This window comes from Homo sapiens, chromosome 8, assembly GCF_000001405.40.
Source record: "Homo sapiens chromosome 8, GRCh38.p14 Primary Assembly".
NCBI classification, from domain to species: domain Eukaryota; kingdom Metazoa; phylum Chordata; class Mammalia; order Primates; family Hominidae; genus Homo; species Homo sapiens.
In genome coordinates, this window is record NC_000008.11 from 7,228,511 (window position 1) to 7,510,279 (window position 281,769).

Consider the following 281,769-nt stretch of genomic DNA (forward strand, 5'->3'; position numbering starts at 1 on the left):
GTGGTGGGAAACCCGAGGCTGCTCAAAACTCGTGGAGAATTCCTCCTGCAGGATGACATGAATGCACCTTCCCATTGCCTACCAACAGATCTTTTTTGAGCATCACTGTGGACCAGTCGTGGTGATGGGGGAGGGGATATTGTGGAGAACATGACAGGCATTGCCTTCACCCAGTGAGGCTCAGCTCTGGGTGGGAAGGCATTGAGAATGGACATTGTCAACTGGGCCAAAGGAGGCCAAGGAGAAGTGCTGGGGGCATGGGAACTGAAAAAGAGAGGAGGCTCAGCACGTCTTTGAGCTGGGAGAGGGACAGAAGCAGCGGCTTTTCCAAAGGAAGCAACAGCTGAGAGAGGTCTCAGAGAGTTGTTCTCAGCCCAGTGGAGGGTGTTCAGGCAGAGGGAACAGCGTGTGCAAAAGCCCAGAGGCTGGGAAAGAAGCAGAAAGAGGACTGTGGGGCTGGAGCGTGGTGGGCAACAGGAGAGAGGTGTGGTGGGCAGACAGATTGTCTGAGACCCAGCCGTGCAGGGGCAGAGGAGATAGAGGATCCTTGCAGGCCCCCAGCTGGGGCTGAGGCACAGAGACAATGCAGGTGGGCAAAGGGAGGAGACATGGAGAAATATTTTGGAGGCATGTCCTGATGAATGAGCCCAGGATGCACCCTTAGTGTCAGTGTGGAGCTCCTTTCTTGGCTGTGTGATAAGCTGAACCCGGGGGTATTTTCTGGACATCGAAGTGCTACACCCAGAGTCCAGGACAGACTAAGTGAGCACCAGCAGCTCCTGGCCCACCTCAAAAGCAGGAAAGACAGGGGAGACTGGGGAGGCCGGGGCGGAAGGGGAAGCCAGGAAGGCAGGAGAGGCCAGGGAACAGAGGAGGTCAGGGAGGCAGGGGAGGCAGGGGAGGCTGGGGCGGCTGTGTCCTTTCCATGATTCTGCCCTGGATCCTAGGCCCCCGTACTCCCTGACCTTCCCCACCCCAAGCACTGTAACCATGTTGCACAACGGTTTCCCCACTAAGCTCCTAATGGCAGCTCCTATCCTGCTGTGCTCCCTATTTCAACCCTAACAGCTCTCACAGTGGGCAGCACATAGTAGGTGCTCAGGAAACACTGGTGGGAGAGCACGTGGGTCTGCTCAGCACCTTCCTCTCTCCTCCAGCTCTCCCCATCATGAAATAATTCTGATAACGACACATGGGCTTTGAGACCCTCTTCTATTACTTTCCATATGCTAATCCATCTATACCTCACAGCAGCCCTGGGGGTGGGTGCAATGAGGATGCCCATTTTATAGAGGAGGAGACTGAGGTATAAAGAGGGTAAGTGACATACGCACACTACAGGGGCTGGGGTCAAGTGATCAGAGCACTCAATCCCCAAAGGCAAGGTGGATGCAGTTACCATAAAAGACAGCAGAGTCAAAGCTGCAACCAGAATAGCCTGACTCGCAGAGACCTATGGTGCCTGCTGATCGTGGCTTTCCTAGAACTGAAATAGATAAGAAGCCTGCCACATTTTTACTGGATCTGTGTTTGCAGAAGAATTCTAGGTCAGGTGAGCAGAAGTCTAATCTGAATCATAAAAACAGAGTCACAGTCCCCCGTCAATTCCCAGACATAAGCCAGTTCACAGACCTGGAGTCCCTTGTCTGAATGGGAAGCCAGGTCCCCTCCAGAAAGGACTCTGCTCCACTGCCAAAAATTTATACTGTCAATCTTTCTCCCAGCCTGGCCCCAAGGGAATACACAGCCTTTACCGGGATGACTGAATAGGAGAAAAGGAACTAATGGGACCTGTGCAAGACCACTGGACACAGGCTCTGAACTGGCACTAGGGCGAGACTAGGGTCTACCAGTCAGAATAGGCATTTTGGAGGTCAGGTGAATGTTGGTCCAAGTTCATGTCATGGTAGATCCATTGGGTCCCCAAATCCATCCTCTGCTTATATACAAAATGGCCATGTTGAGACTTAAATTCAGGGTATCCAACTTAGAGGCTGTGCTCTTACTCATGAAACATTCTGACACTAGTAACCAATTTCAAAATGTAAACACCTCCTGGGGCTAGTGAGAGTCCTCCAAACAGTCATGTAAATTGGTTCTGTCAAGGATTTCCTCCTACCCACCACCCCCACCACTGAAAACCAGTTGCAAGGAGAGACTAGGGAAGGGCATTGGGTAACTTTGTTGCTAAAAGTTCTTCTGGATAAACAAGAGCCTTATCCAGGAAAAAGAAGCAAAATAGAGTTTCAGCAGAAGTTGCGAAAAGAAGCACATAGAGTTCAGCAGAAGAGGTAAGAAAGTAAGTTTATGTTTGACCAGGCACGGTGGCTCACGCCTGTAATCCTAGCACTTTGGGAAGCCAAGGCGGGCAGATCACGAGGTCAAGAGATCGCACCATCCTGGCCAACAAGGTGAAGCCCCGTCTGTACTAAAAATTCAAAAATTAGCTGGCCATGATGGCACACGCCTATAGTCCCAGCTACTCGGGAGCCTGAGGCAGGAGAATCACTTGAACGCAGGAGGCAGAGGTTGCAGTGGGCCAAGATCATGCCACTGCATTCCAACCTGGTGACAGAATTAGACTCCATCTCATAAAACAAAACAAAACAAACAAAAAAAAGTAAGCTTATTTTTAAGCCTGAACAAGTGTAGTGGTTTAGGGGTTCTGCAAACACGGCCCCAATCAGGCTACAAGATGTTCTGGCAGCAATATTTACAGCCAGTCACTCCTGGCCGGCTGAGCCACTTTTCAAAACACCCTTGCACGGCTGTGCAGAGAGGCTGGCTCCACTGGCAGCCGGCAGAGCCATAACTCACAGTGTCACCGCTGCCCTCAAACCACTTCGGTAAGCACTTTGTATTTTTGAGACGGAGTCTTGCTCTGTCATCCAGGCTGGAGTGCAGTGGCACAATCTCGGCTCACTGCAAGCCCCGCCTCCTGGGTTCATGCCATTCTCCTGCCTCAGCCTCCCAAGTAGCTGGGACTACAGGTGCCCGCCACCATGCCTGGCTAATTTTTTGTATTTTTAGTAGAGACGGGGTTTCACCGTGTTAGCCAGGATGGTCTCAATCTCCTGACCTTGTGATCTGCCTGCCTCGGCCTCCCAAAGTGCTGGGATTACAGGCGTGAGCCACCGCGCCCGGCCTGGTAAGCACTTTTAATCAATGCAACAGGAATAAACATTTGCTGCAGAGCGGCAATTTGCAGGGAAGAACATGCTTCCACTTAGGATCAGAAAGCAAAACCTCCTGGCTGTTTGCATCTATGCAAGAGCTCACAGGAAAAGCCCTCTGTGTGGCTGCCAGCCTCACACACTCCCCACAAGGGGTGAGTTTCTCTTTCCATGTTAATCTATGCTCTGACGTGCCATCTGTCAACCACCACACCATTCTCAGTTGACATTTCAAAGCATCTTTGCCCTGAGAATGGTCACCAGCTCTGCCCTGCAAGCCCCCAGGTGACAATGAACTTAAATGAGAGAGAAAACAGGTTTCGAGGTGGATTTCAGTTCAGCATCTTGGAGTCTCTGTGTGGACATGAAATCTGTCTCCCCAGCTGTGGACTGCATCCTTGTTTGTCATCTGGTTTGGTTCTTGGGGACTTGGAAACTCGTGGGCACCTTTGCAATTTGTCAAGAAGCTGCACGGCCCTTCCAACAAAAGCAAGGAATAGGAACAGAAGCCCAAGGCTTCAGATCAAGGTGCAATTTAAAGCAGCCTCAGTATAAAAGCAAACAAGAGCCAGAGGGATGCCTAAGGGAGAGTCTAGACCTCAGGGCAGCTATAAGGCAAAGAGAAAGAGAGAGAGAGAGACAGAGACAGAAAGACAGAGAGAGATGGGAGGAGACATGAGGCACCCAGGCATCTGGATCAAAATCCCTACAAGAGGGGCCTCCTAAAAATTCAGGAGGCTGAGGTGGGTGCACACAGAAGTTCAAGACTAGCCTGGGCAACATAGCAAGACCGTGTCTTTACAAAAAATACAAAAATTAGCCGGGTGTGGTGGTGTATGTCTGTGGTCCCAGTTACCCAGGAGGCTGAGGTGGGAGGATTGCTTGAGCCCAGGAGGTAGAGCTGCAGCGAGCTGAGATAGCACCACTGCACTCCAGCCTGGGCAACAGAGTGAGACTTCATCACAAAAAAATTTAAAAAAATTTTTAAAAAGGATCACCCCGGCTACTCGAATGGTTAATAAGAAGGTAAGAGCAGAAGCAAGGAGACCAGCAGGGACATTCTGCAGGTGGGAGTCCACAGAGGCTCAGACCAGGCTGGGGCTGAAGACTGCCTGAATTCTGTGTATATTTTGATGATGAAGAAACTCACCGACTCTTGAAGAGTGGGCTCCAGGAGATGGTATTTTTAACAAGCTCTCAGAGTATTCTAATGCAGGCTGAAGTTGAAGAACTGGTTTAGGTGAAGCTTCTGTTTCATCCTTGGGGAAGTACCTACTGACTTTTCTCTAAGCCACCACAAAAGAGGTGCTAGACAAGATGTGCTCCAATGTCTGAACATGTGTGCACAGCTGTAGAGCCAACCTAAGGACACTGAGTCAAAGGTTAGGAGTACAACAGTGAACAACCACTGTCCTCTTTTCAATAAGCTTTGCATTTAATGAGAGAAAAAAAAGCAAAAAAAAAAAAATCATTTTCAACTCAGAATGGTAAGAGTTATGGTGACACTATGCCTGGGGCAATGGGAGCACATAGAAGGGGCACCCAATCGGCCAGGTGCAGTTGTTCATGCCTGTATTCCCAGCACTTCGGGAGGCCAAGGTGGGTGGATCACTTGAGGCCAGGAGTTCAAAAACAGCCTGGCCAACATGGTGAAATCCTGTCTTTACTAAAAATACAAAAAAATTAGCCAGATGTGGTGGCGGGCACCTGTAATTCCAGATACTCAGAAGGCTGAGGTGGGAGAATTGCTTGAACCCGGGTGGTGGAGATTGCAGTGAGCCAAGATCGCACCACTGCATTCCAGCCTGCATGGTCAGAGCGAGACTCTTTCAAAAAAAAAAAAAGAAAGAAAAAAGAAAAAGCTCGGAGGTGGGTGGGCATGCAATCTATATCAGGTGGTGAGAAATCCTTCTCCACCACAGGACTCCTCAGTTGAAGACTAGAAAATGGAAGGAACTAGCCAGGTTGATAGGAGAGGTGTGGAAGATCATTCCCAGCAGAGGGAAGAGCATGTGTAAAAATCGAGACGTGGAGGGTGAGGAGTTGAGAGATGTTCATATAATTGTAAAAAGTGACTAATATAGAGGTAAGTTGGAGGCAAATCTTAAAGGCTCTTTGTCGTGTCTATCCTGTAGACAAAGGGAGACAGTAGATGTTTTTATGCAGGGGAGTAATGATCCACTTTGTGCTAGAAGAAGAGTAGTCTGGCTGGAGGAGAGTGGGTGGTGAGTAGACCAGGTAGGAGGCTGCAATACGCCAAGTGAGACAAGATGGTTGGCTGGACCAAGGCTGTGGCAGTGAGGATGGAGAGGAGACAGTAGACTAACTTGACTGAGAAAGAGGGAGGAATGAAGGAGGAGGCCCAGGTGATTTGGAAGCTGGGTGGATGGTGGTGTGAATCTGACGTGGTGAGCCCTGGCAGAAGAGGAAATCAGGAGAGGAAAGGTAAGATGAGGTCAATGCAAGACAGACAGCCAAGTGGAGATAACAACTGGGCAGCTGGATTCATCAGCCTGGAGTTATACAGAGAGCTCTGGAATGGAAATAAAGAGGAAAGGACTTTGGGAATAGGTGAATCCTCCCAGAATAATGTGTAAGAAAGGAGAATAGAACACAGGGGACAGAAAAAGGGAAGAGATTTGTTATTAAAACCAACCATCCATCAGACATCTTCCAATAAAACACTTGTTAGAGGTTTCCTCAGTGTGAGTTATTCAGGACCAGAGCTAAAGACCATATTCCCAATAAAATAACTGCTGGGAAGGTCTTCATGAAAATATTTAATGCTGCTTTTAAAACAACAACAATAAAAAGGCTTTAGCTACTGCACAGACCCTGGAGCAATTTTTCAGCAAGTGTCTATCAAACACGAATCTGATCTGACTCAAGGAGGTGTCATATCAAGTGTAAAAATCCAATTCCAATGTCCATAAGAGCCTTTCTGCCAGGTACAAGACCCTAATCCAGTTGAAGTGATTTTCTATTGATTAATAGGCTGGGAATACACAGGTTGTTGGTTTTTGAGATTTCCCTCCCTGTGCCTTCATGCCAGCTGTGAAAGAGTCAAAAGGCTCCTAACTGTCAAAATAAAAATGACACTTCGTCACAGAGGAAGCAGATTATAGGTCAATCACATTGATGACTTTTTAACTATGAGAAGCCATTAATGTTACTGAATAAGCAAATCTGTTTGCATAAGCAGATTTTTATAGGCTACTGGGAATAAAGGTTTTCCTAAGTGGGTGATTTGTACAACGATAGCCTTTGGGTCTCTGATGGAACAGCTCTGACGAGGAAATGTTCCTTTAATTATGTGGAAGGCCAATTACCACGTTATAGCCACATTGTTTTGCAGATTGCATATAATTTCACCATTTCCATAGCTTCAGCACGATAATTCTGGAGAAAATTCAGGCACCAAGGAGACACTTGAGGCACACTATGCTGGAGACAGATGTTTTAGCGAATTCAGTTTAAGCTTCAACATTAAAGTTATTTTGTTGAATAAAACATAATGCAATAATGAGCTTGTGTATGTCAACTCTATAGTGCAGGTAATAATAGCTAGAGAGAGCATGTCCCGTCTCCTCTTTTTAATGCTCATTTGAGTAATACATAATGCTATAGAGAGAACTTTTCTCTAATATGTGCTTCACCTCAGGCTAAGCGTGTTTTGGGCAACTGTGCTTCATGAAAAAAAAGGTAAAGGATCTAATTTGGGAGCCACTCACAAAAGTGTTACCACTTGATGTTTTTTTATACTCTGAGATTTCTTATTCCCAGTGCCTACCAGGAATGGACTTTCTGGAGAAGCTCAGATTAATCACTCCTTATGAGAGGTAACAGCGTGCTGGCAGCCCTCACAGCCCTCGTTCACTCTCGGCACCTCCTCTGCCTGGGCTCCCACTTTGGCAGCACTTGAGGAGCCCTTCAGCCCACGGCTGCATGGTGGGAGCCCCTTTCTGGGCTGGCCAAGGTCAGAGCTGGCTCCCTCAGCTTGCAGGGAGGCATGGAGGGAGAGGCATGAGCTGGAACTGGGGCTACGTGTGCTGCTTGCCTGCCGGCTGGAGTTCTGGATGGGCGTGGGCTTGGCGGCCTTGCACTAGGAGCTGCCGGCTGGCCTTGCCGGCCCGGGCCGTGAGGGGCTTAGCACCTGGGCCAGCAGCTGCTGTGCTCGACTTCTCACTGGGCCTTAGCTGCCTCCCTGCGGGGCAGGGCTCGGGACCTGCAGCCCGCCATTCCTTAGCCTCGCCCCTCTGTGGGCTCCTGTACGGCCCAAGCCTCCCCGATGAGCACCGCCCCCTGCTCCATGGCACCCAGTCCCATCGACCACCCAAGGGCTGAGGAGTGTGGGTGCATGGAGAGGGACTGGCAGGCAGCTCCACCTGCAGCTCCTGTGCTGGGTCCACTGGGTGAAGCCAGCTGGGCTCCTGAGTCTGGTGGGGACTTGTAGAACTTTATGTCTAGGTAAGGGATTGGAAATACACCAATTGGCACTCTGTATCTAGCTCAAGGTTTGTAAACACACTAATCAGCACCCTGTGTCTAGCTCAGGGTTTATGAATGCACCAATTGACACTCTGTATCTAGCTACTAGGGTGGGGACTTGGAGAACCTTTGTTTGGACACTCTGTATCTAGCTAATCTAGTGGGGACGTGGGGAGCATTTGTGTCTAGCTCAGGGATTGTAAACGCACCAATCAGTGCCCTGTCAAAACAGACCACTCAGGCTCTCTGTAAAATGGACCAATCAGCAGGATGTGGGTGGGGCCAGGTAAGAGAATAAAAGCAGGCTGCCCGAGCCAGCAGTGGCAACCCACTGGGGTCCCCTTCCACACTGTGGAAGCTTTGTTCTTTTGCTCTTTGCAATAAATCTTGTTGCTGCTCACTCTTTGGGTCCACACTGACTTTATGAGCTGTAACACTCACCGAGAAGGTCTGCAGCTTCTCTCCTGAAGCCAGCAAGACCATGAACCCACTGGGAGAAATGAACAACTCCAGACCTGCAGCCGTAAGAGCTGTAACACTCACCGTGAAGATCTGCAGCTTCACTCCTGAGCCAGCGAGACCACGAGCCCCACCTGAAGGAAGAAACTTCAAACACATCTGAACATCAGAAGGAACAATCTCTAGACACACCACCTTTAAGAACTGTAACACTCACCAGGAGGGTCCACAGCTTCATTCTTGAAGTCAGTGAGACCAAGAACCCACCAATTCTGGACACACTTATACACTTGGCACTGGGAGGTCTGTATGGAGCAAGTGAAGAAATCAGCAGAGTGAAGATAGAAGGAGAACAACATGATGGGGGAAAGGCAAAGTTAGTGCCACATTGGTTTCAATTCTGCCACTCATGAGTGAGACCCGTGACCTCCTCTCTCTAAGACTCTGTTGTTCTTATCTGTAGAGTGGAGGAATAGAAGGACCTTTTAAAGTATTAACATTTCCTGACCTATCTGTAAAACACTTTCATTCAAACTGATGGGAATCTTGACTGCTTTGCCAAGAGGGCATAATAATCATCAAGCTGAATGCACCAAACAGCATTGCCTGAAACTATCTAAGCAAAATCTGAGAAAGTTACACAGGACAGACAAACCTCCTATGAGAGTAAGAACTCTTCAGCACATGCTTAGTGTGTCAAAGACAATACTGTGTTCACACCATTCCTCTTCCTGGACATGCAGAAAGACTACATTTCCCAGCCTCACTTGCAGTTAGTTTGGAACCATGTGACTGCATTTCCACCAATAGGAATGTAAGAAATCACTTCTGGGCCAAGGTTATCAAAGTGTGAGCTATGTTCCCTCTCTTCCTATTCATATGGCTACAAGTGAAAAACTCTGAGATGGCAGAATTAAAAGATGGAAACCTGCAGAATCTCTGAATCACTGTTGGACAAGGGCCCCCAAAGAGAACCCCTACCCTGCACCAGACTATGCTATGGGTGTCAACCCACTGAGAGTTCAGGGTTTATTCGTCTCAGCAGCAGTCTATTGTTACACTGACTAACATCCTGAGGTTTGAGAGGTCTAGCATATTGTTAACTGAAGTTAGATTTCAATTACACTGAGAACCTTATCTATTTAAAAATAAAAACTCTCCTAAAAAAAAAATCCACATTCCTTTTAACCACATGTGGCAAATTTGCAAAAAAAAAAAAAAAAAAAAAAAAAAAAACTGGCCACATATTAGGCCATAAATAAGTCTCAACAAAATCCACTATACGATTGACAGTGTCCAGAGCACATTTTCCTGACCATAATGCCACAAAATTAGAAGTCAACAGCAAGAAGATAGCTAAACGCAAGCATATATTTGGAAAATTAAAAATATCCTTTCATGAGTTAAATGAAAAATCATAATAGAAATTACTAAACATTTACAACTGAATGAAAACACAACTTTATATATATATGTATATATATAATGTGTGTATATATATATATATATATATATATATATATATTTTTTTTTTTTTTTTTGTGAGTCTTCCAAATTTGTTCTTCTTTTACAAGGTTATTTGGGAAATTCTGGGTCTCCTGCAATTCCTCTTACAGTTTTATGCTGTGTGTCAATTTCTGTGGCTGGGTCTATGAGAACTTATTGTAGTTCTCATAGACCAGGGTTTGCATGTTGCTGTCTAGAGCCCTGATCTGCTGCACCATGTCCGTCTCACTATCCATCAGCTGGGCCAGAGGGCACTCTCTAGGAAGCTTGTCTAGGTAAACTTCCGGGTCGAAGTGCACCCCGTTCAGATCAGTGGGGTCCAGGGGTTCGGTCCCCGCGGGGAGTCCCACCGCCTCCACTTCCGAGAGGCCGTTGTAAAACTTCAGCATCCTGTCCGCCTTCCACCGACGCTCCTTGAGCCTCCCCCTCGGGCCCTTCTGGGGAGTCCCCAGGTCCACACCCCGGGCTAGGCCCAGTGACAGCTGCCGCCGCCATAGCTCCAACTGCAGCCCACGGGCGTAACTTTTATATTTTTAAGTTGGATACATGGAGCTACTTGGCTTTTGCTTTCATCACCTCGTTGAGGAAAGAGCTGGTTGCTTATGGTACCCCTGTTTTTACTGCAACGTGTAATGGATGAGAACCTCCCTGTTGCAGAGAGCAAAACACTGAACTAAATTGTGCTGTAACACAGCTCTGTATTGGGGGAGTGGGAGTGATCATGCAAACGCTTGCAAATTTGCACAGTGACAGAGACAATCGTTTGGGCAGCTGTTCACTATATGAAAAGGCAATTGACCAAAAGTCAGTTACTGAGCTATCTCAATACTTTCATTTTATTTTAACTTTTGGCAGCAGGGTGCAATTAAAGGAGAGAAAGAAAACAAAGTGATAAGTGTAAAATAATGTACACACATGTGTAAAAGAAAATGACAAGACAGGATGACTATTTGTCTCTTGGTTAGCTCCTTGGGCTCTATGTCTCCTTCCTCGGAGAACCTCGTTTTCCTTTGCCCAGATTTGTTAGGGTGGATAATCCAGGCGCCTGCTCCCCCATGATGGAAGCCAAAGACGTCCCTGGAGCAGCGTCCCGCTGCATCCTTTCCTGCACTGCCCACATGGACACAACTCAGCCGATTAGTCTTCCTCTCAGAACTTTAGTCTTGAGCAAAGGGATTAAAGGGTGAAGTGACTGAAGGTATGCCCTTCCAAAGTGGTACGTGAGCTAATGGCTAAAGTTTGCCAAGCCCATCCAAGCACTTTTTTTCGTAATTTTTATTTATTTATTTTTTTGAGACGGAGTCTTGCTCTGTTGCCCAGGCAGGAGTGCAGTGGCGTGATCTCGATTCACTGCAACCTCTGTCTCCCGGCTTCAAAGGAGTCTCCTGTCTCAGCCTCCCCAGTAGCTGGGATGACAGGCGTATGCCACCATGCCTGGCTAATTTTTTTGAGTTTTTTTGGTATTTTTAGTAGAAACAGGGTTTCACCATGTTGGCCAGGCTGGTCTCGAAATCCTGACCTTGTGATTCGCCTGCCTCAGCATCCCAAAGGGCTGGGATTACACACGTGAGCCAACGCGCCCAGCTTCAAAGAGTTTTAAGCAGAGCTCAGAGGTCTTAACCACAGGCACATCGGAGGAGCATTTTTGAAACACTTTCCATCTTCCTCAATAGGAATGGAAGCCAAACTCCGAATTGATGACTCCTTTGAGGAAGTTGAGAGCTGTAAGGAAAGCCAGGAACAGGGGCAAGGGAGAGATGCGTCCCGAATGATCCTGTGCAAATTCTTTCTGGAATCCTTGATGTGATCTCAGCTGCCCTTTCTATACATGACACAGTGATTGTGGCACCCACTGGTCTAGCTGTGGTCTACAAGGAACCCCCAAAGGGAAGGGCACAGTGAGCAGGGGCATCCGCCTGAGTGACGAGGATTTGAGAGGGCAGGTTGGTTGCAGGGAGAGGACTTGCCAAATGACATGTGTCTGGACTTAGACTGCCTGGTTCAAATTGGACTTCACCCTTTTTGACTTCGTGATCTGGTACAAGCTACGTGAAAATCCGTTGAGCTTTTTCTAGTCTGTAAAATCATCATGAAATGTGCACTAATAACTGGGAGACTATGCAGATGAAATGAAACAAGCTGCATAGAGCACAGAGCTCAGAGCCTGGCCTTTAGGAAGCCCTCAGTAAGGGTTCATGATGCCATGGTGTCTGTCGTCATCCTCTTTATCCTCATCATCACCTTCATAATCTCTTTGTTGTTCTTAGGGAATAGCTAGAGGGGCTGATTCCCTGCTATCATGGGTGAGATGTTTATGAGAAGGACAACCAGTGGGGGAGGAAAGCAAAATTTTGAATAAGATTTCTGAGACCCCCAGCACAACCAAGAACATAAACTGCACAGTCTGCTGAGCAGAGAGTTGCATATTGGTCTCCTCACATCTGCCCACCGCACTCTCCTGTTTGTCCTGAGGATGAGGAAACAAACAAGTCTCCCGAACGTCCCTCAGCACTCACTTGAAGGGGTGGCCTCCTCCTCCACAGCTGTGGGTATTTCCAGTCGGGTAGGACGAGAGACTGAGAAAAGAAATAAGATACAGAGACAAAGTATGGAGAAACAACAGTGGGCCTAGGGGACCGGCGCTCAGCATACAAAGGACCTGCACCGGCACAGGCCTCTGAGTTCCCTTAGTTTTTATTGACTATTATTTTTATTATTTTAGCAAAAAGGAATGTAGTAGGAGCACAGGGTGATAATAAGGAGAAGGTCAGCAACGAACATGTGAGAAATAGAATCTACTTCATAAGGAAGTTCAAGGAAAGGTACTATGACTGGATGTGTACGTAAGCCAGATTTATGTTTCTCTCCACCCAAACATCTCAGTGGAGTAAAGAATAACAAGGCAGCATTGCTGTAAACATGTCTCGCCTCTCACCATAGGGTGGTTTTTCTCTCATCTCAGAATTGAACAAATGTACAATCGTGTTTTATACCGAGACATTCAGTTCCCAGGGGCAGGCAGGAAACAGCGGCCTTCCTCTCTCTCAACTGCAAGAGGCTTTCCTCTTTGAGTAATCCACCTCAGCACAGACCCTTTACGGGGGGCGGGCTGGGGGATGGTCAGGTCTTTCTCATCCCACGAGGCCATATTTCAGACTATCACATGGGGAGAAACCTTGGACAATACCCTGCTTTCAAGGGCAGGTCTCCCTGCGGCTTTCCACAGTGTATTGTGCCCCTGGTTTATTGATACTAGAGAATGGCGATGACTTTTACAAAGTATACTGCTTGGAAACATCTTGTTAACAAGGCACGTCCTGCATAACCCTAGATCCCTTAAACCTTGATTTCATACAACACATGTTTTTGTGAGCTTCAGGTTGGGGCAAAGTGGCTGGGGCAAAGCTACAGATTAACAACATCTCAGCAAAGCAATTGTTGAAAGTACAGGTCTTTCTCAAAATGGAGTCTCTTATGTCTTTCCTTTGTACATAGACACAGTAAGAGTCTGATCTCTCTTTCTTTTCCCTACACTCACTGAACTGCCTCTCCCCTCTGCTGGGACATGACCACGGAGAACAGGTCCACTGTCCTCCCTGCGTGGTGCACCATGGAGGCTCAGACTCCGTCCTCAAGGCTGGCAAGAAGACAGGGTGAGACATGAGCCTCCTGATACAGGTGACGGCTGTGGAGACCACAGGACTGCAACCTCACACTGCAGGGCTGGAGGCACAGACTGAGTATTTACTATCCTGTGGCCTGGGGGGCTCAGGCACAGAGCTCCTCATTAGCCAAAGCTGCCCAAGTTCCCCAACCTGTAAGGATGTCCTCACAATAATGCAAGAAGAAGAAGAGAAAAGTGAGTGTCCATAGAAACTTTGGGGCTCCTCCTCTAATCAGAAGAAAGCTGGTGTGTATTCTTCGCTTCTTTCTTTTCTTTTTAAACATCCAACTGCTTTAATTTTCATCTTTTATAATGGGAAAATATACCACGTATAAATATTAAAAATTATAAATATATATTAGTTCATATAGAATGACCAGTATAAACATTTACAATTTCCACTCTTTTTCAGTTTACAGATTATTGACATTAAGTACGTTCACATTATTTAGCAAGCATCACCGCCATCATCTCAGGAACAGTTTTATCTTTCAAAATGGAAATTCCACCCATTCACCAAGCTCTCCATTCCTTTCTCTCACCCACCCCTGGGGGCCACCTTTCTAGTTTGCAACTCTATGAGTTTAACTACTCTAGACACTTGATAGATAAGTGGAATCATACCGTGTTTAATTTTTTTGTTTTGGAGACAGAGTCTTTCTCTCTCACCCAGTCTGGAGTGCAGTGGCGTGATCTCGGCTCACTGCAACCTCCACATCGTGGGTTCAAGCGATTCTTGTGTCTCAGTCTCCCGAGTAGCTGGGATTACAGGCTTGCACCACTACGCCCAGCTAATTTTTGTATTTTTAATAGAGACGAGCTTTCACCATATTGGCCAGGCTGGTCTCGAACTCCTGACCTGAAGTGATCCGCCTGGCTCAGCCTCCCAAAGTGCTGGTGTTACAGGTGCGAGCCACTGAGCCTGGGCCTGTTTATCCTTTTGGGATTTATTTATTTCACTGACGATAATGTCTTCAAGGTTCATCCATGTTGCGGCCTGCCTCAGAAGTGCCTGTCTGTTTTTTTTGTTGTTGTTGTTTTTTGTTTGTTCGTTTGACTTTGTTTTGTTTTGTGTTTCCATGGAGTCTCACTCTGTCGCACAGGCTGGAGTACAGTGGCACAATCTGGGCTCACCTCCGCTTCCCGGGTTCCAGTGATTCTTGTGCCACATCCTCCCGAGTAGCTGGGACTATAGGCACACGCCTCCATGCTCATCTCATTTTTTGCATTTTCAGTAGGGACAGGGTTTCCCCAAGATGGCCAGGCTGGTCTTGAATTCCTGACCTCAGGTGATCCGCCCACCTCGGTCTTCCAAGACGCTGCGATTACAGGCGTGAGCCACCGCACCGGCCAGAAGTGCCTGCCTTTTGAAAGCTGAATAGTCTTCCATTGTATGAAGGAACTGCAGTGTGCTTTTTCATTCATCTGTCCACGAACCCTTGGGTTGCTTCCACATTTTGGCTCTTGTGAATAATGCTGCTATGAATATGGGTGTACACAAATCTGTCTTCCACTCCTGGCTTCTTTTTTGTAGGTACCCACAAATGCAACTGCGGCAACATCTGATCATCCTGTTTCTAATTTTTCCAGTAGACACCATACTATTTTCCCCGTTCCTTCACGGTTTTACATTCCCTCTGATCAGATTCGAGCATTCCTACTTCCCTCTAGTCTCACCAATCCTGTTTGTTTATCATATCCATCCTAATGTGTGGTGTCACATTCTTGGTTTGATTTGCGCTTCCCTATGATGAGTGATTTTGAACATCATTTTAGATGCTTATTGGCCACTGCTATATCTTCTTTAGGAACACGTCTACTTGAGTCTTCTGACCATTGTTGATGGGATGCTTTGGGTTTCTTGTTGTTTAGTTCTGCCTGTTCTTTATGTATGATGGATATCAGCCTCTTTTCAGATATACGCTTTGAAAATATTTTTCCTAATCCATGGGTTATCTTTTCACTCAGTTTGCCGTGATTTTGCTGCACAAAAGTGTCTGTCATTTCGATGTAATCCAAGGAATCTAATTTTCTTTTGTTGCCTATGCTTTTGGTGTCACATCCCAGAGAACATTGCCCAATCTGATGTCATGAAAGCATGGCCAATGTTTTCCTTTAGGCGAATGATTCTTTTAGCGCTTGGGGTGAGGTCTTTGATCCAGTTTGTGTTAATTTTTGCCCCTGGTGTGACATAGGGTCCACCTTCAATCTTCTGCATGTGGAAATCAAGTTTCTCCAACACCATTTCTTGAAAAGGCTGTTTTTCCACCAATGAGCTTTCTTACCACTCATGTTAAAAATCATTTGAACATACAGGTGACAAGTTATTTCTGGGCTCCAAAATAAACAAACAACAGCAGACAACAGATAATGTTACAGCATGGGCTGGGCGCGTCGCTCAAGCCTGTAATCCCAGCACTTTGGGAGGCCGAGGTGGGCGGATCACCTGATGTCAGGAGTTGAAGACCAGCCTGACCGACAGGGAGAAACCTCCGTCTCTACTACAGGCGCATGCCTGTAATCCCAGCTACTCGGGAGGTGGAGGCAGGAGAATTGCTTGAACCCAGGAGGCAGAGGTTGCGGTGAGCCAACATTGCACCATGACACTCCAGCCTGGGCAACAAGAGCGAAACTCCATCTCAAAACAAAAAACAAAAAACAAAAAACCAGCATGATTTCAAGAGCAGAAAGAGAAGAGCTGAAAAACCAGCATAATGAGAAAATTAGGAAGTTTCTTACCAAAGCATCTGGAAATATTCAAGAAATTCTTGTGAACTAAAATTTTCATACTGTACAATCAAACACTAGAACTCACTTATTCCATCTTTCTGTATTTTGGGACCCAATTATCCACTTGTCTTCATTCCCCATCCCAACCCTTTTCTTCCTAGCGTCTGCTAACCACCTTTATACTTTCCACCTTCCTGAGATTCCTTTTGTGTGTAGGTGTGTGATGGAGTCTCTTTATGTTGCCCAGGTTGGAGTACACAGGCACAATCCGGGCTCACTGTAAGCTCCGTCTCCCGAGTTCAAGCGCTTCTTGGGCCTCAGCCCTCCAAGTAGCTGAGACTAGAGGCACGCGTCACCACGCCCGGCTAATTGTTTGTTTTTTCCGTAGAGACGGGGTTTCACCATGTTGGCCAAGCGGGTCTCGAACCCCTGGACTCAATTGATCCGTGCGACTCGGCCTCCCAGAGTGCTGGGATTACAGGTCTGAGCCACCACGCCTGGTCAAGGTTTCCTTTTTTCTTCCTACGTAGAAGTGAGGACATGAAATATTTGACATTCTGTGCCTGGCTTATTTCATTTAATATACAGACCTGCAATCACATCCATTTTGTCTGCAGCAGAGAGGATTTTCTTCCTCTTTAGGCTGAATAATACTTCATTGGGTGTGTATACCACAGTTTCTTTATTGAAACAAATTTCTAAAGAGCAAATATTTTTAAAGTCTCAGAATGTGAAACTTCAGGGATACCGTGCCCATTTTATTCTTTTCTATTTCCCATCTTATGTATATGCAAGTGTATAACAAAGCAGCAATTGATGTGTGTATAAATCTATAACTTCAACAATTGCAAAATGTAAATGCTAAGTGGTGGCTGGGCGCGGTCCCTCATGCGTGTAATCCCAGTACTTTGGGAGGCGGAAGCGGCCGGATCACCTGAGGTCAGGAGTTCAAGACCAGCCTGACCAAAATGGAGAAACATTGTCTCTACTAACAATACAACAACAACAACAACAAAAAGATAGCCAGGCATGGTAGCGCATGCCTGTAATCCCAGCTACTTGGAAGGCTGAGACAGGAGAATTGCTTGAATACGGGAGGCAGAGGTTTCAGTGAGCCGAGACCGTGCCATTGAACTCCAGCCTGGGCAACAAGAGTGAAACTCTGACTCAAAAAAAAAAAAAAAAAAAAAAAAAAAGGACAGGAAGGAAATAGAAAATGCGAAATGGTAAGAAAAAACAGCATAATAAACATTTGTATGGCGTTGATGGACAATGCATTTGAAGATAATATTTGAAGAAATCATATTACAATTAATTTCTGTTCTTACTCATTGCAGCTTGATGCCTCTAAAAACTTCGTCATTGGAACCATCTCTGGTGCTTTAAAAGAAAAAAAAAAAATCCACACACTCACACAGGTGCAAGGAAATCAGAATCTCAGGTATTGAGAACCAGTCCTCATCATGTGTAAGCTGCCCAGGTGATTTGACTCAAAGCCAAGATTGAGGAACGGCGACATGGATATCTACACAGAACCTGCCTAAATAGATTCTCTAGAAGAAGTTTATAAAGAAATTCCACATGAACTGTGGAAGAGGATATGAATTTGATGTACAGTATGTCCTCACTTAACATCTTTGAAAGTCTCTTGGAAACTTCACCTTGAAGCAAAATTATGTACAGTGAAACCACTTATTTTTCATCAACAGTATAACTACACGACTTTGAACAACCAATGCTGTTGGAGGACCTTCTGTACATTGTTTCCATAAAGTCAGTTTTCAGGGAATTCCAAAACGAAGTGAGGACTTCGTGTATATAAAATGATGGTTGTGATTCCACCTGGATGACATGGTTATTGCTCAGAGACTAAAAGAGGCCACCTAGGTATAGAAGATTCTGTCATGAGGTTTCTGCTAAACCAAGGATCCCAGAATCGTCACTCATTCCAGATAAAGGCATAACGAAGAAAGCAATATTCACAAAGGAAATGCGGAAAGGAATAAAAACCATCAAGCCACAAAAAGAATGTGACTAAGGGGCAGGATTTGCAGATAAAGAGATTTAATGTGATTGCCCTTTCTCACCCACACAAGAAAAAGGATGGAACAGATCATGAGATTCGAATGCTCTGCTGCCCAGCCTCCGCAGGGCACTTTGTATGTCCCTGTTTCTCAGGCTGCAGATGAAAAGGTTCAGCATGGGGTGACCACAGCGTACATCACTGATGCCACCACACCATTCCTGGGGGGTGGTGACACAGCTGAAGTCAGGTACATGCCAATGCCTGTTCCATAAAACCAGCAAACAACTGCTAGATGACAGCCACAGGTGGAGAAGGCTTTATACTTCCCATCTGACGATGAAATCCTTAGAATGGAGGGGACAATTTTATAGTAAGACAAAAAGATCCCTGAAATGGGAAGAAAACCAAACATAGTACTATCGAAATATATGAATATGTTATTGATGACACTGTCAGAACAGGCAAGTTTGAGAAGTTGAGAGGGGTCACAGACCAAATTAGAGATTTCCACATTCTTGATGATGGTTAATTGTAACACAATCCAACTGTGCAGCTGGGAATCCAACAGGCTAAGGAAAAAGGACACCAAAACGAAGAAGACACAGAGGTGAGGATTCACGATGACTGGGTAGTGCAGAGGGCGACAGATGGCTACAAAGCAGTCATAGGCCATCACAGTCAGGAGCATGCCTTCTATACATGCAACAAGGAGCAGGAAAGACATCTGTGTCAGGCAGCCCGCATGAGAGATGACTCTGCTATGCGACTGCGTGTCCACAATCATCTTGGGAACCATGGCCGAGGTGAAACCGATGTCAGGCCAGCACAGGTTGGAGAGGAAGAAGTACATGGGGGTGTGGAGGGGGCAGTCAGAGCTGACAGCCAGGATGCTGAACAGGTTCCTCAGCACCGTGACCAGATACATGGACAGGGACAGGGACAGCAAAGCGAGGGCCGGCTGCAGTTCTGGATCCTCTGAGAGTCCCAGGAGGAGGAATTCTCAGACACCTGTGAGATATTAGTCCCAACATCCCAGAGGGTGTACACTACCCCTGTGATATTGTCCCTAACTTCCAGAGGGGAGAGGATGACATCACTCCCAATATCTCAGAAGTTGTACATCCCCCGTGATATTGTTCGTCATATCCAGGGAGGCGCAGGATGACATTCCATTGAATTTCGCGACAGGCCTACACGCACAGTGTGATACTGTTCCTACTATCCAAGAAGGGAGAGGATGATATTACTCACAATAAAGCAGTGGGTGTACATCACCTCTGTGTTGTTGTCTCTAATATCCGGGGCCGGGGGAGGAGGGGAGAGGATAACATTGCCTCCAATTTAGCAGGTGGTTTGACGCCCCTTGTGCTGTTGTTTTAAATATCCAGCGGGGAAGACAGTAGTACTATTTTTGATAGTCCGATTCATCCTCTCCACCTTTCCGGAACTCTGAGGCCGGGAGGCGGCATGTAGTTTCCGTGCGATCCCCAATACCTTTGCCGTTTTCTGTACCAAGGCAGCCAAAAACGCAGGCCCGTTGTCTGAGCCGATCCATAAGGGCGGTCGAAATCTAGGAATCACATCTCGAAGAAGCACAGGGATTACTTCACCAGCTTTCTCAGTTCGTGTTGGATAGGCCTCCACCCACCCAGAGTAGGTACGCCCAAGAACCAGTACATGCTTGTTACCTCCACACTTTGGCATCTCCGTGAAGGTGAAGTCCACCTGGAGACCTTCAAAGGGGGCTGCTCCACAAGCTCGTATGCCGGGCGGAACGGCTGGACCTTGACTCCCATCTTGCTGTCAGCAGGTAACACACCGCTGCCTCACCGTTTTGGCAAGGGTTGACAAAGGCGAGATGTAGAAATACCGGCCTAACAACTTTTCCAGTGACTCCTGACCTCGATGGGTGTTTTCTTGCACAGCCAGTACAACTGCAGCTCCTAGCAGCTGTGGCACAGCTACTCTCCTATCTGGTAACTGAATCCATCCTTCCTCCATCACTTGTCCTTCCCTCTACCTGGAGAAAGTCCTTTCTTCTTTAGAAGAAGCAGGTCCAAGATCAGGTGCTTGAGGGAGCACTGATGCCCAGAAGGGGGCAGTTGCTGCTTTTCGAGCCTCTGACTCAGCGCGGGAATTCCCCAAACACAGCAAGGTGGAAGCTCGCTGGTGTCCTCTGCAATGCCTAACTGCCACCTTGTGGGGTTTCCATACTGCTTCTAATCATTGCAAGATTTCTTGTGGATATTTTCTGTCTTTCCCCCCAGAATTCAATAGGCCCTTTTCTTTCTATCACACTCCATGCACTTGAAGGGTTAAAAAGACATACTGAGAATCAGTGTAAGTGTTGACAGTCTCACCCTCACTGAGTTCTAAGGCCCAAATGAAAGCATTAAGTTCAGCTTTCTGGGCTGAAGTGGCCTGGGGCAACGACCTGGTTTCAACAACAGTGTCCAGAGTTATCACTGCATACCCTGCACCTCTCTCTCCTTGGGGGTTGAAGAAGCTGCTCCCATCCACGTGTGGCTCCCAGTCTACTGATGCCCAAGTCTGGTCCCGGAGCTCAGGTCTGCTAGAGTCAATTGAGTCCAACACTTCTACACAATCAGGCTCGACAGGGCTCCCTGATACCGGCAGCAAGGTGGCGGGGTGTAGGGTGTTACAAACTTCAATGGTTATACGGGGATTTTCACAGACCAAAGTTTGGTACTTGGTGAGCCTGGCATTCGTTAGCCAATGACGTCCTTTAGTATTCATCACCACAGCACGGGAGGCCTTTATGTTCAGGTTTCGCCCAAGAGTCAGCTTATTTGCTTCTTGTACTAGCAGGGCAGTTGCTGCCAAGGCCCTCCAACAGGGGGGCCATCCTTTAGAAACTCCGTCTAGTGGTTTACAGAGGTAGGCCACCAGCCTCAGCCAGGGCCCCACAGTTTGGGTTCAAAGTCCAGCTGCCATCCTTTCTCTCTCTGATGCATACAATGGAAAAGGCTTTGTCAGATCGGGTAGCCTCAGGGCTGGTGCTGCCAGAAGTTTTTCCTTTAACTCATGAAATACTTGCTGTTGTTGGGATCCTCATTCCAAAGATTCCCCGTCCCCGTCCCCCTTGTGACCTCATACAAAAACTTGGCTAATACTGCAAAGTTTGGGATCCACAGTCTACAAAACCCCACAGCTCCTAAGAATTCTCCTACCTGCCTTCTGCTCTTAGGCTCCGCTAGATGGCAAATGACCTGCTTTCTTTCTGATCTCGGGCTGCGTTCCGACCCCTGTCGGATAGTAAATCCCAAGTAACGTACCTGCTGTCGGCAGATCTGAGCTTTCTTCTTGGACACCTTCTACCCACAGTCCTCCAGGTGCGGTGTAGGGCATCTGTTCCCTTGGCACACCCGACTGCCGTGGGGTGTCCCAGCAGAAGGTCATCAACCTACTGGAGCAACAAGCAGCCTAGGTCTCTGCTAGGAAACTTCTGGAGGTCTCGATCCCATGCCTCCCCGAAGATGGTGGGGGAGTTCTTGAACCTTTGGGGAAGCCCGGTCCAAGTGTACTAAGTAGTGACACCTGACTCCGGATCTTCCCACTGAAAGGCAAACAGCTTCTGCCTCTCAGGGGCTAATCTGATAGGAAGGAAAGCGTCTTTTAGGTCCAAGCAGGTGAACCAGCTGTCCTCAGCTGGCGGCAACCCCAACAATGTGGACGGGTTAGGTACTGTTGGATGTAAAGTCAGTGTGGCTTGATGAAGCAAGCGCAAATCCTGTACCGGCCGGTAGTCCTTGGTCCGTGGCTTGGGAACAGGCAGGAGGGGAGTGTTCCATGGAGACTGACAAGGAACAATCATTCCAAACGTTCTTAGGTGCTTGAGATGGACCTGGATACCTTGAAGGGCTTCTCTGGGGACCGAGTCCTGTTTTTGCCTCACCGGCTGGGCCCCAGTCTTAACTGGCCAATCCTGGAGGGTTCTCTTCTGCCCGAACTCTTGGCCAGCGCTTAGCCAGAGCTGGTCTTTTCTCTTTGCCCGGGTCAGTTCAGAAAAGTCTCCATTCCTCCTCTCGGGGGACCATAAGCGTCATAATGACTCCCATTCCGGGTAACTTTAGCAGCAAAGAGCCGTGCTCTGTGAAAGAGGCAGTGGCTCTCAGCTTGCTGAGCAAGTCCCTTCCTGAAAAGTTCAAGAGACTGTCAGGCATGTAACAAAACTGATGAATGACTTTATGTCCTCCTACAGGACAAGTCCAAGGCAAGCAGAAAGCTTGCTTTGCTGAAACCCCCGTGGCTCCGATGACGTCAGTAGTCTTTTTCGGTAAGGGGACAACCGGGGCGGTTACTAGCGAATGTTCAGCACCGCTATCTACAAGAAAGTTAATGTCTCCACCCCTGACTGTCATTCTGAACAGATGTCAGAATGGGGATGCTTGAGCCCGGTCTCCCTCAGTCCAAGAACCCTTCCGCCAGGTTGAGCAGGGCCCCTTCCTCCTTGTCCGGGGCCTCCGGCTCTGAGTCACCTTCTTTTCTTTTGAGCTGAGGGCATTTGTTCTTCCACTGTCCTATTTCTTTACAATCAGCACACTGGTTACGCTGCAAACTCTGACAGCCAAGCTGAGTTTCTTTCCCAGGGCCCCCTTTCCCTTGCCTCTTTGCGGGGGCCCCTCTGATTGCTGCAGCTGACAAACAGGTCGGCGTGTGGCCGGGCCTGACCTCCATTCTCTTTGCCGTTTTCCTTACGGCTTACTGCATACCTGTTTACAAACACCTGGCTAGCTATTTCTAGTAATTGGGATGGATTCTTCCCTGCAAGCCCAGTCTGTTTCTGCAGTTTTCTTCTCATGTCTTCTGCACTTTGATGGACTAAAGCCATGTGAATCATGCGCTGATTTTCAGGGCTATCGGGATCAAAGGGAGTATACATATGATAGGCCTCATACAGTCTCTCGTAGAATTGTGCTGGACTTTCTTCTTTTCCCTGAATGACCTCAGAGAGCTTGTTAACGTTTGTGGCCTTCTGAGCTCCCCTCATTAATCCTTCCAAGAGAGCTTCCCTGTCTCGGTTTAGCCTTTGCATCTCCTCTCTTTCATGTGGGTCCAACTGGGGGTCGGTTCCTGGCAACTGGGTCCTTCCATACTGTTCGGGGTTTTGATAATCAGCTGGTGCATGTTCCTCTAGCCACTTAGTTGCTGCTTGGAGGACTCTCTGCCTTTCTTCACTGTTAAAGAGGAAAATGAGCAACTGGTGCCAATCGGTCCAGGTGTGGTTGTGGGTCTGGATAACAGTTTGGAGCAAATCAATTAGGGCTTGTGGCTTTTCGGTATAGGGCGATGTATTGTTTTTCCAGTTGAGAAGGTCGACGCAGGTGAAGGGCTGGTACCCAAAAACACGTCTCTCCACTACATGAGCATTTTCATCTATCCCAGTATACCGCTGCTCTCTCAGGGGCATTTGTGTCCCCGTTTTGGGTCGTAAACGAGCTGCCGAGGAAGGGGTGGAATGGCGCAATGCGACTTACCGCAATTAATAATCTCAATTATTAACTGACACTAATAATTATCAATATTAATAACCCATAATATAATTTTAAAAATCAATACGGATACTAATGATAATTAATATTAAATAGTTATACTAACAATAACAATACATGATTAATATTGATGATTATGACGCCTGATATTAATAACTGATACTGATCTTATTCTTTAGAAAATAGTAATATTAGCTCCTAATAATTAATATTAATATTAATAATCTGAGAACTTTTTATTAGCAATTACTTCTTAATATTAATATTAATATCGGCCATTCATATTCATGTTAATAAAAAACAAGGAATAATTCATACTAATAGTATGCCCTAATACCTCAGTGGGTGTACACCCACCTGTGATATTGTTCCTAATGTTCAGGGAGGGAGAGAGCATGATATTACGTTCAATATCGCAGCAGGTGCACACCCAGCCGGTGATATTGATCCGAATATAATCTCCAGGGGGTGGAGTATGACATTACTCCCAATATAGCACTGGGTGTGCATCCACCCGGTGATTTTGTTCCTAATATTCATGGAAGAAGAGAATGCTATTACTCCCAACATCGTAGGAAGTGTACACCCCCGTGTGACGTGGTTCTTAATAATATTCCAAGGCGGAGGGGGTGATATGACTACACATATGGCAGAAAGTGGACACCCCCAAGGATATTGTTCCCACGATCCTGGAGGGAAGAGGATGATATTGCTTTCAGTATCACAGAAGTTGGACACGCCCCCACTGATATTGTTTGTAATTGCAACGTGGGAGAGGAGGATATGACACGCGATATCCGAGGGAGTAGAAACACCCCTGTGATACTGTTCTTAATATTCAGAGAGGGAGAGGATGATATGACTCCCAATACAGACGGTTGTACAACCTCTGTACGCCGGGGTGAACACTGGTGGGTGAAACAGTTCACAATCTCCAGAGCGGGAGACGATATTACTCACAATATGATAAACAGGCTGTGAGTCCACCGCGGATCCTAAAAACCAGGGGGGCAAGAGGGGTTAGCTCTTACTCTGCGCATGGCGGGGCGTGCCTCACCCCCTGCGATGGGGGTCCTAAGAGCCAGGAGGTAAGATGGGAAGGCTCTTAATACCCGCATCAAGGGGCGTGCCTCACACCACTGCGATGGGGGTCCTGAGAGCCAGGGGGGCAAGAGGGGCTGGCTCTTACCCCAAGCATAGCAGGACGTGACTCACCCCGCTGCGATGGGGGAAACTAAGAGCCAGGGGGGCAAGAGGGTTTGGCTCTTACAACCCGAAACGGGGGGAGTGCCTCACAACCTGCGATGCGGGTCCTAAGAGCCAGGGAGGCAAGGGGGGATGCGGGAGACAGTGGCTGTCCTCCATCTAAATTGCAAGAGGCTTTCCTCTTTGACTACTCCACCTCGGCACAGACCCTTTACGGGTCTCAGGCTGGGGGACAGTCAGGTATTCCCCATCCCACAGGGCCATATTTCAGACTGTTACATGGGGAGAAACCTTGGACAATAACCTGCTTTCAAGGGTAGAGGTCGCTGCGGCTTTCCACGGTGCATAGTGCCCCTGGTTTATTGAAACTAGAGAATGGCAATGACTTTTACCAAGTATACTGCTTGTAAACATTTGGTTAACAAAGCACATCCTGCACAGCCCTAGATCCCCTAAACCTCGATTTTATACAACACAGGTTTTCTGAGCTCCAAGTTGGGTCAAAGGGGCTGGGGCAAAGTGGATGAGGCAAGGCAACAAATGAACAACATCTCAGCAAAGCAATTGTTTAAACTACAGGTCTTTTTCAAAATGGAGTCTCTTATGTCTTCCCCTTCTACATAGACACAGTGACAGTCTGATCTCTCTTTCTTTACCCTACATCCAAGGGCTTGAACATTTCTTGACTTGTTGGCAATCCAAATCGTTACGTCTCCGAAACAGAGTTGACTGAGGGGACCGCAGGGCTGGGCAGGACCTTTGACTTGCTATACATCCACAGGAGCAAGAAAACCTCAGCCCCACTCTACCAACACGCACCTAGTAAAATCCCGCCAACCGCATCTCACGCACGCTAACACGTGGGGAGCGTTGCTTGCACCACGAGTCCCCATTTGGCTCAACCGCCGATGCCAAGTGTGTGGTTCCAGTTGCGACGGCCCCCCGTGAAGTGGCTTCCGGATGTGCGAAGGAACCAGGCAGAGTTTCACTGGCCAAATAGACCCCAGCAAAGCTGAAGTTAACTCCCACATTTGGGATGTACTTCAGAGGTAAAACATTCATCCCGTCTTCTTTCCGGATGTCTGACACCATGGTTCTCCCCCTGATCCTAAGAGTAGCTGAGGTAGAGACTCACTGAAAGATCTAGGCGGGGATGTCCCATCATGCACAGGCTCTCTCCATTCTCTGACCTGGGAACAACTCTCAGCAGGATTCCACATCTAGGAGGCCTCGGAACTCAGTGGGATTTTCTGAGACACACCAACTGGCTGCTCCCTCTCCGCCGCTGTTGAGGGTCGTTATCTTGATTATCCAGATCACCTAGAAAGTATCCGTATCCAGAATGAATAAGATCAACTCTCTGCTCCTCTGACAGCAGAGGGAGCAGGACCATAAGGAACCAAAGAGCGTGGAAGGAAACGATGTGACAGGAAAGCTCAGAGAACGGCCACAGGGGGTCGTCAGCAGGCCTTCCAACCTGAATCATGAATAATTAATGAAGCGCAAATCAAAGGGGACTGGAGTTTCAGCAGGAGCAATTCATCCAACGGGAGATCGCCGGAGGGCCAACAAGATTGAGAGACTGGGAGCCGGGTGCAGTGTCAAAGGGGACGCGACTGGTTCCAAAGCTCGAGAAGACCATGGGGTCACTTGGGCTACATGAGAAAACGCCCCAGTGTGCTGGTTCATCATTCCGACTCCTGCCTGTCTCTTCCCGTCCAAGGAACATGGACCCTAAGTCGTGCAGGTGCGGATGACCATGGGCAGAATTAGGGGCCGTGGCACAAAAGTTCACCGACACGGGAGTTCCACAGAAGGTGCGGTGGATCTTCGCAAATCCAGAGACATGGCAATGGGACCCAGGGAATTAGAGCCTCACAGGCGTCCGGGAGTCGCAAGACGAGCTGAAAAAGGAGCCAGGCACTGAAGGACAAAGCGTTGTTGACTTTCCTCATCTGTGTTTCCCAGTGCGGTCCAATTCACGGTGGTTTCCAAGCGCCTCCTGGGGGAGAAAACACATGAGGGTGCGGTCAGGGTTCTCTGCTGACAGACTTACCTTGGGGAAGAAAGAGAAGCTCTGAAGATGGATCATGGCCGTGACTGCATGTCAAGGAGAGTCTCCTTGATGACACTGAGGCCTACGTCGAGAGAGACAAAATGTGGTCCAATTAAAAGGTGTCTATTTTACCACATTTTTTAAAACGAAACAAAACAAAACAACAAAAAAGATGGAAAAGAAGACAGGGGTACAGGCACCAGTGTTACATGTCTGACGGGGAACATCTATTGTTCAAAGCTTGCAGCTGTACAAGTAGGTTTTAGAATGTCTGTCAGCAGTGGACAGGATCTTAGAGTGGGCTGTGCAGATAGACCTTTCCAGGTCATGTAATTGGATTAAGTTAATTGCAATTAAGGTACAGGTAACTGATTAGGTTAGGGTACGTTCCATGTCAGGTGACCAGAGGCAGTATAAAAGGCAGCCTGGAAAGCAGAGGTCCCTCTCCGCCCCTTCCTCCGTCGTTCTGGATGCTGCATCGCTTCCAGCGGGGCTGCTGCAGCACCTGCCCATCTCAGCGCCAGCCTGGGAAAGAAAGTAGACGTGTAACTTCAGGTTAGTTTCGCTGAACAATTGTTTCTTTCACGCAATCCCTGAGGGGTGTTTTGCGGGGGGTGTGGGGGAGGAAGAGACAAAGGAGGCCGAAAGAAACCGATCACACTGGGGCTTGCTGGTGGGGTAGGATGTGTTCTCGTTACTAGTAATTCTTGGAACAGAAAACGAGAAAACATATCCGTCTCCACGTGTGGGAGAAGACCAAGATGGGAATGCGAAAAGAAATGTACTGCAGCATGCTGAATTGGTGGGTAAACGGCAAAAGGACTTTGGAAAAAAGGGTGGTTGGCCCTTGAGCCGTGTAAGACGTCGATACGATATGGCACTTCTTCCCCGTTTGTTCAGATGAATTCGTGTGGTATGCGTAAAATACCAGGAAAATAAATAAAGAGGGGCTGGAGCTAAAGCCAAAAGATAGAACAGGAAAGACCATCACCTGCTAGTGCGGTAGAGAGGAAGGTAACTTCTCTGTATGAATTTGTGTTTGGAAGTTGCCTAATGAAATGGCAAGAGTAGCGATTCAAGTTGTCACAGGAAGCATCCCTTATCCCTGACTTCAAGCAGACCTGCCAAAGGGTGGCACACGCCATGCCCTGTGTCTTCGATCATTCTGTCCGTCAAGGGAGATAGAATCACCGTGTCTTCTACCGGAGTGAATCGTGAGAGACCTAAGTCCAGTCTCCAGAATCAGTTGTTTGTTTGGGGTTGAAAGCTCAACCCCCCATACCTAGGCCACGGGCCCTGTGGCAGGTGGGGTTTACTCTTGGACTAGGTAGTCATGGCAGAGGAACACACAATATCCGAGGATGCGCACAGCACATTGTGTGCTACAGATTTGACCGACTGGTGGTGAGGTCTCCTCATGACCACACAGGCAGGGAGTTAGCAGGTGGCTTCCTGTGGGTGTGTGAATATCCAACGTGCTTAACCATCGACATGTGTGTGTTTGTGTGTGTTTCAGGTGGCCCAACAGTCCACCCCTGAAAAAGGCGGTCATAAAACCCCCAGGAGACGAAGATGATGGCACGTCGGGACCCCACATCTTGGGCCAAGAGACTGGTGAGAGCCCAGACCCTCCAGAAGCAGCGGAGGGCCCCAGTTGGGCCAAGGGCTCCCCCGCCCGATGAAGAAGATCCCAGGGTAAGTCTAGCCCTGGATCTCTTGGGTATCGGGGTGGGGGTGGGGACGGGGGGAGGGGGTGTCCCACGGTCCTCAGAGACTGGGTTGGATTCCAAAGAGTTCTGTCACCACCAGCCAGGTTGCTTTTCCCATCCAAGGTGGGCGTGGCTTGGGACCTTCTCCCCGGCCCGATAGGTCCCTTGAGAGACTCTTGGGGGCAACCTCCCTTTCTACTTAGAGTCCTGTGTAGCCACGTTTGGCTGCGTTGTTGACATCGGCTTCACCATCGTGCCCCTTGGAACCTTGAGTCCTTCCTTTCAGAGTTCCTCCGTCACACGGGCTTTGCGAGGGAACATCGTATCCGAACTCTCCCAGCACTTAACGGCCCCCATGCCGGTGTCCCCTCTTTGGAATCCTTATTCAGCTCTGAATTCACAATCCGTCCCAATGTTGACGTGGGATCGCTGCCTGTGGCTTCAGCTCACTCACTGACATCACTTCCTTTCCACCCACAGCTCAAGTGCAAAAACTGCGGGGCCTTTGGCCACACGGCCAGAAGTACCAGGTGCCCCATGAAGTGCTGGAAGGCAGCCCTGGTTCCAGCGACCTTGGGGAAAAAGGAAGGGAAGGAAAACCTGAAACCATGGAAGCCCCGGGTTGAAGCCAACCCGGGGCCCTTGAACAAGGATAAGGGAGAGAAGGAAGAGAGACCAAGGTGAGCAGTGGGAGGGGTTTTCACCACTCTTGGGGTACTGCCTCCTAAGGACATGGTGTCTCTGCACCTGCACACCGTGTGCCTTTCCGTCTCCGGGCCAGGGAAGGAACGCTGCAGAGAAATAGGCCGGAGCTCCGTGTCCTCCGGGGTTCCACACCCAGGAGCTCCTTGGGCTCTGGGAGATTCAGGGACGGGGAGAGGCGGGGGCGCTTCGTGCAGGTTCCCCGCCACAGCGGGAAAAGCGATGGAATCCAAATCACAGTCCTTAGTTGGGGAGCCTAGAGGGCCACCTGGAGGATGGGAAGGTTGGCACGTGAGGGAAGGTGCAGAGGCGGAAAGGGCACCAGATGTCCATTTCTGTATCACAAGACACGGAATGGGGCTGGGCCCCAGACGGGGTTCTCCCTGTCTCCTGGGGAAAACCAGGGGGCACGGCCTGACCTTTTTCTGTTCTGCAGGCAACAAGACCCGCAGAGGAAGGCTCTCCTCCACATGTTTTCCGGGAAACCTCCAGAGAAGCCGCTGCCGAATGGAAAAGGATCCACGGAACCTTCTGATTATCTGAGGGCGAGTGTCACCCCGGGCCCCTGGTCTTTTTCTCCTCTAGGTCACCCTGGTTGATTTCCTTTCAGCTTCCCGTCTGCGGGAGGAAATCGGGGAACCCCTCTTTCTTGCCTTCTTGGGGTCAGGGACTCCACGATCCTTCCAGGTCAATTGGATTCCAGGCGAAGGCATCTGAACATGCCGTATTTCCTGTTGCTTTCTTTCTGTCCAATTATGGCAAGCCTGCCAACAACACGTTCCTAGCGGCATGAGGAAATTAGTCCCTCAGAGGCCCCAAACGTGGAGAAGGCGAAACCCAGGAACATGCATGTGTTCAGAGAAGACGTCCCGAGTACCCTTGAGCCAGCAACCTGCCTTGGGAAGGGCATTAGTCCGTTCCACTTCATGGAAGGCTGAGTGGAGGCGCTTTGATCCAGTTAATGCCCAAGACGCGATCTTTTGAACAATGGTGTGCTTAGATCAGCTACACATAGCTCGAGAGCGCATCTTTCATGTGTCTTGTCCTGATCAGCACTCAGGTGGAGGGTCTGTCCCTACTTCCAAGGACCGCCTGTCGATACTGTACTAAGAATTTCATGGCGTGTGCACCTTGTCTTTGGATGTGCTTGATTTTCACGTTGGCTCCATGCTGAGGAACTTCTAACCTGTGTTGTTTCCTCTCTTTCAGGTTGCAAGCGGGCCAATGCCGGTCCACACAACCAGTAAGAGGCCGCGCTTGGACCCTGTCCTCGCTGATCGCTCAGCTACCGAAATGTCTGGCAGGGGCTCCGTCTTGGCTTCACTGTCTCCCCTCAGAAAAGCCAGCCTGAGCTCCTCCTCAAGTCTTGGACCAAAGGAAAGACAGACAGGGGCTGCGGCCGACATGCCTCAGCCTGCAGTCAGGCACCAGGGCCGCGAGCCTCTCCTCGTGGTGAAGCCGACACACAGCCGCCCCGAGGGTGGCTGCCGAGAAGTTCCCCAGGCTGCCTCCAAAACCCACGGCCTGCTCCAGGCCGCCAGACCCCAGGCACAAGACAAACGTCCTGCGGTGACCTCACAGCCCTGCCCGCCAGCCGCCACACACAGCTTGGGCCTAGGCTCCAATCTCAGCTTCGGGCCAGGAGCCAAGAGACCTGCCCAGGCTCCGATTCAGGCTTGCCTGAACTTCCCCAAGAAACCGAGACTGGGTCCCTTCCAGATCCCCGAAAGCGCCATCCAGGGAGGTGAGCTGGGGGCCCCGGAGAATCTCCAACCTCCGCCAGCCGCAACCGAACTTGGACCAAGTACGTCGCCCCAGATGGGCAGGAGGACACCGGCCCAGGTGCCCAGCGTCGACCGGCAGCCTCCGCACAGCAGACCTTGCCTGCCCACTGCCCAGGCCTGCACCATGTCCCATCACCCAGCGGCCAGCCATGATGGGGCCCAGCCTCTCAGAGTGCTCTTCCGGAGACTGGAAAACGGACGCTGGAGCTCCAGCCTCCTGGCGGCCCCCTCATTTCACTCTCCTGAGAAGCCGGGAGCCTTCCTCGCTCAGAGCCCTCATGTGTCAGAGAAGTCTGAGGCTCCCTGTGTTCGTGTCCCACCGAGCGTCCTCTATGAGGACCTTCAGGTTTCCTCCTCCTCAGAGGACAGCGATTCTGACCTGGAGTGAGACTGCAGGTGGCAGGGGCTCCTTGGCCTCCAGCTCCCGTGACTTGGAGGGGACTGTGGGACTGAGGAGCGCAGAGCAGAGAGCAGACTCTGTGCGGTGACTCCGAAGCTCCCCGGCTGTGGCGCTTCTGTGGATGTGGGAGCCCAGGCCAGGCAGGGAGCAGATGCAGGGACTCTGCCTCATTGAATTCTGGTGAGGGACGTTGTAGTTGGCGTGGTTCTCCCGAAACGCGCCAGGAAAAGCTTCCGTGCCAGAGATTCGTTGCCTCAGAAACTGCGTGACGCGCAGGAGTCAGACTTCCGCTGGGACGTCAATAGGAAACTGGGGAATTACTGTGTATTTGCTCTCTAGATGACTGAATAAGGGAAAAGTTAGGGAACCCTGAGAGGTGCAGCCCTTCCTCTGTGCCCCGCCCTGAGAGCAGAGTTTCGGACGCTGGGAAGCGTGCTGTGTGAAGCGCTCTCGGGGTCTTTCCTCAGCCTCGAAAACTGGGCTCTGGAATGCCTTTGTACATATGTGTGTTTAATTGGTTTTGAAGTGAATAAAATTCTCAAAAAGATGACATATTGTCTTTTGACTCTCATTCCGTGTTTGTGTGTAACTGATTTTCCAAGTGAAGGGGTGGCCTGCCCCTCCACACCTGTGGGTGTTTCTAGTCGGGTGGGATGAGAGATGGAGAATAGAAATAAGACACAGAGACAAAGTATAGGGAGACAACAGTGGGTCCAGGGGACCGGCACTCAGCACACCTAGGACCTGCACCGGCACCGGCCTCTGAGTTCCCTCAGTTTTTATTGATTATGATTATCATTATTACAGCACAAAGGAATGCAGTAGGGGAGCAGGGTGATAATAAGGGGAAGTTCAACAGCAACAACAAAAACAAACACGTGAGCAAAAGAATCCATATCATTATTAAGTTCAAGGGAAGGTACTATGCCTGGACGTGCACGTAGGCCAGATTTATGTTTCTCTCCACACAAATATCTCAGCGGAGTAAAGAATAACAAGGCAGCATTACTGCCAACATGTCTCGCCTCCCGCCACAGGGCAGCTTTTCTCCGAGCTCAGAGTTGAACAAATGTACGATCGGGCTTTACACCGAGACATTCAGTTCCCAGGGGCAAGCAGGAGACAGTGGCCTTCCTCCATCTGAACTGCAAGAGGCTTTCCTCTTTGACTAATCCACCTCAGCACAGACCCATTGCGGGTGTCAGGCTGGGGGACAGTCAGGTCTTTCCCATCCCACGAGGCCATATTTCAGACTGTCACATGGGGAGAAACCTTGGACAATACCCTGCTTTCAAGGGCAGAGGTCCCTGTGGCTTTCCACGGTGCATTGCGCCCCTGGTTTATTGAGACTAGGGAATGGCAATGACTCCTACCAAGTATACTGCTCGTAAACATTTGGTTAACAAGGCGCGTCCTGCACAGCCCTAGATCCCTTAAACCTCGATTTTATACAACACAGGTTTTTGTGAGCTCCAAGTTGGGTCAAAGGAAGGGGCTGCGGCAAAGCTACAAATGATCAACATCTCAGCAAAGCAATTGTTTAAACTACAGGTCTTTTTCAAAATGGAGTCTCTTATGTCTTCCCCTTCTACATAGACACAGTGACAGTCTGATCTCTCTTTCTTTACCCTACATCCAAGGGCTTGAACATTTCTTGACTTGTTGGCAATCCAAATCGTTACGTCTCCGAAACAGAGTTGACTGAGGGGACCGCAGGGCTGGGCAGGACCTTTGACTTGCTATACATCCACAGGAGCAAGAAAACCTCAGCCCCACTCTACCAACACGCACCTAGTAAAATTCCGCCAACCGCATCTCACGCACGCTAACACGTGGGGAGCGTTGCTTGCACCACGAGTCCCCATTTGGCTCAACCGCCGATGCCAAGTGTGTGGTTCCAGTTGCGACGGCCCCCCGTGAAGTGGCTTCCGGATGTGCGAAGGAACCAGGCAGAGTTTCACTGGCCAAATAGACCCCAGCAAAGCTGAAGTTAACTCCCACATTTGGGATGTACTTCAGAGGTAAAACATTCATCCCGTCTTCTTTCCGGATGTCTGACACCATGGTTCTCCCCCTGATCCTAAGAGTAGCTGAGGTAGAGACTCACTGAAAGATCTAGGCGGGGATATCCCATCATGCACAGGCTCTCTCCATTCTCTGACCTGGGAACAACTCTCAGCAGGATTCCACATCTAGGAGGCCTCGGAACTCAGTGGGATTTTCTGAGACACACCAACTGGCTGCTCCCTCTCCGCCGCTGTTGAGGGTCGTTATCTTGATTATCCAGATCACCTAGAAAGTATCCGTATCCAGAATGAATAAGATCAACTCTCTGCTCCTCTGACAACAGAGGGAGCAGGACCATAAGGAACCAAAGAGCGTGGAAGGAAACGATGTGACAGGAAAGCTCAGAGAACGGCCACAGGGGGTCGTCAGCAGGCCTTCCAACCTGAATCATGAATAATTAATGAAGCGCAAATCAAAGGGGACTGGAGTTTCAGCAGGAGCAATTCATCCAACGGGAGATCGCCGGAGGGCCAACAAGATTGAGAGACTGGGAGCCGGGTGCAGTGTCAAAGGGGACGCGACTGGTTCCAAAGCTCGAGAAGACCATGGGGTCACTTGGGCTACATGAGAAAACGCCCCAGTGTGCTGGTTCATCATTCCGACTCCTGCCTGTCTCTTCCCGTCCAAGGAACATGGACCCTAAGTCGTGCAGGTGCGGATGACCATGGGCAGAATTAGGGGCCGTGGCACAAAAGTTCACCGACACGGGAGTTCCACAGAAGGTGCGGTGGATCTTCGCAAATCCAGAGACATGGCAATGGGACCCAGGGAATTAGAGCCTCACAGGCGTCCGGGAGTCGCAAGACGAGCTGAAAAAGGAGCCAGGCACTGAAGGACAAAGCGTTGTTGACTTTCCTCATCTGTGTTTCCCAGTGCGGTCCAATTCACGGTGGTTTCCAAGCGCCTCCTGGGGGAGAAAACACATGAGGGTGCGGTCAGGGTTCTCTGCTGACAGACTTACCTTGGGGAAGAAAGAGAAGCTCTGAAGATGGATCATGGCCGTGACTGCATGTCAAGGAGAGTCTCCTTGATGACATTGAGGCCTACGTCGAGAGAGACAAAATGTGGTCCAATTAAAAGGTGTCTATTTTACCACATTTTTTAAAACGAAACAAAACAAAACAACAAAAAAGATGGAAAAGAAGACAGGGATACAGGCACCAGTGTTACATGTCTGACGGGGAACATCTATTGTTCAAAGCTTGCAGCTGTACAAGTAGGTTTTAGAATGTCTGTCAGCAGTGGACAGGATCTTAGAGTGGGCTGTGCAGATAGACCTTTCCAGGTCATGTAACTGGATTAAGTTAATTGCAATTAAGGTACAGGTAACTGATTAGGTTAGGGTACGTTCCATGTCAGGTGACCAGAGGCAGTATAAAAGGCAGCCTGGAAAGCAGAGGTCCCTCTCCGCCCCTTCCTCCGTCGTTCTGGATGCTGCATCGCTTCCAGCGGGGCTGCTGCAGCACCTGCCCATCTCAGCGCCAGCCTGGGAAAGAAAGTAGACGTGTAATTTCAGGTTAGTTTCGCTGAACAATTGTTTGTTTCACGCAATCCCTGAGGGGTATTTGCGGGGGGTGTGGGGGAGGAAGAGACAAAGGAGGCCGAAAGAAACCGATCACACTGGGGCTTGCTGGTGGGGTAGGATGTGTTCTCGTTACTAGTAATTCTTGGAACAGAAAACGAGAAAACATATCCGTCTCCACGTGTGGGAGAAGACCAAGATGGGAATGCGAAAAGAAATGTACTGCAGCATGCTGAATTGGTGGGTAAATGGAAAAAGGACTTTGGAAAAAAGGGGGGTTTGACCTTCAGCCGTGTAAGACGTCGATACGATATGGCACTTCTTCCCCGTTTGTTCAGATGAATTCGTGTGGTATGCGTAAAATACCAGGAAAATAAATAAAGAGGGGCTGGAGCTAAAGCCAAAAGATAGAACAGGAAAGACCATCACCTGCTAGTGCGGTAGAGAGGAAGGTAACTTCTCTGTATGAATTTGTGTTTGGAAGTTGCCTAATGAAATGGCAAGAGTAGCGATTCAAGTTGTCACAGGAAGCATCCCTTATCCCTGACTTCAAGCAGACCTGCCAAAGGGTGGCACACGCCATGCCCTGTGTCTTCGATCATTCTGTCCGTCAAGGGAGATAGAATCACCGTGTCTTCTACCGGAGTGAATCGTGAGAGACCTAAGTCCAGTCTCCAGAATCAGTTGTTTGTTTGGGGTTGAAAGCTCAACCCCCCATACCTAGGCCACGGGCCCTGTGGCAGGTGGGGTTTACTCTTGGACTAGGTAGTCATGGCAGAGGAACACACAATATCCGAGGATGCGCGCAGCACATTGTGTTCTACAGATTTGACCGACTGGTGGTGAGGTCTCCTCATGACCACACAGGCAGGGAGTTAGCAGGTGGCTTCCTGTGGGTGTGTGAATATCCAACGTGCTTAACCATCGACATGTGTGTGTTTGTGTGTGTTTCAGGTGGCCCAACAGTCCACCCCTGAAAAAGGCGGTCATAAAACCCCCAGGAGACGAAGATGATGGCACGTCGGGACCCCACATCTTGGGCCAAGAGACTGGTGAGAGCCCAGACCCTCCAGAAGCAGCGGAGGGCCCCAGTTGGGCCAAGGGCTCCCCCGCCCGATGAAGAAGATCCCAGGGTAAGTCTAGCCCTGGATCTCTTGGGTATCGGGGTGGGGGTGGGGACGGGGGGAGGGGGTGTCCCACGGTCCTCAGAGACTGGGTTGGATTCCAAAGAGTTCTGTCACCACCAGCCAGGTTGCTTTTCCCATCCAAGGTGGGCGTGGCTTGGGACCTTCTCCCCGGCCCGATAGGTCCCTTGAGAGACTCTTGGGGGCAACCTCCCTTTCTACTTAGAGTCCTGTGTAGCCACGTTTGGCTGCGTTGTTGACATCGGCTTCACCATCGTGCCCCTTGGAACCTTGAGTCCTTCCTTTCAGAGTTCCTCCGTCACACGGGCTTTGCGAGGGAACATCGTATCCGAACTCTCCCAGCACTTAACGGCCCCCATGCCGGTGTCCCCTCTTTGGAATCCTTATTCAGCTCTGAATTCACAATCCGTCCCAATGTTGACGTGGGATCGCTGCCTGTGGCTTCAGCTCACTCACTGACATCACTTCCTTTCCACCCACAGCTCAAGTGCAAAAACTGCGGGGCCTTTGGCCACACGGCCAGAAGTACCAGGTGCCCCATGAAGTGCTGGAAGGCAGCCCTGGTTCCAGCGACCTTGGGGAAAAAGGAAGGGAAGGAAAACCTGAAACCATGGAAGCCCCGGGTTGAAGCCAACCCGGGGCCCTTGAACAAGGATAAGGGAGAGAAGGAAGAGAGACCAAGGTGAGCAGTGGGAGGGGTTTTCACCACTCTTGGGGTACTGCCTCCTAAGGACATGGTGTCTCTGCACCTGCACACCGTGTGCCTTTCCGTCTCCGGGCCAGGGAAGGAACGCTGCAGAGAAATAGGCCGGAGCTCCGTGTCCTCCGGGGTTCCACACCCAGGAGCTCCTTGGGCTCTGGGAGATTCAGGGACGGGGAGAGGCGGGGGCGCTTCGTGCAGGTTCCCCGCGACAGCGGGAAAAGCGATGGAATCCAAATCACAGTCCTTAGTTGGGAAGCCTAGAGGGCCACCTGGAGGATGGGAAGGTTGGCACGTGAGGGAAGGTGCAGAGGCGGAAAGGGCACCAGATGTCCATTTCTGTATCACAAGACACGGAATGGGGCTGGGCCCCAGACGGGGTTCTCCCTGTCTCCTGGGGAAAACCAGGGGGCACGGCCTGACCTTTTTCTGTTCTGCAGGCAACAAGACCCGCAGAGGAAGGCTCTCCTCCACATGTTTTCCGGGAAACCTCCAGAGAAGCCGCTGCCGAATGGAAAAGGATCCACGGAACCTTCTGATTATCTGAGGGCGAGTGTCACCCCGGGCCCCTGGTCTTTTTCTCCTCTAGGTCACCCTGGTTGATTTCCTTTCAGCTTCCCGTCTGCGGGAGGAAATCGGGGAACCCCTCTTTCTTGCCTTCTTGGGGTCAGGGACTCCACGATCCTTCCAGGTCAATTGGATTCCAGGCGAAGGCATCTGAACATGCCGTATTTCCTGTTGCTTTCTTTCTGTCCAATTATGGCAAGCCTGCCAACAACACGTTCCTAGCGGCATGAGGAAATTAGTCCCTCAGAGGCCCCAAACGTGGAGAAGGCGAAACCCAGGAACATGCATGTGTTCAGAGAAGACGTCCCGAGTACCCTTGAGCCAGCAACCTGCCTTGGGAAGGGCATTAGTCCGTTCCACTTCATGGAAGGCTGAGTGGAGGCGCTTTGATCCAGTTAATGCCCAAGACGCGATCTTTTGAACAATGGTGTGCTTAGATCAGCTACACATAGCTCGAGAGCGCATCTTTCATGTGTCTTGTCCTGATCAGCACTCAGGTGGAGGGTCTGTCCCTACTTCCAAGGACCGCCTGTCGATACTGTACTAAGAATTTCATGGCGTGTGCACCTTGTCTTTGGATGTGCTTGATTTTCACGTTGGCTCCATGCTGAGGAACTTCTAACCTGTGTTGTTTCCTCTCTTTCAGGTTGCAAGCGGGCCAATGCCGGTCCACACAACCAGTAAGAGGCCGCGCGTGGACCCTGTCCTCGCTGATGGCTCAGCTACCGAAATGTCTGACAGGGGCTCCGTCTTGGCTTCACTGTCTCCCCTCAGAAAAGCCAGCCTGAGCTCCTCCTCAAGTCTTGGACCAAAGGAAAGACAGACAGGGGCTGCGGCCGACATCCCTCAGCCTGCAGTCAGGCACCAGGGCCGCGAGCCTCTCCTCGTGGTGAAGCCGACACACAGCAGCCCTGAGGGTGGCTGCCGAGAAGTTCCCCAGGCTGCCTCCAAAACCCACGGCCTGCTCCAGGCCGCCAGACCCCAGGCACAAGACAAACGTCCTGCGGTGACCTCACAGCCCTGCCCGCCAGCCGCCACACACAGCTTGGGCCTCGGCTCCAATCTCAGCTTCGGGCCAGGAGCCAAGAGACCTGCCCAGGCTCCGATTCAGGCTTGCCTGAACTTCCCCAAGAAACCGAGACTGGGTCCCTTCCAGATCCCCGAAAGCGCCATCCAGGGAGGTGAGCTGGGGGCCCCGGAGAATCTCCAACCTCCGCCAGCCGCAACCGAACTTGGACCAAGTACGTCGCCCCAGATGGGCAGGAGGACACCGGCCCAGGTGCCCAGCGTCGAACGGCAGCCTCCGCACAGCAGACCTTGCCTGCCTACTGCCCAGGCCTGCACCATGTCCCATCACTCAGCGGCCAGCCATGATGGGGCCCAGCCTCTCAGAGTGCTCTTCCGGAGACTGGAAAACGGACGCTGGAGCTCCAGCCTCCTGGCGGCCCCCTCATTTCACTCTCCTGAGAAGCCGGGAGCCTTCCTCGCTCAGAGCCCTCATGTGTCAGAGAAGTCTGAGGCTCCCTGTGTTCGTGTCCCACCGAGCGTCCTCTATGAGGACCTTCAGGTTTCCTCCTCCTCAGAGGACAGCGATTCTGACCTGGAGTGAGACTGCAGGTGGCAGGGGCTCCTTGGCCTCCAGCTCCCGTGACTTGGAGGGGACTGTGGGACTGAGGAGCGCAGAGCAGAGAGCAGACTCTGTGCGGTGACTCCGAAGCTCCCCGGCTGTGGCGCTTCTGTGGATGTGGGAGCCCAGGCCAGGCAGGGAGCAGATGCAGGGACTCTGCCTCATTGAATTCTGGTGAGGGACGTTGTAGTTGGCGTGGTTCTCCCGAAACGCGCCAGGAAAAGCTTCCGTGCCAGAGATTCGTTGCCTCAGAAACTGCGTGACGCGCAGGAGTCAGACTTCCGCTGGGACGTCAATAGGAAACTGGGGAATTACTGTGTATTTGCTCTCTAGATGACTGAATAAGGGAAAAGTTAGGGAACCCTGAGAGGTGCAGCCCTTCCGCTGTGCCCCGCCCTGAGAGCAGAGTTTCGGACGCTGGGAAGCGTGCTGTGTGAAGCGCTCTCGGGGTCTTTCCTCAGCCTCGAAAACTGGGCTCTGGAATGCCTTTGTACATATGTGTGTTTAATTGGTTTTGAAGTGAATAAAATTCTCAAAAAGATGACATATTGTCTTTTGACTCTCATTCCGTGTTTGTGTGTAACTGATTTTCCAAGTGAAGGGGTGGCCTGCCCCTCCACACCTGTGGGTGTTTCTAGTCGGGTGGGATGAGAGATGGAGAATAGAAATAAGACACAGAGACAAAGTATAGGGAGACAACAGTGGGTCCAGGGGACCGGCACTCAGCACACCTAGGACCTGCACCGGCACCGGCCTCTGAGTTCCCTCAGTTTTTATTGATTATGATTATCATTATTACAGCACAAAGGAATGCAGTAGGGGAGCAGGGTGATAATAAGGGGAAGTTCAACAGCAACAACAAAAACAAACACGTGAGCAAAAGAATCCATATCATTATTAAGTTCAAGGGAAGGTACTATGCCTGGACGTGCACGTAGGCCAGATTTATGTTTCTCTCCACACAAATATCTCAGCGGAGTAAAGAATAACAAGGCAGCATTACTGCCAACATGTCTCGCCTCCCGCCACAGGGCAGCTTTTCTCCGAGCTCAGAGTTGAACAAATGTACGATCGGGCTTTACACCGAGACATTCAGTTCCCAGGGGCAAGCAGGAGACAGTGGCCTTCCTCCATCTGAACTGCAAGAGGCTTTCCTCTTTGACTAATCCACCTCAGCACAGACCCATTGCGGGTGTCAGGCTGGGGGACAGTCAGGTCTTTCCCATCCCACGAGGCCATATTTCAGACTGTCACATGGGGAGAAACCTTGGACAATAACCTGCTTTCAAGGGCAGAGGTCCCTGTGGCTTTCCACGGTGCATTGCGCCCCTGGTTTATTGAGACTAGGGAATGGCAATGACTCCTACCAAGTATACTGCTCGTAAACATTTGGTTAACAAGGCGCGTCCTGCACAGCCCTAGATCCCTTAAACCTCGATTTTATACAACACAGGTTTTTGTGAGCTCCAAGTTGGGTCAAAGGAAGGGGCTGCGGCAAAGCTACAAATGATCAACATCTCAGCAAAGCAATTGTTTAAACTACAGGTCTTTTTCAAAATGGAGTCTCTTATGTCTTCCCCTTCTACATAGACACAGTGACAGTCTGATCTCTCTTTCTTTACCCTACATCCAAGGGCTTGAACATTTCTTGACTTGTTGGCAATCCAAATCGTTACGTCTCCGAAACAGAGTTGACTGAGGGGACCGCAGGGCTGGGCAGGACCTTTGACTTGCTATACATCCACAGGAGCAAGAAAACCTCAGCCCCACTCTACCAACACGCACCTAGTAAAATTCCGCCAACCGCATCTCACGCACGCTAACACGTGGGGAGCGTTGCTTGCACCACGAGTCCCCATTTGGCTCAACCGCCGATGCCAAGTGTGTGGTTCCAGTTGCGACGGCCCCCCGTGAAGTGGCTTCCGGATGTGCGAAGGAACCAGGCAGAGTTTCACTGGCCAAATAGACCCCAGCAAAGCTGAAGTTAACTCCCACATTTGGGATGTACTTCAGAGGTAAAACATTCATCCCGTCTTCTTTCCGGATGTCTGACACCATGGTTCTCCCCCTGATCCTAAGAGTAGCTGAGGTAGAGACTCACTGAAAGATCTAGGCGGGGATATCCCATCATGCACAGGCTCTCTCCATTCTCTGACCTGGGAACAACTCTCAGCAGGATTCCACATCTAGGAGGCCTCGGAACTCAGTGGGATTTTCTGAGACACACCAACTGGCTGCTCCCTCTCCGCCGCTGTTGAGGGTCGTTATCTTGATTATCCAGATCACCTAGAAAGTATCCGTATCCAGAATGAATAAGATCAACTCTCTGCTCCTCTGACAGCAGAGGGAGCAGGACCATAAGGAACCAAAGAGCGTGGAAGGAAACGATGTGACAGGAAAGCTCAGAGAACGGCCACAGGGGGTCGTCAGCAGGCCTTCCAACCTGAATCATGAATAATTAATGAAGCGTAAATCAAAGGGGACTGGAGTTTCAGCAGGAGCAATTCATCCAACGGGAGATCGCCGGAGGGCCAACAAGATTGAGAGACTGGGAGCCGGGTGCAGTGTCAAAGGGGACGCGACTGGTTCCAAAGCTCGAGAAGACCATGGGGTCACTTGGGCTACATGAGAAAACGCCCCAGTGTGCTGGTTCATCATTCCGACTCCTGCCTGTCTCTTCCCGTCCAAGGAACATGGACCCTAAGTCGTGCAGGTGCGGATGACCATGGGCAGAATTAGGGGCCGTGGCACAAAAGTTCACCGACACGGGAGTTCCACAGAAGGTGCGGTGGATCTTCGCAAATCCAGAGACATGGCAATGGGACCCAGGGAATTAGAGCCTCACAGGCGTCCGGGAGTCGCAAGACGAGCTGAAAAAGGAGCCAGGCACTGAAGGACAAAGCGTTGTTGACTTTCCTCATCTGTGTTTCCCAGTGCGGTCCAATTCACGGTGGTTTCCAAGCGCCTCCTGGGGGAGAAAACACATGAGGGTGCGGTCAGGGTTCTCTGCTGACAGACTTACCTTGGGGAAGAAAGAGAAGCTCTGAAGATGGATCATGGCCGTGACTGCATGTCAAGGAGAGTCTCCTTGATGACACTGAGGCCTACGTCGAGAGAGACAAAATGTGGTCCAATTAAAAGGTGTCTATTTTACCACATTTTTTAAAACGAAACAAAACAAAACAACAAAAAAGATGGAAAAGAAGACAGGGATACAGGCACCAGTGTTACATGTCTGACGGGGAACATCTATTGTTCAAAGCTTGCAGCTGTACAAGTAGGTTTTAGAATGTCTGTCAGCAGTGGACAGGATCTTAGAGTGGGCTGTGCAGATAGACCTTTCCAGGTCATGTAACTGGATTAAGTTAATTGCAATTAAGGTACAGGTAACTGATTAGGTTAGGGTACGTTCCATGTCAGGTGACCAGAGGCAGTATAAAAGGCAGCCTGGAAAGCAGAGGTCCCTCTCCGCCCCTTCCTCCGTCGTTCTGGATGCTGCATCGCTTCCAGCGGGGCTGCTGCAGCACCTGCCCATCTCAGCGCCAGCCTGGGAAAGAAAGTAGATGTGTAATTTCAGGTTGGTTTCGCTGAACAATTGTTTGTTTCACGCAATCCCTGGGGGGGTTTTGCGGGGGGTGTGGGGGAGGAAGAGACAAAGGAGGCCGAAAGAAACCGATCACACTGGGGCTTGCTGGTGGGGTAGGATGTGTTCTCGTTACTAGTAATTCTTGGAACAGAAAACGAGAAAACATATCCGTCTCCACGTGTGGGAGAAGACCAAGATGGGAATGCGAAAAGAAATGTACTGCAGCATGCTGAATTGGTGGGTAAATGGAAAAAGGACTTTGGAAAAAAGGGGGGTTTGACCTTCAGCCGTGTAAGACGTCGATACGATATGGCACTTCTTCCCCGTTTGTTCAGATGAATTCGTGTGGTATGCGTAAAATACCAGGAAAATAAATAAAGAGGGGCTGGAGCTAAAGCCAAAAGATAGAACAGGAAAGACCATCACCTGCTAGTGCGGTAGAGAGGAAGGTAACTTCTCTGTATGAATTTGTGTTTGGAAGTTGCCTAATGAAATGGCAAGAGTAGCGATTCAAGTTGTCACAGGAAGCATCCCTTATCCCTGACTTCAAGCAGACCTGCCAAAGGGTGGCACACGCCATGCCCTGTGTCTTCGATCATTCTGTCCGTCAAGGGAGATAGAATCACCGTGTCTTCTACCGGAGTGAATCGTGAGAGACCTAAGTCCAGTCTCCAGAATCAGTTGTTTGTTTGGGGTTGAAAGCTCAACCCCCCATACCTAGGCCACGGGCCCTGTGGCAGGTGGGGTTTACTCTTGGACTAGGTAGTCATGGCAGAGGAACACACAATATCCGAGGATGCGCGCAGCACATTGTGTTCTACAGATTTGACCGACTGGTGGTGAGGTCTCCTCATGACCACACAGGCAGGGAGTTAGCAGGTGGCTTCCTGTGGGTGTGTGAATATCCAACGTGCTTAACCATCGACATGTGTGTGTTTGTGTGTGTTTCAGGTGGCCCAACAGTCCACCCCTGAAAAAGGCGGTCATAAAACCCCCAGGAGACGAAGATGATGGCACGTCGGGACCCCACATCTTGGGCCAAGAGACTGGTGAGAGCCCAGACCCTCCAGAAGCAGCGGAGGGCCCCAGTTGGGCCAAGGGCTCCCCCGCCCGATGAAGAAGATCCCAGGGTAAGTCTAGCCCTGGATCTCTTGGGTATCGGGGTGGGGGTGGGGACGGGGGGAGGGGGTGTCCCACGGTCCTCAGAGACTGGGTTGGATTCCAAAGAGTTCTGTCACCACCAGCCAGGTTGCTTTTCCCATCCAAGGTGGGCGTGGCTTGGGACCTTCTCCCCGGCCCGATAGGTCCCTTGAGAGACTCTTGGGGGCAACCTCCCTTTCTACTTAGAGTCCTGTGTAGCCACGTTTGGCTGCGTTGTTGACATCGGCTTCACCATCGTGCCCCTTGGAACCTTGAGTCCTTCCTTTCAGAGTTCCTCCGTCACACGGGCTTTGCGAGGGAACATCGTATCCGAACTCTCCCAGCACTTAACGGCCCCCATGCCGGTGTCCCCTCTTTGGAATCCTTATTCAGCTCTGAATTCACAATCCGTCCCAATGTTGACGTGGGATCGCTGCCTGTGGCTTCAGCTCACTCACTGACATCACTTCCTTTCCACCCACAGCTCAAGTGCAAAAACTGCGGGGCCTTTGGCCACACGGCCAGAAGTACCAGGTGCCCCATGAAGTGCTGGAAGGCAGCCCTGGTTCCAGCGACCTTGGGGAAAAAGGAAGGGAAGGAAAACCTGAAACCATGGAAGCCCCGGGTTGAAGCCAACCCGGGGCCCTTGAACAAGGATAAGGGAGAGTAGGAAGAGAGACCAAGGTGAGCAGTGGGAGGGGTTTTCACCACTCTTGGGGTACTGCCTCCTAAGGACATGGTGTCTCTGCACCTGCACACCGTGTGCCTTTCCGTCTCCGGGCCAGGGAAGGAACGCTGCAGAGAAATAGGCCGGAGCTCCGTGTCCTCCGGGGTTCCACACCCAGGAGCTCCTTGGGCTCTGGGAGATTCAGGGACGGGGAGAGGCGGGGGCGCTTCGTGCAGGTTCCCCGCCACAGCGGGAAAAGCGATGGAATCCAAATCACAGTCCTTAGTTGGGGAGCCTAGAGGGCCACCTGGAGGATGGGAAGGTTGGCACGTGAGGGAAGGTGCAGAGGCGGAAAGGGCACCAGATGTCCATTTCTGTATCACAAGACACGGAATGGGGCTGGGCCCCAGACGGGGTTCTCCCTGTCTCCTGGGGAAAACCAGGGGGCACGGCCTGACCTTTTTCTGTTCTGCAGGCAACAAGACCCGCAGAGGAAGGCTCTCCTCCACATGTTTTCCGGGAAACCTCCAGAGAAGCCGCTGCCGAATGGAAAAGGATCCACGGAACCTTCTGATTATCTGAGGGCGAGTGTCACCCCGGGCCCCTGGTCTTTTTCTCCTCTAGGTCACCCTGGTTGATTTCCTTTCAGCTTCCCGTCTGCGGGAGGAAATCGGGGAACCCCTCTTTCTTGCCTTCTTGGGGTCAGGGACTCCACGATCCTTCCAGGTCAATTGGATTCCAGGCGAAGGCATCTGAACATGCCGTATTTCCTGTTGCTTTCTTTCTGTCCAATTATGGCAAGCCTGCCAACAACACGTTCCTAGCGGCATGAGGAAATTAGTCCCTCAGAGGCCCCAAACGTGGAGAAGGCGAAACCCAGGAACATGCATGTGTTCAGAGAAGACGTCCCGAGTACCCTTGAGCCAGCAACCTGCCTTGGGAAGGGCATTAGTCCGTTCCACTTCATGGAAGGCTGAGTGGAGGCGCTTTGATCCAGTTAATGCCCAAGACGCGATCTTTTGAACAATGGTGTGCTTAGATCAGCTACACATAGCTCGAGAGCGCATCTTTCATGTGTCTTGTCCTGATCAGCACTCAGGTGGAGGGTCTGTCCCTACTTCCAAGGACCGCCTGTCGATACTGTACTAAGAATTTCATGGCGTGTGCACCTTGTCTTTGGATGTGCTTGATTTTCACGTTGGCTCCATGCTGAGGAACTTCTAACCTGTGTTGTTTCCTCTCTTTCAGGTTGCAAGCGGGCCAATGCCGGTCCACACAACCAGTAAGAGGCCGCGCGTGGACCCTGTCCTCGCTGATGGCTCAGCTACCGAAATGTCTGGCAGGGGCTCCGTCTTGGCTTCACTGTCTCCCCTCAGAAAAGCCAGCCTGAGCTCCTCCTCAAGTCTTGGACCAAAGGAAAGACAGACAGGGGCTGCGGCCGACATGCCTCAGCCTGCAGTCAGGCACCAGGGCCGCGAGCCTCTCCTCGTGGTGAAGCCGACACACAGCAGCCCTGAGGGTGGCTGCCGAGAAGTTCCCCAGGCTGCCTCCAAAACCCACGGCCTGCTCCAGGCCGCCAGACCCCAGGCACAAGACAAACGTCCTGCGGTGACCTCACAGCCCTGCCCGCCAGCCGCCACACACAGCTTGGGCCTCGGCTCCAATCTCAGCTTCGGGCCAGGAGCCAAGAGACCTGCCCAGGCTCCGATTCAGGCTTGCCTGAACTTCCCCAAGAAACCGAGACTGGGTCCCTTCCAGATCCCCGAAAGCGCCATCCAGGGAGGTGAGCTGGGGGCCCCGGAGAATCTCCAACCTCCGCCAGCCGCAACCGAACTTGGACCAAGTACGTCGCCCCAGATGGGCAGGAGGACACCGGCCCAGGTGCCCAGCGTCGAACGGCAGCCTCCGCACAGCAGACCTTGCCTGCCTACTGCCCAGGCCTGCACCATGTCCCATCACTCAGCGGCCAGCCATGATGGGGCCCAGCCTCTCAGAGTGCTCTTCCGGAGACTGGAAAACGGACGCTGGAGCTCCAGCCTCCTGGCGGCCCCCTCATTTCACTCTCCTGAGAAGCCGGGAGCCTTCCTCGCTCAGAGCCCTCATGTGTCAGAGAAGTCTGAGGCTCCCTGTGTTCGTGTCCCACCGAGCGTCCTCTATGAGGACCTTCAGGTTTCCTCCTCCTCAGAGGACAGCGATTCTGACCTGGAGTGAGACTGCAGGTGGCAGGGGCTCCTTGGCCTCCAGCTCCCGTGACTTGGAGGGGACTGTGGGACTGAGGAGCGCAGAGCAGAGAGCAGACTCTGTGCGGTGACTCCGAAGCTCCCCGGCTGTGGCGCTTCTGTGGATGTGGGAGCCCAGGCCAGGCAGGGAGCAGATGCAGGGACTCTGCCTCATTGAATTCTGGTGAGGGACGTTGTAGTTGGCGTGGTTCTCCCGAAACGCGCCAGGAAAAGCTTCCGTGCCAGAGATTCGTTGCCTCAGAAACTGCGTGACGCGCAGGAGTCAGACTTCCGCTGGGACGTCAATAGGAAACTGGGGAATTACTGTGTATTTGCTGTCTAGATGACTGAATAAGGGAAAAGTTAGGGAACCCTGAGAGGTGCAGCCCTTCCGCTGTGCCCCGCCCTGAGAGCAGAGTTTCGGACGCTGGGAAGCGTGCTGTGTGAAGCGCTCTCGGGGTCTTTCCTCAGCCTCGAAAACTGGGCTCTGGAATGCCTTTGTACATATGTGTGTTTAATTGGTTTTGAAGTGAATAAAATTCTCAAAAAGATGACATATTGTCTTTTGACTCTCATTCCGTGTTTGTGTGTAACTGATTTTCCAAGTGAAGGGGTGGCCTGCCCCTCCACACCTGTGGGTGTTTCTAGTCGGGTGGGATGAGAGATGGAGAATAGAAATAAGACACAGAGACAAAGTATAGGGAGACAACAGTGGGTCCAGGGGACCGGCACTCAGCACACCTAGGACCTGCACCGGCACCGGCCTCTGAGTTCCCTCAGTTTTTATTGATTATGATTATCATTATTACAGCACAAAGGAATGCAGTAGGGGAGCAGGGTGATAATAAGGGGAAGTTCAACAGCAACAACAAAAACAAACACGTGAGCAAAAGAATCCATATCATTATTAAGTTCAAGGGAAGGTACTATGCCTGGACGTGCACGTAGGCCAGATTTATGTTTCTCTCCACACAAATATCTCAGCGGAGTAAAGAATAACAAGGCAGCATTACTGCCAACATGTCTCGCCTCCCGCCACAGGGCAGCTTTTCTCCGAGCTCAGAGTTGAACAAATGTACGATCGGGCTTTACACCGAGACATTCAGTTCCCAGGGGCAAGCAGGAGACAGTGGCCTTCCTCCATCTGAACTGCAAGAGGCTTTCCTCTTTGACTAATCCACCTCAGCACAGACCCATTGCGGGTGTCAGGCTGGGGGACAGTCAGGTCTTTCCCATCCCACGAGGCCATATTTCAGACTGTCACATGGGGAGAAACCTTGGACAATACCCTGCTTTCAAGGGCAGAGGTCCCTGTGGCTTTCCACGGTGCATTGCGCCCCTGGTTTATTGAGACTAGGGAATGGCAATGACTCCTACCAAGTATACTGCTCGTAAACATTTGGTTAACAAGGCGCGTCCTGCACAGCCCTAGATCCCTTAAACCTCGATTTTATACAACACAGGTTTTTGTGAGCTCCAAGTTGGGTCAAAGGAAGGGGCTGCGGCAAAGCTACAAATGATCAACATCTCAGCAAAGCAATTGTTTAAACTACAGGTCTTTTTCAAAATGGAGTCTCTTATGTCTTCCCCTTCTACATAGACACAGTGACAGTCTGATCTCTCTTTCTTTACCCTACATCCAAGGGCTTGAACATTTCTTGACTTGTTGGCAATCCAAATCGTTACGTCTCCGAAACAGAGTTGACTGAGGGGACCGCAGGGCTGGGCAGGACCTTTGACTTGCTATACATCCACAGGAGCAAGAAAACCTCAGCCCCACTCTACCAACACGCACCTAGTAAAATCCCGCCAACCGCATCTCACGCACGCTAACACGTGGGGAGCGTTGCTTGCACCACGAGTCCCCATTTGGCTCAACCGCCGATGCCAAGTGTGTGGTTCCAGTTGCGACGGCCCCCCGTGAAGTGGCTTCCGGATGTGCGAAGGAACCAGGCAGAGTTTCACTGGCCAAATAGACCCCAGCAAAGCTGAAGTTAACTCCCACATTTGGGATGTACTTCAGAGGTAAAACATTCATCCCGTCTTCTTTCCGGATGTCTGACACCATGGTTCTCCCCCTGATCCTAAGAGTAGCTGAGGTAGAGACTCACTGAAAGATCTAGGCAGGGATATCCCATCATGCACAGGCTCTCTCCATTCTCTGACCTGGGAACAACTCTCAGCAGGATTCCACATCTAGGAGGCCTCGGAACTCAGTGGGATTTTCTGAGACACACCAACTGGCTGCTCCCTCTCCGCCGCTGTTGAGGGTCGTTATCTTGATTATCCAGATCACCTAGAAAGTATCCGTATCCAGAATGAATAAGATCAACTCTCTGCTCCTCTGACAGCAGAGGGAGCAGGACCATAAGGAACCAAAGAGCGTGGAAGGAAACGATGTGACAGGAAAGCTCAGAGAACGGCCACAGGGGGTCGTCAGCAGGCCTTCCAACCTGAATCATGAATAATTAATGAAGCGCAAATCAAAGGGGACTGGAGTTTCAGCAGGAGCAATTCATCCAACGGGAGATCGCCGGAGGGCCAACAAGATTGAGAGACTGGGAGCCGGGTGCAGTGTCAAAGGGGACGCGACTGGTTCCAAAGCTCGAGAAGACCATGGGGTCACTTGGGCTACATGAGAAAACGCCCCAGTGTGCTGGTTCATCATTCCGACTCCTGCCTGTCTCTTCCCGTCCAAGGAACATGGACCCTAAGTCGTGCAGGTGCGGATGACCATGGGCAGAATTAGGGGCCGTGGCACAAAAGTTCACCGACACGGGAGTTCCACAGAAGGTGCGGTGGATCTTCGCAAATCCAGAGACATGGCAATGGGACCCAGGGAATTAGAGCCTCACAGGCGTCCGGGAGTCGCAAGACGAGCTGAAAAAGGAGCCAGGCACTGAAGGACAAAGCGTTGTTGACTTTCCTCATCTGTGTTTCCCAGTGCGGTCCAATTCACGGTGGTTTCCAAGCGCCTCCTGGGGGAGAAAACACATGAGGGTGCGGTCAGGGTTCTCTGCTGACAGACTTACCTTGGGGAAGAAAGAGAAGCTCTGAAGATGGATCATGGCCGTGACTGCATGTCAAGGAGAGTCTCCTTGATGACACTGAGGCCTACGTCGAGAGAGACAAAATGTGGTCCAATTAAAAGGTGTCTATTTTACCACATTTTTTAAAACGAAACAAAACAAAACAACAAAAAAGATGGAAAGGAAGACAGGGGTACAGGCACCAGTGTTACATGTCTGACGGGGAACATCTATTGTTCAAAGCTTGCAGCTGTACAAGTAGGTTTTAGAATGTCTGTCAGCAGTGGACAGGATCTTAGAGTGGGCTGTGCAGATAGACCTTTCCAGGTCATGTAATTGGATTAAGTTAATTGCAATTAAGGTACAGGTAACTGATTAGGTTAGGGTACGTTCCATGTCAGGTGACCAGAGGCAGTATAAAAGGCAGCCTGGAAAGCGGAGGTCCCTCTCCGCCCCTTCCTCCGTCGTTCTGGATGCTGCATCGCTTCCAGCGGGGCTGCTGCAGCACCTGCCCATCTCAGCGCCAGCCTGGGAAAGAAAGTAGACGTGTAATTTCAGGTTAGTTTCGCTGAACAATTGTTTGTTTCACGCAATCCCTGAGGGGTTTTTGCGGGGGGTGTGGGGGAGGAAGAGACAAAGGAGGCCGAAAGAAACCGATCACACTGGGGCTTGCTGGTGGGGTAGGATGTGTTCTCGTTACTAGTAATTCTTGGAACAGAAAACGAGAAAACATACCCGTCTCCACGTGTGGGAGAAGACCAAGATGGGAATGCGAAAAGAAATGTACTGCAGCATGCTGAATTGGTGGGTAAACGGCAAAAGGACTTTGGAAAAAAGGGTGGTTGGCCCTTGAGCCGTGTAAGACGTCGATACGATATGGCACTTCTTCCCCGTTTGTTCAGATGAATTCGTGTGGTGTGCGTAAAATACCAGGAAAATAAATAAAGAGGGGCTGGAGCTAAAGCCAAAAGATAGAACAGGAAAGACCATCACCTGCTAGTGCGGTAGAGAGGAAGGTAACTTCTCTGTATGAATTTGTGTTTGGAAGTTGCCTAATGAAATGGCAAGAGTAGCGATTCAAGTTGTCACAGGAAGCATCCCTTATCCCTGACTTCAAGCAGACCTGCCAAAGGGTGGCACACGCCATGCCCTGTGTCTTCGATCATTCTGTCCGTCAAGGGAGATAGAATCACCGTGTCTTCTACCGGAGTGAATCGTGAGAGACCTAAGTCCAGTCTCCAGAATCAGTTGTTTGTTTGGGGTTGAAAGCTCAACCCCCCATACCTAGGCCACGGGCCCTGTGGCAGGTGGGGTTTACTCTTGGACTAGGTAGTCATGGCAGAGGAACACACAATATCCGAGGATGCGCGCAGCACATTGTGTTCTACAGATTTGACCGACTGGTGGTGAGGTCTCCTCATGACCACACAGGCAGGGAGTTAGCAGGTGGCTTCCTGTGGGTGTGTGAATATCCAACGTGCTTAACCATCGACATGTGTGTGTTTGTGTGTGTTTCAGGTGGCCCAACAGTCCACCCCTGAAAAAGGCGGTCATAAAACCCCCAGGAGACGAAGATGATGGCACGTCGGGACCCCACATCTTGGGCCAAGAGACTGGTGAGAGCCCAGACCCTCCAGAAGCAGCGGAGGGCCCCAGTTGGGCCAAGGGCTCCCCCGCCCGATGAAGAAGATCCCAGGGTAAGTCTAGCCCTGGATCTCTTGGGTATCGGGGTGGGGGTGGGGACGGGGGGAGGGGGTGTCCCACGGTCCTCAGAGACTGGGTTGGATTCCAAAGAGTTCTGTCACCACCAGCCAGGTTGCTTTTCCCATCCAAGGTGGGCGTGGCTTGGGACCTTCTCCCCGGCCCGATAGGTCCCTTGAGAGACTCTTGGGGGCAACCTCCCTTTCTACTTAGAGTCCTGTGTAGCCACGTTTGGCTGCGTTGTTGACATCGGCTTCACCATCGTGCCCCTTGGAACCTTGAGTCCTTCCTTTCAGAGTTCCTCCGTCACACGGGCTTTGCGAGGGAACATCGTATCCGAACTCTCCCAGCACTTAACGGCCCCCATGCCGGTGTCCCCTCTTTGGAATCCTTATTCAGCTCTGAATTCACAATCCGTCCCAATGTTGACGTGGGATCGCTGCCTGTGGCTTCAGCTCACTCACTGACATCACTTCCTTTCCACCCACAGCTCAAGTGCAAAAACTGCGGGGCCTTTGGCCACACGGCCAGAAGTACCAGGTGCCCCATGAAGTGCTGGAAGGCAGCCCTGGTTCCAGCGACCTTGGGGAAAAAGGAAGGGAAGGAAAACCTGAAACCATGGAAGCCCCGGGGTGAAGCCAACCCGGGGCCCTTGAACAAGGATAAGGGAGAGAAGGAAGAGAGACCAAGGTGAGCAGTGGGAGGGGTTTTCACCACTCTTGGGGTACTGCCTCCTAAGGACATGGTGTCTCTGCACCTGCACACCGTGTGCCTTTCCGTCTCCGGGCCAGGGAAGGAACGCTGCAGAGAAATAGGCCGGAGCTCCGTGTCCTCCGGGGTTCCACACCCAGGAGCTCCTTGGGCTCTGGGAGATTCAGGGACGGGGAGAGGCGGGGGCGCTTCGTGCAGGTTCCCCGCGACAGCGGGAAAAGCGATGGAATCCAAATCACAGTCCTTAGTTGGGAAGCCTAGAGGGCCACCTGGAGGATGGGAAGGTTGGCACGTGAGGGAAGGTGCAGAGGCGGAAAGGGCACCAGATGTCCATTTCTGTATCACAAGACACGGAATGGGGCTGGGCCCCAGACGGGGTTCTCCCTGTCTCCTGGGGAAAACCAGGGGGCACGGCCTGACCTTTTTCTGTTCTGCAGGCAACAAGACCCGCAGAGGAAGGCTCTCCTCCACATGTTTTCCGGGAAACCTCCAGAGAAGCCGCTGCCGAATGGAAAAGGATCCACGGAACCTTCTGATTATCTGAGGGCGAGTGTCACCCCGGGCCCCTGGTCTTTTTCTCCTCTAGGTCACCCTGGTTGATTTCCTTTCAGCTTCCCGTCTGCGGGAGGAAATCGGGGAACCCCTCTTTCTTGCCTTCTTGGGGTCAGGGACTCCACGATCCTTCCAGGTCAATTGGATTCCAGGCGAAGGCATCTGAACATGCCGTATTTCCTGTTGCTTTCTTTCTGTCCAATTATGGCAAGCCTGCCAACAACACGTTCCTAGCGGCATGAGGAAATTAGTCCCTCAGAGGCCCCAAACGTGGAGAAGGCGAAACCCAGGAACATGCATGTGTTCAGAGAAGACGTCCCGAGTACCCTTGAGCCAGCAACCTGCCTTGGGAAGGGCATTAGTCCGTTCCACTTCATGGAAGGCTGAGTGGAGGCGCTTTGATCCAGTTAATGCCCAAGACGCGATCTTTTGAACAATGGTGTGCTTAGATCAGCTACACATAGCTCGAGAGCGCATCTTTCATGTGTCTTGTCCTGATCAGCACTCAGGTGGAGGGTCTGTCCCTACTTCCAAGGACCGCCTGTCGATACTGTACTAAGAATTTCATGGCGTGTGCACCTTGTCTTTGGATGTGCTTGATTTTCACGTTGGCTCCATGCTGAGGAACTTCTAACCTGTGTTGTTTCCTCTCTTTCAGGTTGCAAGCGGGCCAATGCCGGTCCACACAACCAGTAAGAGGCCGCGCTTGGACCCTGTCCTCGCTGATCGCTCAGCTACCGAAATGTCTGGCAGGGGCTCCGTCTTGGCTTCACTGTCTCCCCTCAGAAAAGCCAGCCTGAGCTCCTCCTCAAGTCTTGGACCAAAGGAAAGACAGACAGGGGCTGCGGCCGACATGCCTCAGCCTGCAGTCAGGCACCAGGGCCGCGAGCCTCTCCTCGTGGTGAAGCCGACACACAGCCGCCCCGAGGGTGGCTGCCGAGAAGTTCCCCAGGCTGCCTCCAAAACCCACGGCCTGCTCCAGGCCGCCAGACCCCAGGCACAAGACAAACGTCCTGCGGTGACCTCACAGCCCTGCCCGCCAGCCGCCACACACAGCTTGGGCCTAGGCTCCAATCTCAGCTTCGGGCCAGGAGCCAAGAGACCTGCCCAGGCTCCGATTCAGGCTTGCCTGAACTTCCCCAAGAAACCGAGACTGGGTCCCTTCCAGATCCCCGAAAGCGCCATCCAGGGAGGTGAGCTGGGGGCCCCGGAGAATCTCCAACCTCCGCCAGCCGCAACCGAACTTGGACCAAGTACGTCGCCCCAGATGGGCAGGAGGACACCGGCCCAGGTGCCCAGCGTCGACCGGCAGCCTCCGCACAGCAGACCTTGCCTGCCCACTGCCCAGGCCTGCACCATGTCCCATCACCCAGCGGCCAGCCATGATGGGGCCCAGCCTCTCAGAGTGCTCTTCCGGAGACTGGAAAACGGACGCTGGAGCTCCAGCCTCCTGGCGGCCCCCTCATTTCACTCTCCTGAGAAGCCGGGAGCCTTCCTCGCTCAGAGCCCTCATGTGTCAGAGAAGTCTGAGGCTCCCTGTGTTCGTGTCCCACCGAGCGTCCTCTATGAGGACCTTCAGGTTTCCTCCTCCTCAGAGGACAGCGATTCTGACCTGGAGTGAGACTGCAGGTGGCAGGGGCTCCTTGGCCTCCAGCTCCCGTGACTTGGAGGGGACTGTGGGACTGAGGAGCGCAGAGCAGAGAGCAGACTCTGTGCGGTGACTCCGAAGCTCCCCGGCTGTGGCGCTTCTGTGGATGTGGGAGCCCAGGCCAGGCAGGGAGCAGATGCAGGGACTCTGCCTCATTGAATTCTGGTGAGGGACGTTGTAGTTGGCGTGGTTCTCCCGAAACGCGCCAGGAAAAGCTTCCGTGCCAGAGATTCGTTGCCTCAGAAACTGCGTGACGCGCAGGAGTCAGACTTCCGCTGGGACGTCAATAGGAAACTGGGGAATTACTGTGTATTTGCTCTCTAGATGACTGAATAAGGGAAAAGTTAGGGAACCCTGAGAGGTGCAGCCCTTCCTCTGTGCCCCGCCCTGAGAGCAGAGTTTCGGACGCTGGGAAGCGTGCTGTGTGAAGCGCTCTCGGGGTCTTTCCTCAGCCTCGAAAACTGGGCTCTGGAATGCCTTTGTACATATGTGTGTTTAATTGGTTTTGAAGTGAATAAAATTCTCAAAAAGATGACATATTGTCTTTTGACTCTCATTCCGTGTTTGTGTGTAACTGATTTTCCAAGTGAAGGGGTGGCCTGCCCCTCCACACCTGTGGGTGTTTCTAGTCGGGTGGGATGAGAGATGGAGAATAGAAATAAGACACAGAGACAAAGTATAGGGAGACAACAGTGGGTCCAGGGGACCGGCACTCAGCACACCTAGGACCTGCACCGGCACCGGCCTCTGAGTTCCCTCAGTTTTTATTGATTATGATTATCATTATTACAGCACAAAGGAATGCAGTAGGGGAGCAGGGTGATAATAAGGGGAAGTTCAACAGCAACAACAAAAACAAACACGTGAGCAAAAGAATCCATATCATTATTAAGTTCAAGGGAAGGTACTATGCCTGGACGTGCACGTAGGCCAGATTTATGTTTCTCTCCACACAAATATCTCAGCGGAGTAAAGAATAACAAGGCAGCATTACTGCCAACATGTCTCGCCTCCCGCCACAGGGCAGCTTTTCTCCGAGCTCAGAGTTGAACAAATGTACGATCGGGCTTTACACCGAGACATTCAGTTCCCAGGGGCAAGCAGGAGACAGTGGCCTTCCTCCATCTGAACTGCAAGAGGCTTTCCTCTTTGACTAATCCACCTCAGCACAGACCCATTGCGGGTGTCAGGCTGGGGGACAGTCAGGTCTTTCCCATCCCACGAGGCCATATTTCAGACTGTCACATGGGGAGAAACCTTGGACAATACCCTGCTTTCAAGGGCAGAGGTCCCTGTGGCTTTCCACGGTGCATTGCGCCCCTGGTTTATTGAGACTAGGGAATGGCAATGACTCCTACCAAGTATACTGCTCGTAAACATTTGGTTAACAAGGCGCGTCCTGCACAGCCCTAGATCCCTTAAACCTCGATTTTATACAACACAGGTTTTTGTGAGCTCCAAGTTGGGTCAAAGGAAGGGGCTGCGGCAAAGCTACAAATGATCAACATCTCAGCAAAGCAATTGTTTAAACTACAGGTCTTTTTCAAAATGGAGTCTCTTATGTCTTCCCCTTCTACATAGACACAGTGACAGTCTGATCTCTCTTTCTTTACCCTACATCCAAGGGCTTGAACATTTCTTGACTTGTTGGCAATCCAAATCGTTACGTCTCCGAAACAGAGTTGACTGAGGGGACCGCAGGGCTGGGCAGGACCTTTGACTTGCTATACATCCACAGGAGCAAGAAAACCTCAGCCCCACTCTACCAACACGCACCTAGTAAAATTCCGCCAACCGCATCTCACGCACGCTAACACGTGGGGAGCGTTGCTTGCACCACGAGTCCCCATTTGGCTCAACCGCCGATGCCAAGTGTGTGGTTCCAGTTGCGACGGCCCCCCGTGAAGTGGCTTCCGGATGTGCGAAGGAACCAGGCAGAGTTTCACTGGCCAAATAGACCCCAGCAAAGCTGAAGTTAACTCCCACATTTGGGATGTACTTCAGAGGTAAAACATTCATCCCGTCTTCTTTCCGGATGTCTGACACCATGGTTCTCCCCCTGATCCTAAGAGTAGCTGAGGTAGAGACTCACTGAAAGATCTAGGCGGGGATGTCCCATCATGCACAGGCTCTCTCCATTCTCTGACCTGGGAACAACTCTCAGCAGGATTCCACATCTAGGAGGCCTCGGAACTCAGTGGGATTTTCTGAGACACACCAACTGGCTGCTCCCTCTCCGCCGCTGTTGAGGGTCGTTATCTTGATTATCCAGATCACCTAGAAAGTATCCGTATCCAGAATGAATAAGATCAACTCTCTGCTCCTCTGACAGCAGAGGGAGCAGGACCATAAGGAACCAAAGAGCGTGGAAGGAAACGATGTGACAGGAAAGCTCAGAGAACGGCCACAGGGGGTCGTCAGCAGGCCTTCCAACCTGAATCATGAATAATTAATGAAGCGCAAATCAAAGGGGACTGGAGTTTCAGCAGGAGCAATTCATCCAACGGGAGATCGCCGGAGGGCCAACAAGATTGAGAGACTGGGAGCCGGGTGCAGTGTCAAAGGGGACGCGACTGGTTCCAAAGCTCGAGAAGACCATGGGGTCACTTGGGCTACATGAGAAAACGCCCCAGTGTGCTGGTTCATCATTCCGACTCCTGCCTGTCTCTTCCCGTCCAAGGAACATGGACCCTAAGTCGTGCAGGTGCGGATGACCATGGGCAGAATTAGGGGCCGTGGCACAAAAGTTCACCGACACGGGAGTTCCACAGAAGGTGCGGTGGATCTTCGCAAATCCAGAGACATGGCAATGGGACCCAGGGAATTAGAGCCTCACAGGCGTCCGGGAGTCGCAAGACGAGCTGAAAAAGGAGGCAGGCACTGAAGGACAAAGCGTTGTTGACTTTCCTCATCTGTGTTTCCCAGTGCGGTCCAATTCACGGTGGTTTCCAAGCGCCTCCTGGGGGAGAAAACACATGAGGGTGCGGTCAGGGTTCTCTGCTGACAGACTTACCTTGGGGAAGAAAGAGAAGCTCTGAAGATGGATCATGGCCGTGACTGCATGTCAAGGAGAGTCTCCTTGATGACACTGAGGCCTACGTCGAGAGAGACAAAATGTGGTCCAATTAAAAGGTGTCTATTTTACCACATTTTTTAAAACGAAACAAAACAAAACAACAAAAAAGATGGAAAAGAAGACAGGGATACAGGCACCAGTGTTACATGTCTGACGGGGAACATCTATTGTTCAAAGCTTGCAGCTGTACAAGTAGGTTTTAGAATGTCTGTCAGCAGTGGACAGGATCTTAGAGTGGGCTGTGCAGATAGACCTTTCCAGGTCATGTAACTGGATTAAGTTAATTGCAATTAAGGTACAGGTAACTGATTAGGTTAGGGTACGTTCCATGTCAGGTGACCAGAGGCAGTATAAAAGGCAGCCTGGAAAGCAGAGGTCCCTCTCCGCCCCTTCCTCCGTCGTTCTGGATGCTGCATCGCTTCCAGCGGGGCTGCTGCAGCACCTGCCCATCTCAGCGCCAGCCTGGGAAAGAAAGTAGACGTGTAATTTCAGGTTAGTTTCGCTGAACAATTGTTTGTTTCACGCAATCCCTGAGGGGTTTTTGCGGGGGGTGTGGGGGAGGAAGAGACAAAGGAGGCCGAAAGAAACCGATCACACTGGGGCTTGCTGGTGGGGTAGGATGTGTTCTCGTTACTAGTAATTCTTGGAACAGAAAACGAGAAAACATATCCGTCTCCACGTGTGGGAGAAGACCAAGATGGGAATGCGAAAAGAAATGTACTGCAGCCTGCTGAATTGGTGGGTAAACGGCAAAAGGACTTTGGAAAAAAGGGTGGTTGGCCCTTGAGCCGTGTAAGACGTCGATACGATATGGCACTTCTTCCCCGTTTGTTCAGATGAATTCGTGTGGTATGCGTAAAATACCAGGAAAATAAATAAAGAGGGGCTGGAGCTAAAGCCAAAAGATAGAACAGGAAAGACCATCACCTGCTAGTGCGGTAGAGAGGAAGGTAACTTCTCTGTATGAATTTGTGTTTGGAAGTTGCCTAATGAAATGGCAAGAGTAGCGATTCAAGTTGTCACAGGAAGCATCCCTTATCCCTGACTTCAAGCAGACCTGCCAAAGGGTGGCACACGCCATGCCCTGTGTCTTCGATCATTCTGTCCGTCAAGGGAGATAGAATCACCGTGTCTTCTACCGGAGTGAATCGTGAGAGACCTAAGTCCAGTCTCCAGAATCAGTTGTTTGTTTGGGGTTGAAAGCTCAACCCCCCATACCTAGGCCACGGGCCCTGTGGCAGGTGGGGTTTACTCTTGGACTAGGTAGTCATGGCAGAGGAACACACAATATCCGAGGATGCGCGCAGCACATTGTGTTCTACAGATTTGACCGACTGGTGGTGAGGTCTCCTCATGACCACACAGGCAGGGAGTTAGCAGGTGGCTTCCTGTGGGTGTGTGAATATCCAACGTGCTTAACCATCGACATGTGTGTGTTTGTGTGTGTTTCAGGTGGCCCAACAGTCCACCCCTGAAAAAGGCGGTCATAAAACCCCCAGGAGACGAAGATGATGGCACGTCGGGACCCCACATCTTGGGCCAAGAGACTGGTGAGAGCCCAGACCCTCCAGAAGCAGCGGAGGGCCCCAGTTGGGCCAAGGGCTCCCCCGCCCGATGAAGAAGATCCCAGGGTAAGTCTAGCCCTGGATCTCTTGGGTATCGGGGTGGGGGTGGGGACGGGGGGAGGGGGTGTCCCACGGTCCTCAGAGACTGGGTTGGATTCCAAAGAGTTCTGTCACCACCAGCCAGGTTGCTTTTCCCATCCAAGGTGGGCGTGGCTTGGGACCTTCTCCCCGGCCCGATAGGTCCCTTGAGAGACTCTTGGGGGCAACCTCCCTTTCTACTTAGAGTCCTGTGTAGCCACGTTTGGCTGCGTTGTTGACATCGGCTTCACCATCGTGCCCCTTGGAACCTTGAGTCCTTCCTTTCAGAGTTCCTCCGTCACACGGGCTTTGCGAGGGAACATCGTATCCGAACTCTCCCAGCACTTAACGGCCCCCATGCCGGTGTCCCCTCTTTGGAATCCTTATTCAGCTCTGAATTCACAATCCGTCCCAATGTTGACGTGGGATCGCTGCCTGTGGCTTCAGCTCACTCACTGACATCACTTCCTTTCCACCCACAGCTCAAGTGCAAAAACTGCGGGGCCTTTGGCCACACGGCCAGAAGTACCAGGTGCCCCATGAAGTGCTGGAAGGCAGCCCTGGTTCCAGCGACCTTGGGGAAAAAGGAAGGGAAGGAAAACCTGAAACCATGGAAGCCCCGGGTTGAAGCCAACCCGGGGCCCTTGAACAAGGATAAGGGAGAGAAGGAAGAGAGACCAAGGTGAGCAGTGGGAGGGGTTTTCACCACTCTTGGGGTACTGCCTCCTAAGGACATGGTGTCTCTGCACCTGCACACCGTGTGCCTTTCCGTCTCCGGGCCAGGGAAGGAACGCTGCAGAGAAATAGGCCGGAGCTCCGTGTCCTCCGGGGTTCCACACCCAGGAGCTCCTTGGGCTCTGGGAGATTCAGGGACGGGGAGAGGCGGGGGCGCTTCGTGCAGGTTCCCCGCGACAGCGGGAAAAGCGATGGAATCCAAATCACAGTCCTTAGTTGGGAAGCCTAGAGGGCCACCTGGAGGATGGGAAGGTTGGCACGTGAGGGAAGGTGCAGAGGCGGAAAGGGCACCAGATGTCCATTTCTGTATCACAAGACACGGAATGGGGCTGGGCCCCAGACGGGGTTCTCCCTGTCTCCTGGGGAAAACCAGGGGGCACGGCCTGACCTTTTTCTGTTCTGCAGGCAACAAGACCCGCAGAGGAAGGCTCTCCTCCACATGTTTTCCGGGAAACCTCCAGAGAAGCCGCTGCCGAATGGAAAAGGATCCACGGAACCTTCTGATTATCTGAGGGCGAGTGTCACCCCGGGCCCCTGGTCTTTTTCTCCTCTAGGTCACCCTGGTTGATTTCCTTTCAGCTTCCCGTCTGCGGGAGGAAATCGGGGAACCCCTCTTTCTTGCCTTCTTGGGGTCAGGGACTCCACGATCCTTCCAGGTCAATTGGATTCCAGGCGAAGGCATCTGAACATGCCGTATTTCCTGTTGCTTTCTTTCTGTCCAATTATGGCAAGCCTGCCAACAACACGTTCCTAGCGGCATGAGGAAATTAGTCCCTCAGAGGCCCCAAACGTGGAGAAGGCGAAACCCAGGAACATGCATGTGTTCAGAGAAGACGTCCCGAGTACCCTTGAGCCACCAACCTGCCTTGGGAAGGGCATTAGTCCGTTCCACTTCATGGAAGGCTGAGTGGAGGCGCTTTGATCCAGTTAATGCCCAAGACGCGATCTTTTGAACAATGGTGTGCTTAGATCAGCTACACATAGCTCGAGAGCGCATCTTTCATGTGTCTTGTCCTGATCAGCACTCAGGTGGAGGGTCTGTCCCTACTTCCAAGGACCGCCTGTCGATACTGTACTAAGAATTTCATGGCGTGTGCACCTTGTCTTTGGATGTGCTTGATTTTCACGTTGGCTCCATGCTGAGGAACTTCTAACCTGTGTTGTTTCCTCTCTTTCAGGTTGCAAGCGGGCCAATGCCGGTCCACACAACCAGTAAGAGGCCGCGCGTGGACCCTGTCCTCGCTGATGGCTCAGCTACCGAAATGTCTGACAGGGGCTCCGTCTTGGCTTCACTGTCTCCCCTCAGAAAAGCCAGCCTGAGCTCCTCCTCAAGTCTTGGACCAAAGGAAAGACAGACAGGGGCTGCGGCCGACATGCCTCAGCCTGCAGTCAGGCACCAGGGCCGCGAGCCTCTCCTCGTGGTGAAGCCGACACACAGCCGCCCCGAGGGTGGCTGCCGAGAAGTTCCCCAGGCTGCCTCCAAAACCCACGGCCTGCTCCAGGCCGCCAGACCCCAGGCACAAGACAAACGTCCTGCGGTGACCTCACAGCCCTGCCCGCCAGCCGCCACACACAGCTTGGGCCTAGGCTCCAATCTCAGCTTCGGGCCAGGAGCCAAGAGACCTGCCCAGGCTCCGATTCAGGCTTGCCTGAACTTCCCCAAGAAACCGAGACTGGGTCCCTTCCAGATCCCCGAAAGCGCCATCCAGGGAGGTGAGCTGGGGGCCCCGGAGAATCTCCAACCTCCGCCAGCCGCAACCGAACTTGGACCAAGTACGTCGCCCCAGATGGGCAGGAGGACACCGGCCCAGGTGCCCAGCGTCGACCGGCAGCCTCCGCACAGCAGACCTTGCCTGCCCACTGCCCAGGCCTGCACCATGTCCCATCACCCAGCGGCCAGCCATGATGGGGCCCAGCCTCTCAGAGTGCTCTTCCGGAGACTGGAAAACGGACGCTGGAGCTCCAGCCTCCTGGCGGCCCCCTCATTTCACTCTCCTGAGAAGCCGGGAGCCTTCCTCGCTCAGAGCCCTCATGTGTCAGAGAAGTCTGAGGCTCCCTGTGTTCGTGTCCCACCGAGCGTCCTCTATGAGGACCTTCAGGTTTCCTCCTCCTCAGAGGACAGCGATTCTGACCTGGAGTGAGACTGCAGGTGGCAGGGGCTCCTTGGCCTCCAGCTCCCGTGACTTGGAGGGGACTGTGGGGCTGAGGAGCGCAGAGCAGAGAGCACACTCTGTGCGGTGACTCCGAAGCTCCCCGGCTGTGGCGCTTCTGTGGATGTGGGAGCCCAGGCCAGGCAGGGAGCAGATGCAGGGACTCTGCCTCATTGAATTCTGGTGAGGGACGTTGTAGTTGGCGTGGTTCTCCCGAAACGCGCCAGGAAAAGCTTCCGTGCCAGAGATTCGTTGCCTCAGAAACTGCGTGACGCGCAGGAGTCAGACTTCCGCTGGGACGTCAATAGGAAACTGGGGAATTACTGTGTATTTGCTCTCTAGATGACTGAATAAGGGAAAAGTTAGGGAACCCTGAGAGGTGCAGCCCTTCCTCTGTGCCCCGCCCTGAGAGCAGAGTTTCGGACGCTGGGAAGCGTGCTGTGTGAAGCGCTCTCGGGGTCTTTCCTCAGCCTCGAAAACTGGGCTCTGGAATGCCTTTGTACATATGTGTGTTTAATTGGTTTTGAAGTGAATAAAATTCTCAAAAAGATGACATATTGTCTTTTGACTCTCATTCCGTGTTTGTGTGTAACTGATTTTCCAAGTGAAGGGGTGGCCTGCCCCTCCACACCTGTGGGTGTTTCTAGTCGGGTGGGATGAGAGATGGAGAATAGAAATAAGACACAGAGACAAAGTATAGGGAGACAACAGTGGGTCCAGGGGACCGGCACTCAGCACACCTAGGACCTGCACCGGCACCGGCCTCTGAGTTCCCTCAGTTTTTATTGATTATGATTATCATTATTACAGCACAAAGGAATGCAGTAGGGGAGCAGGGTGATAATAAGGGGAAGTTCAACAGCAACAACAAAAACAAACACGTGAGCAAAAGAATCCATATCATTATTAAGTTCAAGGGAAGGTACTATGCCTGGACGTGCACGTAGGCCAGATTTATGTTTCTCTCCACACAAATATCTCAGCGGAGTAAAGAATAACAAGGCAGCATTACTGCCAACATGTCTCGCCTCCCGCCACAGGGCAGCTTTTCTCCGAGCTCAGAGTTGAACAAATGTACGATCGGGCTTTACACCGAGACATTCAGTTCCCAGGGGCAAGCAGGAGACAGTGGCCTTCCTCCATCTGAACTGCAAGAGGCTTTCCTCTTTGACTAATCCACCTCAGCACAGACCCATTGCGGGTGTCAGGCTGGGGGACAGTCAGGTCTTTCCCATCCCACGAGGCCATATTTCAGACTGTCACATGGGGAGAAACCTTGGACAATACCCTGCTTTCAAGGGCAGAGGTCCCTGTGGCTTTCCACGGTGCATTGCGCCCCTGGTTTATTGAGACTAGGGAATGGCAATGACTCCTACCAAGTATACTGCTCGTAAACATTTGGTTAACAAGGCGCGTCCTGCACAGCCCTAGATCCCTTAAACCTCGATTTTATACAACACAGGTTTTTGTGAGCTCCAAGTTGGGTCAAAGGAAGGGGCTGCGGCAAAGCTACAAATGATCAACATCTCAGCAAAGCAATTGTTTAAACTACAGGTCTTTTTCAAAATGGAGTCTCTTATGTCTTCCCCTTCTACATAGACACAGTGACAGTCTGATCTCTCTTTCTTTACCCTACATCCAAGGGCTTGAACATTTCTTGACTTGTTGGCAATCCAAATCGTTACGTCTCCGAAACAGAGTTGACTGAGGGGACCGCAGGGCTGGGCAGGACCTTTGACTTGCTATACATCCACAGGAGCAAGAAAACCTCAGCCCCACTCTACCAACACGCACCTAGTAAAATTCCGCCAACCGCATCTCACGCACGCTAACACGTGGGGAGCGTTGCTTGCACCACGAGTCCCCATTTGGCTCAACCGCCGATGCCAAGTGTGTGGTTCCAGTTGCGACGGCCCCCCGTGAAGTGGCTTCCGGATGTGCGAAGGAACCAGGCAGAGTTTCACTGGCCAAATAGACCCCAGCAAAGCTGAAGTTAACTCCCACATTTGGGATGTACTTCAGAGGTAAAACATTCATCCCGTCTTCTTTCCGGATGTCTGACACCATGGTTCTCCCCCTGATCCTAAGAGTAGCTGAGGTAGAGACTCACTGAAAGATCTAGGCGGGGATGTCCCATCATGCACAGGCTCTCTCCATTCTCTGACCTGGGAACAACTCTCAGCAGGATTCCACATCTAGGAGGCCTCGGAACTCAGTGGGATTTTCTGAGACACACCAACTGGCTGCTCCCTCTCCGCCGCTGTTGAGGGTCGTTATCTTGATTATCCAGATCACCTAGAAAGTATCCGTATCCAGAATGAATAAGATCAACTCTCTGCTCCTCTGACAGCAGAGGGAGCAGGACCATAAGGAACCAAAGAGCGTGGAAGGAAACGATGTGACAGGAAAGCTCAGAGAACGGCCACAGGGGGTCGTCAGCAGGCCTTCCAACCTGAATCATGAATAATTAATGAAGCGCAAATCAAAGGGGACTGGAGTTTCAGCAGGAGCAATTCATCCAACGGGAGATCGCCGGAGGGCCAACAAGATTGAGAGACTGGGAGCCGGGTGCAGTGTCAAAGGGGACGCGACTGGTTCCAAAGCTCGAGAAGACCATGGGGTCACTTGGGCTACATGAGAAAACGCCCCAGTGTGCTGGTTCATCATTCCGACTCCTGCCTGTCTCTTCCCGTCCAAGGAACATGGACCCTAAGTCGTGCAGGTGCGGATGACCATGGGCAGAATTAGGGGCCGTGGCACAAAAGTTCACCGACACGGGAGTTCCACAGAAGGTGCGGTGGATCTTCGCAAATCCAGAGACATGGCAATGGGACCCAGGGAATTAGAGCCTCACAGGCGTCCGGGAGTCGCAAGACGAGCTGAAAAAGGAGGCAGGCACTGAAGGACAAAGCGTTGTTGACTTTCCTCATCTGTGTTTCCCAGTGCGGTCCAATTCACGGTGGTTTCCAAGCGCCTCCTGGGGGAGAAAACACATGAGGGTGCGGTCAGGGTTCTCTGCTGACAGACTTACCTTGGGGAAGAAAGAGAAGCTCTGAAGATGGATCATGGCCGTGACTGCATGTCAAGGAGAGTCTCCTTGATGACACTGAGGCCTACGTCGAGAGAGACAAAATGTGGTCCAATTAAAAGGTGTCTATTTTACCACATTTTTTAAAACGAAACAAAACAAAACAACAAAAAAGATGGAAAAGAAGACAGGGATACAGGCACCAGTGTTACATGTCTGACGGGGAACATCTATTGTTCAAAGCTTGCAGCTGTACAAGTAGGTTTTAGAATGTCTGTCAGCAGTGGACAGGATCTTAGAGTGGGCTGTGCAGATAGACCTTTCCAGGTCATGTAATTGGATTAAGTTAATTGCAATTAAGGTACAGGTAACTGATTAGGTTAGGGTACGTTCCATGTCAGGTGACCAGAGGCAGTATAAAAGGCAGCCTGGAAAGCAGAGGTCCCTCTCCGCCCCTTCCTCCGTCGTCCTGGATGCTGCATCGCTTCCAGCCGGGCTGCTGCAGCACCTGCCCATCTCAGCGCCAGCCTGGGAAAGAAAGTAGACGTGTAACTTCAGGTTAGTTTCGCTGAACAATTGTTTGTTTCACGCAATCCCTGAGGGGTTTTTGCGGGGGGTGTGGGGGAGGAAGAGACAAAGGAGGCCGAAAGAAACCGATCACACTGGGGCTTGCTGGTGGGGTAGGATGTGTTCTCGTTACTAGTAATTCTTGGAACAGAAAACGAGAAAACATATCCGTCTCCACGTGTGGGAGAAGACCAAGATGGGAATGCGAAAAGAAATGTACTGCAGCATGCTGAATTGGTGGGTAAACGGCAAAAGGACTTTGGAAAAAAGGGTGGTTGGCCCTTGAGCCGTGTAAGACGTCGATACGATATGGCACTTCTTCCCCGTTTGTTCAGATGAATTCGTGTGGTATGCGTAAAATACCAGGAAAATAAATAAAGAGGGGCTGGAGCTAAAGCCAAAAGATAGAACAGGAAAGACCATCACCTGCTAGTGCGGTAGAGAGGAAGGTAACTTCTCTGTATGAATTTGTGTTTGGAAGTTGCCTAATGAAATGGCAAGAGTAGCGATTCAAGTTGTCACAGGAAGCATCCCTTATCCCTGACTTCAAGCAGACCTGCCAAAGGGTGGCACACGCCATGCCCTGTGTCTTCGATCATTCTGTCCGTCAAGGGAGATAGAATCACCGTGTCTTCTACCGGAGTGAATCGTGAGAGACCTAAGTCCAGTCTCCAGAATCAGTTGTTTGTTTGGGGTTGAAAGCTCAACCCCCCATACCTAGGCCACGGGCCCTGTGGCAGGTGGGGTTTACTCTTGGACTAGGTAGTCATGGCAGAGGAACACACAATATCCGAGGATGCGCACAGCACATTGTGTTCTACAGATTTGACCGACTGGTGGTGAGGTCTCCTCATGACCACACAGGCAGGGAGTTAGCAGGTGGCTTCCTGTGGGTGTGTGAATATCCAACGTGCTTAACCATCGACATGTGTGTGTTTGTGTGTGTTTCAGGTGGCCCAACAGTCCACCCCTGAAAAAGGCGGTCATAAAACCCCCAGGAGACGAAGATGATGGCACGTCGGGACCCCACATCTTGGGCCAAGAGACTGGTGAGAGCCCAGACCCTCCAGAAGCAGCGGAGGGCCCCAGTTGGGCCAAGGGCTCCCCCGCCCGATGAAGAAGATCCCAGGGTAAGTCTAGCCCTGGATCTCTTGGGTATCGGGGTGGGGGTGGGGACGGGGGGAGGGGGTGTCCCACGGTCCTCAGAGACTGGGTTGGATTCCAAAGAGTTCTGTCACCACCAGCCAGGTTGCTTTTCCCATCCAAGGTGGGCGTGGCTTGGGACCTTCTCCCCGGCCCGATAGGTCCCTTGAGAGACTCTTGGGGGCAACCTCCCTTTCTACTTAGAGTCCTGTGTAGCCACGTTTGGCTGCGTTGTTGACATCGGCTTCACCATCGTGCCCCTTGGAACCTTGAGTCCTTCCTTTCAGAGTTCCTCCGTCACACGGGCTTTGCGAGGGAACATCGTATCCGAACTCTCCCAGCACTTAACGGCCCCCATGCCGGTGTCCCCTCTTTGGAATCCTTATTCAGCTCTGAATTCACAATCCATCCCAATGTTAACGTGGGATCGCTGCCTGTGGCTTCAGCTCACTCACTGACATCACTTCCTTTCCACCCACAGCTCAAGTGCAAAAACTGCGGGGCCTTTGGCCACACGGCCAGAAGTACCAGGTGCCCCATGAAGTGCTGGAAGGCAGCCCTGGTTCCAGCGACCTTGGGGAAAAAGGAAGGGAAGGAAAACCTGAAACCATGGAAGCCTGGGGTTGAAGCCAACCCGGGGCCCTTGAACAAGGATAAGGGAGAGAAGGAAGAGAGACCAAGGTGAGCAGTGGGAGGGGTTTTCACCACTCTTAGGGTACTGCCTCCTAAGGACATGGTGTCTCTGCACCTGCACACCGTGTGCCTTTCCGTCTCCGGGCCAGGGAAGGAACGCTGCAGAGAAATAGGCCGGAGCTCCGTGTCCTCCGGGGTTCCACACCCAGGAGCTCCTTGGGCTCTGGGAGATTCAGGGACGGGGAGAGGCGGGGGCGCTTCATGCAGGTTCCCCACGACAGGGGGAAAAGCAATGGAATCCAAATCACAGTCCTTAGTTGGGAAGCCTAGAGGGCCACCTGGAGGATGGGAAGGTTGGCACGTGAGGGAAGGTGCAGAGGCGGAAAGGGCACCAGATTTCCATTTCTGTATCACAAGACACGGAATGGGGCTGGGCCCCAGACGGGGTTCTCCCTGTCTCCTGGGGAAAACCAGGGGGCACGGCCTGACCTTTTTCTGTTCTGCAGGCAACAAGACCCGCAGAGGAAGGCTCTCCTCCACATGTTTTCCGGGAAACCTCCAGAGAAGCCGCTGCCGAATGGAAAAGGATCCACGGAATCTTCTGATTATCTGAGGGTGAGTGTCACCCCGGGCCCCTGGTCCTTTTATCCTCTAGGTAACCCTGGTTGATTTCCTTTCAGCTTCCCGTCTGCGGGAGGAAATCGGGGAACCCCTCTTTCTTGTCTTCTTGGGGTCAGGGCCTCCACGATCCTTGCAGGTCAGTTTGATTCCAGGCGAAGTCATCTGAAGATGCCGTATTTCCTGTGGCTTTCTTTCTGTCCAATTATGGCAAGCCTGCCAACAACACGTTCCTAGCGGCATGAGGAAATTAGTCCCTCAGAGGCCGCAAACGTGGAGAAGGCTAAACCCAGGAACATGCATGTGTTCATAGAAGACGTCCCGAGTACCCTTGAGCCACCAACCTGCCTTCGGAAAGCCATTAGTCCGTTCCACTTCATGGAAGGCTGAGTGGAGGCACTTTGATCCAGTTAATGCCCAAGACGCAATCTTTTGAACAATGGTGTGCTTAGATCAGCTACACATAGCTCGATAGCGCATCGTTCATGTGTCTTTTCCTGATCAGCACTCAGGTGGAGGGTCTGTCCCTACTTCCAAGGACCGCCTGTCGATACTGTACTAAGAATTTCATGGTGTGTGCACCTTGTCTTTGGATGTGTTTGATTTTCATGTTGGCTCCATGCTGAGGAACTTCTAACCTGTGTTGTTTCCTCTCTTTCAGGTTGCAAGGGGGCCAATGCCGGTCCACACAACCTGTAAGAGGCCGCGCATGGACCCTGTCCTCTCTGGTCGCTCAGCTACCGAAATGTCTGGCAGGGGCTCCGTCTTGGCTTCACTGTCTCCCCTCAGAAAAGCCAGTCTGAGCTCCTCCTCAAGTCTTGGACCAAAGGAAAGACAGACAGGGGCTGCCGCCGACATCCCTCGGCCTGCAGTCAGGCACCAGGTCCACGAGACTCTCCTCGTGGTGGAGCCGACACACAGCAGCCCTGAGGGTAGCTGCCGAGAAGTTCCCCAGGCTGCCTCCAAAACCCACGGCCTGCTCCAGGCCGTCAGAACCCAGGCACAAGACAAACGTCCTGCGGTGACCTCACAGCCCTGCCCATCAGCCGCCACACACAGCTTGGGCCTAGGCTCCAATCTCAGCTTTGGGTCAGGAGCCAAGAGACCTGCCCAGGCTCCGATTCAGGCTTGCCTGAACTTCCCCAAGAAACCGAGACTGGGTCCCTTCCAGATCCCCGAAAGCACCATCCAGGGAGGTGAGCTGGGGGCCCCGGAGAATCTCCAACCTCCACCAGCCGCAACCGAACTTGGACCAAGTAGGTCGCCCCAGATGGGCAGGAGGACACCGGCCCAGGTGCCCAGCGTTGAACGGCAGCCTCCGCACCGCAGACCTTGCCTGCCTACTGCCCAGGCCTGCACCATGTCCCATCACCCAGCGGCCAGCCATGATGGGGCCCAGCCTCTCAGAGTGCTCTTCCGGAGACTGGAAAACGGACGCTGGAGCTCCAGCCTCCTGGCGGCCCCCTCATTTCACTCTCCTGAGAAGCCGGGAGCCTTCCTCGCTCAGAGCCCTCATGTGTCAGAGAAGTCTGAGGCTCCCTGTGTTCGTGTCCCACCGAGCGTCCTCTATGAGGACCTTCAGGTTTCCTCCTCCTCAGAGGACAGCGATTCTGACCTGGAGTGAGACTGCAGGTGGCAGGGGCTCCTTGGCCTCCAGCTCCCGTGACTTGGAGGGGACTGTGGGACTGAGGAGCGCAGAGCAGAGAGCAGACTCTGCGCTGACTTCGATGCTCCCCGGCTGTCGCGCTTCTGTGGATGTGGGAGCCCAGGCCAGGCAGAGAACAGATGCAGGGACTCTGCCTCATTGAATTCTGGTGAGGGACATTGTATTTCGCATGGGTCTCCAGAAACGCACCAGGAAAAGCTTCCGCGTCAGTGATTCTTTGCGTCAGAAACTGCGTGATGCGCTGGAGTCAGACTTCCGCTGGGACGTCAATAGGAAACTAGGGAATTACTGTGTATTTGCTCTTTAGATGACTGAATAAGGGAAAAGTTAGGGAACCCTGAGAGGTGCAGCCCTTCCTCTGTGCTCCGCCTTGAGAGCAGTGTTTCGGACGCTGGGAAGCGTGCTGTGCAAAGTGCTCTCGGGGTCTTTCCTCAGCCTCGAAAACTGGGCTCTGGAATGCCTTTGTAAATATGTGTGTTGAATTTGTTTTGAAGTGAATAAAATTCTCAAAAAGATGACATATTGTCTTTTGACTCTCATTCCGTGTTTGTGTTTAACTGATTTTCCAAGTGTAGGGATCGCCTGCCCCTCCACACCTGTGGGTGTTTCTAGTCGGGTGGGATGAGAGACGGAGAAAAGAAATAAGACACAGAGGCAAAGTATAGGGAGACAAAAGTGGGTCCAGGGGACCGGCACTCAGCACACCAAGGACCTGCACCGGCACCGGCCTCTGAGTTCCCTCATTTTTAATTGATTATGATTTTCATTATTTCAGCAAAAAGGAATGTAGTAGGAGAGCAGGGTGATAATAAAGAGAAGGTCAACCAAAAAAACATGTGAGCAAAGCAATCTATATCATAATTAAGTTCAAGGGAAGGTACTATGCCTGGACGTGCACGTAGGCCAGATTTATGTTTCTCTCCACCCAAACATCTCAGCGGAGTAAAGAATAACAGGGCAGCATTACTGCCAACATGTCTCGCCTCGCGCCACAGGGCAGCTTTTCTCCTAGCTCAGAGTTGAACAAATGTACGATCGGATTTTACACCGAGACATTCAGCTCCCAGGGGCGAGCAGGAGACAGTGGCCTTCCTCCATCTCAACTACAAGAGGCTTTCCTCTTTGACTAATCCACCTCAGCACAGACGCTTTACCGGTGTCAGGCTAGGGGACAGTCAGGTCTTTTTTATCCCACAAGGCCATATTTCAGAGTATCGCATCGGGAGAAACCTTGGACAATGCCCTACTTTCAAGGGCAGACGTCCCTGCAGCTTTCCACGGTGCATTGTGCCCCTGGTTTATTGAGACTAGAGAATGGCCACGACTTTTACCAAGTATACGGCTTGTAAACATTTGGTTAACAAGGCACGTCCTGCACAGCCCTAGATCCCTTAAGCCTTGATTTTATACAACACAGGTTTTTGTGAGCTCCAAGTTGGGTCAAAGCGGCTGGGGCAAAGTGCCTGGGGCAAAGCTACAAATGAACAACATCTCAGCAAAGCAATTGTTTAAAGTACAGGTCTTTTCCAAAATGGAGTCTCTTATGTCTTCCCTTTCGACATAGACACAGTGACAGTCTGATCTCTCTTTCTTTTCCCTACATCCAAGGGCTTGAACATTTCTTGACTTGTTAGCAATCCAAATCGTTATGTCTCCGAAACAGAGTTGACTGAGGGGACCGCACGGCTGGGCAGGACCTTTGACTTCGTATACATCCACAGGAGAAAGAGAACCTCAGCCCCACTCTACCAACACGCACCTAGTAAAATTCCGCCAACTGAATCTCACGCACGCTAACACGTGGGGAGCGTTGCTTGCACCGCGAGTCCCCATTTGGCTCAACCGCCTATGCCAAGTGTGTGGTTCCGGTTGCGACGGCCCCCCGTGAAGTGGCTTCCGGATGTGCGAATGAACCAGGCAGAGTTTCACTGACCAAATAGTCCCCAGCAAAGCTGTAGTTAACTCCCAGATTTGGGATGTACTTCAGAGGTAAAACATTCATCCCATCTTCTTTCCGGATGTCTGACACCGGGCCTTTCCATGGTTCTCCCACTGATCCTAAGAGTAGCTGAGGTAGAGACTCACTGAAAGATCTAGGCAGGGATATCTCATCATGCACAGACTCTCTCTATTCTCTGACCTGGGAACAACTCTGAGCAGGATTCCACATCTAGGAGGCCTCGGAACTGAGCGGTATTTTCTGAGACACACTGAATGGCTGCTCCCTTTCCGCCGCTGTTGAGGGTCGTTATCTTGATTATCCAGATCACCTAGAAAGTATCCGTATCCAGAATCAATAAGATCTACTCTCTGCTCCTCTGACAGCAGAAGCAGCAGGACCACAATGAACCAAAGAGCGTGGAAGGAAACGATGTGACCGGAAAGCTCAGAGAACGGCCACAGGGAGTCGTAAGCAGGCCTTCCAAACTGAATCATGAATAATTAATGAAGCGCAAATCAAAGGGGACTCGAGTTTCAGCAGGTGCAATTCATCCAAAGGGAGATCGCCGGAGGGCCAACAAGATTGAGAAACTGGGAGTCGGGTGCAGTGTCAAGGGGGACGCGACTGGTTCCAAAGCTCGAGAAGACCATGGGGTCACTTGGGCTACATGAGAAAATGCCCCAGTGTGCTGGTTCATCATTCCGACTCCTGCCTGTCTCTTCCCGTCCAAGGAACATGGACCCTAACTCGTGCAGTTCCAGATGACTATGGGCAGAATTAGGGGCCGTGGCCCAAAAGTTCACCGACATGGGGGTTCCACAGAAGGTGAGGTGGATCTTTGCAAATCCAGAGAAATGACAATAGGACCCAGGGAATTAGAGCCTCACAGGCGTCCGGGAGACTTTTCAGGTATAATGTCTGGTGTCGCAAGACGAGCTGAAAAGGGAGCCAGGCACTGAAAGACAAAGCGGTGTTGACTTTCTTCATCTGTGTTTCCCAAAGCAGTCCAATTCACTTTGGTAGAATTCATGTATTTATTTTCCGTTGGCTTGTAGTTGCAAACTTTTGATGTTATTGATTTTTGGTTGGAGAGTTTCGGTTTGAAAAAGTAGATATTCTGAATATGGAGGTTGTCCAAGATTGTATCTCAAGGTGAGTCTACTTGATTCCAGCGAACCATACTTTGACATATAATACATATGTTTTAATTATATTTTGTCTGTTTTAAAACAGCTTAAAAAATCACTTCGTGGAAAATGTCACTTAGATACACCAATGTTAACTTTCTCATCACATGTCCAGAGGCACTGTAAAATTCATTCTAGAATGCAAAATTCCCAGCCACTTCTACGTGGAACTTTCTGCAGAATGGGATTGTATCCAGTTTTCAGGGGGCGCAGGTGTGGTACGAGCTGGTCCTTGGTTTCCTGCTGAAGTTGGAATCCTGCAGATTGCTTAGGGGCGGTTTCCACCTGTCCCTTCTTTCCAGGTCATCACTAACCTTTCCTGATCCCCCATGGGGACTCAGAACTTATCTAGAGTCACAGGCCCACCTGGGATGCTGCCCTTGAGCCTCTGTGCTGTCCATGATGGTTCCATGCCACTGATCTGCTGGGACACATTCTGCAGAGGGATGGGCTTGCATGAGCTGTCCCTGCCTTTCTGAAAATCACAGAGATTTCTGGTGTCTGAAGCCACATAGAAATATCTGTGGAGTCTCGGGAAGGCCAGGGATGCCATTCACAGGCTGCTGTTCTTCCTCTTAATGGCAGCAAGAGTGATTTCTGAGTTTCCTAATTGACTTCGAAATAATTTTGTTGATTTTGTTGTGACAAAGACCACTCCTCTTTCTGTGGCATCCAGTTCACCTGTAGGGTTTTTTGGGATTATGTGGAAACTCTTGCATTTTTCCAGAGCCTCAATTCATCCTGGATGTTCTCAGGAATGCACTAGCTGATCCCTGCCTTGGTGGCATCTTGAAACATTGAGGGAGGCCCCTTAGGTCCATGAGGCACAAGGAGGTCCATCAGGAATTGAGGGGGCATGTGTCTGCCCATCTGTAGCTGGAACTTCCATTTGCCTTCAGAATGCAGGTTCTTCCTGAACTAATAAATTATCTTCATCTTGGTGTAAGTAGCCACAATATAATAATTCATAGTAACTCTATTAATAAAAATAACTGAATATCAACAATGAAGGTAATAATGACAATGTTAATTATTATAATATTAATAGTAAAAATAAAACAAAGGCAATATAGATTACGGATTCCCCTAAGTGAAGGACAATGTCCAGATATAGGGACACATGTGTCGTTTGCACTCAGAGTCAAATGAAACGTGTTCCTCAAAGGCAAAGGACAAGCAGCATAAGGAAAACACAACGTTCATGGATGATCACATGGGCTACCTTGGAACTCATGTGGAAAGACTGCAGGCAAAGTGTATCTGGTACTGGGACTGCTCACCAGCCAGCCCCCACCCACCTTCATGAGGTAGGACAGCAGGATAATGGGGAAGGGGTCCATGCAAGGGATGCAAGGCTCGTGTCACACCTGATTCAAAGAAGCACTGCTTCTGACAGATGTTTATCTCCTAACACTGTGTCACCTCTAACTGCCTGGCTGCATGTCTGCCATCTGTTCTTCTTAGGTCACAGGAGGGACAGACATTACTGTCCACCTATCTGCATACAGAGCCATTGGAGGCTATTACCCTTGTTGCTTCCTCTTTGGAAAGGGGCAACATACATGCCAGATGCCATTCTCTGTCTCTTTGGAAAACTTTGTCAGCACATTTAAGGTTTTCTTCAGCCACAGAAAGCCACCTGCTTCAAAGTCTCATCCTCCACAAGTGGCAAGCACACAATCATTAATGGAGGCAAGGGGTACATAGGCTTTGCCATTTGATTCAGTTGGGACAATAGGGGAGGACTTCTTAGCTCTACAGCTCTGTCCGTGTGGCCAGCTGACAATGTCAGGCTGCACTGCGATTAGACTTGTCCCTTTGCACATAAGGCTTCCCTCCAATCCTTTCCACAGATGTGGATCCTCACATCACTTCCTAATATACATCCTGCACACTAAACTTCATCTATATCCAGTTCCCTGGGAACCAAACCTGTGACAAAAGTGAAAAGTTTCTAGGGAAAATAGGGTTTCCTCATCAGACAGGAATCAAATGCTGCTGAGCTAGAAAATAAAGTAAAGTCTGATGCCATCTCCTGATTTTTTTAATTAGGACATTAGCACTGCCAGCAAGAATTATGTGCATCAATTTGTGGGGACAAACATCATGTTGGAGTGGGATGAGGTTGCTGTGAGTTGAGGAGAAATGCTGGTGAATGGACTTTACCCTCAACTTGGATTCAGGAGAGGACATAAAAACAGCTGGAAATAAAAGGTGTCCGAAAACATTTTTCTGGTTTTTCAAAACTTCCAATTTCAGGTTGGGAGACACTATGTTTAAATTCTAAAGGGATGTAGCATGCTGAGAAGAAATAACTATAAACAAGGTGTCCATTTTATGAATAATACAATTTATGGTATGACAGAAGACCAAGGGACATAACACAAATTTGGAGTTAAAGAAATTAACAGACATTCTCAATAATTCCTCAGCTATTATGGCAGAGATGCTGGGACAATGGATGTCCATGTAGCAGTACTTTTTTTTTTTTTTTTTTTTTTTTGGGAGACGGAGTCTCACTCTGTAACCAGGCTGCCCTGCAATGGCGCAATCTTGGCTCACCGCAACCTCTGCCTCCCGGGTTCAAGCAATCCTCCTGCCTCAGCCTCCCGAGTAGCTGGGACTACAGGCACACACTACCACACTCAGCTAATTTTTGTATTTTTAGTACAGATGGGTTTTCACCATGTTGGCTAGGATGGTCTCAGTTTCCTGATCTCGTGATCTGCCTGCTTTGGCCTCCCAAAGGGTTGGGATTACAGGTGTGAGCCACCATGGTTGGCCCTTGTAGCAGTACTTTTGAACTTAATGGCTGAAAGTATCCACCTCCAAACTTACATATTATATCTGCAAAAGAGTACAAACCATGTGATGAATTTCAAAGGGAAGACAAGCCTGTGGGAATTCAACAGCCATGGCAATGCTTTGAACTTCTTTTTCTTAAACATGTAAGAAGTAAGTGAAGTTCAAGACCTAACAGAATTGCCAGGAATTATTTGAGGAATTACCAAGATGACCATAGACACTATGAAATCCTTACGATGCCCTCTGCTGGAGTTTCCTCCTACAGCCAGCGATTTTAAGCCAGAAGAAAATGTCTCTGCAGGCATAAGAGTTCAACCCAAATGTACTATTCAATTTTAAATGTGATGACAATAAAATTATGTGCTATATAGCAACAACTTTTTTTTTCTTTCAGACAGAGTCTTTCTCTGTTGCCTAGGCTGGAATGCAGTGGGGCACTCTTGGCTCACTGCAATCTCTGCCTCCTGTGTTCAAGTGATTTTCCCACCTTTTTCACAATGTATCCTTATCCTCAAACTCATCCTCCTAAGTAGCTGGGATTATAGGCATGTGCCACCATGTCTGGCTGATTTTTGTATCAGCAAAATTATTTCTGGGGTGGAGAGTTAGGAATCTTTTTTCTCCCACACCCAAAAACATGTTGTCCAAATGATCTGTCAATAGAAATAATTGATACCTATATTTGCTAACCTACCTTTTTCTTTCTTTAAATTCAGAACTAGAGTATAGAAAAGGATATTAAGAAGGTTCTCTTAATTTTCAACACAAGTTATGGGCTAGGCACTGTGCTAGGTGCTACAGATACGCACTAATATACCCACAATAGTTTTGCCTTATTGCCTTCTATGTTCTAATAATACACCAAAAGAAAAGTATAGATTAGCTTTTTATTTTTTTGAGATGGAGGTTAATTCTCTCACCCAGGATGGAATGCAGAGGTGGGATCTTGGCTCACTGCACTTTCTGCCTCCTGGGTTCAAGTGATTCTCCTGCCTCAGCCTCCTGAGTAGCTGGGATTACAGGCACGTGCCACGATACCCAGAAAATTTTTGTATTTTTCAGAAAGACAGCTTTCATCATGTTGGCCAGGCAGGTCTCAAACCCCTGGCCTCAAGTGATCCACCCATCTTGGCCTTCCAAACTGCTGGGATTACAGGCATGAGCCATAATGCCCAGCCACAGAGAATAGCTTTAAATAGAATGTATGAAACCAAAAGAAACGTATGCTCATCAATTTTATACTGTATTTGGCCAGGTGCAGAATATCGACTTGTAGTAATGTAAGGGAATAAGGTCAATTCACATCTAATTGTTTGGACAAGTCACCAGAAATCAAAAGTTGGAGGAGTTGTATCTTTTGAGGTGGGTTGCACAGGCAAGCAGCAAGTTGCTATCTCTCCAAAGTCCTAAACTGTTCTATTTGTCCTACTGTGGAAAAATGAGTCTTCAACTTGATTTCAATTTATATAGGAAAATGCTTAATAAAACTAATAAGGGCTACATTCCAGGACACAGCCAGACCACACATATACTGAAACTTGATTCTAGAGACACCTCCTCTTCAATGTAATTGGATTTTCAAGACAACAAAAATATAACTCTGACACAATATTGGAGAGCCAAAAGGAAAGGACAATTTGGGTTGAAATTTTTTCTTTTAAAAATGTGTCCTTGAGTTCTATTAACAATAGCTAAAGCCTAGGAACAGCTCAAATGTCTATTGAGAGGAAATTGATAAATTATATGCATATTATAGAGTAATATTTAGCAATAAAGGGGAAAAATCAACTCTATGAATCAACATCATGATCATGGATCAATATAATCTTTCTAACCCCGATTGGGGAAAGCTAAGCTAAAAAGTGTCCTATAATATAAATAAATGTATACAAAATTCTAGAACAGACAAACCTAATATAAGCTAAAAAAGTTCAGGAAAGTCAGGTGCAGTGGCTCATGCCTGTTATGTCAGCACTTTGTGAGGTGGGTGGATCGCATGAACCCAGGAGTTCAAGACCAGCCTGGCCAACATGTTGAAGCTACCCCATCTTTACCAAAAATACAAAAGTTAGCCCAGTATGGTGTGGTACACAGGAACAGAAAACCAAATACTACATATTCTCATGTATAAGTGAGAGCTAAACATTGGGTTATACACTGTTTAGCTCTCACTTATATGGAAACAACAGACACTGGAGATTCTTAGAGAGAGGAGGGAGGGTTGGGTGCAAGGCCTGAAAAACTAACTATTGGGTATTATGTTCACTAAGTGTGTGATGAGATCATTCATACTGTAAACCTCAGCAGCACACAATACATCCATGTAACAAACCTGCACATGTATCCTCTGTGTCTAAAATAAAAATTGAAAAAGTAAAAAATGAACAAAGATATATGAGCAGGCATTTCTCGAAAAAGGAGATACAAATGGACAACATATATATAAACAATTCTTACCCTCTCTAGTCATCACGGGAATGCAAATGAAAACTACCAAGAAATATCACCTCACACCTGTTAGAATAGCTATTATCAAAAAGATGGATGATAACAAGTGTTGGTAAGGATGTGGAGAAAAGGGAACCTTTGTATACTGGTGGTGGGAATGTAAATTAGTATGGCCACCTTGGAAAACAGTATGGACGTTTCTCAAAAAATTAACAATAAAAATACCATTTTGTTCCAGCAATCCCACTTATTTTATATATAATATATATATCTATATATATACATATATAGATATATAGATATATATATATGAAGTCACGAAATCAGTATGTGAAAGAGTTATCTGCGCTCCTATGCTCCTTTCAGCACTGCTCACAATAGTCAAGATCTATGAAGAAGACATACATGTTATCATTCATTCATGGACGGCTGAATTATTGTTTTATATATATATATATATATATATATGTACAATGGAATATTATTCAGTATTATATAATAATGAAACCCTGTCATTTGTGACAACATTGATGGATCTGAAAGGCATGAAGTCATGTGAAATAAACCAAACACAGAATGACAAATACTGTATGATTCCCCTTGTATTTGAAATCTCAAAAAAACAAACTCAGAAGCAGAGGGTAGACTGACCAAGAACTGTGGTGCAGGTAAGTGTGTAGGTGTGATTACAGTACAAAGTTTTAGATATATCACATAAATAAGTTCAGGAGGTCTAATTTATAGCATAGTGCTTATAGCTATGAATACTGCATTGCATACTTAAAATATAATAGGAGGGTGAATTTTATGTTAATTATTCTTACCAATAAAAATAATAATTAGAATGGGAGGGAGAACTTTGGGAGGTGATGAATATGTTTATAATCTTGATGGTAGTGATGCTTTCACAATGTATCCTTATTCTCAAACTCACTGAGATATACACATTAAATAGGTACAGCTTTTTGAATGTAATCATGTCTCAACAAAGTGTTTTTAAGGGGGGTTGGTTAAAAAATTTAAAAAGGAAGGGTAGATGTTCCTTTGCCCTTCTCTCATGGATTTTTCTCCCTGCTGTCTAGAGTTCAGGAATAATAGGTGGGAATTTAGCAGCCAAACTAGGACCTTTTCTAAAGTATAGCAGAGCAGAGAGCCGGAAGGGACCTGCATCCCTAATGATATTAGAAAGTATCTGTACTAGCCCTGAATGGTATAACTACAGGTTAATTTTAAGTGAAAAAGAAATCAACTTCTGCTTTGCTTAAGCAAACTTATTCAGGCATTAATTTTATAAACATGTAGAGAATATATACTCCTTATGAGCAGAAACAATGTTTGTGCCATATGGTACATGATGGGTGTTCAATAATGTGTGATGATGATAATAATGAACACAATAGTGATACATAAAAGAAAATAAAAAGCAGTGAAACAAAGTGGTTTAATAAAGATACATAGTTATTTTGTTGAAAGATTCTGCTGCTAATATTATTCAATACTTTTGTATGCTGGTGCAAGTAAGGAAATTTACATTGTCTAATAAAAATTATTTATCAATTTATAAAACAGTAAATATTTCATAGAATGGGGCTATGAATCTGCATTGCAAACTAACACTTTCAGTTGATTTTATGCACAGTAATTATTGAGAATCCCCTTATCTAGATCCAACGGATCTGGACCTACATAGGTGCTACCAAAACTTAAGGAAGAAAATTTTCCTGACTCTATCCATACCTCCAGTTAGTAATACATCTAGAGATTTAGAACTGAAATCCAGACATCCTGCTTCCATGTGCAGTGACCTTTCACTGTCCTGTTTTGCTTCACTTGATGAAGAGGATTTGAGAATAAATGACCACATGATTCAACTCCTCCTCAGCTCTGAGGAATATAGCCCTGTCCTGGCAAACAAGAAGCTCCTGCAGTAGTAGAGGGGGCAAATATATGTTCACTAATCTAACATACAAGGCAGTAGGCACTGTACCATAAACAAGGCACTGTGGGGATTCAGACCAGGGGCAAAGTGGGGATTAATAGGGCAAGTAAAGTCTGGGAAGTGTTCACTAACAAAATGTCTAATCATTAAACTAAACGGTTTCTCAACATGGCCTAATTAATTGTAACAATATAAATGGTTGTTTGTTCATAAACCTTAATCTTTTGCCAAAATATTTGTAGCTTATGTTCCCATTTAACAAGGTTTTCTGGTCAAAACTGTGCACCCACATCATTCTAATGAACTTAGTGTCCAATAAAACATGGACTCTCAGTCGTCTCATGAAGGTCATTTTGTGTGCATAGTACATCTCTGTGAATATGCCTAATGAGGTATGGAAGGACACTTATTATCCAAACAAAGACATTCCACTGGTGCTAGAGAGCCACAGACGGAAGTTTTCTCTGCCTACTGGAAATAAAGCCAAGCTTTCTTCTTTCCTCAGCCATGAGGATTGCTGTCTTCCTCTTTATCATTCTGTCTTTTTTTTTTTTTTTATGAGCCAAGCTCCACCAAATAACAGGATAAACTTTGTGTAAGGCTTGGTAAGAGTAGAGTGTCTGACACATTATGGTGCTATAATACTCAAAGCAAAAGCAAAATCGCCTATGACCAGAAAAGGGAGTCACATAGGAAATCTAGAAGACCTATTGGCTGAGAGACCTGCAGCCTCATAGTTCATTAGCTCTCCATAGCAACTCTCACATGAAATGAAGTCAGTGGTGTTTCAAGTGCTTGAAACCCTCTTTACTCTACTTCTAAATGTGAATTAATTAGGCAAGTTTACTAGCAGTTACTAGACCTCAAAAGCAAAATAATCAGGCATTATTCTACTAAATATTGGTCTCCATAACTCCTCTATTTTCTTTTGGAAAAGTTAGTTAGTCTAAGACATTTGGCATAAAGGCTATGCCAAAGCTTTGGTGGGGTCAGCCAGGAAGGATTCGTGGGGCCTCCTTGAAAATATTGCAATTATCTAAGAAATTTTCAACCTATTGCCCCTCAGTACTGTTGGTCCCCTGTACTTGACTTTTCCCCTTAAGTTTGATTCCATTTCCTAACATTATCCTTCCCTCTTCCTCCTCAGCAACTAGTCTTCTAAATTAGAACTTAAACACAATGACCAGATATGACCCTGCAACAGAGCATGCCCTTCTGCATTGAGCATGCAATCATGAATCACAGGTATAAGACCCCTTGAACAGACATGGTTTTGGTGATTCTGTGTAGGACTTATTGCTTTTACCCAAGAAGATGATCAGGCATCCTAAGTAGATCAGAAAATTTTCTGGAGCTCTTGAACTTGTATAGGCAAGAAAGATTAAGCAACATGTTGCCTTATATGAGGCAAACTATCTTCTCATATTTTCTTTTGAATTCAGGATTTCAAGGTTGGGGAAGGAGTGGGAAAGTAGCCATGGACGTGTAAGAATGCGGATCGTCCTTTTACATTGTCAGGGATGGTCAAATTCTATGCTTTATGTTGTTTGCTAAAAGACACTTTCCAAAGTTTTCAACAGAAAATATGATGGCACACATGCCTATTCTTGGTGAACCCAGACTTTTCTATCTAGTCTGTGATAGTAAATTTAAAAGGACTGCTTAGGGTAAATGAATCCTTCAAGTTATAAAGATGAAGGGCAGTTTTTGGACAATTCCCATTTTGCTGTAGGAAAACTAATCTGGAAGAAGTAAAAGGGAAAGATTGAAATGGAGATAATGGAGATGGAGAATGAGTTCAGTTGATCAAATTTTTGTTAAGCGCCCACTGTATGTGGGGCCCTTACAAGGAAACAAGCAGACAAAGAAAAAAAGCATGTGATGGCCTTGCTCCTAAGAAGCCAGAGGCCAGTCACCTGGATTGCTACATACCAGGAAGACGTCAACAAGCCCCTACAATACAGCACTTGCATAGGATGAAGAAGAGGTTTCTTTGTATGAGATAAATAGCACACAACCAAAAAAAAAAAGCCAAAAGATACACAAGGTTCGAAAACCTAAGTCACCAACCCTTAAGAGATCTGATTGTTGGTGGTGACTTTGGAAGGAAAATTATTATTAGGATTATTTTAGTACTAAGAGTTTTGAGCTGTCTATCCAAGATTGTCATCTGCACCTCTGCCTTAGGTAATACTGTGTGTGTGTGTGTGTGTGTGTGCATGTGCGTGCCTTTGCATGTGTTTGAAATATATTCTGTATCCCACACTCCACATAGGTTTGGGGCTGATCTGAAACTATACTCTTAGGGATGGGGTTAAGCTACTCTGTCACATTGTGAAGAGTTGATATGTAAGAGACTCTTAACCTTTTATAAATTACCTTTAAAATGTTTCCTTTTCTGTGAAGGGAAGAATAACAATTTGTAAACAAATGCAAAAATATCTTTAACTAAACAAAAGAACAGTTTGTTAGCCTTGTTATGATTAGCAGAGAGGATAGCTGCAGACACTGTAAAATCACTCAGCAACAAGATTTGACAAAACCTTAAATATGGGTCTATTTTTCCTGTTTTATAGAGGAAAATATTAAGGCTCTGGGAACTGAAGTGCTTTTCCCAACAGTGGAGTAAGTGTCAGAGTCAAGGCTGGGTTTTACATCCCAGCTTTCCCTATATATTCCACCCTATGGTTCTGTTGTGCTGTTCCTTTGTGTGACTCCGTAAAGCCTGCTTAAAAGTGATATCATATCAAATTGTATTAACTCAGTAGCACATAACACCAGGGAATTGATTTATAAGATTTTTATTCTTGTGGCGTTGCTGAAGACCCATCTGATTAGTAGTTATCAAGTAGTCATCCTGGCTAAATATATGGGTTTGATTTTTAATTTTGAAAATGAAAAATATTTTAAAATATATGTCTTACATCCATATCCCAGGAAATTCTAATCAAGTTTTAAAACTTTCAAATTTAGATAAACTAATGGTTTTTTGTTTTAATTTTCTCTCAATGAAAATAGAAGAAACTAATTGGATAGAACAGCACAGCAGAAGCATTACTTATAGCCATAAATGGGATAAAACAAGACTGAAGAAGAAAATGCAAGACAGTGCTTAAAAAAGCAGTCTAATGAAAAGTGAGGTCTCCTCTGGATGTCCTTAGGTAGACACTGCAGCAGAACTGTAAAGTTTTTCTGGAAGTCTGGGGAAGAGAGGAGGAAACAGAGAAGGGGCAAGAGGAGAAAATAGAATGAGGCTCAGAATACCAAGCCTTAGTGCTGTCCCTATCGCCTTCCTCGCTAGATCACTGGGTGATCCTGGGCAAGTTTCTTCCTTTCCCTCAGCTTATTTCCTCATCTGTAATGTAAGTGACTAGACAAGATAGCCTATGATGTTCATTGTAACTCTAACTTTTCCTTCCCAAAGCAAATAGCTGGAAAAGACACTGTGCTTACAATATGCAACAAATAAAAACAAAAGATTTTTAAAAACCCCTAGTGTAACTTGAATTCTTACAAATAAGCAATGGTACATCATAATTTTACAAAGCTCTTTTGTGATTTCATTTTTAAAATCAAGTCAAGTTTTATTTTACTTCATAATAAGATAATGGAGATAAGTGTTAAATGGGTTCATGAAGGAATGTTTGTAAAAGATGCAATAATCCAAAATAGGTAATTGTTATATTAGTAGTTCCCTTTACTTGGGTGGGGGGGGGGAACAGATAGAAGAGTGTTAGGAAAAGCTTCATAAAGTGGATTATATAGAATGTGCTTTAAAAGAGTTTGGTGTTTTACTGAGTGGGGAAAGAGCAATATGGGGAGTTATTGTTCAAGGGTTAAAGCTATAAAAAATGAATCAATTACAGAGATAGGCTCCAAACCATAGTACTTATAGTTAACAATAAGGTATTTTGTATTTAACAATTTGTTAAGAGGGTCGATCTTAGGGGTTCTGACAACAACAACAACCACAACAAAGGGACGTAGGAAACATTTGGAGGTGATGGATATATTATTACCTGGATATTGGTGTGGTAACAAGATAATACTTATGTGCAAACTTGCCAAACTATATCCATTAATTATGTACTTTTTGTGTATAACAATTTTACTTCAGTTCCTACTATATTGCCTGGCAAACAATAGATGTATAAAGTGAGATCAATGATTATTGCATATGCATGTCAAAAATAATAAAGAAAGCAGGTGACAATAAAGACATCCTGAATCTTTGGGAAATAAATAGCATTCACCTGCTTTCTCATCCATTGAGATATCACCACCTTTATGTACTTATGTGTCCCTGGAAGTTTCCCGTGGGAGATTTAGTTATTCTCTTTTCGTTAGGCTCTACTGACCAAGAACAAATCACAGACTCAGAGAGCATCATAAAAAGGCCTAGACCCACGATGCCCAGAGACTCCAGGCTCAACCCACATTGATGCTGGCCCTTCAGCCATGAGACTCCATTTGCTTCTCCTTATTCTCCTTCTTTTTTCAATTCTCTTATCCCCAGGTAAGTTGGTAGCTCATTACTATAAGGTTCTGCAGATGAGAATGCTATATCCCTGGCCAGACAAGAACCTAGAATCAGTCCTGTGGGTTCAAGAACCTAATATTTACAGCTTCACTAGGATTATAATAGGGAAAAATAGAAAAGAGACTCATTTAGCAGTATGTCCTCTTGATAAGATTCCATCCATGTCTTTTGACCTAGTGAGTGGATATAATAATGGATGCTGCTGAAATTCAATCCTGTCAGATGAAACTGCCTACATGTAAATTTCCATGCCCCACCAAGCACCTCAAGATACAAAGTAAGGATACAACAGAACATGACCTCAATGAGATGCCTTTGCGGGACATGGAAATTTATATGCAGGCAGTTAGATCTGACAGGATTGAATTTCGGTGGCATCTATTATTATATTCACTTAATAGGTCAAAAGAGATGGATGGTATCCTATCAATAGGAGCTACTCTAAATGGGTGTTGACAAATCTGAAGGTTTTATTCGAAGAAACAGAAAAACTATAATCCTAGAATAAATGAAAATTATATGAGAGACTTTTCAAAATAAATTATGTTTTATGTGGTTATGAATAAAAAATGATTTTCAAAGTGCAACTGAAGAGTAGAAAGGAGAGTTAAAGGAACTTCAGACAAGTGAATTAATAAGGAGCAAAGACACCAACAAGTGCTGCTCAAGGTATATTACAGGTAACCACACAGAAATGGGTAACATAACTTTCAATACAAAAATGGCTAAAATTTACTGGGCTAAGCATGCATTTTGGGGGCTTTTGGAAAAAAAAAACAGCATAATAAACCTAAAGAAGATAAAGGGAAAATTATAAATACAAAATATAAATTAATGAAACAAATGAGAAAAAACAGTATTTTAAAAAATGTTTTTCAAAAAGTCTAATACACTTTATAATAACCTGGCAACACTGAACAAGAGAAAATGAGAACATGCTTAAAATAACTATTGCAGGAATGAAAGGTTAATATCAAAACAGATGTTTCAGAGATTCAAATAATTTTTAAATTTGTGTATATTCCGTCTTCACTGTGTACTTGGGGATTTTCCTGTTGCAGTTCACTATATCATGACTGTGTCATCAATTTTGATGCTAGTAAATTATTACCATCAGCATACAAATATGCTGTTGTTTTTCTGATCTAAGAAAAAGAATTTCCTTGCTTTTCTTCTGATGCCAGCTGTCCTCCCCTTTTTTGCTCTACTTTTCAGCAAAACATCTTAGAATAGTTGTCCATATTCTCTGTCTTCAATTCCTCTCCTCTCATTGTTTCTTAAATATATCCCAATCAAGCTCTCATTGTTTCTTAAATATATCCCAATCAGGCTCTCTCCCCCTTTTTCGATCATGCTATTGACACCACTTTTGTCAAAGTTATGAATAATCTCCACATTGCTAGATCCAATGATCATTTTTCACTACAACTTTAATCGACCTATTAGCAGCATTTGACACAAATAATCACTTCCTTCTTCACAGTATACTTTCTTCATTTGGCTTCCAGGACGGCTCATTCACTTGATTCTCAGCCTGTCTCACTGGAGCTACCACTTCGGCTTCCTTTGTTTCTTCCTCATCTTTTGCTTCACACCTCCTACAGGAGAGCTCCAGAGCTCAGTTCCTGGTCCTCTTCTCTTCTCCCTCACCACACACTCTTTGGAGGGGCTCAGCAAGTCTCATCCCTTTCAATTCTCCTTTTGGACCTCCTTTTGAACTCCAGGCTTATAATAAATTATCCAACTGCATAACTGGTATATCTACTTGGACACTTGATTTCAAAAGTAATATATATCCAAAACCAGACTCACGATTTTCCCTCAGAAACCTCTACATACACATTTTTTCTCTTCTTGCAGAGTGCCATGGTCAGCATTGGAGCCTCTCTTAGCTTTCCTGTCCACTTTCATCCTCAGCAAGCCTCTATCTCTGCACCTCAAGAATCTCTCAGGGCTCCCATCCCTTGCCCAACCTCGGGCAGTAGCTGCCACACACTCAGTGAAAGACCAGAGAAACTACTTCTCTCAGCTACCGGCCCTGCCCTGCCTTCAGACCTCATCATGCCTCTCTTCTTATGCACCTGTGAGAACAGAGAGTGAAGGGGGGATTCTCTCAGCTCCCCAACCCACTCCCCAGTAACACAGGGTTTTCCTCGATTCTCACAGTGAGACCTTTACCTTGCTCTGACCTCAAATTGCACCAGTTCCTACATGCCTGTCCCTCAAAAGTGTCTCAGGTAGTTCTCCTGCTCTCCATCTGATCTTACCTAGGAGCACACAAGATAGGTCATGAAAAAACCATTAGTGGGGCCACACGCGGTGGCTCACGCCTGTAATCCCAGCACTTTGGGAGGCCGAGGCCGGCAGATCACGAGGTCAGTGGCTAACACGGTGAAACCCTTTCTCTACTAAATACAAAAAATTAGCCGGGTGCGGTGGTACATGCCTTTAGTCCCAGCTACTCGGGAGGCTGAGGCAGGACAATCACTTGAACCCTGGAGGCGGAGGTTGCGGTGAGCCGAGATCGTGCCATTGCACTCTAGCCTGGGCGACAGAGTGAGACTCCGTCAAAAAAAAAAAAAAAAAGAAGAAGAAGAATAAAGAAAGAAAGAGAAAGAAAGAAAAGAAAAGCATTAAATCATTAGTGAGTGAATGAGAGTGAGTGTGTTTGGGCCCCTACTGATGCTAAACTATCACAAGCCCACACTCAGCCTTTCAACATTTGCTTGAGGTTCACTTGTTTCCTTCTTATCTCCATCAAGGGCAGCTTCCTCCTGCTTCTGCTGCTGCAACTCAGGTACACACAAAGCATGTGTGGATCCGTTCTTTTTTCAGTAGGGCTTCATTACTCTGAATTTAAGTTAATTAGCTTTTTTTAAAGACTTCAGCTCTGTCTTTTAAAATGAAATCTATGATCTATAGATTATCCAGCTTATTCTTTTGTCAGGGCAAGAGCATTTTTCTATAACTTTCTAAATTCTAAACAAAAGTAAAAGTTCACTTCTTTCCAGAATCCCCCCATGTCAGAAAGTATTACTATTATCATCAGTTTAGTGATATTTATGGAATTCCAAGTTGACTCTGAGATCAGCTTTTGGGTTAAATTCTTTCTTCCTGATATATAGCCTTTGAAATTTTATTTGCTGCAGATCTCTTGGTAGTGAACAATTTTAGTTTTTATCTGTCAATTTTGTATTGTTATTTTTGTTCTTGAAAGACAACATTACTGAGTACCCAATTCTATATTAACAGTTATGTTCTCTCAACGTTTGTTGATACTAGTTTATTCATTTTTAGTTTGTGCTTCACTATGATATTCAGATAAATATTATTTCATTATAAATTGTCCTTTTTTCAATGTTTGTATGGTCTGGTGTTTGGTTTTAATATTTTATAATTTAACTAATGTGAATTTATTTTTATATCATCTGTTAGAAATATATTCTTTGAATCAATGGATTTATACTTTTTCTTAATTTCTTTTTGAGAATCTCTTGAAATGGTGAATCCTCTTACACTTCTCTTCCCGCATATTTGAATTAAATAAATGTTAGACCTTGTGTTTCCATGCTACATTCTGGGTATATCATTTAAGCATTTTTTTCTTTACTAATTATCCTGTTACCTATATCTAATATATCATTAATAACTTGCATTAATTTTTAAAATTTTTTAATTTAGAACTGCATTTTGGTTTTGTTTTGTTTTGTTTTTTTGGAGACAGAGTCTCACTCTGTTGCCGAGGCTGGAATGCAGTGTTGCAATCTTGGCTCACTACAACCTCCACCTCCTGGGTTCAAGTGATTCTCCTGCCTCAGCCTCCTGAGTAGCTGGGACTACAAGTGTCCACCACCATCTTCAGCTAATATATATATATATATATACATTTTTTTTTAGTAGAGACAAGTTTTCACCATCTTGGGCATGCTGTTCTTGAACTCCTGACCTCGTGATCCACCCGCCTCGGCCTCCCAAAGTGCTGCAATTACAGGCATGAGCCACCATGCCCAGCCAGACCTGCCCATTTTTTCTATCATCTATATAGCTTTACTATTGTTTTTACATCTTTGTAATAGTAGATTTTTTCTTTAAACAATCGATACACAGCTGCTTAATTATTTCTCCACATTGACAATTTCAATACATTTAGTTTTCAAGGATTTAAATGTGCTATTCATTTCATTAACTTTTATTCATGGTTTCTTTCTTACCTGATCATTTTTAATGATGAACTCATTGCTCATCCTTAATCTGCCATCATTCTACAGTCTGAAATAAGAATGCTATTATTCAAACTTCCTCTGTGAAACTGACTCAATCCTTTATCTCAATATAGAAGTTCCAGGATTAACGAACTGGAATTTCTGATGGCCCAAGAGTCAGTAGTACCACCATTAGCATTGTTGATAATAGCAGATCTTCCCAGAAGATATGGGAAACCCTCACCCACCTCCATCAGCTAGCCAATACAAAGTGCCTAGTGCTCAAGCTCCAGTTCACAGACTGTTTTTGTGTTTGAAAGAGGAGATATTTTAAGAACTTGCCTAACCATTTTCAAGAATAGAAATGTTTCAAAGAGATCGTCTAAAATGTATTTGTTCGATAGCAGCAGTCATTTGAGAGCAGCTAACTTGCAGTCATGGCCAAAAGCCTAAATCTTTCTTTCATTCTAATCACACCTATTTTATATATTTTGGAGATATTAAAGATTCAGATGTATTCATACTATTCTATGATTTGGGACACTGCTATAGATTCTTCAAAATGTTACAACATTCCAGTGGTATTTTGGGAGGTATAGAAGGTGAGAGGAAACAATGGGCTCAAGTCTCCCCTGACTTCTCTTCTTACAACATATTTCATTGTCCAAAACTTTTAGAACTATATCAATACAACATTGACAGTGGATATTCTTCTTTTCCTTCTGATTTTAATAGGATTGAAGGAAGTGCTTGCTATGAAATTGCTATATGGGTTGTAATCAGACAAATTTTGACTTTGAAAACGCAATATTCTTCTCATTATTTTAAAATGTTTACCAGGATTCACAGTATTATTTTCAATTCTCCCCGTTCAAAGGCATATTTAAATAACTTGATGAAAGGGCAATATTATATATGTTACTCTGCTATGGAAACAGAAAAAACCACCACCAAATTGTATTCTAGATACTTTGTACACCAATTGCACCATCTTTTTTTATCTAAGACATTCAGTTCTTCCACAGGTGGGAGCACATGAATTAGCATCATTTAGTACTTGTAGTTTTCACTACAGACTTTCAGACTTATGGTGCCTAAAGGAAATAGAATGCTTCTAGCTGGGTTTAAAAGCTACAAATAAACAGAGGAAATATACACTATTTTGAAAGTACCACTTGAGCGTTCTGTATGTATTTCAATATTATGTTGCTAATTTTAATTGTTCAAGGTTAAGGAGCTTAAACCTCCTCCTCATGCATTCCTGAATCATCCATTACTCGCACACATACATTGTTTGATACAGCATAAACCTAAGTAAGTAAAGATGTGGCAAAATGAAAAAAAAATAAAATAATGTGATACCATTCTTATCTAGGAATGGCATCAGTAGACAGATGTGAATAAAAGTAATGTGATTATAATTTTAAAAATCATATTTAATAGGATCCATTTATTATTAAATAAACATTAAATTACTTAATGTATAATAAACCCTTAACACGATGACAACTCTTAATGCAGAGTGAGACCAAAATGAAGGTATTAACTATTTTCTTCCTAATCCTTGCTTTAGTTGTTCTTTCCACCAGACTGTCACTTTATTCGAAGGATATTGTAATAGCACAAAGCCATCAGCTTTACCATTAGAGAGATCTTCATTAAATTATCTTTGTTGTAATAAAGGTCATCTGGAGGAAATACTGGTCTGAATACAATAATAAATGTTAAGCTTTCTAGTATTTTCCACTTTTAGACACAAATTGAAAGAATCATTTATAATGTCAAAAACACTTTTTTCTAACTAATCTATTCTATGACTAAGACACTATTAGCAATTAAAGTAGATAGATCAAATCTAAATATGGAGAGAAAAAGTAATTTCTACTTATGTTTAAACAGGTGAAACCACGAATAAATTGAAAGCCTGAAATATTAGCTTAGGGGAATAATGTCACTTTCGGGGAGCAGGAGCAGCATATACCAGCCTTTAGCTCTACACACTCCCCCAAAGAAAAAAAATATATAGATAGTTATGTACAAACCAAAATAGCACTGGGAGGGTTCAAGGGACCATTTAAGAAACTATGGCAACACAGTGAAGCCAACAAAAAAAAAAAAAAAGAGAGAGAGAGAGAGAGAGTGAAAGAAAAAAAAAATAGCCATATAGAAAAAACAGCTGCTGAAATCAGCATACCTGAGATGCCAGAAACATCTTTTTTGGCTAGAAACAAAAGCAGAAAGGGACTATCTGTATCAGCCACAAGGTGGAAGCACCAGGGCCCTCAGTAACCCACTCTGGCAGAAGACACTGGCATTTTTTGCCACTGGAGTAAGCAACATCCCTTTCTGACAGAAAACCCAGAGAAAAAGATGAAGAGGTACCATCTCCTCCCACATCCCTTTTCCCCACCAAAAATGCAGTGACTGTTGGGCCAAACCAGGATTGGAACTGCTACCTTTCTTAAACTGCATGTGTCTCTGACATATGAGCAGCAACCATGTCAAGAGCTCCCACATAAAAACGTTCATACTAAATTTATTCTGTTACTTAAGAGTGTTTATGGATTTACATTCCATTTGTGGACTAACTATCTCACTGGATCTTCTTTCCTTCAGTAAGAGGTGGTTTGGGTCCTGCGGAAGGTCATTGTCTCAATTTGTTTGGTGTTTGCAGAACAGATGTCTGCAACATAGTAGAAGATCAAATTGGTGCCTGCCGAAGAAGGATGAAGTGCTGTAGAGCATGGTGGATTTTAATGCCAATTCCAACACCACTTATCATGTCAGATTATCAAGAACCCCTTAAACCTAACTTGAAATGAAACTGAAACAAAATAAAAATACATCAAAAGTGAAGTTATTTGCATCTAAGAATATTAAAATATACATATTAAGTACTTCCATCTTGATAACCGTCTTGCATTTTCACTTATCAACATAAATGAATAAATACTAATTTCAAATACACCCAAGTACTATTTCTTTGTGAATCATTAACATATCTTAACAAAACTTTTAAAAATGAGAAAACTGTTACTTTTGTTTTCCAAGATGGTGGATTGAAGGCATTGTTAGTCTGCCTCTTGCACTTGGAAAGAGAAATTGGTGTGTAGAGACTCACACTGTGAACTTTCTTTCAAGAAGCAACACAGGAATTTAACAGGAAAATTGAAATAAGCCACAGACCATTTGAAAGAAACAGCAGGATGCAGCTTACACCATAAGCTAGGCAGAAAATTGTAAGTTTCCAGGGTGTGACAGGAGGGTAACTGACTCTAAGATATACGCTTCCACTGGGAAACCTATCAATCCAGGCCGTGAGGGAAGGCCTTAACCCTCCTCAGCGCTGGAGCTGATTTAGGGAAGAGTGGTGAGTATATGAGGAGTGGCATTGGGATGTGCTTTGAATCTCCAGCACATTCCCAGTTTCTGGTAGAATGGAGGGAAGCCATTGCTGATTCTACCTCAGACAGGACCTCCTAGAAGTCTGCCAGGTAACTCAGATGGTTGTCACAGGTTGAGACAACCTCCCAAATGAAATGTGTGATATAATCTTGACTGGGGACAAACTCCCCAGGCCAGAACTGAGAGGTGAGTGGGAAGTGTGCTGCAGCAGCAAGCACAGGAGCTGGGGGCCCCTGCTCTGCAGGTGGATCAGGAAGGGTGTGGCCTGAAGGTTGCAGTTGCTGTCTCCATAGGGGAGACTTATGGTATGGGTCAGTTTTGAGTTCTGAGCCCAGACTTCTTGAAGCTTAGCTAGCTACTCCCATTGGAACACTGTGGGTGTGAGACCTGCCTTGCCAAGTGTGTGGGAGCTGGATGGGGCTTACTACCAAGCTGCTACTCCCCATTCTTCACATAGACTCTCCTTGTACAGAGGCAGTGACAGTTTCACTTCTCTCTGGAAAATTACTCCAGTGGCCCAAGAACAGCCTTCCAATTCCCACTGGAGCCACTGCTTGTCCCACACATAGACAGCCAGAGCATCACCTTACCTGACCTAGTTCCCACCTGGCTTTGCTCAACCACCTACCCTGGTAGATTAACACAAATAACTGAAGAAACTTTTAGAAGCTCTTTGGCTCCACTTATTTCCTGAGACACCAGAGTGCCTCCAATGGGTAACATAAGGCAAGTCCAAATCTCACCACTACCACCACAGCTGGCAGTCTTTTGGAAGCACCACCTCCTGGCTGAAGGCCTACTGACAGTCCTTTACAGCATCTGCAGGTAGAATAACATAGCACCCAGGAAGGAGAAAAGTTGTGAGTGACCACAACTTTTACCATTGCTTGCATCATTCTGGCTAAGCAGGAGGCCCTGAGTCTGTCCATGTGATGAGTTCATTACTACTACAACTGGCATTTGAGAAATCCAATACACAACACACTAGGACTATTTATAACCAAGGAATCTTTCAGAGTCTACAACACTCCCCTGCCATCCCCATCTGATCAGCTGCTGATACACACTGCTGTGAGACGTGAGGACAAATTATATCACTGGATCCATTGCAGACATTCTTGAGCACCAGCCTGGTGTGCGGCATCCCCACTGGGTAGCTAGACCCAGAGAAGCAGCAGCAGCATATGCAGTAATCTGAATTTCATGGCCTCCTACTCTGAGGAAAGAGGAAGCACACCACATCAAGGGAGCACCCTGGGGACAAAATAATCTAGATGGCCTTGAGTCCCAGAACATTCCACTTGTGGGAAGTTGTTTGGTGGTTTGTTTGTTTTTGTTTTTATTTCCAGCAGAGGAACATGTGCATGCTAGGCTCAGCGAGGAAAGTCTGTAGCTATATCTCAACAATCAGGCAGCCTTGATGCTCAAGAAGAGTCTTGGAGAATGGGGACTTATTTTCCATCTCATACACTACTGCAGACACAATAGTACTGTACTCAGAGCCAGTGTACTGAGGTGAGTGGCCATAAAACCTACTGAGACACCAGCCAGGAGAGCTAAAGGAGTACTTGCATTACCACTCCCCCAACCCCAGGCAGCACAGCTTGCAGCTCCAAAAAAGACCGCTTCCTTCTGCTAGAGGAGATTAGAGGAAAGAGTAAAAAGGACTTTGTCTTGCATCTTGGATATCAGTTGAGCCACAGTAGGATAGGGCCCTGGTCAGGGTCATGAGGTCCCCACTGTGGATGTAACTAACTTTTTTTTTTTAATTTTATAGGCTGATAGGCAGAAGGGACTTGTCTCAAATAAGACTTTGGACTTGGAGTTTTGAGTTATGCTGGAAACAGTTAAGACTTTGGGGGACTGTTGGGAAAGCATGATTGGTTTTGAAATATATATAAAATACATGAGATTTGGGAGGTGCCAGGAGCAGAATAATATGGTTTGGCTCTGTGTCCCCACCCAAACCTCATCTCAAATTATTATCCCCACACATCGACAGAGGGACTTGTAATCGCCATGTGTCAAAGAAGTTTACTTCATGCTATACTCATGATAGTGAGTGAATTCTTAGGAGATCTGATGGTTTTAAAAGTAGGAGGTTTTTTTTTTCTGTGCACTCACTTCTCTCTCCTGCCACCTTGTGAAAAAAGGTGCCTGCTTCTGTCTTGCCTTCCACCATGACTGTAAGTTTCCTGAGGCCTCCCCAGCGATGCAGAACTGTGAATTAATTAAACACCTTCCCTTTGTAAATTACCCAGTGTGGGGTAGTGTCTTTACAACAGTGTAAAAATGGACTAATACAGGTTCCCTGAAATATTCTGAGTCCCTTTGGAGGCAAGAATCTCTTTATACCAGCATGGTATACTGATGAAGTACATCCTGATCTCATGGGCTAAGAAAGAATTTATACATACCCTTTATGTGTCAGCAACTCTATGTGCAGGCTTTTGAGACCCAGAATGGGCTTTCTTGCCCCATCTAGTCTATGTAACATTTTTCTAAGCCAACTCAATGTCTTTCATCCACACTGGGATAGGTCCTAAATTGCTGTCTGTTGCCCACCTGAGATAATGACATGTTGTTAAATCAGGTGTGTGTGACCCTGATACGTCTATCTGAGTGGCAGGAGAGGGTCTATCTGTTCACAAGAGTCTCTGCAACATTTTCTAAGTCAGTTCAGAAGCTTATTGATTCACCTTTGCAGGCAATGTAGCCATGAGAAAGGTCTCCAAAAATTCCTGACCTTCTGGAAATTTTTAAAGTCTCCGCAGGTTTCCAGAGGTGACTGTAGCTGCACTGAAAGTCACTGCCTGGATAACTGGCCTGTTAAAGCAAAGGCAAAATATGTCAAGCCCACTAAGAATACCCAGAAGCCATGGTATTCAATTAATTTTTGTCTTTCTTGCAGGTGGGAGAATACTGAGGATTATGCCCTCCTATAGCCAGTGAAGGTTACTCCAGTGCCTAGATGTACCAGTCAAGAGAGGTCATGGGAGAGCAGATGGCAGAAAGGGCAGCCAGGTCCTTTCGCTGGGGTTTACTGCTTGTCATGAGCTCTGCTGCTGGGCAGCATGTGTGATTTCTGACTCCTGCCATGTCCTCAAGAAGCCTTGCCCCATCAGCCAGCTGTCCTACCTCCTGAAAGCTGGTGCATGTTTGTTAACATGGAGATCCAGAACAAGAGTCACTTTAGTATTTATCCATAGAGTCCCCATGTGTGCACATGCTTACCTGCAGGTTGTTTTTCCTATTTTTCTGAATGTTAATCCTTGCCTTCTGGAACTCGATATTACCCCCTGTGGCCAAATATGGGATAATTGTAAGGGGAAACTGCTCTTTAGGTCCCAAGTCCACAGGGTTAGTACTATTATCAATATTAAAATTATTAATTATGGATATTAGTATCATAATAATCATCATCATTCCTGTTAATACTCATCAATATGTTTATTATTATTATCATTAAGATGGTTTATTAATGTTATTATTCAGTAATAAATGTTTAGTTTCTCCATTCACTCAGTCAAACTGGAGTCTGACTCCCGATATGACTATGGATATGACTGCATATGACTATGAGTGTTACCCTGCAGATATAGACATGAACCGCTGTCCCAGAGACAGCTCTTGCAGGCACTAATTGCTCTTTCATAGGATGAGTTCCTTACAGGAGAGAAGGGCTGATCTCCATGATGTGGTTTCCTCAGGGTCTCATTAAGGGCTGGTGATACAGGAGCACTGCCTACCCCTCTTACTCACGTGAGAGTGGTACATTCTCTGTTGTCATGGCTGGGATGGCTCCATGTTGAACATATAAATTCCAGGTTCTAGAAGCAAAAAAGCAAAAGATGCATTGGATCTGCATAGGGAACTGCAAGCCATCCAGCAACCACAGGACACAGTCAGAAACAACCACGTGGACCACATCGCCCAAGCTCAGCTGCATGGCTCTCCATTGGGTTAGGACGAGGACCTATTCCACCAGGCTCAACTGGAGTCCTATCCCTGGTCCCAGGACCACAAGGAGCATCTCTTTTTTTGGAATCACACTGCTCCATTCGAAGGACAGCCCTCAGTTCTCTATCTTCAAAAGAGGCTGCAAATGGTGCTGATTGGGAGGGAGCCACCAGCAGCATCACCCTCTACAACTATAAAATAAAACTGTCTCCCAGGGTGGGATATTATGCTGACCCTACCTAAAAGCACATTTCCTAGATGTTGCTTGTTGCCTGGAGTTTGAACAGCATTGTCCAAACTTTGCCATTGAAGAACAAGGAAACTTACCTGGGGTAGTTGCAGGAGTAGGCCTAAATCCAGGTGTGAAGATCCTTGAACTGGGGGTGTTTCTGTACCTGTAGAGATTGCAGACTGGGAAAGGTAAGGCTCTGGTCCTGCCAGGCTCTCTAGAGGTTAAGAATGTGATCTGCAGAAAGACATGAACTAGCACAGGCTACTGTAGAACATCTGCCCCCAAGAATCATAAATGCCTTTTCACTCATCCTGCAGAATGCACTCTCTACTTTAATGATCGTGTGGGATGTGACTTTAATTTTTAGGCATGGGGATTGATCTTAAGAAAAAGCAGGCAAAGTGCCTTACCTGTCCTGGGACTCTGCTCCACTTGCCAACATTTGAGTGGATTCATTTGTGTGGTAGTCAAGCTACAGGAAATAAAGGGACCAGTCAGTCTTCCACACAATGACACAGAGGCCAATTATCACAAGTCCAAATCTCCATTTGTCATCCAGCTCACATTCCCGCTGTGGCACAAGGTCACATGCACTCGTGTCCAACTCCAAATAGTAGCTTCACGTAGTATGCCAGCACTCTCCCACCCATCACCTCTTCTAGAAGGTCTTCCGCTGGATTGGAAATGGCCTGGGATAAAAGATAATGACCACAGGAAGCAGTTGTTTTTTTAGGATCTGATCCACATGAGAAGGTAGGACATCTAATTTGGTCTGAGGACTTTAGCTATGCTAATATTTCAGGTAACTGTCCCCTGTGTCTATAGATTTACAATGGGAATGGAGTGAGAGATGATGAAAACTGTTTTCTTTCCTAGTGAGTATGAGGTAGAACCCTTACATCATGCTCTCTGTTACCTGTTCTCCATACAGAGCCATCTCCCATTTAGAGAGAAGACATGGATTGTCAGTGGGAGCAAGCCTGAGATATGCCCACTGGCAGCTCCCAGAAACCCCTGAAACCTGGCCACATCATGAAGTTTCAACTGTGGGTCTCATGCCTCTCTTGGTATCTTGAATTCAGAACATTTAATGTCATGGCAGGCCAGGGAACTTCCTCTGCTCTAGTTTGGCTCTCTATCGCACATTCACCGCCCCCCCACCCCCCGCCACACACACACAAAGTCACACACACTCACACATCAACCTACTGGCAAACCAAGGTAGAAACACACACACACACACACACCTGCTCAATCCAGGCCAATATCCCTGATGAACATTAATGCAAAAATTCTTAATAAAATACTAGCAAACAGAATCCAGCAGCACATCAAAAAGCTTATCCACCACAATCAAGTCGGCTGCATCTTTGGGATGAAATGCTGGTTCAACATACACAAATGAATAAATGTAATTGATCACATAAACAGAACCAAAGACAAAAACCAGACAATTATTTCAATAGATGCAAAAATGCCTTTGATAAAATTCACCATCCCTTCATGTTAAAAACTCTCAATAGACTAGGTACTGATGGAACATATTGCAAAATAATAAGAGCTGTTTATAACAAACCCACAGCCCACATCATATTGAATAGGCAAAAGCTGGAAACATTCCCTTTGAAAACTGGTACAAGACAAGGATGTCCTCTGTAACCTCTTCTATTCAACATAGTATTGGAAGTTATCACCAGGGCTATCAGGCAAGAGAAGGAAATAAAGGGTATTCAAATAGGAAGAGAGTAAGTGAAGTTGTCTCTGTTTGCAGATGACATGACTTTATATTTAGAAAACCCCATCATCTCAATTCAAAAACTTCTTGAACTGGTAAGCAAGTTCACCAAGTTCTCAAGATATTAAATCATTGTGCAAAAATCACAAGCATTCCTTTACATCAACAATAGTCAAGCAGAGAGCCAGATCAAGAATGAACTCCCATTCACAATTGCTACAAAGAGAATAAAATACCTAGGGATACAGCTAGGAGTACAAGGGATGTGAAGGACCTCTTCAAGGACAACTGCAAACCACTGCTCAAGGAAATAAGAGAGGACACAAATGAATGGAAAAACATTTCATCCTCATGAATAGGAAGAATCAATATTGTGAAAATGGCCATACTGCCCAAACTAATTTATAGATTCAATGCTGTACCCATCAAGCTACCATTGACATTTTTCACAGAATTAGAAAGAACTATTTTAAATTTCATATGAAATCAAAGAATACCCCGTATACCCAAGACAATTGTAAGCAAAAACAACAAAGCTGGAGGCATGACGCTACCTAACTTCAAACCACACTAGAAGGCTACAGTAACCAAAACAGCATGCTACTGCTGCCAAAACAGACATATAGACCAATGGAGCAGAACAAAGCCCTCAGAAGTAACACCACACATCTACGACCATCTGATCTTTGACAAACCTGACAAAAACAGGCAAGGGAGAAAGGATCTCCTATTCAGTAAATGCTGCTGGGAAAACTGGCTTGCCATAGGCAGAAAACCAAAACTGGACCCCTTCCTTACATCTTATACAAAAATTAACTCAAGATGGATTAAAGACTTAAATGTAAAATCCAAAACCATAAAAACCCTAGAAGAAAACTTAAGCAATACCATTCAGGACATAGGCATGGGCAAAGACTTCATGACAAAAATGCCAAAAGCAATTGCAACAAAAGCCAAAATTGACAAATTGGATCTAATTAAACTAAAGACCTTCTGCACAGCAAAGAAACTATCATCAGCATGAAAAAGCAACCTACAGAATGGGAGAAAATTGTTGCAATCTGCCCATCTGACAAAGGTCTAATAACCAAAGTTGACAAGGAACTTAAACATATTTACAAGCAAAAAAACAAACAACCCCATCAAAAGTGAGCAAAAGATATGAACAGAAACTTATCAAAAGGAGACATTTATGCAACCAACAAATATATTTTTAAAAAGCTCAACAACACTGATCATCAGAGAAATGAAAATCAAAATTACAGTGAGATACCATCTCACACCCGTCAGAATGGCGATTATTAAAAAATTAAGAAACAATAGATGCTGGTGAGGCTGAGAAGAAAGAGGAAGGTTTTTACACTGTTGGTGAAACTGTAAATTAGTTCAACCATTGTGGAAGACAGTATGGCTATTCCTCAAGGATCTAGAACCAGAAATACCATTTGACCCAGCAATCCCATTACTGGCTATGTACCCAAAGGAATATAAATCATTCCACTATAAAGACACATGCACACATATGTTTACTGCAGCACTATATACAATAGGAAAGACATGAAACCAACCCAAATGCCCTTCAGTGCTAGACTGGATAGGAACAACACACAACACAGCCCGTTGGGGGCTGGGGGTGAGGGAAGGAAACTTACAGGATAAGTCAATAGGTGCAACGAACCACCATAGCAAAGGATACCTTTATAACAAATCTGCTCGTTCTGCACATGTATCCTGTATTTTTTAAATTTAAAAAGAGGAAATACATACATACATACATACATGCATACATACATACGTATGTACATACTTTTGAAAAACGTCTATACAGCTTGGATCTTCATTCCTGATAAGCCAAGGAACCTGGAGAAACACCAGAATTCTGTCCCTCTGAGAATGCCGGACAGGTTTACCTTCATCACCATAAAATTTTGGAACAAATGTGGTAACTGCAGGTTCTCCCCACAATGAGTAACTGAAAATTGAGGCAGTATTTCAGATCCTAAAAAACTGATGAAGTAATTCGCCACACATTTGGGTTGTTTTTGCCTTTTCCTACTATGAAGATTGCTAATAGGAAGAATAGTGTACAAGTATCTGTTTGATTCCCTGCTTTTAGAATCCTTTGCTTGTTTGTGTGTTTGTCTGTTCCTTCTTGAGACAGGATGTCACTCCAGTCAGCCAGGATTTTCCAGTTTGTAATTTTTGTTGTTTCCTTTTGTCAAGTTTTAGAAGTTGTTATTTTATTTCTATTGAATTTTAAGGCATTTTTAGATATGTATTAAAACATTATCACACAGGCCGTGTGTTACATTGCAATTATTTTCATCATTCCTTTAAGAAACAAAAGATTTAGCTTAGATATCTTCCAATTTGTGAATCTTTTCTGATTTTGACTTTTTTAAAAATGCTGTCATATACAAGAAACCCTTGGATTAAAAATGCCATGAATATTTCTCTTTTCTTGCAGTCATAACTTCGGTGTATGTCATCAATTAGTCTCTGGTTTATAGCATGTTTTCTTGAAAGTGTTTCACAATGTATTTTGGGCATTGAGAATTTCATCAAACTTAAGTGAAGGTTTCGACATTCACTATTGAAGGGAATAGTCCTATTTGATGCCTTATTATTTGCATATCTTGCTTCCACAAGAACACTTCACGCAAAGACTTGTCTTCTCCCCAATGCCAGATCATTACAACATGACATGGAATCAACTGGCCAAAAATGGGAAGGTTATCTCTGGAATGTCTATTTGACTCCATTGATCACTTCATCTTAATTAAGACAAAAAATATGCTGTGTTAATTACCTCACATTGTTGCAAATTCTCAAGTCAGAAAATGTAGTTATAACTTCTTGGCATTTAGTCACTGAAAGAATGATCTTATCTCACAGATGCACATGCTTGGAAGTACTTCTCAAGGCATACACACACATCCAGAAACAAACACACAAATACACTCATACACACAAACTGTTTAATATGTACACAATTGTTAAATAGCATTGTTATACATGAAATAAGGCAAATGTTTAGCTACTATCCTAACCCGGTTCCACTCCTAACATATTTGCTCATAATACTGACAAGTAAATCTGCTTCAACCCTTCCATAGTCACAATGTAAGCAGTGTCCATTAAATTCTCTGAGGAATGCAAGAGGATACAACCTAAGACAAAAAACTTAATTGAATCCTGATATTTCATTAGTAAATAGGGTAATTGATGGATAAATGTAATGGTCTCGGTGGGTGGACAGTAGTTAAATAAGGGCTGATGCAGCAAGATAATTATTTAAAGGCGTTTGAAAGAAATTGAAACAGGAGAGTGGATGTATTCAGCTAAAATAAAATCCGGAAGCCCTGAAATAAATCTCATTTTGCGGGTAAAAAAATGGCATTGGAGGAGATTCTGGGTCAATCATGAAGCTGTGAAAGTTGCATCTTGGAAGCAGGATCCCTGTAATGAAACGAGACTTGTTTATCAGAGGTGGTCTTTCAGAGGAAAAGATTTTGAAGAATGGCCCCTTCCTTTTGTGTATTTGACGATTAGATTTCATGCCAAATTTCGGGTTTTAAACTCTATTTAAACGTTAAAAGAATTAACTAAAATGGCAAAAAAACAAGAAATTTTTTGATTAGGAATCGTCAAATATTCATTTCTTGTTAGATACAGTTACCAAACACGACCTACCGGAGAGAAACAATTGTGGAGAATGGCCCCTTATTTTTGTATATTTGCTGATTAGATTTCATAGTCCATTTCTCATTAGGTACAGAGATCAAAGTTGACCTACCCAAGAGTAGAGATATCCAGGACAGAACTCAGGGCACGGTAGAACCACAGAATCTTGGGTGAAATATTGCTCAAGAACAAAAATGTGCTTATTCAGCGTGTTTCTGTGTGACATGTGTGGAAACTAAAGTGCAATGAGCATGACACGAAGACAGAATATCAATTCGGCTCACCTCAAATCAGTTGTGAGCATTAAAGAAAACCAATTCCTAGGTCCCGCTTAAAGAGATAAGACCATCCAACAACCTGTGTGAAGCCACCGCATCTGGCTTGCTCATGATTCTGGGGATCATTCTCCAGAAAATGGTGGCTCCTTTCTCCCTGTGGAGCATCTTTCTAAGCAGTGCCCTTTCTTCCCCCAGGACACTTTACATGAGGTGCAGGAAGCCTTCTGATGGAGCACACCTGGCCCATGAAAAGACAAGGGAAAGAAAAAGGGCCAAAGGTCACAGTCCTCTCATTACATCATCATCCTTAAAATCATCCTAATTTCATGAGCCCTGAAGACAGGGCTGTTTCTTTACACCTAGAGGCCTTGGCGCCGGGCCTCAATTCTGCCCTGTTCCTTACTGTCTAAGACATTTTGGGAAAATCACTAGAGCCAGGACCTTCATTCCTGGTAAGCCAGAGAGCCGAAAGACACACCCAAATTCTGTCCCTCTTAGTTCAGGGAACAGGTCTACTTTCGTCAGCATTACAATTTTTGCACCAAATGTGCTAACTGCAATTCCACCATACAATGCATAACTGGAAATGGAGGGAACATCTCAGATCATGAACAATCGATGAGAGAATCCAGGAGATACACGGCTTATTTTTGCCTTTTCCCTGTGAAACAAGGGCAAGTATTAAAAACTTTATGCTGTCTTCTATTTCACTGCCTGCTTTTAAACGTCTCCGATGTATTCTTCTTGAGAAAGGGCCTCACTACTGTCACCTGGGCTTTTCTAAGGTATAATTTTCCTTGTTTGCTTTTGTCAAAATTAGAACATTTTATTTCATATCTATGAAATGTTGATCCATTATCACATACGTATGGAAATAGTATCACCAATGCTGTGAGATAAGTTGTTTTTATTTTGGTCAATTCTTTAATAAACAAAAGCTTATAGTTGGGATACCTTCTGATTTCTCAAGGTTTTTGTTTCATGTTTTCTTAAACTGCCGCCGCACGTCCGAAACCACTCACTATACAATGTCAGGACCATCTCTCTTTTCTGGCACACATAAATTTGGGGAATGTCATCAATTAGTCTCTCGGTGATTGCATGATTTCCCCAAAGTCTTTCACAGTCTACTTTGTGCAATGAGTATCTCTTCAAACTTCAGTGCATATTTCTACCATTTGATGCTTTATTATTTGGCAACCTAGCTTCCACAAGAGCATGTCAGGCAAAGAGTTCTCTTGTTCTCCACTGGAAGGTAATTTCATTCGCACAGAGAATCAATAGGCTGAACGTAGAAAGGTTATCGCTGGAAGCTCTGTTTCATTCCACGGATCTCTCCTTTCTTATTAAAGAAAAAAATACGCTGTGCTAAATACCATACTTCATTGACTAATCTCAGGTCAGAAAGCACACTTCCGATTTCTTGTCCTTCTGTCGCTGAGAGGATGATGATAGCTGCCAAAAGTACATACTTGGAAGTTCATCCCAGCACGAGCACACACACACATAAACACACACACACACACACACACACACACACACACACAGACACACACAGGGTTTCATAGGTAAAGATTTCTTCCCTGACATTCTTTTACCTAAAATAAGGCAACTGTGCGGCCACTGCCCAAACCCGGTTACACTCATATTATATGTGCCTATCACCCTGAGGAGTAATTTGATTCAGGTGTTCTAGAAGTCATGATGTGGGCTGTGTCTGTTGAATTCCCAGCGATGCAAGGGGACACACCCTGTGACTCATTCCTTAATTGAGTGCTGATATTTGATTGTTTTATCGCGCACCTGATGGGTGGGTGGGGTGTTCGCGGTTGGTGGGGGTGAGTTCTATAAGGGATGATGCGGCCAGAGAGCTCGTCATTTGAAGACTCTCTCGGAAGAGATAGCGTCTTGCTGCAACCTGCGGTCCCAGCAGAAAAACCTTGTGATCCTTGTTGCGGGCGACATGGGGGACGACTCACTCTACTTGGGAGGTGAGTGGCAGTTCAACCACTTTTCAAAACTCACATCTTCTCGGCCAGATGCAGCTTTTGCTGAAATCCAGCGGACTTCTCTCCCTGAGAAGTCACCACTCTCATCTGAGACCCGTGTCGACCTCTGTGATGATTTGGCTCCTGTGGCAAGACAGCTCGCTCCCAGGGAGAAGCTTCCTCTGAGTAGCAGGAGACCTGCTGCGGTGGGGGCTGGGCTCCAGAATATGGGAAATACCTGCTACGAGAACGCTTCCCTGCAGTGCCTGACATACACACTGCCCCTTGCCAACTACATGCTGTCCCGGGAGCACTCTCAAACATGTCAGCGTCCCAAGTGCTGCATGCTCTGTACTATGCAAGCTCACATCACATGGGCCCTCCACAGTCCTGGCCATGTCATCCAGCCCTCACAGGCATTGGCTGCTGGCTTCCATAGAGGCAAGCAGGAAGATGTCCATGAATTTCTCATGTTCACTGTGGATGCCATGAAAAAGGCATGCCTTCCCGGCCACAAGCAGGTAGATCATCACTGCAAGGACACCACCCTCATCCACCAAATATTTGGAGGCTGCTGGAGATCTCAAATCAAGTGTCTCCACTGCCACGGGATTTCAGACACTTTTGACCCTTACCTGGACATCGCCCTGGATATCCAGGCAGCTCAGAGTGTCAAGCAAGCTTTGGAACAGTTGGTGAAGCCCGAAGAACTCAATGGAGAGAATGCCTATCATTGCGGTCTTTGTCTCCAGAGGGCGCCGGCCTCCAACACGTTAACTTTACACACTTCTGCCAAGGTCCTCATCCTTGTCTTGAAGAGATTCTCCGATGTCGCAGGCAACAAACTTGCCAAGAATGTGCAATATCCTGAGTGCCTTGACATGCAGCCATACATGTCTCAGCAGAACACAGGACCTCTTGTCTATGTCCTCTATGCTGTGCTGGTCCACGCTGGGTGGAGTTGTCACGACGGACATTACTTCTCCTATGTCAAAGCTCAAGAAGTCCAGTGGTATAAAATGGATGATGCCGAGGTCACTGTCTGTAGCATCATTTCTGTCCTGAGTCAACAGGCCTATGTCCTCTTTTACATCCAGAAGAGTGAATGGGAAAGACACAGTGAGAGTGTGTCAAGAGGCAGGGAACCAAGAGCCCTCGGCGCTGAAGACACAGACAGGCGAGCAAAGCAAGGAGAGCTCAAGAGAGACCACCCCTGCCTCCAGGCACCCGAGTTGGACGAGCACTTGGTGGAAAGAGCCACTCAGGAAAGCACCTTAGACCACTGGAAATTCCTGCAAGAGCAAAACAAAACGAAGCCTGAGTTCAACGTCGGAAAAGTCGAAGGTACCCTGCCTCCCAACGCACTTGTGATTCATCAATCAAAATACAAGTGTGGGATGAAAAACCATCATCCTGAACAGCAAAGCTCCCTGCTAAACCTCTCTTCGACGACCCGGACAGATCAGGAGTCCATGAACACTGGCACACTCGCTTCTCTGCAAGGGAGGACCAGGAGAGCCAAAGGGAAGAACAAACACAGCAAGAGGGCTCTGCTTGTGTGCCAGTGATCTCAGTGGAAGTGCCGACCCACACGTAGGGGTGCACGCACACACACACACACACAAATACACCCACAAGCACGCACGCAAACACACACACACACACCCCCAAACAAACCCGAACACCGTCAATCCTACATAAAGTAATGAGGAGTCCAAGTTTCTGTCTCTACAACAGGGACAACTGGATAGTGATGGCTGTATCTCAGGATGAGCCCACACATGGGAAACATCAAGTTTTGGGGTCGTGAGTCTTCCGAACCTCTGGAGGGACTGTCTGTGTGTTTGTGTTCATGGTAGATGACATTCACTGTGTATTTCTGAATATGACCTACTGACGTGTAGGTTTGCGTGTGAGGTTATTGCAGGGGACTCGGTTTCCTATTTTCTCTTGGGGTGTGTTTCATTCGTCAGTTGTTGGGCGGCACGGGAAGGTGAAATTTTGCTCATGTGGCACATCCGTGGATCATTCTCGCCACCTTGAATAGTGGAAACTGGAATGCATTTAGAAGATAGGAACGGTGCTCTTCTTTCTTACCCTGGCTCGCCGTTTTTACATTGGTTTCTGAAGGGACCTCAGGCGCCCTGGGACTTGTGCTCTTGCTGGAACCCACATAACGCCGGAAACAGACAGACCGACTTGCCTGTTTCACGGGGTCCACTTCCAATGAGTCGAAACGGAAAATTTTCCCACTGGCATGTCAGTCATTTGGAACTAAGTCCTATTGATAATAAAGGAAATCAAACACAGGAGTGTGTGTATTCAACTGAAATAAATTCAGAAAGCCCTGAAAAAAAATCTCATTTGGTGTGCTTACAAATGGCATTTGGGGAGATTCCGGGTCATTCGTCCAGCTGCGAAAGCTACACCTCTGAAGCACAGTCCCTGTCCTTCAATCAGACTTACGTATCCGACGTGGTGTTTCCGTGGAAATGATTGTGGGAAATGGCCCCTTCCTTGTCTGTATTTGCTGATTAGATTTCATGGTCCCTTTCTCGTTAGGTGCAGTGATCAAAGTTGACCAACCCCAGAGGAAAGCTGCCCAGGGCACCACTCAGGGCTCCGTAGAACCACAGAATCTTGGGCGCAACCCTGCTCAAGCACCCAAATGTGCATACGAACAGGGTCTCCGTGTGACGTGTGTGAAAACTACAGTGTGATGAGCATGACTCGCAGACAGGTTATCGATTGGGCTCCCCTCAAAATCAGTTAGGAACATGAAAGCACACCGATGCCCAGGTCCCGGCTGCAGGAATAAGACCCTCCGACGTCTTGTGTGAAGCCACGGCATCTGCGTTGCTCATGCTTCTGGGGATCATTCTCCTGAAAATGGTGGCTTCTTTCTCCCTGTGGAGCATCTTTCTAAGCAGTGCTCCTTTCTTCCCCCAGGACACTTTACATCAGGCGCACGAAGCCTTCTGATGGACCACACCTGGCCCATGAAAAGACAAGGGAAAGAAACGGGGCCAAAGGTCACAGTCCTCTCATTCCATCATCCTCCTTAAAATCATCCGAATTTCATGGGCCCTGAAGCCAGGGCTGTTTCTTTAAAACTAGAGGCCTTGGCGCCGGGCCTCAATTCTGCCCTGTTCCTTACTGTCTAAGACATTTTGGGAAAATCCCTAGAGCCAGGATCTTCATTCCTGGTAAGCCAGAGAGCCTGAAGACACACCCAAATGCTGTCCCTCTTAGTTCAGGGAACATGTCCACTTTCGTCAGCATTACAATTTTTGCACCAAATGTGCTAACTGCAATTCCACCATACAATGCATAACTGGAAATGGAGGGAACATCTCAGATCATGAACAATCGATGCGAGAATCCAGGAGACACACGGCTTATTTTTGCCTTTTCCCTGTGAAACAAGGGCCAGCAGTAAAAAGGTTATGCTATCTTCTGTTTCACTCCCTGCTTTTAAACGTCTCCGATGTTTTCTTCTTGAGACAGGGCCTCATTCCCGTCACCCGGGCTTTTCTACGGTATAATTTTCCTTGTTTGCTTTTGTCAAAATTAGAACTTTTTATTTCATCTCTATGAAATGTTGAGCCATTATCACATACGTGTGGAAATAGTATCACCCATGCTGTGAGATACGTTGTTTTGATTTTCATCAGTTCTTTAATAAACAAAAGCTTATAGTTGGGATACCTTTGGATTTCTCAAGGTTTTTGTTTCATGTTTTCTTAAACTGCCGCCGCACGTCCGAAACCACTCACTATACAATGTCAGGACCATCTCTCTTTTCTGGCACACATAAATTTGGGGAATGTCATCAATTAGTCTCTCGGTGATTGCATGATTTCCCCAAAGTCTTTCACAGTCTACTTTGTGCGCTGAGTATCTCTTCAAACTTCAGTGCATGTTTCTACCATTTGATGCTTTAGTATTTGGCAGCCTAGCTTCCACAAGAGCATTTCATGCAAAGACCTGTCTTGTTCTCCACTGGCCGGTAATTTCACTCGGATAGAGAATCAATAGTCTGAACGTGGAAAGGTCATCGCTGGAAGGTCTGTTGGATTCCACGGATCTCTCCTTTATTATTAAGGAAAAATATACGCTGTGCTAAATACTATACTTCATTGACTATTCTCAGGTCAGAAAGTGCACTTCAGACTTCTTGTGCTTCCATCGCTGAGAGGATGATGATAGCTGCCAAAAGTACATACTTGGAAGTTCATCCCAGCACAAGCGCACACACACACACACACACACACACACACACACAGAGACACACACACGGTTTCATAGATAAAGATTTCTTCCCTGACATTCTTTTACCTAAAATAAGGCAACTGTGTGGCCACTGTCCCAACCCGGTTACACTCATATTATATGTGCCTATCACCCTGAGGAGTAATTTGATTCAGGTGTTCTAGAAGTCATGATGTGGGCTGTGTCTGTTGAATTCCCAGCGATGCAAGGGGACACACCCTGTGACTCATTCCTTAATTGAGTGCTGATATTTGATTGTTTTATCGCGCACCTGATGGGTGGGTGGGGTGTTCCCGGCTGGTGGGGGTGAGTTCTATAAGGGATGATGCGGCCAGAGAGCTCGTCATTTGAAGACTCTCTCGGAAGAGATAGCGTCTTGCTGCAACCTGCGGTCCCAGCAGAAAAACCTTGTGATCCTTGTTGCGGGCGACATGGGGGACGACTCACTCTACTTGGGAGGTGAGTGGCAGTTCAACCACTTTTCAAAACTCACATCTTCTCGGCCAGATGCAGCTTTTGCTGAAATCCAGCGGACTTCTCTCCCTGAGAAGTCACCACTCTCATCTGAGACCCGTGTCGACCTCTGTGATGATTTGGCTCCTGTGGCAAGACAGCTCGCTCCCAGGGAGAAGCTTCCTCTGAGTAGCAGGAGACCTGCTGCGGTGGGGGCTGGGCTCCAGAATATGGGAAATACCTGCTACGAGAACGCTTCCCTGCAGTGCCTGACATACACACTGCCCCTTGCCAACTACATGCTGTCCCGGGAGCACTCTCAAACATGTCAGCGTCCCAAGTGCTGCATGCTCTGTACTATGCAAGCTCACATCACATGGGCCCTCCACAGTCCTGGCCATGTCATCCAGCCCTCACAGGCATTGGCTGCTGGCTTCCATAGAGGCAAGCAGGAAGATGTCCATGAATTTCTCATGTTCACTGTGGATGCCATGAAAAAGGCATGCCTTCCCGGCCACAAGCAGGTAGATCATCACTCTAAGGACACCACCCTCATCCACCAAATATTTGGAGGCTGCTGGAGATCTCAAATCAAGTGTCTCCACTGCCACGGGATTTCAGACACTTTTGACCCTTACCTGGACATCGCCCTGGATATCCAGGCAGCTCAGAGTGTCAAGCAAGCTTTGGAACAGTTGGTGAAGCCCGAAGAACTCAATGGAGAGAATGCCTATCATTGCGGTCTTTGTCTCCAGAGGGCGCCGGCCTCCAACACGTTAACTTTACACACTTCTGCCAAGGTCCTCATCCTTGTCTTGAAGAGATTCTCCGATGTCGCAGGCAACAAACTTGCCAAGAATGTGCAATATCCTGAGTGCCTTGACATGCAGCCATACATGTCTCAGCAGAACACAGGACCTCTTGTCTATGTCCTCTATGCTGTGCTGGTCCACGCTGGGTGGAGTTGTCACGACGGATATTACTTCTCTTATGTCAAAGCTCAAGAAGGCCAGTGGTATAAAATGGATGATGCCGAGGTCACTGTCTGTAGCATCACTTCTGTCCTGAGTCAACAGGCCTATGTCCTCTTTTACATCCAGAAGAGTGAATGGGAAAGACACAGTGAGAGTGTGTCAAGAGGCAGGGAACCAAGAGCCCTTGGCGCTGAAGACACAGACAGGCCAGCAACGCAAGGAGAGCTCAAGAGAGACCACCCTTGCCTCCAGGTACCCGAGTTGGACGAGCACTTGGTGGAAAGAGCCACTGAGGAAAGCACCTTAGACCACTGGAAATTCCCCCAAGAGCAAAACAAAATGAAGCCTGAGTTCAACGTCAGAAAAGTTGAAGGTACCCTGCCTCCCAACGTACTTGTGATTCATCAATCAAAATACAAGTGTGGGATGAAAAACCACCATCCTGAACAGCAAAGCTCCCTGCTAAACCTCTCTTCGATGAACTCGACAGATCAGGAGTCCATGAACACTGGCACACTCGCTTCTCTGCAAGGGAGGACCAGGAGATCCAAAGGGAAGAACAAACACAGCAAGAGATCTCTGCTTGTGTGCCAGTGATCAGAGTGGAAGTACCGACCCACACTGAGGGGTACACACACACACACACAAACACAAATACACCCACAAGCGCGCACGGAAACACACCCACACCCACACAAACACGAACACCGTGAATCCTACATAAAGTAATGAGGAGCCCCAGTTTCTGTCTCTACAACAGGGACAATTGGATAGTGATGGCTGCGTCTCAGGATGAGCCCACATATGGGAAACATCATGTTTTGGGGTCGTGAGTCTTCCGAACCTCTGGAGGGACTGTCTGTGTGTTTGTGTTCATGGTAGATGACATTCAGTGTGTATTTCTTAATGTGACCTATTGACCTGTAGGTTTGCGTGTGAGGTTATTGCAGGGGACATGGTTTACTATTTCCTCTTGGGGTTTGTTTCTTTCGTCAGTTGTTGGTCGTCAAGAGAAGGTGAAATTTTGCTCATGTGGTACATCCGTGGATCATTCTTGCCACCTTGAATAGTGGATACTGGAATTCAATTGGAAGATAGGAACGGTGCTCTTCTTTCTTACCCTGGCTCGCCCATTTTATTTTGGTTTCTGAATGGACCTCAGGTGCCCTGGGACTTGTGCTCTTGCTGGAACCCACATAATGCGGGAAACAGACAGACCGACTTACCTGTTTCACGGTGTCCACTTCCATTGCGTGGAAACGGAAAATTTTCCCACTGGCACGGAAGTCATTTGGAACTAATTCTCATTGATACTAAAGGAAATCAAACACTGGAGTGTGTGTATTCATCTAAAATACATTCAGAAAGCCCTGAAATAAACCTCATTTGGTGTGTTTACAAATGGCATTTGAGGAGATTCCGGGTCATTCGTCCAGCTGCGAAAGCTGCATCTCTGAAACACAGTCCCTGTCCTGCAATCAGACTTATTTATCCGACGTGGTGTTTCTGTGGAAATTATTGTGGGAAATGGCCCCTTCCTTTTCTGTATTTGCTGATTAGATTTCATGGTCCCTTTCTTGTTAGGTGCAGTGATCAAAGTTGACCAACCCCTGAGGAAAGCTGTCCAGGTCACAACTCAGGGCTCCGTAGAACCACAGAATCTTGGGCACAACCCTGCTCAAGCACCCAAATGTGCATACGAACAGGGTCTCTGTGTGACGTGTGTGAAAACTACAGTGTGATGAGCATGACTTGCAGACAGGTTATCGATTGGGCTCCCCTCAAAATTAGTTATGAGCATTAAAGCACACCGATGCCCAGGTCCCGGCTGCAGGAATAAGACCCTCCAACGTCTTGTGTGAAGCCACGGCATCTGGATTGCTCATGCTTCTGGGGATCATTCTCCTGAAAATTGTGGCTCCTTCCTGCCTGTGGAGCACCTCTCTAAGCAGTGCCCTTTCTTCACCCAGGACACTTTACATCAGGCACAGAAAGCCTTCTGATGGAGCACACCTGGCCCATGAAAAGACAAGGGAGAAGAAACGGGGCCAAAGATCACAGTCCTCTCATTCCACCATCCTCCTTAAAATCATCCGAATTTCATGGGCCCTGAGGCCACGGCTGTTTCTTTACACCTCGAGACCTTGGCGCCGGGCCTCAATTCTGCCCCAGTGCTTACTGTCTAAGACATTTTGGGAAAATCCCTAGAGCCTGGATCTTCAATCCTGGTAAGCCAGAGAGCCTGGAGACACACCCAAATTATGTCCCTCTTAGTTCAGGGAACATGTCCATTTTCGACAGCATTAAAATTTTGGCACCAAATGTGCTAACTGCAATTCCACCATACAATGCGTAACTGGAAATGGAGGCAACATCTCATATCCTGAACAATTCATGCGAGAATCTAGGAGACACACGGCTTACTTTTGCCTTTTCCCACTGAAACAAGGGCCAGTATTAACAATGTTATGCTATCCTTGGTTTCACTCCCCACTTTTAAATCTCTCGGATGTTTACTTCTTGAGACAGGGCGTCACTGCCGTCACCCACGCTTTTCTACGGTGTAATTTTTGTTGTTTGCTTTTGTCAAATTTAGAAATTTTCATTCATCTCTATCAAATGTTGCTCCATTATCACATACGTATGAAAATATTATCACGCGTGCTGTGAGATACGTTGTTTTTATTTTCATCAATTCTTTTGTAAAACAAAGGTTATAGTTGGGATACCTTCTGATTTCTCAAGTTTTTTGTTTCATATTTTCTTAAACTGCCGTCGCACGTCCAAAACCACTCACTATACAATGTCTTGACCATCTCTCTTTTCTGGCAAATATAAATTTTCGGAATGTCATCAGTTAGTCTCTCGGTGATTCCATTATTTCCCCAAAGTCTTTTACAGTCTAGTTTGTGCACTGAGTATCTCTTCAAACTTCAGTGCATGTTTCTACGACTTAATGCTTTATTATTCAGCAATCTAGCTTCCACAAGAGCATTTAATGTAAAGACTTGTCTTTTTCTCCACTGGCAGGTAATTTCACTCGGATATAGAATCATTAGGCTGATTATGGAAAGGTTATCGCTGGGAGGTGTGATTGATTCCACGGATCTCTCCTTTTTTATTGAGGAAAAATATATGCTGTGCTAATTACTATACTTCATTGCCTATTCTCAGGTCAGAAAGCGCACTTCAGACTTCTCCTTCTATCGCTGAAAGGATGATGGTATCTGCCAAAAGCACATACTCGGAAGTACATCCCAGCACAAACACACACACACACACACACTCACACAGAGAGAGACACACACACGGTTTCATAGATAAAGATTTCTTCCCTGACATTCTTTTACCTAAAATAAGGCAACTGTGTGGCCACTGTCCCAACCCGGTTACAATCATATTATATGTGCCTATCATCCTGAGGAGTAATTTGATGCAGGTGTTTTAGAAGTCATGATGTGGGCTGTGTCTGTTGAATTCCCAGCGATGCAAGGGGACACACCCTGTGACTCATTCCTTAATTGAGTGCTGATATTTGATTGGTTTATCGCGCACCTTATGTGCGGGTGGCGTGTTCGCTCTTGGTGCGGATGAGTTATGTAAGGGCTGATTTGGCCAGAGAACTCGTTATTTGAAGACTCTCTCGGAAAAGATAGCGTCTTTCTGCAACCTGCGGTCCCAGCAGAAAAACCTTGTGATCCTTGTTCCAGGCGACATGGAGGACGACTCACTCTACTTGGGAGGTGAGTGGCAGTTCAACCACTTTTCAAAACTCACATCTTCTCGGCCAGATGCAGCTTTTGCTGAAATCCAGCGGACTTCTCTCCCTGAGAAGTCACCACTCTCATCGGAGACCCGTGTCGACCTCTGTGACGATTTGGCTCCTGTGACAAGACAGCTTGCTCCCAGGGAGAAGCTTCCTCCGAGTAGCAGGAGACCTGCTGCGGTGGGAGCTGGTCTCCAGAATATGGGAAATACCTGCTACTTGAATGCTTCCCTGCAGTGCCTGACATACACACTGCCCCTTGCCAACTACATGCTGTCCTGGGAGCTCTCTCAAATGTGTCATCGTCCCAAGTGCTGCATGCTCTGTATTATGGAAGCTCACAGCACACGGGCACCTCCACCGTCCTGGCCATGTCATCCAGCCCTCACAGGCATTGGCTGCTGGCTTCCATAGAGGCAAGCAGGAAGATGCCCATGAATTTCTCATATTCACTGTGGATGCCATTAGAAAGGCATGCCTTCCCGGGCACAAGCAGCTAGATCATCACTGCAAGGACACCACCCTCATCCACCAAATATTTGGAGGGTACTAGAGATCTCAAATCAAGTGTCTCTACTTCCACGGCATTTCAGACACCTTCGACCCTTACCTGGATATCGCCCTGGATATCCAGGCAGCTCAGAGTGTCAAGCAAGCTTAGGAACAGTTGGTGAAGCCCGAAGAACTCAATGGAGAGAATGCCTATCATTGTGGTCTTTGTCTCCAGAAGGCGCCTGCCGCCAAGACGTTAACTTTACACACTTCTGCCAAGGTCCTCATCCTTGTCTTGAAGAGATTCTCCGATGTCACAGGCAACAGACTTGCCAAGAATGTGCAATATCCTGAGTGCGTTGACATGCAGCCATACATGTCTCAGCAGAACACAGGACCTCTTTTCTATGTCCTCTATGCTGTTCTCATCGTCACCGGGTGGAGTTGTCACAACGGACATTACTTCTCTTGTGTCAAAGCTCAAGAAGGCCAGTGGTATAAAATGGATGATGCCGAGGTCACTGCCTCTGGTATCACTTCTCCTTTGAGTCAACAGGCCTATGTCCTCTTTTACATCCAGAAGAATGAATTTGGAAGACCCAGTTACAGGGTGTCCGCAGGCAGGGAACCAAGAGCTCTTTGTGCTGAAGACAATTGAATTGTGTGTGAAATAATATGTCATGAATAAATCTTGCAGCAGAGTATTTATTTGTCTCACTTTGTAATCAGTGAATGAGCTTTAACGAATATCAATGCCTAGTGCCTACCCCCCAGAGATAAGAACTTTCAGTCTCTCATGTGTAATCATGGCATCTGGATTGCTCATGATTCTGAAGATAATTCTCCTGTCCCCCAAAGTTTCAGAATCACTTCAGGTGGTAGAAACAGATAACACATCAGTCCCTTTCTCTCTCTTTTCTCTTCACTCAGGAAAACTCTCACTGGACCAAGGAAAATCCTATGGTTTACTAGGGAGGAGTAGTTTTCTCAGCAGTGAAAATGGTGGCTCCTTCCTCCCTGTCAAGTCTCTTCCTCAGGATTGCCCCTTTATCTCTCCAGGACTCTGCTCATCAGGCCCGAGATGCCCCCTGGTTGCGCATACTTGGCCTATGAAGAAATATGGGGAAGGAATGGTTCCAAAGACCATACTATGCTCACTCCACCATCGCCTCTGACACTATGCTGACTTCATGAGCCCTGGGTCAGAAGCTGTTTTCTTTACACCTCTAGGCCTTGCCTCATGGCCTAAAGATGTCCCCATTTCTTACATCTTATAAATTTTGACAAAACCCTCAGGGCCTAAATCTTCATTCCTCATAGGCCAAAGGGAGATACACCAGAATTCTGTCCCTCTGAGACTGCAGGACATCTCAGCTTCCATCAACATGAAATTTTGCACCAAATATAGTTACTGCAGTTCCACCTCACAATGAGTAACTGGAAGTTCAGACAACATCTCAGACTCTATACAGTTTCTGGCCAAGCTCATTTGGTTTAACAATGCTTTTACTCTATAAATCAGTTGTGAGAACACTTAGGATTCATATTATTTAGTATTTTAATCAGTCTGTTATTATTTTCAATGTGTTTACTAGACTTTAGTTTAATATTTCTGATAAACTTTGATGCAAAAATTCTCGATATAATAGTGGCAAACCAAATCCAGCAACATATCAAAAACCTTATCCACCAAGATCAAGTCAGCTTCTTCCCTTTGGTGCAAGGCTGGTTCAACAAACACAAATCAATAAATATAATTCACCATGTAAACCGAACTAAAGACAAAAACCCCATGATTATTTTAGTATACTCAGAAAAGATCTTTGATAAAATTCAACATTCCTTTATGTTAAAAACCTCAGGAAACTAGGTATTGATGGAACATATCTCAAAATAATAAGAGTCATTTTTGACAAACCCACAGCCAATATCATATTGAATAGGCAAAAGCTGGAAGCATTCCTTTTGAAATTCGGCACAAGGCAAGGATGCCCTCTCTCACCACTCCTACTCCATATAGTACTGGAAGTTCTGGCCGAGGCAATCAGCCAAGAGAAAGAAATAAAGCATATTCAAATAGTAAAAGAGGAAGTTGAACTGTCTTTGTTTGCAGATGACATGATCCTATATCTATAAAATCCCATCATCTCAGCCCAAAAGATTCTTAAGCTTATGAGCCACTGCAGTAAATTCTCAAGATACAAAATCAGTGTGCAAAAATCACAAGCATTCTTATACACCAACAATAGACAAGAAGAGAGCCAAATCACAAATAAGTTCCCATTTACATTTGCTGCAGAGTATAAAATACCTAGGAATACAGCTAACAAGGCAAGTGAAGGACCTCTTCAAGGAGAACTACAAACCACTACTCAAGGAAATAAGAGAGGACACAAACAAATGGAAAAACATTCCATGCTCATGGGTAAGAAGAATCAATATCATGAAAATGCCATACTTCCCAAAGTAATTCATAGATTCAATGCTATTCCCATAAACTACCATGGACGTTCTTTACAAAATTAGAAAAAACTACTTCAAAATTCATATGGAATGAAAAAAGAGCCCATATACCCAGGACAATCCTAAGGTAAAATAACAAAGTTAGAGGCATCATGCTACCTAACTTCAAACTATATTACAAGGCTACGGTAACCCAACAGCATGGTAGTGGTACAAAACAGACACATAGACCAATGGAATGGAATAGATATATCAGAAATAAGACTGCACATCTACAACCATTTTATTTTTGATGAAAACAAGCAATGGGGAAAGGATTCCCTATTTAATAATAAATGGTGCTTGAAAAATTGGCTAGACATAGGCAGAAAACTGAAACTGTACCCCTTCCTTATACCTTATACAAAAATGAACTGAAAATGGATTAAGACTTAAATGTAAAACCCAAAACTGTAAAAAATCCAACCCCATATAAAAGTGGGCAAAAGCTGGGTACAGTGGCTCATGCCTGTAATCCCAGCAGTTTGGGAGGGTGAAGTGGGCAGATAACTTGAGGCCAGGAATTCAAGATCAGCCTGGCCAAGCTGGTGAAACCACGTCTCTACTGAAAATACAATAAATTAGCCGGATGTAGTGGTGCGGACCTGTAATCCCAACTACTCAAGAGCCTGAGAGAGAAGAATCGCCTGAATCTGGGAGGCAGAAGTTGCAGTGACCCGAGATTGTGCCACTGAACTCCACCCTGAGTGACAGAGCAAGACTCTGTCTTAAAAAATAAAAATGTAAAAATTTCAAAAGTGGGCAAAGGACATGAACAGACACTTCTCAAAAGAAGACATTTATGCAGCCAACAAACATGAAAAAAAAGCCCAACATTACTGATCATTAGAGAAATACAAATCAAAACCGCAGTGAGATACCATCTCATGCCAGTCAGAATGGTGATTATTAAAAAGTCAAAAAACAACAGATGCTGGTGAGACTGTGGGGAAATAGGAAAACTTTTACACTGTTGGTGTGAATGTAAGTTAGTTCAACCACTGTGGAAGACTGTGGTGATTTTTCAAAGACCTAGAATCAGAAATACCATTTGACCCAGCAATCCCATTACTGCATATATACTCAAAGGAATATAAATTCTTGTATTATAAAGATACATGCATGGGTATGTTCATTGCAGCACTATTCATGAAAGCAAAGACATAGAATCAACCCAAATGCCCATCAATGATAGACTGGATACAGAAACTGTGATACATATACACCATGGAATACTATGCAGCCATAAAAAGGAATGAGATCATGTCCTTTGCAGGGACATGGATGAAGCTGGAAGTCATTATTCTCAGCAAACTAATGCAGGAACAGAAAACCAAATACACATGTTCTCACTTAATAAGTGGGAGATGAAAAATGAGAGAACATAGACACAGGGAGGGGAACAACACACACTGGATCCTGTCTGTGGGTGAGTGGGGAGGGAGTGCATCAGGATGAATAGCTAATGCATGTGGGCTGAATACCTAGGTGATGGGTTGATAGGTACAGGAAACCACCATGGCACACATTTACCTATGTAACAAACCTGCGCATCATGCACATGTATCCCAGAACTTAAAATGAAATAAAATAAAATTTTAAAAAACTTTATTTTTTCTAACCTTCCAAAATGCAGGGATTACAGGCATAAGCCACCATGCCTGGCCCTGTTTTAACATATCTGAACAAGATTTAAGACATCAGTTTGAAAAGAGCCCCTCTATGGCAGCAACATGAATTCTGTCAAACCTGAAGCAAGAACAAACATCAAATTTACGGTGAAGCTGGGGTACAAAAAATGGTGAAATAAATTATTCTTTATGAAAAGTCTATGGGAAAAATGACCTGAAGAATCAGTCATTTACAAACGGATACCTTATTCTAAGAAGAGATAATACAATGTTGAAGATGAAGTCAACAGAGGAGGGACATCCATACCAATTTTTGAGAAAAAAAAATCGTTTCTATGCTCTCATTGAGGAGGATTGACAATTAACAAGAGATACTGTAGCCAACATCACAGACATCTCAATTGGTTCAGCTTACACAATACTGACTATAACGTGAAAGTTGAGAAACTTTACATTTGATGAGTCCCAAATACCCTTGTGCCTAGATCAGCAGTGGACAAAAGCAGAGCTATTAGTAACTATTTTGAGCAAGCAGAATCAAGATCCTGAAGCATTATTTTGAAGAATTTTAACAGGGAGTGAAACTGGCTTTATCAATAAGATCCTGAAGACAAAGCACAATTCAAGCCATGGCTACCAAGAGGTAGAAGTGGTCCAGTCAAAGCAAAAGCAAACTTCTCAAAAGCAAAAGCCATGGAGGTTTTGGGGATGCTCAAGGTATTTTGCTTGTTGACTTTTTGTAAGGTCAAAGCACGATAACATCTGCTTACTAGGAGAGTTCTTAGAGAAAATTAGCAAATACTTTTGCAGAAAAGCGCCCTGTAAAGCTTCACTAGAGAGTCCCTCTGCACCACAACAACACTTCTGTTCCTTCCTCTCATCAAACATGGGTAATTTTGCAAGAGTTTTCATGGGAAATTATTAGGCATCAACATTACAGTCCTGATTTGGTTTCTTCTGACCTTTTTTTCCCTAACCTTAAAATAACTGTATAACTGTAAAGGGCACCCATTTTTCTTTAGTTAATAATAGAAGACTGCATTGACACGGTTAAATTCCCATTACCCTCAGTTGTTTAGCAATGGACTGAATGGCTGGGATCATCCTTTAATGGAGTGTCTGGACCTCAGTAAAGCTTATATTGAGAAATAAAGTTTATATTTATATTTTTATTGTTAATTCCATTTTTCACTGACATTTTTAAATCCCTTCACAATTCACCTTTGTCTCAAAGGTATTTAAATTTAGAAATCATATCAAGTGTGAAATAAAAAAATTATATAGACAGAGGGAGAACAGAATCTATAAATATGCATGTTTGTGTACATACATCCATATACATACATATGTGTGTGCATGCAATAATTTTATTGCCCTAAAGCAATGCCTCTGCCTTCCACCCTCACTGCACATGTCCTAGTCCTGTGATGTCCCTGGAACTGAGCACCTGATTTCCTTCTCTGCCTCCCACATGAACAGGGAATAGAAATGGAAACCACGTTCTGTGGTTGCTGTTGTGAAAATCCATGTTCCCCACAGGCTGAGTTTAGCATCTTACATTCTAGTTCTCATTGTAAAAAAGCAAGCAACAAACAAAAACTACAAAAGAAAAAATGAAATAGTTGAAAGTCTAGAGCCACAGAGGTTCCGGATCCACCCACCGCCCACGGTGACCTCCACAGCCCTCCAGGCCTGAGGACAGCTATGCCTGAACAGCCTGCCTCTTCACCATCCACACAGGAAAGTGACTTTAAACTTCAATAGCTATTACTCTGTTCCACAAGGAACCAGGCCAACATTCAAAGTCAGTGGTCTGACAACTCTAAGCTTTGGCCGGAAAGTATTGGAAACATTTAACGTGCAGTGGATGAAGCAGCCCGGCCCCACTGCACACAACACACTCACAGGGACTCAAAGGAAGAGACTCAGGATCCGCTGGGTGGAAGTGAGGACAGACCCAGAAACACAGGGGGTGGGAAGGGGTCAAACCAGGAAGGCTCAGGACCTGACCTCCTCCTAGGCCCTGCCTCTCTAGAACTCGCAGTTTTTTCTGACCTAGAAGCGGATTTCACTGATGGAAAAGAAGTTCAGTATTTCTGGTCCAGCCCAGTAAGCTGCTCCCATTGCCCAGCCTTCCACACCACTGCAGACGTCACAATCCCTGCACCCACTAACCTGACAAGGGAGCTATGCATCACCTGGAGACAGTCTTAGGCCTGCACTCCTGTGATGGGGTCCAGGGTCTGTGTCCATTTCTGGTTAAAATTGCTGTAAGGCTGGTCGCTGTCTTGGCCTTCCCTGCTTCCTCTCTGTTCAATTCTCCCCTCCTCACCCCATGTGAAGCTTTTACTCAGGAGATGGATTCTCACCCCTCTTGAAACATCAAGGATAGTGCCAGGACACTGCACCATCCCCTTGACCCTGGGATTCTGTAGACCTCAGTCTTCTCCTGAGGTCCCCTCCCTCCCTACCTCATTTTTTCCATACTTCTGGGGCCTGGGCCTGCTACACCTCAGGCTTCCTCTTCACAGTCACAGAGTGAGGGAGCCCCCTTCATCCTTGGGCTCTGGCCACAGCTCACCTGCTGCAGGACACTCAGCAGCTTTCAGTAGTTCATCCAGACATCCAGTTGGAAGTGAGATTTCCTGGAAGGAAAGCAGGAACCCAGAATTACACTGAATTCTAACACCAGGGCCCAGGTTCCCCTTCTGCATGGGACACTAAGCTGCAAACACTACATGGGCACTTAATGCTCAGCTGTCCTTCTAACATCTGGTCCGATTGTGTCCCTCCTCCTTGGAATATCTCAGAAAATGTATCTCCACCTAGAGTTCTTTGAAAGCATCATCCTATGTGATTCCAGACCATCAGGGGGTGCAATGGGTCCTCACCAGTATTTCCACTCTGCTTGGAAGACTTAGAAAATCCTGAGGCTGCTCAGAGGGTCAGCTTCCCATCGCTGTGTTTCAGTAAAACTTCAGTCTTCCCTGGACAAGTGAGGAGACAGAAAATGTCTAGTCTCTGGCACATCTTTTGCAAGCAATGGCGGCTCCCAGGAATCAATACTATCAACGAATATATTTTTGAGATTCTGGTCAAAAGAAGAGTCATCCTGCAATTTCAGGTAGGATGGAGTGGTTCTGTGGCTCCTGAGGTGATTTTGAAAAGATCTTGACTCTCAGAAGGACCAAGGAGGACATTTCTGGCATTTCCAGACCAGGAAGAGTGACTGATGGACCTCCAGTGTTACTTGGAAAAATTTTGTTGGACAGCTTTGTAATAAGAGGATCTTGCTTTGGCTTTCAGGCCTTCACATAGGTTGTTTAGATCATGGAAGTGTTTCTGCATTTCTGCATAGGCTCAGGATGCCTTCTCAAGTCGTCCCTGCAATTATGAGACAGTTGCTTTCTCCAGAGGTCACTTAGAATAATACAAGAGGCTTCACCCTCAAAGGGACACCAGACAATATAGCCACAGTCCAGCCAAGATTATCTGTATTTACATACCTGTAAAGTAACACTCCTAGTGATCTCCATTAACTTGGACATCTTTCATGAATAGGGAAACTCTAGTGATTGTTATATAACAGCTGCCACAAAAATTAATCAATAAAAAGAAACGATATATGAAAAATAATTAATAATCATGATAATGAACTCAATGACCTAAATAGTATGAATTTTAATACTGGAGACAATATAAATGTAAGGATACAAAAATTAATGTGGAGCTTCCCCTAAATATATGAAAACTTCACAGACTGTGTCCTCCTTGTGTAATTTGGAGTCAGAGTCAAAGAATTTCTCTATGAAATGTGTTCCATGATGGCAAACATCAAAAACAGGAGGTGAAAGAAAAGCAAGCCGCAGGAGACCATGGGCTAATATGAACATTTGTGTGCAAACCTCTCTCATCAAGAACTACCAGCCAGAGGTGAAGGGACTGTGATTTGTGTCCTGCCCACCACTGGGCACACAAAAGCTTTCAGTAGTGCAACCAGATGGCTGGTTTGGCCTGGCTCCCTGCAAGGAAGACACGTCTCTGATCCCCACCAGCCCATCAGTCCTGGAACTCAGAATCCTACATGCAGTAAACATGAAGCTCCAACTCCATAGCTGACTTTACCTCCTTACTGTCCTTCTGCCATCTGGTGTTTCAGGTGCTCTCCAGATCTGGACTTCTTGGCTCCCCTACCTTTACCAAGTGAACTCAGGATGTATCATTCTCAGTCTTCTCCTGCCAGTCCAAAGTGAAACTCACCAATACAAGCATACCCTGGATGGGCTTTCTTGGAATATTTAGAAAACAATGAGCTTGCTCGGGGGTGGTGTGAGCTCTAGGAGTAGAGTTACAGTCTCCCATGGAAACCTGAGAGGACTTAGAATATTCCCAAAGGCCTAAGCAGTCCAATCTGTCCTGGAAACATCAGGAATGATATACTCGGTCTTCCTGAGGCTCCAAAATTTTTCCAAATAAACTCAGAGATTACAGAACCATTTTTCTCTTGGGAACTGAAGTGGAGTTATTTGCCTTCTGCCAGCATCTCACTTTTTTTTTTCTCTAAGTTAGCTTTTGAGCCCAGAAGTAGATATTCCTTGTATTTGATTTACATAGGGAGCTTCCTAGAATGCCCGTGCCTCTGGATAGTTTCTGCATTCACTCAGGTATTGACAAAATGCTGCAGTTCTACTGAAAATCTCTGAGATGACCATTTGATCACCTGAGTAACTTTTGAATGTGTCTTCTATGGAAGCCCTGGAGCCTCCCTTCTGGTATTTCATACACTGCCGGTACCAAGTATCCTGGGTGAAACCCTCCATCAGACATTGTTGGCAATTCCAGTATGGAGATGACACTAACGTGATGGGGCTCAAGAATCAGATGGTAGAAGAGCAGCTGGGAGGTGAAGTCTCAGTAGGCTAGGGGCTTAATGTTCAATGCACACCAGACTTCTGAGACTCAGGAGGCATGTGTGGATCTGTCTGCCCAGTGTCTCTCATCTACAGCCTGGACCAGCTATTTCTTGGGGTGAACTACTGAAGGCTTTTGTACGACCTGTGTCAGGCAAGACTCTGGCCAGACCCTTTGCCATAGTCCATTTGTAATGCATTTCCACATGGCACAGGTATCTCCACTTTTGCCCATGCTCTCATGTGGCTCAGAATTATTCTCCCTACTGCCACTCTTCTTTGCCATCACAGAAGATATTTCAAGGTGTAGCCCTAAGCTTCTCCATCTAATCAATAACATGAGGGTTCGTATGGGAACATTGTCACAGGCTTACAGGAATATGTTCTTAAATATCTGCTTTTCTATTACTCTCTTCATTAAATTGACATTTATATCATCACCATTATGATTGTTATTAATGTTATTATTATATTGATACAGTTCTTTATCATGGATATATTTGTGGTCGTTTTTATGCAATGTTGAATAATTGTTTTATGTTCCTGAAGACTGTTGAATTTGCTGAAGATGATTAAAAGACAACCTTAAAACATAAATACCACAGCAACCCCAGGAATCCTACTGTACTGCTTGGTGTCCTGTAGAAGAATGGGCTTCCTGAATTATTCTTTTATTTTTCAGGCAAGTACCTATTCATACCAGCATAGGAGACTGATGAAGTGCACCCTCATCTTGCCATGGTCTCAGAAAGAATTCGTACATATGCTTTATGTGATAGCAACTCTATGTGTAGGCCTGTGAGCCCTAGAATGCACTTTCTTTCACCAACTAGTCCACCTAACAGTTTTCTAAGTCAAATCCCCTCTCCATGCTTGGATAGGTCATGAATGGCTTTCTGTTACCCACCTAAGATGAAGGGATATTGCTAAATCAGGTTTGTGGCCAAGAAACTTTTATCTGGAGTGGCAGGAGAGGGCCTACCTGTTCACCAGAGTGTCTGCAACATTTTCTTTTTTTTCCTTTTTATTTATTTATTTATTTATTTTTTGAGATAGAGTCTCACTCCGTCGCTCAGGCTGGAGTCCAGTGTCGCGATCTTGGCTCGCTGCAACCTCTGACTCCCAGGTTCAAGCGATTCTCCTGCCTCAGCCTCCTGAGTAGCTGGGATTACAGGTGCGTGTCACCACACCCAGCTAATTTTTGTATTTTTAGTAGAGAGGCGGTTTCACCATGTTAGTCAGACTGGTCTCAAACTCCTGACCTCATGATCCACCTGCGTTGGCCTCCCAAAGTTCTGGGATTACAGGCATAAGGCGCCGCACCTGGCCTCTGCAACATTTTCTAAGTCGGTATAGAAGCTCTTTGAACCACCTTTTCAGTCAAAGAACTCATGAAAAAGTCCTCCAAGAACTTGTGACCTTCTGGAAATTGTCAAAATCTCTACAGGTGTCCAGAGTCATCTAGATCTGTATTGCAAGCCACTGACTGGGTTCCAACATTATTAAAGCAAATGCAAAATATGCCATGCCCACCAAAAAAAATCCAGAAGCCATGGTATTTAGCTGTTTCCATCTTTCTTGCCTCCTGCACGTGGGAGAGTACTGAGTATCATGCCCTCCTACAGCCTCTGGAGGACATGCCAATGTCTAGGGGTACCAGTAGAGAGGGGCCATGAAAGACAGATGACAGCCAGGTTGCTGGGAATGACATTGTCCTGGGGCTTATTGCTTGTCATGAACTCTGCCACTGGGCAACATATGCAGGTGTGGACCCGTGCCTTCTCTGGATCCCTGCCCCATCAGCCAGCTGTCTTATCTCCTGAAAGCTGATAGGTGTTGGTCAGCATGGTGTTCCAGGACCAGGGTTATATTAACATTCTCTCTTAGGCTGAAACACCAGAAGTTAACACAGGAGTCCCCAGGTGTGCACATACTGACCTCCAGATTGTTTTTCTTCTCGTTCTAGATGTTCATCCTTGCTTTTTGGGACTTGAAATAACCCTACACAGCCAAATATTTATGCCTATTATCCACTTATGGAAAACTTATATGTCCCAAGTCCATAGGGTTAGTATTATTATCACTATTAAAACCATTAGTACTAGTATCATGATGATCATTATTCCTGTTAATATCCATCAATATTTTTACTACTGCCATTGTTAATATGGATTTTTCATTATTGTACAGCAATGAATATAGTTTATCCATTCACAAATGGTGTTCAGTTACCAAAGATGACTACAAGGCATGTTCTACAGACATATACACACACAGCTGTCCTGGAGACCCAGCTTTGCCACCAATTGCTCTTTCATAAGATGAGATCCCCCAGTACCCACCAGTTTTTCAGGACTCGACCTGAGCTGGCTCAGCTAGACCTGGAAAAGTTTCCTATGCCCAAATGTACTTGGAAAAATTTTAAAGTCTCTTCAGAGGCCCAGTAATAGCTTTTGGCAGCTTCTAAGACCAGGGAGGGTTTCTTGGCCATTCAGAGCCATTCAAATATTCCAAGTAAACTCAAGGATCCAGAAACCCCACTTGCAGTCATGAAATACCAGTGAATGGCCTCTGTGAGTCTCTTCAAGGTTTTCAAAGATGACTGCCTGAGAAGGCTGGCCAGGAAGTCACCCAAGCCCAACCTTCTGCAGGACGTTCTATGACAGCCAGGGACCCAGGGAATTGCCATTGAACAGAAGGGAGGAACAGAGACGGCATGCCTGAGCTTCTGGAAACATTCTAAGTGCCCTTGTTGGCCCAGAAAAGACTGGTGCTACCATATGAGGCACAGACTTGGCAACCTACCTACTCCAGGAACCACAGAAGGTTTAAAGGTTCCCAGGAAGTCCCAGGAAGGGCAGCCATAGCCCTTTAGAGCCATCAGATTTTATTCTAAGTCTACTTGGGAGACAGTGCTCTTAGCTTCATAAAAACACCAGTGGAGGTGCTAACACTTGCCCCAGTATCCAGTCTTTTCTACCTCATCTCAGAGCCAGGAAGCCACTATTTCCCAAAGCTGCTGTGCAATGAAAGGGGAATATTCTAGGTGCTCTCCTGTGCCCACGAAATTCTGTGGCTGCGCTGAAAGGCAGGAGATGTCCTCCGGAATGCTCTTCAGAAATCTGACAACACTGGTCAAGATTAAAGAAGCTCAATTCAACGTCATACAAAACCAATCCCAAATATATATATATGCATAGTGAGACAAAATGATGAACACATCTGCTAATAATCATGAATGACAATAATAACAACAATGATGATCTTAGTGATAATGCCACCAACACTGTTAATGGCAATAACAATAAACCTGAGGTAATGAGTGTTAGGGTCCCGATTCACCGATGTGAAGGATGGCGGCAATTTCTGGCCTCACAGAAATAAAGGAAAAGTAAACACCTGGAGGAGGAGGAGGTGAACCTGGAGCTCCCGCCGGCCTCTGGGCGCTCCTTGGTGGAAGGAGAGGGACTTGGTCCTGAGCCTGCCCCGGATCCACCTACACCAGAATCCCAGAGTCCCAGTCCCTGGATGGGCTCAGTCCCAACCAGGCCAGACGCCCCGGAGCCCCGTAGCCCGGGTCCTCCAGCCCTCGCTGCCGCCGCTTCTCGCGGAGCCGGGGCCGCCCCCGCGCCACCTCAGCCTCTGCGGGGCTCTGGGAGGGCAGCGCCGAGGATGCTCCGGGGCCAGCGGGGGCATCCGGGCCCAGAGGGGGTATCCGGCCTCAGGCGGATACTGACGCCCTGAGGGCGCGGAATAGGGCGGCCTGCGCAGGGCCCGCCGTCTCGGCCTTGCAAAAACAGCGGCCTCTTCAAAGCCCCTACCGGAACCTCCCCGGAGGCCCCAGCCTCAAAGCCAGGGCGATGGCGCTTCCCTGACCATGGGTGAAGAAAACTCAGGTCCTCCCTGGAGACCCGGCCCGCCGCGGGAGGCAGACCGCGCATGCGCCCTGCATGGCCGGAAAGATGGGTTTCATTGCCCTCTGTCGGCCATGAGGTGGCAGCACAGGACGTTTGGCCTTAGCGGTGGACCTGAGTCTGAATCACTGAAATTCAGGTGTAGATTATTCAGTACTTTTCTTTTGGAAGATCAAATGGAAATTGAGTATGATACCTTGTGCTTTAATTAAAGAAGATGGAAATAAAGAAGCAAATTCAAAAATCAGTATACAAAAGCCGATTGATTCCCTCTATGTGGAGGGAAGACGAGCTTGAATAAGAGAAGCATTCTGTGTTACGCTTTAATAATGGCTGGAGATCTGCCACCATGCATTTGTCAAATCCCATAGAATTTCACAGCACAAATAGTACATCTTAATGTGGTTCAGGAGTACATATAATGTCAGTCACAGTTTGTGGGTAAATTACATATTTAATTAAATAGATTAAACAATAAATAATGATATGAGCTCTGCCTGGACACAGTCCTTGCCTCTCCAACCAGTTTGCCAAGGGCTTGAATTTCTTGCTCATTATCCTCACACTTGACATAAACCCTGGCTGCAGAGTAAAATCAATCACTTGTAGAGATTTTAAAATATAATGATGTGTCAACTTCAACCATGGATAAGGCCATTTAGCCTTAGTAAGGCCGATCGTATTAAGATTGTGCCTGTTTGGCAAAATTTCAAGTCATCCCACTTAATATTCAGGAAACATTTTCTCTTCAGTTTTAGGTTCAGTGGTGAGGCTCCTTCACGGACAATACATTTTTCAATTCTGAGGACAAGGCAGAGGAGGGCCCCTCTGTGAGAACTTTCATTTTGCTTCAGGAAAAGTACATTGAATCAAATATAGGAAAGGCTTGCAAGGTGGCTGACAGGTTCGGCTGTTTTATCATGCTGGTGTTTTATCTTCTGGACTGCAGTAAAAGGAGCACAGCTGTGTCTGTCTCTGTGTAATAACTCAGGACTTACCAGAATAAAATGTGGGGTGTTATGAGATGAACTGCTACTTCCAGTTAGAGAGGCTCCAGGGACAAAATTTCAAGAGTCTTCTGAGGGATAGAAGAGAAGAGCTGCCTTATTCTCTGATCCCAGTTAACTGCCTAGAGACAGAGGAAAGGGCTGCGGACACCCAAATGCATATACAAGGTGTCTTTGATACAGCCTCCATTTCCCTGCTAAATCTATGCAATGACACACTGAGAAATCTAGCAAGTGGGGCTGAAGATCCCTGGTGTGTCAACTCGAGGGTTGGATGGAAACAAGTGGTTTTAGTGGACGTTGAAGTAAAGGGAGGTGAGCTGTGAGGAAAGAGCTGTTGAAGACTGGGGAGACTCAGAAGTTGGGGTAGAATCTCGACCAAGAATCTCACCCAAGGAGTGCAGGTGCAAATCCATTTGTTAGGGCCGCATAAATGAAACAAGGGCTTTGCCAACATACTAAGTTTTTTCAACAACAGATTGTATTCTTTCAATATTTGTAAGTATTGATCTTTTGGAAAAGTTTAATGAGATTTCTTATATAATTCTGCACGCAATTTATTCCCTGGTCACTTTGCTATTATGCATTTACATGCCACATTTTTATGAATAGATATTTTCTCAAATTTCTGAATTATTTTGCTAAAGTATGTGTTAAGAGTTTTTTCTAGGGGTCCAACTTCTTGACTCACTTTTCTGATGAGAAATCTATCAGGTTTCTCCACAGTGATTTTCAAGTTTGATAGCTCCTCAATGTGAGAAACTCAATGTCAACTAAGAAATGAATTACCACTAAAGAATTTTCTCCTTTCAAGATGCTAACCATGTTTTGTCCAGTGAGAAATCTCACATGTGCCACATGTGTTGCTCTATGAAGAAAGGATTTCTCATGATTTTTCATTGCATAACTTCTCCAGTAAGAAGTATTTGGTATTCCAAGAGAATTCATTGCCCTTGGAAAGATTTTCCCTTCTTATTTAGCTCATGAAGGCTTTCCTCTCTTATTTTCCATTTTAGCAGCATTTTGTCACTCTTCTCTTGTGAACATCAAGCCTGGTGCTTGGCTGAATGTTCATTCACAGAAAATACAAATAAAGGGTTCATCCAAGTAAAGTTTTCTCATGTTATTTGACAATAAATTGCAAATAAAAACATTTTCACACTGAATGCAGAGTTAGAGATTCTCTACCTGAAAGTCCCACATGTTTTAAGTTATAGCTGTTGCTGAAGACTTTTAGTTGATTATATTGACAGTTTCAGCTCTCTCATGTCACTTATGCTCAGATCACTAACAAGTCTTTGGTACATACATGTCATACAATTTCTCTTCCATATGAATTTATTGATGTGGACTGAAGAATAAAGGTAACTGAAGTATCTTCCATGTTGATTACAGTATTTCTTCAAAATGTGAGTCCTTTGGCATGTTTAGATGCTACAACTACAGCTGAAGTCTCTTCCACATTCCTTACCTTTGTCATTCCTAACACCGTGTCATCTAAAGTCAGAATATGTTCTGAAGAAGTTTATAATTTTCTCTCCAGGGTGAATTTTCTGATGCTCTTTAAGATTAGTACATTGTCTGAAGGCTTTCCCACATAAATGGCATTCATATGGCTTTTCTCCAGTGCGTGTTCTCTCATGTCATCTAAGGTTGGAAGACAGACTGAAGGCCTTCCCACATAGAAGACAAGCATGTGGTTTCTCTCCAGTGTGAATTATTTTGTTTCCTCTAAAGCCAGAGCTTTGACTAAAGGCTTTCCCACTTTTATCACATTCATAACACTTTTTTCCAAGGTGAGTTCTCTCATGTCTTTGAAGGTTAAAGGATTGAATAAAGACTTTCCCATATTGATGACACTTATATGGTCTCTGTCCCGTGTGAGTTTTCTCGTGTCTTCTAAGGTGAGAACACTGAGTGAAGGCTTTTCTACATAGATGACATGCATATGGCCTCTCTCCAGTGTGAGTCATCTTGTGCCGTCTAAGGTGAAAGCAATTAGTATAGGCCTTTTCACATAGATTACACTGATATGATTTACCTTTAGTATGAATTTGTTTATGTGGTTCAGTGGACAAAAGATTACGAAGGGATTTTCCACACTGTTTGCTGACATAGGGTTTCTTTCCACTATGAGTTAACAAACACTGAGTTATTGTGGAACTGCGAGTGCAATCTTCTCCCGAATCATTACATTCAAAAGGATCCTCCAGAATGAGAGAGTTCTCCTTTGGGGCAAATATTAAAAGCTCTTAATGGTTTACCCACATATATCTATACATTCATTTCACTACCTTTGAATCCTAGACCAACCATTCAGTGGTAGACCCCAGTTGAAAGCTTTCCAATGTTTCTTGTGTGAAAGGAAATTAAATTTTGGGACCCCAAACTCATTTAACCAAAGGGAAAAATCAAGCTGGGAACTGGGTCACACAAACCTGCCTCCCCCTTCTGGTTCCTAAATAATATGGCTACAAGATGAAAAGCTACACGCCTCCCCCATATTTTGCCCATGAGGAAATTCCTCATGAGCTGTTAAAATTGCACCATGGCAATGCAAACTGATAACTTTTCTTTACAAGTGCAGTCATCCCCAGTTCACCAGGCACAAATGCATATTGATTGTCTCCCTGCCCCATTTTGCCTATGTTGTCTTATGTAAAATGCAGCTTTCCTGCATTATTCCTCTGCCTCATTTGTTTATGTCATCTTATGTAAAAAAATCCAGATTCACTGAGCCAGAAAAATGCATGAATGACTATTTTTTCTACCCACCTTTTACATGAAAATTGTGTACTTCTCAATATCCCACCCTTTCCCCTTTAAATTTGGAGCCTTCAAAATCATCTTTGGAGAAAGGCATACACCTGTCCCCTGGGTGCATGTCCTTAACTTTGGCAAATAAATCTCCTAAAATGATTGAGACTTGTCTTGTCATTTTTCTCGATTGACAATTGCATACACATTATCTCCTGCAGACACAGATATGTTCTCTTCTGTAACATCTCAACTGCAGCGTTATTGCATAATTGTGTTGATATCAATATCTTTCGATGACTGGGCATGAGCAATGTATATGCACTTGTTCTATTTTAGAGATCTCATGTTATGGTTTAGAACACAGGTCAATGTATTCACTAAATTCAAAGTATCCAATTTTTTTTTTTTGCTTAGAAAACACTTAATGCCAGCTTAATTACACTCAGGTGATTGTGCTTCATTACTAACTTAATCCATTAACATGTCTTTAACTTAGATGACTGGTGTACACAGCTATAAAACTTACCATTGTCATACTGGTGGATGCGTCTTTTCTGGTGATAGGATGCATGGATATCATGTGTGTTTTCTTAAGGGCACTTTCCCTGTCTGAAATAATTGAAAAATAAATTGTTACATTGGTATTATGGTAATAAAATTGTTTGAAAAGCCCCAAAGCCCACGTACTTTTTTCAAAAATTGACACGTAGATGTGGCAAGTGTGTCAAATGAAGAAACTACTTGAATAGAAGAAATAGATTGTACAGTGTCAGCAATTAGAAAATATTTTTAAAATTAAAATGTGAAAAGAGTTAAAATGGAGATGAGATATCAGGCAGGTAAAAAGAGGGATAGTCTTCACAGGGGTATCAGGAAAAGAGTCAGCATATGAAAGTTTAACCCCAGCCAAGTACATGAATTATCCTTTTCCCAAAAGTGAAAGAAAAGAAAAAAAAGAGGACACAAGAGTAGCATCTGACACATGAACAAAATGATAATAACATCTAAGGAATTCTGCTCCAGTAGCCTAACCTACATTTTAGAAATTATCACTCATTTAATAAAACCACTAATTAATATTCAACTGATATTATTCATTGACAAAGCACCTCCTCCTATTAGAGCACAGGACCCTGTTGCTTACTTGGATTCTGGTCTTGAAGAAATACTCTTCCTTCCCTCCACAGCTCTTTTCCTTGCTCCAGCTGCAAAATTATATAGGATTTGCTTATCTGGTACCCTGTTAGTGGAAAGAATACATGTGTTTTGAGTTCACTGTCAATAAATGTGCATTATCACCAAGTGTAATGCAGGCTATCAAGGAAGAATAAAAACAGTGAAGGTCAGCTCAGGCCACAAGACCTAGAACACAGAAAACTCCCCAGGATTTTTCTGACCCAATATGAGACTACAAAATAAATCCAAACCAAAGGTCCATCAGGAAAAGGAAATTCAAAACAGTCAGGACCTATGAATGCTGAGTCCATGCCTAAGTTCCAAGACGCAATGCATAATACACAATCTTTTCAGAAAGAGAGTAATTATATCTCTGCACAGTGTGTTTACTATTATTCTCACGCACAACAAAAAAAAACATTCGATTTACAAAAATAATTGGTGTTCTATATGGAAAAGATATTGCTATTGTTTTCCCTAATTGGTCTCAGCCTAAGCATAGACTAAAGCAGAAGAGTTATTTAGAAAATATTTAATTTAATACACTGAAAACATTCATTAAGTTCCCAGGTCTGTTATGAGTATTAGAGACTGAGTACCAAAGAAACCATGAAATCCTTGTCAAGACTACATTCTAATTGAGTGACAAACTAAATAAAATAAAATAAAAAGAAAGATATTTATTTCAGATAGATTTAGAGAGTTCAAACCTTTTTCAGATGAGATCTGTGAGAGAATCAGAGAAGAGATTAGAGTGAGATATGGGGAAGCTGTTTTAACACTTATTGAATGAATGAGTGAATGTGTCTCTACATATGTACATGAATGTTCAGGGACTCACCGAGGGACACCAGGTGACTGATATTTTCCAGCATCACATCTCTGTACAGCTTTCTCTTGGATGTGTCCATCATGGCCCACTCTTCCTGGGTGAAGTCAATAGCTACATCTTCAAAAGTCAGTTTCTTCTAAAACATCACAGACATTTTAGTTTAGACAGAGAAATTCCTTTCAATGTCCGGAAGAGGAAGGCTGAGATGACATAGCTAGCAGCTGGGTATGCAGAATACTCAGTGTTTTGGGTTCCAGCCAGTTCATTCTCAGTACTAAGCTGGTATCTGCCTTTCAGATTCACTCACAGAGATATACCCACTCTGAATCCATTAAAGTTTACTATAAAGAAATATCACATGAGGTGTGGCATAATATAACCCAGATATTTTTCAGTAATGTGTTAATCACCTCTACATAACTGATTATAAAATTTTCACTTGAACATTCATAAATAAAATGAAATTTACCATGAATTTCAAGTAAATTACAGATTTGTCACAAGGCAAATAACCATGATTTACTACTTCTTAAGCATGACTCTGATGAAATAAATTATTTCTCCAGATGAACCACAGGTTTCTCACCAATCAAATGGTTAAAAGACCTATGATGTGTTTTGAATAATCTAATGAACTAATAGAAAACGTGTTTCCTATCTAGCAAATATTTATTAAATATAAGTCATTGGTCCCTTATTCATTAAAAAGTTAGAAAGTAATGACCCAGACTCCAGCATTCTTCAGAACTGAACAAGCTTTATGCAGAATATAGGATTCAATTCATATATATAGTCTCTCTAATGTTATATAATTCAGGTATTCATGACAAGGCTTAAAGACAGTCTAGCAGCACAAGACAAGACCGCTGAGGCTGCTATACTGAGGAAATCTTAGTCCGATGATTCCTGTGATATGAAGCTTTCTGTTCTCAACTTTCTCTCGGCAATCCAAACATCAGTTATCATCGTTTCTCTTTTAAATTTACCTTCTCACTACACTTGTTCAAAGATTTAAAAAGCCTCTTCATTGTTTTTTTTCTAACCAGCCCTTATAAAGCATTTCCACAGAACCCTAAATTGTACTCTATCTACTATATTCCTTCTTCTGAGTGTGCAACCATAATTAAATAATTATATTTCTTATATGTTACTTTTACTTACCAGAAGGCAAAAAGGTTAATTACCAAAAGGTAAAGTGAATGGGGATAAGAATAATAATGACTTCTTTAGTTGTCCTTTCACAAAGTTTTTAAAAGCTCAAATACATTTTATCAAACTCTTCTTTTCCCTCAACACTGCACAGCTCTTGTCCAAGTCCTATCACACTGGATTTATTGAACTCAGCTGCTAGAACATCAGACTCATTGTTGGGCTGTGATGTTCTGCTCTTCACTCATCTCTATCGCCTGCATTAATCACAATCCTAAGTCTATTTCAGGCAACAGTATAGTTAATGGGTCAATTATTTCCCTATGAGATTATAGGATGGATAGAAGAAAAAGAAATATATAAATGAAACCTCTCATATCTTTTTTTGTAAATAGCCTTAATAGGGGCTGGAATAAAGTAGTGTAATATTAGAAATTATATTGATAATTTCGGAGTCTTTGACACACGATACCCAACCTAGAGTCCTGAGAAAACTTAATGGGGGGCCAGATACCTGAAAGCCTCCTGATTGCATTTGGAACACCCAGGCAGGGTGGATTTTACATCATAAAAACAAACAAACAAAAAAAGAATAAAAATGAAACACCCATGCAAATTGGAGAAAACTGCCCATTTGCCAGCAATATGGGTATAATTTCAGTAGAAAGAGGCATCCCCTACTCACTAGTGAATGCATTGTCAGGAACTCAGTTTCTCTCTGTCTTCCTCTGGATTTCCACTTGCAGACACTTTAGGCACTAAGAAAAGCTGAGGTTGGAGAAAGAACATGTGAGACACCAGTCTTGTGCACAATTTTCAGATCAATCTGTGATGAAAAGCCAGACTTTCACTGAAGTGTGACACCAGCTGCACCACAGCCTAACCAACAGACACAAACATGCAGAGGCCTCTCCTCTTTTCCCGTGGTCAAAATTAAGAAGCCTATGACTATGGTTGCTAATAAAGAAGGAACACAGATATCTTGTGAATGAGAACATCAAAAGCACGGAGTTTTGTATGTTAATTGGCACAAGTCCAGATATTCAATTCCCTCACTGATTTTAAAACACAGGGATCCCTGACTCCATCCACATGTGGAATATGATTTCCACCTATAGATAAACACTGGGATTTCTCAGATTTTATTATCCTAGCTTTATGCCCTAGCAACGTTTCTCCAACACCCACCACAGCCTTCTGAAGCCTTACTCCACTTTTATTTTCACTCAACTCTGACTTTTGTATTTCCCCTTGGAACTTGGAAATAATCAAGTAAGAATCTGTTTTAGGGTGGAGTGTGGTGGCTCACGCCTGTAATCCCAGCACTTTGGGAGGCCAAGGCACGTGGATCACCTGAGGTCAAGTGTTCGAGACTAGCCTGGCCAACATGGTGAAACCCCGTCTGTAGTAAAAATACAAAAATTAACTGGGTATGGTGGTGCTTGCCTGTAATCCCAGCTACTCAGGAGGCTGAAACAGGAGAATCTCTTGAACCCAGGAGGCAGAGATTACAGTGAGCCGAGATCCCACCACTGCACTCCAGCGAGGGTGACAGAGCGAGACTCTGTCTCAAAAAAAAAAATCTGTTTTAGGATGGGGATAATCAATTGAGGGATTTATTTCACTTAGAGGGTCAACACTCCCATCCTGCTAATATAGCCCTTAAAATCTCCTGCATCAGAAATTAGCAGGAGTACCCCGAGTCATGGTGTTTCTCTCCTGTGTATACAGTCACAATCCTCTAGGATGCTCAGAAAATACAAAATGACTTAGGAGAGGGAGAAATTTAGCAGCTCAATCTGATATTTTACTAACGTGGTATCTAAAATTCTTGCAATCATGGTTTATATTAGTCTTTGTTAGTTGCAATATCTCTGATTATCATGATACATATTTGCTGAGAAATACCGATGTCCATGTATACATTCGTACATAGATATGTAGATATATAGGTGCATATGTTTATATGAATGTATGTGTTTGAGACAGGGGGAAACATGCATGTATTATTTCCCTGCTAAAAATATAAAAATAATTAAATATATTTTATGTACAAATGATAATTATGTGTCATAAACAAAAAATTTACTGACCCATTTGTACATGAAGTCCAGGAAAAATAAAAAGAGTAACTTTGTATTAATTGTGACATTGTGCTTACAGATGTACATATATTTCCTTATTTAACCCTCATAATAACCCTGCTGATTACAGTTTATTTACCAATTTAATAAATGATCAACAGAGTTTGAAAAATATGACAAAATTACAAAATTAGAAAATGACCCAGCAATACTTTTAATTATATTCTGCGTGTCGCTGCCTCTTCTTGCTTTTTGACAAAATTACTCCCCTAACCAACGTTCTCTATGATTCTGGGGACTCCAGTATTTAGACCCCAGGTCCCAAACATCATTGTGTCTATTTTTACTGCCACATTTAATGCACATTTACAGACTTCAACAAGCACTTTTCAATATCAACTTTTTTCTTATTCCTTGGACTATTTTCTACATCTGTTCATCAAGATTCCAGTAACATATGACTCCATCTGCCTGTCCCTTCCATGAATGTACCTGACAGTACATGTATTATGTAGTCTATAATTCAAGCAGAACAGCTATTCCTTCAAAAAAATAAGATATTAGAGAATGCCTACAAAGCTTCAGTGAAACCAGCTGTAACCCTTAATATTATTACCAAGTAAACTCTTCCTCGAATATCAAAATAAGATTTGGGCTTTAGAGAATATTTGTGTGTAATTATAACCCAAACATGAATGAAAAGTCATTTAACTGGTCATATACAGACTGTGCCAGGGACAAAGAAAGGACAAATATTATAAGAAAGTTAAAGCATACTTATTTCATAAAGGACTCTTGTGTGGAATCTATAAAAACTATTTCAAGATGTAGAGATTAAATATATTTAAAAACACATACATACACAAGCAATCTTTAGGAGAAACTTAAAAACTTATGTTATGGGTCTAAAATTTTCATTAATTCGTGGAAAAAAATGTATTGACAAACTTTTCACCAGAGCAGAAATAACAACTTATGTATTTGGTGACTTCAAGATGAGAGCCTGCACAGCTTAGTATCTCCCTCCAGATGTCTCTCTCTATTTTTTTTTTTTTTTTTTTTTTGGCGGAGTATCACTCTTGTTGCCCAGGCTGGAGTGCAGTGGCGCGATCTCGGCTCACCGCAACCTCCACCTCCCGGGTTCAAGCAATTCTCCAGCCTCAGCCTCCTGAGTAGCTGGGATGACAGGCTTGCGCCATCGTGCTCGGCTAATTTTGTACTAGACGTGGTTTCTCCATTTTGGTCGCGCTGGTCTAAAACTCCTGACCTCAGGTGATCCGCCAGCCTCCGCCTCTCAAAGTATTGGGATTACAGGCGTGAGCCACCGTGCCCGGCCCAGATCTCTTAAAAAGTCAAGAGGAAGGAACCATTCTGCATCCTCAATATTACCTTAATATTTTAAGGACACCCGTAAAAATTAAGAGGCCGACTTGTGACTTCCTAGCCCTTTCACGGCTATTTAGACACAACTTAGTGAAGTATTAGGAATGCATTATTAGGTCTTAAGTTCCTGGACAACAAAACCATGTTCTCCAACAGATCTTCAGTAAAAATAACTGATGTCTATATTGTTTTGCCTGTCCTTTCCCTTCCTTTAATTCAGAACTGCAGTCTCGAAAAGTGCTATTATTTAGTAGATTCTCTCACTTCTCAACACCAGTGCTATACAATGTTGAATGACATCTCAGGTGCTAGGGAAACAGCAGCTGACATTCTAGCAATGAACAAATAGAAAAGCAAAGATCACCACAGAGTAAAAGAGAATAGATTTTTTTAAAGTATGAAACCAAAACGAATATATATCAGATTACACTATAAATGGAAAATCCTATTATCTTGACGGGATTGCAAGTCAGATTACACTATAAATGGAAAATCCTATTATCTTGACAGGATTGCAAGCCTCTCATGGCTTCCAACATCCAATATATTCAAAGCAGTTCAGGAATGGTGAAAGTGGAATGGAATTTAAAATTATTCTAAGGTTTTATGTGTGAAAGCACCATGCCCTGAAACAAAACATTTATTTTTAAAGTGCATAATGAACACTGCATACAAAGTTTGTGTAACAGGAGAGAGGAAAAATCTCACATTTTAAAAAAAGGAATATGCAACATATTTAGATACAATAAAATAAAATTAAATTAAAATACAGCAATAGAAGACAGAATCTAACATCTGAAAATCAAGGGAGAAATCTATTTTAAAGAAACTTGGCGCAATTTTTAAAGTACATGATGAAAAATAATAATACCTGAGTATAGTACGTAAAAGTACCAATACAATAAAGCTAAAACAATATCCATGGACAAATTATTTGCTGTACGTTATTTTTAAAAAATAATCTAAGTACTTACCTCAATAAGGTAAATGAATGAAATTTAAACATTGCTTGAGAAAATCTGAGAAAGGAGATGAATATAGAGAAGCAGAATATAATTTAACTATAAACCACACAAATAGAATTTAAAAATAAGTGGTAGCCAACATGCCCAACACGATTTTCTGTGATGAAAGAAATTCTCTATATCTGCATTGTCCAATGCAGTAACTACCACACATATGTAGTTACAGAATTTCTAGATTGGCCACGACTTTGGCTATTACTACTAAGGATATGCCATTTAGTTATTTAATTATAATTTATTTACAGTTTATAGTCACATGTGACTAGTAGTTACTATTTTGGCCAATACAGATCTAGAATCTTGGAGGAGGCAGTTAAAATAATGAGATATGGTCAAAACAAAAATGGAAAAGGCACACAAATAGTGAACACAGAATATGAGAATGTGAAGTAACAATTCACACAATAAAATGTAATAATGAGATGCTGCCTTGATGGGACAAATGTCTAATGATATACAAGGCTTGTCTTGTTACAGGTAGAAGAGCATGAGCAGGGCAGGAGAGGGCTCTTCCCCTACCCACTAGAAATGTCAGGTGATGGCCTGTCAATTATCACATTTCCTCTCTAAAAATGATAATTAGGCAGCACCAGAGAGAGGCCGTTTCCTGATGGTCTACACCTGTTAACATCAAAAATGTGAGTTAAATGCAGACCCCAGGAAGAAGCAACTTCTTGGGCGTGCATGTTAAGAGACAAAAATGGCAAAGCATAATCTTCCGGGGGCACGCTCCACCGGAAAAGGAAAGAAAGCTTCAGATGGACATGCATATAACTCCCTAAACACAACGTGCATGCTCAATTTCAAAGGGTAAGGAAAGCACTGTGCATGCCGGAAACTCTCCCTAAAGGACGAATCACGGGAAAGAGGAAAACCCAACGCAGGATCAAGGTTAAAGGCTCTTCTCTTTTCTTTCTTGGACCTTCAGGCATCTGCTCGGGTCTCTTCCAAGAGAATTTTCCTCTCCTTCCTGTTCTAAAGCCTTTTTAAATAAACTTCCACTCCTGCTCTGAAACTTACCGCTCAGTCTCTTTTTCCACTGTATGCCCTTCGGTCGAATTCTTTCTTCTAGGAGGCAAGGACTGAAGTTGCTTATGGACCCATGCAGCTATGCTGCCAGTAACTGGAATCTCTTCTACTGGTAACAGTATCATTGTAAGGGAATGAGGCCAGTTCACATCTCAGTGCTTGGAGAACTCACCAAAAATAAAAAGTTGGAGGATGCAGTGAACTTATCTACCTTCCAAGGCAAGTCCCACAAGCAAGCAGCAAGACTCTTTCCCCAAGGTCTTAAAGTCTTCAGATGCTCCTTCTCTGGGAAAATGCATCCTCTGATTGGCTTCCCCTTATATATGAAAAAAAAATTAATAAACCGAATCACCACTACATTCCAAGAGACATGCCCTGATTGCACAGACACTGAATCTAATCAAAAACTTCATTCTGGAGACACTCCCTGTTCAATCTGATTGGATTTTTGAGACTACTACTAAAAACCCTCACATAAAGTTGGAAACCAAAGAGTTAAGGCTATTTTGAAGGAAAAATATGAACATTAATTCCTTTTTTTAATCATAAGTACTTTTGAGTGTATTATATGTACTAGAAAGCATTCGCAGTCAAGGGATACAACAAGAAACCAGACAAACTAGAGTCTTCTGGAGACTCTATATTCTAAAATTCTTTGGAGGTAAACTGGACTTGAAAACAAATGGAAGGCGAATAGATATAAAAAGTTTCAATGTTCATGATGATGTAAAAAAATAAAATACATTGCAGAAATGAAGTCAGGAAGTATTATAGGGGTCATGTAGTACTTGTAAGACCACTGGTATTGTCTGAAATTCAAGCAGGCTGCAGAAATTTGGGTAACTAAAAGGAAAGCAGATGCTAATAGAAGAAAATGAAGAAAGGGCCTCAAAGACATTTTAGAGACCTTGGCTGGTGGCAGCCCCTCTCCTCAAAGGCCTGGAGGCCTAGGAGGGAAGAATCATTTTGTGAGCTGGGCCCAGTGCAAGCACAGGACAGTGCTCACAGCAATCTAGGTCTCAGCCACTCCAGCTCCAGCCATGGCTAAAAGGGCCCCAGACATTGTTTGGGCCACCGCTTTAGAGGGTGCAAGCCACAAGCCTTGGCAATTTCCATGAGGTATTAAACCTGCAGGTGCACAAGGTACAGGAGTACACTGCTGATAAAGGTATACCTGAGACTGGGCAATTTACAAAAGAAAGAGGTTTAATTGGACTTACAGTTCCACATGGCTGGGGGGAGGCAGAAGGCAAAAGGCATGTCTTACATCACAGCAGGCAAGTGAGAGAATGACAGCCAAGCAAAACTGGTTTCCCCTTATCAAACCATCACAACTCGTGAGACTTATTCACTACCACGAGAACAGCATGGGAGAAACTGCCCCCATGATTCAGTTATCGCCACTGGGTCACCCCACAACATGTGGGAATTATGGGAGTAAAATTTGAGGTGAGATTTGGGTGGGGACACAGAGCCAAACCATATCAGAAGCCTTTGCCTGGATTTCTAAAGATGTATGGGAAAGCCTGTATGTCCAATAGAAGTCTGCTGGGGTGGAGACTTCATGGCAAATGTCTACTACAGCAGTGCAGAGGGAAAATGTGGCGTTGGAACCCCCACAGAGTCCACACTGGGGCACTGCCTAGTGGAGCTCTGAGAAGACAGCCACCATCCTCCAGACCCGAGAATGGTAGATCCACTGTCAGCTTGCACCCTGAGCCTGGAAAAGCTGCAGGCACTCAACACTGGCCCTTGACAGCAGCCATGGGGACTGACCCTTGTATCCAAAAGAAAATAAATTGTTCTACCATAAAGATGTGTGCACTCATATATTTATTATAGCATTATTTGCAATAGCAAAGACATGGAATCAACCTAGATGCCCATCAATGTTACAGTGGATAGAGAAAATACAGTATATGTACACCATGGAATACTACACAACCATAAAAAATTTATGTCCTTTGCACCAACATGGATGCAGCTGGAGGCCATTATTCTAAAATAATGCAGGAAGAGAAAACCAAATACCATATGTTCTTAGTTATAAGTGAGAACAAAGCATTGGTTACACATGGACGTAAAGATCAGAACAACAGATACTGGGAACTACTAGAGGGGGAAGGGAAGGTGGGGACAAAGGCCTGAAAAACTATCTATTGGGTATTATGTTTTCTATCTGGGTTACAAGATCATTCATACTCCTCAGCATCACACAATGTGCCAGTGTAAAAACCTGCACATACATCTCCTGAATCTAAAATAAAAGTTGAATTTTTTTTTAAAATGGGCAAAGATCTGGCTAACACCGTGAAACCCTGTCTCCACTGGAAAAAAAAAAATACAAAAAATTAGCTGGGCATGGTGCCGGGTGCCTGTAGTCCCAGCTACTTGGGAGGCTGAGGCAGGAGAATGACGTGAACCTAGGAGGCGGAGCTTGCAGCAAGCCGAGATCACGCCACTGCACTCCAGCCTGTGTGACACACCGAGACTCCATCTCAAAAAAAAAAAAATATGCAAAGATCTGAGTAGACATTTCCCAGAAGAACAGATACAAATGGCCAACAAATATATGAAAAAAATTCTTACCATCTCTAATCATCAGGGGGATGTAAATAAAAACCACCATGAAATATCACCTGATAGAATAGCTATTATCAAAAAGATGTATAACAAGTATTAGTGAGGTTGTGGAGAAAAGATAACCCTTGTATACTTGTGGTGGAAATACAAATTACTATGTCCATTTCAGATAACAGTATGAAGGTTTCTCAAAAATTTTTTAAATAAAACTACCTGCTGATGAGGCTGCTGAGATATAAGAACACTTTTACACTGTTGGTGGGAATGTAAATTAGTTCAACTATTGCGGAAGACAGTATGGTGATTCCTCAAAGACCTACAACCAGAAATACCGCTTGACCCAGCAATCCCATTACTGGGTATATACCCAAAGGAATATAAATCATTCTATTATAAAGATACATGCACACATATGTTCATTGCAGCACTATTCACAACAGCAAAGACATGGAATCAACCCGAATGTCCATCAGTGACAGACTGGATAAAGAAAATGTGGTATGTAAACACCATGGAATACTATGCAGCCATAAAAAGGAATGAGATCATGTTCTTTGCAGGAACATGAATGGAGCTGGAAGCCATTATTCTCAGCAAACTAACCCACGAACAGAAAACCAAGCACTGCACGTTCTAACTTACAAGTGGGAGCAGAACGGTGAGAACACATGGATATTAGGAGGGGAACAACACACACTGGGGCCTGTTGGGAGGCAGGTGGAGGGAGAGTATCAGGATAAATGGCTAATACATATATGCAATGGAATATTGTTCAGTGTTACATAATAACGAAACCCTGTCATTTGTGACAACATGGATGGACTTGGAGGGCATTAGGTTATATGAAATAGGCCAACCACAGAATGACAATTACTATATGATTTCACTTGTATTTGAAATCTAAAATCGACAAACTCACAAAAGCAGAGAGTAGAATGGTGGTTGCCAGGGGCCGTGGTGCTGGGGAAATGGGTAGATGTGGTTAGAGCACAAAGTTTCAGATATACCACGTAAGTAAGTTCTGGAGGTCTCGTTTACAGCATAGTGCTTACAGCTAAGAATACTGTATTACATACTTAAAATTTGCTAAAAGGGTAGATTTTGTATTCTTACCAATATTTCTTACCAAAAAAATAATAATAATAAAGGGGAGGGGACTTAGGGAGGTGAAGGATATGGTTATAATCTTGATGGTAGTGATGTGTTCATGGTGTATACTTATCCCCAAGCTCACTGAGATGTACACCTTAAATATGTACAGCTTTTTAAATGTAATCATAGCTCAACAAAGTCGGTTAAAATAAAACAAGAGGGGGTTGGTTAAAAAACTTAAAAGGAGGGGTAGATGTTCCCTTGTTTTTTTCTCTTGGCTTTTTTCCTACCTGCTGCCTGGAATTCAAAAATGATAGGTGGGGATTTAGCAGCCAAACTAGAGCCTCTTTTACACTATAGCAGAACAGAGTGCTGGAAGGGGCCTGCATCCCTAATGAATTTGGCAGGTATCTGTACTAGCCATGGTAGGTAGAACTATAGATTTAAGTGAGGGAGAAACAAACTTCTGCCTTGTTTAAGCTACTTTGTTCAGACATTAATTTTATATACATATAGAGAACATATGCTCCTTTATGAGTAGGAAAAATGTTTATGCCATATGGTCCATGATGGGTGTTCAACAATGTAGGATGAGGCTGATTATGATGACAATGGTGACAAATAGCATGAAATAATAAGCAATGAAAATAAGGTGGCCTCATAGTTGTGTATGGTTACTTTATTTAAAGATTCTGCTGCTAATATCATTCAATGTATTTGTATGCTGGTGGGAGTTTTGTTAGATGTAGACTAAGAAAGTTTACATTATTTAATGAAAAATACTTGACCAATTTAAAAAAAAATAAAAATATCATGAGATGGAACTAAGCATCTGTATTGCAAAGTAACTCTCCCAGTTGATTTTCTGCATAGTAATGATTGAGAATCCCCTGATCTAGATCCAATAGATCTCGACCTTTATAGGTGCTATCAAGGAAGCACCTAAGGAAGACAATTTTCCTGACTATATCCATACCTCCAGTTAGTAATAGATCTAGAGATCTAGAACCCAAATCCAAACCTCCTGCCTCCACGTGCGGTGGTCTTTCGCTGTTGTTTTGTTCCACTTGGTGAAGAGGATTTGAGAATAAATAGCCACATGATTCAACTCCCTCCTCAGTTCTGAGGAATATAGCCTTGTCCTAGCAAGCAAGAAGTTCATACAGTAGTGGATGAGGCAAATATACATTCACTAATCTAACATACAAGGCAGTAAGTACTGTAACATAAACAAAGCACTTTGGAGTTTCAGACCAGGAGCAAGTGGGGTGATTAATTCTTAGCAGGGCTAGTAAAGTCTGGGAAGTGTTCACTAACAAAATGTCTGGTCATTAATGAAACCAACTGGTTTCTCAACACAGTCTAATTTATTGTAACAATATAAATGGTTGTTTGTTCATAAACTTTCATCTTTTGCCAAAATGTAGCTTATGTCCCCATTTAACAAGGTTTTCTGGCCAAAACTGTGCACCCACATCATTCTAATGAACTGGCTGTCCAATAAAAAAAAAGGATTCTCAGTCTTCCCATAAAAGCAATTTTGCGTGCATAGAACACCTCTATCTATGAATATCCCTAAGGAGGTACAGAAAGACTCTTATTATCCAAACAGAGACATTCCACTGCTGCTAGAGAGCCACAGACGGAAGTTTTCTCTGCCTCCTGGAAATGAAGCCAAACTTTTTTCTTTCTTCAGCCATGAGGATTGCTGTCCTCTTCTTCACCATTTTCTTCTTTATGAGCCAAGTTCTACCAGGTAACAAAATAAACTTGGTAAGAGTAGAGTGCCTAACACCTTACAGGGATTCAGTACTCAAAGAGAAATCACCATCACCTATGACCAGAAAAGGGGGTCTCATAGGAAACCTGGAAGACTCATTGGCTGAGAGGCCTGCAGCCATCTAATTCGTTAATTCTCCATAGCAACCCAGTTAAATGAAGTCAATGGTGTTTCAAGTCTTTGAAACCCTCTTATTCCATCTCCAAATTAGGCAAGTTTACTAGCAGTTACTAGACCTCAAAAATTAAAAATCAGGCATTATTCTACTAAATTTTTGTCTCCAAAGCTCCTCTTTCGGCAAAAGTCAGTTATCCTAAGAACTGGCATAAGAGCTATGCCAAAGCTGTGGTAGGCTCAGACAGAAGGGATTGGTGGAAGAAGTCTCTTTGAAAATATTACTATAATCTAAGAAATCTTTAACCTATTGCTCCCCGATACTGTTGGTCCCTGGAGCTTGACTTTTCCCCTTAAGGCTCCATCTCCATCCCTGGCTGTCCCTCTTCCTTCTCAGCATCTAGTCTTGTAATGTAGAATTTAAACACAGGAACCAGGGATGATCCCACACCAGAGCATAGCCTACTGCATTCAGCATGCGAACATTAATCACAGGTATAAGGCCCCTTGCACAGACATGCTTTGGAGAAGTGTGTATAGGACTTCTTGGATTGGCCCAAGGTGGTTACCAGATACCCAAAGTAGATTCAAAAATTTTCTGGAACTCCTGAACATGTGTATTCAAGGACGAATAAGCAACTTATTGCCTCTATTTTTGCTGTTTTATAGAGAAAAAAATTAAGGCCCTGGAAACTGAACTGTTTTTCCCAACAGTGGGGTAAATGTCAGAGTCAACACTTTGTTTTAATATCCTGGCTTTCCCTATACATCCCACCCTAGAGTTCTGTTGTGCTGTTCCTTTGTATTACTTTCTAAAGCCTGAAAAAAGGTGATACCATATCCAATTATATTAACTCGGTAGCACACAACATCGGGGACTGACATAAGATTATTATCCTTGTGGCATTACTGAATTCCTATCTCACTAGTACTTGTTAAATAGTCATCCTGGCTAAATACATGGGTTTGATTTTTTTAATCAGTTAAAAATATTTTAAAATATGTGTCTTACATATATAACCCCAGAAAATCAATGCTTTTAATCAAGGTTTAAAAATTCCAAATTTGGATAAACACATTTTGTTTTGTTTTGTTTTCACTGTTACTCAATCAAAATAGAAGCAACTAATTGGATAGAACAGCACAGGCAGAAGCATGACTCACAGTCAAAAATGGGATGCAACAAGCCTGGAGAAGAAAACACAGGATGGTGCTAAAGAATGCACCCTAATGAAAGGTGGCATCTCCTCTGGATGTCCTTAGGTAGACATTGAAGCAGAACTGCCAACTTTTTGTAGAAGGCTAGAGAGGAGAGGAGGACACAGAGAGAGGGCAAGAGTGGAAAACAGAATGAGGCTCAGAATACCAAGCCTTAGTGCTGTCCCTATCATCTGCTTCACTCGATCACTGGGTAATCTTGGGCAAGTTTCTTCCTTTCCATCAGCTTATTTCCTCAACTTTAAGGTAGGTGACTAGACAAGACAGCCTATGTTCATTGTAACTCTATCTTTTGTTCCTAAAGCAAATGGCCGGAAAAGACATAGTGTCCACAATATGCAATACACAAGGTTTACAAGAAAGAACAAATGAAAACGAAAGATTTTTAAAATCCCTAATGTTACTTGAATTCTTACAAATGAACAATGGTACATCATAATTTTAAAAAGTCTTTTGTAATTTCAATTTTTAAAAATAACTTCAACCTTTATTTTAGATTCAGGGAGTGCATGTGCAGATTTGTTACATGGGTATATTGTGTGATATTGAGGTTTGGGGTATGAATAACTCTGTCACGCAGGTAGGGTGTGCCCAAAGAGTAGCTTTTCAGACTTTACTCCCTCTCCCTCCCCTCCTGGTAAGACCCAATCTCTCTTGTTCCCATTTTTATGTCCATGTGCACTCATTGCTCGGCTCCCCCTTATAACTGAGAATATGTGGTATTTGTCTTCCTGTTCTTGAGCTAATTTGCTTAGAATAAAGTCCTCCAGCTGCACCCATGTTGCTGAAAAGGACACAATTTTGTTCTTTTTATGGATGCATAGTATTCCGTGACATATATGTACTACATTTTCTTTATTCAATCCACTGTTGATGAACACCTAGTTTGATTCCATACCTTTGCTACTGTGAATACCACTGTGATGAACATACAGATTTAGGTCTTTTTACAAGACTGATTTATTTTCCTTTGGATATACACCCAGTAGTGAGATTACTGGGTCAAATGTTAGTTCTGTATTAAGTTTCTCGAAAAGTGGTTTGAAAATATAATGCTCAATAGAATCAGGTATAGTAAAATAGTACACATGATTCAAAGACCTCTGAACCGAGAGTAACAACAAATTTCTGCACAAACATATTGCAAGTTAGAAAATAGCTGTATTTTAATCAATTATTCCACAATCATTTACTGAATAGCTATTATAAGCCAAGACTTTAATCAGATTCTGGAATATACATACAGAGGAGAATAAGATACTATTCCTGCCCTCAAGAAATTCATTATCAAGAATTGAGGTCAGATGGGAAAACACCACCCATAGTAGAATGCAAGAAGTACTACCACAGAGGGATGTTCAAGAGTGATTTATCACATATCACAAGACAGGTCAGTGGTTCATCCTCTACACTATACTAATCTCTTATGACTCTTCCAGCTGCAAAGGGCCAATTTTAGCACAAGGCCAGTGGGCTTGGGTACTACTATATGTAGTAGCTGACTACTTACAGATAAAAGGAAGAGATGGAAAGCTCAGGGATCAAAAAACTCAGATTTCAGCTTGTTTCTACCAAGTGGTCAACATTTACAATTACCATTGTCTTCAGAAAAGCATGACCTTTATTTCCCAATTTGCATTACAGATATAAATATGATGTTGCATATATTTGGTCTTCACATCAATCCACTAACTGCTTTGTGACCATTGAAAAGTTAAATGGAATCTAATACATTTGGATTTCAGGTCAATTAAATAGGCATTTATTGAATGTTTATTAAAATCGCTGTACTGATTGAAAGCTATTCTAGAATTGGCTTTTGTGTTCCAGAATAGAAAAAAAAAAGTGCTGGTTTTTATACCTCTCTTACTGCCAAGAAGTTATCATGGAAAAGGTGCTCTGTGTTACATACAAAGACTGCTCAGAATTAAAACACTTTTCAAACTCAGTACCTCAGAGTGTGTGGCCTATCCCCAGAGCGGTGATATCTTAGGACATAAATGAAATACTATTCAATGTTTTCAACAAGTATAGTTTTTGAGCCTTTAAGAAGACCTTGAATGTTTCACTCTTAATATATGCAATGGTTTCTAGAGAAAAATTGCAACCTCAAAGACCAGTGCCAGAGATATGAGTAGTGAGTGAAGTCTCAGGGTGTAACAAGTAATGGCACAGATATATTTATGTATTAAACACATAGGAATATTGTTCCCTTCCACAGGAAAAATATCCTCTCTAACAATTGAAGTATATTATCTTTTAGGTCTATATTTCAGTTCTACTTTTGAAAGATACATCTATTATAATCTATCATATAGAGAGAGTGTGTGTGTGTGTGTAGGAATAAAAACAGCTGATCCAAAAGAGATTTTCTTCTCTTTCACTCCAGGAAAATCCATAGTACAGGACATTATATTTTCTTAAAAGGCTGACATCTCCCATCAGTGTTAGAAGACAATAAGGAAGAAATAAACTGAAACTTGTATGCTCTAGAACTTGTAAAGGGAAGCAGGCTACTCACCTCCAGCCTTTTGTCATGTAGGTGCACCCAATATTCTCAGATTTTTCAAGAACACCAAAAAATCCAAATTTTTGTGTGGCAGCAGATTTTTAAGTGTTTAAGAAATCAAATAACACACACACACACACACACACACACACAGACACACACACAAATCCACACAAGATTATTTTCAGGCACTGCCCCCTACGTCCATGTAATTCAATACAAAGTAAAGAAAGACTGATGAATGGTTACAATAACCCCTTCTGCATGTAGCCAAGGGCAAATTCAAGGAGATCTGTGAACGTCCAAATGGCTCCTGTCGGGACTTTTGCCTCGAAACAGAAATCCATGTAGGGAGATGTTTAAATAGCCGACCCTGCTGCCTGCCTCTGGGGCATCAACCAAGAATTGAGAGCACTACACCCAAAAAGGACTGAAGCCTGTTGTTTTCTGGAGGTTTTAGGTTCTCTTTTTTCTCTCTCCCTCTCCCTGTCTCCCTGTCTCCCGTTCCCTCTCTCCATTTTTCTCACAGGGATTTTTATTGAATCCTCAAAAAAGAATAAACCAAAACCAACCAGCACAAAACCTCTTTTAAAAGTTTATATTACTGGCTGGGTGCGGTGACTCATGCCTGTAATCCTAGCACTTTGGGAGGCCAAGGTGGGTGGATCATGAGGTCAGGAGATCAAGACCATTCTGGCCAACATGGTGAAACCCTGTCTCTTTTAAAAATACAAAAATTTAGCCAGGCATGGTGGCGGGCACCTGTAATCCCAGCTACGCAGGAGGCTGAAGCAGGAGAATCGTTTGAACCCATGAGGTGGAGGCTGCAGTGAGCCGAGATCCCAACACTGCACTCCAGCCTGGGTGACAGAGTAAGACACTGTCTCAAAAAAAAAAAAAAAAAAAAAAAAAGTTTATATTACATGTTATGACTTGATTACTGTTTGGTTTCCAGTATCCTTCTATCCCATCTAGATGAGCTCTTAGTTGAAAATGACATACAGCAGGGTGGGGGAACTTTCAATCATACCCATTGCTTTTGTCTAGCACTGTAACCCTTCACCCTGCATGTGGGAAGACCACTCCCCTTTTTTACTAGGAAAATGCGCCATCCTATTCCATGCAGCCTTGCGGGGGTCTGTCTCTCCCTGATAAAGGTGCAGCACATGGGAAAATTGCACAATCACGTCAACCAGACTTCACCAGAAATCTAAATTATAAAAAGAGTTGCACTCAGATTAAAGGCAATTTTTTCAGCACCCTTTTCGGAGGCAATTCCCTGGGTCTGTACATGTATGCCTGGCCAAGATTCAGGGAATTCCTTTGCTTCCCAGCTTTCACTGGGCATAATCATTCAGCATTTTCTTCCATCTTTTAAAATACTGTATTGGCTTCCTACGGCTCCTATAACAAATTACAACAAACTTAGTGGCTTAAAGCAACACAAATGCATTATCTGACAGTTCTATAGGCTGCAGGTTTCAGATGGATCTCAGTGGGCCAACATCAAGGTGTCAGCAGGGCTGAGCTTTCTTCTGGAAGCTCTGCAGTTTTCTTCCTGCACCTTTATCCCAGCAATGGCAGGTTACTCCTGGGCACCATAGCTTCCTTCATACATTTTCAAAGCCAGCAACGGAGCGTTGAGTCCTCACATTCCATCATTCTGAATTCATCTTCTCCCCACTCTTCCATTTTTTAGGACTCATGATTACATTGGGCCCACCTGGATAATCTAAGATAATCTCCCTATTTTAAGGTCAGGTGATTAACAGCCTTAATTTCACAGGAAACCTCAATTCCCCTTTGCTTACACGGTGGCACATTCACAGGACCCAGGAGTTAGGATGTGGATAGCTTTGGCGGGAGACAGAGGGGACATTATTCTGCCTACAACAGCCACTGAGTGCTTTTACCACCTGTCACAATTTTCCTCCATTTAGACACAACTTTAGTGGCTTTGTGTGAAGAGATTCTCATTCATAGAGTTTTCTTTTTTGTGTAAAGTAGTGGGGGGCCTCCCCTTGGTCATTGAAAGAGTATAGAATCAAGATATTTAAAAGTATGTTAGCTGGATTTTATTTTTCACTATGCCTGATTTGGCCAAGAAACAATGTTAAGTTATGTCACATGGACTACTCGAAATCTCAAAAAGTTCAAAACATTGGGTTCAAAATCTCGGAGATTGAGATATATTCCAACCAACTCAACCCTATGGAAGTGCCAAGTTTTCCTCAGTGCACTCTTGAAACTGCATCACCAACTGTCCCTTTAATATATTTTTGCACTATATAACATTTATTTCTTAGAAAAGAAGCAGTTTGGACACGTATATTAAAGCCGTCACATAGAATATTATCCTCTCATTGCTAGGAGGCGGTCTTCAAGATGGCTGACTAGAGGTACCAGGCACTGTGTCCTCCCAAAGAAAGACCAAGACAGCAAGTAGATAATCATACCTTGAAGAGGGCATGAAAGAGGGCACTAGAATTCAGCAGCAAAGTGATGAGGAATCTCTGAGGTATGGAAGGAAGGAAAATGAAGCAGCTGCCCAGCCAGAATCAGCTTAAAGCCAGGACAGGCTCTCCAGTGTGGTGAAAAGGTAAAAAAGAGAGCCCCAGTGGTCCATATTCCCACTGTGGACACTGCAATCCTAGCCAAGGGACAGTCTCTCAGCCCTCGCAGGCCCTGAGACTGCTATAGGGAGCTGCCTGGAGTCTAGGTGATGGTCATTGTCCCAGAGAAGGAGTTGGCACTGGATCGTCTGCACCTGCCCCCAGACACAGGCAGCTGTGGCACAATGCCAATTTGAGAGCCCAGCCCCCAAAAGACTACATCCTGCCCTGGGGCCCAACAGCCCCTGCATCTCCACATCTCTGGACCCTCAGTGACATTCCCTCATGTCCATCCAGAGTCCTGCAGAGTCACAATACCAGCTGAACTCACCAGTGTAGCTTGGTCCCCATCACTCTAGCCTACACAGTGTCCTACACTCCAGGGAACTGGCAGTGCCATTCACTAGGGAGGCTGCCCCCAGAACAAAGGGAGCTGAAGCAGGCACTCTTCTCAAGTGGAGAGTCACCTTCCCAGGACCACTGACACTGACAGCAATCCTGGCCCCCAGGAGCAGGGCCACTGCACACCTGCAGGCATCCTCAGGGGACCTGGGGACTCACCTGCCTGAGCACTATTCCAGGGCCAGAGCACAGGCCCATCCCACCCATTGCTGTCACTACCACTACCCAAGGTCGTTGTCCAGGAGGCTGGGGATCAACCCACACTGCTGTCTGTCATTGGCACCTGTGCATGCCTTCTTGTGAACTGAGTATGAGCCCACCCAGCCTGGTGGTGCCTGTGCACATTGTCTGGGAGCCTGGGAATTAATCCACCATGCCTATCACCATCAAGTACCTGTGTGTCTCCTGAGAGCTTAAGGATAGGACTTCCCAGCCTGCCATCACAGCTGTCACCAGTGCCCACATATTTGCACCAGGTGAAAGCCTGAGGACTACTCTGTCCATCATGTTGCCATGACTGTTGGTGTCTGCACATGCCATCTGGGGTCACGAGAGTTGACCTGCTATGACTACTGCAATTGCTGATGCTACACATGCCTCCCAGGGTCTTGAGGGCATGCCTATCTACCGAGCTCACCACTGTCACTGCTGGCACTTGAGAAAGCCACCTGACTCACGCCTGTAATCCTAGCACTTTGGAAGGCTGAGGGGGGCAGATCACCCGAGGTCGGGAGTTCAAGACCAGCCTGACCAACATGGAGAAACTCCATCTCTACTAAAGACAAAATTAGCTGGGCATGGAGGCGCATGCCTGTAATCCCAGCTACTCTGGAGGCTGAGGCAGGAGAATTGCTTGAGCCCAGGAGGCAGAGTTGCAGTGAGTTGAAATTGTGCCACTGCACTGCAGCCTGGCCTACAGAGCTAGACTCTGTCTCAAACCACCACCAAAAAAAAAAAAAAAAAAAAAAAAAAACACAACACATCTTTGCCGTGATGTCTGGTAAACAGAAAGTGGTCAGCATTATTTGTTATTAGTATTAGTGTTGTCGTTGCCATTGCTTTGATTCACATGGAAATGGTTTGTAAGCTGTGATGCCTACTATTAATGTTATCTATCACAATTGTTAGTTATGTCTGGTATCTATTGCAACAACTAGATGAATGTAATCTTGGGAAAAAATTTTAAATTTCTTTAAGCTTCTCTCTCCTGATTTGTAAAATGAAATTTGTTGTACATGCTGTGTTTTTCTCAGCTATGCAGCTGTTCAGTTATTCCATATTTCAGTGCTTCCTTGGCTGATCAATCAATTTGGCCTACGTCAGCTCCAAGGGCATCCACTTCATCATCCTCCAGGTGGACTTGTAGCTTACCTGAGGCTGTTTGTATCAGACATCCAAGAAGGAGAAAGAGAAGGAACAGCAGTGTCATGATGGGAAATGAGTGGTCAGGATTATACGATGACCTTACAGCCTGAAGGTGGCTCTTTCTTCAGTGTACATCAATTGAGGAGGACAAGTGATCTGGGAATGAGTTTGAATTCAGCTGGGAAACTAACACAGGAATAGAAAACCAAATATTGCACATTCTCACTTATAAATAAGAGCTAAGCATTGAGCAGACATGGACATAAATATGGTAATTATAGACACTGTGAACTACTAGAGGGTGGAGGGAGGAGTTGGGTTAAAAAACTACCTATCTGGTACTATGTTCAGTACCAGGGTAATGAGATCCATACTCCAAACCACCACATAATACCATATTCCCATGTAACAAATCTGCGCATGTACCTACTGTATCTAAAATAAGTTGAAATTTTAAAAAAATGAACATACATAGAGTAAATGGATCTTTTTTGAAATAATTTTGGGTAACTAATACTTAAATCCAGAAGCAGCAGTTTATTGCACTTTTGTTTCATTTTAGCCAATTTCTACATGTATGTGGCTAAGCACACAAGGGCGTGATACAAAAGTGGCAAAACAGATCTGCTGAGCTACCTGCAAATGCCTTTCAGAAATAAAATAAAGCATCCTTTAGTGGTGATGCTTCTTCTCAAGAGCAAATGACTCCACTCAAAGTAAATCACTGCAAAATTTAAAAAGAAGAAGAACAACAACAACGACAACAATTCATCTAGAGAGAAAAAGCTTGCATTCCTGATTCAAATGTTCAAATTATGGCATGGCTGTAACCTGAGAATGTTCCATCTATGGACTCATGATTACAGATCCAAGTCTCCTCCTATTCAAATAGAAAGTCTTCACAATAATTTTGCATTTTCTGGTGGATTTTCATTTCTGCTTATGGCTCTGAGGTTTGGTGCCTTTTTTCCCCAGAATAAATTATTATAAAATAGTGATATTGAGGATTCATCCATTTATTCATTTATCCTCATTCATTTCATGTCTCTGCATCTATCAACTTTCCTTTTGGAAATATAAAGAAAACCACCCTTTAAACATTTTTTATTTCTTCCATTCTATAAAAAAGTTTATTTTTAATGCCAGACCATGTAAGGGCAGCTATTTTAAAATTGCGTTTTGATTAAAATTGCATTTTGAATTCATGCAAGATTACTTTCTGTCAACTGCCTCTTTCCACACATCTATGGATTAAATTAACCAACATTTAATACCACTGACATTACCTTATTTCAAGATCTGAAAGTGCTACATGAATCATTAAGGAGAGGTTAAATTCTCTCTCTTCTTTTCAAATTTCAGTAGTTTTTGGGGTACAGATAGTTTTTTGTTACATGGATGAATTACATAGTGGTGAATTCTGAGATTTTAGTACACCTGTCACCTGAGTAGAGTACATTGTACCTAATAGGTAGTTTTGTATTCCTAGCCCTGCGGCCTTCTGAGTCTCTAAAATCCATCATATCACTCTGTATGCCTTTTTGAACTCATACCCTAGCTCCCACTTATAAATGAGAGCACTTGGTTTTTTGGAAAACCACCCATTTTAGAAGCTAAAAAAGGAGAAGAAATTCTGTAAATGGAAATTACATTTTTTCCTTGGTTGAGTTCAATGTTTGATTTTTTTTTTTTTTTTTTTTTGCTACCTGGTTAAAAGCGATAATTCTAGGCAGGCTCTTACCATGTCAAACTTCTGCATAGATTACAACTAGGTGACACATTAGGGGCCAAAGAGTTTCTTAATCATGTAGTGCAATGCATTTTTATGGTAAAGGAATTAAACAGCAGAAAGTATACACGGTAAAACACTGAAATTCCTCCTTCTCTCTTTCCCCTCCACATCTGTGTTGCTTTATATTGTTTCTACATCTCTCTTCTTCTCTACACTGTGAGCTTCTAAAGTAACAGGCACTGTCTGATTACCTTACTTCCTCAGCCCCTGAGAAGTACCTAGCAGAGACGAGGTACTCACGTATTTGTTTAAACAAATGAAACTTGAATGAAAGAATCAATACATGAATGAATAAATTGACAGAGGGAGGAAGGAGGTAAGGAAGTGCTGTGGCCTGAATGTTTGAATATTTGTGTCTCCCCATTCATCTGTTGAAATGCCAACCCCCAAAGTGGTGATGATATTACAAGGTGCGGGCTTTGAGGAGGTGATTAAGTCGTGGAGCTGAAGCCCTTGTGATGGGATTGCTGCCCTTATAAAAGAGGCCTGAAGGAGCTCGTTTGTACCTTTCACCACATAACAACACAGAGAAGGAAGCGAGCTCTCTCCAGACACCTATGCCGGTGTCTTGATCTTGGACTTCCAACCTCGAGAACTGTGAGAAGTAAACTTCTGCTCTTTATAAGCCACCCTGTTTATATTACTTTTTAATAGCATCCCAAATGGACTAAGGCAGGAAGGAAGGAAGAAAAGAAGGAAGGAAGGCAGGGAGGAAACTCAGGGATGCATACCTTTCGACCTCTCTAACAGTGGTCACCCTACATTAATAATCAGTATGTGTTGAGAAGCCAAAAGGTAGATTGTTGATGAGATGTAGACATCAGAGAAATCAGCCAAGCTCTGATGTAAGCTGTGGTCTTTGCAAAAATAGAGACAATTTTTTTTTTGTACCTAAGAATAAAAGAGCTCTAAAGTCAGATAACCCTGGTTTCAAAACTTTTGCTCTGCCATTCATCAACTGAGTGATCTTGTGCAAATAATTCAACCTTTCAAAGCTCCAGTGTCTCCTGTTTATTTGGTGATGGCTATAGTGTCAACCTCCTACTGTTTGTCTCAGGAAAAAAAAAAATCTTAGGAGGAGTCAATTGCTACCCAATACCTATCCACACAGAGTTGTGTTTTAACTAGGATCACCACAAGAGTTTCAACCCCATCAAAAAGTGGGCAAAGGATGTGAACAGACATTTCTCAAAAAAAGACATTTATGCAGCCAACAAACATGAAAAAAAGCTCATCATCACTGGTCATTAGAGAAATGCAAATGAACCTAACCTGTAAGAGGAACTTTTAAGTCAACTTCTGGATACCTGAAATCACACAAGATACTACTTTCCTCCATAAAGCCTGGAATGTCTCAAAAAAATCCCTAAAATTTAAAACTTAATAAGGACAACTTTGCCTTTTAGGGCCCATGGAATTAGAGGCTGGTAGGGAAACTTTGGCCATTTTGGGTGTGGGAGAAAGATGGTCGTAGATAAGGCCTAAAATTGTAGGAACACACTGAATTTCACTTATTAAATGTTAGCATAACTTAAGTTTACATAATTTAATAAAATAATATAGAAACTCCTCTGTCACTCCAGTAAGAATGAACATTCTTGAACACCTATCACGTACCATGAGTCTTGAAAGTGGTATCTTAGTTGACATAACTTTTATATGAGATAGATATTTTCTCTGAGCAAGTCAATGCAGGTTATACAACTAGTGATTGAGCTGGGATTTGAACTATCCACAATCAAAACTTTTGCTTATTTTACAGTCTTTCTTGCTAAAAAAGAAAGATAATATTTTTTGAATAAAGGAACACATCTCTAGTGAGATAAACTAGTTCTGTGTGTTTGACAGCAATAGAGCTTGAGGTTCAGAGAATGAACAGGGTCGTGCATAAAAGGTTGTCTGAATTGCACTTCCCTAACAAAGGGGGAAAGTCTGCATCAGGTGGGTCATGGTGGGCCAAGTGGGTAAAGGTCAGTGCTCCTTAATCACTTCCCAAATGTTCCGCTTCTTAATACTATTGCATTGGGGATTAGATTTCAGCATGAATTTTGGGGGAGAGACACAAACACTCATACCACAGCAAATAATGATGGTGATAATACTACTGATAATAATAATAATAATAATACCACTAGAAAGTAAAGTGGAGGCTGAAATCTGTTGTCTACATTCCTGTCTCCTACACTTACACCCTGAAAGCAAGCCTCTTTATTGCCTCCCACCCCTTATTTAAAACCAGTTGGCCCTACTGGAAACCCACCTTGCAGTTGGTTCCTCCACCCTCCACAGGCTGTGTGCTGTATGTCCCTTGGGACAAGGACACCTGAAAGCAGCTCCAGTGACCACATAATTAGGGGTCATATCAATGGGCAGAGGCAGAGCTTAGTGAGGTCATGCAGAAGGCATTGTGACCCTATTGACAGAAGTCAGGTTTGAGTGGCAGTGAGGGAAAGAAGGGTGGTAGGATGTGGGGACTCTGTAGCACCCCTTTCATAGGGTTTCCCTGAAAAGCTGGGCAAATGCAAAAGATGAGAGCTCTTGTGTGTCCAATAAGTGTTTTTCTTTTAGTTGGTATAGATGCAGTAGAGGGGAATAAGAGATAGATTAGGTGAGAGAAAGAATTGCTGGAGTCCTGATGCGATTTGGCTCTGTGTCTCCACCCAAATCTCATCTCTAATTGTAATCCCCACATGTCAAGGGAGGGATCTGGTGGGAGGTGATTAGATCGAGGAGGCAGTTTCTCCCATGCTGTTCTTGTAATAGTGAGTGAGTTCTCATGAAATCTGATGGTTTAAAAATGGTGCTTCCCTCTTCTCTCTCTCTCCTGCTGCCATGTAAGATGTGCCTACTTCCTCTTTGCCTTCTGCCATGATTGTAAGTTTCCTCAGGCCTCCCCAACCCTGCGGAACTGTGAGTCAATTAAACCTATCTTTTTTTTTTTTTAATAAATTACTCAGTTCTTTATAGCGGTGTGAAATGGGCTAATACGAGTCCTGTCTATGAGTAAGCAAGGAAATGCGATCTACGACCCTTTCTCTCTTCTTCCCTCTTTACCCTTCCCACCTTTGTTCCCTCCTTTCCTCTCTCCTTCCTTCCCTCCCTTTTCTTTATTCCTCCCTCCCTGCTTTCCTCCCTCTCCTTTCCCCCTCCCTTTCCTTCTTCCTTTTTCCATCCCTTCTGTCTTTTCTTACCATTCTTTCTCTCTCTCTCTCTCTTTCAGTGCCCTGTCTTTTTTTTTTTTTTAACTTCTCTTTCAATACATGCCGGGACAAAATAAAGGAATAGCGAAGCTAAAGTCATCTGAAAGCCAAAGTTGTGATGGAGAACAGTGAAGAGACCACATGGGGCACTTATGGCAAGGGTTCACCGTATAAAGTGCCCCAGGCATATATTATGAGCTTCTCTAGGTGCCCCAAAACTCTTCCATTTAATTATAAAAGGATATACTCGTAAAGAGATAGCCAGAATTTCTATCCTTGAAATAAAATTAATCATTTTACTTCCATTTAAAATGGCACTTATCCCTTAAATATAGGCACCCCAGTCTTGCCAAGAAAAAGCGATGGGATCATCACAGGTAATTTCAGTCTGTTAGGTTGGGCCATGAAAACATAAAACTCTGAAACCTCCTCTAAAGCTATATGTACCTTCAATGTTAAAGGGAAGGTGCTTAGTTTTCACAAACTGTTCAAATAGTCTATCTGGTCTAGAGAAAGAATTAGTAATAAACTACAATCTAACCTCAATTTATGTCAACCCTCTTGTTTCTCAGCTCCCTCTTATCTGGAGCAGGCAACAAGGACAAAAATGGCAAAGTGAAGAGCAGGTAACCGACATTCATAGCTGGTGGCTGACCAGCCAAGTGACAAGCCAAGATTGCTACCTTCTTAAGAGTCTGACACTTTCTACACAAATGCAGATTCTAAGAACGTACATTTTTGACCTCAGGTTTTTATGGATTATGATCTTTCACTTCTGGAACTCAGATGAGGGTTGAAGGCATTAAAGGCAGCCTGATGTTTTGCAAGGCAGCAATTTGCTGTTTTTTGGGGTTTTTTTTTTTTTTTTGGTTTTTTTTTTTTTAAGAATAGCACTTTGGAGGTGTGTGATTGATTAATAAAGAATTAGACCTTGAACCAGAAGAATAAATCTCTGACAGTACATATTTACTCTTTGCAAATTCTATGGAGGAAGTGCTTTTGGTGTAGGAATATCCTGGAGATATGAAATCATGGAATGGATACATATGTCTTCCACCCTCACCTAAGACTGAATCTGTTCACAATAAATTCCAAGCTACAGATCTGAAATAAATGGGCTATTCATGTAATACTGAGCTCAGAGTGCCTTCTGAGGGAGGAAGAGTTATCATATGAGCCTTGCTCATTTCTAGGAAAAAAACATAGAAAGTTCAGTAACTTGTTGCGAGTTTTTCATCATTTTTTCTCCATTAAACAAATGTAGGCTTAGGTCATTTGTGTTACTAATTTTATGCTCAATTCATGATTTGAAACTAGGATATAGTCGACCCTCTGTGTTGATCTGAAAATACTCAGGAAAAAAGAAATGTGTCTGGTCTGAACATATACAGGCTTTTTTTGGTCATTATTCCCTAAACAATATAAGTTAACACCCATTTACTTAGCATTTACATCGATTTAGGATTTACAGGTAATCTAGAGATGATGTAAAGTACATAGGAGGAAATGCAAAGGTTATATGACAATACCCATGCCATTTTACATCAAGGACTTCAGCATCTGAGGAATTTTATATCCACAGAGGACCTGAAACCAATCCCCCCCGGATACCAAGCAGCAACTATATTTGTTAATTACTGCTGAAGTAGTAAATTGTCATTAACCTTAGTGACTTTAAACAATGCTAATTAATTATCTTACAGTTTGGGGGAATAAAATATCCAAAATCAAGGTGTCAGCAAGACTGTGTTCCTTCCTAGAGTCTCTAAGTGAGAATCTTTGTTTGCTTTTTTGTTTTGTTTTGCATTTTCAAGCTTTAGAAGCTGCCCAACTTCCTTGGCCTGTGGCTTCTTCATCTCAAAGCCAGCAATGCCTGTCAAGTCATTCTAACATCACATCATGAAGACACTGACTGTTCTGTCTCTTTCCAAATTTAATGATCCTTTTGATTACATTGGTCTCGTTCACCTAATCTAAGATAATCTCCCTATTTGAAAGTCAGCTGATTAGCAACTTTAATTCTGTCTGCTGACATTAATTCTTATCTGCTATGTAAAGAAGCATAATCATAGGTTCTAGGAATTGGGACATGGACATCTTTGGGAGGCCATTATTATGCCTACTACACCTAGTAAAATAAAACTCGGTGTAGCAAATAAATACTTTGGCCACAAAAATTGTCTTTAAGGAGAAAAATGTCTGTGAATAACTTTTTAGTATATGGACATTGCAAATATCATGGGATATATAATGTAAACTCTACCTAAACTTCCAGGCACCAGGAGAGCAACAAATTCATTCAAACTAAAAATGTCACATATTATAAAAATTAAATGATTAAATAAATAAGACTATCGGACAGGCCTGGGACCAAGGTGAGGTGGGTAAGTTTGAGTTGGACAATAGCAGGATTAGATTCTGTCCTTATTTAAAACTTGAATATTTTGTAGATCATGTGTTACTTTTGAATCAATTTTTTTTTTTACAAAAAAAAAAAAAAAAAAACACATACATTATAAGATCACTTATCTTGAGTGCAGAATTTTTTGATCCCCAAATTCTGCACCTGCATCCAGTGCCTCCCTCACCTCTTGGCCTGGTTAAAGGATCTACAAAAAATCTCTAGGTCTGATTTTTTTTTTCCAATCTTGATACTCTAGGAAATCCAATGGATTATTTTAGACAAAAATGCATTTAGCTAGAGGTTGATGGTAGGCACATTAAGAGAAAAGTTAATATCAAGAAACAGAGAGCTTCATAGACATGTAGGGTATACCTGCAGAGTTCACGATTTAACTATCAAACGAGTTAAACTGCCCAACGAGAGAGGGCAGGGCTAGGCAGGCATCTTGATGCTTCCCCTCAGAGTCTATACTGTCTTTCTTCTTGAGGTTTGCTCTCCTCTCATTGTGTTCTGCGCTATATTGCCCTCATTTAACTGTACCTTCAAAAAGGACCTGTTTTTAAGAGCTTTTACATGAATCAAAATTATGTCTAGATGTGAGGAAATGCTTTGTGCAACTCAACTTTGCCATTAAATGTATAATAATTTATGAAGTAACAACTCTTCCTCAATGACCACTACATACATGAATAAGAGAAAGTCCATACCTGTAGAGAGCTCATAGACTATTGGAGAAGTAAAAAATTAACCACATGAGCAGGAAGCACAATTGCATAAGTAGGCTAAACCAGAAGGAGGGAGTGCTTGTGAAGAACAGGAGGATAGGGCGTTCCCTCCTTAGTGGATCACCCTGATTCCAGGAGGAAAGAGGCCTTTGAGTTGGGACATTAATGAGGCACAGTCTTCCAGGAAGATGTGGGGTAGGTGAGGGCACGCAAAGAGAGGAAGTAGGAGGAGCAAAGCACAGTTATAGGAAAACAATGGGAATAATTGGGGAAGGTCAAGGGACCTAAAGGGAACAGATGTCACTAAGCCTCCCCCAAATCACAGCAGTGCCAGTCTCCTTGTCAGAAACTTATGACTCATAATTATTCACTCACATCTCATGATCATGATGGAAAAGCTCAGGTTTGGAAAAGAAACTCACCGTGGATTTATTCAAGATGATACTGACACAGACTTTGTGTCTTTCTGACATGGGGTTTTGAATTCTAACATCCCGTTGCTCCTGTTGGTTTTGGGTTGCTGGAGGAGCAACCCAAAAAACTCCTCCTGTGCCATCCCTGACCCCTGGTCTGGAGAGCTGGGAAGGACATTCCAAGGATGTCAGAGATTCGCTTGTCCGAAACCAACATTACACAATCACAATTGCAATTACTAGGATAAAGATTCCATGTCTTCGAACACCGTAGCTTAATTTGGTTTAAATGCGGCACGTCTCTGCTGAGTGAGCCCTTTCTGAATCCACATTAGTCACAGAAGCTTCTTGGACTCCTCGTTACTTTTTGCAGCATTTTATTCTGTCATGGCCATAGGTGCCAATCTGTTTCAAGCTTGTAGAGCAAACATTCAGAACACACACACACCTTTATTCCTGTGTCAGCTAGCAGGATTTCTTATATCTTTAGAAAAACCTAAAGAAAGGAAAAGAAAAAAAAGAAAAAAAACCGAGAAGCAATAAACAATAAGCAAATCAAAGGACAATAGGAGTGATAGGGTGTTAGAATTCAAAACCCCATGTCAGAAAAGCACAAAGCCTGTGTCGGTGTTGACTTGAATAAATCTCTGGTGAGTTTCTTTTCCAAGCCTGGGATTTTCATCATGATCATGAGACATGAGTGAATGATGACGTGAACCTAAGTTTCTTAAAAGGAGGCTGGCCCTGACGTGGTTTGGGAATGTTTAGTTCCTGGAACCAGAATGTGAAAGACCGATCTCTGCTAAGTGACTGGGGCCTCCAGATGGGCTCAGGTAGCAGCTCAACAAGGATTTCTTGAGAATTCAGCTCCACCACACAAAAATAACCTCAAAGCTACCCTACCTCCATTTACACACACAGGCCAGTAACCTCTGCTTTCCAAATCATGAAGTCCGTTAAGTTTTTAAAATGAGATGCAAGAAAAAGATGTGGCTCAAATGGCAGAAATTGTTTAATGTGAATTTAATATGAAAGTAACTTAGGGCCGGGCCCAGGGGCTCACGCCTCTAATCCCAGTACTTTGGGAGGCCTAGGTGGGTGGATCACCTGAGGTCAGGAGTTTGAGACCAGCCTGGCCAACCTGGTGAAACCCTGTCTCTACTAAAAATACAAAAATTAACTGGGCATGGTGGTGGGTACCTGTAATCCCAGCTACGCAGGAGGCTGAGGCAGGAGAATCACTTGAACCCAAGAGGCGGAGGTTGCAGTGAGCCGAGATCATGCCATTGCACTCCAGCCTGGGTGACAGAGCAAGCCTCTGTCTCAGAAAAAAAAAGAAAAAAAAAAAAAAAGAAGGAGGGGCAAGGAGGGGCAGGGGGAGGGGAGCTGGGAATGAAAAAAGACAAATAAAAGAAAGTAGATTACAATTAAAAACAATAATTAACAGTAGAAGTAAACCTTTGTAATGAATTGTTTCTAATCTCTAAATTCTCTTCTCAATCTCACCCTTCCATTTGTCCTCCCTCCTTCCTTTCCTCCTTTCCTCCCTTTTGTCTCTTCCTTCATACTCTCCTAAGTGGTGGAATATCGCCCAATGTCTGTGCCTCCAGGAGCCCTGCTGCTCCTCTGTAACCCAAAATCCATAAACAATATGGATAAAATGAGGCTTTTTCTATGTAATTTCTATCAGATTAGACATCTCAGGTCTTAGTCTCAAATTATCTTTCTCTCTCCCTTCCTCCCTTCCACTCTCCTTTTCTTCCTTCACCCTTTTATTTTATTCTTATAACATCAAGGAGAAAATAAAATTAGGCATTCCATTTTAAAAGTGGCTTTCAATAGGCATTTTTGTTCTGTGAACCTAGAGCAGCCACAGAGGGCAAGTGTTCTCCAGGGCCTTCCATCTGAAAAGACGAAGGGCCAGTGTCCCAAACACAACTTCCCAAAGTACAGGCTGCGCCTTATCACTACCTGAAATTCTCTAGGTCACTCAAATCTACACTTTAAATATAAAAATTTAGAAAATGACATTCTGTACTTACTTCTTTGGATAAAATCAAAATTTCTCACTTTTATTGAAAAATAAAAGTCACCTGACAGTTTTCAACCATAGTCTTAGCAGTCATAGAGTGAAGATCAGGGAGGAGATGAGATTTACAGGCTACTGGGCCCCTCTGGCTTAGAAGAGGGAGTGAGGCGGCCATGAAGCTCTTAAACTCCTTTCATATTGAAGGAAATGGAGTTTGGTTCAACAAAGCAAGGCATGCAATCTACTCAGTCTAGAAGTGATAGTAGAAGAAAGAGAGAAAGGGACAAAGGGAGTCAAGCTGTAGGGGAGACAGGGAGAGAGGGAGTGCCCTGACACTGAGAGAAATACAAGAGGCAGAGAAAGGAGACAAAGGAGAGATATAGACATGAGAGACAGAGAAAAAGAGAGAGAGTGTCTACGGCCATAGCACCTTGAACATGTTTGATCTCCTCTGATCTTGTAAGCTAAGCAGGAGTGGGCCTAACTAGTACTTGGATGAGAGAGAAAGAGGTGAGAGAGAGGCAAGAGAGAGCCTCTACCCCATTTTTCCACTTTTCCAAGCCTCCTATTTCCCTGACTCATCTCATGTGGAAGAGGCATCAGGAATATGAAGCGGAATAAGAAGAGAAGATAAGGACCCTTATGGGTGATGGCTGGGAGCTTCACCATGAGCTGAGGCTGGGGAGGACACCGAGCCTTCCATCTAAACAGGTCTTGGCCCCTGGTCACTGGGCAGAATTTGGAACAGGTATTGCCTACCACATCAGTAATTACAGTGATTGAAACTGACCACCTTACTGGGGGCATCAGACAAATGGCCCTCTGAGAGAAAAGTATACCCAGGAGCTCTTATGCAAATTTGGACACAAGAAACCCCAGAACATCCCCTCGTTCTGCTCATATGACCAGGGCTTCTTTCTGTCTTGTATCATTTGGGACCTGGGATGTGAATGGAGTGAGGGGCAAGGTCTTTCTTACAGGGGAACAGACTCAGGGTCTGTGAACTGGAGATCACCTGCCTGCTCTGTGGGATGTCCTGTTTTTCCTGAATGTCTAGGGACAGTCTCAGGCCAAACTGGGAGCCGGTTCCATCTAGTTCTATCCATTGCTGGGACATTCAGCTCCTGGGGATGATACAGGGCTGGCTCAAACCCAGGGACCTGGGAGGGGCTCACGGCTTCTGGCAGCTCCAGGAGCATGGTGGGCCCCGTCCTCACAGATCTGAGCTGGTGAAATTCATGTGAAAGGTGCCCTGAAATTCTCCGTCATCACCATGGGACAGAGATGAGGCAGATGGGTGCCCACTTCCTTCCTCTGAGAAGGAGAATGGGAGGGTGGGATTGTGACTACATGTGTCCCCTCAGAGTCCACCCAGGCCCAGGCCAGGAGGTGGCCTACCACCCACACTTGAGTTCCCTCCATTCACACCGACACTCAGGGAATGTCAGCTCCACAGGACTTCAGGGCTTTGGGAGCCAGGGCTTTCCCTGCTTTCCACAGACGTCAGTGCTAAGTGAGCTCAATACCGTTGGGATTTGGTAGAGAAGCACGGAGTGGGGGTGCAAGGCCTCCACGTGGTGTCTTTCACGTGCATCCGTGTGAAGAGACCACCAAACAGGCTTTATGTGAGCAATAAAGCTTTTTAATCACCTGGGTGCAGGTGGGCTGAGTCAGCGTAGGGAGATAGGGGTGGGGCCGTTTTACAGGATTTGAGTAGGTAATGGAAAATTACAGTCAAAGGGGGTTGTTCTCTGGCTGGCAGGGGTGGAGGTCACAAGTTGCTCAGTGAGGGAGCTTTTGAGCCAGGATGAGCCAGGCCAAGGAATTTCACAAGGTAATGTCATCAGTTAAGGCATGAACAGTCCATTTTCACTTCTTTTGTGATTCTTCAGTTACTTCAGGCCATCTGGATGTATACGTGCAGGTCACAGGGGATATGATGGCTTAGCTTGGGCTCAGAGGTCTGACAGTCTCCCTATTGGTGATGGGACCCACTTCTGCAGAAGCCCTGTGTTTTCAGAGCTGTGCAAGGTCTCTGGGGACCCTCAGGACCCTGTCCTTCCTCCATAACCCAGAGTAGCAATCGGTGGCCACAGGCAATGGACAGAGCCCCTGGTGTCAGATGCTCAGGGGTGGGGCTTTTCAAGGGAAAATAAGTGGCATTCATCCTGGTTCCTCCCTCTTTGGATCCAAGGGAAGCTTGAGAGACAAGCAGGCCCCAGTGTCAGGTGTAGCGATGACACCAAGGTGTAGCGGTGACAGCCATGGGGACAATGAGCCTTGAGCCATGGTCTACATTTTAAATGTCACACTTTAAGAATTCACAGTTTGAGGCAGGCCAGGGGTGTTTTTAAAGAAAGCTGCAATGGATTCTATGAACAAGATCTTTAATGTCTTTCTTATCATGAAAGGAAGTTTCCGATGGGGTAGGCAAAGAGAGGGCTGGGTTGGGTGCCCTCACAACTGCTAAAGGAATCTGAATCCAGGGCTACAGCTGACTCAGCAGGGAGTCACTCCCTTTGTCAGAACTTTGTTTTCCTCTGTGCTGAGCAGGCTGGAATTGAGGGGCAGACTCATTCATTTCCTGACACTAAAACTATTCCTGGCCAAGGAAGCCAAATAGAAAAACTGAATGAAAAAAAAAAAAAAGCACATATGTGCTCTGTCTAAATTAATAAATAATTTAAAAAATATACTTTCTATGTCGCTGTCACCTTTTGAAAGTAGCAGGAAAATGTCATGACACTTCACCCTAATTATCTCAGCATGTATCTCTTATAAATAAGAAAAAAATTCCCGCATCAATCACACTACCATTTATGCACATTAACAAGAAAATTTCCCTGGCCTGAACACTGGGACAGCAGCTGTAGGTGCTCAGGAAGCAAAGTGTCAGTAAATTATTGCAAAACAGAAGTCAGTGCATAGACATTGAAATTGTTCCAAGAATAGCTTCGTGGCTGTTGAGTTTTCTGGGTACATGTTCAATCCAGATTCACACATCGAATTAGGTTGTCACGCCTCTTTCCTTGTTGAGTAAACATTCTTAAGGAAATGCCATGGTATGTGGCAAGGGGCCTTACTGGAGTTATTACGTAACTCTTATATGTAAATAAGAGTTTGAGTTAAGAGAGTGGTTCCCATCTTTTTCATGTGTGGCATCACTCCTGATTGATACGTCCTTAATGACTGCTGTACTTAACATGATTATTATAAAAGTAATACACTTGCATTTAAAAACTCACCCATAGAAGAGTGTGAATTTCTCCTATAATCCCGTTGCAATCCCAGGAACCACTGACAGCACTGTGGTTTTACACTTGTTGTCCTCTCTAGCTCTCAGTACATTTGTGAGGCCTTGTTAGAGAAGGAGGTGAAATTGCTCTGAAATAGGAAAGTCACTGTGAAATGCAGCACCTGTGTCCCTGGGGAAGAAGCCACCAAGGCTTAGGGACCATGGGCCTGGTTGCTCAAGGACAGCTGGGCTGACTGTTCCCATGAAGATTCCTATGGTTGCAGCTATTCTTTTTTCCTGGCACAGCCCGATGTGACTCCTTCAGAGCAGTGTTCATCCTGGTGATACAGTGTGTTTGATAAAGATCAAGGGAGGAGCACTTTTGTCTTAAAGGTAGGGTTATTATCTTGCTTCAGCAAGGAAGACTATCCACCAGCACAGATATGGGTTTTTTCCCAAACCACAGGCTGTTTTCTGTGGCAAAGTGGCTCAGTTCCCCAGGCAAGAGTGGGCATTCCTTTAGATAGGCTCCCAGAAAGCAAAGTCTCTCATATCTATAATTTTAGAAAGCAAAGTTTCTCTGCACTGTGTCCTCAATGATAAATAACAGAAGCAGTTTTACTGGCTCTCAATTCTGGAGCCAGGACCAGCTTCACGGGCTTGAGGGCTGGGCAGTGACACAGGGACCTGCCCTCAGAAGGGCCAGTGCCTGGTAGCAGGCTCTGCCGACACCCTCTTGACCTTAGTTTTTTTTCTTTGAACTTCATTTTGTAAGTGAAGCCCACTGAGACAATGGAGCAGGCACATGAGCAGAGTGGCTATGAGGGGGGACAAGGTGGGCAGGCTCAGGCCCAGGGACATGAAGGCCACATGTTGGAGCTTGCTGCCCTGAGCACGGGTGCTTTGGAGCGGCCCAGGCACATCTCGACTGGGAAGGAAGATGGCAACGGACCAGGATGGGAGGTGGCAGCCGCAGCAGCAGGTGTCCTCAGCCCTGGGGTGAAAGGAGGGTCTCTGTGTGGACGCAGCACTGACACCTCTGTGCCTGTGCATTCTCAGAGTCATCCTTGGAGCTTCTGCACGAATATCTACCCCCTGACCTGAGCACCAGGACAGGAATCATAGGGCTCAGATAGCAAATTGGGAGGAGAGAAGCACAAAACAAAAGTGTGCCCATGGACATTGTGAAAGAGTATGCCAGGGAGTTCTTGGAATTCCTCAGAGAGTTTAGAGTTCTTCAAGGAGTTATCCAAGGCTCAGAAATATAAATTAAATATATAATGATAGTCACAAAACTTCTGATGGGACAGGCATGGTGGGTCACACCTGTTATCCCAGCACATTGTGAAGCTCTGGTTAGAGGACTGTTTGAAGCCAGTTGTTGGAGACCACCATAGGCAGTATAGTGGGCAGTATAGTTAGACCCCAACATTAAAAAAAAAAAAAAAAGATTAGCTGAGCACAGTGGCACATGCCCGTAGTCTTAGCTACTTGGGAGGCTGAGGTAGGAAGATCATACGAGTTCAGGAGTCTGAGGCTGCAGTGAGCCATGATCATGTCAACAGATGGAGACCCTACCTCAAAAAGAAAAGAAAAGAAAAGAAAATAACACTTCTGATCAATCAATTATTAACAAGTAGAGCAATTTTAAAAATTCAGTTCTTCTTGTTAAAGATACAACAATAGAATTCAAAAACAGGAGTTTTGAGTAAGTTACAAATCATGACGCCACATTTGGTCTGCTGTGGGCCTCTGCAACTTACAGAACATGTCAGAAGATGCATCAAAATTCCATTGGAGAAATTTACACTTAAAATTAAATTCAAACTTCCATAAAACTGATTTGCTTAAACAGTTATATGCTTTGAAAAAAATAGCTCCACAAGAACCACCAGCTACAGATATACTAAAATTTGTGTCAAAATAGTTTATCCCAATATTGTCAGAGTTTAGATAATATTCCAGAAACAGTTGCTTCAGCAGATTCTTTTCAGAAGAAAAAATGAAGTTGCTCAAGGTATAAAGTTTGATGACCTAATAAATTAATTGCAGAAAAGTTGGCCAGAAAAATTGTTTGATTCATCTAGATCCAATTAATAAAGTATTATTATTTATTCTATTAAAACTGTGACACTGGTTTCTGGTGGGGATTTATATGATTCTGTTCTTACTCTTCTAGAAGTATTATCCCTATTACACTTTTCAAATGATGAAACATACTGGCTTGAGAAAGCTGAATACCCTCCTGCCTTTCACGACACTTTCTTCTGCTGCTCTTTGAACAAGGCGCCCTGCATTTCCACTTTGCACTGAGCCTTGGGAATTTTGCAGCCGGCCTTGCCGTGGCCATTTTTATACAAGTTATCTCATTTAATCCTCAGAAGCAAACATGCCAGGGGGTTATTACCCAAGTTTACAGAGGCAGGTCCTGGGGCCTAGAAAGGTTAGAGGACATGTTCAATGTCATCTGACTACTAAGTGGCAGAGATGGAATTTGAAATAAAATCCCTCTCTCTTCAAAGCCCATGTTCCTAACCAGCACCACACAATCACCATGGTGTCCTGATAACCTCCCCCTCTTCATCCTCCTACAACCCCAAAGCTACAGTAACGCTCTGCGTAAGGCCAGAGTCCACGCGGCTACTGTCACCCTCTCCCATCTCCTGAGCTGAGCGGTGAGTCCACAGCCTGGCCCGGCCTTGCAGGAGGTGAGGGAATGAGCGCGCAGTTACTGCCACCTCGTGGCGGCCTGACTACATGACCCTGAAACGCAGACCTAATCTGTTTCCTGCCTGCCTGAAGCCTGGGTGTGCACCTGAGACTTCTAGTAATTTCCTTTTTCCCCTTAAGGAACCTATCGAGAGTTCTCACAATTTTATGCATTCTCTCAAGCAAGTAGCTTTCGTTTATTTATTTTTAATATTCTCTTTTGTGTCCACATTCTTTTTTATTCACTCGTTTTCCTATTTACTTTCAGCTTAATTAGTTCTTTTTTCCCCAGGTTTTTTACAATGGAATATTAGATTGTCTATTTCTGAGCTTTCGACTTCGCATCATAATAGCAGTTAATGTTATCAATTTCCCTCCAAGCACTGCTTTTGTTGTATTGCCACAAATTTTGGTATGTTATGTTTCCATTTGCTGTCATGTGAAAATATTTTTAAATTTCTCCTTTGACTCATTAGAAATATGTTGAGTAATGTCCAAATATGTGAGGAATTTTCCAGCTATTTTCCTTTAGTCACAGCTTCATACATTCCACTGTGGATAGACATTACGCTACATATGATTTTAAATTGTTTTGATTTTTTTGTTTCTTAGTCCAATATGAGCTCTCTTAGGTAATATTTCAATGCATTTTACTGTTATTGGGAGGAGTGTCCTGTAAAGCTTATATAGGTCATAATGGATGATACTGTTGTTCAAGTTCTCTCTATCTTTATTTATACTTTGCTGCTAAAAAAACTATTTCAAAGAAAAAAGTGTTGAAATATTCAATGGTAATTCTTAATTTTTCAATTTCTTCTCTTAGTTCTATCAATTTCTTTTTAAAAATTTTGAGATTCTCTTATTAGGTGCATACTAATTTAATAATAATGATATGTGTTCTTGGTGATTTAACAACTTTATCACTGGAAAACATAGGCTCTTTATCAGTAATAATACACCTTGCTGTAAAATCTACTTTGATTTATAGTCAGTTAGCCGATACAGCTAATTCTGTTTTCATTAGATTAATGTTTCCATACTATAACTCTTTCTGTCCCTTTACTATCAACCTATCTTTGTCCTTATATTTGATAAAGACATTGGGTTTTTATAGACAGCGTGTATTTGGGTCTTGTTTTATACTACAAGTTTGCTAGTGAGGAATTCTCTTAGTTTTTGTTATTGTCATTAGAAAATGCCTTTACGCGGTGGGTCACGCCTGTAATCCCAGCACTTTGGGAGGCCGAGGTGGGCGGATCTCGAGGTCAGGAGATCCAGACCATCCTGGCTAATACGGTGAAATCCTATCTCTACTACAAATACAAAAAAATTAACCGGGCATGGTGGCGGGCGCCTGTAGTCCCAGCTACTGGGGAGGCTGAGGCAGGAGAATGGCGTGAACCCGGGAGGCGGAGCTTGCAGTGAGCCGAGATCGCACCATCGCACTCCAGTCTGCGTGACAGCGAGACTCCGTCTCAAAAAAAAAAAAAAAAAAGGAAAAGAAAATGCCTTTACTTATTACTGGAATATGTGTTTAGCATTAATCTAGAAATGTATTTTTGCTTGTCAGGGTCCTATGTTGACTTATTTTTCTTCTTTTGGTACTTAAATATGTCACTTTATTTTTTCTACTTCTGTAAGCAGTGTCTTCTCTCAGCATGCTTTTAAGATTTTCTCATTATTTTTGATTCAAAACAATTTGATTATTGATATGGTTTGGCTCTGTGTCCCTACTCAAATCTCATCTGGAATTATAATCCCATAATCCCCAGTGTTGGGGGGCAGGACCTGGTGGGAGGTGATTGGATCATGGGGAGGTGAATTCTGCCTTGCTGTTCTCATGATAGTGAGTGAATTCTCAAGAGATGTGATGGTTTTATAAATGGCAGTTTCCTTCTGTGCTTACTCTTGTGCTCTGTCTCTCTTCCTCTCTCTCTCTCCCTCTCTCTTTCGTCTGACACTGTGGAAGACTTGCTTGCTTCTGCTTCACCTTCCATCACGATTGTGAGATTCCTGAGGCCTCCTAGCCATGCTTTCTGTTAATCCAGCATAACTGGGAGTCAAAGAAACCTCTTTTATTTATAATTATCCAGTCTCAGGTAGTTCTTTATAGCAGTGTGAAAATGAACTTGTATAATTATGATATTCTTGTTCTTTTTTTTTTAAATAATTATTCTTCTTGGATGTCTTTCAATACCAAATTTGTATGTTTCCAGTCTCACCAAATTTATAAAAATAGGCTATTATTTCACTAACTTTATGCTTTCTCCTGGAATTTCTTTCTGCCTTCAAACACACATAGGTGCTAGATTGCTTGATATTTCTGTGAAGTGCACTGTTTATTTTTCATCCAGAGTTTTTTTCTCCCTTTGCTTCATTTTCTCATTTGTTTGTGTTAATGTAGACTCAGGCTTACTGATCCTTTCTTCTATACTGTCATGTGTCATTAATCCAATTCAGAAATTTTTTTGTTCTCATCATTTTGTTTTACTGCTGGAAGGCCCATTTGGTTCTTTTTATGTGTTCCTCCTCATCAAAAAGGTTTTCTCTTCAGCCTTTGACATATTTATAACTTTTATAATAGCTCCTTTACATTCCCTTTTCTGATCCTAGTACCTTTGTCATTATTGGGTCTGTTTTTACTGAATGACTTTTCTCCTAGTTATGGGCTATATTTTCCTACTTCTTTTCATGCTTGGAAATTTTTTATTGGATTCAGTATATTATAAAGCCTTTTTTTTTTTTAATTTGGAAACAGGGTCTTGCTCTGTTGCCCAGGCTGGAATGCAGTGGTGCAATCTCAGATCACTGCAACCTCTGCCTCCCTGGTTTAAGCAATTCTCTTGCCTCAGCCTCCTGAGTACCTGGGACTACAGGCCTGTGCCACCACGCCCAGATAATTTTTCTATTTTTAGTAGGCATAGGTTGGCCTGGCTGGTCTCGAGCTCATGCCCTCAAGTGATTCACCTGTCTTGGCTTCCGAAAGTGCTGAGATTACAGTCATGAACCGCCAGGCCTGGACAGCTTGAATTGTTGAGTAACAGTTTTGGTTGTTTTCCCCAAAGAATGCTAGACATCATCTGGTTCATTTTGGGGGTTCTATACATTCATTTGGTTTTTTCAAGAATGGCTTGAAAATTTCTTGAAGCAGTTGCAGAGCAGTTTAATCTAGAGCTAACTAGCACCACTACTTGCTGATGGCTTTCTGAGGTTCTGAGTTCTCTCCACTTTGCTGTGGGGATACAAAGTTTTCAAGACTTGTCTGTCCTCCTGAAAATGCCGTTCACTCCCTTATGGAGTTTTTACTTTTTTCTGGCCTGGGGAAGTCTTAGCCCAAGTGTGCACACATCATAACATAGCCTAAGAGTGAAGGCATTCTTCTCTTCTCCAACACTCAAGATCAATGCTTCCTTTCAGTAGCCCACTCTCTGATATGTGCACTGGAAATTGGGGTCTGATACAGGTTGGATGTTTGTACTCTCCAAATACTATGTTGAAATGTAATTCCCAGTCTTGGAGGTGGGACCTGGCAGGAGGTGTTGGGGTCATTGGGGTGGATCCCTCATGAATGGCTTGGTGCTGTCCTGGAGATAATCTGTGAGCTCCTTCTTTGAGTCATGGGAGATCTGGTTGTTTCACACAGTGTGGCACCTCCCCAACTCTGGCTCCTTCTCCTGGCTTGTGATACTCCTGCTCCCCCTTCCCCTTCCTACACAAAAGGAAGCCTTCTGAGGCCTCAAAAGGAGCAGATGATGTCACCATGCTACTCATACAGCCTACAGAATAGGGAGCCAAAATAAACTTCTTTTCCTTATGAATTACCCAGCATTAGGTATTCCTTTATAGGAGTAAAAACAAACTGACACAGAAAATTGATACTGTGCAGGGGGCATTGCTGTAAAGACAGCTGAAAATATGGAAGTGGCTTTGTCACTGGGTACTGGCAGAGGTTGAAAGAGTTTGTAGGGCCCAGCAAAAGATAGGAAGATGAGGGAAAGTTTGGAACTCTTTAGAAACTTGTTAAATGTACGTGACCAAAATGCTCACAGAGATATGGACAGTGGAGTCCACACTATCAAGTTGTTAGATGGAAAAGTGGAAGTTACTGGGAATTAGAGCAAGGGTCCCCATTGTTACACCCCAGTCAAGAGCTTGGCTGCATTGTGTTCACGTCCTAGGGATTTGTGGAAAGTTGAACTTTAGAGTGATTAGCTAGAGCATCTGGTCTAAGTAATTTCCAAGGAGCAAAGTATTCAAGATATGTAGCTGCTTCTACAAGCTTGCAATCAGATACAGGAGCAAAGAAATGCTTTCAATTTGGAACTTAAAGGAGAAGCTGTCAGGCGTCTCAGCCCAAGCCAAGCCATCGCATCCCCTGTGACTTGCATGTATACGCCCAGATGGCCTGAAGTAACTGAAGAATCACAAAAGAAGTGAATATGCCCTGCCCCACCTTAACAGATGACATTCCACCACAAAAGAAGTGTAAATGGCCGGTCCTTGCCTTAAGTGACGACATTACCTTGTGAAAGTCCTTTTCCTGGCTCATCCTGTCTCAAAAAGCACCCCCACTGAGCACCTTGCAACCCCTACTCCTGCCCGCCAGAGAACAAACCCCTTTTGACTGTATTTTTCCTTTACCTACCCAAATCCTATAAAACAGCCCCACACTTTTCTCCCTTCACTGACTCCCTTTTTGGATTCAGCCCACCTGCACTCAGGTGAAATAAACAGCCATGTTGCTCACACAAAGCCTGTTTGGTGGTCTCTTCACACGGACGCACATGAAATTTGGTGCCGTGACTTGGATCGGGGGACCTCCCTTGGGAGATCAATCCCCTGTACTCCTGTTTTTTGCTCCGTGAGAAGATCCACCTATGACCTCAGGTCATCAGACCGACCAGCCCAAGGAACATCTCACCAATTTTAAATCAGGTAAGCGGCCTCTTCTTACTCTCTTCTGCAACCTCTCTCACTGTCCCTCAACCACTTTCTCCTTTCCACTCTTCAATCTCTCCCTTCTCTTAATTTCAATTCCTTTCATTTTCTGGAAGAGACAAAGGAGACACGTTTTTTCCATGGACCCAAAACTCCGGCACTGGTCACGGACTGGGAAGGCAGCCTTCCCTTGGTGTTTAATCATTGCAGGGATGCCTCTCTGATTATACACCCACGTTTCAAGGGTGTCTGACCATGCAGGAACACCTGCCTTGGTCATTCACCCTTAGCGGCAATTCCCGCTTTTCTGGGGAAGGGGCAAGTACCTCAACTCCTTCTCGCCTTGTCTCTACCCCTTCTCTGCTTTTCTGGGAGAGGGGCAAGTACCCTTCAACCCCTTCTCCTTCACCCTTAGCGGCAAGTCCCGCTTTTCTATGGGGCAAGAACACCCAATCCCTTATTTCCACGCCCCAGCCTCTTATCTCTGCACCCCAATCCCTTATTTCCATGCCCCAACCTCTTATCTCTACACCCCAATCCCTTATTTCCATGCCCCAACCTCTTATCTCTACACCCCAATCCCTTATTTCTGCACTCCGACCTCTTATCTCTGTGCCCCAATCCCTTATTTCAGTGCCTCAACCTCATATCTCTGCACCCCAATCCCTTATTTCCATGCCCTGACCTCTTATCTCTGTGCCCCAACCCCTTTTCCCACTTTTCTGGAAGGTAAGAACCCCCAAACCCCTTCCTTCCATTTCTCTACTCTCTCTTTTCTCTAGGCTTGCTTCCTTCACTATGGGCAACCTTCCATGCTCCATTCTTCCTTCTACTCCCTTGGCCTGTGTTCTCAAAAACTTAAAACCTCTTCAAGTCACACCTGACCTAAAACCTAAATGCCTTATGTTCTTCTGCAATGCCACTTGACCCCAATACAAACTCGACAGTAGTTCCAAATAGCCAGAAAATGGCACTTTGAATTTTTCCATCCTACAAGATCTAAATAATTCTTGTTGTAAAACAGGCAAATGGTCTCAGGTGCCTGACGTCCAGGCATTCTTTTACACATCAGTCCCTTCCTAGTCTCTGTGCCCAGTGCAACTCATCCCAAATCTTCCTTCTTTCCCTCCCGCCTGTCCCCTCAGTACCAACCCCAAGTGTCGCTGAGTCTTTCTAATCTTCCTTTTCTACAGACCAATCTGACATCTCCCTTCCTCCCCAGGCTGCTCCTCACCAGGCCAAGCTACGTCCCAATTCTTCCTCAGCCTCTGCTCCTCTACCCTATAATCTTTTTATCACCTCCCCTCCTCACACCTGGTCCGGCTTACAGTTTCCTTCCGTGACTAGCCCTCCTCCACCTGCCCAGCAATTTACTCTTAAAAAGGTGGCCGGAGCCAAAGATATAGTCAAGGTTAATGCTCCTTTTTCTTTATCCCAAATCAGAAGTGTTTAGGCTCCTTTTCATCAAATATAAAAACCCAGCCCAGTTCATGGCTCATTTGGCAGCAACCCTGAGACACTTTACAGCCCTAGACCCTAAAAGGTCAAAAGGCCGTCTTATTCTCAATATACATTTTATTACCCAATCTGCTCCCAACATTAAATAAAACTCCAAAAATTGGAATCTGGCCCTCAAACCCCACAACAGGACTTAATTAACCTCACCTTCAAGGCGTACAATAACAGAAAAAAGTTGCAATTCTTTGCCTCCACTGTGAGACAAACCCCAGCCACATCTCCAGCACACAAGAACTTCCAAATGCCTGAACCACAGCAGCCAGGCAGTCCTCCAGAACCTCCTCCCCCAGGAGCTTGCTACATATGCAAAATCTGGCCACTGGGCCAAGGAATGCCCACAGCCTGGGATTCCTCCTAAGCCGCGTCCCATCTGTGTGGGACCCCACTGAAAACCGGACTGTTCAACTCACCTGGCAGCCATTCCCACAGCCCCTGGAACTCTGGCCCAAGGCTCTCTGACTGACTCCTTCAGAGATCTTCTCCGCTTAGTGGCTGAAGACTGACACTGCCCGATCGCCTCAGAAGCCCCCTAGACCATCACGGACGCTGAACTTCGAGTAACTCTCACAGTGGCGGGTAATTCCGTCCCCTTCTTAATCATTACGGTGGCTACCCACTCCACATTACCTTCTTTTCAAGGGCCTGTTTCCCTTGATTCCATAACTGTTGTGGGTATTGATGGCCAGGCTTCTAAACCTCTTAAAACTCCCCAACTCTGGTGCCAACTTAGACAATACTCTTTTAAGCACTCCTTTTTAGTTGTCCCCACCTGCCCAGTTCCCTTATTAGGCCGAGACAATTTAACTAAATTATCTGCTTCCCTGACTATTCCTGGACTACAGCTATATCTCATTGCCACCCTTCTTCCCAATCCAAAGTCTCCTTTGCGTCCTCTTGTATCCCCCGACCTTAACCCACAAGTATAAGATACCTCTACTCCCTCCTTGGTGACCGATCATGCACCCCTTACCATCTCATTAAAACCTAATCACCCTTACCCCACTCAACACCAATATCCCATCCCGCAGCATGCTTTAAAAAGATTAAAGCCTGTTATCACTCGTCTGCTACAGCATGGCCTTTTAAATCCTATAAACTCTCCTTACAATTCCCCCATTTTACCTGTCCTAAAACCAGACAAGCCTTACAAGTTAGTTCATGATCTGCACCTTATCAACCAAATTGTTTTGCCTATCCCCCCTGTGGTGTCCAACCCGTACACTCTTTTGTCCTCAATACCTTCCTCCACAACTCACTATTCTGTGCTTGATCTTAAAGATGCTTTTTCACTATTCCCCTGCACCCCTTGTCCCAGCCTCTCTTCGCTTCCACTTAGACTGACCCTGACACCCATCAGGCTCAGCAAATTACCTAGGCTGTACTGCCGCAAGGCTTCATAGACAGCCCCTATTACTTCAGTCAAGCCCAAATGTCATCCTCATCTGTTACCTATCTCAGCATAGTTCTCATGAAAACATATGTGCTTTCCCTGCTGATCATGTCCGATTAATCTCCCAAACCACAATCCCTTACAAAACAACTCCTTTCCTTCCTAGGCATAGTTAGTGCAGTCAGAATTCTTACACAAGAGCCAGGACAGCACCCTGTAGCCTTTCTGTGCAAACAACTTGACCTTACTGTTTTAGCCTAGCCCTCATGTCTGCGTGCAGTGGCTGCCGCTGCTTTAATACTTTTAGAGGCCCTCAAAATCACAAACTATGCTCAACTCCCTCTCTACAGTTCTCATAACTTCCAAAATCTATTTTCTTCCTCATACTTGACTTATATACTTTCTGCTCCCCGGCTCCTTCAGCTGTACTCACTCTTTAAGTCCCACAATTACCATTGTTCCTGGCCCGGACTTCAATCTGGCCTCCCACATTATTCCTGATACCACACCTGACCCCCATGACTGTATCTCTCTGATCCACCTGATATTCACCCCATTTCCCCATATTTGCTTCTTTCCTGTTCCTCACCCTGATCACGCTTGATTTATTGATGGCAGTTCCACCAGGCCTAATTGCCACACACCAGCAAAAGCAGGTTATACTATAGTACAAGCCACTAGCCCGCCTCTTAGAACCTCTTATTTCCTTTCCATCGTGGAAATCTATCCTCAAGGAAGGAAATAACTTCTCAGTGTTCCATCTGCTATTCTACTACTCCTCAGGGATTATTCAGGCCCCCTCCCTTCCCTACACATCAAGTCAAGGATTTGCCCCACCCAGGACTGGCAAGTTAGCTTTACTCAACATGCCCTGAGTCAGATAACTAAAATACCTCTTAGTCTAGGTAGATACTTTCACTGGATAGGTAGAGGCCTTTCCTACGGGGTCTGAGAAGGCCACCGCAGTCATTTCTTTGGTTCTGTCAGACATAATTTCTCAGTTTAGCCTTCCCACCTCCATACAGTCTGATAACACATGAGCCTTTATTAGTCAAATCAGCCAAGCAGTTTTTCAGGCTCTTAGTATTCAGTGAAACCTTTATATTCCTTACAGTCCTCCATCTTCAAGAAAAGGAGAATGGACTAAAGGTCTTTTAAAAACACACCTCACCAAGCTCAGCCACCAAAAAGGACTGGACAATACTTTTAGCACTCTCCCATCTCAGAATTCAGGCCTGTCCTCGGAATGCTACAGGGTACAGCCCATTTAAGCTCCTGTATAGACGCTCCTTTTTATTAGGCCCCAGTCTCATTCCAGACACCAGACCAACTTAAACTGTGCCCCAAAAAACTTGTCATCCCTACTATCTTCTGTCTAGTCATACTCCTATTCACTGTTCTCAACTACTCATACATGCCCTGCTCTTGTTTACACGGCCGTTTTACACAGTTTTTCCAAGCCATCACAGCTGATATCTCCTGGTGCTATCCCCAAACTGCCGCTCTTAACTCTTGAAGTAAATAAATAATCTTTGCTGGCAGGACTATGATGAGTCTCCTTAGGCACTCTCTAATCAGATATCCTGAGTCGTCCCAATTCTTAGACCTTTTATACCTGTTTTTCTCCTTCTGTTATTCCATTTAGTTTCTCAATTCATCCAAAAGCGTATCCAGGCCATCACCAATCATTCTATATGACAAATGTTTCTTCTAACATCCCCACAATATCACCCCTTACCACAAGACTTCCCTTCAGCTTAATCTCTCCCACTCTAGATTCCCACGCCACCCCTAATCCCGCTTGAAGCAGCCCTGAGAAACATCGCCCATTCTCTCTCCATACCACCCCCCAAAAATTTTCACCACCCCAACACTTCAACACTATTTTGTTTTATTTTTCTTATTAATATAAGAAGGCAGGAATATCAGGCCTCTTAGCCCAAGCCAAGCCATCGCATCCCCTGTGACTTCCACGTATATACGCCCAGATGGCCTGAAGTAACTGAAGAATCACAAAAGAAGTGAATATGCCCTGCCCCAATTTAACAGATGACATTCCACCACAAAAGAAGTGTGAATGGCCGGTCTTTGCCTTAAGTGATGACATTACCTTGTGAAAGTCCTTTTCCTGGCTCATCCTGGCTCAAAAAGCAACCCCACTGAGCACCTTGCGACCCCCACTCCTGCCCACCAGAGAACAAAACCCCTTTGACTGTAATTTTCCTTTACCTACCCAAATCCTATAAAACGGCCCCATCCTTATCTCCCTTTGCTGACTCTCTTTTCAGACTCAGCCCGCCTGCACCCAGGTGAAATAAACAGCCATGTTGCTCACACAAAGCCTGTTTGGTGGTCTCTTCACACGGACGCGCATGAAAGAAGCAAAGCATAAAAATTTGGAAAATTTGCAGCCTAGAAATTTAGTAGAGAAAGAAAAAGCATTTTCAGAAGAGGACTGTAAGGGGCTGTGGAGAAACCACTTGCTAGAGAGATGTGCATGACTGAGAAGGAGCCAAGTGCTAATAGCCAAGACAATGGGGAAAAGGCTTACAAGGCATTTTTGAAAACTTTGAGGCATTCCCTCCCACCACAGCCCACAGGCCTAGGAGGAAAGAATGGTTTCAGTGGCCAGACCCAGGCACAGCTGCCCTGCTCAGCTTCAAGACACATCCTGGCTGCCCAGCCTCCAGCCTCAGCTCAAAGGGCCTAATGTACAGATTGGCCACTGCTTCAGTGGGTGAAAGCCAGAACGTCTTGGCAGCGTTCATGTGGTGCTAAGCCTGCAAGTCTGCAGAGTGCAAAAAGGAAGGAGGCTTGGCAGCTTCCACCGAGATTTCAGAGGATGTGTGGCAAAGTCTGGTTCTCCAGGCAGAAAACTGCTGCCGAGGGAGAGTACCAAGAGAAAAACTCTACCAGGGCAGTGCTAAGGGGAAACGTGGGGTTGGATTCCCCACACAGTGTCCCCAGTGGGGCATTGCCTAGTGGAGCTGAGGGAAGGGGAACACTGCCCTCCAGACCTGAGAATAGTAACACTGTTGACAGCTTGTACCCTCAGCATGGAAGAGCCACGGGCATCAGATTCTGACCTGTGACAGGAGCCATGTGGGCTGCACCCTGTAAAGCCACAGGGGCAGAGCAGCCCAAGGTCTTCAGAGCCCACCCTCACAGCAGAATAAAGGACATGGAATCAAGAATTATTTTCAAACTTTGAGGTTTAATAGCTGCCCTGCTGAGTTTCTGACATGTGTGGGGCCTGTAATCCCTTTTATTGGCCAATTTCTGCCTTTTAGAATGGTAGTGTCTAGCCAATGCCTGTGCCATCATTGTAACATGAAAGTACATAACTTGTTTTTGATAGTACAGGCTAAAAGGCGGAAGGAATTTGAGTCTCAGGGGATGAGATTTTGAACTTTGGACTTTTGATTAAGTTAATGCTGGAAGTAGTTAAAACTTTGGGGAGTGATTGGGAAGGGATGATTGCATTTTGCAATGTGAGAAGGACATGAGATTTGAGGGACCAGAGGAAGAATAATATTTTTCAGATGTTTGTCCCCTCGAAACCTCCTGCTGAAATCTAATCCTCAGTGTTGGAAGTGGAATCTGGTGGGAAGTGTTTGGGTTGTGGGGGTGAATCCCTAATGAATGACTAACTGCTTTCATCACAAAAATGAGTGAGTTCTTGCTCCGAGTTCATACAACATGTAGTTGTTTAAAAGAGTCTGGGACCTCCTTGCACCCTCTCGCTCCACTCTTACCACGTGATATTCCTGCTCCCACTTGACTTTCCACTATGACTGAAGGCTTATGGAGTCCTAACAAGGAGCGGATGCAGGCACCATGCTTCTCACACAGCCAAAAATAGTGAGCCAAATAACTTCCTTTCCTGAAGTATTATCCCACCTCAGGTATTCCTTTAGAGCAACACACACAGACTGACACAGGGCGTATCGTGCTGTGTGAGCTTTGACCTTGGTCTCCTCAATGCTACAGGGTGCTGGTCTTCATGTAAGTCTTCCTCCCTGTGCTGTGGCCTGTAACCTGGCCCTATAGAGAGCTAGGGGCAAAAGGACATCCTACTTTATTTGTTTGTTGCACTGCTTATTATCCAATATATGAACACAGCTGTCTCACACCTGCTGACTAGTTCCATCTTGTCTACTGTAGGAGGGCAATTCCCATAGCAGTGAGTCCGTTTGGATGGAAACTGAGGAACAGGCTCAACTTTTTCAGTTTTTGTCCCTTCTTCCTGAGAGCCTCATTGTCTTTTCATATAAGCCTTCAGAATTTGAGAAAGATATACATAAAATTCCGTAAAATGTTGGTAGGTTTTCATCTTTGTTCTCCATTACAGAAATGTAGCCTTAGCTTTTTTGTGTTACTAATTTTATGCTCAGTTTATAATTTGAAACCAGTAGGCCCTTCCTATTCGTGTGTTCCACATCAGGAAACGTTCTACAAAAACATTGTGTCTGAATTGAGCATGCACAGGCCTTTTTCTCTTGCCATTATTTTCTAGGAAATACAGCATAACTCCTACTTACTTAGCATTTACATTGTGTTCAGTGTTACAAGAAATCTAGGAATGATTTAAAGTATATGCAAGGAGTGTGAAGATTATATGAAATTACTACTCTTTTATATCAGGGACTTGAGCATCTGAGGCATTTGGTATACACAGGGGGTCCTGGAACCAATCCCCCATGGATACTGAGGAGCAATTGTATTTGTGTTCTGTTTCTAAGCAAATTGTCATAAGCTTAGTGACCTAAACCAACACAAATTATCTTGCTGTTTTGGGGATCAAACATGAAAAATCAAAGTGTCCTTAGGACCTTTTTCCTTTCCAGAGGTTCTAAGAAGCTGAGTTTGCTTTCCTTTTTTTTTTTTTTTCTTCTTTGCCTTTTCAAATCTGAGAGGCTGCCCATGTTCCTTGGTTTGTGGATCCTTCCTTCATCTTCAAATCCAGCAATGGCTGTTGAGTCGTTCCCACATCGCATCACCCAGACACTGACTGTTCTGCCTTTCTTTTCCACATTTAAGGATTCTTGGATTACGTTGGTCTCATTCACATGATCTAAGTTAATCTCCCGGTTTTAAAGTCAGCATATCAGCCAACTATTCTATCTGCTGTCTTAGTTCTTATTTGCCGTAAAGTGTAACATAATCCCAGGTTCTAGGGATAAGGACATGGACATCTTTGGGATGCCGTTATTACACCTACTACACCTAGTAAAATAAAATTCAGTGACGTAATAAATACTTTCACCAAGAAAAATATCTTTAAAGAAAAAATGTTTTCAGTGATTCATAGTGTTATTAGATGAATATAGGAGGCCAAGTTCAATTTGGCTTTCAGAAAAACCATGAAGAACTTTTTAGTGTATTTAATCCCAAATAGTATGAGATAGATAATGCCACAATAAACTGGATGTTGTTTATCTAAAACTCACATTTAACTGAGTGTCCTATACTTTTATTTGCTAAATCTGTCAACCCTAGTCATGTAGGATTAATACAAACAAATACATGTTTCTTCTAAGTTGCTCACATATGAGAGCAAAACAAAGAAAAGTACATTTAAGGTTCTATCACAGGTCTCTCAGAAAAAGTTTCCTGGATGTGTTATCATCCCCCAGATACCCTACAATTAGATCTTTTTGATGTTTCTTTAGTGTTTTTTTAATTATCTCTCTTTGATCAAGACCTTCACTGAAATGTATTCTTTTAAAAGCAAACACTCCTTCATTTTGGATTCATTAAGAGACAGATGTTAGCATGAAAAAGCCCATATCCCAAGAAGGCTGGGGCATCTGAAACATGTCTGACCCTTTTCATTTTTGAATAGACTCTCCTGTCTTATGTAAAAATATTAAATAATTGAATTCTGGTACTTGATACAATATGTGAAGTCAATATCACAATAGATGGGATTAATAGCAAAGTGACCAGAGCAGAGTAGAGGATCCAAGAATTAAAACACAGGTCAGTGGGCTGGGCACGGTGGCTCACGCCTGTAATCCCAACACTTTGAGAGGCCAAGGCAGGCGAATCACTTGAGACCAGGAGTTCAAGACCAGGCTGGCCAACATGGTGATATTCTATCTCTACCAAAAATACAAAAAAAAAAAAAAAATTTAACTGGATGTGGTAGAGGGCACCTGTAATCTCAGCTACTCAGAAGGCTGAGGCAGGAGAATTGCTTGAACCTGGGAAGCAGAGGTTGCAGTTGAGTCGAGATCACACCACTGTACTCCAGCCTGGGTGACAGAGCAAGGCTCTGTTTCAAAAAAAAAAAAAAAAAGTAAGAATACAAGTCAGTGGAAAATTTTCAGGTTGAAGTGCAGAGATATAAAATAATGAAAAATACAAAAAATTGCATAAATATATATGTGAAGGCACAGTAAAAGGATGCTTTGTATATGTGTGTCTGTGTGTTTGCATTGAGTATATATGCAATACACACATATTGCATATGTGTTTGTGTACATACGTATGGTTGGTGCAAAAGTAATTGCAGTTTTTGCCATTACCTTTAAAGGCAAAAACCACAATTACTTTTGGACCAATTCTCTATCTATCTAGACAATTCTATTTCCAGGAAGAGAAATGAGCGAGGGACAGCAGCAATAACTGAAGAACTAATGGCTGAAAATCTGCTCAAAGCAATGATATTATTCCACATATTCAAAAAGCTCTGAAAACACCAAGAGGATGTGTCAAAAGTAAACTCTACCTAGACTAGTCTCAGACAAACCCTGTTCTTTGGAGAGTTTCTTCATCTGCTTTAAATATAGTTGGAACAAGATCAGTTGCTAATTTTGTAGCCAGGTGAATTCAATAAAATGATGAATGAGCTTCAGTGTTTAAAATTAATACCTTTTTTTTTTTCTTATGAGTCTTCAGGCACGATGAAATGGGAACAATTTTATTCTGTTATGTCATGAGTTCACAGGTTCAGAGACTTAGAGTATGACTTGCAAGCTCACTTGGTTGGAATGGATTCTGTGAATTCTGTAAACTCCCGGAGTTATCCTATTTTTGACCATCCAAATTAAACAGCTCCAGCTCCCATTCCTCATTAGTGTAGACAGCCAAATGTTTCTCAGAACTCCCTACAGGTGCTTATGCTCCTAATATCTTGTGCAAATTCTTATTTCTGTCTTCTGTGTGACATTCTCTGGCCACCTCCACCTCACTCCTGCAACCAACTACCCATTTTCTTTGTAGCTTTGCATTAAGAATTACTGAGGCTTTCCCCCTTTTCCAAGAATTTTCAAATACACAGCAATTGATTGAGACACAGTTTTGCAAAAACATAAGGATAATGACGGGTGGTTAATGCACAGAACTGTTAAAAATAAGAATAGAAATCAGAGTGCATTCTAGCTAAAGAGTTCAGCCACTCTTGGCAATAACCTCTACAGGCTACTTTGTGCCCTGATGTTACAGGTATACCTGCTCCTTTTGGAACCCAGAACTCCTTTCATTGTTAATCTCTGAGGGCCAAGAAACCTTTAACATTTTATTTTTAGAATTGTAGAATGATTTAGCGCTTATGGATTGTATCTCTATTTCACAGATGCAGTCAGGTGTCCTATCTTCCAAGACCTAAACAGCCATTAAAGGGCCTTCTTAAATAAAAGGAGAGTTTCTTCCTAAGAGAGTTGTGCTGTTTCCCCTAGAACATAGGAATGAATGTCATTGTCATGGTGACTTTTACTTTTTGTGTGTGTGTGAAGCTTCACTTCTTTTATACAGTCAAATGATATATGCTTCCAGGAATCAAGAAATCCACTAATTTATTCAAAATAACAACGTATATACGATGAATATTAAATGACTAAATAAAGGCAGGGTCTGACTATCCTGGCATCAAGGTAGGTGAGTGCGACTGAGTTGGACAATCACAGGATTAGACCCTGTCTTGGTTTAAATTTTGGAGAGTTTGTTAATTATGGTGATTTTTTCATGAATATTATTTTTTAAAAATCTATCGCATTATAAGATCATCTATCTTAAGTACAGGATATCTTAGTGCTTACATTTTATACCTGAGGCCAGAGCCTCCCTCGCTTCGCCCTAGTCCTGGCTCTGTCATCACGTCTGGATAAAATCTATATCCAGATAAAAATGCTTTTACTCTAACAAGGTCTGGTTACTTTTTTCAATCTTGAGATTAGGAAAGACAATGGATTATTTTGGAACTAAGGTGCATTTTCCCAGACGTAGATGATATGCACATTCAGTGCAGAGCTAATGTGAAGAAATAGAGAGCTTCTTATGCGTCTAGGATACACCCACAGAGTTCATGATTTAAGGACCAAACCCTCCCAAGGAGAGAGAGCAGGGCCAGGGAGCTATCTTGATGCTCCCCCTTAGAGTCGATGAGTCTTTCTTCTTGAGGTTTGCTCCCCTCTGCTTGTGTCCCATGCCATATTGTCCTCATTTAATTGTGCCCTCAAAGAGACTTGTTTTTAACAGCATTTACTTGGATCCTATTATGTTTGTATGTAAGGAAACCCTTGTACAACTGCATTTTGCCATCCAATTAATGAAATAGTTTATGAATGGCCAGCACATAAATGAATAAGACAAAGTCCACACTAGTAGAAATCTCATAGCTAAATGGAGAATTAAAAATTCACGCACCTCTGTAGGAGGCATAATTGCATAAGAAACCTTAGCCAGAAGAAGGGAGTCCTTGTGAAGAACAGAGGACTGGGCATCCCCTCCCTTGGCAGATCCACTATGATTCCATGAGGGAACTGGTCTTTGAGTTGGGCTTGCTTTTTTTAGGGAAGATGTGGGGTAGGTGAGGGCATGCAAGGGGAGGATGCAGGAGGAGCAAAGCACACGTTTTAGGAAAATGCCGGGAATAAATGGGGAAGGTCAAGGAATCCAAAGAATACAGATGCCTGTGACCCTGGAAAGCACTCCAAGCCCCGCTGTGGCAGCCCTGACCCCTTCCTGGAGAGCAGAAAAAGGTGTTTCAAGGATATTAGAGATGGCCTGCCCAAACCAACATCACCCAATGACCACAATTACTAGGATAAAGATTGCGTATCTTTGGACACCATAGTTTAATTTGGTTTACATGTCGCACGTCTCTGATGAGGGAGCCCTTTCTGAATCCGCATCAGCCACAGCAGCTTCTTGGCCTCCTCATGGCTTTTTGCAGCATTTTGTTCCAGGGAGACCACAGGTGCCAATTTGTTTATACCTTCTAGGGCAAAAGACTGGATGACATATGGCTCCACTCTTAAGGCAGGTAACAGGATCGCCTATACCACCAAAAACACCTAACAGGGAAAAAACACACAAAAAGAGCAAACAGCGTGTAAGAACTCAAAACTCATGTTGGAAAAACACAAACCCTGTGTCAGTATCGCCTTGAGTAAATCCGCAGCGGGCTTCTTTCTCAAGCCTGGGCTTTTCCATCATGATAATGAGACGCGAGTCAGTCATTTGGATCTAAGTTTCTGACATGGAAACTGGCACTGCTGTGGTTTGGGGGATGTTTATTTTTGTAGAACCTGATTGTGAAAGACCCTGATCTCTCCTGAGTGACTGGGGCCTCCAGGTGGGGTCTGGTAGGAGCTCAGCAACGATCTCTTGTGAATTCAGCTCCACCACAAGAAGATAATATCAAAGCCACCATACCTCCATTTTAACACACACAAGCCAGTAAACTTTTGCTTTTTCAAATCATTTAGTCTGTTAAGTATTTGATCTGAGATGGGATAAAAAGATGCAACTTACTGAAATTGTTTAATAGGAAATTAACACCAAGTAACTTACAGTTGAAAACCACAATTAACCATAGAAATAAATTTTGTAATGGCTTGTTTCTAATATCTAAGTCCTGGTTTCAACCTCATTCTTCTTTTTTTATCCCTCCCTCCCTCCCTCCCTCCCTCCCTCCCTCCTTCCCTCCCTCCCTCCCCACCTGCCCGCCTCCCTGCCTCCCTGCCTCCCTGCCTCCCCGCCTTCCTTCATTATACTGTTCTAGGTTTTGGAAAACATGAGGTCTCTGGTGCCTCTCAGAACCCCATTGTTCTCACAAAACCCAGGACTCATAAATAAGATTGGTAAAATGAGGATTTCACAAGATGATATCTATTAGATTAATTGTTTTAGGATTTACTCTCAAATTTTCTTTTTCCCTTTCTCCATCCTTCCCTTCCACTCTCCCTCTTTTATCCTTTCATGGTTTTTATTTTATTTTCATAATATCAAGGAGAAAATGAAGGTTAGGCATCCAGGTTTAAAAGTTGGTTTCAATGGGCTGTCCCTGTCCTGTGAACCTGCAGTGGCCTAGTGGCAGGGACTGTTCTCAGGGCCTCTGATCAGAAAAGTCCTGGGGGCAGAGTGTCTGCTGCAGTAGTTCTCACAGTATAGGCTGGGCCTTAAGATTATCTGGAATTCTCTAGGTTGCAGTATCTACCCTTTAAATATAAAAATTTAGAAAATGACATTCTATACTACTTTCTTTAGATAAAATCAAAATTTCTGCCTTTTATTTAAAAAGTCACCTAACAGGTTTCAACCATAGTCTCAGCAGTTGTAGCATGGAAAGCAGTGAAGAGATGATATTTACAAGCTACTGGGCTCCTTCATATTGGCTTAGAAGAACGAGTGAGGTGTCCATTGGGTTCTCAAACTCCTTTTCTATTGAAGGAAGCAATGCTTGGTTCAATTAAATAGGGCATTCAGTCTAAAAGTGTGGGTAGAAGAAAGGAAAGAGAAAGAAAGAAAGACATGCTCTAGGGAGAGAGGAAAAAGAAAGACAGAAAAAAAGAGAGAGAGGGAAGAAGAGAGAGAAGCAGGAGAAAAGGATGGAGGGGACACACAGAGAGAGGAAGGAGAGAGAGGGATGAGGGAGAGATAGGTGGAGGGGAATGAGAGGAGACAGAGAACTTCTACGCCATTCTTCCATTTGGCCAACCCTCCTATTTCCCTGGCCCATCTCACCTGGAAGAGGCATCAGAAATATGAAGAGGAACGAGAAGAGGAGATACAAGACCCTCATGGCTGATGGCTGGGAGCTTCACCAGGAGCTGAGTCTGGGGAGGACATCAAGCCTTCCACCTTATAAAGGTCCTGGTCCCTGGTCACCAGGTAGAGTTCAGAACTGGTATTGGGTGCAATGCTCATTACAGAGGTTAGAATTCAGCCACTTACCTGGTGAGTCAGAGAATGGTCCTCAAAGAACAATGCACACTCAGGAGATCTTATGCAAATCTGGACTCAGGAAACCCCAGAAAATCCCTTCCTCCTGCTCTTGGGACCAGAAAATTCCTCCTATCTTGCACCATTTAAAACCCAGTGTGTGAATGGAGTGAGGGGCTGGGTCTGTCTCACGTGAGAACAAACTCAAACTCAGGACCTATAACCTGCCACTCACCTGCTGCCCACTCTGTGCGACGTCCTGTTTTTCCTGAGTATCTGGGGACAGTCTCAGGCCAAATTGAGAGCTCTTTCCATCTAATTCTATCCATTGCTCGGACATTCAGCTCCTGGGGATGATACAGGGCTGGCTCAAACCCAGGGACCCTGGGAGGGGCTCAGGGCCTCTGGCAGCACCGGGAGCATGGTGGGCCCCATCCTCACAGGAGATCTGAGCTGGTGAAATTTATGTGAAAGTTCCCCTGAAACTCCCCATCTTCCCCACGGGAGAGAGATGAGGCAGATGGATGCCCACTTCCTTCCTCTGAGAAGGAGAATGGGAGGATGGGATTGTGACTACATGTGTCCCCTCAGAGTTCACCCAGGCCTGGGCCAGGAGGTGGCCTACCACCCGCACTTGAGTTCCTTCCATTCACACCGTCACTCAGGGAATGTCAGCTCCACAGGACTTCAGGGCTTTGGGAGCCAGGGCTTTCTCTGCTTTCCACAGACGTCAGCGTCACTGCCCTTGGGATTTGGTGGAGAAGCACCGAGTGGGGCTGCAAGGCCTCCACGTGGTCTCCCTGTTGGTGATGGGAAACACTTATGAAGGAGCCCCATGTTTTCAGGGCTGTGTGAGGTCTCTGGTGTCTCTCAGGACCCTGTCCTTCCTCCGTAACCCAGAGTAGCAATTGGCGGCCCCAGGCAATGGACAGAGCCCCATCCCGGGCACTCAGGAGAGGGCCTTTCTTGGGAAAATGAGTGGCATTCATCCTGGTTCCTCCCTCTTTCGATCTAAGGGCAGTTTGAGAAACAAGCAGGCCCCAGTGTCCATGTCTGTGATGTCTCAGGGGTGCAGCAGTGACAGAGACATGGGGACAATGAGGCTTTCCTCATGACCTGCCTGACCTCTTCATTTAAAATGTCAGGTTCTGAAGAACCCTGATTCCTGGCAGGCCAGAGGTGGATTTAAAGGAAGCTGGTAATGATATTGTGCAGCCAAGATCCTTAATGACATTTTTATAAAAGGAAATTTCTGAGCCTAGCATGGTGGCTTACACCTGTCATCCCAGCAGTTTGGGAGGCTGAGGCAGGTGGATCACATGAGGTCAGGAGTGTGAGACCAATTTGACCAACATGGCAAAACCCCATCTCCATGAAAAATACAAAAATTAGCCAGGCATGATGGCTTACGCCTATAATTCCAGGTATTTGGGAGGCTGAGGCACGGGAGTCGCTTCCGACAGAGCAAGACTCAGTCTCAAAGAAAAAAAAAAAAAAGAAGGTTCTGATGGGGTATGCAAAGAGAGGGCTGGGTCAGATGCTGTCAGAACTGCTAAACAAATATGCATCCAGGACTGGAGCTTAGTCACCAGGGAGTCACTCTGATTGTCAGGGCTTTGTTTCCTTGTGTGTTGAGCAGGCTGGAATTGAGGGGCAGACTCATTCATTCCTGACACTAAAACTATTTCTTCCTGGTGAAGAAAGCATACAGAGAAATGGAATATGAAATAAAGCCTTTATGTGCTCTACCTAAATTAATAATTTATTTATTTTTTTTTGTATATTTGCTATGTCACCTTTAGAAAGTAAGAGGCAGCTCTCACTTGCTGCTGATGACCTGCCTCGCCATGCACATGTCCTGCCAGCACCCCACAGAAATGCTTCCATTACCCACAGTCTTTCACCAGATGAGACCAGTGTCCAGGCTACTGGCTCCTCACCTCACTTGAAGTGATGGTAAAGATGTAAAATTTGGTGATGATGTCCGAGCCTTAATGCTTCAAAGTGTAGACTTTTTGTCGAGGCTGTAGCCATTACAATGGGGCCAAAGGGAAGAACAGTAATTATTGAACATAGCTGGGGAAGTCCCAAAGTAACAAAAGATGGTGTGACTGATGCAAAGTCAATTGACTTAAAGGATAAATATAAAAGCATTGGAGCTAAACTTGTCCAAGATGTTGCCAATAACACAGATGAAGAGACTGGGGGATGGCACTATCACTGCTGCTGTACTGGTATGCTCTATTTCCAAATAAGGCTTCCAGAAGGTTAGCAAAGGTGCTAATCCAGTGGAAATCAAGAGAGGTGTGATGTTAGCTGTTGATGCTGTAATTGCTGAACTTAAAAAGCAGTCTAAACCTGTGACCAAACCTGAAGAAATTGCACAGGTTGCTACAATTTCTGCAAATGGAGACAAAGAAATTGGTAACATCATCTCTGATGCAATGAAAAAGTTTGGAAGAAAGGGCATCATCACAGTAAAGGATGGAAAAACACTGACTGATGAATTAGAAATTATTGAAGGCATGAAAATTTGATCGAGGATATATTTCTCCATACTTTATTAATACATCAAAAGGTGAGAAATGTGAATTCCAGGATGCCTATGTTCTGTTGCATGAAAAGAAAATTTCTAGTGTCCAGTCCATTGTAACTGCTCTTGAAATTGCCAATGCTTACTGTAAGCCTTTGGTCATAATTGCTGGAGACATTGATGGAGAAGCTCTAACTACACTCATCCTGAATAGGCTAAAGGTTGGTCTTCAGGTTGTGGCAGTCAAAGCTCCAGGGTTTGGTGACAATAGAAAGAACCAGCTTAAAGATACGGTTATTGCTACTGGTGGTACAGTGTTTGGAGAAGAGGGCTGACACTAAATCTTGAAGACGTTCAGCCTCGTGACGTAGGAGAAGTTGGAGAGGTCACTGTGATCAAAGATTATGCCATGCTCTTAAAAGGAAAAGGTAACAAGTCTCAAATTGAAAAATGTGTTCAAGAAATCATTGACCAGTCAGATGTCACAACTAGTGAATACGAAAAGGAAAAAGTGAGTGGAGAAACTTTCAGATGGAGTAGCTGTGCTGAAGGTTGGTGGGACAAGTGATGTTGAAGTGAATGAAGAGAAAGACAGAGTTATAGGTGCACTTAATGCTACAAGAGCTGCTGTTGAAGAAGGCATTGTTTAGGGAGGGGGTTGTGCCCTGCTTCGATGCATTCCAGCCTTGGACTCATTCACTCCAGCTAATGAAGATAAAATAATTGGTATAGAAATTATTAAAAGAACACTCAAAATTCCAGCAATGACAATTGCTAAGAATGCAGGTGTTGATGGATTTTTGATAGTTGAGAAAATTATGTAAAGTTCCTCAGAAGTTGGTTATGATACTATGTTAGGAGATGTCGTGAATATGGTGGAAAAAGACATTATTGACCCAACAAAGGTTGTGAGAACTGCTTCATTGGATGCTGCTGGCATGGCCTCTCTATTAACTACAGCAGCTGTTGTAGTCACAGAAATTCCTAAAGAAGGGAACAGCCCTGGAATGGGTGCAATGTGTGGAATGGGAGGTGGCCTGTTCTAATTCCTAGAATAGTGCTTTACCTTTATTAATGAATTGTGATAGGAAGCCCAAGGCAGTGTTCCTCACCAATAACTTCAGAGAAGTCAGTTGGAGAAAATGAAGAAAAGGCTGGCTGATGTTTAAGAAACCACTATAACCATCAGTTACTGGTTTCAACTGACAAAATATATAATGGTTTACAGCTGTCATCCATGCCTACAGATAATTTAGTTTGTATTTTTGAATAGAAAGATCTTGTACATTCCTGACACTGGGTACAAGAGCCATGTACTGATGTACTGTTTTCAACTTAAATCACTGAGGCATTTTTTAGTAAAAATGAATAGTAGTCTATTCTGTTAAAATCAGGATTTTAGTGCTTGCAACCACCAAATGAGAAGTTAAGCAGCCTTTCTGTGCAGAGTGAGAATAATTGTGTACAAAGTAGAGAAACTTCCAATTATGTGACAACCTTTGTGTACTAAAAATGTGTTTAAAGTTAAAAAAGAAAGACGCAAACATCATGACACTTCACTGTAATTATCTCAGCAGAATCTCTTACATATGAGGGGACATTTCCACATCAAACACAATACAATTTACACACATTAAGAAAACTAGTTCCTCAATGTTATTTATTATCTTGTCAATATTTCACATTTCTCCAATTGTTCCAACCATGGCTTCATGGCTGTTGATGTTTCTGGATACATGTTTAATCTAGATTTGCACATCAAATCAGGTTGTCATGTCTCTTAATTTGTTGAGTAAATATTCTTAAGGAAATGTCATGGTACTATGAGAAGAACCTTATTGGGGCTTAGAGTTTGAATTAAGGGCCTGGTTGCCATCTTTTTCACGTGAGACTTCATTCCTGATCGATACATTCTTAATGACTACCATGCTTAACATTATTATTATAAAAGTAATACACTCACATTTAAAAACTCACCCATAAAAGAGAGTGAATTTTTCCTACAAACCTGTTCCAATCCCAGGAACCACCGATAGCACTGTGGTTTTTCACTTGTTGTCCTCTCTAGCTCTCAGTACATTTGTGAGGCCTTGTTAGAGAAGGAGGTGAAATTACTCTGAAATAGGAAAGTCACTGTGAAATGCAGCACCTGTGTCCCTGGGGAAGAAGCCACCAAGGCTTAGGGAATATGTGCCTGGTTGCTCAAGGACAGCTGGGCTGACTGTTCCCATGAAGATTCCTACGGTTGCAGCTGCTTCTTTTCTCCTGGCACAGCCCAGTGTGACTCCTTCACAGCTGTGTTCATCCTAGTGATGAAGTGTGTTTGATAAGGACCAATAGAGGGGCATCTTTGTTTTAAAGGTAGGGTTATGATCTTGCTTCAGCAAGGAAGACCATCCACTGGCAGAACCATGGGGCTCTTCACCAAAACCAGAGATGCAGCAATTCTAGGATTTGGGGACATGTCAAGATTTGGTAAAATATACATGACTTTTCTTTTTCTTAATGAGCTAAAAGCAAAGCCAGGTTGTGTGTAAAATGGGAACCATCAAGTCTAACTGACAAATAGACTCACTATGCTGTCTTTTAATGAAACATTACCTGTGCTGTGTCCCCAAACCTATCTCTATAACTGGGGAGAGAATTTCAGGCTGTTTCTTTGTGGCAAAATGGTTCAGTTCCCCAGGCAAGAGTGGGAAGCCTCATTCTTATAGATAGGCTCCCAGAAAGCAAACTCTCTCATCTCTATGATTTAGAAAACAAAGTTTCTCTGCATTATGTCCTCAATGTTAAGTAACAGAAGCAGTTTTACTGGTTCTCAATTCTGGAGGCAGAGCCAGCTTCATGGGCTTGAAGGCAGGGCAGTGACACACGAATCTGCTCTGAGAAGGGCCGGTACCTGGTGTCAGGCTCTGCTGATAGCTCCCTGACTTTCTTAGTTTTTTCTTTGAACTTGTGTTTTGTAAGTGAAGCTTACTGAGGACAATGGAGCAGGCACATGGGAAGAGTGGCTATGAGGGGAGACAAGTTGGGCAGGCTCAGGCCCAGGGACGTTCTAGAGCTTTGCTGCCCTGAGCATAGGCATTCTTGGAGCAGCCCAGGCACATCTGGACTGGGATGGGAGGTGGCAGCAGCAGCAGCAGCAGCAGGTGTCCTCAGCCCTGGGGTGAATGGAGTGTCTCTGTGTGGAGGCAGCACTGACACCTCTGTGCCTGTGCATTCTCAGAGTCATCCTTGGAGCTTCTGCACAAAGATTTACCCCCTGACCTGAGCACCAGGACAGGAACCATAGGTGCTCAGATAGCAAACTGGGAGGAGAGAAGCACAAAACAAAAGTGTGCCCATGGACATTGCAATAAAGTATACCAGGAAGTTCTTGGAATTCTTCAGAGAGTTTAGAATTCTTTAAGGCATTATCCAAGACTCAGAAATGGAAATTAAACATGTAATAGTAGTCACATTCAACAGAGAAGGATGCTATATTTGTATAAAACTTCTGATGGGCCAGGCATGGTGGTTCACGCCTGTTATCCCAGCACGTTGTGAGGTTCAGGTCAGAGGATTCCTTGAGGCCAGGTGTTGGATACTAGCTTGGGCAGTATAACTAGACACCATCTCTACAAATAATGATAATAAAGATAATAAAGATTAGCTGGCCATAGTGTCACATGATCGTAGCCTTAGCTTCTTGGGAGGCTGAGGTATGAGGATTACATGAGTCCAGGAGTTTGAGGCTGTAGTGAGCAATGATCGTAGCACTGCACTCCAGCCTGAAAAATACAGACCTTGTCAAAAAACAAAAAACAAACAAACAAACAAACAAAAACCTTCTGATTAATCAATTATGAACAAGGAGGGCAATTTTAAAAATTAAGTTTTTCTTGTTAATAAATACATAGCAATAGAATTCATAAACAGGGGTTTTGAATAAGTTACAAATCATGATGCCATATTGGTCTGCTGTGGGCCTCTGCAACTTACAGAACATGTCAGAAGATGCATCAAAATTCCGCTGGAGAAATTGACACTTAAAATTAGATTCAAATTTACATGAAACTGATTTGTTTAAAGAGTTAAATCTTTTGAGACAAATTGTTTCACAAGAATCACCAGCTCCAGATATACTAAAATCTGTTTCAAAATAATTTATCCTCATGTTGTCACAGCTTGGAATATATTCCAGAAACAGTGGCTTCAGCAGATTCTTCCCAAAAGATAAAATGAAGTTGCTCAAGGTATAAAGTTTGTTGTCCTAATATATTATTTGACAGAAAAGTGGGCCAGAAAAATTGTATGATTCATCTAAATCCAATTAATAGAGTAGTATTTTTATTCTATTAAAACTATGAAATTAATTTCTGGTGGAGATTTGTAAGATTCTGTCATTACTCCTGTATAACTATTACATTTTTCAAACAATGAAAAATATTTGTTTGAAAAAGCTTAATATCCTACTGCCTTTCATTACACTTTCTTTTTCTGCTCTTTAAACCATGGTACCCTGCATTTCCATTTCGCACTGAAACTTAGGAATTTTGCGGCCAGCCCTGCTATGGCCATTTTTATATTAGTTATCTTATTAAATCCTCAGAAACAAGCCTGCCAGGTAGGTATTACGCAAGTTTACAGAGGCAGGTCCTGGGGCATGGAAAGGTTGGAGGACACGTTCAAGGTCACCTGGCTACTAAGTGGCAAAGATGCAATTTGAAATAAAATCCCCCTCTCTTCAAAGCCCATGTTCCTAACCAGCGCCACACAATCATCATGGTGTCCTGATAACCTCCCCTCTTCATCCTCCTACAACCCCAAAGCTACAGTAACGCTCTGCCTAAAGCCAAAGTCCATGGAGCTACTGTCACCCTCTTCCATCTTCTGAGCTGAGTGGTGAGTCCAGAGCCTGGGCTGGCCTGGTCTTGCAGGAGGTGAGGGAATGAGTGCGCAGTTACTGCCACCTCGTGGCGGCTCGTCTATATGACCCTAAAACGCAGATGTAATCTGTTTCCTGCCTGCCTGAAGCCTGGGTGTGCACCTGAGACTTACAGTAATTTCTTTACCCCTTAATGAACCTATTGAGAGTTCTCACAATTGTATGGATCCTCTCAAGGAATCAGCTTTTATTTACTAATTTTTAATGTTTTTTTGTGTCCAGTTTCTTTTTATTCACTTTTTCTTTTTCTCTTTTTTTTTCTTTTTCTTATTTACTTTGGGTTTAGTTTGTTCCCTTTTCCCTTACCGTTTCTTACAGTGGAAACTTAAATTGTCTATTTGTGAGCTTTTCTGCTTTCTATCATAATAGCATTTAATTATAAATTTGTCTCCAAGAGCCACTTTAGTGGCACTTCCGCAAATTTTGATATGTTATGGTTTCATTTTCTATCAGTTGACCATATTTTCTAAAGTATCTTGTGATTTCTCCTCTGGACCATTTAGATACATGTTCATTGATGTCCCAATATATGGAGATTTTTCCAGATGACTCTCTGTATTGATAGTTTTGTAAATTCCACTGGAGATAGACACTGTCTTTTGTATAATTTTAAACTATGTTGATTTTTTGAGACGTTTCATAGGTTAGTATGAGCTCTATTGGGTAATATTTTAATGCATTCTGCTGTTATTTGGTAGAGTGTTCTATAAATCTCAAATAGGTTGTGCTGGACGGTAGCGTTGCTCAAGACTTCTCTACCTTTACTAATATTTTGTCTGCTTTAAAAAATCTCTTACAGGAAGAGAAGGGTTGAATTGTCTAATTGCAATTGCTAATTTGTCTATTTCTTTAATGTCTATTGATTTTTCTTTAAGAATTTCAAAATTCTGTTATTAGGGGCACACACTGATTTAATATTAATATCTGTTCTTGGTGATGTAACCACTTTATCATTAGGAAAAATATCTCTCCCTATTACTGATAATACCCCTTGCTCTAAAATCTACCCTAATTTATGTCAATGAGCCAGTATAGCCAATCCTATTTTCTTTATACTAATGTTTTCATATTATATCTCTTTCCATCCTTTTATTTTTACTCTAAGTTTGTTCTTAAAGTTTATATATAAAGTGGGTTTTTATAGACAGCATGTAGTTGGGTCTTGCTTTTTACTGAACTGACAATCTCTCTCTTTAAGGAGCTTCTAGAATGTTCACAGCATGCTCTTTTCATCATATGGAATCAAATTTCTACCTAGCATCTTCCCTTTCTGCCAAAAAACTTATCTTTGCATTTTATAGTACAGACTGGCTGGTGAGGAATTCTCTTAGCTTTTATTGTTGTTACTGGAAAATGCCTTTACTTATTATTTGATTATGTGTTTACCCTTTTTTTAGAAATATACTTTTGCTGGGGTGGATTTCTAAGAGAACATTTTTTTTCTTTCGGCATTTGAAGATAACACTTAACGTTTTGTTCTTCTGTAAGTAATATGTCTCCTTTCAGACTGCTTTTTAGTTTTATTTTTGTTTTTGAGACGCAGTCTCTCTCTGTTGCTCAGGCTGGAGTGCAGTAGGGTGATCTCGGCTCACTGCCATCTCCGCCTCCTGGGTTCAAGAGATTCTCCTGCCTCAGCTTCTTGAGTAACCTAGGATTATAGGTGCGTGCCACCATGCCTGGCTAATTTTTGTATTTTTTTTTTAGTAGAGACAGGGTTTTACCATGTTGGCCAGGCTGGTCTCAAACTGCTGACCTCAGGTGATCCGCTCACCTTGGCCTCCCAAAGTGCTGGGATTACAGGCATGAGCCGCTGTGCCCGCCCTCAGGCTGCTTTTAAAATTTTCTTTTTATTACTGATTTAAAATACTTTGATTATGATATGTTTCATGTGGTTTTCTTCATGTTTCATATTTCAACTTGGATGTCTTCATGTGGTAAATTTGTGTGTTTATAGTCTCACCAAATTTGGAAAACAATAGGCCATTCCTTCCTTAGCTCTATCCTCTCTCTCAAAACTTTTCTTCTTTTATTCGAGATGGAGTCTTGCTCTGTCGCCCAGGCTGGAGTGCAGTGGTGTGATCTCGGCTTACTTGCAACCTCTGCCTCCCAGGTTTAAGCGATTCTCCTGCCTCAGCCTCCAGAGTAGCTGGGATTACAGGTGCACGCCACCACACCCAGCTAATTTTTGTATTTTTAGTAGAGATGGGGTTTCACCATATTGGCCAGGCTGGTCTTGAACTCCTGACCTTGTGATCCACCCTCCTCAGCCTCTCAAAGTGTTGGGATTACAGGTGTGAGCCACCACGCCTGGCTGTCTAAACACACATAGTTGCTAGATTGCTTGATGTTTCTGCACAGGTCACTGCTTATTATTTTCCAGCCCTTTTCTCCTCTCTTTGTACTATTTCTTCATTCATTTGTAGTAATATAAACTCAGGTTTACTGATCTTTATTTTGGAATATATGCCACAATCCAACTCATAGTATCTTTTACTCAGATGTTTATTTTTAATCTCTGGAAATTCCATTTGTCTCTTTATATCTCTCACTCATCATGAACAGTTTTTCTCTTCAAACTCGGACATATTTATAACATTTATAATAGCTCATTTAAATCTTTTTTTGCTGATCCTAGTATCCTTGTCATTTCTGGATCTGTTTTTACTGAATGATTTTTCTCTTGATTATGACCATATTTTCCTGCATAGCAGCTAATTTTTTATTAGATTCAGTGTGCTATAAAGCACAAACTGTTGAGTGATGGATTTAGTTGTTTTTCTTTGAAGAACGTTAGGCTTTATTCTGTCCCACATTTAAGTTTCTCATAGATCAGTCTGGTCCTTTCAAGAATGGTTTAGAAAAAAATTTGTTAGAGTGGTTGCAGAACAATTTAATCTAGAGCCAAATAGCACTACTACTAATGTGTTAGTTGCCCAAGGACTCTGCAGTCTCTCCACTTTGCTAGTGGGAATGAAAATTTTTCCAGCCTTTAGTGCTCCTAAAATTGTTATCCAATCCCTTTTGGGTGTTTTTCTTTGCCTCTAGCCTTGTGAAGTCTTACCCCAAGCGTGCTCACATGAAAACACAGCCCAGGACTGAAGATTTACCATGTGTCCCTGCCCCCACCACCAACACTTCGGGGCCTTGCTTCCTTCTAGGCACCCTCTCTCTGCTATTCTGCCCTGGAAGTGGGGGTGTCTTGTGCTTTGGGAAGTTTGATTTCAGTCTCTTCAATGCTTCAGGATTGCTGGACTTCGTTTGAGTCTTCCTCTGTGTGCTGTGGTCTGGACCCTGCTGCTGTAGTGAGCTGGGGGCAATCGAAAGTCTCACTTCATTGGTCTGTTGCACTGCTTATTATCCAATGTCTGAACACAGCTGTCACACATCTTGACAGGTTCCCTTTTGTCTGCTGTCAGAGGGAGATTCCCATAGCAGTGAGTCCATTTTGGATGGAAAGTGAGGAGCAGTCTCATCTTTTTGAGCCCTTGAGCCTTTCTTCCTAAGAGCCTTGTTGTATTGTCTTTTCTCCATACGTGGAGCCATGAGTGGGGTCTGGTGTCAGGTATGAAAAACCACACACTCCATTTGCTGGAATCCTACTGCATCAACGTTGAGAGAGCACTAGATAGTTAAACTGCAGTACCTCCAAATCATTTGAATGATTAAAGATAATTCAATCAATAAATCGTTTGAATGTACTTCAATTCATAAATACTTGTTGAGCAGCCTTCATGCTCAGGGCACTTTACAAGCAGTACAGGAAGAATTAAGACAAACTCCTTGCTTTTAAGGCTCACAAAGTCTAATATGGAGATTGGCAATATGTCACTGTACGCAATGTAAAAACCAAGCAAGGGTTGTAGATGGAGGACTCAAGTCAGAACCCTGTGGTGAACCAGAGGAAAGACTGTAAGCATTTGGGAAATCACCTGTGTTTTTAAGGTGGAGATAAAATGTGAGACGGTCCCTGAAGGACAGGTTAAAGTTTAGAGATGAAGTTGGAGGAGTGAGGCAGACATGAGGTCAACCAGAGCAGAGGCATGGGTGAGAGAAAGCAAAGTGAATATCTGAGGAAGAGCCAGTTTCCTTATTTCTCTGAAGACAAAGTTTTTGGAAGGAATTGGGATAGCCCCTGAGGGATGCATGAAAACCTTAGAGATAGATTTGGTGGAGAGATGCCATTTGGGGTAGAGGGACTGAAAAGGCCCAAGGCTTGGATGACATGAAAGCAAAGGGCATATTCCAAGAGAGTGAAGAGTCCAACTTCACTGGGGCATAACGTTCACAAAGTAGGAATAGAACCTGATAACCCTTGGATAATAAGGTTGGGCTCCCTTATAGATTTCTCCAGAGATTCTACTTTCTTTGAACGAAAGGTGAGTCCTTAAGATTTTCTGAGTTGTCTGTTTGGAAACAAGTACCAAAATAATCAGATTTAAAAAAAAAAATCAAGCTCCTAATTTTTTTTGAAAAAAAAATGTAATTTGATTTTACTTTTATAAACTTTAAGAAGGCATTTCCACACTTTACAACACTCTCGTCATGTTTCAGGGTTTTTATTTCTTTCTTCGGCAGCATTTTCGGCCACGCGTCGAGCACTTGCCGATCTGTTCCTCCTTTGGAAGGCAGCTGAGCACAGCACACCGGCCGCCTCTGACTCTGCAATAATATTTCTGTAATGTGTTTATGATTCCTCCATGACCTGCAATGACAAAACAGCACACACGGAAAGGTTTTAGGAAGGCTTTTGGTACACGTACAAGGCTTGTGGAATTCCTCAAATAACTCATCCCTTGCTTTTCTTGTATTCTTTTGTTTCTTTTTCCTTTTTCTATAAAATCAGGAGGAAGATGAAGGTATGACTACACAACCCATAGACAATGTTTCTAAGGCTGCAGCTCAGCTGTGGACCCACAGTGGCACCGGGGAAGTGGCGTGACCCTGTGACTGCCGCAGGAACAGTGGGGGTGCTGAGGCTGTGGTGTCCTCAGAGGTAGCCCCAACACTCCACCTCCAACCATTGCACTTAGTAGAACAGGAGCCTGTGCTTCTATTCTCAGAGTAAATCAATCTTTCCTGCTACATTAAACTTTTATGTCTGATTCATGTCTCATCAGCTGGTATAATAATCTTCCCTTGAAGAGTTGGGGAAAGAGATAGCTTTGGGGAGCTATTTAGTTTCTTAATGATTCTTTTCTTTTTTTTTTTTTTTGAGGTGTACTCTCACCCTGTCACCCAGTCTGGAGGACAGTGGCGTGATCTCGGCTTACTGCAACCTCCGCCTGCCAGGTTTAAGCAATTCTCTGCCTCAGCCTCCCGAGTAGCTGGGATTACAGGTGCCCGCCACTGTGCCCAGATAATTTTTGTATTTTTAGTAGAGATGGGGTTTCACCATCTTGGCCAGGCTGGTCTTGAACTCCTGACCTCGTGATCCGCCCACCTCGGCCTCCCAAAGTGTTGAGATTACAGGCATGAGCCACCGCACCTGGCCTCTTAATGATTCTTGTCTGAAAAAAAAGTGGTGATGCCTAGTTCCCATACAACAAACCTGCTTGGTCCAAAGCACTCTGAAGGATGGAGAAATACTGACTCTGAATTATATATTCTCAATTAGATCAATCCTTAGATTTCCCAGCCCATCTTACCTGGAACAGGCACCAAAAACAGGAAGAGCAAAGCAAACAGAAGATAATGGATCCTCATAGCTGCTAGGCTTCACCCCACGCTGAGACTGGATGAAAAGGTGTGCTTGGTCACTTTATAAAGGTTCCAGCCACAGCTGCAATTCTTGTCATATTACAGTGATGACATTATGACATGTTTTCTGATGCATCATTCCAATGCCTCTCACCATGCAGAACACACCCACTCACTCAGTTAATTAGGAACCCAATGGTAAGGCAGAGCTCCCTATGGATTTGTGGCTGTCCGGGTGCTCTCTGGACTCCAGGGGCTTGTCTGGGTGTGGGTCAGATTGGGTTGTGGGTACAGATAGGGCTGGCATGAGCAAGTATGCCCCCTTTGGGGAATAGTCTCAGGGCATGTGGCTGGGGGCTGACTTGTCCGTACTTTGCTGCTTTGGAGCTTTTTTTCTCTTCCTAAAATGCTGGGAGAGTCTAAGACCCTCCTGGGGACCAAATAAATCCAGCCCTGGACATATTCAATATCTGGCAATAGGACTGGCTTTTTGGTAGTGAGGTAAGGGAGGAAAATGGGCTACATTCAAGGTTAGCTGACCACCTGGCCCTTGGCCTATGATGGGGTGCTATAATTTGAGTGAAACATGTCTCATTCTTTCATTTTTTTTTTTTTTTTTTGAGAGACAGAGTCTCACTTTTTTGTGCAGGCTGGAGTGCAGTGGCATGATTACAGCTCACAACAGCTTGAGCTGTCAGGCTCAAGAGGTCCTCCCACTTCAGCCCCCTGAGTAGCTGGGACCACAAACGCATACCTCCACACATGGCTAAATTTTAAATTTTCTGTAGAAAATAAAATGGGGTCTCACTATGCTGCCCAGACTGGTTTCGAGCCCAGATGTGAACTCCTGGGCTCAAGCAATCCTCCTGCTTCAGCCTCCTAAATTGCTGGGATTACTGGTATGAGCCACTGTGTGCGGCCCATGTCCGATTCTTCATCATTGTCTAAAACCTACCAAATTTATGAGTAAAGAAGGTGTTTAATTTTACTTCATCAGAGAAAGAGGATGCTGGGATGATAGATTTAATAGACTGGCATCTCCTCCTAGTCAATGACTGTCCCTGTGCAAAAGAGGGGCTTCAGAATAGACATTTAAGACCTCAAGTTACTCTTGGCTCAGGAGCATTCAAGGCAGTCCAGGGGCCAGATGATTTCCCCTGCATATAGATTCAACGTTTAGAGGGAAAAATGCTAAAAAAGAAAAAAAAAACAGCTATTAAACTTAAATGTTCAGGAATCCAATGGATGGGTTGTATTTGGTTGACTATCAATTGGGAACTAAGTAAGTCAATGACAATTCAATTGGGAGCTGAAGTCACCGTGATGTCTCCTAGCTGCTGCTTCGTGTGAATGCAATTATAACGGATCCACTAAGGATCAAGGGTGTGTTAGTTCTGGGAGTGTGTGTTCAGAATTTGGGTGCACCACACCTGTCAGATTCAGTAAGAAAACTCTGAACACATACTATAGGAAGGGACAAGTATCATGTCTTCAGCATAGGTGAGGGTGAAGTGGATGAGATACCAAGAGGGACCAGTCTTGGTTCTTTCTCTCCAGAAGCTCCATGTAGGGCCAGGTAGATGGGCAGACAGTCAAATGATAAATTTAGGATGAATTATAATGGGAGTCATAGGAAGATTTCAAGCACAGGGCTGCAGAAACGTAGAAGAAAGATAACTCATCATAACTCAAAGATAACTCTTTGAGCCAAGAGTGGAGCTCAATCAGCAGATTTAAGACTTTAGATAGGTAGATGCTACTTTTTAAAATCTAACTTTCCTCTTTAGTTCATGATTTGAGACAAAGCAATTGGAGATATTTATAAATGGGGGAAGGAGGTGAGTGTGGGTGGGATGGGTGCTGACTTCACAGTCTTACTATGTCAGACATAACGATGGCATTGGGCGTTGTAGAGGGTTAGCACCAGCTCTCAGCCTGGGGTGAGGACAGTCAGACGCTGGAGATGACTTGCTTTTCCACATGGAGAATAGACTTCCACAGGTGAACCCCTGGTCTAACCTGTTCCTTCATAGACTGGGAGGCATTTTTATGGCAACACCACTATTTCATAAAAGTTCCTTGGTGAGGAAAAATGCCACTTTTTCTTGTCAACTAGTTTGGGAGCTGGGAATTGGAGATTGGGCTGTGACAATCAGCCTTTTCAAGTTTGGACATACTCCAGACACACAAAATCCGTTTTGAGGGGGACTTACCTGTTTTAAGAAAATTATAAAAGTAATGCATTTTTATGGTAAAATTTCAAACAATAGAAGAGAGAGACTGTGTAATTTACTTCTCTACTTCAGGGAGCCACTGACAACTGTGAATTGTCCTCTTTTTGGCTTATTATAATCCTTTTTATGTCTTCAATACTTTTAGCCTCTCAAATGATAACAAGTACACGTGTGCTGTCTAATAGTTGGGTGAATAGATTCATGTGTCTGAAGCCATACAACACTAACGACAGCTGGGTCTTGTCACTCCCTGCCCCTGGGCTCTGAGTCACAGCGCTTGGAACTGCAGATCCTGCAAATTTTTGTACCCATGTGCTTGGTTTCCTTGTAGCTCTCACAGCCAGCATTTTGACATTTTGATTAGGTTGAGCAAGGAAGAGAAACTTTAGTTATTTATCACCTTTGTTCATGTCAGACTTTCCTTTAATTATTATTTTTTAAATCCTGTTCTTAAAATGTGGAGCTGAGATGTGATTGGTCCAAGTTTGTGGCAGAAGGGCAGAGCTATGTAGAAGACAAACACCAGGTCTGAAGTGAGGCGTCATTGGGCCATCACTCAGCCCTACCGTGTATGGCGTGGGTTTACCTGAATAAATTACCTAAGCTCTGTGAGCATCTGTAACTCAGCAACAAAGCACAGAGAGCAGTACATTTCCTGTTTAGGTCACAGTGAAAGCCCTATGAGTTAATGGTGTGAAATTGACTTGTACATTGCAAATCACCATGTGACCCATGTATCACCCAAGTATCACCCACGTGACCCTCGGTTAACAATATCAAGACTCTGGCATGGGCTCCCAGCACGGGAATCCAGGGTGTCAACTCCTCTTCATCTTGACATAGTCTAAGATGAAGGTTGGCTCAGCCATTCTCCTTTGCAGCCATTAATCTTGTCACAACCACCATTATATAAGTTATACAAATAAAGGCAGACATTTTTCCAATTTTATAGATGAAGACACTGAGGCTCAGAGAGGTTGAATGACATGCTGTAGTGAATTGCAGCATTGTGACCTGAAGCCAGCATGTCCAGTCATTTCTCTGCCTGCTCTCAGAGTCATCCCTTGACTATTGGTGATCTACACTCATGTGTAGTGGTCTATACTTAGGTGTGTACCCTTTTCCATCACCCCATTGTCCCTAAATTCTTTGCATCCTAGCATCTCAAGAAATCTGTCCAAACTACTCTTCCTAAGTCCAGCCAAGCCTTTTACATCCCCAGCTCAATGAGTTTTTTGTCTGTAATCTTCCTACCTGACCGTTTTGCAACATGTGCCTCGTAAGGCCACTTTCAGAAACCTATTCCTCAATTTCAATTCAACGTCCAGAGAACTTCATGGACATCTGCTCTGTATTAGGGTCTTAGGACCTGGTGCTGTGCAGGAAAGAAAGATAAACAATATTTACTCTCTAGGCTCTGAATTTTCACTATTTCCCAGTCTAATGGAAAAAGATACAAGCTGACAGTAACACGATATAACAGACATCCGCTTTCCATTGTCTCCTCCTATCCTTCCCATTACTGCCTTTGATTCATCATGGAAGTTTTCCTCCTTCTCCTGTCCCTGAAGTCCCCAAAAGGGAACATCTTCAAGAATTTAACATTTTCATGGCAATCATAATGATGATGATGATAATGATCCTCCTCCTTATCATCATTGTCACGTCATTGTAACAGATCTATTGAGCACATATTATGTTCTAGACACTGTGCTAAGCAATTTACTTGCATTTATTTCATTTGAATCATGCAGTAATTTAATAATGTTGATACACTTATCTGCATTTCCCAAATGGGGAAAGGCCAGTTGATGCTCCCATGCTCCTAACTGTATTCCAGATGCTTACTCGTGGGCCTCTGCTGGCTTCATATGATCTTTGGGATGTGGTTATCTATGCCTGCATGCAGCTACCTTCCATCTTCATCTCTAGTCTGGACCATTTCCCCAATGTTCTCAACCAATCTTTACATCACTTTTTCTGTAAATATCAACTTCATTCTCCAAATTGCTTGGTGATAGATGTTGGAAACTAGGTTCTTTCTGACTCTTCTTTCTTTTTTTGGAGGGGGGGACAGAATCTCACCCTGTCTCCCAGGCTGGAGTGAAGTGGCACAATCTTGGGTCACTGCAACTTTCACCTCCCGGGTTCAAGCGATTCTCCCACCTCAGCCTCCCAAATAGCTGAGACTATAAGTTTGCACCACCATGCCCAGCTAATTTTTGTATTTTTAGTAGAGACAGGGTTTCACCACTTTGGCCAGGCTGGTCTTGAACTCCTGATCTCCAGGGACCTGCCCTCCTCGCGCTCCCAAAGTGCTGGGTTTACAGCCATCAGCCAATTCTTTCTACAAAGTGGTTTGCATAATTTTCAGGGACCAACTCAAATACCAGTTCCTCATGATCACAATCACCCCAGTTGAAAGAGATCCCTCCCTCCTCTGCAGTTCTGCAGAGCACATTTTGCATGACACTTGGAGCTTCTACCAACTTCCATAATGAATGCCATATACTATTTGTGAACATTTCTTATTATCTTTAATAGATGGTGTCTTTTCATTTATGTCCTTATATTAATGAGAAAGTACATACTCAAGTCCTATGTTGCTTTCACCCTTTAGATAATAAGAATTATTTTCAAATCCTAGAGTATCTCCTAGGATGCTCAGGATGAATATCACAAAGAAGAAATACTTCCAGAAGAGCAAGGAAATAGGGAGAGAACAGTAGCAGCTAATGCAAAGACAACAAATGATTTACAACATGAGAACAATCTGAACACACTTATGGTTTAACAAAATATAAATAAATTCGTGAGATACTGAGTGTGGCAGGCAGCCACTGCAATGGCCCCCAGTAACCCTTGCCTTTAGGGAATGCTGGTATCGTGCTTTGGTGCAGATATGATATGGAGGGTGGAGCAGAGGCTTACGAGACAGAAGGCCAGAAGACCAAGAGCTGAACTCAGGTCTGCTGTGTTTCGGATGCCAGTGGGAGAAAGAGGCAGACCTGAGTGCCAGAGCCATCTAGAAGAAGCAATCAAGAGTTAATACAATGGTTGAGCATGAGAGAAGGAATTAAGAGAGGAGGCAGCCTAGGGATACTGTTCAGGGGACAGGGTAGGTGGCGGTCCCATCAATTAGAATTAAAGTGGTGATGCCAGCAGGCACTGAGGGAGACATGCTATGGAGAGAGAGCCAGGCTTAACATATGGCATCTTTTTAAAACAGGCTCAAACTAGTTTAGGAATTTACAGGCTTAGCAGTGATGTGGGGTTGCATGCCTTTCCCAGAGTTTCTAAAATCATGCCTGACAAGATGGGGACTGACTCTCCTAATTCCTATAGGCAAAATCAAGGAGGGGATAAGTGTATGAGAAATTCATATAAAGCTACCCTAAAGACATTTTTCTACCCATTTGGCAGCAATATTTTCACCACAAATAGAATGAAGTGCATAATACTACCTCACCTTCTGTTTACACTGGGTAACTCCAACCGGGTTCTTTCTATTTAATCATGGCCCTGTCCCAGTAAAAACACACCCTATACTACCTCTGGCCACCAGCCTACACAGTTCTGATGGCTGCTTCCTCAGGGAGGACTTTTAGGGGACAGGTGGCTCTTACAAAGCAATCATGAGCTCAACTCATCAATGGGCTGGCAGCTGAGGTGGGGAAGTGATGCATCCAAGGCAAAAGGTGTGACCCAGGGGACTTTTTGTTAAAACAGGTCGTCTGCCACTATCCTTTCTTCAGAACTGGTAATTGAAATGAGCCTATTGACTGATGTGGTAATAGGCCATGGATGACTATTAAATGATTTGCACATGGTGGCTAGTATCTATGGAGCTGTTATTACGTACCTGGCATGGCAATGGTGCTTTAATGCATTTCTCTGACAAAAAAAGGCATAAAGTAGGTATCAGAATTTTTACTTAAGGATAAGGAGGAGGCACAGTGGCTCACACCTGTAATCCTAGCACTTTGGGAGGTCAAGGTGGGCGGATCTCCTGAGGTCAAGAGTTTGAGACAAGCCTGGCCAACATGGTGAAACCCAGTGTCTATTGAAAATACAAAAATTATCTAGAAGTGGTGGCGGGCACCTGTAATCGTAGCTACTTGGGAGGCTGAGGCAGAAAAGTTGCTTGAACCTGGGAGGTTGAGGTTGCAGTGAGCCCAGATCACGCCATTGCACTCCAGCCTGGGTGACAGCAAAACTCTGTTTCCAAAAAAAAAAAAAAAAAAGATTAAGGAAACTAAGGCTAAGACAAACGAAATAACTTTCTAAAATTTGAAGCCCAGGACCATCAGGCTCACAGATTATGCTAACTACTTGCTTTATTATTCAGGTTATTGTAGTTATATTTTATATCCATGTTTCTGTCAAAGGTTTTTGGTGTGGGGTTTCCCAGTGGAAAGGGAAATGATTATATATGGTGGAGAATAAATGAGAGAGGGCTTGGGGAATGGAAGCCACACCTCACCCACTTGGCTCAGACCACAGGGCTACTCCTGTTTTGAGAATTTCCAGCTAACTGCCTTATAAAATTACATAGCATGGTATTTATGGTGCTAGAGCACCAAGAAAAATTCAATAAAATGATGAATTTGACATCTCTGACTCAATCTCCTCTTCCATATTTTTCAAGAGGTTTTATGATTGCATATATTAGGGGCCAGCAAACCTTTTCTGTAAAGGGCTAGACAGTAAATATTTCTAGGCATTGCTGGCCATGTGGCTTCTGTTGCAACTACTTAATTCTGCAGCTATAGTACAGAAGCAGTCATAAACAATACATAAACAAATGGCCATGGCTTTGTTCCAATAAAAATTTATTTATAAAACTGGGTGGCAACTGGATTTAGCCAGCAGTCCATAGTTTTCTGACCCCTGGCATAAATTTATGAGACACTGAGTGTGGCAGGCAGCCTCTACGATTGCTGCCAAGGATTCCTGTCTTTGTGAAATGCTGTGATTCATGCTCTGGTGTAAGCCACTCCTTTTGATTATGAGCTGGCCTCATTCACTCATTTCTAATAAATAGATTATAAGTCTATGAAGCAATAGATTATAACCTAATCTCAGAAGTCATGAGAGTAAGCTATAAAAAGGCTGTGGGTTCAGTTTTGGATGCCTTCTCACTCTTCTTGCTTTTGTGGAAGCCTGCTGCCATGTTTTGAGTCGCCCTATGGAGAGACCTACAAGGCAATGAACTGAGGGGCTTCTCTGGCCAACAGCTAGTCAGTCACTAAGGCTCTTAATATACCAGCCCACAGGGAACTAACTCCCTCCAATAACCATGTGAGTGAGTTTATGGAAGTAGATCCTTCCCTGTGTAGGCTTCAGATACAAATGCAGCCCTGGCTGACAGCTTAACTGTGACTTCATGACTGAGCTTGATCTAGAAGCACCCAGCTGGGCCATGCCTAGTTTCTACAATCCACAGAATGTGTGAGATAACAATGTTTCTCGTCTTCATCCACTAAGTTTTGGGATAATTTGTTATGCAGCAATGGATAACTAATATAGTGAGGTATAGTGCAAAGAATGGAAGAGATTTAGAGACCTATGTTTCAGTCCCAGTTTTTTTACAAATTTGCTATGTAAATTTAGACTAACTGTTGACCAAGTCTAGCCCTTCCATTTTTTATTCTGCCTACAAAAGGGAAAGGAATCATGGATTTCTGAGGTCATTACAGGTCTAAGTCTTCATGGTTCATTGAATTGTCAAGCTGATTCCTGCATCTAAACCAGAGTCTTGAATTGGAAGCCCATGAGTAAAATATAGTCCATCGAAGTATTTTGATATTAGGTGTCAACATTTAAAACACTAAAAATTTTGCATAAAAATTCAGTTTTCTGACTTCCTCAGAAAAATTCAATGATTAAACCACCAGGGCCCACGTTTCTACATGTAACACTGAGATTTATCCAAAAATCTCTTGTCCCGTTACATCACAGGTCCCCAACCTCTGGGCCATGGACCAGTACCCGTCCCTGGACTGTTAGGAACCATGCCACACAGCATGAGGTGGGTGACAGGCAAGTGAGCGAAGCTTCATCTGTATTTAAAGCTGCTCCTCATCACTTGCATTACCACCTGAGCCCCACCTCCTGTAAGATAAGTGGCAGCATTAGATTCTCATAGGACTGCAAACCCTATTGTGAACTGTGCGTGCCAGGGATCTAGGTTGCATGTTTCTTATAAGAATCTAATGCCTGATGATCTGTCACTCTCTCCTATCACCCCCAGATAGAGCTCTTTAGTTGCAGGAAAACAAGCTCAGGGCTCCCACTGATTCTACACTATGATAAGTTGTATAATTATTTCACTGTATGTTACAATGTAATAATAGAAATAAAGTGCACAATAAATGTAATGCACTTGAATCATTCCAAAACCATCTCCCCCACCTTGGTCCATGGAAAAATTGTCTTCTACAAAGCTAGTCCCTGGTGCCAAAAAGGTTGGGGACAGCTTCCTTACATAGAATATGAGTGCTCCAATGCACTGCAGTACCCAATTCCTTACTATCTCTCACTGGCCTGGCTCTGATGGTCTTTGGAGAACCACTTGAATGATGCTTATTTTGAGATCTTCCCTAAAACAGAGAAATTATGTTCTTTTACCATCTGCTTGTATCTTGGGTCCAGGACACTGGCCAATTTTTATTTCAATATGGCCTTTGCGAAGTTCTGTGATGTCATAACATCTAGATCCACAAGTCCCGCTCACACAAACTTCAGGGAAATCCCAGATCAGAGCCACATATTCTTACATTAGAACATTAGAGCTCTTATGTTCTTCTCTCTCTTCCTCACATCTAGAATACATCTTATCCCTCCCTCTTTACAGAAAAAGACACACACTTCTACATACACACACACATTTCTAGTTTCACACCATTGTGGTTGGTAAAACATACTTCATATGATGTTAATCTTCTTAAATTTATTAACTTGTTTTGTGGCCTCACATGTTATCTACTCTGGAGAATATTCTACGTGCCCTTGAGAAGAACGTGTATTCTTCTGTTGAATAGAATGTTCAGTATATGTCTGTCAGGTCCATTTGGTCTTTAGTGTTGTTCAAGTCCACTGTTTCTTTGTTGTGTTTCTTTCTAGATGACCTATCCAATGTTGAAAGTGGGGTGTTGAAGTCTCTGATATTACTGAATTGCTGTTACTCCTTTCAGTTCTCTAAATCTTTGCTTTATATATTTATAATTGTTTTATTTTCTTGATGAATTGACCACTTTATCATTATATAATAACTTTATTTGTCTCTTGTTACAGCTTTTGACTTAAAGTCTCTTTTATCTGATGTAGGAACAGCCACTCTTGCTCTTTTTGGTTACCACTTCCATGGAATATTTTTCCCATCCCTTTACTTTCAGCCTGTGTGAGTCCTTCTAGCTAAAGTGAGTCTCTTGTAGACAGCATATAGTTGGACCTTGCTTTTTGATACATTCAACCACTTTACATGTTTTGATTAGAAAATTTAATCCATTTACATTCAAAGTGATAGGTAATGACTTACTATTGTCATGTTGTTAATTGTTTTTCTTTAGTGTTTGTAGTTCCTTTGCTTATAAAATCAATGCACTATTTTTTTTCTCTTTGTTAACTTCAGATCTCAGAGTATATTTAAGAATATCACATCTTTGAGCAGTTGCCCATTAATTCAATCTCAAAACTGGGCATCTTCTTTAAGTCATGCTATGAGTTCCTCATGCCATTCTGTGCAATGGCAAACCAAAAATGTGTTTTAGTTTTTCTCAAAAACACATTGAAATCTCTTTATCTAGTTTTTGGAGACGGAAGATTATAGGAGTGGAAATCAGTACCCTCCTGTTCTCTATTCCTCTCTGATACAAGCATGTGCACAGAGGTGGTTTTTGGCATTTCTCCATTTCCTGGGGACAGCTTCTTTGAAAAGGAAGTCTTTTTCTCTATTTTTATTTCCATAAAGGCTACTCAGCCAAATAAATGAGGTAGCTGTTTCTTTCCCTACCCTGCAATCTATTTGTTCTTTTTTCAAGGTTCCAACTTCTTCTTACCTTTTTTTCCTTTTTTCCAGGAAGAAAAAAAATATTTAATTTGATCCTAACTTGAAGAATCCAGGTTCAACACCTCCTGAGATACAAAAAGAGGGTGACAGTGTACCTTAATGATCCAAGAAGGCATGAGGTGGAGCAGGAAAGAAATCAAATGCTACTTTGGTGAACAATGAGATCCTAGCTCTTGGGGAAGTGAGAAGCATCTCAGTAATCAGGGAAATATTTCTTTCTTCACTTGGGGTTGAGACTGTACTGTCCTCAGAACCTAACATTTGTCCTGGGGAGTTGTACAGATGTTCTATCTAACAGGTTCATGAGCTAAGAAATAAGTTTGTTTGCACTCACCCTGGTGGGCATGCATGGAGACAGCCTGAGGGTTCGACCAGTACCCAGCAGACAAGGCATTTTAGAGAACTCAGCCCCTCAGGCTTAATGTTCTCTGGAGCTTGGGTGTCACTAGATACCCATGATATTCCTGCTGCTTTTCTCAGTGACTGCTCCAGCCTGTTTAAGCGAAGGGAAAGAGGTGCTGGAACAATCAAGTGGTGTCCTCACTGCTGGCAGGTGGGAGGGAGGGAGTGAAGGAGAGCAGTGAAGCAAGACTGCACTCCCAAGCAGTGAAGGAGAGAACGAGGGTGAATGAAGGAGGAGGACAACTTGGGGTCAAGAGACTGAGGCTGGAACACGTAAGAGCCCACTGGCCTTTTAAAGGACCTAAGCAAAGAAACTTCCCTTTTGGAATCTGGGAAAAGCATTAATTTTCCAGACTTTAATTTGTTGCCCTTCTTTGATGAAATCTCCAGAAACTTTGATAAAATGTTCTGTTTGTACTGCATAGGTCTCGTACAAAAGTGTAAGGGAGTTTGAGGGAACTTTTGGTCAGGGGAGGGTGACTGTGGTCCACTGCAACCCTCCTGTGTGCTCCTGGAGAGAGGGCATCATCTTTTACATGGAGGTGACCACAGCAGAAGACCATGACCCCCAGCAGGGCCTCGGTTCCAGGCAACGCTCACAACACATAGGAGGACCCAGAAACACTTTGTTCAGGAAGAACCACAACTCTGTACTTCAAGCAATGGTTCTGAGCTCTGGATGCAGAATGAACACAATGAGGTATCTTAATAATAACAGCTAAAGATCCACCCCAGACAAGGAAGTCACATCACTGCAGGAGGTGCCTTGGCATAATATTTAGTTTTCAAAAGCAGCTGAGATGGGGATGAGAACCAGAGGATTAGAGGAAGATGACTCCTTAAGGATGAGGACACTCATCTGGCTTAGAGACACAACCTGGCCTGTAGCTGATACCGTCTGCACCTCAGGCTCCTCCCTGTAAAACAACTCAGTGACAATGGTAAACTCAAATGTGAAGCTTTTCCAGTTCCTTTGGTTTTGCTCACCTGTGACGTGCACCACACCTAGCATCGAACATCGCAGCTGAATATTCAGTCCTGAGTCACCGTGACTCTGCCATCAGCTGGTCAGGCAGATGAGAATTCCAGGAAGCCCGAGGCTGGCGCATCCCCCTGCCGGGAAGGGACCTAGCCTTTGCCCTGTCTCGTGGTGTGAATGTGCATTCCTGGTGCTGAGATTGCCCAGCCACCTTTACTCCCAGTCATGCTAGAGTCTGCCAGGCTTTCCTCAGCTGGAGGAGGACACGTGAGTCTTGTGGGAGGAATTGGATAGAAAGACACCCCCCTTTAGAGGAAGAAGGATGGAGAAGCACAATGATGCCGAAATGCTGCCTTCCAAGACTTCTTCAGCTGTAGCAACTTTCCCCACTTCCAGGCACTACCACATGCCTGGTCAATCCTACAGAGAGGCTGAGAGTCTCTTTGTCACCTGGTCCCCCCATTGCTGCCCCTCTACCCGGCCTGGCAGCTGATGCTTCCCTCCATGGGCTCCCCCACCCAGGATCTAGGCGCTGAGTCAACTGGGAGGCAGGAAGGGAGGACAGAGTCCCTTTGACTCTCCCCACATTCTGGTGGGGCTGATCTGTCACTCTTCCGGGTGCCAGCCACTGGGCTAGTTCTTAACTTCCTTCCTTCATTTCTTCCTTCCTTCCTCCCACTTTCATTCCTCCCTCCGTTTCCTCCTTCTTTCCACAAACATAGGCATCGAGCTAAATATTCAGGAAAATAAATGGTGCACAGGTCACAGGCTCTGGGTGGCACAGGAGTCTGTAGAGGACAGCAGACACAGGAGGCAGTTGCATGGTGACAGACTCCAGCTCCAGGTGGGCCCAGCAGTGGAGGAGTCACAGGAGCGGCAGCCAGCCACATTCGGGCCTGAGTGTCAGCTTCCCGGAGAAAGTGTAGTCAGAGCTGCAAGCTAAAGGGTGAACAGGGGAAAATGTGAGCAATGCCCCAGGTGTAGGAACCAGAGGGTACAAAACTGGAAAATAAAAAGCATGTGAGTTCAGGAATTTAAAATACCTTGGGGCTGGAAGTGGTGGCTCAACACCTAAAAAAACTAGCAGTGTGCAATGGTGCATGCCGGTGGTCCCAGGTATTTGGGAGGCTAAGGTGGGAGGAGCACTTGAGCCCAGGAGGTAGAGGCTGCAATAAGCGGTAACAGTGCCACTGCACTCCAGCCTGAGCAACAGAGTGAGTCCCTGTTTCAAAAAACAACAACAAGAAAAAATACTTTGGGCTGGTTGGAGATGAACAAGGCAGCAGTTCTGGCTGGGGAGTTTAGCGGGGGCTTCTGTACAAGGGGTCTTGGGGACCCTATTGGGAAGTTTGGGGCTAACCAGGAGGACAGTGAGCAGCTTGTGATGGGGTTTAGGCAGTCAATGCGGGGGTCAGACTAGGCTTCAGGACAGTCAGCCTGGTACCTAGGGAGGCCTGGGAGCACCAGGCTCAGCGTCAGGGAGGCTCTTGACCTCCTTCCTGTCTGGTGCCCATCGCCCCTTTACGGGCCACCTGGCTTTGGTTTGGATGTCTCCGTCTTGCTTTTAGACCAAAACCGGTGGCTGAATCCATGCCCAGGGCCTGGGACCTGGCTTTGCTCTCTGCTGGCCTCCCTGTGCTTGCTCATCGAGTCTTTCCCACTTGTCATTTTCAGTTTCCATGCTGTACCCAGGATCCTACCATAGGAAGGAAGCCAGTTCGCTCTGCTACATTGAATTTATGCTTCTCTCTTGCTTTTCTGCACCATGCAGACCCACTCGGGGACCAGGGGAGCCTCCTGTAGTGATGGGTCTCATGTCTGAGCCTGACCCTTCTCTCTCCCTGCAGCCCTGCATTGGAGTCCCAGGACACGAGAAGCTGGCAATTCAAGGCCTGACAACAGGCTTAAGCCAGTGTCTAGAGGCATGGAACTGTGCCTCTAGTTCCATTTATATTTTTGAGTGGGAAATATGAACAGTGGATTCAAACCTCTCCTTGGAAGTTCAAATGACAGGAGGAGAAGCCTGCTATGCTAACATGGATCAAAGGGATGGAGACTTTTGAGTGTAAAATCATCCACCGGCTTCTCCCAATACCCACTGCTGGGACAGACACAAATCTCCCTCCTTCCAGGACCATCTTGCCAGGCTCCTGTCTGCTTCCTTCTCCTGAGACAGGGCAGGGGTCCCTTATCTCTTAGTCTTGAGGTGAGCTGTGAAATACCTTGAGATGGCTTCCCAGAGTGGCATGGAGCAAAGCTCACAAGTCATTTTCCACCCTGCCCAAATCCAGGAACACATGCATTTGGCAGAAACCCCAACTCCTTTCACACATTCCCACCACAGTGAGAATAGGAGACTCCGCCCCTTTCTTCCACTTTACCAGCTGTGTGCTCTTGGGCAAGTTTCTTAACTTGGGTGAGTTTCCACTTCTTCATGTCCAAGTAATAATAACCACTTCATTGCAGATCAAGTGTAAAACATAAAAAGCAATTCTTAATGCATGGTCTTCTGTTATCCTTGTTATGACCACAGTGATTGTCACAAGCACTATTTATTAAGAGAGGGAGAGCTAGAAGTGACGTTGTGGGTGAACAGCATGTCTCCTATATTCTACGGCATAGGAACCATGTGGCATAAGGGAAAGTGCACCAGGTTGGGGGCCCATCAGTTTCCACCATTAACTTGCTTCATGCAGACATGCCTCTTGAACCTTAAAATAGACATGGTAAAAGTCTGCTGGCTCCTGGCTGTGTGGCTCTGGGTAAGTGAGTTCACATTTCTGAGTCTTAAGTATCTCATCTGCAGTGTAGGCATATTCATGCCACTCCATAGATGACCTGGGATCAATGCATGGGCGGTGCTCGGCACAGAAGCTGGAGTGGAGAAAGCATTCAGTAAGCTCCAACGAGCTGGGAGAGGTGGTGTTGCTAGGTCTACCTGCAGGAGGTGCTTGGGCCCCTGGGAGTTTAGCAACAGAGTTCTTCTATACCTGTATGCTGGACAGATCTGGTCTGAGCTCTGCATCTGCCTGGGCCTTGTCTGTGCCGGTGCTTGTGTCCCATCCCAGGGGCCTCCCTCTGGGTAACCACAGTGACCACGAAGCCCTTGCTAGCCTGTCTATAGGGTGGGCTACTCCTTTGTGTGCATTCTCAGATTTAGTCAGGACAGGCACATGTTTCCCTGCAGGCGAGACCTGTGACTAAGCTTCCAGTGGAGTCACCTGTAGAACAACCTGCAGGTGATCTAACACACCCGTGGCATCCCATGGGGAGGAATCCTGGAAACAGCTTGAACCTCTGGCATCCTGCCATCCCGAGGACCATCAGGATTTTAGAGATGCCATTTATGGTCTTCTGAGTGTGGCGGACCCTTGCTTCTCTGCAGAGTGAGGGAGGAAGCCGAGGACCCTGGGTGAATTTCTTTTATAATTTTGGGTGAATTTCTTAATTCATTCCGAACAGATGACATTATTTGTGTGCATAGAGGGGTATGTGGAAGGCAATTCCAAAAGAGGAATTTTAGTATTCTGAGGTATTGCAGTGTTATTGTTAAAGCACATAGCCTATGGTACTGCAAGAGTAGGATTTTGAAAGGTTTTCTTCTTTGTTTTGTTAAAAATCCATCTTATCCCTTTATTGTTGCAGTAGGTTAACAGACAGCCATTTTCAGTTGGTTGATAATCAGCCTGGGAGAGCTATGCTGCCCGTCTCTGCCTCATGTGAGGAAGGATAGGGGCTTGGAGGAGTTTCGGTGGGATGGACCTGCTCATATCGCCCAGCAAGGATTGTCATGGGGGTGGGATTTGGTGATAATAAATCACCTTCGGAGATGGGTGGCAGGACAAGAGCCTCACCTTTCTGTGACGATTATTTGCATCAAGTGTTCCAAGAGGTGGCAAGACAGACCTGACTGCCTTGATCTGAAGAGCCCAGACCAACTCTAAAAGGTTTAGACTTTGAGCTTGTGTGGGAGATTGGCTCATGCATGGGTGGTTTAAAAATCCATTCTAGGCCGGTCGCGGTGGGTGATGCCTGTAATCCCAGCACTTTGGGAGGCCAAGGAGGGTGGATCACCTGAGGTCAGGAGTTCGAGACCAGCTGGCCAACATGGTGAAACCCCGTCTCTACTAAAAATATAAAAACTAGCCAGGTTCAGGTGTGCACATCTGTAATTCCAGCTATTTGGGAAGGTTGAGGCAGGAGTATCCCTTGAACCTGGGAGGCGGAGGTTGCGGTGAGCCAAGATTGCACCACTGCACTCCAGCCTGGGTGATGGAGTGAGACTCAGTCTAAAAAAAAAAAAAAAAATCCATTCTGGCTATAATTGCATAGTGAGACACTATGTGTAAATTATACATGTATCTGCATGTGTGTGTTTTAGTCACTAAATTACTCCACCTGTATGATGTTAAAATGCAATATGTATTCTTTCCAGGTTGACAACTATCTCAAATCACATTTGCTGTATCTTATTTGAATCAAGAAGATTCAATTATTAGTTAATAAAATGAATCACCTGTACAGTCCCAATACTGTATGGTTCATAGGAATTTCATGTAATCTTTGTTTTCAAAATCAAAGAGCAAACAACGTGTGTTCAAATTATCAAGGAAGGGCCAAAGCTCAGTGAGGTCAAGGACGGCAGACATAGGACAAGGACGCAGGCATTTTCATTCCTAGTTCAGGGCTTTTTCCAGGATGCCATGAGGCTCATTGGGGCATGGCTTCAATTTAGTGACATCCTGGGTCCCTTTTCTGTCTATGATTCCATGAGGGAGGGACAGAAGGTGCACATGTCATGCTGTCAGAGGCAGATGCTCAGTGTGGAGACTCAGGGGCCAGGGGACTTTTCACTTCTCCAGCCCCAACACGTCGAGCCTCCCTGTTAGCTCTGCCGCCTCCCGTGGGGTAAGTGTTAAGCCCCTGAAAATGAAGGGGTTACAAGTTCTGTTGTGAGGCCCTATAATAAAGGAGAGCTAATAAAGGCTTCGCCCCACCTTCTGACCGGATTGTAGAGATGAGTACCCCAATGGGACGGGGAGTGGTTGGAATGAGGAGAGGAAGAAGGCGGTGAAACCAGGGGATTGTGAGAGATAAGACAAGGATGCGGGCTTCAGGCTGTGACTAGGATGTGGCCGCGATCACAGTGGGGTTTCCCAGCATCCCCTGGTGAAATCTGCCCCAGTGCTTGGATTAAAAAGGACAGTAGTGGTGCACTGAAGAAGACCAGTGGTTGAGGCTTAGGTTAATTCACTCATTCCTTCCTCTATTTCATATTTATTGTTCTTCAGTGGTTACTAAAGATGTAAATATGAGTATTTATGTACCAGGCCCTGTCCTTGAGGAGCTCAAGGTCTAGTGGGAGGACTATAAATATGTAAATAAATGATGGCAACAGAGTGACAAGACCCTATGATAGGATGCACCGAAGTGTCTGAGGGGCAGAGACGTAGAGCAATTGATAATGCCAGGCAGGAATGCGGGGAGAGGGCCAGGAAAGCTTCAGAGTGGGGTTGAAATTTGAGCCAATTTGAGTACTAGGAGGGAACAGCTCTGTCATTCCTGGTTACTGTGTCATCTCAGGAAGCTGATTCCTTAGAGATACAGTGGAGATGATCACACTTATCTCAGAAGAAAGAGCTATGTGAAAAGTATGAGGATTTGCCAAGAAAAACATCCTGGGCCCCCATTGGACCAGGCCTAGTCCTTCTGCCCCTGCTGGCTGGCTGGAGCTCCGGCCCATCACCAGGCACCCTCCTGCCCCTCTTAGGGTTGGCAGAGGGTTCACGCACCTCTGAGTGCCAGCCAGAGAAGCAACTTGCGATGTCCTGGGTCTCCCAGCACCTCTTCCCAGCTTCCCCTGACCACAGGCTGAAGGTGTCTTAGCAAGGACAAGGCAGATGAATCCTCAAGTTGAAAACAGATCTGGACGGAGGGCAGGATGGGGTGGACATAATCACTACTTTTATTTGTCCTCGCACTGAGGATCATACTCCGGTCTCTCACATGGATCCCTGGGGAGCCAGTCCATGGAGCACAGCCGAGAGGCAGTCCAGGCTTAGTCAGAGCCACAGACCCTGGGTGAGGCTCCTGCTCTTCGGCTGCAGAGAGCTGCCTCCTGGCCTCTGAAGCCGATCCACCTGGGCCACCCTGAGGTCACAACTCCAGAAGACAGGAGGCAGGAAGAGGAAGTCTCTACTCTCCTTATCCACAGCGTTGTCTGTGCTGCTGGCCTGTCCCTGTTCCCAAATAAGAGCAGATGCCTGACAATGCCTCAATAAATATCCCTGCTGATTCAGTCTGAACTTAATTCATTTCCGCACCCCCGGCGTGAATGGTACCCTGTGCAGGGCAGAGACGAATGAGGCACTGTAATCAGTGCCAAGAGATTCAGGCCAGAAGCTTTGGTAACCTGGGCCCCCTGGCTCTCCCCTGCGGTGACCCCAGCTGCTCCTGTCCTTAGCCCAGTGCCCAGCTTCAGAACAAGTGGTCAAAAAAAAAAAAAAAAAAAAAAAAAAAAAATCCCATCTGCAGGCGCCGGAAGGGCAGCGCGCCCTCGCGTGGTAGGTGTTGGTATTGCCGGGATGCCTGCCTGACCCAAGCCTTTCAGGCTTTGAAAAAGAGCGTTTTGGGGATTCTGTCTTAGAACCACGCCAGGACATTTTAGGACTGAGTTCAATCCTGTCACTTTACAGATGGGGACAGGGATGCTATGGAGATCTGCCCAATATCCCAGAGGGGCGGAACAAGAAAGTAAGCCCCAGTTTTGGGGGCTCTCACTTGGTCTCTGGGCTGATCCAGTCAGATTCATTCTCAGGCCTTACAGAGACACTTTACATTGAAAAAAAGAAAAAGAAAAAACAGCCAAAAAGTAAACAAAAATTAAAAAGGGAACAGAGCAACTCCAGAGCTCACCACTGAGGACTCCAGGAGCCTGCACCGCCTTCCCTCCCGTCCCTTCCCTTCCCCTCTCCTCCCCTTCCCTTCCCTTCCCTTCCATGTTTGCTTCCCGGAAGCCTCAGCAAACACTCCCAGACAGCCTGTTTTGTGCTGGGCAACGCCATAGGTACTAGTTTTTTACCATGCCTTACAGGTGGACAAACACTTCCTTTGGAGAAATTTTACATAAGAGGGAGATGACATTTTCCACAATTTAGATCAGCCCAGGCCCAGGGTCCACCTTAAAAATATTAAATAATACAGCCTAGGGCCCACGCGAGTGCCCTGCTGGCCGGCCCTGGACTCTGCAGAGGGCTCCCTGGGGGTTCTCACCTGCAGCACCCTGGCAGGGAGGGACGGGGTTCCCATCCTCCCCATCTCACCTGGTGGAGACCCCTTGGTCCTTGGGTGAGGCTCTGCTTCCACACCCCCAGGCTGCTGTGCTCTGATGGAGTCTGAGATCGAGCCCACCTCCTTCATTTCATTTCTGAGGAACATGAGGCCAAAAGAAGGTGCTGCTGTCTAACGGCACCTGCCCAGAAGTCCCATCCTTATGGAACCAGGCTCCAGCCCCCCAGTGGCCCTTCATGTTATTTTGTGTTTCTGGTACACAGATCTGCTGGTGTGGGTTGGTGGCACTCCTGGCTGAGAACGTGTCTGCCAGTTCTGAGGCATGCACGTTTGCTGCGTTTCACTCTGAGCCAAGGCTAATAGGGGCCAATGCCCTTCAGGAAGTCATTCCCTTCAGGGATGGAACAATGGCTCTCCCCTCTAGAGGCATGACAGAGAGCCCTGCAGAGGTGCCTGTGCCTAAGAGAGACTTACTCTGTGCACTTCCAGAGGTCTGTCTGATTGCATTTAGAAAAGAAAAAAAACAAGAGTGAGTTTAGAAGAGGTTGCGAGAGGCCAAAGGCAAGATGACAAATATTCATTGCAACTTGAGCTGGGAATTGAGACTGTAGCCCCAAAGTGTACATTCTAGTGGGCTCTTTACAGCACCTCAGCTCATTCAGAAGCACACTGGACTCAGGCAGCGACAGAAACAGGAACACAGAGCATCTTCCCAAGCCACCTGTCAGTCAGGAAAAAGCTTGGCATGTGGTCTCTATCTCTCAGCACGTTTGTTTTTATTATTTTTTAAATTCCTTACTTGTAATTGGTGTTCACTACTATTGGAATTAGTATTCAACAAATTCAAGCAGGATCCAGAGAAAGGCAAAAGGCAGCTAAGCATTCAGGAATCTCCATGAACAGGGGCCCTGCCTTGCTCCAATTGCACAGAAATATGTTTTTTAGAAGGATCATAGAAGAATGAATGCTGACTGATAGGCATACTGAGAATGCCATTTATGAATTGCTAGCCTGGGGGAAATGTGCTTCACCTGATGATTTTCATTTTTCTTTCATTCCTAAAATGGACCTGCTTACCCCCTATTATACACACTATCAGCTTGTTGTATTAATAAATTGAAATAGCGTAAGAGTAAATGCTTGAAAACAACACTATCCTACTGAAATGTGACCTGTTGGTGTTATTGCTTGAGGAGGCATAAAGGGAAAAGGGATAAGGTGCATTACCATCTGGGTGAATAAGCAGGAGAAGGCTAGTGCTGGGTGTGGTAAGAAAGATGTCATCAGAAGGAAAACAGAGCAGCAGATTGGTTGCATTTATGTCTCTCTGAAAATCAGTTTGGAGCTCGGTTTCTAGTCAGTTCCCATCTCCAGATACTTAAGAGATATTCCCTTGACTAGGAAAGGAAAGTGGAATATCACAAAATTCTGAGACCCCTTTGAAAAGGCAGTACATGGAGAAGTAAGGAAGTTAAAAAAATGTCTTTTATCAGCTCTTCACCTTTGGTGCTAAATTCATTCAACAAATATTTATTGAACACCTACTATAAGCCACACATTCCTTTAAGCCCTTGGGATACTTCAACATCCCTGCCTTCCGGGAGCTTATATTTTAGATCCCAGATCTGCCATCCATCTCTGGTTTCTCTTTTCCTTCTTCATCTGTATTTGATACGCAACACCTATTCCAGGGATCAGAGCAAATGTCACGCTTTTTCTCACCAGAATGGCAGAAAAAAAGTCTGCAGATCCCTTGCTGCATATGGCAGATGGTATTTCTAATTCCCGGTGGAACATCCCCTATGGATACAACAGAAGAGAGTTGACATTTAACTCATATAGTGCAGAGAATAGAAGATGACCCCAGCCCGCTGCCAAGGGTTATATATTCTGACAAGGCTAAGTACTTTTGGACAAGCCCCAGTTTAACCGAACTTTGGCCTCTTAGCTTTAAAACAGGAACGATAATTTATATCTGAAATGTTGCCAGGAGGATGATAGGGTGTGTTTTATGAATGCTCACCTGGCCCATCTAGGCCCTAAAAAGTCCACACAGATCCTAAATGAGGGTCCTCGAGCCTCCCGGTGAGAGATGTGCACTAGAAGGAAACAAAGGGAGTTTTGGAAAACAGAAGTGGTCCAGAATAGGACAGGTCTTGGTCTCTAAGGAAATTAAAGGTATTAACCCATTCTCAACTTATGGCCCAATTTTTAGTTTTATGTCCTACAACGAAAAGGAGAAAATAAAACCTCTCTCCTCACCAGGACCTGTGGGCTTGTAAGTCACAAATGACCACCTAAATTTTTATAACAACAGGACATTGGGCAAGAGATGGTTGAAAGAAAGATCTTACTTATGTCAGATCTGCAAATGCTACGTACGATGACTTTAAACAGCAGCAACAACAGCAGCAACAACAACAGCACAGTGTTGGTCTTGCGTGATTAGGAAAACACTCTTGCACAACATCCAACCTCCAAACGGGGTCTAATCCCTGATTCTGTATCATCTCAGCCCTGTCACAGCTTGGAGGAGACAGCAAAGTGAAGAAGGTGGGGGGTCCACCTTTAGTCAAGACAGAAGAGCCCCCAGCCTGGAAGCGTGGAGACCTGGATTCTGGTCTTACTTCTTCCAATATCTCATTATGTCTCCTTAGACAACTCATTTAACTGGTTACACTTCAGCTTGCCCATCTGTAAAATGTGTTCTATGTGCAAGCAGGGGGAATATTATAAGTTTGAAGACCTACTATGACCATAAAGATTCATTGCACCATGGTAAATTAACACTTTCTCTGGACTTTGGTTTTCTTTTTGTAGAGCATGGGGCTGCTATAGACAATCTCTGATTCCCTTCCAGCTCTGACATTCATATGACTATAACTTCCTTCTGAAAACTTTTCTCAGACTGCAGTGAGTGCTTGCCACTTGTATCAGAGCAAGCATACCCCTTTGTCTTGTGTCAAGACCTTTATAACACTTATTTAGCTTTTAAAAAACTTCACAGGGGAGATCAAAATTGTCCAAGACTGAGCCCCACAGTGGCCCACCTGCATCCACTAACAACATACAGACACATCTACACACTGTCCATACAGACACACACATAAATGGAATTCCTGCACTACCTTCCCCAGGGCTAACCAGGAGACATTTACCTGAGTTTGTTTGGACCAAACAAAAGAGAACAGCAAACAGAAAAAAGACCTTCATGTTTTAAGGTCCGTTGAACCTCCCTGCCCTCCCGTGAAGGAGCACAAATATGATGAATGATGGAATGAAATGGAGCGGAGAAGGCACAAAATGGGACATTTATAGGTTTTTGGGAATACTGATCAGCATGAGCATATTTATCTGCTCTACTGAGTAAGGCTGTGGGCAGAAGGTTACTGACTACTCTTCCCTTTCTGCCTAAAAATAGACTGGCTTCCTGATATTCAGAGAAGCAGGGATCAACCAATAATTCCATATACGGATATTGAAGAGGAAAGTGAACCAACATTGAGGTGTGGCTACTTAGTGCCAAGCCCTGTGCTAGGTGCTAGAGACATGGTTGTGTAAAGATATATTTTCTGCCTTCAGAAAGCTGCGGTGTCCACCACAGTTGAGCAGATAATTAGCTTATTTCCCAGCAACATGACTCCCATCTACCAACAGAAACATAGGCCCACGTGCATTAGGAGACATGTGCACGAACGTTCATTGTAGCACATTTCCTTGCAGCCAAGAGAATGCAACCAAATAGTGTATTATGACAACAACAAAACACAATGTATTTCCACACCACAACAAGAATAGAAAAACAAGAAGATGTGTACAACAACGTGGATGAACCTCACAAACGCTATGCTGAAAGAAAAAAAAAAACAGAGACAACGTACCACATTATTCCAAAAATTTGGCAAAATTCACCTATTTATGAAGAGCCAGGATATTGTCTACTTTGGAGGAAGAGGACATGCTCTTCTCTCATTTGATGAAGTTATCCGCTGTCGGAGGTGACAGTCTAGTGAGGGATGCAGAGAGCCCCCGGCAACCACAGGGCTGTGTCATCCTGGGCTGGAGGGAGGTTTGTGGGCTCTGGGGTGCTGGGAGTTGTGAAAACAGAATCTGCAAGGACACGATATTTTTGTGTGTGGGTTTATATAATGTGTGGTATTAAAACACACAGTGGATAAATCTGCACATTTTGCCCCTATTTGATTTTAGTCCCAGGATCACTTAGATTTATTTCCCTTAAAATTCTCTTAAGCAAAAGGGGCAAGTGAGAAGGATGTCTTCTCTCCTATCCCCCTGGGCTTCATAACAATTGCTGTTAGCTTCTTATTAATCCTTCCAGAGGTGTCCCATGTGTATGGAAGCAGAGATGAATCCATACCCCATTTTTATGTAAGCAATAGCAGACTCTAGATATCATTCTGGACTTGCCTATATTACTTGTTATAGCTTGCAGAGCCTTGTTATTCTTCAGATTAGACACATCATATTTTCTTCAAGCTGTCTTCTGCGTTATTTAACCAGTCTACAACAACCATATCTCACCATGAGTCTTACCTAGACATGGATTTTGAAAAAGAGACATCAAGCAGTGGTCTTGGACTTTCTGCATGGGTGAACAGTGTGAGCATCTCAAAGAGGCAGGGGCTGGGTGTTCATTTTGAACTTTCCACCTCTGGAGAGATTAAGCAGGACAATGTGCCCTGGCAGGGACTCTCTGACTCACAGACCTTTCTGTACCTTGCAAAATCACCTTTGAAGTTAAGACTTTAGGGAAAATTGGGCACTCCAAGCTGCTTTTGACCCTCCACCAAAAAAAAAGAGAGAAAAAAAAAAGTTACCTTAAATGTTAGCTATGTACTAAGTAATTGTAAAATAGTTATGAATATTTGTGAGGGTCCAACTCAGTACTTTAAGAAATCGATTAAAATGTGAAATTCTTTCTCTGTGGAGCATTTGTTCTGAAGACATCTCTGAAATCTCTCAAAAAAAAAAAAAAAAAGAAAGAAAGAAAGAAAAGCAATTTCATTTGCCCCTTAGGGAAATTGGCTTCCACACCAAGATGATACCCTAAGTTCAAGGGTCCCAAGGAATAATGACAATTCTGAATGTATCCTGTGCATGGACAAAGTGGCTGTACGATACATGAACCATTGTTTGATAAAAACACTGAGTGTGGATATTCAAAAATTTGAGTCATTTTTTAAAAGTCACTAAGATGACTTATAGATAAAACAATAAAATGCATATTTTATACTTTACATTCATTCTTTCTATTTATACTACACGTTATTTGGAAAGGATCCAAGGTAAATGTGGATGGCATATTTTTTCTAGCAGTACAGTTACTAATCAAATCATTGTGAAATTATAGTTTAGAAAATTTCTGTATAGTTTGGAAACAATAAACTATGTTGGAAAATAAATTCATTTGGGGGAGAAATAAATTAATAGTATTAAATTTTATCATGTACCTTCTCCTCCAGACTTGAATCCATTTCCAAATCACAGACCCAGAAAGCAATCCCCACGGAACTATTTTGTGGATAATTCTGAAGAATAAGGCATATCATTTCAAAGAAATCAAACTAGAAAATCACGCTTATTGGCTAATTTTGTTAATATCTGGTTATAGGTTCATAGGTTCATATAATTGCAGAGTTGAAAGGAAATAGAGTTCAATTTGTGCCAACACACAAGCTAATTATTCTGATGTGCATCATACTCATGAATGGAAAAGAAGAGTGTAAGGAGAAGAGAGGAAAGATAACTTTGGGTTTGCAAACATTTGATAGTAGAAAAAATGTTTCTATATTTTAAAAAATATTGATACAATTCAACAACAAAAAGACAAACAACACACTTAAAAATGGACAAAGGACTTAAATAGATTTTTCCAAAGAAGAAATTCAAATGACCAGCAAGCACACGAAAGATGCTCAATATCATTAGTCATTAGAAACATGCAAATCAAAACCACAATGAAATATCACTTCACATCTACTAGGACAGTCATAAAAAAAATAAAACTTCAGAAGCAGTGGCTCACACCTGTAATCCCAGCACTTTGGGAGGCCAAGGCGGGTGGATCACAAGGTCAGGAGTTCGAGACCAGCCTGGCCAATATGGTGAAACCCCATCTCTACTAAAAATACAAAAATTAGCCGGGCAATTAGCTAGGCATGCTGGTGGGTGCCTGTAATCCCAGCTACTCAGGAGGCTGAGGCAGGAGAATCGCTTGAACCCGGGAGGCGGAAGTTGCAGTGAGCTGAGATCGGGCCACTGCACTCCAGCCTGGGCGCCAGAGCGAGACTCTGTCTCAAAATGAAACAAAACAAAACAAAATTTTTGAAAACAGCAAGTGTTGGTGAGAATGTGGAGACATTGTAACCTTCATATGTTGCTGCTGGGAATGTACAGTGGTGCAGCTGCTGTGGAAAAGTCTGGCAGTTCCTCAGAAAGTTAAACAATATGAGTTACCAATATGGCCTAGCAATTCAACTCCTAGGTGTATACATACAAGCGGTGAAAATAGGTGTTCAAACAGCAACCTGTACATGAGTGTAGTGTTCATAGCAGAATTAGTCACAAGTGTCAACGGTGGAAGCAATGCAAATGTGCATCAGTTGATGAATGTATAAGCAAAGTGTGGCGCATCCATACAATGCAATATTATTTAGTCACAAAAGGAAAAGAAGTAATGCCACATTCTCCAACATGGAGGAACTTTGAAAATCTCACATTAAGTAAAATAAGCTAGGCACAAAATACCACATATTGTATGATTCCATATATATGAAATGTGCACAGCTGGCAAATCCAGTGGCTGCTTACTGGTGTCTCCTTTTGGGATGATGAAAAAGTCAGCTGGGGTTTCTCCCCACTTTTTTATCCTCATGGACAATGCTAATGTTACTCCTCTTGCTCCGGAGGTTTTATTTATTTATGTATTTTGGGTTTTCAAGAAAGAGGCAGGGTTTGTGTTCATGAATTTAATCTCTCTTTATGAAGGCATACTAACTTTCCATTTTGGTCTTATTATTTATTTCCATTTTGGTCTTATCAACTAAGGGAGATTCCCTGGGTGCAGAAGGTCATTTCCCATGACCCAAAGAGGTAAAAATAAGCCAGGTGAGAGCAGGTCAAGCCTGCAGAGTTGCGGTGACGACCACATGTAGGGACAGGAAGAAAAGATTAGAAGCGCCCATTATTTATGTCACACGAGGTGCAATGGGGTGGAATTGACTGAGCCTGCCCACCTGTTCCTTGCCCCGCAAACCTCAGGCATTGAAGAGAAGACAGGCTTCCTGATGATGGGGACTCTCTGAGCAATGGATGAGTCAGAAGGATCAAATCCCGGGAAAAGCTGCTGGGGTGCAGGGGAGGGAAGGATGCTGCGCGGAAGGTGGGCGTGCAGAGTGGAATACAAGGCAGTCAGGTGTGCTGCAGTGCGTTCTGAGACAGCCTCCAGCAAGCTTCTGTCTAAGGACCTCTTCCCACTGCGTAAAACTGGTGGCCATAAAACCTCATCAGGGCTCAGGGGCCTGTACTAAAAAGCTGCTGTGAGAACAAAGAATGCATAACTAACGGAATTGGTGGCTCAGGACTGACCTTGAGAACCCATTATATTTATTCAGTTGTCTCCAAGCAGGATGGCACATTTGTTTTTTTAACGTCTGTAATTTTTATTTATTTTTATTTTATTTTACTTTAAGTTCTGGGATACATGTGCAGAACGTGCAGGTTTGTTACATAGATATGCATGTGCCATGGTGGTTTTCTGCACCCATCAACCCGTCATCTATATTCTAAGCCCCACATACATTAAGTATTTGTCCTAATGCTCTCCCTCCCCTTGTCCACAACCCAGCACTGCAAATATTATAATATCAAAGAATGAGAGGAAAAAAAAATCAGTTTCTACCTGTTTTTTATGAATCCCAGGTAGGCTCCAAAGTCTCCCTGGGTAACATGCTTTAAATGTCATATCATCTTTTTATAAAATTTTTATTTATTTTTACTCACCGCTATGCAAACAAGGAGTCTTATCATCTTACTGCCCAGGAAGCGCTTTCTTATGTTAACTCTGTGAGTTTCTGGATGCAACTTAAGTCTACAACAGAATGTCTTTGCTTATAATTAAGTGATATCTTTGTATATACATATATATGTTTATTTTTAGGCACATTAATTTTGTTCTTACAAATGTATATTTAACATTTAAGAGTAATGCAATAACTTGATGGTATTTTTAAAGGTGCAAATATCTAAAAATCACCAATAATTTTAACATTAGAAACTTTATTGTTTTTAAGCATACTTTTCACAGTTAATTTTATATCAAATATGTGAACATTGGTATCATAATTTTTAGGACATGTAAGTATTTTGAAAATGTTATGCATTTTGATGGTTTTTCACTGTGTTATATTTATTATACCTAAGGAATATGTAATATCTCTGAGTAGATTTATTGTAGTTTGCTAATATAGTGCTCCATTTTGAACTTTTTAGAGTTTTTTTTGGTTTCTCAAAGTATTTTTTTATTTCCCAGGATAATTTCTGAGCAGAATAACTGAAACAATGAGAACGAGTATTTTATATCTTACATACATATTAAGATTGCTTTACAAAGAGGTTATTTAAGTTACCAGTGCTTCTGGTTTTGTATGTGAGGACTAGTTTCATATACCTTCATTATCCGTGGGTATCAGCCCCGTGTGAGTGTGCCCATACATAAGTTGATTAAGGAACATCTTTGTTCAGAAAAAAAGCCTGGAAAGGTGGCATTCTGTAAAGGGCTCTGTGTACCTAGTTTCTTTCCTATGCTGAGCCCCAGGATCCTGATTCTTACCCAGATGCTTATATTTAGGTTGGTGCAAAAGTAATTGCGGTTTTGACCGTTATTTTCAATGGCAAAAACCACAATTACTTTTGTAGCAATCTAATACATAACAATATTTGCAGGAAGTTTTAATTTATGGGGATTAAAGAAAGCTGCAAAGAGAATAATGAGCTCAAAGTTTTGTGATGTGCAGTTTATTATTAATTAACTTGAGCCTAAAATAATGATCACTGATGAAGATTTTATGGACAGATTAGGCAAATATCATTATTTCTTCCCTATTTATTTATTAAAGACATCCATGAAACTTCTTTTAAGTAGAGATACCCTACAGAAAAGTTTAAGACAAACAGCAGATTCTACCCACATTCACTCTTTGCCACCTCTCACTCGCTTGCTTACCCTACCAAAGCAATCCTGCACAGCTGGTCTGCATGAGCAAGCAGATGTTAGCGGTCAGTGTAAAACTAGCAGAAGTGAAGTCAGCACTTTTAGAAACTGGAAGAGACTTAACTGAACTGGAATATGTGCGATTTCAATGGAAAAATGCAGTTTTAAAACAATCAATATGTATTTATTCCTAATGAGATTTGAGAAACTGTGGTCAGCAAAATGAGAATTAGATCCCATGAGAAAGTCACACGTTGAGAAAGAAAGGGACTATTTGCAAATATAAGACTATTTAAAAATAATTAAAAATCTAATAACTGAACTTCAAAATCCAAAAATAGTAAAAAAAAAAAAAAAAAATAGAAGGGCTCTACAGATATAAAAATAAATATCTGCAAAGTAGAGAACAAAAGGGAAAAGCATGAAAATTATGGTTGAAAGATAATGAGAGGATATTTCAAGGATAACTGGGGTTTAAGCAGGAGGCATTCCAGAGAAAGGGAAGATAATTGATGGAGGAAAGAATATGTAAGGTTAGATATAAAAGGAGCACATGTACATGGATAAGAATAAAGCGGTAACCTGGCCGGGCGCGGTGGCTCACGCCTGTAATTCCAGCACTTCGGGAGGCCGACGCGGACAGATCACCTGAGGTCGGGAGTTTGAGACCAGCCTGATCAACATGGAGAAACCTCGTCTCTACTAAAAATACAAAATTAGCCGGGCATGGTGGTAGACACCTGTAATCCCAGCTACTTAGGAAGGCTGAGGCAGGAGAATTGCTTGAACCTGGGAGAATCGCTTGAACCCGGGAGGTGGAGGTGGTGGTGAGCCAAAATCGCACCATTGCACTCCAGCCTGGGCAACAAGGGTGAAACTCTGTCTCAAAAAAAAAAAAAAAAAAGAGAATAAAGTAGTAACCCAGTAAAACTATTAAATTTTACAGAAGAGAAAAAATGATCAATAAACAAAAGAAAAAACGCTCAACTACACAGTAATCAAGGGTGTGCCAGACTGATATCTGCAAGATGGTGGACTAAGAGGCTCCAGCCTTTCCTTCCTTCCACGGATATACCAAAGAAATATCAACACACAGATCGGTTCTTTCTGAGAGAAAACCATGGACTAATTGAAAGACTACTACACATCAAGCAACTGAGAAAATATTCATGTGAAAACAGGTGGGAAGAGCTGAGACACACTCCCCGCACAATCCCTATCCCAGACATAACACCTTACAATTAATTGGTAAGGAAGTCCCAACTCCTAGCTTCTCCCTGAGGAGTGAAGGGTTTGGACCACACATATAGTACCCTGACCTTTATGCTTCCCACCCAGGGGTTTGGCTCCTAAATCACCCAGCTCAGGGTTGATAGAGCTGGGCATCTGCAGGTCTCCCTAAACCACAGACACCAAAGAGATGGTGGGACACAGATTTGCAAGCACTTTTGGCAGCTCTCTCCCTGGGCTCAGGCCAGAGCAGGCAGGTAAATGCCCACCTCCCGGTTTCTACCTGCAAGGGGTTTATCTACCCATTTTCCCATCTGCTGCCTGAGGGTTGACTTCTGGGTCTGTATCTGGGAGCCAAAGGGGCAGGGTGAACAGTAGACCTGTGGGAGCCTGAACAGAGGTATAGGTAGGCACTGCACCTGCTCCTCTCGACTAGCTCCAGCAAGAAATCCAGGTCTCCAGCTTCTCCCTTGAAGGAGAATACTTCAAGCACAGTTTTATAGCTGCCACCTGGGGGACTGGCTCCTAAATCACTTATCTCTAGAAGTTAATGTGAGGCAGGAGAATTGCAGAGGAAATTGGAAGTTGGATAAAGGATAGAGTGAATAAAAGCAGAAACAGAAGCAAGGTGAAGGGGTGGGTGAGCAAGAAGCAAGATAAAAGGCAGAAGTGAAGCAGCCAAAAGAAAAAGTGAGATAAAGAAGAGAGCAAGGACCCCATGGCCAGCAAGATCCAGATCAAACCAGGAAGGGGCAGCTCTTCAGAGATAGGCATGCGCATTAAAGAGAAAAAGTATCCTTAACAGGATGCTGTATGATAATCAGCTCATTAAAGCTCATGCATATGGACTACCTATCACGCATGTAGTTAAAATTATGGGATGGAGACAATTCACAAGCCCGCACAGGCTAAAGTAACTAAGCAACACACCTATCTATCAAAAGGCAGGCACCGGCAAAAGATCAGGCAGCCTTGCGAAGAGAAGGGGAAAAAACACATAAAAAGACCCAAGGTACACCGAAGCCATGCTAATCTCATTTGGCAGAAGTCAGCCCACTCTCCCCTCTCCGGGAATGTAATACTGCGCTTCACACACTTTTGCTGCTTGCTTTGCTGTCTGAGTATCACATCCAGTTCTTTGTTCAGGACACCAAAAGCCTGGAATTGCACAGCACCATCGGGTTATAAATGGGTCTCTGCATTTTGTGTCTTCTAAGGCCACAGAGAACAAATGGGTAGTTTTAAAGGGGCACAAGAGGACTTCCAGAGGGTATTCTTCCAGGTTTAGCACAAAGAGAACAGGCAGTAACTCCCAGCTCTCAGTATCTCCCCAGAAGGCATTTGCCTGCACACTCTCTCAGCTGCTGCTAGAGAACAGGGCTTCGAACTGGCCTGCAGGTAGGAGATGATGGGGCTGATGGAGAATGGGTTTGACCACACACCTGACACCTCAACTACATTTCACAGTACTTAGAATAGAATGGACTCCATTGCACAGTACCTAGAATAGAAGTAGGTATTCAAAAAATAGTTTTTAAATAAAAGAACAAATTATTTTAATTCTTTCTAATAAAAGTTTATGATATCCACATTTACTAGCACAAATTGTGTGATTTTGAAAATTCTGTTCATGTCAAGCTAAGTCATCTTCTGTAAGATCACAGGTAGCATTTTTGTCATTTATCTTGCCACAATAAAATATTTGAACTGTCTGGCACAAGTGGCAATATCTCCGCTCCCTGCTGCTCAGACACTTCCGCAAAAAACCTGCACCTGATTGGACAACGTGGCCCCGGAGAACAGGTAAGTGGCAGAGCTTTGTTTCTATATCAGCAACATCAGTTTTAATGTAAACAGCAGGCGTCTTTCTTTTTAGAGCAGTAGCCTACTTGTGTTTCCATATAATTACAGTATTCTTGGCAGAAGCCTTCACTTCTCCTGCAGTCAACAACTTTTAAATCTGATGCAGGTTCTGCATTAAAAAAAGAAAAAATCCAACATTAGCTTCTTAAGACCATCTCCAGAATCAAACAGTGGTCATTTGAGCCGTGAGGGACAGGGTGGGGGTGGCATGGATATGAAACAGCTTTCCATAGTTAATAGCTTCAAGTTCCAAACTAAAACATCAACTCCAGATATATAGCTCTGCCCCACTAAATCTCCTTTAACCAAAGGAAGGAATAATCCTGTCTCACAGGAATACTGTTAGACTAAATAACACACGCCTACTATTGCACCTGTTTATATTTGTTGTGTAATAATTGAGTTTTCTTTTTCCCTTCCCTTGGGAGGAGATCCAGATGAATGAGTCCTTTGGAACTGTGGGCCAATTAGAAAGGGATGGGAGGTTGGGTAGGATGCTGCAGGCATCAAATTCAGCAGGACTTTATTTGCTGGATGTCACAGCAATTTGCCAACACCCTCCTGTCTTTCTTGCTCTTGCCCACTGATCTGCTAACCTAGTTCTCCCTGTCTTAGGGTCAGCAATCAGCTTGGCATTAAAGAAGCATCTTGGAAACTACAGGCTCTTCCAGGCCCTTTTGGATTTGAAGCTGGTCCTGCCCAGGGGTTTGGGGGCTGACCAGAAGCCTGGCCCTTCTGGAAGAGTCCAGAAGAGTGGCTGTGGGCTCAATTGTCCCTTGCCATGTCCTGCTACCTCCTTGCCTGAGTAGACTGACAATACAGTCTATTCTCTGCCCCCATTCTCAGGAAGCATTTCCCAGACCTCAATGGACACCTGAAACTTAGTAGGTAGGTATTCAGTAAATTCCTTGAACGGGAACGACCTCCAAAGCTAAGGGCATGGGGCTGCAACCTGGCAGGAGGCCATGTTTCCACCAGTGTCTCCTCTGGCACCTGTTCTTGGAGGAAGCCAGCAATTACAGGTGTGGCTTCAGATAAATTGCCTTTTGGCCCCTCAATACTCCCACGTTCCACAAGGCCCTCAATGATCCAGCCCCAGGGGAAGCTGTGAGACCCCGTGGTCTCCCTGACAGGCAGGGCAGCCCAATGCACCCGCACCATGTCTTCCCCAAACAATGACTGCTCACCCACCCCGACCAGCACAGACATCTTCCCGTCTATTTGTTCCCTCTACGTCTCCCCAGTGGATGCACTTGTTGCACGTGTTGGTCCCTGACTCACCTTGGTAAGGTGGGGTGCGCGGTGGTAAGAGGTCCCGTTTCACTGCGTGGCGTAGCAGCTGAAACCCGTTTGTGCCTTGCCCAGGGGCTCTTTCCCTGAGTTCTCCGAGAGCCTCAGTGGCTGAGTGGTTCACATGTCTGGCTTGAGACGATCCTGTGCAAGTGGAAACACACGTCTGAGGATGCTCTGAGGCCTCCGCCTGGCAGACCCGTCAGCATGAGGCACCTACACTCTACCAGGTGAGTGAGCATGGGTGATTGGGTGGGGGAGTTGGGAGGGGTGCTAGTGTTCCGTGTGTGTGCACGTTTGTGCACATGCGTTGTATGCACCTATGTGTAGAGAGAGAAGGTGAATGAAGTGTAAGAAATGTATGCCATGAATGGTGAGTCTGAGCACCTCCTCAAAGCCAGCACAGCCAGAGAATTTATTTCAAGTGTCACTAATGCAGTTGTTAAGATTCCCTAAAATGTAATGTTCTTCTCTGTAAGGGAAAGGGGAATGTTAAAAGGATAAGAAAATGGAGTCGGGGAGGGACACTCTTCCCTGGGAAGCAAGTGCCATCAGCCAATTCAGAGTGCCATTTATGAACCCAGTTCAGAGACTCGTACCCAAAGCTCCACCAGGAATACATGCCCCAAGGACTTCATCTCTCCCTGTCCAGCCTGGACTCCCATACCTCAGATGACCATTGCAGAGAGATTCTGGCACCCAGACCCGGGTCACCTTTCCATTTTACCTGGAAACAGCAGGGCCACAAGGAGAAGGCTGGTGACGGACGGGAGCAATCGTTGCCTCATGTCTGCCAAGAGCACTGCAAGCCAGAAAGCACCCAGGGTGGGTGGGCAGGCAGCGGGGCTCCTTTGATGGAGTGAGGCTGGGTGTGTGGGCCCGGAGCGTGGGAAGAGCTGTGCTCCAGGATGACTTCTCATTCTCAAAGGACAATGTGGACACGCTACTATCCCACTGCTGGTGGAACAAACACTTGAGACACATATTTCAGGAAGTAAATAATACGCCTGAATGCCTTGGGTGGGTTTGGTGAATAAGGAAGAACAGAGAGAAACAGAAAGATGAAAGGCATGGAGGGGCAGAACAAACATAACTATCATAAAGTTGCCAATGTCCTCAAACGCTTCTCAAAAGCCCCCTAATGTTCATGAGAACAGGGACATAAATAAACTGCCATGTCGATTCTATCCTGTTGGCTGAGCGTTTTTATTTTAGTGTTAAAAAATCATGCATAAGACACACAACATAACAGGTAGGACCTGGTTTTACAAACTATCCCTTCCTGAAGTTATACAGAGAGTTCCAAGGCTGCTCAAAATGTTCTTTTCTTTTTCTTCTCCTCTCTGAGTCTCTCTCCCTGTTTCTTGGTCCCCTCCACTTCTCCTTCCTCACTTTGGACCCCCCTCCTTTCTATTTTAACTTATTTGAGTTGTCTTGATTTTTCTCTCCCCTTTCCATTCTCTTTACCCCCAGACACCTCCTGTTGATGTCACTGGGTCCAATTCAATTCTTTTAAAAAAGAAAAAAAAAATCTGTGTTTGAGTCTGGGTTTTCTCCTCTAGTAATATCCAAGCAGAGGACTTGTCTTCCCTTCTCCTTCATCTTTTTAAGCATTTTAACCAAGTGTGTGTTTCTTACTTGGCTGCATTAGCTCAGGTATGCATGTAACCCAGACAGTCTGCTCTGGACTTAACTAAAGTGAAGAAGGCTTTGGTTGAAGAGTTTTGTATTCACATAGCATCCAATGTAACATCAGTGATGTCTGGAAAAGATAGTGCTTATCTCATATGTCTCATTTGCATGTATATTTTAATCCAGACAGAGAAAACAACTTAGGTCATTTGTGTAAATAAAAATACTTACTCTCTACCTGGAGAAAGCTGGAAGCAAATGGAGAAAGAGGCAGCAATGACAATAGAGACCTGGGCATCCGCTGAAGCACCAGCAAAGGGCGGAAGGTTTGCAGCTGCGGACAGTTGCACATAGCAGCTGCCCTGGCAGCACAATGCGGAGGCCACTATCTTTTGGGTCTCAGGACAGATTCTCCACTGCAAAGCATGAGGTGCTGGTCAGGGAGAGCAGGAGCATCATTCACATCCTTTCACTTTAAGGAATTAGGAAGTCTTCCAATTCCAAGAGCACAGGGCAACACTGCGGAGATAGGTGACAACTGGCCCATGATAAGTTTCTTTAATCACTTACTGCATCAAATTCTGATAATTGGATGTTGGAAGAACATAGACAGTCAAGAAAGGAGGTAGACAGCTGCTCTACCTCAACCCTAAATGAAGATTTATTCGCTCATCTACATACTCTGGGTATTTTTTGTACTCTAGTTCAATAGCAACTTCTTACAGTTGTATTTGTAATTATTTAAACTTGGAATGTGGATCTTTTATAACAGTGATGGAAATTTTGGAGTATATTGGTAACTTATTTCTATATATTTTTATCTTCTCTATAAAAGGAAAGAAAACAAAAACAAGCCTATTCCACCATTCAGATATTAATAGTAATGAATCATTAATCAAAATCATGACTTAAAATATAACAGCATTTGAGTAATTACCACCCAGGTAACGGAATCTTCTTTGAAGTCGTTAGAATTATTTGAAATTATTTAAATGAAGAAACTGAGCCAAAAATAGTTAGATCTCACTTCCTTTGTCTACGTCTTGAGATAAAGTAAGCCCCCTCTTCCATGCTTCTGAAAAGAACAATCTTAAAAAAGAGCAGCCGGGAAAGCCTAGTTCTGCTCTTTGACAGGCAAAAGCTGGTGAAGTCGTAATAAAGGCAATTAATGTTACATCTGTCCTAACACAACAATGCTCTCAGCTCCTGTCCTCTTCTGCCAGATTTCTGTGTCCTAAAAAAATCTTTGAATAATTCTCTTGCTAAAAGCCACATCCATCCTGAGGGGGAGGATGGCAGAACCCATTATAGAATATTCTAATAATTGTTTCAAGTTTTTTTTGGTCCATTCAATCAATAAATCATATTCTTTTTTTTTTAAGCTGCTTAGTATGTGGTATCTTGATTCGTTTGGACTAAGTAGGTGGGCTAAAGTAAAATGATCAAGATTTTATTGTCAAATAAGAAGTTCTGCAAATACATATTCCTGAAGGATCTTATTGGAAATTGCACACATGTGCAGGGGGTAAGATTTTCCACATCGGCACATCCTCCTTCTTGCTTCCCAAGTAGCATCCTGGTAAATCCTGGAAAATATGAATGCGAGAAGGAAAACCCTATTGTAGCCCAGTTTGGAATCAGAAGTTCTCTGCAGAATCAAATTTAGACTCTTCTTTTGCATTACTAAATGACCCAGTGAAAGTTTCTCTGGAGGAGACTCACAGAAGAGCGAAGCAAAGATTCCTATGCAGATTTTCTTATTCTTAAGTCTGAGATTGTAACATGCTAACCAGTCTGTAAGACCAACTAGAATGCCATTTAACAGAGGCACAGATTCCCCTCTAGGGAAAATAACTGATATATGGAAAAGACACAAATATTAGAGTCTTCTTTGGAAAAAGCAGTCAGGAAGAATTACATGATAGGAGAGAAAACTGCTTTTGGATCGTGGTTAAAGAAGTAGCTTTGAGAATTGTGCAAAAATATTCTTTGGTATTTTGTTTCTTTTTCATGCACAGAATCACAAAATGAATTGTGTTTTCAGAAGTCGATTTGATCTGTAGCCATTTCAGCCATCCCAAGAATGCTCTTAAGGCAGCATATGAAAGAACACAGGAAATCCTTTCATGAGCGCTAAGGCATAAACACCATTTAGTTTTGGCAATAAAAACATGGTATTGTTATAAGTTTAAATAAATCTGTTGAGATTGCCTATTCTTTTTCTTGAGACGGAGTCTGGCATAGTTGCCCAAGCTGGAGTGCAGCGGCGCCATCTCAGCTCACTGCAACCTCCGCCTCCCGGGTTCAAGCGACTCTCCTGCCTCAGCCTCCTGAGTAGCTGGGATTACAGGTGCCTGCCACCGCGCCCAGCTAATTTTTGTATTTTTAGTAGAGATCGGGTTTTCACCATGTTGGCCAGGCTGGTCTTGAACTCCTGACCTCAAGTGATCCTCCCGCCTCTGCCTCCCAAAGTGCTGGGATTACAGGCGTGAGCCACCCTGCCTGGCCGAGGTTGGCAATTCTGACGAAACAATCATAACATTTTGGAACTGAAAACTGTCTTAGAGACCTAACCAATATTTTAAGAAGAGGAAATGGAGGATGAGTGAAAAAGCGATGTGTCTATATGTGTTAATTAAAGACTAAAGATCTGGAGGAGGCTATGCACTGCAGACACTATTAACAGAATGGAGTCCATGTAAATAAACAAAGGGGTGCTCAAAGTTAAAGGGAAAGGCAACAGATTTGTTTGGGGAAGAGCAGGAGTTCATGGTGGTCACAGACATAAGAAGAAATGTAGTTTTTCACGGGAATAGTATCTTTTCTCCACGGTGCCATGATGCTTTTATTATTTTGGGTGTAATTTCTCATAACTGGAAAGCATTTCAGCCCCTTCCCAGTCCTCAGAGGTTGACCATTTTTTTCTCTCGGATTCAGCCACAAAGGCAGCTCTACCACTCACCATGTGTCTGTCTTTGACTTTGTCATGTTGGGAAGACTCAGGACCCCACCTATTTTTACCCACAGGGCCCTCTGTGCCTATGAAACTGAGGTCCCAGCAGTCCTTGTGGACATATCACAATCTAAAATTCAGGGATAAGAAAATCTACATAGGAATCTCTGCTTCACTCACCTGTGAGACTCTTCCAGGCTAATTTTCTTTGGGTCATGTGGTAATGCAAGAGAAAGTTGATTCTATAGCAACTTCTGAGCACAGACTTGGCTGCAATATGTTTCCCCTTTACACAGTCATATTTTCCAGGATTTAATGGGATGTCTCTTGGGAGGCAAGAAAGAGAATATGCCAGTGTGGAAAACCTTAACTCCTGCACGTTGAAAATTTCAAGTTCTGCTCTTTTGGATATTTAAATAAGGACCTGGGTGGTGATTTGCTCACCCAGAGATTTTCTCTGTCAATCTCTGTCTCTCTCTCTCAACTTCAAATAATAAAAAACGCATAAATTAAAAAGTGAAAAATATCCAAACAATCCTTCCTTCTGTTGATTTTCATTAGGCACATTTCAAAGGGTTACTGATCATTCATTATGAACTACAGACTTCAGATCTGTATCCATCCTTTGGAGATAGAAGATAAGTAGCAATGTTATTGGGTTTCTGATTGTGTTTGTAGTGCATCAGGTACAAATTATTAAATATTTCCTGCCAATTCTGGAAACAATAAAATAGAACAATCTATCTTTGTTCTTTTACTGTAAAGCCCTGAAATTAAAGTAGTGCGACTTTGTGATGTCGTTAAGTGCTGAGGATAGCAGTTCATTAATATGACTATGTGAATTACACCTGAGGGCGGGAGGGGGCGCTGTTTCAGAATCCAGCCTCTTTAGAGAGCAAAACAATAGGACACCAGGACGGCAAGCCAAACCCAGGGCTCTTCAGTGAAGACCACGATACAAGGCTTTCTACGTTATCTGACAATGAGATAGCTTTGCTTTCTGCTTGTTCTTGTCTCTCTGGCCACTACGGCGGGTGGCGTTGATTAAAGTCTGTAGAAGTCCCTTGCTTTGCTCTATATTTACATTGGGAGGTACAAGATGGCCTCCTTGGCAAGGCATCAAATTACATTTTAAAAGGAGACAAAAAATAATTGTAGCACAGGGTCAGCAGTTGGATCTCTGTTTGTAAGTGTTGTTGGGCAGAATGGCCATACGGCAGGAGGGGAAATCAAGGTACAAGTCAAATAAGTCACCTTCCCAAGGTCCCCTGCTAAGCAGTAGAGCTGGGATTCCAGGCTTTGCGTATTTGTACATGCCATGCTGTGCTGCCTCTGAACTGCACTTGAGATGTGGGGTCTAGGCCTGGTCTTGCCTAATATCGTGGCCAGTGTTAGGAAAACCACTAATCCGTCTGAACCTTAGTAACAGTGCCTAAAAGGTGAGGATGTTGACACTTACCATGCCTAATTCAAGAGTTTATGGTGAGGATCAAAGGAGATTATGTATTAAAAGTATTTTATAAAATACAAAATATGAGAATAATGAAAAGAGTCTAAAAAAATGTAAGACTAAAATAAATGTCACATTGTCTTATAGCGTGTTCTGTATGTTGCATTTGGAGTGTGGCATCCTTGGGGGTGGTTCAGTAGTTTCTTCTTTTCCTGTAATTGCAGTGTTGAGACCTAGGGGCTTGCCCAGATATGCACTCAATTTTCAGCACAATATTTTATAGATGGAATAGAAGTACACATCACCATCTGTGCAAGAGGCCTTGGAGGTAAACAACCTGAGGCAGTATGTGGACCTTCCAGGATCCAGATTCTAATAAATCAACTCTTAAAAAGGCACTTATGAAATGCTCAGGGTCATTTGAATACAGATTGGCTGTTAAATTGTATTTAGGAATGAATGCTGATTTTTTCCAGGGGTGATAATAGTATTGGGGTTCTATTTTACAAAACGAGTTCTTTCCCCCTGAGTTACACCTTCTAGAGTATTTTCAAATGGGCACCTTTGAAATAATTTATTTTTATTTGAGATAATCTAGGAGAGAGTTATCAAGGGATGAAACAAGACTAACCACATATTGAGGCTGGGCGATGCCTACGCGAAGGGCCATTACACTGTTTTGGTAGAAAGGGCACAATGCAGCCTCAGTTTCCACCCTGACAAGGTGAGGATGATGCTGCTTACCATGACTAGAAGCTCGTACGTGGCATTATGTCCTTCTATTAGGAAGCACAGGGTAGCAGGTTGTCTTTCTGGCTTATTTTAATCGCTGTTGACATTCCTTGGCTAGATCCCTGTTTCCCTATGTGTTTGCAAAATGGCGACACTCCTCATTTATTAGCTGGACTGCTTTCGAAGAGAGAAGCTTTTGACTACCTTAAAATTTGGTTTGGACAGGAAAGGCAGGCAGGTCAAATGTTTCATCACTCACCTTTCTTTACAGGTTTTCAGGATCAAGAATCCACAGCTCAGCGCAGGGCTGCTCTCTGCTGCCCTCTGCTGGATGGGACCCTCCACAGACGCCCACTTGATCAACCCCTTAAGCTCCAATGGGTTCCCAAGCTTGTCATCACACATCACCTCTTTTGTTTTTCTCCTCAGAGGTCTATGTTTTGAAATATAGTGTATTCTAAACAAGGCACACTTAACATTGATTTACTTTACATTTTAATTAACACACGATATATATAACTCCTGAGCAAAACTTTCGATCGGAAAAGAAAACCAATATTATCAGGATAAAAATGATGTTTTTCTTAGGTTTATAGCTGATTAGGTAGACATATTTTTTGTTCAACTTATAAAGTGTTGAAACTCATGCTTAACTCCCATTGTTATTCTCCATTATCACAACCAGAGGCGGCTTTCCAGCCTGTATTCTTCTTCAATCTCCTATATTGGCTTTGCATTGAGTGGAAGCTCAGCAAACCTTCTTTGATAACTGAACCCGTGGTTGCAATGGGGATGCCCTTGCTGCTAGGCCGCAGGAAGGAAAGCTACTGAGGTCCTACTTCCAGCGACTCTAGGGACCAGCACTACTGCGTTTCAGGGTTTTGTACGATTCAGTAAGCTCTCATCCCATTTTCTCAAACAGCATGCATAGGTGTTGGGACATCTTCCAATTCTGTATTCTTGGCTGCGACATTTCTTCCGGCAACGGGCAGTCCCATAACCACATATTCTGTCCAATTCAAATTCGCTTCTCACTAGATAACAGGATATGGCACTGTCATTAATTGCTTACTGGCACCAAAAGGCAAGGCTTTGGTAGAAGGTGTTTTCGGAGGGGGGTAGAGAATGCTAGTGCATGGTGGTAGAGGTTTTCCTGGACCCCCATCCTCCTCCACTTTCCTAGATGATTGACTTGACCTTCTGATTCCCAACCAGCATGGATTTTATTTGAAAATGTACATCATTCCATGTCACACTTATTTTCAAAATCCCTACAAGTTTACTATTGTTTTCTTTATTAAATCTCTCCAAGCCCCTTACTTGGTCTCCAAAGCAATCGTGATCTGATCTTGGGCCACTTTTTCAGACTCATGCTTTTCCACTGTGGCCCTCACTCTGTCCATGAAACTCTCGCCGGCTTCCCTTCTGTTCCGTGTGAGCTTACTCTTTGCTATCCTGGTACCTTCACGTGCACTGTCCCCTCTGCCTGGAAGGTTTTTCTTCCTTCCCATAAGTGAATTCTTTGAACTTTTATGTCTCAACCTTAAGTTCCCAATATTGGGCAAATCTTTCTCTGTCCTCTTCGTGTATTCAAATGCCCCAAAAGTATTTTTCTCCCTATGCATTTGTTATTCTTTTATATCACCTATCGCAAGTTGTAGTTATATATCTATGTATCTATATAGGTATATATATATACACATATATAGAGAGAGATACATACAAACATAGACATAGATATAGATATGTATATATGTATGTATATTTTGTTATTTGCTATTCTCATTCGAACTATGAGCTCCCTGACAATGAGGCCCATGTTTATGTTGCTTACCATTGTGTAACTGCTACCAGGAACATAGCCTGTTCTCAATAAGGACGTGGTGAGTAAATGATTGGATAGACTAGACCAGAATAAACTAGAGTGGTTGCAAGTAGAGAGGAGGAAACTAGAAAGGAGCAGAATCCTGATTGTTCGGCCGTTGGCCCAGAGCAGTTTTCAGGAGACATGGACTTAGCTTCTCAGTCTCAGGGTGCGCTCTCTGAGGCTGAAAGCAGCTTTGTAAAACTCATTATCTCACATGCCACACTGATAGGATCTTACAGAGATATCAGGAAAACCCAGAAGCAAGGCTGATGGTAGGGAGGACAGCGTAAGGTGGACCGAGAGAGTCTCGCTGGAGAGAGCTTTGCTAGAGGTTCTCTAGCAAACTCAGCAGGAGCCAGGCTTGGGAGAGGGTGTCAGAAGAACCCTGGGGAGAGGAGAGTCAGGGCTGCAAATGGACCTCTTTGCAGAGGTCGGGGCCCAAGAGTCCTAATTTCATCTTAGCCTTAAGTCCTTCTCCCCTGTTGCATCTGTTCCTTTTCTACAAAGCAGAAACGGGCTGCTAATCCTCGCACCAGGGTTTTATGTCTTTCATTTGTTCTGGTAAAGAGAAGCCTCCTGTTTCTGATGCTTAGGTATCAAGGTTCTTTGTCCAGGATGTAGGTGAGGACTAAAAGGCAGTTTGACCAATTCATGTGCTGGATAGGATATTGAAGGGGTTAATATTTGGAATGGCCCCACAGCGGGTGATGAGGAAAGACTGTTTTGCTGTAGGCTTCATTCAAAAGCAAGCCCCTGTGGTCACAGTACAAGGCAATGAAGAAAGGAGTGAGGTGGGCTGCAGTGTGTATCATGCTGAGGGAGTAGGTGGAGGTTGAGTAGCAGATATGTGCCTTCTGACATATCTGTGGCAGGTCGCTTTACAACCTGGAGTTAGAGGAGGAAAAAGAGGACAGCATGCTTGCTCAGGGAAAACGAAGCTTAGCGTTAGGGGAGAAGGAGAATAGACTAGGAAGAGAACCCAACCTTTAAAATGTTAGACTGTCAGTTTCAAACAAGCCCTCACAGGCCATCTATTTAGAGATGGGAATGAAGGCTCAGAGAAGGAAAGTGACTAATCTGACGTCACACAGCAACTTATGTGTCAAAGCTGGAACAGAAACCTAGTTGGTATGTCTTACAGTCTCAGTAAACAGAATGCAAAAGGGAGAATGCAGTCCATACACTAAGGCTGAGTAATAAACATTTCCTAAGCAATAAATACATTCCAGGGTAGACTACACTACACTAGTTTCTTTCTTGCATAAGCAATTTTCCTCCTCTGCTCTACAGACCCAGAAAATCTTAGGCAGGTCTCAGGTCTTAGTTAATGTAGAAAGTTTATTTTGTCAAGGTTGAGGACACACCTGTGACACAACCTCAGGAGGTCCTGAGGACATGTGCCCAAGGTGGTTGTGATACAGCTTGCTTGGTTTTATACATTTTAGGGAGACATAATACATCAATCAATACGTGTAAGATTTGCTTTGTTTTTTTTGTTTGTTTGTTTGTTTGTTTGGTTTTTTTTGAGACACAGTCTTGCTCTGTCGCCTAGGGTAGAGTGCAATGGCACGATCTCAGCTCACTGCAACCTCCACCTCTTGGGTTCAAGCGATTCTCCTGCCTCCGCCTCCTGAGCAGCTGGAATTACAGACATGCACCACCACACCCAGCTAATTTTTGTATTTTTAGTAGAGACGAGGTTTCACCGTGTTGGCCAGGCCAGTCTCGAACTCCTGACCTCAAGTGATCTGCAGACCTCAGCCTCCCAAAATGCTGAGATTACAGGTGTGAGCCACTACACCTGGCTGATTTACATTGGTTTGGTCCAGAAAGGTGGGACAATTCAAAGTGGGGGTGGCGGGGGGCCTGTGGGGGTGCAGTGGGAGTGTGTGGCAGGTGGCCTTCCAGGCTATAGGTAAATTTAAACATTTTCTGGTTGACAATTGATTGAGTTTGTCTAAAGACCTGGGATCAATAGACAGGAATGTTTGGGTTGCGACAAGAGGTTGTATTGTGGAGGCCAAAGTTGTATCATGCAGTTGATGCTTTTAGCTAGCAGGCTTCAGAGAGAACAGGCTGTAAAATGTTTCTTATCACACTTAAAGTCTGTGTTGATGTTCATGATGGAAAGTGTAATGAGGCATGTCCAACCCCCACTTCCTTTCATGGCCTGAAGCAGTCTTTCAGATTAAATTTTAAGAGCCCTGGCTGAGGAGGGAGTCCATTTAGATGGTTGGGGAGGGGGCTTAGAATTTTATTTTTGGTTGACAGCACCCATCCCCAGTCCCTGTGGGTATCTGAGGGGCTGACAGTGTGTGACAGCCAAACTTACCCAAAGCAGGGGTGGCAGGAGAAGAGGCAGGCAGCGCATGTCATTCACCCTCACCCACTTCTGCCACTTCCCTCCCTAATCCTCTTCCTGCTAATGGTCTTTCTCAGAATTCAACTGCAGAGGACAGTCTGACCCAGCCCTCAGCAGCCAAGTGTGGATAATGGCAGCCAGCTCTGCGGTGCATTCTTCGGGATCTGGAGGGATCCCTGACCCAGGCTTTCCATCCCAAGTTCTTTGTCTTGGGATCAAAGGTTGAAGAAAACCTGTTCTTTGATAAATTGCTATCATATTTTAACAGACCTGGAACATGCTCATAGCAGAATTTCACAGAAGTGTCTTTGGGAAATGACACGGGAAGAAAGAAAAAGGAAGAGTTAACCTAAACAGGTACCCTCTGAAAAAAAATCATTAACCCATCTGAATCACAGTGGAGGCACAGCCTGGAAGGGTAAAAAGATGGGTGCTGGGTGTCTGTCAAAGCCCCATAAAATTGACTGAGCAGCTTGGAAGAGAAGATCCGATGGCTTCTACGAGTCAAAACAATTGGTTTCGTCCCAGCACTGCTAGACTTGTTAAGCAACTCTAAAAATCTTATTTTCTCTCACTGTACTATAGAGAATGCTGCTCAGCTTGTAAAAGAAGGGAATTAGATTAGGTGCTCACTCATATCCATTGCAAATATATTAAGAAATACATGCTTCTGGGGACATAGATTAACGTAGGAGTCAGAAGATTGCTGACATCTCAGTCTAAAATTTCCTGAGCAGAGTTCAAAGGCACCTGCTATTTGTGTTGTCAGTAAATTACGTTCTTGCCTACTGAAATCACTGCATCCCCTTTAATCCTAATCATCTGACTTGATATGAAAAGTTGCAAAATTTAGGAGGATGAGTAGGCGCCCTTTCTGTGCAGAGTAAAGCTGTTCAGAAGGAGGAGGATGGGAGAAGGCATCTTATTCTACAAAATCAACAATGAATAATTGCTGCTGCCCTGCAATGGAACAAGCATGGCTAGTGAGTCCTCACTGCTGAGGATTCCATGAGGAATTGTTACCGTGTGTGGCCAGGGTGCCAAGGACATCTAGGACTCCTGATCCCTACGTTTCTTTTTTCCTCCTTGAGCTAGTAAGCCTCATGGCTGTAAGGTGCATACAAGGATTGCCACATACTGCATTTTACTAATGGACCCAATGAAAGCAAAGAGAAAAAAGGCTGAGATTGAAGAAGGTTACTCCATCCTTCAGGATTTATTTTCTAAATCAAATGTTTTTCTTCTCCCCCTGTCATCCCCAGCAACTGTGTATATTTCCAGCTGAGAGTCCCTTTTTACCTGGAAGATCTTGATAGAGTAGAAGAGAAATGGCTAATAGCAGCACAAGTCTCTGCATAATGCTGGGGCTGCTGGCGAGAAGCAGACGCAAGTCGGAGGGAATCACCCCAGGCAGGAGCAGGGCAGGTGTATTTATGGGCAGAGGCTGCTCTTGATTACTGAGGCTTATCAAAATGCAGCGTTCCTTGGTGAAGACTCACCAAGGCACAGTGTGGGGGAGGTGTTGGGGCTACAGAAATGCCAGCTGGGCAGTGTTGAGGGTGGGGAGACAGTATTACCATAGGTAAAGTCCAAGTCACTTCACTTGCTTCCCCGAATCGTTTCTGAAGCAAGAACTGGATTAGATGATCTCTAAGATACCTTCCAGCCTTGACATTCCTCAATTCTGGTGAGAGGACTTTCTCTTCCATTTCAGTACATTTCAGTCAGGAGATTCTTGTTGAAAACTGTGATGTGGCTAATGGAATTGAAGTCCATAGCCCCCAAGACCTCTCTGAAGTAAACATTGAAACAAACATACAACGTCAAGGAGAAGAATGGCATGGAGCGTGGGGAGGTCATAAATGCGTGAAAAGTCCCAGCACATTTCTGTGATAGAAAAAGTATAGGATGAGGATGACAAGTGACAACAAGGAATACTTGATGGCGGGCATTGTCCAAGGGTGGGATTGTAACCACAGAGCATCAGGCTCACTTAGGGCTTAGGTGAAAAGGAGGACAAGAATGAGAAGAGAGGTTAAAAGGAGACAATTCATGGGAATGCTGTATTTCTAACAATGGCTTCAAATAAAACATAACCTTCCAGAGAGCATACGCCTGGCCCTCAACCAGGGGTATATGCTCCCTGGATTTAACCCCAACCCCACCCGAGGCAAAACATATAGAGCATATGCTCCTGGCATTTGCCCTTAGGGAAAACACCAGATAATTTTATTTTAAGAAAAAAAAAAATACTTCATTTCTCTAAAATGAAATATTTTAGAGAAAGTAAAAACGTCCAATCTTGGAAGTTGACATTCTCGAATAAGCTCCCCTTATTCTAGAACACAGATTAGACAAAGCCTGACAGACATACGTTGCTTGCACATCCTAAGCAAAATCTAGCAGTCAGTGTGTCTTCCCCAGAGTTCTCACTTAGGGGAGAATGTGATGGAAAACCAGGTCTCCTTTCACAGTAACGGAATAGAATAGAACATCAGAAATCATAAACTATGCCAGTTTGGGTGCTCCATGAAGCATTTATCAACAGGAATTAGAAAGGAAATAAATTTATTGGGAAATGCCTGTGAAAGATAAAGGGGGGCCAGGCGCAGTGGCTCACACCTGTAAATCTCAGCACTTGGGGAGGCTGAGCGAGGGAGGAGGATCATGTGAGCTCAGGGGTTTGAGTCCATCATGGACGGCATAGAGAGACCCCGACTCTACACAAAAAGAAAATTAGCCAGGGATGGTGGTGTGTCCCTGTAGTCCCAGCTACTTGGGAGGCTGAGGCAGGGGGGTCTCTTGAGCCCGGAAGTTCGAGGTTGCAGTAAGCTATGATGGCACTACTGCACTCCAGTGTAGTAGGCAATACAGCAAAACCTTGTCTCTGAAAAAAATAAAATAAAATAAAAATTCAAAACAAAAAGATGATGGGGAGAGGGAGCAAGATTGAGTAGGGAAAGTCTTCAGAACATGACGTCAATTAACACCTGTGAAAAGGTTTGGAGTCGGGGGAGCCTCAGACTACAGTGCAGAAAATTTCAGCATTGCCAGTGGGGAACCCCAGGGCAAAGACTGTCCTACACCAGCAGACATGGCCCAGCTCTAGTCCACATTGTGCTCATTCACTGCCTGGAAGCAGCCAGGGCAAGAGTGGTAGCCATGGGAATCCTGCCGCAGGTTACAAACGTGCAGCACGTAGAGGCCGTCGGATACTCTCCTCACAGCAGACACACAGCAAGCACAAATGTGCAGGATCCATGGGACCCTCCTAGCCTGCCACATGTCAGGCTTTAGTAATTTTTGATGATGAGCTTCAAGGGAAAAACATCAGCCAATATTCAAGGTCATCTATGTGACCAGGATTCTGAAGAAAACTGAAAAATTCTGATGATAATAAATATTCAGCAATTCTTCAAAAAAAAAAGGTAATTCATATACAGGGACTGAATAACCAAACTTCAAAAGAAATCCTATATCTTCTTAGGAGAAAAAAATAATAAAAGCTTTATTTGCTGAGTCCTTATGAAGTATTTCAGAGTTCTGGTTTCGGTCGCTACAAGTAAAAAGACTGAAAGTAACTACTTTACTCCTTAAAGAAAGAAAAAAAAAGCCAAATAAATGGAAAAATCAATGACTTTTCTTGGACCCATTAGGGAACTGAGGGCTCCGGGCAAACCCATTGCGTGGAAATCTGGAGTCACAGCTGAGATGAGCTAACCTGGAATGGAAGCTCTGAAACCATAAACTAGCAGGAACACTTACGGTGACTTCGACAACTTGCTGGAGGCTGAACGTGGACATTTAGGAGAGTGAAAAACTGCTAGAGACCATGGTCAAAGGCTCTCCCTTCTCAACCCCTGCTTTCCTGGGTTTTAAATCCAGGAAGCCCCCAAGGTTATCATGGTGAAGAGCCAGAATGGAAGCCCTCATTGCCCTGAAAGGAGAAGGGAAGAGTGATATTGTGAAACATGTCCAGAGGATTCCCCATAACCAAAGCCTCCTCCTCTGCAGGAAAAACAATTTTACTCGAGCCATATCCCACCTGGAGGGGAAGACGTTTCCCTATTCCAGCCCCATCTGACCTTCCTGTCTCACTTGAGGGATGGGGGTAGCTAAGAATTTCTTGAGAGCCGGGCACGGTGGCTCATGCTTGTAACCCCAGCACTCTGGGAGGCCAAGGTGGGCAGATCACCAGGTCAGAAGTTCAAGACCAGCCTGCCCAATATGGTGAAACCACATCTCCACTTAAAAAGTACAAAAATTAGCCAGGTGTGGTGGTACACACCTGTAGTCCCAGCTACTTGGGACGCTGAGGCAGAAGAGTCACTGAACCTGGGAGGAGGAGGTTGAAGTGAGCCAAGATCATGCCACTGAACTCCAGCCTGGTGACAGAGATTTAAAAAAAAAAAAGTTCTTGTGACAGTCACAGTGCAGGGACACACAGGCTCAGGTAAAGATGAGATTTACTTATAAGATTATAGAATGCTTCCTTTTCCCCTGCCTCTTTTTTGTTCATCCCTTGCAGCTGTCTGAGACATAAGATCCTTAATATCATCCTCAGGTTAGTCCCATTCAACCATCGCCTCCATTTGCAGGCTTGACCAGGTCCCAGTATCATGTGGATAAATTGACAAAGATCAGGAAGTCATGGATTGTATGTTTAAATGAGGATTCTAAATTCCTCAGCAAATTCCTGGGGGTTTTCCTTTGGGTTAGGGAAGTCTTTCACTATTTCTGTCAGTTCGGATTTTGACCAAGACATAAAGGTAATTAAAGAAGGCAGACACAGTTGATCTGAGGAACTAACTTTAGAAGGCATTTTCCTAACTTGCTTCTCATCTTCATAGTAGAAAGGCAGCTGAGTGAAGAGGGTAGTGGAATCAGAGTAATTAGGCAGAGGAAGAAGAGAGACAGGAGGAAAAGAAGGAGCATTGAGAGTTGAGTGAGTCAATGTGCAATTTTTTATCATCACTGATTAAGTGCTTAAGCTTTTAATTTGCCTTTTGTAAAGAGTCTTTAAGAAAGGCAAGTTCTGATTTGCTTAGTCTTTTAGAAGCTTCTGCATGCCAATTAAAAACATATCTCATTTTTTTGAGGCATTTAAGATCACTTCTCTTTCAATGTAGCTTATAGATGAATAACTGTTTAGGTTAAAATTTCTTCACTGTGACCAGTGTAATTCTAAGTTGTCTTTAGTAAAGTTTACACATTTATTTAGAAAAACACAGGTTCTGGGTCCATAATTTTTATACATGAACGTAGCTAGAGTCCCAGATGGAGAGGTTCCAGACTACCTGGATACAGATGAACTCATGATTCTTTGTCTTCCCTAAACCCTGCCTTCTTAAGACCTTCTGTTGGACCCAGTCCAGTTTCTGCTGGATCCAGACACAGAGAGAAAGCGGTGAGTAAAACCGGCTCAGCTGGTAACTACATCTGGCTACTCATTGTCCCAGGAACCATTATCAGGGCTTCTTTGGGTCCCTCTTCTGACAACAGAAGTATTAAAAAATAAACTTAGGCACATAAAAATCTTAGAGTTTTCTTTTGAGCAGATATCAATTTAAGAATCGGGCAGGCTCCAAAACACAAGTCTTTTGGGGCTCACGCAAAGAGGCACGAGGAAAAGGCTTTTATAGGGTGAAAATGGAAGAAAGGCAAATTAAACATCTAATTGGTTAAGGTGGAGTATAAGCCTTATTCGAATCATTCCATTCCCTTGTTAGAGGTTAGTTGGTGGTTTCTGATTGGTTAAAGTTTTCTTTTACCATTCAAACCGAGTTGGGTTTTAGTTTGCTTATGTAGAAACCGAGTGCACTGAAGCTCCCGCAGTCTAATGGCCTCTCATTTAATTATTTTAACAAGAGAAATATTCTGTGTTCATATAATAGAGAATTTAACGTTAAGATGTCAATATTTACAACTTGACCTATAGATTAAATATAATCCCAGTCAAACTTTTAGCAAAATATGTTGTTGACATTTCCATACTGATTCAAAAGACCTAGGATCGTCAATACAATACCGGAAAGAACAAGGTTGGTGGATGATAGGGTTTCTGTCCCCATCTAAATCTCATCTTGGGTTCTTGCTCCCATAATCCCCATGAGTCATGGGAGGGACATGGTGAGAAGTAAATGAATCATGAGGTGTTTCTTTTCTGTGCTTTTCTCATGAAAATGAGTAAGTCTCACAAGATCTGATGGTTTTATAAAGGTCAGTTCCCCTGCACACGCTGTCTTTCCTGTCACCATGTAAGACATACCTTGCTCCTCCTTTGCCTTGAGTCATGATGGTGAGACCTCCCCAACTGTGTGGAACTGTAAGTCCATTAAACCTCTTTTTCTTCATAAATTACCCCATCTCGGATATTTATTTATAACAATGTGAAAATGGGTTAATACAGTGAACTTACACTACCTTATATCAAGACTCACTAAAAAACTGCAATGATGAAGGCAGTGTGGGAGTGGTGAAGCAATAAATAAATAGATCAAACAGAGAAACAGAACAGAATGGATAGCTCAGAAAAGATCAAAGCAACTCCTCTCTATCAAAGAAGCAAAGGTAATATAATGGAGGAAGAATAGTCTTCTCAACAAATGGTGCTTGAACAATTGATATCCCTATGCAAAAGAGAAAGAGAAGGAGAGGTAGAGAGGAGAAGAGGAGGCAATGAAGTGGGGGAAAAGAGGGAGGGAGGGAGAGAGAGAGAGAGAGAGAGAGAGAGAGAGATGGCCTACGATGAGGGAGTGATTAAACAAACTGTGGTTCATCCGTATCCTGGAATACTGCCCAACAATAAGAAGGAAAGAGCTATTGATAAATGCAACAACCTGGATGAATCCCCAGAAAGTTATGCTGACTGAAAAAAGCCAGTCTAATAAGGATATATACATTCTATTTATATGGCATTCCTAAAAGGACAAAATTGTAGAAATGGAGAATAAATCACTTATACAGGGGTTAAGACGGAGGTGGAGGTGTGAGGGAAGAGAGAGTGGCTCTGAAAGGGTAACATGAGAAGTCCTCCTGATAATGGAAATGTTATGCATCAGTGTCAATAACCTGGTTGTGATATTGCACTATGGTTTTACAAAGATGTTACTATTGAGGAAAATAGAGTAAAAGATCTGGGTATCTCTCTGCATTATTATTATTATTTTTGGAACTGTAGAGGAATCTACAATTACCTCAAACTAGAAAGTGTAACTAAAACATCCTTTTCATGAAAGGGTTATTGATTCTAATAGAATTAAATCTATCGACTTTGAAAAATTAAAGGGGAGGTAAGGCAAGATTTCTGAGCCAGCAGGAAACCAAAACTAACTCTTGAGCACTGGAAACATGATAGGAAATTCTTACTTAAACTAAGTAATTGTCTCAGTCCATTCATGCTGCTATAATAAAATACCTTATGCTGGGTGATTTATAAACAATAGAAATTTATTACTTACAGTTTTAGGGGCTGGAAGACCTCAAAAGATTTACTATATCCTGAGGACCCAGTTTGTGCTTTCAAGATAGCACCTTGTTGCTCAGCCTTCACATGGCAGAAGAGACAAACGCTGTGTCCTCCCATGGTGGAAGGAGCAAGGCAGTTTCTTTCAACCTCTTTTATAAGGGTGCTAATTCCATTCATGAGGGCAGGGCCCTTGAGGCTTAATCACCTCCTCAAAGGCCTCATCTGTTAATCACCAGAGTGGGGATTAGGCTTCAGCATTAATTTTGGAAGAACACATTCCCACCATAACAGTAATTTTGAGGCTTAGAATCAGAAGGTAAACTGTCAGCCAGTTCCTAGGAAAATCGTAGGCAGTGATTTGGGGAAGAGGGTCTAAATCACTAGAGTTACTGAGACTCATAGAGGTAATTATGACTCCCTTGCCTGTCAGCAAATTTTATCTCAGACTTACGTGTAGAGAACAAGTCTATAGAAAATATTTAACTAGCCCCAATTAAAGACATGGGGTCATGATGACTAATTTAGACAGGTGTGTGTGTGACACATAAAAGTCTTTGATAAATGGACCGCCTATCCATCAATTTGTCGTTCATGTAGCTATTCATGTAAATGTATGCTCATTTATGTGGGCATATGGCATGATGGTAAAAATTTTTAAAAAGTGTGCTCTTGCGATAGTTTGATGAGAATGATGGTTTCCAGTTTCAAGGACAAAAAACCAAACACCACATGTTCTCACTCATAGGTGGGAATTGAACAATGAGAACACTTGGACACAGGAAGGGGAACATCACACACCGGGGCCTGTTGTGGGGTGGGGGGAGGGGGAAGGGGGGAGGGGGGAGGGATAGCATTAGGAGATATACCTAATGTAAATGATGAGTTAATGGGTGCAGCACACCAACATGGCACATGTGTACATATGTAACAAACCTGCACATTGTGCACATGTACCCTAGAACTTAAAGTATAATAAAAAGAAAAAGAAAAAAAAGAATAAAATTTTGTTTTGTATTAAAAAAAAGTGTGCTCATTTCTCTACCTATTCATCTTCTTTCCACCTCCCTCTCTCTTTTCTTTATTTTCTTTTGTTTACTTCTTTCATGTCAATAGGTTAGTAAGCGCCAACTTACTAGACTGAGCACAAGCTAGAGATTTGTTGATTTCTAGTCTCTTCTAGTCCTCTTTTAAGAAAAATTTCAGATGGCTTTGGGACGATTTGTCTACTCCAGAATGATAGAAAAATAAACCGGGATGGAGGGAGCATCAAGGTCAGGCAGTGTTGTTCTCCTTTCTAAATGAAACACTTGACAAACTGAGCAAAGACAGTCATTTATTTTTATTAAAGTGTCTGCCTACAGCAGAGGCAAGAGTAAAAAGAAGCTAGGTTATGTATGCTTCTCTGGAAACCTAAATCTTCTGCATTAATCTATAATGCTCCCACATGGCTGGATGGTCCGACAGCATTTCAGAGACTTCTGGCAGAGAGCAATAAGTTCTTCATTTTTCCCGCAATTGTTCTTGCATGTCCCTTTAAGTTTGTTGCATTTCTCATCAAAAAATGCATTCTTGGCTACACGAGGGAAGGAGCCATTTGGATTAATTCCCTTTTCAGACATGTATGTTTACCAGATACGGTTGTATGACTACTTGGTGAAGATTTTTTCACAAGCTGTCATAGTGCCATATCCTACCGGTAGATGAGATGGTAGGGGACCTGATTTTTATCTGATATTTCAGTCTCATAGTCACACAGGGTGAAATACCGGAAAGAATACATTTGTCTTCCAGCATTTGAGACCAAGCTGTGTAGGAGCTTTGGGAAACGTCCCTAAGCTATGGTTCTTTAATCGAAATCTGTTGGGGATAATTATCAACTTGTTCCCATAAACACTCCCAGAGGCTGCTAATTTTCCTAGTGCACTCTCAGAGGCTGCTACTTGGTGAGAGTAGAGCAAGAGCTGAGACTGAGGAGATAGCTCCAGACCAGAGCAAAGGAAGGGATAAAGATATAAAAAGAGAATGAGTTTACTGTGGTAGATAGAAACTTGCTTGGAAGGCTCAGCCTGATTTCTCCTCCATATTCACCAAAGCAACGACTGCGGAAAACTTGTGCTTTAGAGAAGGAGGGTGCAGCATGTTGGGAATGTTTTTCTAAGATTTTCTCAGTTCATTTTGTGGAGAATTCCAGTTCCCACCTTAGGGCTTTATCAGTAGCAGTCCCAAGAGCAGCCTGCTTCAAGTTAAGGACAGACAGCACGTCTTATCAGGATCAACATTTTAGAGCTGCCCAATTTGTGTATATATAATGAAGGCATCAGATGTACAGAGATTGCATTTAATGTCTATACTATAATGTATATACATTTAATGTCAACATATAAAGGTGCCTAATTCAAATCTACATAAAACTTACAGCCAGGTGGATTAGTGCCAGCATATGCACTAATGATTATCCAGGATCAGCACATCAGTTCATAAGTGAAAATACTCCACTATTTCAAAGCTCGATGAACTCTGGCTCTCACTGGCAGGGGTCTATGTTCTCTCTGCCCTACTGTAAGGCAGATACTAATATAATACTATACCATAGACTATAGTGTGGTATTCAGATAAAATCTTTTTGGTTTAGTATAGTATCATAGTATAGATTAGTATATACTATAAAAATACTAGTATTATAGTATATACTGGTATAATAGTGTATACTATAGTATTATACTAGTATATATACTATACTATATACTAGTGTGTTATAGTAGTATATATACTATATACCAGTGTATTATACTAGTATACTATACTATATACTAGTGTATTATACTAGTATGTACACTATACTATGTACTAGTATATAATACTACTAGTAATAATATAGTATATATACTATATTATCATACCAGTATATATACTATACTATATACTAGAGTATTATACTAGTATATATACTATATACTAGAGTATTATAATAGTATATATACTATACTATATATTAGTGTATTATACTAGTATATACACTATACTATATACTAGTGTATTATACTAGTATATACACTATACTATATACTAGTGTATTATACTAGTATAATACACTATACTATATGCTAGAGTATTATACTAGTATATACACTATACTGTATACTAGTGTATGTACTAGTATATACACTATACTATATACTAGTGTATTATACTAGTATATACACTATACTATATACTTGTGTATTATACTAGTATATACACTATACTATATACTAGAGTATTATACTAGTATGTATACTATGCTATATACTAGAGTATTATACTAGTATGTATACTATGCTATATACTAGAGTATTATACTAGTATATATACTATATTACATACTAGTATATAATACTACTAGTAATAATATACTAGTATAATATAGTATCTGGCCAGGTGCAGTGTCTCACACCTATAATCCCAGCACTTTGGGAGGCTGAGGAGGGTGGATCACGAGGTCAGGAGTTCGAGACCAGGCTGACCAACACGGTGAAACCCCGTCTCTACTAAAAATACAAAAAATTAGCCAGGCAAGGTGGCACATGCCTGTAATCCCAGCTACTCAGGAGGCTGAGGCAGGAGAATCGCATGAACCCCGGTGGCAGAGGTTGCAGTGAGCTGAGATTGTGAAACTGCACTCCAGCCCGGGGAACAGAGTGAGACTCTATCTCAAAAAAAAAAAAAAATATGTATATATATATATATAAAATATATACTAGTACAATACTATATAGTATATAATACTAGTACAATACCATACTGTAACATCAGTAAATAATTATAGTATATACTATGCTATACTATAATACTAAACTAAACCAAAAAGATTTTCTCTAATACTATTGTATTATAGTATTATACTCTAGTATATCTAATAGGTAATTATTAGATTATCTAATAATTATATAACAAGCATTATGTAATTATAGATAAGTATCTGTAATTACATAATAATTATAGTAACTAATTATACTTTTATAATTATAGTATTATCTAACAGATAATTTTATAGAATATAACATCTTTTTTTTGACTTATTATATAATAAGTATGAGTGATCTGAAAAAGATACCTCTGGCCAGTTTCGAACGTGCATATCAAAACCAGTGGCCTGAATACGGCATAGGTCACTGTGGGTCCTAGATCCTCATGTTTTGACACAGAATCTACTCTCACAGGCTTGTCACAAAACAGACCAGAGCTATGAGCAGCTGATGTGAAAAGTTGAGCATCATACCTGGGATCGTATATCACTGGTATCTGGCACAAATTGGGAGTTACTGTGGGCTCTGAGAATCCCTTTCTTCAGCTCTCTGGAGGCTCACATGAGCCTGGTCTTAAGCCTTAATTTTGAAGAGGATACAATTGGAGCCACTGGAGATTCCCAGGAGCAGGAGAAAATGAAGAGAGTTTTGATATGGGAAGGGTGTCTTTAATGCCTCTTACTGTGGCAAGACAGTTGGGCTCCTACCCTGGCTTTGTTTTGGTTATCTATAAGACTCTGAGAAGCACTGAGCCCATCTGAGGCACAATTTCTGCATCTGTAATAAAATTTGTAAAATGGACCTTCAAACCCAAAAAGATTTTCTCTAACTTCCATTAAATTAGGGGTAAGACAGAGTTTTCCGTAAAGGCGCTGGCACTGGAAGACTAGATGCATTTTATGTGAAGCTCTCATCACAGTACTTGGCTTGATGATATGTGATCAAGAAATGGCAGTCCAAGTTACGCTGCTTTACCTGTTGCCATGACTGGCATGAGTGCATAGGTGTCTCTAAGCTCAGATCCTTACCTGTCCCTTCTCCTTACCTGTCTCAATCTCTACCATAACTACATTTTAAAAGGTTCATAGACTGCTATCCTTGTTTTTAATTTTTTCTCAATTTTTGTTTTTGTTAGTGAGCATGAGATGGGATGCCAAAAGGCATCTTTCCTGGCCTTCTTTTATTCTTTCAAACCTGTGACAGCCCCTCCTAGATAACAATGTAAAATGCAAAGGAATTACAGAAGAGGCGTTGGGGGATATCACCTCTTGTAGTAGATGGGTTGATCACGCCCAGGCATTCACTGAAGGGGACCCTGTCTGTGGGACACCACCTCCGATCACCTTCCCTGTAAAGATGCCCATTTTACCTGGGGTCAGAAAGAAGAGCACGGCAAAGAGAAAGAGGAAAGTCCTCATGACTGGGTGGGTCTTGAGAGATCAGCACCGTGTCCATGAGGAAAGAGCCGCAAACACCCACATTTATACATTTCTCCAGACCAAGTAACATCTTGATCAGTGAGGCTTAGCAGAAACGAGAGGATTTCCATGCTCTGCTGCACAGAGCCCACCCAACCTCAGTGGGTGTCACTCAGTCTACAGCTCATCATATTTCTGATTCTGGAAAGTTTTGAAGAAGGAAAGTGGGGATGAAGGGAGGACAGAGTAGGGCAGACACAGAAAAAATAAAAAAATCTGGAGTCCAGTAGTTTCGTTTCTAATCCTGGCTGTGTTCCTGAACAGCTTTGGTTTACTCATATGTAAAATGGGAGTAATTATACAATATCTCAATGCTTCAGTTAAGAGCTGAGGAACCGTAGTGAGGTGGAATCTGAATTCCAGATTCAGTCTTTTTGAGCTTTGTAAACTTGGCAAAGGGCTTGACCTAAGCATATATTTGTTAAAAAATGTGAATCTTGCTGTATGCTGCACGCTTTTCGTGCTTGGTCCTGCCATGCTGCTCACCTGTACCATGGCACTGTTGGCGCAGCAAGGGGCTGGTAACCATCATGCCTTGCCCTAGACACCTGGGCTCAAGCAATCTACCTGCCTTAGGCTCCCAAAAGCTACGATAATAGACATAAGCCACCCATCTGGGCCAATATTCATGTCCTTAATGAATTTAAAATATGCAGTAATTATGGCTTTGGTGCGTGAGGTGATATCTTACAGGAAAGGGGACTCAGAGCTAACTTGACAAAATGATTGCTACCCCTCCTTTTCTCCCTGTGATACTTGTAGAGAATAAAAATGAAAGCTAGAAAAGTGAGAGTCCACATTTATTGAGTTCTTACATGGTACCAGGCCTCCTTCCAAGCATTCCACATATTCAAAACACTTTTGCATTATAATCATACTAGATTCTTACAACACCTTTAGAGGCAGGCAGAATTTGCAAGTGGGTTCTTATTTTCTCCCAGAAAACAGAAGCTGGAAGAGATGAAAGGGGTCACTATCTTCTGGCCCCTGCATTAGTATGGTGGAAACTCACATGGCCCCTGCTCTTTCAACCTCTAGCCTGGTGTTCTTTCCACTACACCAGTTAGACTCCCCAAAATAAAAGGCTTTCTGGATGCCAAGGGTTATTATCCATGATATCATCCCTTTATCCTGGGAAATGGAGCATATAATTGTGTTTTATTGATTCACTTCACGGATCAAGAGCATCTCCCCATTACTTTTAAATAAAAATGAGCCTCTCATTTGGGTCTTCTCAAGGAAATCCCAATCTCTATTCCGAAGAGTCTTCCCTAAAAGATGGCCCTGATCAGGAAGACATTTTATTTTCTATTTGCTATGTTCTTCATTTTGGTTCAACTGCCATCAGGTAAGTAAAAATGGATGGGATTTTGATTGGGCAGATTATAAAGCCTGTTGATTCTTCCATGTTTGACCTTAATGGTCAAGCTCTCATGGCACCTGTCATGGGAATTTCTTAGACCTACAGTGACATTTACTAAGAGCAAACAGCATATAGTGTATTTTTTTTTTTTTGTAATTTGTTTTTGCTGGTTACCTGGAATGCTGGCCTTGAGAAACAGAATAAAGATTGCAACTCTGTGATCTACTGTCTCCTGTTATGCTATGTCACATGTGAAGTTGGGAGTGTTTTATACAGTGTTAATTCCTGTGTTGATTTTAATTTTCAAAATGTATTTTGTTTTGAATTTAGGGTGCCAGGCAGGACTTGATTTTTCCCAACCATTTCCATCAGGTAAGTTAAATCTCTTGTATATAATTATTTTTTCTCTTAGGAGCTCTGGCGCTGTTAGGTCTCTCTGATGTCTGGAGGCAAAGAGGGGACAGAGATAGTGGCAGAAATAGAATTGTCTGAAAAATCAGTTCACTAACTTATCTCCTTCTCTTTCTCTTGTTCCAAGTATAATATTTGGATATTTTTGATTTCACAGAAAAATATCTTTGTGACTGGACTGTAATTTGGCCATAGAGATTTGGACTCAGTGGCTTTTCCCATTAGCTGTTGGTGCTCACTAAACCAAGTTCTTAGATTTATTCTTGTACCAGCCAATTAGCACTGCTCTGTGAACACGCCTGCCCATCTCTTGCAAGCTCTGCTGCTAAGTCTGGTAATAATATATGTCACAAATGCATGAGGTTAGTTGAAGGAAGCTCAAATTAAAGAGTGAGGTTGCCTCAGTGAAAACTCAGCACCATTGCAGAAAAGCTATTCATAACGAATAGCCCCCAGATCTTTTCTTTTTCTTTGAAGTCATCTTATACAGAAAGAAAGGACATTGTAAACAAAACTAAAAGAAATATTGTAGACAAAGTTGAAATGGTTTTAGACAGAATTTCAAAGTGAGAAATATGAAGGTTGCTACTAGTCCTTGAGTGTTTGCTCTGTACCAGGCATCCTGCTAAAAACTTTACATGGACTTTGTCATGTAATCCTCAAAACAGTCCTATGTGGTAGGTATTATTATAATGAAAATATTTACATATAATATTCCATTTGATCCCTAAACTGATTTAAAAAATGTAGTCAGGTGCTTCTAGAATGGCCACTGGACAAATGAGAATATGGACCTTAACCTGCCGGCTACTAGGCCCAAACTAGAGTTGATCTTCAAGGATCTTTAAAAAACCACAATATACCCCTCCCATTTTTTGTCTAGTAAACTTCACAGTCATATCAGGTATGTATTTTTATAGTTCTGTAATATGTATGTCTCTTTGTCTGTCTGTGGTTTACTTTTGATCCCTGCCAGATTATAAACACTTGGAGAGTAGGAATTGCGATGATCTGTTGCATAAAAATTAACTCTCCCCAACTCCCTACTGCAAAAAGCAGAAACTATTTTTGAAAAATCTGGGCTGATTCTTGAAAATATTCTTTGTAATCATACGTACGAACTGTCCCTTTTTTTTTGGTGGTCTTTGACATGTTCCCCATTTCTAGACATTTCCTGGAAAGCTCCCTCAGCAGCTCTTTCTTGGCACAGGTGAGTTTGCTGTCTGTGAGTCGTGCAAGCTTGGTCGGGGAAAATGCAGGAAGGAGTGCTTGGAGAATGAGAAGCCCGATGGAAATTGCAGGCTGAACTTTCTCTGCTGCAGACAGAGGATCTGACAAACCAGACCAGCACACTTCTGGCCTTAGAAGCAGACCTGGATATTCAAAGAAGTTCAAGAGAAGTTATGTGGCTTATCCAAATCACACAGTGAGTGAGTCTCAGAATCATTCTCATTTCTTTCTCCCTTTGTTACGTTTTATTGCTTATTTTTTAAAGATGACTTTTTTTCTTTTTTTTTTTTTTGAGAAGGAGTCTCACTCTGTCGCCCAGGCTGGAGTGCAGTGGCTCGATCTTGGCTCACTGCAACCTCCACCTCCCGGGTTCAAGCAATTCTCCTGCTTCAGCCTCCCAAGTAGCTGGGACTACAGGCGCATACCGCCATGCCTGGCTAATTTTTGTATTTTTACTAGAGATGAGGTTTCACCATGTTGGCAAGGCTGGTCTCGATCTCCTGACCTCAGGTGATCTGCTCGCCTTGGCCTCCAAAAGTGCTGGGATTATAGGCATGAGCCACCATGCTGGGCGAGATGACCTTTAAAAAACATCAAGACATGAGTGTGTACCTAGTATCTGCTCAATCAGATACCACTACTATGTATATGTAGAGTACCTTACAATTTATGAAGTATTTTCCATACTTCTCTCATATGACTCATGATTACCTTATGAGGTAGGTTTTATTACTGCCATTTATATTTGAAAATATTGAGGCTCAAGAGGCTGTTAATTCTTCAGAGCCATAGCTAGGATCCAGTAACTGCTGTGCACATTGCTGTCATGTTTTATGTATCCATCTATATGTACTAACTATGTTAATGGAATAATAATTCTATCAAATATAATACATTATTTTTATATTCACATTATTTCTTGGTTTGTCTAAATATTGTCATTCATTGATTCTAGTACTTATGGTGTATTTACCTGTGAAAGAAAATGATTAGAGATTAACTTAAAATGTTCAACACAGAATATGCATAAATGGTTGACTGTCTAATTTTGCCTTGTGAAATAAAATCCAGCTTCACAAAATAAAGGCCAAAATTACCAGCCCTATGACCAGTGACTTGAACTTGGTTACTTAGTTTTAACGTATGAGATTAAACAATGTTTTGTTTAACATTTGGGCCTATTATTTGTCTCTTTGTGCTCAAATCTGTTCCTTGTTTTTTTCTGCTTTGCTGAGTAAAATGGGAACTATTAGTTGCAAACTACATTTTCCAGGCTTCCTGACTTCTGGCTAGTTTTGGTCAATGTGTCTCCTAGGAGAATGGGAGATTGAAGAAGGAAGGACAATGTGAATTTCTCCCCGACTCCCTCTCTTTTCCAGCAGTGGCTTTTCATGCTCAGCAAGGCCGCTGCTTTTCTGTCTTCTGCACTCACCTGGCAGTCCCACCGCAAGTTTAGCTTCTGCCAGCCAGTGCTGCTCCCAGGCTCACACAAATCCTTCCATTTTTCCTCAAACCTTAGGGCAGTGGGAGATTTCTGCTGTGACTATCAGTAGGGTTGCCTCATTGCTCCCGCTTTGCATTGTCATCTTTTCCAACACTTTATCTGTACATATTAAATTCTTTCTATAGAACTATCCATTGGGGGAACCCTTTTAATGCTTGATTGGTTCAATTTTTAGATTCACTCTATTTACATATGATCCACTGTTTTCCAAAAGAGATTTGAAACACAGCCCTCAAGAAGCCTAGAGTGTTTCCTTCATTTACACAGGAATTACCCCAGGGAAGTGGGAAGTGGGGTATTTGGTCTTAAGAGTCCAGTTCACAGTAATTTTCTGCTGGCAGATGGTCTTCCTCCCCAGGTCTCCACAGTGCAAATGCAGCTGCTAGCTTACAGAACACCATGAAACTGGAATACTACTTACTCATTCCAAATACTGCATTGCTTTATCTTAAAAAAATGCTCTGGAACCTAGTTGAAGTTTCTTTTAATGAAAGATTCATGTGAGTGTCTCAGAGTCATACAAAGTGGTAGACCAGTAGCTGTGCCCTGATATTACCTCACTAATGACCTCATGTAGCATCCAGATGGCAGCTGCAGAGGACACCTCCCACAGGTGCTCACCTAGTCACAAATTGTTCCCTTTCATGGCAGGCCAAGTCTCACTAACGCAAGACTCCATAACAACTGCTTTAGTACCCACTGAGGGGTTAAGTTAAATATTAAAAGCTTAAAAAGCCAGTGCCCTGATATAAAGGCTTGAATGTAACAAAAGCCCACTAAGAGTTTTGCTTAGGCCTTTCCTGGGCCTTAAAGCATGACAAACTAATGAAGGAGTTCTTAACAGGACCCGTTTAGGATTAAACAAGTTTATAGGAGGTCTGAAGAAACTCCCCAAATATCAGTGATTTAGCAGGAGACAAGGTGAGGGTAATAACCCCAGCACCTGGACCCATTTAGATTAAGTACATTTACTGAGGCTCCAGAGGAAGGTCTTCGGGACTCAGACCTTAGTTATAGATTAAAAGAAGTTAATAACTTATGTCTTTAGATGAATGCACACTTACACATAAACATATAGCTTGGAAGGTATATAAGCTCTGGAAAACTTTGTAATTTTAAGTTGGTCTGGCGATAATTTCCAGGACTTCTCCCTATAACTGGTTGCAGAAATAAAAACTCTCTTCCTCCCGAGTTTATTTGCATCTTGTTATTGGGCTGTGAGAAATAGCAGCCCAACTCTCCGTTTGGTCCAGGAACACTTTCTTTACACTTTAGATTCATGGAAACAAAGAGACTGAAAGTAAAAGGATGGAAAGAGATTTGCCATACAAACAATAACCAAAAGAGAGCTGTAGTGGCTATACCAATAGTGTACAAAACAAACTTTAAGACAAAATTGGTACTAAAGATGAAGAAGGGCATTTTGTAATGTTAGCAAGTTAATCTATCACGATAATATAACAAGTATAAAAACATGCACCTAACAACAGAGTGCCAAAATACATGAAGAGAAAATTGACAGAATTGAAGGGAGAAATAGAGAAGTCAACAGTAATAGCAGGAGACTTTAATATACCACTTTTAATAATAGACAAAACAACTAGAAAAAAGATTAGCAAGGAAATACAAGATTTGAATAGCACTGTAACACAATGACCTCAAAGCGTGGAACACTGCACCAATTACAGCAAAATACACATTCTTCTTCTGTTCACATGAAATATTCTTTAGAATAGACTGTATGTTAGATTTAAATACAAGCTCCTCAATACATTTAAAAGGATAGGAATCATACAAAGTATGTTCTCTGAACAAAATGGGATAATAGAAAGAAATTTGGGAAAGTCACAACTATGTGGAAATTAAACAGCATAAATGTGAATAAATGATGGGTCAAAGCAGAAAACATAAGGGAATGTAGAAAATATTTTAAAGGGAGCCCCCAAACACTTTAAAATATACAACACAACAGCAACTTACAAAAACTGTGAGATGCAGCTAAAACAATGCTTACAGGAAAATGTATGGTTGTAAATGCCTGTATTTATAAAGAAGATAGATTTAAAATCAGTAAATTATCTTCCATCTCAAGAAAATTAAGGAAGAGCCAACTAAACCCAAAGCAAGCACAAGGAAGAAAATAATAAATATTAGCACGGAAATAAATGAAATAGAGACTAAGAAAACAATAGAATAAATCAACACAACAAAAATTTATTTTTTGAAATGATCAACAAAATTGGCAAGCCTCTAACTAGACTGACTAAGAAAAAAAGAGAATACTCATATTACTAAAATCATGAGTGAAAGAGAAGTTTTACAAAAGATCTTACAAAAGTATTTTTTAATATTATTAAGGAATACTATAAACAATTTTATGGCAACAATTTTGATAATCTAGATGAATAAATGCCTAGAAATGCATACATATCAAACCTAATTCAAGAAGAAATAGAAAGTCTAAAATGGACCTATAACAAATAAAGTGCATGAATTGACAGTAATAACACTAACAAAAATCCCACATAGTAAAACCCAGGGCCAAATGGCTCCACTGGAACATTGTAAAGATGTTACTCTATTTTATTTTGCCTCGATTTTTTTTTCAGACAGGGTCTCACTCTGAAGCTCAGGCTGCAGTGCAGTGGTATGATCTCGGCTCACCCCATCCTCTGCCTCCGGGGCTCAAGTGATCCTCCCACCTCAGCCTCCTGAGTGGCTGGGACCACAGGTGCCTGCCACCATGTCCAGTTAATTTTCGTATGTTTTGTAGAGATAGGGGTCTCATTATGTTGCCCAGGCTAGTTTCGAACTAAACTCCTGGCTCAAGTGATCTGCCCACCTTGGCCTCCCAAAGTGCTGGGATTACAGGCGTGAACCACCACACCTGTCCTGGCTTGCATATTTTTTGATGAGAAGTTTGCTGCAGTTATTCTGTCATCTTTCTACAGGCAGGAGGCATGTATGCCTTCTCTGTTGACAAAGGTAGAGGATGTTCTTTATTTTTCTTTTTTAATGTGCTCCCTTCTCCTCGTTCTCCTAGCTTTAATATTTTGTTTTGCATTTTTTTAGATTGTTCATTCACCAGTGCCGTACAAACAACTGTTGTTCTTCCCTCAGTTTCTTAATTAAGAAATTAAGACTTTCTTTTCCATAAAAGAGAAAGATTCTTGCAAGCTTTCGTTCTTTCTCACAGTGGCTACTGTTCCCCTCAGCCGACTTACATCATGAAATACTCTAATCTTTTTTGTAAGCACCTGCTGAGTCTATGGAGAAGACATTAGAAGTTGCTGTGAACTTCTCTTTTGTCTGTGACCCCAGACATTTATATTGTTTCTCTAGTTTATGCTTGCTCTTAGCAATTCTCTACAGACTTTACCTGAAATCTTTTAAATCATATTCTGGGGGTAATCTGCTTCAGGTAAGCAAGCACTCATGGTCTTTATTTTTTGGAGGTTCCTGTCTTTTCTTATATTTCTAGGTAGGTGGCTGATTTGTGACCTTAGCTTTCCAATGAGTTCAAGAAACTGAATATTTGCAGTCTGCCGTGTGTTTTGCTGTGTACTTGTTTCATGTGGGATGATTTTCTTTACGTATTTCTACATCTTAAGCAGAAGCCATTCTTCATTTAATAACACACTTACTTTCTTTAAGACATACAGAAATACTTATATTTTCTGCTAATTCTTGTGCCAATTTTGGTAAGTTAAATTTTTGAGAGAATTCTTTTATTTTATGTAAGTTGTGAAATGTTTTGGCATATACCTGTTGACAACATTTTTATATTAGTTTAATGTTTCTTGGATCTGTAGTGATAACTTCTTTTTCACTTATTCTGCATACTTGGGCTTACATTGTTCCCTTTTCTAAGGTTCTTAGAGCATAATTTTAAGTCATAGATTTAAACATTTCTTCTTTTCTACAATAAGTATTTGGATACAAATTTCTTTCGAAGTCATTGTTTTGTTGTGCTCCACAAAATTCGATATACAGAAATGCTTTCCAATTATTCTCATTATTTATTCTTTGATACAAACACAATCTAGAATGATGTTGCTTTATCTCCACATATTTGAAAATATCCTAAATAGCTTATTTTATAGATTGCCAATTTAATCCCCTTGTGGTGAGAAATACACTCTGAAGTATTTAAATGTGCTTAAACACATCAATATTTGTTTTATGGCCTAGCATATGGTTCATTTTTATGAATGTATCATATGTACTTGAAAAAAATGTGTATTTTGCAGTTGTCTTATGATGTGTTCTATAAATATCAATGCAGTCAGTGGAATGGTGGTATTGTTCAGATCATGCATGACTTTGCTAATTTTTCCCTGTGTTCTATCAGTTGCTGAGAGAGTGGTGTAAAAATTTTCTACTATGAATATAGAAGTGTCTATTTCTCCCTTTAATTAAATCAAATAATATAAAAACATGTTAATGGTTTTTATGTATTTTCAATGGATTAACCCTTTTCTCCTTAAGCAACAGCACTCCATGCAATACAGCGAGACCCTGTCAAAAAAAAAAAAAAAAAAAAAAAACCTGCACACGTACTCCTGAATTTAAAATTAAAGGTTTTTGTGTGTTTGTTTTAATTATTATTTTAAGAATAGGTTTTATGTAAAATCATGTACTAGGAAAAGCGTGGTGGCTATATATCTTATAGACATGGTAATACTTGAGATAAGACTTGAAGGAAAAATGAGAGAAGTCTAAGCAGAGACACAGAATAGAATATTCCAGGCAGAAAGGCAGGGTTCTCTGCGTTTGTCTCCCACAAATGTGGTTTAGTTAAAATCTGATCCATCAGCCCACACATTAGTCAGTGGAGCATGGAAAATAGTATGTTCCCAATGAACATTACAAACCGAGGATGACTTCCAGTCCCTTCAGGGCAGTAGAACATATTTTAATCAATGCCCCTTGATAAAAGAGCTTGATTCCAGCTACTGCACTTCCTTCATCAGCTCTCCACTGATGCCTGGAGCCATGAAAATATTTGTCTTTATTTTGGCTGCTCTCATTCTTCTTGCTCAAATTTTCCAAGGTAAGAGGGAAATTCTTCTAGAAGTAGAGATGACAGTCTGCTCAGGATCTGTCTTTTGAGATGAAAGCTCAACTTTTACAAAGTTGAAGGTTCCAAGGCAAACCAGTCACTGAAAATCTTTTCCTGAGCTCCGACACAAAACAATGGGACCACATTGACCGGGACCATCTCCATCCATAATAGTTTCTAGTCAACTTCCCTAACAGCTCTGCCAAGGAATTCAGACATCTTTGTACTTTTAGATCTCTTTCCTCCTTTGTAATCTGCAACGCAGGTTCAGCATATTCTTTTTTTTTTTTTTTTTTTTTTTTTTTGAGACGGAGTCTCGCGCTGTCGCCCAGGCTGGAGTGCAGTGGTGCGATCTTGGCTCACTGCAAGCTCTGCCTCCCAGGTTCATGCCATTCTCCTGCCTCAGCCTCCCGAGTAGCTGGGACTACACGCACCCGCCACCACGCCTGGCTAATTTTTTTGTATTTTTAGTAGAGACGGGGTTTCACCGTGTTAGCCAGGATGGTCTTGATGTCCTGACTTCGTGATCCGCCCTCCTCGGCCTCCCAGAGCCCTGGGATTACAGGCATGAGCCACCGCGCCTGGCCAGCATATTCTAAAGTGATTTCTTTAAAATGAAAAAAAAAAAAAAAAAAGAAAGAAAAGATTATCCAAGGAAATGCCAAACATATTTGTTAAGTTAGGGAAGTACAGCCTTTGTAGTCTAAATTAAACTAAAGTTATGTTACTAGATTCTTAGACAGCTAATTTTTTTTCATGTCTGAGTCGTCGGTCCAAATCTCTTATCCATACATTATTTTAGACTTTTTGGCTTTCACACACTGGTTGGAAATTATGCCATTAAAACCACTAAACTAACATCTTGCTTACTATTCTCTTAAGTCTTTGCGTCTTTGAGATTCTCTTTGCTTCATACAACCACGACTCTGTTCCTAAGAAATGTTTATGTCCATACCTCCTCAACTATCCTTCGTTCCTTCTGTTGTGAAGCTTTTCCTATTAGAGGTTCTCCATGCATCATGAAGCCCCCTGTCTGTTCCTTCATGGCTCCTGAATTTCTACATTCCTTTATTACACATTCTGTCCTCAGTAGTCCTAGAAAACCAATAGATATTGAATGTGTGCTAACCACTTGTAAGAAATTGTTCTGTCCACTATGATAAAGGTAGGTAAAACGAAGAGGTAAAAATATAAAGCATGGACATTGACCTTAATTTGCTTGAAGTTATTAGTCTATTCCTTCTATGTTGTTCGAAAATAGGTTGCTTGTAGTGGTAAATAAGCTTTCAATACATTTAACATGTATAAGTAAGTATATCAATGAGACAGGAAAATTCACAAATAACTTTAATATGAAACAGTTTTCACAAGTGCCATAAAAGATGCAAATTATAAAGAGAAGTCATAGATGTGGAAACTTGGTTCTAACTAGGAAATGCAGAAAGGCTTCCTGGGAAGTAGTATTTGTTTTGCACATTTGGAAATAGGCAAGACTAGAACTAAAGAACAGAGCCAGGGAACAATGTCCCCATGAAAGTTTCAGTGACTCCATGAAAGTCTCAGTTGTAAAATCAGTTCCCGATTTTCTGCCCTCAGCATCTTTTTGCAGATGTCAGACAATGCTCCAGAATAGATAAACTCATTTAAAATTGTCTTCTCCATCCACTTTAATCAGTACTCCAATTTATTCAGATCAGTCTATAGATGTGGATGCCTAATAGCTCCCTGTCCACAAAACTCATCTCAGATGTATTTGAATTACAATAATAAGCATAGTTTGGGCACAAATTAGAACCACCACCATCACCATAATCACATAGAATCTCAGAGTTAGAAGTGAATTTAATGATCAATATAAAAGGTGTAGGGGTGGGTTGCCCCTACCCACCTGTGGGTGTTTCTCGTAAGGTGGGACGAGAGATTTGGAAAAGAAAAAGACACAGAGACAAAGTATAGAGAAAGAAATAAGGGGACCCGGGGAACCAGCATTCAGCATATGGAGGATCCCGCCAGCCTCTGAGTTCCCTTAGTATTTATTGATCATCTGTGGGTGTTTCTCAAAGAGGGGGATGTGTCAGGGTCACAAGACAATTGTGGGGAGAGGGTCAGCAGACAAACACGTGAACAAAGGTCTTTGCATCATAGACAATGTAAAGGATTAAGTGCTGTGCTTTTGGATATGCATACACATAAACATCTCAGTGCTTTACAAAGCAGTATTGCTGCCCGCAGGTCCCACCTCCAGCCCTAAGGCGGTTTTTCCCTATCTCAGTAGATGGAGCATACAATCAGGTTTTATACCGAGACATTCCATTGCCCAGGGACAGGCAGGAGACAGATGCCTTCCTCTTGTCTCAACTGCAAGAGGCATTCCTTCCTCTTTTACTAATCCTCCTCAGCACAGACCCTTTACGGGTGTCGGGCTGGGGGACGGTCAGGTCTTTCCCTTCCCACGAGGCCATATTTCAGACTATCACATGGGGAGAAACCTTGGACAATACCTGGCTTTCCTAGGCAGAGGTCCCTGCGGCCTTCCGCAGTTTTTGTGTCCCTGGGTACTTGAGATTAGGGAGTGGTGATGACTCTTAAGGAGCATGCTGCCTTCAAGCATCTGTTTAACAAAGCACATCCTGCACCGCCCTTAATCCATTCAACCCTGAGTTGACACAGCACACGTTTCAGAGAGCACGGGGTTGGGGGTAAGGTCATAGATTAACAGAATCTCAAGGCAGAAGAATTTTTCTTAGCACATAACAAAATGGAGTCTCCCATGTCTACTTCTTTCTACACAGACACAGTAACAATCTGATCTCTCTTGCTTTTCCCCACATTTCCCCCTTTTCTTTTCGACAAAACCGCCATCGTCATCATGGCCCGTTCTCGATGGTCGCTGTCTCTTCGGAGCTGTTGAGTACACCTGCAGACTAACAACAGACAAAACAGGCACACAAGGATTAATATGAGATTTATAATTGTAGTACTTCCAATGGTCTTAACCCAAGTGACAGGGTTAAGATTTGCGAGGCCATCAGCAACTCCTGCAATTGCCTCAGTTCCTGGCACCAAATTTAAATGGGCTTTTGATGCTTCGAAAATTTGTTCTTTTAATTTGGAAATGTCTAAAGTGAGATTATCTTCTCTTCCCTGTAGATGGCGTCTAACCATGTCCCAGTGATGCTCAGAGTCATTATAAATTTGGGGTGTAATACAAAAATCTGACGTATTCCAGTCACACTGTAACTGGAAACGATGTTCTAAGCTCATGAGTCTGTCTCCCATCCAAATGACAGTTTGTCTAAGATCATTAATTTGATTTGCCAATTTTTGATCAATACTAGATTGTGAATTCCACAATCTTGTAGAATTCTTTTGCCCATCATTAACAAAGTTTACTGACTGAACAGAAGAGTGCAATGCAACTCCTGCTACAGCAGCCGTAGCTGTGACTGCAATTAATCCCATAATCACTGCAATTAAAGTAAAAATGAATCTTTTGGATCTATTTAAAACACCTTTTAATACTTCAGTCAAAATATGGACGGATGGTGAGGCCTCCCATGGTCGGTCCATGGACACAGGGATCCACACGCCCTCTCTTGCTCTCACCAGCAGAATACGGTGTTGCCAATTAAAAGTTGAATCAATGCAAGTAAGCAATCTACAATTTTCACAGGTTATAGTCTGGGAGTCTGGTTTAATAACTATATTTCCTACAACTAGCATATAAGGGGGCTTTACGCAACTTTGTAAAGGAAGTGTTAGACTGGAATTTAGGTCGACAGTATAAAATGGCTTACGATCTCTTGTTTCTAAAGTTTGATTTCCAGACCAAATTCTAATGTGGTGTGAGGCCACAGTAAGCCTCCATAATTCTGGATGTTCAGGACCAGAAACAGGACTTACTATTTTTGGTCTTGGGGTAGAGATTCTTTTTTCTCCCCATTCCCAAGGGTAGAAAGACTGCAATTTTTTATGCTTATGTTTGTCTAAACTTTCTGTTAAGTCGCTATCAACAGCTGGACTCACTTGTGCACTTGGACACGACTGAGTTTGTCCTGAGCAATTGTGGTAGAATTGACCTCGAGGTGCCCAATCTATAATAGTTCCAAATTCATTGTTTTGTAATATCACCGCACTATTGGCCACACATTCTTCCCAAACTAAAACTTCTGTATTTTTTGATTCTTTGGGAATTTCCTTGGGGCAAGGTTTCCCTTTAGGTCTAAATTTTAATGATCTTTGATAAGAAAAGTCTTGTAAATAATTTACCCGTGGCCTGAGTGACATCCCGCTTACCATGTGATAAGTGAATCTACTGATGGGACTGACAGTAGGTACTTCTACCAACCAATTTTGGACTGCAGGCATTAAACATCCTGGTGCTCTCCCTAGGCAAATAGGAGGATAACGATACCCAATGGAAATATTTATCATCATCCCTTCTTCCTCAGGTTTGGCAGGGCAGCGATCATCTATGGGGCCAGGTACCCATACACTATCATTAACATATACTTCTATAGGATTATCCATCCATGTGACTGCCCGAATTAAGGGCGGGAAAGGCACATAGGCCCAGTTGGTATAGTTAGCTACAGCTGCTCCTGCAGGCATAGGGAGACTTACCACCATTGATACAATCATCAAGGCTGCAAGCAGCATACTCTCTGGGGTTTGTGTCACCTTTGTGTTCTCTAGATATTTTGTAGCTAACTGCGTCAGCTTCTTTAGTTGTGCCCAAGTCGGCGGCTCTGCCTTCTTGGTGGATGGCAACTTCATCTGTTCTTCTGACGTCACCATTTTGTTCATCTTGTGAGTCAACGGTGCTCGATTGCGGTGTCTCCGTCTCCGCGGAGGTGCTTTTCTTTGCATCTCTGATGGGTTCATTGTAGAACTTCAAATGTCTAGTGGGTATCCAAACAGGAAGCTGATTTTCTCCTGGTGAAACACAAGCAAAACCTCTCCCCCACGTTATCACCTTCCCTATTTCCCATGTCTTATTTTTATTATCTTTCCACCAAATTAGTTTTCCTTCATGTGGGCTGTTCTTTTTACCAGTAAGATGTTGTTCTGCAGAAGTAGTAGTCTGATTTCTATAAATGTTTAAAAAATTTAAAGTATAGAGTGCTAGATTAAGTTGCATCTGAGGAGTGGTACACTCCTTACTGTCTCCCCCTTCTTTTTGTTTAACTAATTGAGTTTTGAGTGTTCTATTAGTTCTTTCAACTATGGCCTGTCCTTGGGAATTATAAGGAATTCCTGTTGTATGTGAAATTTTCCACTGACTTAAGAATTTTTGGAAAGCTTTACTACAATATCCTGGTCCATTGTCAGTTTTGATTTTTTCTGGAACTCCCATTACAGCAAAACAAGACAATAAATGTTTTTTAACATGGGAAGTACTTTCTCCTGTTTGGCAAGTTGCCCATATGAAATGTGAATAAGTATCAACTGTTACATGAACATATGATAATCTTCCAAATGAAGGTACATGCGTGACATCCATTTGCCATAATGCATTAGGACACAGACCTCTGGGATTAACTCCTGCCTCTTGAGTGGGCAGGTGTAAGACTTGACACTGGGTGCAATGTTGTACAATATCTTTTGCCTGTTTCCATGTGACATCAAATTTGTTTTTTAATCCTGCTGCATTTACATGAGTCAAAGCATGAAGTTCTTGTGCTTTTATGAGTGCAGATGATACCAGTAAGTCAGCTTGTTCATTTGCTTTAGTCAAAGGCCCTGGTAAATTAGTGTGTGCTCGAATATGAGTAATATAAAATGGGAAATTTCTTTTTCTTACAGTTTGTTGTAATAAATTGAATAGCTGGTTTAACTGATCATCCATGCTATATTTAATTAGAGCTGTCTCAACAACCCTTGTAGCCTGTACTACATATGCAGAATCTGATATAATATTGATAGGTTGGTCAAAATCTTGTAACACTGTAATGACTGCAACCAACTCTGCTCTTTGAGCTGATTGATATGGAGTTTTGATTACTCGTTCTTTCGGCCCTGTGTAAGCTGCTTTTCCATTGCTGGAACCATCAGTAAATACTGTTAGAGCATTTTCTAAAGGTTCACGTCTGGTAATTTTAGGTAGAATCCAAGTAGTCAGTTTTAAGAACTGGAAGATCTTTGTTTTTGGGTAATGATTATCAATAATTCCCACAAAATTAGCAAGACCAATCTGCCATGCACCAGAATTGATAAAGGCTTGTCTAACTTGTTCCTTGGTTAAAGGGACAACTATTTTGTCTGGGTCATTTCCACATAATTTTATTATTCGTAATCTTGTCTGACCGATTAATGTAGCTATTTGATCCAAGTACAGTGTAAAAGTCTTAACTGTACTGTGAGGAAGGAATGACCACTCCACAAGATCAGTATTTTGAATAATGATACCTGTTGGAGAATGTGCAGTGGCAAAAATCAAAAGTTGGAGTGGGGCTAAGGGATCTATTCTATTTATTTGTGCTGACTGAATTTTTTCTTCCACTAATTTAATTTCTTTTGTTGCCTCTGGGGTTAATATTCTTTTACTATTTAAGTCTGAGTCTCCTCTTAAGATAGAGAACAAATTTGACATGGCATAAGTAGGAATGCCTAGAGTTGGCTGAATCCAATTAATATCTCCTAGTAATTTTTGAAAATCATTTAGTGTTTTTAATGTGTCTTTTCTTATTTCTATTTTTTGTGGCTTAATTTTTCTATTTTCTATCTGCATCCCTAAATAATGAAAAGGAGTAGAGGTTTGGATCTTATCAGATGCTATTGCCAGTCCAGCACTGGCAACCTCTGCTTGCAGAAATGTATAACAGTCAATTAATTTATCTTTCGTTTCTGCAGCACATAAAATATCATCAATATAATGAATAATATAACAGTCTGAAAACTTTTTTCTAACTGGTTGAAGAGCTCGACCTACAAAAGTCTGACAAATAGTTGGACTATTAAGCATTCCCTGAGGTAACACTTTCCACTGAAACCTGGTGGCTGGTTCTTTATTATTTATGGCTGGTATAGTAAAGGCAAATTTTTCGCAATCCTGCTCTGCCAGAGGGATGGTAAAAAAGCAATCCTTTAGATCAATTATAATTAAAGGCCAATCTTTTGGGATCATGGCTGGAGAGGGCAACCCGGGTTGGAGAGGCCCCATGGGTTGAATTACGGCGTTTACAGCCCTTAAGTCAGTTAACATACGCCATTTGCCTGATTTCTTCTGAATTACAAACACAGGAGAATTCCAAGGTGAGAACGAAGGCTCAATATGACCCTTTTCTAACTGTTCATTTGCTAATAAATGTAAAGCCTCCAGTTTTTGTTTTGGTAGCGGCCACTGATTTACCCACACCAGTTTTTCTGTTTTCCAAGTTAATGGTATGGGTTTCGGAGGCTCTATAGTGGCCACCCCTAAAAAGGATACCCTATTCCTTCTCTTTTTTGATTTATTTTAGCCTCAAATGGAATTTTAATGCCATCTTCATTTTTCCCTAGTCCCTTTCCTGGTATATATCCCCTCTTGGTCATGATTTTTTGACTCGTGGGGCTATATAATGGAGCGGGCATGGTGATTTCCGCACCCCATTGTTGTAATAAATCTCGACCCCACAGATTAAGAGGAATTGAAGTAATCATTGGCTGAACAGTACTTTCTTGATTATCTGGCCCTAAGCAATGTAAAATCTCCATACTTTGATACACTTCTGAGGCTGTGCCTATGCCGACAAGTCCTATAACAGCCTTTTGTTTAGGCCAATTTTTTGGCCACTGATTTAAAGCAATGATAGAGACATCTGCTCCAGTGTCTACCAATCCTTCAAACTGTTTTCCTTGAATAATGGCCTTACACACAGGTCTGTTCTCTGAGACCTGACTTGCCCAATATGCAGCCTTTCCTGTTGGATCAGTGCTTCCAAGCCCTCCTATTCTTTTTATTTCACTATTTCCACCCTTAATATATGGCAGGAGTAATAATTGAGCAATCCTGTCTCTTGGACTGGCACTCCAAGGAATTGAAGAGCTAATAACCAATTGAATTTCGCCTTTATAGTCTGAATCAACCACACTAGTATGAATTTGAACTCCTTTTAGATTTAGACTTGATCTTCCCAAGATTAGTCCTACAGTCCCCTCAGGCAGTGGGCCATATACCCCTGTAGGGATTTTTTGTGGGGGCTCCCCTGGAAGCAGAGAGACTGCTTGTATAGTACATAAATCTACTGCTGCACTGCCGCTTGTGGCGGGGGACAATTGTTGTATTGTGGTAACTGGCTTATTCCCTGAAACACTTGGGACAGTGGGGGTTGTTGTCCTGAAAACCCTGAGGAACAAATGGCTGAATTGGGAATGCCCCAGTTTGTTGTGGGGCCTGAGGCTGGCCCCTTTGCTCGTTTCCCGACAATGGTTGCCCATTTTTATCAAATTTAGAACGACATTGACTAGCCCAATGTTTTCCTTTTTTACATCTTGGACATAAGTCAGGTGGCTCTCTACCTGTTGTAGTTGCTTGAATAGTTATATTCTGTTTGTTTAAGACTGGGCAATTCTTTTTTAAGTGACCAATTTGACCACAATTATAACATTTTCCTCCAAATGTTCTAACTTGTCCTCCTAAAACAACTCCTGTTATTGCTTGAGCCATAAGCATAGCTTTATGCATAGCTCCTCCGATTCCATCACAGGCTTTTACATATTCTGAGATTACATCTGATCCTGCAGGAACCTTTCCTTTTAATGGCTTAATGGCTGATTGACACTCAGGATTGGCGTTTTCATATGCCATCAACTCCACTATGACCTTACGGGCTTTTTCATCGGCAATTGACTTTTGAGCAACATCTTGGAGCCTTGCCACAAAATCAGGATAGGGCTCTTTTGAACCTTGTCTTACTGTATTAAATGAGGGGCAGGTACTTCCTGGGTCTTGGATTTTTTCCCAGGCTCTAAGGCAGATAGCTCTAACTTGCTCAATGGCCTCATTTTGCATTAATGCTTGTTGACTAATAGTACTCCAATTTTGACCTATTCCTAATAGTTGATCTGCATCTATGTTAACTGGAGGATTGGCAGCCCTATTTCTTCGGACCTGTTCTTGTACCCCATCAATCCACCAAGTCTTAAATTGTAAAAATTGAGAGGGTGAGAGAGACGATTTTGCCAGAATCTCCCAATCATAAGGAATGAGTCTATGTCCATGAGCAATGGAATCTAATAATGTCCTCATATAAGGGGAGTTGGGTCCATACTGTTTTACTCCCTCTTTCATATCTTTTAGCATTTTTATCGAAAAAGACTTGTATCTGGCCTCAACTGTGGGAGGCTCTCCCTCTTGGGCTCCTTCTCCAGGTGGCATCGGTTCTAACGTTACTGGGAATTGCCATGCCTCAGTATCTCCTTCCTTTCTTGATTTATCAATAATTTCATGTAATTCACTACCCTGTCTACTAGGTGGTGCCGTAGGATTAAGTCTCCTAGTGGGCGGCTGAGGGTATGGCTCCCTGCCCTGTGGTGCTGGGGGCATTCCTGGATATCCATACTGACTTTCTGGGGGTGGCCGATACTGAAGTTCAGCCGGAGGCCAGTATTGATAGGCTACTGGCGGTTGGGTCTTATTTTCTTTAACCTGCTTTTGAGGTTGTAATGTTACGGGCACCTGACCTGCTGGAAGAGGACTTGTGCCTCGTGGTTTAGACTCTGATGGCCCCACTAATTCTGGACCTTTTCCTTCTAATTTTAACGTTTCAGGATATATCACCTCCTGTAATTGATTATAGTCAACATTTTGCGTTGACTGAGCCATTACCGGCTCTGCTACATATTCGCAATGTAAACTTTCCGTTTCTTTCTGGGATTTTTTCCTTGTGTTTTCATTACAATCTATTAAACAGCTTCCAGGGGCATCAGAAACTGAAATGCTATCTTCTTCTGTTTGAAATGGTTCTAAAGCTGCTTTAATAATGGCCCAATCATTCCATACTGTAAGTGGAATGATATTACCCTTCCTACCTGCTTGTTTTAGTTCCTTACCAATTCTTTTCCAATCTTTTAGATCTAAAGTTCCTTGTTCTGGAAACCATGGGCAAAATTGTTCTATTATTTGAAATAGCTTGATTAGATTTTTTGTAGATACTTTAACTCCCCCTCTTTTTAAAAGAATTTTAATAAAGCTGAGATAAGAGGCATATTTACTTTTAATTTTACTTTTAGTTTGCCCCATTATCACCCTAGCTTCTTCCGAGCGCACAAGCTTACCGTAAGGCTGACTGTAGACGTACTCGGGATCTCTCGTCGACTTGTCCTCAATGACCACGCTCGAGCGTACCTTCACCCTAGAGAAAAGCCTCCACTTTGGGCACCAGATGTAGGGGTGGGTTGCCCCTACACACCTGTGGGTGTTTCTTGTAAGGTGGGACGAGAGATTTGGAAAAGAAAAAGACACAGAGACAAAGTATAGAGAAAGAAATAAGGGGACCCGGGGAACCAGCGTTCAGCATATGGAGGATCCCGCCAGCCTCTGAGTTCCCTTCGTATTTATTGATCATCTGTGGGTGTTTCTCAAAGAGGGGGATGTGTCAGGGTCACAAGACAATTGTGGGGAGAGGGTCAGCAGACAAACACGTGAACAAAGGTCTTTGCATCATAGACAATGTAAAGGATTAAGTGCTGTGCTTTTAGATATGCATACACATAAACATCTCAGTGCTTTACAAAGCAGTATTGCTGCCCGCAGGTCCCACCTCCAGCCCTAAGGCGGTTTTTCCCTATCTCAGTAGATGGAGCATACAATCGGGTTTTATACCGAGACATTCCATTGCCCAGGGACAGGCAGGAGACAGATGCCTTCCTCTTGTCTCAACTGCAAGAGGCATTCCTTCCTCTTTTACTAATCCTCCTCAGCACAGACCCTTTACGGGTATCGGGCTGGGGGACGGTCATGTCTTTCCCTTCCCACGAGGCCATATTTCAGACTATCACATGGGGAGAAACCTTGGACAATACCTGGCTTTCCTAGGCAGAGGTCCCTGCGGCCTTCCGCAGTTTTTGTGTCCCTGGGTACTTGAGATTAGGGAGTGGTGATGACTCTTAAGGAGCATGCTGCCTTCAAGCATCTGTTTAACAAAGCACATCCTGCACCGCCCTTAATCCATTTAACTCTGAGTTGACACAGCACACATTTCAGAGAGCACGGGGTTGGGGGTAAGGTCACAGAATCTCAAGGCAGAAGAATTTTTCTTAGTACATAACAAAATGGAGTCTCCTATGTCTACTTCTTTCTACACAGACACAGTAACAATCTGATCTCTCTTGCTTTTCCCCACAAAAGGTAATAAACATAGGTTATTAGGCCAAACTATATGAGTTTGGATCTCAGTGCTAATCTTTATAAGCTGTATGCACCCTGTGTTTTACTTGCCATTCTATAAATGATAATAATAATAGCATTGTTTTGAAGATGAATAAACTTGTTATATTAATTAGAAACTAACTTGTTATAATAAAGAATCTTAATGATAGAATGACTGAAGAAAGACAAAACCTTATTTCTCTTTCATGTAAAAGTCCAAAAATAGCTAAGTTGACTAGGTGCGGGTAGAGGGTTCTTTTTCACCAAGTTATGTTGTGATTTGGGCTGAAGGTCAACCCTGCCATCCTAAACAGTTGACCATTTTATTTGGTTCCAAGGATATTCTAACAGGCAGGGTTAGAAAGTATAGAACCTGATTAAGATTACATAGAAGCAGCTCACATCATTCCACTCCTTTTTCATTTTTCCAAATTTGTTCATGTGGACATATAGAAATAGGAAGCTAGGAGCTGATGTGATTAGCTAAGTATTCATGTGTCCAGCTAAACCCAGAGGTTCTATGACTAAAAGTCTGAAGGTAAAACTGACTGCTTTGGGACAGTTTAACAATCTCTCTGTATAACTGCTTGAGCAGTGGCAGGCACATACTCTATGCTATGTTAGAGTTTACCATTGTTGGTCATTTGTTCTTCTACTTATTTTTTTGTTCTCTGTCCTGATTCAGTATTGAACACCCTATACATGTATATATATATATATATGTGTGTGTGTGTGTATGTGTGTGCGTGTGTGTCTCAACTGATTGTCCAGTTGCCTGATAAATTTAAGTGATCTGTAGTTCACAGTATCCCAAGTTCAACTTTGGACTATTCAAAAATTTCTCCTTAATTTGAGCAGAAATCTAAGCCCCTGCAATTTCTTTCCATTAGTCTTTGCCTTAACTTGGCACTAACAAAATATATTCCACATGATAATATTTCAGATATATGGCAGCTAATATGTACTGTTTCTCCCCCAAAGTTGTTATTTCCAGGAATAAACATTACTCCTTTTGAGAAGAACTGCTACTTCTTCCACTATTGTTTCCTAAGAATGTATCTTACCAATTAAAAAAGATTCCTGTTTTGACATATTTTTTCCTCTTCAACCTAATCTCTGTTATGAATGAACACACATTGCCTATGTCTCTCTAAATTTGCTTGCCAGAGCTAAATACACGATTCCATTGGTGTTCTTTGCACAGTAAATTGAGAAGGACTAGCATCATGTTGTTTATCTTTCTACCTAAAACTGTGAGACTCCGAAATCATATGCCAGGGCATATGATCTACTATTGGCCTGCCTATAATGTAACAGAACAATCTTTAACTTTTGCTATAAATCAGAGACTATTTGGATACAGGGGAAAAAAAATCTGTTGGTAAGGATCGTTCATTGGAATTAGAAAGTATTTTGTCATCTTCCTTGGAAGAAACATTCTGTTTCTGTACAAGCTAGATATGATTTTGACATATGAAAATCTTTTCTGTTTTTTTCCAATTGGCTATTTAATAAGGACATTGATTATATTGTACCAGGGGTCTGAGCTCAGACATGACTGTTCAGATAACATCTGATTTTTCTAATTTCTAGGTTTATAGTCTGTGTCTCTAGGAGTTATGGTAATGAGGAAGTCTGAATTTGGCCTGGGCGATGTAATTTTATCTTACAGTTACTAATTACTAGATAACTGAAGACAAATTGCTTTCTTTACTTAGCCAGGACAGCAATTCATAGAGCACTAATTAGTAAGAGAATGGAAGGTCACTGTGAAGCCGAATGTCTTACCTTTGAAGTAAAGATTGGGGGCTGTAGAGCTGAATTAGCACCATTTTGCTGCAAAAACAGAAAGAAACATTAAAAACTAAGCACCAGCTGCAAGAAACAAAGAGGTGAAGATTCTCTGGCTGCGATATCAGTGGGATAAATCTCTCTGGACCATCTCTCTTTGATCTGCAAAGGTTGGATTATCTGAAGCCATGTCTGTCCAGTTCCCAGTGCTACAAGGAGATACCCTTCCTAGGCTGTGAACTTCTTCCAGGCAGACACTATATCTTGTTGACCTTTGCACTCTCAGTTCCTGACACAGGGCCTATTAATGATTTCTTTTACTTTATATAAATGTGAGCCATTGAATACACAGATAAAACAGATGGAATGGAATGGTTGGACTGGCACTCAGGTGAATTGAGTTCTAAAGTCATAGCTCTGGCTTTAAACAGATGTAGGACATTGGGCCCTCTGTGCCAGGATTCTGGTATCTATAATGTGAGCAGATTGAACCTCTCAGTAAACGGAATACCTGCTAGATGCTCATTGTGGCTGCTTCAGCAGTATCACTGTCATGTACTCCTTTCTCTCTTTTATAGGTAGGAACTCTTTAGATTCTTGTTCATTTACCTGTTCGATCTAAAACATCAAGTTTTAGAATGAAATGCACCCATATCAAAATTCAAGTTGGCTGTAGCTTGAGCAACATCTTCATTCTGGCCATTTGCAGTGAGAATTGATCAAATCATGGGTTTCTGAAGCAGTAAGTTCCCCAAAGGTCATCGAATTCAGTGCCCTTATTACAAATGAGGAGAGTGAGACTGAAGAAGATTATACAGTTACTGACTTAGTCACATTTATATTCCAACTTCGGGCTTTCTGGACTTGTCTGCTTAGCATGTCCACAAAATAGCAGGCTGGAAGATAATAGAACAACAAAAGGCAGTCCTAAAGATGGAACGTTTCTCAGCGGGTTCAGGTGAACAGTTAAATGGAGGAAGAAATTGAAACAAACTGAAAAAAAAAAAACCATAGAAAGAAAAAAAGACACTTTCTAAGAATCTCTTTTGTAATCCTGCAAACCCTGCCCTTTCAGAGCATAACAATGGCAAACTGAGGCTTACCTTTTCCCTAATTTGCCAAAATT

At 44.1% G+C, this 281,769-nt stretch overlaps 16 protein-coding genes, 4 long non-coding RNA genes and 6 pseudogenes across 28 annotated transcripts, besides 13 other annotated features; 14 read left to right on the forward strand and 12 right to left on the reverse strand.

Annotated features, from left to right (window-relative positions):
- Window positions 9,776-10,146, reverse strand: VPS51P8 (VPS51 pseudogene 8; annotated as a pseudogene).
- Window positions 18,109-19,077, reverse strand: OR7E125P (olfactory receptor family 7 subfamily E member 125 pseudogene; annotated as a pseudogene).
- On the reverse strand, window positions 25,214-28,970 carry LOC124901878 (uncharacterized). Its single transcript, XR_007060795.1, has 2 exons — window positions 27,813-28,970; window positions 25,214-27,346 (listed from the first exon to the last, which is right to left on the reverse strand). It is a non-coding gene; the product is annotated as an uncharacterized LOC124901878 (long non-coding RNA).
- FAM90A15 (family with sequence similarity 90 member A15) lies at window positions 28,394-31,404 on the forward strand. The gene is made up of 4 exons (NM_001423538.1): window positions 28,394-28,516; window positions 29,011-29,210; window positions 29,669-29,777; window positions 30,442-31,404. The coding sequence occupies exons 1-4, from the start codon at window positions 28,394-28,396 to the stop codon at window positions 31,402-31,404; spliced, it is 1,395 nt and encodes a 464-aa protein (NP_001410467.1).
- A 704-nt stretch (window positions 31,405-32,108) lies between these two features.
- LINC00965 (long intergenic non-protein coding RNA 965) lies at window positions 32,109-34,982 on the reverse strand. The gene has a single exon (NR_027000.1). It is a non-coding gene; the product is annotated as a long intergenic non-protein coding RNA 965 (long non-coding RNA).
- A 1,033-nt stretch (window positions 34,983-36,015) lies between these two features.
- FAM90A3 (family with sequence similarity 90 member A3) lies at window positions 36,016-39,026 on the forward strand. Its single transcript, NM_001423528.1, has 4 exons — window positions 36,016-36,138; window positions 36,633-36,832; window positions 37,291-37,399; window positions 38,064-39,026. Exons 1-4 carry the CDS (start codon window positions 36,016-36,018, stop codon window positions 39,024-39,026), a joined length of 1,395 nt encoding a protein of 464 aa, NP_001410457.1.
- A 704-nt stretch (window positions 39,027-39,730) lies between these two features.
- On the reverse strand, window positions 39,731-67,074 carry LOC124901877 (uncharacterized). 2 transcript variants are annotated; one of them, XR_007060793.1, is made up of 5 exons: window positions 65,923-67,074; window positions 64,933-65,457; window positions 57,311-57,835; window positions 49,689-50,213; window positions 39,731-42,591 (listed from the first exon to the last, which is right to left on the reverse strand). It is a non-coding gene; the product is annotated as an uncharacterized LOC124901877 (long non-coding RNA). The 2 variants fall into 2 exon arrangements; XR_007060794.1 differs by lacking the exons at window positions 39,731-42,591; window positions 64,933-65,457; window positions 65,923-67,074 and adding an exon at window positions 58,301-59,452 and having other exon boundaries at window positions 47,353-50,213; window positions 50,679-57,835.
- Window positions 41,978-47,210, forward strand: FAM90A4P (family with sequence similarity 90 member A4, pseudogene; annotated as a pseudogene).
- FAM90A13 (family with sequence similarity 90 member A13) lies at window positions 51,260-54,270 on the forward strand. The gene is made up of 4 exons (NM_001423526.1): window positions 51,260-51,382; window positions 51,877-52,076; window positions 52,535-52,643; window positions 53,308-54,270. The coding sequence occupies exons 1-4, from the start codon at window positions 51,260-51,262 to the stop codon at window positions 54,268-54,270; spliced, it is 1,395 nt and encodes a 464-aa protein (NP_001410455.1).
- On the forward strand, window positions 58,882-61,892 carry FAM90A5 (family with sequence similarity 90 member A5). The gene is made up of 4 exons (NM_001423529.1): window positions 58,882-59,004; window positions 59,499-59,698; window positions 60,157-60,265; window positions 60,930-61,892. The coding sequence occupies exons 1-4, from the start codon at window positions 58,882-58,884 to the stop codon at window positions 61,890-61,892; spliced, it is 1,395 nt and encodes a 464-aa protein (NP_001410458.1).
- Window positions 66,504-69,514, forward strand: FAM90A20 (family with sequence similarity 90 member A20). Its single transcript, NM_001423532.1, has 4 exons — window positions 66,504-66,626; window positions 67,121-67,320; window positions 67,779-67,887; window positions 68,552-69,514. The coding sequence occupies exons 1-4, from the start codon at window positions 66,504-66,506 to the stop codon at window positions 69,512-69,514; spliced, it is 1,395 nt and encodes a 464-aa protein (NP_001410461.1).
- Window positions 69,515-70,233: 719 nt separating this feature from the next.
- Window positions 70,234-126,853, reverse strand: FAM66B (family with sequence similarity 66 member B). Its single transcript, NR_027423.2, has 7 exons — window positions 126,301-126,853; window positions 120,573-120,636; window positions 96,627-96,688; window positions 96,312-96,379; window positions 95,787-95,854; window positions 95,259-95,323; window positions 70,234-73,661 (listed from the first exon to the last, which is right to left on the reverse strand). It is a non-coding gene; the product is annotated as a family with sequence similarity 66 member B (long non-coding RNA).
- On the forward strand, window positions 81,025-91,586 carry DEFB109B (defensin beta 109B). 2 transcript variants are annotated; one of them, NR_172880.1, is made up of 3 exons: window positions 81,025-81,122; window positions 84,225-84,393; window positions 91,294-91,586. NR_172880.1 is itself a non-coding variant. In NM_001037380.2 (2 exons), the coding sequence occupies exons 1-2, from the start codon at window positions 84,336-84,338 to the stop codon at window positions 91,439-91,441; spliced, it is 264 nt and encodes an 87-aa protein (NP_001032457.1). In that variant the 5' UTR covers window positions 84,212-84,335; the 3' UTR covers window positions 91,442-91,586. The 2 variants fall into 2 exon arrangements, 1 of the variants encoding a protein (NP_001032457.1); NM_001037380.2 differs by lacking the exon at window positions 81,025-81,122 and having other exon boundaries at window positions 84,212-84,393; window positions 91,236-91,586.
- Window positions 103,877-105,469, forward strand: USP17L1 (ubiquitin specific peptidase 17 like family member 1). The gene has a single exon (NM_001256873.1). It carries the CDS (start codon window positions 103,877-103,879, stop codon window positions 105,467-105,469), a length of 1,593 nt encoding a protein of 530 aa, NP_001243802.1.
- On the forward strand, window positions 108,605-110,197 carry USP17L4 (ubiquitin specific peptidase 17 like family member 4). Its single transcript, NM_001256874.1, has one exon. The coding sequence runs from the start codon at window positions 108,605-108,607 to the stop codon at window positions 110,195-110,197; it is 1,593 nt and encodes a 530-aa protein (NP_001243803.1).
- LOC402329 (ubiquitin carboxyl-terminal hydrolase 17-like protein 2-like) lies at window positions 113,316-114,510 on the forward strand (annotated as a pseudogene).
- Window positions 126,495-126,654: a silencer, noted in NCBI's record as "silent region_18890". NCBI's record gives its function as "represses an Ori minimal core promoter by ATAC-STARR-seq in GM12878 lymphoblastoid cells {active_cell/tissue: GM12878}" and the evidence as "EXISTENCE:reporter gene assay evidence [ECO:0000049][PMID:35858748]".
- Window positions 126,915-126,964: an enhancer, noted in NCBI's record as "active region_26961". NCBI's record gives its function as "activates an Ori minimal core promoter by ATAC-STARR-seq in GM12878 lymphoblastoid cells {active_cell/tissue: GM12878}" and the evidence as "EXISTENCE:reporter gene assay evidence [ECO:0000049][PMID:35858748]".
- ZNF705G (zinc finger protein 705G) lies at window positions 127,007-157,048 on the reverse strand. Its single transcript, NM_001164457.3, has 7 exons — window positions 156,988-157,048; window positions 152,942-153,091; window positions 134,425-134,507; window positions 132,600-132,726; window positions 131,727-131,822; window positions 131,109-131,191; window positions 127,007-130,050 (listed from the first exon to the last, which is right to left on the reverse strand). The coding sequence occupies exons 3-7, from the start codon at window positions 134,434-134,436 to the stop codon at window positions 129,466-129,468; spliced, it is 903 nt and encodes a 300-aa protein (NP_001157929.1). The 5' UTR covers window positions 134,437-134,507; window positions 152,942-153,091; window positions 156,988-157,048; the 3' UTR covers window positions 127,007-129,465.
- Window positions 144,634-149,138, forward strand: DEFB108C (defensin beta 108C; annotated as a pseudogene).
- Window positions 165,235-166,184: an enhancer, noted in NCBI's record as "H3K27ac-H3K4me1 hESC enhancer chr8:7251267-7252216 (GRCh37/hg19 assembly coordinates)". NCBI's record gives its function as "activates a minimal SCP1, AML or CMV promoter by ChIP-STARR-seq in primed H9 embryonic stem cells {active_cell/tissue: H9 hESC(primed)}" and the evidence as "EXISTENCE:reporter gene assay evidence [ECO:0000049][PMID:30033119]".
- Window positions 167,098-167,674: an enhancer, noted in NCBI's record as "H3K27ac-H3K4me1 hESC enhancer chr8:7253130-7253706 (GRCh37/hg19 assembly coordinates)". NCBI's record gives its function as "activates a minimal SCP1, AML or CMV promoter by ChIP-STARR-seq in naive H9 embryonic stem cells {active_cell/tissue: H9 hESC(naive)}" and the evidence as "EXISTENCE:reporter gene assay evidence [ECO:0000049][PMID:30033119]".
- Window positions 167,675-168,251: an enhancer, noted in NCBI's record as "H3K27ac-H3K4me1 hESC enhancer chr8:7253707-7254283 (GRCh37/hg19 assembly coordinates)". NCBI's record gives its function as "activates a minimal SCP1, AML or CMV promoter by ChIP-STARR-seq in naive H9 embryonic stem cells {active_cell/tissue: H9 hESC(naive)}" and the evidence as "EXISTENCE:reporter gene assay evidence [ECO:0000049][PMID:30033119]".
- Window positions 173,639-174,216: an enhancer, noted in NCBI's record as "OCT4-NANOG hESC enhancer chr8:7259671-7260248 (GRCh37/hg19 assembly coordinates)". NCBI's record gives its function as "activates a minimal SCP1, AML or CMV promoter by ChIP-STARR-seq in naive and primed H9 embryonic stem cells {active_cell/tissue: H9 hESC(naive and primed)}" and the evidence as "EXISTENCE:reporter gene assay evidence [ECO:0000049][PMID:30033119]".
- Window positions 178,620-179,565: an enhancer, noted in NCBI's record as "OCT4-NANOG-H3K27ac hESC enhancer chr8:7264652-7265597 (GRCh37/hg19 assembly coordinates)". NCBI's record gives its function as "activates a minimal SCP1, AML or CMV promoter by ChIP-STARR-seq in naive and primed H9 embryonic stem cells {active_cell/tissue: H9 hESC(naive and primed)}" and the evidence as "EXISTENCE:reporter gene assay evidence [ECO:0000049][PMID:30033119]".
- On the reverse strand, window positions 186,345-188,353 carry DEFB4B (defensin beta 4B). Its single transcript, NM_001205266.2, has 2 exons — window positions 188,260-188,353; window positions 186,345-186,587 (listed from the first exon to the last, which is right to left on the reverse strand). The coding sequence occupies exons 1-2, from the start codon at window positions 188,315-188,317 to the stop codon at window positions 186,451-186,453; spliced, it is 195 nt and encodes a 64-aa protein (NP_001192195.1). The 5' UTR covers window positions 188,318-188,353; the 3' UTR covers window positions 186,345-186,450.
- HSPD1P3 (heat shock protein family D (Hsp60) member 1 pseudogene 3) lies at window positions 190,276-192,518 on the forward strand (annotated as a pseudogene).
- DEFB103B (defensin beta 103B) lies at window positions 200,378-201,838 on the reverse strand. The gene is made up of 2 exons (NM_018661.4): window positions 201,563-201,838; window positions 200,378-200,619 (listed from the first exon to the last, which is right to left on the reverse strand). The coding sequence occupies exons 1-2, from the start codon at window positions 201,618-201,620 to the stop codon at window positions 200,474-200,476; spliced, it is 204 nt and encodes a 67-aa protein (NP_061131.1). The 5' UTR covers window positions 201,621-201,838; the 3' UTR covers window positions 200,378-200,473.
- Window positions 218,778-219,372: an enhancer, noted in NCBI's record as "H3K4me1 hESC enhancer chr8:7304810-7305404 (GRCh37/hg19 assembly coordinates)". NCBI's record gives its function as "activates a minimal SCP1, AML or CMV promoter by ChIP-STARR-seq in primed H9 embryonic stem cells {active_cell/tissue: H9 hESC(primed)}" and the evidence as "EXISTENCE:reporter gene assay evidence [ECO:0000049][PMID:30033119]".
- On the reverse strand, window positions 219,244-235,032 carry SPAG11B (sperm associated antigen 11B). 7 transcript variants are annotated; one of them, NM_058200.4, is made up of 4 exons: window positions 234,933-235,032; window positions 234,197-234,349; window positions 222,313-222,390; window positions 219,244-219,539 (listed from the first exon to the last, which is right to left on the reverse strand). In NM_058200.4, the coding sequence occupies exons 1-4, from the start codon at window positions 234,991-234,993 to the stop codon at window positions 219,505-219,507; spliced, it is 327 nt and encodes a 108-aa protein (NP_478107.2). In that variant the 5' UTR covers window positions 234,994-235,032; the 3' UTR covers window positions 219,244-219,504. The 7 variants fall into 7 exon arrangements, with proteins under 7 accessions (NP_478107.2, NP_478109.1, NP_057596.1 ...); NM_016512.5 differs by lacking the exon at window positions 219,244-219,539 and adding an exon at window positions 222,614-222,689 and having other exon boundaries at window positions 222,093-222,390; NM_058202.4 differs by lacking the exon at window positions 222,313-222,390.
- Window positions 219,373-219,967: an enhancer, noted in NCBI's record as "H3K4me1 hESC enhancer chr8:7305405-7305999 (GRCh37/hg19 assembly coordinates)". NCBI's record gives its function as "activates a minimal SCP1, AML or CMV promoter by ChIP-STARR-seq in primed H9 embryonic stem cells {active_cell/tissue: H9 hESC(primed)}" and the evidence as "EXISTENCE:reporter gene assay evidence [ECO:0000049][PMID:30033119]".
- Window positions 241,798-246,572, reverse strand: DEFB104B (defensin beta 104B). Its single transcript, NM_001040702.1, has 2 exons — window positions 246,501-246,572; window positions 241,798-242,006 (listed from the first exon to the last, which is right to left on the reverse strand). The coding sequence occupies exons 1-2, from the start codon at window positions 246,556-246,558 to the stop codon at window positions 241,846-241,848; spliced, it is 219 nt and encodes a 72-aa protein (NP_001035792.1). The 5' UTR covers window positions 246,559-246,572; the 3' UTR covers window positions 241,798-241,845.
- A 7,421-nt stretch (window positions 246,573-253,993) lies between these two features.
- DEFB106B (defensin beta 106B) lies at window positions 253,994-257,890 on the reverse strand. Its single transcript, NM_001040704.2, has 2 exons — window positions 257,824-257,890; window positions 253,994-254,242 (listed from the first exon to the last, which is right to left on the reverse strand). Exons 1-2 carry the CDS (start codon window positions 257,870-257,872, stop codon window positions 254,094-254,096), a joined length of 198 nt encoding a protein of 65 aa, NP_001035794.1. The 5' UTR covers window positions 257,873-257,890; the 3' UTR covers window positions 253,994-254,093.
- Window positions 257,891-259,168: 1,278 nt separating this feature from the next.
- DEFB105B (defensin beta 105B) lies at window positions 259,169-261,083 on the forward strand. The gene is made up of 3 exons (NM_001040703.3): window positions 259,169-259,280; window positions 259,626-259,667; window positions 260,917-261,083. The coding sequence occupies exons 1-3, from the start codon at window positions 259,211-259,213 to the stop codon at window positions 261,039-261,041; spliced, it is 237 nt and encodes a 78-aa protein (NP_001035793.1). The 5' UTR covers window positions 259,169-259,210; the 3' UTR covers window positions 261,042-261,083.
- Window positions 261,084-267,400: 6,317 nt separating this feature from the next.
- DEFB107B (defensin beta 107B) lies at window positions 267,401-280,801 on the forward strand. Its single transcript, NM_001040705.2, has 2 exons — window positions 267,401-267,493; window positions 280,571-280,801. The coding sequence occupies exons 1-2, from the start codon at window positions 267,424-267,426 to the stop codon at window positions 280,711-280,713; spliced, it is 213 nt and encodes a 70-aa protein (NP_001035795.1). The 5' UTR covers window positions 267,401-267,423; the 3' UTR covers window positions 280,714-280,801.
- Window positions 269,392-269,900: an enhancer, noted in NCBI's record as "OCT4-NANOG-H3K27ac hESC enhancer chr8:7355424-7355932 (GRCh37/hg19 assembly coordinates)". NCBI's record gives its function as "activates a minimal SCP1, AML or CMV promoter by ChIP-STARR-seq in primed H9 embryonic stem cells {active_cell/tissue: H9 hESC(primed)}" and the evidence as "EXISTENCE:reporter gene assay evidence [ECO:0000049][PMID:30033119]".
- Window positions 269,901-270,407: an enhancer, noted in NCBI's record as "OCT4-NANOG-H3K27ac hESC enhancer chr8:7355933-7356439 (GRCh37/hg19 assembly coordinates)". NCBI's record gives its function as "activates a minimal SCP1, AML or CMV promoter by ChIP-STARR-seq in primed H9 embryonic stem cells {active_cell/tissue: H9 hESC(primed)}" and the evidence as "EXISTENCE:reporter gene assay evidence [ECO:0000049][PMID:30033119]".
- Window positions 277,365-278,298: an enhancer, noted in NCBI's record as "OCT4-NANOG-H3K27ac hESC enhancer chr8:7363397-7364330 (GRCh37/hg19 assembly coordinates)". NCBI's record gives its function as "activates a minimal SCP1, AML or CMV promoter by ChIP-STARR-seq in primed H9 embryonic stem cells {active_cell/tissue: H9 hESC(primed)}" and the evidence as "EXISTENCE:reporter gene assay evidence [ECO:0000049][PMID:30033119]".
- Window positions 278,299-279,230: an enhancer, noted in NCBI's record as "OCT4-NANOG-H3K27ac hESC enhancer chr8:7364331-7365262 (GRCh37/hg19 assembly coordinates)". NCBI's record gives its function as "activates a minimal SCP1, AML or CMV promoter by ChIP-STARR-seq in primed H9 embryonic stem cells {active_cell/tissue: H9 hESC(primed)}" and the evidence as "EXISTENCE:reporter gene assay evidence [ECO:0000049][PMID:30033119]".
- Window positions 280,802-281,769: the final 968 nt, after the last annotated feature.

Bases quoted from the DNA above. Each gene is read 5' to 3' on its own strand.
- FAM90A15 (NM_001423538.1), top strand. From the start codon at position 28,394: ATGATGGCACGTCGGGACCCCACATCTTGGGCCAAGAGACTGGTGAGA. The intron at 29,211-29,668 runs GTGAGCAGTGGG...TCTGTTCTGCAG, and splicing joins GAGAAGGAAGAGAGACCAAG to GCAACAAGACCCGCAGAGGA. The intron at 29,778-30,441 runs GCGAGTGTCACC...CCTCTCTTTCAG, and splicing joins AACCTTCTGATTATCTGAGG to GTTGCAAGCGGGCCAATGCC.
- FAM90A3 (NM_001423528.1), top strand. From the start codon at position 36,016: ATGATGGCACGTCGGGACCCCACATCTTGGGCCAAGAGACTGGTGAGA. The intron at 36,139-36,632 runs GTAAGTCTAGCC...TTCCACCCACAG, and splicing joins CCGATGAAGAAGATCCCAGG to CTCAAGTGCAAAAACTGCGG. The intron at 37,400-38,063 runs GCGAGTGTCACC...CCTCTCTTTCAG, and splicing joins AACCTTCTGATTATCTGAGG to GTTGCAAGCGGGCCAATGCC.
- FAM90A13 (NM_001423526.1), top strand. From the start codon at position 51,260: ATGATGGCACGTCGGGACCCCACATCTTGGGCCAAGAGACTGGTGAGA. The intron at 51,383-51,876 runs GTAAGTCTAGCC...TTCCACCCACAG, and splicing joins CCGATGAAGAAGATCCCAGG to CTCAAGTGCAAAAACTGCGG. The intron at 52,077-52,534 runs GTGAGCAGTGGG...TCTGTTCTGCAG, and splicing joins GAGAAGGAAGAGAGACCAAG to GCAACAAGACCCGCAGAGGA.
- FAM90A5 (NM_001423529.1), top strand. From the start codon at position 58,882: ATGATGGCACGTCGGGACCCCACATCTTGGGCCAAGAGACTGGTGAGA. The intron at 59,005-59,498 runs GTAAGTCTAGCC...TTCCACCCACAG, and splicing joins CCGATGAAGAAGATCCCAGG to CTCAAGTGCAAAAACTGCGG. The intron at 59,699-60,156 runs GTGAGCAGTGGG...TCTGTTCTGCAG, and splicing joins GAGAAGGAAGAGAGACCAAG to GCAACAAGACCCGCAGAGGA.
- FAM90A20 (NM_001423532.1), top strand. From the start codon at position 66,504: ATGATGGCACGTCGGGACCCCACATCTTGGGCCAAGAGACTGGTGAGA. The intron at 66,627-67,120 runs GTAAGTCTAGCC...TTCCACCCACAG, and splicing joins CCGATGAAGAAGATCCCAGG to CTCAAGTGCAAAAACTGCGG. The intron at 67,321-67,778 runs GTGAGCAGTGGG...TCTGTTCTGCAG, and splicing joins GAGAAGGAAGAGAGACCAAG to GCAACAAGACCCGCAGAGGA.
- DEFB109B (NM_001037380.2), top strand. From the start codon at position 84,336: ATGAGACTCCATTTGCTTCTCCTTATTCTCCTTCTTTTTTCAATTCTC. The intron at 84,394-91,235 runs GTAAGTTGGTAG...TCTTTCCTTCAG, and splicing joins TTCAATTCTCTTATCCCCAG to TAAGAGGTGGTTTGGGTCCT.
- USP17L1 (NM_001256873.1), top strand. From the start codon at position 103,877: ATGGGGGACGACTCACTCTACTTGGGAGGTGAGTGGCAGTTCAACCAC.
- USP17L4 (NM_001256874.1), top strand. From the start codon at position 108,605: ATGGGGGACGACTCACTCTACTTGGGAGGTGAGTGGCAGTTCAACCAC.
- ZNF705G (NM_001164457.3), bottom strand. The intron at 131,823-132,599 runs GTGAGTCCCTGA...TTCCACTAACAG, and splicing joins CAGTCACCTGGTGTCCCTCG to GGTACCAGATAAGCAAATCC. The intron at 131,192-131,726 runs GTAAGCAACAGG...CAATTATTTCAG, and splicing joins TCTTCAAGACCAGAATCCAA to ACAGGGAAAGTGCCCTTAAG.
- DEFB4B (NM_001205266.2), bottom strand. From the start codon at position 188,317: ATGAGGGTCTTGTATCTCCTCTTCTCGTTCCTCTTCATATTTCTGATG. The intron at 186,588-188,259 runs GTGAGATGGGCC...TTTCCCTGTTAG, and splicing joins ATTTCTGATGCCTCTTCCAG to GTGTTTTTGGTGGTATAGGC.
- DEFB103B (NM_018661.4), bottom strand. From the start codon at position 201,620: ATGAGGATCCATTATCTTCTGTTTGCTTTGCTCTTCCTGTTTTTGGTG. The intron at 200,620-201,562 runs GTAAGATGGGCT...TTGTCATTGCAG, and splicing joins GTTTTTGGTGCCTGTTCCAG to GTCATGGAGGAATCATAAAC.
- SPAG11B (NM_058201.4), bottom strand. From the start codon at position 234,993: ATGAGGCAACGATTGCTCCCGTCCGTCACCAGCCTTCTCCTTGTGGCC. The intron at 234,350-234,932 runs GTAAAATGGAAA...CCACTTGCACAG, and splicing joins TGTGGCCCTGCTGTTTCCAG to GATCGTCTCAAGCCAGACAT. The intron at 222,391-234,196 runs GTGAGTCAGGGA...TTGTATCCATAG, and splicing joins GCGCACCCCACCTTACCAAG to GGGATGTTCCACCGGGAATT.
- DEFB104B (NM_001040702.1), bottom strand. From the start codon at position 246,558: ATGCAGAGACTTGTGCTGCTATTAGCCATTTCTCTTCTACTCTATCAA. The intron at 242,007-246,500 runs GTAAAAAGGGAC...CCTGTTATCTAG, and splicing joins ACTCTATCAAGATCTTCCAG to TGAGAAGCGAATTTGAATTG.
- DEFB106B (NM_001040704.2), bottom strand. From the start codon at position 257,872: ATGAGGACTTTCCTCTTTCTCTTTGCCGTGCTCTTCTTTCTGACCCCA. The intron at 254,243-257,823 runs GTAAAATGGGCA...TCCCTCGTGTAG, and splicing joins GCTCTTCTTTCTGACCCCAG to CCAAGAATGCATTTTTTGAT.
- DEFB105B (NM_001040703.3), top strand. From the start codon at position 259,211: ATGGCCCTGATCAGGAAGACATTTTATTTTCTATTTGCTATGTTCTTC. The intron at 259,281-259,625 runs GTAAGTAAAAAT...TTTTGAATTTAG, and splicing joins TTTGGTTCAACTGCCATCAG to GGTGCCAGGCAGGACTTGAT. The intron at 259,668-260,916 runs GTAAGTTAAATC...TTCTTGGCACAG, and splicing joins TTCCCAACCATTTCCATCAG to GTGAGTTTGCTGTCTGTGAG.
- DEFB107B (NM_001040705.2), top strand. From the start codon at position 267,424: ATGCCTGGAGCCATGAAAATATTTGTCTTTATTTTGGCTGCTCTCATT. The intron at 267,494-280,570 runs GTAAGAGGGAAA...TTCTTTACTTAG, and splicing joins TCTTGCTCAAATTTTCCAAG to CCAGGACAGCAATTCATAGA.